General features: G+C 42.2%; 1 protein-coding gene across 1 annotated transcript; it reads right to left on the reverse strand.

Moving 5' to 3' along the window:
* Positions 1-21,170: 21,170 nt before the first annotated feature.
* Positions 21,171-182,843, reverse strand: LOC126249401 (uncharacterized; the record flags this gene model as incomplete). Its single annotated transcript, XM_049951054.1, has 4 exons — positions 21,171-21,677; positions 66,340-66,523; positions 132,928-133,174; positions 182,532-182,843. Coding segments are annotated over 4 exons (867 nt in total), but the record flags the coding sequence as incomplete, so codon positions are not given.
* Positions 182,844-288,358: the final 105,515 nt, after the last annotated feature.

Consider the following 288,358-nt stretch of genomic DNA (forward strand, 5'->3'; position numbering starts at 1 on the left):
ATAATGTCAAAAAGTAATGTTGCTTTACATGGTTGCTTACTGATATCAATGGATAAAATCAGCAGGACAGATGTTGCTAAATTCTCTAGAGAAATAACACTTAAAGAACTTTCAAATGATAGAGGCTGGTCAACACTCCAATGAAAATGTTTGTTTGAAATAAATATAAAATAGTGAAAAATTTAACTCATGTGTTATGTTTGACACTGAACTACATAAAAACTGACTAAAGCTATTCCAGAGGATGAGACTTCAGTTCTGTGTGTGCCACCAGGGAACCTCAACTACAACCAGGTAACTAAACAATACAACTGGAATTAGATTAGATGTTTACAATACATCAGGGAAAGTACCTGCTTGAAGAGAGCAGCCACATAAGTGTGTAAGTACTTCTCTTTAAGATTGTTGCAGGAACATCATCAATACCTGCAGAGTTAGAGATTTTTGTCTTTTTGTTTCTTTTGATACTTCATCTTGTGTGACACTGCTGATCTACATTGATTTAGTACATGTTGTGATGTTCCCCTTATCTGTTGATGCACTTGGTTCCATGTGTCTTGAAGTCTTGTGTTTTGATGCTCTGAGCTAATACGCTGAAAACTGATTCTGTAAAGGATAGGACCAAACAATACACACCTTACAATAATGGATTCACCCATTTTATTATGACTTTCTTAGAGCTTTTGGTGGGCTTTGGGAAACCTATGTACACAGAACCTACAATTTTGCCATTTTCTAAATACACAGCTCATAGTGAAAGAGGCTTAGTCCTTATCGAATGTATCTTTCCATCTTTTAATTTTCCTGACTTTTATGATAATAATGGAAATGTAATGGCTGTGTGTTTTCATTATCCAATCATCATGCAGTTGGTTAAAGTGAATATTTACTTTGAGGCACTCCACTGTCAAATATCAAAATGTAAAAGGTATGTCTTATTAGTGAATCAATTCCAGACTGTGGAAAATGTAAACCACCCAGCCTATAAAAGTTGTGAACATTAGTATGGTTTGCCACTAGTTATTGTGTAGTTTGTTAACTTGGTTTGAATATTTAAACTTTTGGTTATGGTAAAGCTTATAACCAGACAAGAAATGCAGATTACAAATAAAAATGAAGGGATGGAAATTAATTACTCCAGTGTGGTGTACATTATTTGATATACACTCCTGGAAATGGAAAAAAGAACACATTGACACCGGTGTGTCAGACCCACCATACTTGCTCCGGACACTGCGAGAGGGCTGTACAAGCAATGATCACACGCACGGCACAGCGGACACACCAGGAACCACGGTGTTGGCCGTCGAATGGCGCTAGCTGCGCAGCATTTGTGCACCGCCGCCATCAGTGTCAGCCAGTTTGCCGTGGCATACGGAGCTCCATCGCAGTCTTTAACACTGGTAGCATGCCGCGACAGCGTGGACGTGAACTGTATGTGCAGTTGACGGACTTTGAGCGAGGGCGTATAGTGGGCATGCGGGAGGCCGGGTGGACGTACCGCCGAATTGCTCAACACGTGGGGCGTGAGGTCTCCACAGTACATCGATGTTGTCGCCAGTGGTCGGCGGAAGGTGCACGTGCCCGTCGACCTGGGACCGGACCGCAGCGACGCACGGATGCACGCCAAGACCGTAGGATCCTACGCAATGCCGTAGGGGACCGCACCGCCACTTCCCAGCAAATTAGGGACACTGTTGCTCCTGGGGTATCGGCGAGGACCATTCGCAACCGTCTCCATGACGCTGGGCTACGGTCCCGCACACCGTTAGGCCGTCTTCCGCTCACGCCCCAACATCGTGCAGCCCGCCTCCAGTGGTGTCGCGACAGGCGTGAATGGAGGGACGAATGGAGACGTGTCGCCTTCAGCGATGAGAGTCGCTTCTGCCTTGGTGCCAATGATGGTCGTATGCGTGTTTGGCGCCGTGCAGGTGAGCGCCACAATCAGGACTGCATACGACCGAGGCACACAGGGCCAACACCCGGCATCAGGGTGTGGGGAGCGATCTCCTACACTGGCCATACACCACTGGTGATCGTCGAGGGGACACTGAATAGTGCACGGTACATCCAAACCGTCATCGAACCCATCGTTCTACCATTCCTAGACCGGCAAGGGAACTTGCTGTTCCAACAGGACAATGCACGTCCGCATGTATCCCGTGCCACCCAACGTGCTCTAGAAGGTGTAAGTCAACTACCCTGGCCAGCAAGATCTCCGGATCTGTCCCCCATTGAGCATGTTTGGGACTGGATGAAGCGTCGTCTCACGCGGTCTGCACGTCCAGCACGAACGCTGGTCCAACTGAGGCGCCAGGTGGAAATGGCGTGGCAAGCCGTTCCACAGGACTACATCCAGCATCTCTACGATCGTCTCCATGGGAGAATAGCAGCCTGCATTGCTGCGAAAGGTGGATATACACTGTACTAGTGCCGACATTGTGCATGCTGTGTTGCCTGTGTCTATGTGCCTGTGGTTCTGTCAGTGTGATCATGTGATGTATCTGACCCCAGGAATGTGTCAATAAAGTTTCCCCTTCCTGGGACAATGAATTCACGGTGTTCTTATTTCAATTTCCAGGAGTGTATGTTCACCAGATCCTCTAACAACCTTAAGACAACCATAATTAAGCAACTATGAGGCTACTGAAGGCTTAATACCAGGTGAGCAAACTTACAAACTTTTAATGAAAATGTAGGTTTACGTAAAGTAGAGTTTTCAATTCACTTTACTTCTTGGAAAGGAATACAGTTTTTTAAGTTCCAGTGAAGCAGCTTTCCCCACAAACAATGGAAATTGCCAGGGTAGGATGCTCTGTGTGCCAAATGATACAGATAGCTATGATGCAGATGGGAGCACATTGTAGAGTATTCTGTTCAAGGGACAGAGTAACAAATATGGTTTCTGAAGAAAGGTAGCTGTCTTTTCATTAGTTCCAGGAGCTACAATTTGGATGATTGACTAATCCAGTGCTGTAACATAGCCAACATAGCCTTGCTATGCTGGTACTGTGAATGGCTGAAAGATATGGGAAACTTCAGCTGCTGTTTTTATGAAGACATGGAGCTCTACTGTATGGTTTAATAATTAACTTAAGTAAAATATTCTGTTGGCAAGATAGTCCCCCATTTGGATGTCAAAGTGGAGGCCACCCAGGAGAATGTTGTCATCATGAAAGCAAATCTGACATTCTACAGGTCAGAGTGAGGAGTGTTAGATCATTTAATGAGGAAATAGATATGTTGAAATTAGATGTAGGGGAAGTTAGTGAAGTGTGGTGGCAGCGGAATAGAACTTTTGGTCAGGTGAATACATGTTAATCAAATTTGAAGTATGCATCAGTAGGACTAATAATGAATAAGAAAATAGGATGCATATCAGTTACTATGAACAACTTAGTGAGCACATAATCATTGTCAATACAGACACAACACTAACACCCACCACAGTAGTACATGTTTATAAGATTGTTAGCTGCACTGATGATGAAGAGGTAGAGGTAATGCATGGCAAAGTAAAAAATGTATGGCAAAGTAAAACAAATTAAGCAGACCATTAATTGAGATGAAAATTTAATTGGTATAAGCTATCAGAATTTGATAGTACAAAAAGGAAGAGAAGGAAAACTAGCAGGGGAGCAGGGACTGTGGTAAAGGTATTACATATGCACAGAGTACAATTTAATCATACTAACACTTTGTTTAGGAATCATGAAAGAATGTTATATATGTGGAAGAAACCAAAATTTTTCAGAAGGTTATGTAATGGTAAGACAGATACTTGGAAACTAGATTTTAAACCATAAATTATTTCTAAGGGTAGATGTGGACTCTGAGCATAATTTATTGGATATGAATGGTAGATTAAAACTGAAGAAATTGCAGCAAGGTAGTAAATTAAGGAGATGGGCCTCAATAAATTGAAACAACCAGAGGTTGTCAATAATTGTTAAGGGATCAGTAGGTGATGACTAACTGAAACAAGTGAAACAAATAAAACACTAAATGAATGGGTAGGTTTGAGAGATGAAATAATGATGGCAGCAGATGAACAACTGCCCACAGTAACTTTGAAATAACAAATAATATATTGAATTTAACTGCTGAAAGGAGAAATATAAAAATGGAGTATTTAAAGTAGGCAAAAGTGAATACAGATGTATAAACATGACATTGAAAGAAAGTGACAAATTTTCAAAATGTAGAAAGGGCTGGAAGAGAAATACAAACTATAGAAGTATGCATGACCAAGGGAAAAGTAGATGCTGTTTATAGAAGAACTCGAGACCTTTGGAGAAAACAGAAGTAGTTGTATTAATATTTAGAGCTCAGATGGCAAGCAATACCAGGCAAAGAAGGAAAGGTGAAAGCAATATAGAAAAGCACTGTACAAGGGAAATAAACCTGAAGGCAGTGTTACATAAAGGGAAGAGGAAGTATATGAAGATGAGATGTGAGACATGATACTGTGAGAAGAATTTGACAGAGCAGGAGTCGGTGACATTCCATCAGAATAATTGAGATCTTTGGGAAAGCCAGCCATGACAAAATTATTCTATCTAGTGCGCGAGGTATATAAGACAGGTAAAATATCCTCAGACTTCAAGAAAAATGTTATAATACCAACTTCAAAGAAGGCAGTTGCCGATAGTTGTGGATATTACTGAACCACCAGTTCAACAAGACATGGCTGTAAGATAATGACATCTATGTAATCACTCCAATTCAAAAGAAGGCAGATGCTGAGAGGAGTGAGCATCAATGAAGCTATGGTTGAAAAATATTAACACAAATAATCTACAGAAGGATGGTTTCACTAATAGAAGCTGACCTGGGTGAAGATCAGTATTTATTCCGGGGAAATGTAGGCATGCATAAGGTAGAACGGTATGGAACATAGGGAGAATGACTGTTTAAATAGCTCTTAGTGTGCTGTAATTAAATTTATATTGTCCTTAATACCTGTGGAAGTGAAATATAGGAGGTTATAGTATATTCCTAAAGTCATTTGTTAAAGCTGTTTCTTGGAACTTTGTAGGTAGGCTTTCTCAGGAGAGTTTGTGTCTATTTTCAAGTGTGTGCCAGCTCCATTTCTTCAGCACTCCTCTGACAATCTCCCATGGGTCAGTCAAACCTGTGACCATTCATACTGCCCTTCTCCGTGTACATTCAATATCCTCTGGGAGACCTATTTGGTATTCATCCAAGACTCTTCAGCAATATTCTAGTGTGTGTTGCATGAGCAATCTCCTTTGTAGACTGATTGCATTTCCGTAGTATTCTACCAATGAACCAAAGTGTGCTCTCTGCTTTACTCATTGCTGTGTCATCTGAAAAAGATACAGCTAGGGCAAAAGCTCCACAGGCGCAAATATGTGAGCTGGTGCCGATGCCATAGAGACTTGCCACTTGCACGGGCAGCTCTGAGGATGAAGATATCGACTTCGCCTCTGCCAATAGCCGGCTGAGTACATCTGCCAGTGACTGAACAACAACAGACAGAAGCCTAATCGGAAGAAAGAAGAGTAGCTCTCACCCACTTGGTTATAGATCATCGGCCAGGGCTGACGTAGACAGGGAATGTCATTTAGTGAACTCTTGGAAGTGAACAGACAGTTGTTGTAAATGGCATTTGCTATGTACTGTGAAGTTTACCTGCAATTATTTGCACTTAGCCATTGAGGGTCTTTTTATGTTATATTACATGCAGTTTTGCAGACTCCATTATTTGATAGGTCACAAAGATAAGTAAACATGTTTAACTCATTTGTGAGACTCTGTTACTAATTTGTTTGAGTGTTGTAGAACCTTTGTTCTCTTATCCTGTTACCTGACCTTGGGGCATGGCTGTATAACAGTGGCAGGGAGAAACTGTCTTAGTGGTGTATTGCCCAGAAGCCGTTTCACGAACTCACAAACTCAGCCTACCATAACAACAGTGGCAACTTGGCCTCCACAGCAGTAGCAATGAAGCCTTTAGAAAACTGGCAATGAGGGTTTACAAAACCCATGACTGAGCCAATGAGATCATTCCATTTCATATCACTACAGAATGTTACTTCCAGGTACTTTTAGGAGTTCATCAATTCCAATTGCAACTCATTGATATTGCAATAGGATTCTATGTTTTTTTCATTTTATGAAGTGCATAATTTTAGATTTCTGAACATTTACAGCAAGTCTCCAGTCTTTGCACCACCTGGAAATCTTGTCAAGATCTGACTGAAGTGCACCTTTTTTCATACAGTACTTTATTATATATAACTACATCATCTGTGTAAAGTCTGAGTTTACTGTTCATATTGTGTGCAAGTTCATTAATACACATGAACAGCAAGGGTCCTAACGTACATCCCTAGCGCACACCTGAAGGTAGTTCTACATCTGTCAATGACTCTCCACACAAGATAACATGCTGCATCCTTCCTATCAAGAAATTCTCAATCCATTCAGAAATTTTGGTTGACACCCCACTTGATTGTGCTTTTGATAACAGGTGTAGGTGTGGTAGTGAGTCAAATGCTTTTTGGAAATTGAGAAATATTGCTTCTACCTGTCTACCTTGATTCATGTCTTTCAGGATGACATGTGAGAAAAGTGTGAGTCGTGTTTCAAATGATTGGTGTTTTTGAAATATATGCTGATTGGTATGGAGGAGGTTGTTCTGTTTGAGATACCTCATTATGTTTGAGCTCAGAATATATTCTGAGACTCTACAACAATTGGATGTCAAGGACAATTGCCAGTAGTACTGTGGATCACTTGTAGGTGGGTGTGACCCATGCTTTCTTCAAACTACGGGGCACTGGTTTCTATTTGAGGGATTTATGGTATATTATGATTGAAAGCTGGCCTAACTCAACTGCAAATTTTGTACAGTGTCTGGTAGTGATTCCACTGAGTGCTGGAGCTTTGTTCAATTTTAGCAATTTCAGTACTTTCTCAACACCACTATGGTATATTATGATTGAAAGCTGGCCTAACTCAGCTGCAAATTTTATACAGTGTCTGATAGGGATTTCACTGAGTGCTGGAGCTTTGTTCAATTTTAGCAAATTCAGTACTTTCTCAACACCACTGACATTAATAACTATATTACTCATGTAACAACCTATCTTGAAGGATACACTGGAGAACAATAAACTTTCATTTATGGAATTTGTGGATTTAGTAAAAGCTCTTGGCAATTTGACAGGAATAGACTGTTTGAAGTGTTGTAAATAGTACACGGAGCAAAAGGTTACCTATTACTTGTACAGAAACCAGAATGTAATGACAAGAGTAGTTGAGAAGGGAGTGAGATAACTTTGTAGCCTATCTCCCATGTTATTCAGTCTGTGCCCTGAGCAAGTGGTAAAGGAAATCAAGGAGAAATTTAGTAAAGAAATTACAGTCCAGCGAGGAAACATACAAATATTGTAATTCTGTCACATCAGTTGAACAGAATGGATAGTGCCCTAAAGAGAGGTTAAGAGGTGAACATGAACAATTGTGAGTGAATTAAGTCAAGTGATACTGAGGAACTTAGATAAGGAGACGCTAATACTAGTAGATGAGTTACAATAACTGGACAACAAAGTAACTGATGATGGTTGAAGTTAAGAAGAGATAAATAGCAGACTGGCAATAGCAAGAAAAATCCAAATAAATGTAAAAGTGTTATGAAGTATATTTCTGAAAGCATTTGTCTCAATGTAACCTTATATGGAAGCAAAATGTGAGCAGTAGGCAGTATAGACAAGAGGAAAACAGGAGCTTTTGAAATGTCATATTACAGAAGAATGCTTAAGATTAGATACTCAGAATAATTAACCAGTGAAGAGGAAGTAAGCTGAATTGGAGGGGAAAGAGCTTTACTGCACAACTTGACTAAAATAAGTGATAGATTGATGGGACACATCCTGAAGCATCAAGGAATAGTTGATTTGGTATTGGAGGGAAGTGTGGGGAAAAACTGTAGAGAGAAACCGAGAATTGACTACAATAAGGAGGTTCAAGTGGATGCAAGTATGTATACATATGTGAAGAGGCATTCACTGTGTCTTAAGCATGGCATGCTGCATCAAACCAGTCTTTGGACTGCAGACTGTGACAGCAAACTGCACATAGTAACAACTACCGTATTAATTACAAACTATTCAGTAATATCTTCTTTTATTAACTGTGTTACACTGACTACTTATCATTACTTATGAACCTCAAGAATTCATCCTTAACACAAAATACTAATTACCTCAGTCATATTACACTAACAAGGTCCTTCTCTTACTTCCTCATAACTTAACATTCTAAATGAATGACTTTAAAAGCTTTTGGCTTGGCAGTAAAGCAATGCCTTGCAGTGTTAATAAATATTTAATGAATAAATTAAAATTTTTATTCTCATATTTCACTTGTCACATTCTCCTGGTTTCGCGTAGTAGCTGCTTTCTCTTTCCTTTTTTCCCTCTTAAGAGTTTGGTTTTAATCTTCTGCCAACAGCACAATGACTTACATGAGACCCAATATATCTGAATGTACAAAATTGAAGAAAGGCATAGCAAGGAAAAGTCTTCACTGTTTCCCCTGAATATGTAACATCTCTTGCCCATTTTTTTTCATTTCTGTTGGAAACTTATTGGAGATAGATGCCGTAGAATATTACACTCGTTTCTTGACAATATGAAGGAGCTTTTATCCACATGCAAATAATTTATTTGTCTAGTGTTTATTGTAGTTCTTTTCAAAAGTGTTCATATTAGTATTTATAAATCATATAAAGAAGTATGTGTGTTTGGATGGGTATTATGTTTGAACAAAAGCCTACCCAAAGTCATCTTTCAGCTCTTTCCTGTGCTGAGAATGTGGTGTCACCGCCAGACACCACACTAGCTAGGTGGTAGCTTAAATCGGCCGCGGTCCATTAGTACATGTCGGACCCGCGTGTCGCCACTGTCAGGATCGCAGACCGAGCGCCACCACAAGGCAGGTCTCGAGAGACTGACTAGCACTCGCCCCAGTTGTACAATGACGTTGCTAGCGACTACACTGACGAAGCCTTTCTCTCATTTGCCGAGAGACAGTTAGAATAGCCTTCAGCTAAGTGCATGGCTACAACCTAGCAAGGCGCCATTAGTTACTTCATGAATCTAAAGAGTCTCTCTTGTATCATCAAGAATGCTGTATACCAAAGGACGATATAAAAGTTAAGTGTTCTAGTAGCTACGTTCTTTTCTTTATCACATTCATTACGAATCCTGTTCCAGACTTAACGCCAGATGGCGTGAGTTGACGCGTGCCCTTTCGGCTACTTCACTGTGGACTGGCTGCCTTAACAGTCCACTACAGAGAATATCCTTTGTGAATAGAAGGGGATACCCCAGAATAATATAACATAGAACATAATAAAATGAAAATTAAAAATGTAAACTATGTTTTGCATTTCAGAGTCTGAGATAGCAGAGATGATATGATAACGGAAGGAGCAGTACTCAGATTGTGCATAAGAACCAAAATGTAAAACTTCAAACAAAGTTGTCCATCTATGTTCAGCCACAGAAATTTATAATGTCATATCTTTTTTTTTTCACAATTGCTTTTTGATAAAAAAATGTTTCTTAAGCAAGAGTCCCTTGTGAGAAACCGTATGTACTGTGTTTTGGTGCAGTTAACCAACAACCTGTTTTTCCCCATAAGCCACATATTGATCTTATTAGTTAGTTACTTCTTCAATAGATCAAATTCAAGATAAATGTTATGATAGGAATATGTCAACAGCACAAACACAGAACAGTTATACACAACTTTATAAAGAGGAAGAACCAATATTTATTGGCTACATGTGGGCTATTTATAGGTATATTAATATGACATAAACCATACTGGTATGATTTTTTCTTTGGGTAGACAAGATTTGTTTTGATTGGACTGTGACAAAGAATCAGTGGGAGTCCATTTGAAATTACAGTCTTACAAGGATGGAAGGAGAATCTAATGGAACACAGGGCACAATCTTGGACAGCTGCTAGATTTGTGTCTTTTAAAGTTATCAGTGTTGTTGTGAATGGCAAAAGCAATCAAGCTGGTCCAAAAACTAATTGTTTTAACCACATTTGAAGTTAGAGTTTGTACCAGTTTTATTTGTTGGAAGGACTGAAGCTTAGCAGCATTCATATCTAGCATCTCTGGTGAGAACTAAAATGGGAATTCAGTGAGTGTCATAGTAATCAGTATTCTTTGCCAGTTAACCTACTGGGCAAGGAACTTATTTAGAATACATTGTGTTAATGTAGGTCTCTTACAAAATCAGTGTTCCTTTCCCCATTTATCTAAAAACCTGCAGCAGAATAAACTGACTCTGATTAATATGATTAATGTTTTTTATGTGTACAGTAGACCTATTGAATTTCTTAGTGATCAGCAGATGCTATGAAAAAAGTAAACTACCATCTTGCATGCTACATTCCTCATTTATTAGTTTTGAGACAGAAGCAGTTGGATATTGGATGAAGAATACATTGTGGTTACAGCAAGCAGTATAACACAAATGACATAAAAATTATGAATACAATACCAACCTTTCCACTTGATACACATGCTTCTGGATTACATCTGTAATTGAATATCAAGGCTGGGAACCCAAAATCAAGAAAAAAGTGAATCAAAGAAGTTATCCAGGCAATAACATGGAATACACTATCTGATGTAAAGTTTCTGGAAATCTGTTAGTATACATTAATGTGGGAAGTGTCCATCCTTCAGCTTTATGACTGTTTGAACTCTGCTGGAGACACTTTAATTGAGACGTTGGGATATCTGTAGAGGAATGGCAACCCAATATTCTTAGAGAGCTGAAACCAGAGACAGTCAATGTTCCAACTCATCCCAAAGGTGTTCCCTTAACGGTCATTGGACCAATGGGTTTTTCCATACCCTTGAGTGTCTGGCACTTCCGCAGGGCTACTGACTCACAGTCACCATTTTTGCAAAAGAGCTCTACCAGCATGATCCTTCAAGGAGCCAGTCATGATGGGCGCTTTGGATGCAGACTGAGGAACAGCTGTGTGCCACATGTCTGTCTGGGGGTGCATATTCTAATGCCTACAGTGCCATCTATTGGTAAAATAATTTTTTTTCTGCGATGTTTTCCACTGAATCAACAATATGATGTTGGAATTTGACGTCATTCTAAACAGTGGTTCTCTTTCTACAGTGTTTTAAAACTGGAACTTTAATTATGGACACCCTATATTTTAAATTTCCTGCTATCCCGTTTAAGTATAATAGAAGCTATGAAGAGAAAAAAATGCCCATTTGTCAGTTTGCTGTAATTAGGTTTATTTAATGTGGTGATCATTATTCGAATTCAGACCCATTCCCAGAGGACTTAGAAGCCATGGAGTTTCTAGTGTATGCTTCTCTTCTCAGTAACTGTTTCTTCGGTGCAATTTGTGCAGGTGCGAAAAACAGCTCTGAGAGAGGAGTCTATCGTGATGGTAGTGCCATTCTGTAAATTGCATGTGTGCGTTTTCTGTAATACATTTATCAAGAATGACGATGTATGTCACCCACATCCACGTGTCAATACTCACTGCACTCACGAAAATTACAACAGTTTATGGGCACTGATGGTGTGAGCGTGTTTGAGTTCAACGAAAAAAGAACACGAGGTACAAGAACTGATGAAGATGACGTATCTGACATTCTACCTTAGCTGACGATGAAGAAAAGAATTCAGAAAGACAGACTCATCTGTGAAGATTGATCGCCTGTGTAGTAGTAACTACACTGAAGAGCCAAAGAAACTGGTACACCTGCCTTATATCAGTTAGGGGCCCCACGAGCACGCAGAAGTGCCGCACCATGACGTGGGATGGACTCTACTAATGTCTGAAGTAGTGCTGGAGGGAACTGACACCATGAATCCTGCAGGGCTGTCCATAAGACCGTAAGAGTACGAGGGGGTGGAGATGCCAGCACATTGCAAGGCACCTGAGATATGCTCAATAATGGTCATGTCTAGGGAGTTTGGTGGCAAGCAGAAGTGTTTAAACTCAGAACAGTGTCCTTGGACCCACTCTGTAGCAATTCTGGATGTGTGGGGTATCGCATTATCCCACTGGAACTGCCCGAGTATGTCTGAATGCACAATGGGCATGAATGGATGCAGGTGATCAGACAGTATGCTTACATATGTGTCACCTGCCTGAGCCATGTCTACACGCACCAGGGGTCCCATATCACTCCATCTGCACACACTCCACACCATTACAGAGCCCCCACCAGTTTGAACAGTCCCCAGCTGACAAGCAGGGTCCATGGATTCATGAGGCTGTCTCCATACCCATATACATCCATCCACTCGATAGAATTTGAAACGAGACTCTTCTGATCAGGCAACATGTTTCCAGTCATCAACTGTGAAATGTCGGGGTTGACGGGTCTAGACAAGTCGTAAAGCTTTGTGTTGTGCAGTCATCAAGTGTACACAAGTGGGCCTTCAGCTTTGAAAGCCCATATCAATGATGTTTTTTGAATGGTTCTCATGCTGACACTTGTTGATGGTCCAGCACTGAAATCTGCAGCTATTTCTGAAAGGGTTGCACTTCTGTCAGGTTGAACGATTCTCATCAGTTGTCATTGGTCCTGTTGTTGCAGGATCTTTTTCCAGCTACAGCGATGTCAGAAATTTGATGTTTTACGAGCTTCCTGGTATTCATGATACACTCGTGAAATGGTCTTACAGCAAAATCCCCACTTCATTGCTACTTCGGAGATACTGTGTCCTATCGCTTGTGCGCTGACTGTAACGTTCACTTTCAAACTCACTTAAATCTTGATAACCTGCCATTGTAGCAGCAGTAACCGATCTGACAAGTCTGCCAGACACTTGTTGTCTTATATAGGCATTACTGACTGCAGCGCCGTATTCTAGCTGTTTACATATCTCTGTATTTGAATATGTATGTCTATACCAGTTTCTTTGGCGCTTCAGTGTATTTCACCTGGTCAGTTCATGTTCGTTCACTGACACAACATTGTGAGGCATGGGATGCCATAGAGCCCAGATTTGGAACAAGTTATGATCGGTTGGCCACGGAGAAAAAGAAGAAAAATGAGAGGTCCTTGTCCGTCATTCTAATGCTGGTTGTAGGCTGCTGCTTAGAGAAGACTGGCACTCTACAACTAGCGAAGGAAGCATGGGAGAAGCTGTAAAAAATACACTGCAACAATGGCCTACTTAAAATTATATCCAAGATGAGGAACTTGGTAAATATGAAGAAAGAAGATGACATGACTATTGACGACCATATAACGAAGATCCTGACTGCCAGTAGGGTGCTTTACTTTGATGAGAAAACAGATGCATGCTTCATGCTTGTAGGACTGCCTCTGGAGAAGTATGAAGGCCTGATTAGAAGCTTAGAAAGAGACGAAGCCAGACTGATCACAGACCTTGTCATCAACCGACTAGAATTAGAGAAGAAGTGTCCGGAACCAGATTCGAAGTCCACTAAGAGCCAAGAAGCCAAAGCATATGCAGCACAAGGTGGCGGGCATAAACAACACAGATTTTGCTGGAGCCACTACCAACATCATAAACAAAATCAAGAAGGTGAGAAGAACACAGCCAGCAGAAATAGACCATGTTTCTCCCATGGCAAAGCAGATCACACTGCCAAAGAGTGCCTACATTTTTGTGGAAAAGAAGAAGTTGGTGCACCAAGCAAGCAGAATGTTTCAAAGAATTTAGCATACAGGGCAAGAGGGTGCAAGCTCAACACTGCTAAAAGTTATCCAAACAGTGAAAATACAAGTACAAAGGAGGATGATGAAATTATGGCCATGGCAGTGACCAGAGGTGGAGGAGGTGCCGATGGAAACATCTGGCTTCAGAAGCATCAAATCATATGACTAGTCACCAGGGGATACTACAGGAATTAGAGATGGGTAACTTTAGAGAAGTGAAACTAGCTGATGAGAAAGTTGCTAAATCGACTGGTAAGGTTAGTGCTGTCATGAAAGCAGAAAAGTCATGTGGGTGGCATAAATTGATCCAACTAACAGAAGTACTTCTGGTGAAAGAATTGGATGGGAACTTGCTGTCTGTTAAACAACCGGACAAGAAAGGACTGTGCATTTGGTTCAAAAACCGTGTTCTTAATGTGTCTGTTGGTTTGGAGGAAATATTGAGAGGAAGATCATCAGGCAGTGATGTCTATTTAGTGCACTGTGAATATTACAAAGTGAATAATAATACAGTGGTGCCCCACAGTGACAAAACACATCAGCTACTGGAAAGTGAAGCAACAACCAGATATGCAGAAATTTTGTGGCACCCAAGACTTGGAGACAGAGAAGCTTTACCCAGAGAATGTGGAGTCACTATGTACAAAGAAAAATGTGAAGTGTGTGTACAACCAAGCCAGACTACTGCTGAAAATGTTTTAGAACTGGTACATAGTGATGTGGGGTATATTAGACAGACCTCCTTTGGTGGAGCACATTACTATGCAATTTACCTGGATGATCACTCATGATATTCAGTAGTGAAAGTGCTCAAGCACAAAAGTGATGTGCAGAGTGTGGGACAGGGAGAAAACCACAAAGTTTCCAATCGGACAATGGGACTGAGTACATCAACAGAAAATTTGAACAGTTCAAGAAAGAGGGCATATTACACCAGGAAAGCACAGTTTACTCTCCGCTGTCCAGCAGAAAATCAGAGTGCCTGAATCAAACACTTTTATCCATTGTGGGGTGTCTATTGCAAGATGGTTTCCCCAAGCACTTTTTGGGAGAAGCTCTGAAGTTGACCTGCTACATCGGAAATAGATGCCCAACAAGATCCCTTGTCAGGAAAATCCCGTATGAAGTCTGGAAGCAGAAAGAACTTATTAAAAAGGCTTGAAAACACTCAAAGTGTTACCTTGGAGTAGAAGCAGGATCAAAAGTTTATTGTCTGTGCACCCTTGGACAAGGAAAATCCTTTTGACATGATTATTCCCTCTGAAGGCTACAGCAGACAAAGAACTGTGTCTTCCAGGGAAAGTAATCACATAGAAGATGGCAACAGCTGATCCAAACAGCAGTGAGGTGGCAGTAGAGAATGCCAATACAGTGCGGTTGAGCTTTCCTGACCTATCAACTGATGGTGACAACACACCACCAATGAGTGCAGAACCTGTTGGAGATGATGCAGTTGAGCCAACAGCTGTTTGAGGAGATGTGAGCCAATCCAGGGTTGGAGAAGAAGACGAATACGATACTGAAGGCAGTGTAGTTAACAGCAGTTAAGATAGTGAGATGTGTGAGGAGTGTGATACCAGGTTGGAAAGTGAAATTTCTAGTGCATATAGTGAAGTAGGGTTATAGCGGTCTTCATGTCTGGTGAAGCCAAAAAAGTATGATTCGTGTCTCTTTGTATGTTTTTTTGCTACCATATATCAAGTGAATTCATCATATCCAGCATCAGTAGAAGAGGCTGTAGTTTCAATTTACAGGGACAACTGGTGTACAGCCCTGGAGTCGGAGATGAGTAGTTCATGATAACTTGTCGACAGATCAAATGCTGATTGTGTTGTAGGAAGTAAGTGGATGTTTACTATAGAGAGAAACAGAGAAGGTGAGATTATTAAATTTAAAGCAACATTAGTAGCTCGGTGCTATAGCGAGATATTTGGAGTAGATTACTGGGAAAGCTACAGCCCTGTAATGAGACAAAGTAGCTTGAGGATTCTAATAGCAATTATAAAGTTAGGGTATGGAAAATCAAACATGTTGATGTAGGAACTGCTTATCTTAACAGCCGTAAAATTGGTACCATTTTCATGGAGCAACCTAAATTGTTTAGTGTGGGGAACAAAGTGTGTTTATTGAATAAGAGTTTGTATGGACTTAACCAAGCAGAGAAGGATTGGAATAATTTTTTCTGCTATGTGATGAAAATTTTAGGTTTGGAACAATGTCAAAAGTATCCTCGTGTATTCTTCTCTAATCATTCGATCACTGGGGTTCATGTTGGTGATTTTGTTGTAATAGGTGAGGACGAGAGGATTGAAGAATTCAAGGAAGTTTCACATTAGCATTAAAGAAATTGATGAGATGATGTTTATTTTGGGACTTAAGATTGAGCAGTCTCAAGGGCAAGTGAAACTAAACCAAACTAGTTACATTCTGCAGACACACACACACACACACACACACACACACACACACACACACGAGAGAGAGCACACACACACACGAGAGAGAGAGACAGAGAGAGAGTGTGTTTTAAATGCATGACTACAGGGGTGTAGCTACACCATGCAATGACAACCATTTTGGTGAAGACGAGGATGACAAGCCATTTGACTGTACTCGACCTGATGTTCCGTTTATTTAAGGAAGGTTGAGTCATTTCACCTCTAAACAAAGTGTTTCTCATTGGGCCAGAGTAAAAACAATGTTTCATTACCTGCAGCAAACTAAAGATTTGAGCTTATCTTTCAATGCCCAGCTGATAGTAAATCTGTAATAGGATACACAGTCTTGCTAGGTGGAACAGCAATCAGCTGGAAGACTAAAAGGCAATCCCTAGTAGCCACCTCCCCAGTAGGAGCTGAGTACGTTGCAATTGTTCGCACATGTAAGAAGGTGAAATGGTTTGTAGATTTTTTAAATGAGATCAAGTGTTCTGAATTTGGTAGAACCACTGCAGGTCAATGCTGCCAACACAGGTGCCATTGAGATTACCAAGAAAAAAAGGTATATCAGAAAGAACCAAACATTTCAGATATGCTATCATAAAGTCAGTCAGACGGTCTTGCATGGTTTTCTTAAGTTTAAGTATGTGCCAACTGATGACAATGCGGCAAACATTTTAGCTAAAGGTCTTAGCTGTATTAAAACTGAGAAATTCAGAGACATGTTAGGATTGAAATAAATATTATTTCATGTTGGATTACCTGCCTGTTAAATTTTGTCTCATTTGTGTTCTTATGCTTAATAATATATTTTTGCAATGTGAAACTGATATGGTAAGTTATTCTCTTATGATGTCCACCAATGGGAAGTGTTGTAATTGGGTTTACTGAATGCGGTGACCATCATTCGGATTCAGTGCCGTTTCCAGACCACTCGGAAGCCATGGGTTTCTTGTGTATGTGATTCTTTGGTGCAGTTCGAGTATGGCGTGAAAACTGAGAGAAGAGTGTAGTGTGACAGTAGTTCTATTCTGCATGTTGTATGTGCGAATTTTCTGTAATAAATTTACCAAGAATGACGATGTATGTGTATTAATTCAACCACTCACCCATATCCATGTGTCAATACTGGCTGCATATGTAAAAATAACAATACAGTCCAAACCGAGTGAAAATCTTTCTCCATTTCAGTCTCGGTGGTAATTCAGGCTCTTTGGCCCCTGTTATTTCTTTTACGGCTTGCAAATGTTTCATTATGCTGCATCCACTTGTAAAGCCAGATTCTTCTGTAGCCTTATTAAAATCAAATACTTTTCTTGCGCAGTTGGTGATAATTTTATTGTAGGGGAGATTGTTGAACCTTGGAACACTTTTCAGACTTTTTGCCCCTAGCAAGCCCTGTAATAGAATGTTAACATATTTTCTTATTTTACTTTGAAATGATAGCATTCACTTTAGGTGTGTTGCAGTCTTTTTCTGAAATTGCAAATATTACCCCCGAAAATTAATCATTTCCAAATGTGAAAAACTATTCCAGTGTACGACATAGTCATGTAGCTAGGAACAAATATTCTATTGAAATTTGAAATTATTGCAATCAGGAAAATTTTGTCAATACTGAATTTAACATTCTGCGTGTTACATTGTTACTCTACAGCATACCAATAATCAGTAAGTGAAACGAAATTAAGCAGAAGTATTAAAAATGCTGGTGACACGTTAAAACATTTTGAAGCAGAACCTATTGTCAACTAACACAAATTTCCATTTTTGAGGCAGGGAAAACTGTGAAGACATTGAAGAAACTCAGTTCTTTTACAGTTATCACAGGTTCTATGATAGAGACCTTTCATTTCAGGATACAAGGTGGTGCACGACTGACAAAGTTTGGCTTATTTGTACGTATATTTTTTAACTACCTTTAAAAATGTACAGAATTTTATTCACCTTAAAAAATCAGTAACTGAAGAATTAACAATATCCTCAAAACAACTTCAATATAGCTATTACCAAGCACTTAAATATGAAGTACTGGTAATAATTACCACGCTGCCCCCCTCCCAAAACAAAACCCTCATTCCTCAGAACAATGAAAACAGTGGAAAACGGCAGAAACTGCTTCAGGCGGTCTGTAGTGCGCATTTATTCTTGTGATTCTAAAATCAGTCACTAGGCTGAAACACAGACCAAGGAACATCATTTGCTCCTAAGTACAGTCCTCTAGATACAACACTCTCCCCTACTTTGTACTTTATAGAAAGGAGAGTAATGGATATATTTTTTAATGCATAGTCTGACTCCTGGCGTTCCTGCTTAGGAGAACTGTCAACCTCTGCAGACATTTTGTAAACAATCTACAAGGTGCATTCAAGTTCTAAGGCCTCCGATTTTTTTTCTCCGGACTGGTAAGAGATAGAAACATGCGCATTGTTTTAAAATGAGGCCGCGTTCATTGTCAATACGTCCCAGAGATGGCAGCACCGTATGGCAGATGGAATTTTACCGCCAGCAGCGAGAATGAGAACTGTTTTAAATACTTAAAATGGCGACGTTTTCCTTACTTGAACAGCGTGCAATCGTTCGTTTTCTGAATTTACGTGGTGTGAAACCAATTGAAATTCATCGACAGTTGAAGGAGACATGTGGTGATGGAGTTATGGATGTGTCGAAAGTGCGTTCGTGGGTGTGACAGTTTAATGAAGGCAGAACATCGTGTGACAACAAACCGAAACAACCTCGGGCTCGCACAAGCCAGTCTGACGACATGATCGAGAAAGTGGAAAGAATTGTTTTGGGGGATCGCCGAATGACTGTTTAACAGATCGCCTCCAGAGTTGGCATTTCTGTGGGATCTGTGCACACAATCCTGCATGACGACCTGAAAATGCGAAAAGTGTCATCCAGGTGGGTGCCACGAATGCTGACGGACGACCACATGGCTGCCCGTGTGGCATGTTGCCAAGCAATGTTGACGCACAATGAGAGCATGAATGGGACTTTCTTTTCGTCGGTTGTGACAATGGATGAGACATGGATGTCATTTTTCAATCCAGAAACAAAGCGCCAGTCAGCTCAATGGAAGCACACAGATTCACCGCCATCAAAAAAATTTCGGGTAACCGCCAGTGCTGAAAAAATGATGGTGTCCATGTTCTGGGACAGCGAGGGCGTAATCCTTACCCATTGCGTTCCAAAGGGCACTACGGTAACAGGTGCATCCTACGAAAATGTTTTGAAGAACAAATTCCTTCCTGCACTGCAACAAAAACGTCCGGGAAGGGCTGCGCGTGCGCTGTTTCACCAAGACAACGCACCCGCACATCGAGCTAACGTTACGCAACAGTTTCTTCGTGATAACAACTTTGAAGTGATTCCTCATGCTCCCTTCTCACCTGACCTGGCTCCTAGTGACTTTTGGCTTTTTCCAACAATGAAAGACACCCTCTGTGGCCGCACATTCACCAGCCGTGCTGCTATTGCCTCAGCGATTTTCCAGTGGTCAAAAGAGACTCCTAAAGAAGCGTACGCCGCTGCCATGGAATCATGGCGTCAGCGTTGTGAAAAATGTGTACTTCTGCAGGGCGATTACGTCGAGAAGTAACGCCAGTTTCATCGATTTCGGGTGAGTAGTTAATTAGAAAAAAAATCGGAGGCCTTAGAACTTGAATGCACCTCGTAAGTTCCTATTACATTTCTTTTCCTCCAGCTCTAACTGTTTCTATTGAGTTACCATCGTCTAGTGGCACTTTTAATTTATTCACACCTCGCATACACCACCTAGGATTACTGCCGCAAGTCTCTATTTATTAACTAGGTGGATTTCTGATTATTCTCTTGAACTATACAAGTGTGCAAAGAAATCTTGAAACAAGGCCTACTTGGATACTTTTCTAGCCGGCCAAAGTGGCCGTGCGGTTAAAGGCGCTGCAGTCTGGAACCGCAAGACCGCTACGGTCGCAGGTTCGAATCCTGCCTCGGGCATGGATGTTTGTGATGTCCTTAGGTTAGTTAGGTTTAACTAGTTCTAAGTTCTAGGGGACTAATGACCTCAGCAGTTGAGTCCCATAGTGCTCAGAGCCATTTGAACCATTTGATACTTTTCTCTACAACACAGACAAGTTATGTTGTTACCGTTCTGGGGGCACACAATGACAATCTTGTAAAAATAAAAGACTTTTTGAGCATCTCTCTGGGCTTTTTAAGTTTATCTGATGAATTACTATGTAATGTATTCCAGTCATCTAACATTTACTAGGTAATAAGTCGAAACTGGTAATGATACCACTTGTATGATTTGAGGCTGAAATGTGCAACAAAAAACTGTCTAATTGCTATAGGCCTACAGTGAGCCATTTTGAGTAATGAATTGTGATGTCTAAATGACAAAAGTTTCTGTATTTGTTTTCTCTTACTGTTTGCAGTCGTTTCTCTTAGCAATTTTCATTGTACATTCTCATATCCTCTGGAAAATATTTCTGAATAGTTTTGTTTAATTCAGTTTTTATGTCATTTTCCTATTATCGTTTTCATGAAATTCTCACATTCTCTTCACAATTGCCTAGTTCTAGTCGAGATTTTCTATTGTTTTGCTTTCTTCTTACCGGTAACATCTGTAGTTCATGTTATGATTTATTCTGTAACTTTAATTTGAACATACATATAGAAACAGTTAAGGAATATGCTGGGCGGTTACTGTACCACTGAACAGCTGGCGTTACATATCCTTGGCTTATGAAACGATGTCGAACGGCACAAAACTTTCGTCATTATCTCCCAGAATAAAGATATATCGACTTACTTAAATAAATTTTTCACAGTGGAGTCATACTAATATGTTTATTAAACTTCTGATTAACACTTACAGTGATCCTACATTAAACAAAGCTAATTTTCATTGTTAAAAATTCTTGTAAAATTTCGTTCCTAGGAACGTAAGAGGTAGTAAATTAAAAGAATCCGTATATATTTTAACGGACATATACATAAAAATAATACACCATAACGCCAACGTAATCAGTAACATATATCTACATTTGTTATACGCCTCATGAATGCTTTTATTAAGAATGCATATAGACAGACGCTCTCTCCATACATAAATTACTAATGCCACAATTAATGTTAAATTCGCAATTTTGACATCCCATGAATGTTTCTCAGTAAATGAATACACAAACCACCAGTTTAGTATAAAAGCACTGCCTCTTGTTATTTTGCATGTTAACATTGTAAATTCTCCTTCAAATAGATATATTTATCATTCATAGAATGTTGTTGTAAGGCACTGCAGGTACAAAGAAGCCATTTTGTCATTATACTGTATGTAACAGCTGACGAGTGAAACACAATATCTGTGAGTGTCGTTTATGAGTCATGAATGATGCCTTCTAGTTGGTACCCCGTGGCTTAATCGTCTTCGTAGCAGGAGGCGGAATCTTAGTGAAACCGGCAGCATCAAAAACAGGCAGCATATCCCTCACTCTCTGTCCTGATGCTGCCAGATCGAGCAACCTGAAAAAAGATTTTAGAAACAAATGGGTTATATACTGGAAATAATTATACGTTTACAGTTTATTTCTACAAGTGGTTAACAATAATTCGATACAGATGCTAACAGAATGAAGTCTACTGGTTATTTCTTGCGATGAGTCTCGATCCCGCTATTGAACTCAACAATGTAGCAATAGAGTAGTGTTTCCAAAGCAGCAACATAATTGTCTATAAAACCAAAATTAGAATCTTTGGTCCCTTACTAGTACAAGAGATTGGTATGCAGATATTTCGCAGTTCAGTCCTTTGCCTAAAGCATCACTAAGCGGCAATGTTGCTGGTACGTGTCAACACAAAGCTTTCCCTATTATTAATGTCAGCTTTCGCTACTTCACTTCCGCATAGCTCACCAGTTTTCTCGCGTTGCTGACTAGCTCCCATTTAAAAGCTCCCATCGCGAATAATACTGGTGATTTAAACATTTTTGTGCGTTGAACATTCTGAGGGTCATGAGAAGTTTGATTTTTGTTTCAATGTATTTCGAGTTCAATGGTGCTTTAGATGAGTATGTAGAGCTATTTAAAGTCATTAGTCACCTTGTCCAAGGGAAGCCACTAATCTATACCATGGACGCGGAACGTTAAGACACCAATATTGCTTTGTTCTTTGTAGGATGAAAGAGCCATTATGTCATATTAAGCCATAAAGGAATTAAATGTGATAGCAGCAAACAGGAGTGGAAATCTGCCAGCATGTGAAGAAAGGGTTGGTGCCCCATCCAATATAGAAGTCACAATAGTTGAGTACAATGAGGTCAGTAAGGTCAGAAACTATGAAGTTGAAAGGGGCCTCACCACATGTTATAATCTTTATCGTTGACTCCTGAAGAAATGAACTCAGAGATGACGTGCATTATATACGTTAAAACACTTTACAACATAAAGAAAGCCGATTTGAATAAAAAAAATGGTTCAAATGGCTCTGAGCACTATGGGACTCAACTGCTGAGGTCATTAGTCCCCTAGAACTTAGAACTAGTCAAACCTAACCAACCTAAGGACATCACAAACATCCATGCCCGAGGCAGGATTCGAACCTGCAACCGTAGCGGTCTTGCGGTTCCAGACTGCAGCGCCTTTAACCGCACGGCCACTTCGGCCGGCGATTTGAATCATCTGAGGAGTATTTTCCAATGTCCAGACCCAGTGGAAGCAAATGACAACGTGTACACAAAAGCTCAAGAACTCATCACCGACATACAAGAGGTCATGAAGGATGCAATACCAGTCATACGACAAACGGGCTGGATTCACAAGTACCATGGACAGAGAGTCTCCAAAGACTGTGATCAGAAAGCAGAAGGGCAAGAACATACTACCAGAAAGGCCGCACTGCGGAAGAAAGCGCTCGCATTCTGGTCACATAAAGGAACTGTAAAGGCGTCACCAGATGACTATACGATGGGGCTTAAGCAGCAATTGAAAGACCACCTGCGGGAGGCAAGAATAGAGAGCTGGAACCGATTGATGGCACAAACCTACACCTTGACCCATGGAGTACGACGTATATAACCGTTGGTCAAAAGATAAAATCACTGACAATTATCAACTCTAAAATGAGCAGACGGCAGCTTAACAAGATAGTAACGACAGTTTGCACAATTACTGATGGACGCTCTCTTCCCAGAGAACACTGCACGGGAAGAATGTGATAAACACAGAACTGAGGAACAAAAGCAGGGAAGCATAATGTGGAGACAGAATAGTCGGACCTTTTTCGGGAGAAGATGATGATGATGTTTGGTTTGTGGGTCGCTCAACTGCGCGGTTATCAGCGCACGTACAGTTTCCCAACATTTACTCAGCCCAATCTCGCCACTTTCAATAATGATGATGAAGGCATCACAAACACCCAGTCATCTCGAGGCAGGTACAAATCCCTGACCCCCGGGAATCGAACCTGGGACCCCGGGCTCGGGAAGCGAGGGCGCGTCCGCGAGGACACGACCTGCGGGCTGTTTAGGAAGAGGAGGTGACAAAGAAATCCTGAAACTTAAAAGGAATAAATCACTAGGTCTCGAGGGCATCTCTGCTGAAGTTCTACATGCCTGTAATGCGCATGTAACTTTATATTTGTGGTAACTCTGTAACTCGTGATTATCACAGGGAAGAATACCAGAGATATGGAATAAATCAAGCGTCATTATACTGAAAAAGGGTGAAGACAAGTTTCCCCTTGCTCCAGAGTCCTACAGATCAATTTATCTTCTCGATACCACAGGGGAAGTGCCGGAAAAGCTGCTTTGCGGTAGACTACAGGAGAAATGACTTCTCCATAGAACGAACTCCCAGAAATACGGATTCAGAAGTGAGAAGTCAACAGAAGACGCTGTAAATGAGGTGATAAGGCAGATAAAAAACTCTCTGCCTACATATGTTGTACCAATAATGGTGGGCATTGCTGGGGCTTTCGATCGCTTACGGCGACCAGCAATTTCAGACCACGTCATGGACTTTGACTGCCGACGAGCGTTATACCACTGTTGAAGAACTATTGTCAAAACAGAGAAGCTACTATTTCATAGCCATGAGAGACCAATATGAAATAAACTTCGGAAGGCTGCCTACAGGGGACCACAAATGGCCCTGTCTTCTGGGATCTGGTACATGACCCGATATTAGGAAATATGCAGGACAATGAAGCAGTTGTAGGAGTAGTCGCATATACCGACGACCTGATGATCCTTGTGAAGGGAAGCTCAAGAAGCAACCTGGAGGATATTGTAAATAGTCCTTCAACAATTAAATTAGTGGTGCCAAGTAGTTAAACTGTCAGTTGCGCCTAAAAAGACAACATACATGTTATTAAAAGGGAACCTTGAAATTAAACCACAGGTCCATAAAGAGGATGTCAATCACCAGATACCTAGGCGTCTTCTTGTACAAATGACGTAATTGTATTGCACATAGTGAATAAATGGGCAAGAGAGGCAGAAGCATGATGAATAAAACTATTAATCTAGCCAGTTACGATTATAAGCTACCAATATAAGCAATAAAAACGTATCATAACGCTATCTCAACTGCGATCATGGGAAGTGGCCGTGCGGTTAAAGGCGCTGCAGTCTGGAACCGCAAGACCGCTACGGTCGCAGGTTCGAATCCTGCCTTGGGCATGGATGTTTGTGATGTCCTTAGGTTAGTTAGGTTTAACTAGTTCTAAGTTCTAGGGGACTAATGACCTCAGCAGTTGAGTCCCATAGTGCTCAGAGCCATTTGAACCATTTGCGATCATGGGATACTGTGCGAGTGCTTGGGTGCACAGAATTCTGCTCTTAACACCAGCACAGGTAGTTGACAAAGTACGACATGGAATATGTTTTCAGTTGATGGGAGCTTTTGGTACAGTGTCAGTTGAGGCGTTGCAGGTAATACTTGGAATATGTCCACTCGGTCTGCAATACAAAAAAGACTGGCGACATACTGGCTGAAGAAATAACAACCCTATGAAGTGCAGACTTTAACAGGATAGGAGCCACAAGAAAACAGCAAGTTCACAGGCAGACCCTCCATCTGTGGCAGAAACGATTGTATGATGCTCAAACAGCGAATCACAGCTCTGGATTTCTCCCAGATGTAAAACAGAGACTGGGACTGAGGCATTTGAGTTCCTCAAGAGACCCAACACACTTCTTGATGGGTCACAGTCATTACACCACCTACTTTCATCAAACAGATCGCAGACAATCCTCTGAATGTGCGATGGCTAAAGAAGCCACGTCAAAACATATTACAACATGTAGATGTCTGCTGCATCCTGATGCTGCTAATGTCGATCGGCGGCAACTGAATCGTTATGGAAGACTCGGTATCAAGGAGTTGTTGTGTTTCGATACAAAATGGCAGATCATGATCAATATCTCTGATGCTGTTTCAAGAAAAACTTCGACAGTGCACTACCTTATAGCAGTAGGGGAAAAGTGGGCATGGCTCCAAGTTGCATTCTTGCCAAATTTATTCAAGATGGTGGATCCAAGATGGCGGCCACAGATGTGGCAATATCGCATTCACGTCATGGTGGGAAGTTCAAATTTTGATGGGAAAATAAGTCAACTGGACTACCTCATTAACCTAATCCACCGCTGCCCCCCCCCCCCCCCCCCCCCCCCACTCTCCCATCTGGAAATTGGTGGGAAAAGGACTCAGTCTGTGCTGGGCTGCTGGATAGGATGCACATAAGTTTTTATTTTGTATGCATTGTTTATTTAAACAATTTGAGTTGTCATATGCAGTAACTCCATCCAATGTGTTAACCATGAGGTCCAGAGTCCAACTGACCTAGTTCACAACACAGCCAGCAGAGCGCTCTGTCGTCCCTCCCCTCTCCCCTCCCATGATGTAATCCCGTATGACGGTCTGGGGAAAAATGGCGGGAAAAGGACACAGTCTGTGTCTAGGTGCTGAGTGGGGGGACAGACATAATTGTTTACTGTTCAATAGATGAGATGTCTGTGCTACAGAAGGTGGAGTATATTAGCTGTAACCATGAATCTGAGGACTGTGTAGATAGCAATGATATTTGCTGAAGACGAATATGTTTCATGAAATAATGAAAATGCAGCAGGATGGGGCCAAGTTACACTTCGCAGATTATGCTGATAAATGCATGTGCTATAACTCTAGATCATTCGATAAAAGTCCACTCAGACTTCTGACTGCCACTGCACAAAGAAAGAGAGAGTTTTGCAGATGATGTGAGAATATTTAAACAATTACACGTTTTATTCTGAGGAATACCACCACTGCCACACTTGAACACAGACTCTAAACTGATAGCAACGCACTTGTGAAACCATCCCTGAGACGCTTCGCACGCTTTTGTGGCAAATATCCTTGTCTTTGAGCACGGAGTTACTAAATCCAATTGAATGTGTCTCTAAATACACTTTCAAAGAGATCGCTGCACAGTAGTTTGCATCAATTTTGCGGTGTACACTGCCACACTCGAATATGGACTGAAAAAACATCGCTGCACACTTGTGAAACCTCCCACGACACTTCACACGCTTTTGTGGGAAACAGATCCCGAATCTGATATCAGCTGCAATATCTGATTTTACATGCCTAAACAATGATATTTGGAAGTAAAAAAAAATCTGTAACGCTAAATAGGACCCTCGCCACTTTTCAAGTCTTAGCTGTATTTGAAGCCACTGCTGGAGAGAGAAAAATTTCTGAATCCTACAGTTGCTGTGGTGTTCGTAACGTTTTCTGAAACAGTGAGTGGGCTTAGTTTTATATTTGCTGCTGCTGGAGTCAGGCACATTATTTTCCTCACTTCCTCCTCCACACATACTGGTGTCTAAACACAGACAGGAAAATCAGAACAATTCGAAAACTGTCCTGCAGATGAGAAAAAATGGCTGGATTTTTCGTTGAATTTTCGGTGTTCTACGGCTGCCAGTCTGGAGATTCTCTGAAGCCACAATGGCCAATGAGGGACAGAGATGGATGGTCTGCTTGGATGTGTCTCTGAGACACAAACAAAGAAGACATCACGTTACGCTGGGTTAGGGATTTTCTCTGCCTCGTGATGACTGGGTGTTGTGTGTTGTCCTTAGGTTAGTTAGGTTTAAGTAGTTCTAAGTTCTAGGGGACTGATGACCATAGCTGTTAAGTCCCATAGTGCTCAGAGCCATTTGAACCACGTTACGCTCAGACATCGCAGAACTTTCCATAGATACCTTTTCCCCTTCTTGTTCGAACCAGTCTGTCGAGGCTCCTATGCCCCACACAGAGGATGTCTTGGGAATGGAGCATTCTGATTGCATCTTACTGAATTTATCTGTCAAACTGCTGCTGCGGCCAGTGTGGTAGCATTGTGCGCCATTTTCTTGCAGATGAGACTTTCAGTGGCAAAACTATTTTGTACAGATCGCAAAAAGACATACATCAGTCACATTGCACTGACAGCAAAAGTGATCTACAGATAATGAAATACGGGTACTATCGTCGAAGATACTTCCTCACTACACTGCTCTGCTCCTGTCGAGGAGAGCTTGAATTTTTCAGCGTGAAACCAACTTCCATCCGGGCTATGTCACCACATACCACATCGATGTAGTAAACACAATTCCTATCCTGCACCATACAAAATCATCAGTTCTGCATCCTGCATATAGATGTCGATCACCAGACTCTTATACATACACTGCACAAATCGTAAGATCCCAAAAAACTTAAGTGAATGCACTGTAAATAGTCCTCACGGCGCTCCAGCGGTCATGAGTCAACTGCCCCCACACACGCTGCCTCGCCACGTGATCAGAGCACCCTCAGCGGCCCGCGTCAAACTCCGAACTGGTGTAGAAGGCTAGGCTGGTTCCCCCCCCCCCCTCCCCCCTGGCACAAAGGCATTACTGTTTCTGCCCTCAACCTGCATGCTTGCTGGCCTGCTGCCATGCTTTCTACACCCCTCTCCAGACCTGGGATTACAAGAACATAAGCATTTTCACATGGTTCGCCAGAATGTAGTACCATTTATGCAATAGTTCTCGATATCAACCACATGGCAGTATGCTACCGATTATTTACAAAGAGTAATTCCAAAGATAAAGAGTGGAAATTATTTCTCTGGAAACCCAAAACTTTAGCGAGCTGCAGTGAGGTGGAACATGCTGCAAATCACTGACTAACTACAAACTTATCTCGTCTACCAAGGTCTTTACATGAAAACTCGAAAATAGAGGAAACTGGTAGTTTCACTCATATTTTTTATAGTGAATACCGATGTCAATAATATAACAAATTCCAAATCGGCCACATACTTTACAAATTCATCACCATCTAGGAGCACATAGCACACACCACAATCGATGTTCTCTCATGCAAATAAAGACGAGAAAAAAATAGAAGCAGTCAACCAGACAATTTACAAGGGAGGGAATAACTGTCCAACGCAAACACATGTCCATATTGAATCTTCTCAAATTTCTACGGAGAACACACGTGATCATGAACGCTGCCCGACACATACTGACTGGTGAGTATTAGTTCACTTTTCAGCCACCTAGAGGGCAATGCGGTTAGGTTAGCTACGTTCCTATATCCCAGTCACTCTTTCTATTTCGGACGGCTCCTGCCGTAAGCAGGAAATTTCAGTTGTTCGGGCCACAGGCAACCGTCACAATGTGCTTTCTCACCCGAGACAGAATTGTCCTAGGAAACCAGCCACATATATTTTATCACTTTCCTTACAATTAAATATTACAATTGCAGCCTCAGTCTGATGACATTCGACATTGAGCGAAGTATCATAAATACTCCCTCCTGACGATGGTGGCTCTGGATATATCAAAATCTGCAGCATTCTTTTGATTGGACATAATTTTCCATGTAAAAAATCTTTCATTCTCTTTACAGCTATCACAATTTTCCACGTCAAATTCATACCTTCCTTTACTAGAGGACAAAGCCATTTTCTCTACACATGTCGGAACACAGACATACTGTATAAGACCACTGATCACGGTGAATCTACTTACATATCTCCTGCTAAGAATAATATTTGTCCAATAACTGAATAGTGGTGACACCAAACAATACTGAGCGAAAATCCGCGATGGATGGATATGTCTCATTTGTTTTCCTTGCGAGTGGTACCAGTGTGTCTTAGAAAGAGTGAAGTAATCGTGCTACAAGCGACCAGCTATTAAAAAACACTTTCGCAACGACTATATAGCTATCACAAGCGGTCTTGGTTCTACCCGTGCACACAGATATCCACATTAAAAACTATCGAGATATGGTATTGCTTCCGAGTGAAGTAGTTTTCCACACAAATACCGCAACACTGAATATAGATGGTGATCGCTGAGGTGTGTATTAATGGAGGTAGGACGTCAAACGGGCCGACTTGGAGCAGGCGAGGCACCACAGGACATTTTAATTTCCACTGTCTATACTTTTACAAAAAAAATGGTTCAAATGGCTCTGAGCACTATGGGACTTAACTTCTGAGGTCATCAGTCCCCTAGAGCTTAGAACTACTTAAACCTAACTAACCTAAGGACATCACACACATCCATACCCGAGGCAGGATTCGCGCGGTTCCAGACTGTAGCGCCTAGAACCGCTCGGCCACACCGGCCGGCATACTTTTACAAATAAATTCATAAAACTTCGTCAGCTTGCCCAAGAAGGATTCAGGATTCACACTCATAACAGCGAAAGTTCAAAAACATGACAAAATAATTTTTTTTCATGTGAAATTTCACCATTTTTTCACTTACAATTCTGCATTTGTTGCTACAGGTACACTTCTCTTTATAAGTAAGTGAGACTCTTCGATGAATTTTGCACAGCATACAAACCACATTTACAGGTGAATGAAACTCTAGAATTTATTTAATTTATGCAAAAATGAATGAGCTGTTACATTTTAAACTTCATGTTTAGAAAAAACCCAAATTTTAAAGTTAATTATCTCATTTTTTTCTACAGTTTTTAATAGATTTGGAATAGTTCAGACTTTCATGGACCTGTAAGTATGGTTTGTACGCTGTGCAAAATTCATCGAAGAATCTCTCTTACTTACGAACTGTATCTATAGCAACAAATTCAGCTAATAGTAAGTGAAAAAAAGATGAAATTTCACATGAAAAAAAATTATTTTGTTATGTTTTTGAACTTCCACTGCTATGGGTGTGAATGCTGAATCCTTCCTGGTCATGCTGACAGAGTTTAATGAATTTATTTGTAAAAGTATAGACAGTGGAAGTTAAAATGTCCTGTGGTGCCTCTCCTGCTCCAAGTCGGCCCGTTTGACGTCCTAACAGGGCTTAAGTGCGGGTGACATCGCCTACGGGGTAAGCTCATAATAAAATCACCGAATTTAGAAAGTTATTCGGCTAAGGAACATGGTATGAAGCCGGTATTTGCAATTCCCTCATGACGCCCCTAGATATTTCTCCAGTATTTGTAACACATTCATTCTAGATGCTGTGTCAGAGGTTCCGCAATTTATCTACTAGGTTGTAGGCCAGGGACTATGATGGTTGATTGAAAATTATCGCATACAGTAGATGGTGTGCTATGCGATGAATCACTTTAAGAAAATGCAAGGCCAGATTGAGATTGTGAGAAACGTATACTGGTCGTTCAGATCTACAGTGTTACGCTTTCCAGTAGAAATGTTGTCCACAATTTGGAATCAGTTCTTTCAATTCAACCACATACCTGCGTTTGATCCTACGGGGATGTCTTTTAATGATTACAGTCACAAATGAATCATATTTGTGGAACTCTCATATCTCGAAACGAGTCATCTTTTTCAAACCTGTCTGCTACAGTAAAACTCCTACATGATGTTTGAGACATAGTCCCTACACATCTTCTAACTGTTCCTCAGTCTCTCCTCACCATTCCTGTATGTGATCGATCTGTGTATGTGATCGATCCAATTTAAATCGGAACTGAGCAAGAGCTGGAGAGTGCTATATCTACCACCTTCTGCAATCCGTGCACAAACAGGGTGAGCCAAGTTAATGCGACAGGACCCTGTTTTTGACCACTTGGTGGAAATTGGAACACGTTGTCATAGCTCCACCAACTTTGTACAATGTATAAGGCCAATGTCAAACGAAGTTTTCTCCTGCAATAAGAGGTAGCAGTAGAAGAAGTCAGTAGGGGAACTGGGAGAAGTACGAGGATTATGCTGCTGGAGTGCAGTGTGTCTCCAAACTGCACTCCTGGAAATTGAAATAAGAACACCGTGAATTCATTGTCCCAGGAAGGGGAAACTTTATTGACACATTCCTGGGGTCAGATACATCACATGATCACACTGACAGAACCACAGGCACATAGACACAGGCAACACAGCATGCACAATGTCGGCACTAGTACAGTGTATATCCACCTTTCGCAGCAATGCAGGCTGCTATTCTCCCATGGAGACGATCGTAGAGATGCTGGATGTAGTCCTGTGGAACGGCTTGCCATGCCATTTCCACCTGGCGCCTCAGTTGGACCAGCGTTCGTGCTGGACGTGCAGACCGCGTGAGACGACGCTTCATCCAGTCCCAAACATGCTCAATGGGGGACAGATCCGGAGATCTTGCTGGCCAGGGTAGTTGACTTACACCTTCTAGAGCACGTTGGGTGGCACGGGATACATGCGGACGTGCATTGTCCTGTTGGAACAGCAAGTTCCCTTGCCGGTCTAGGAATGGTAGAACGATGGGTTCGATGACGGTTTGGATGTACCGTGCACTATTCAGTGTCCCCTCGACGATCACCAGTGGTGTACGGCCAGTGTAGGAGATCGCTCCCCACACCATGATGCCGGGTGTTGGCCCTGTGTGCCTCGGTCGTATGCAGTCCTGATTGTGGCGCTCACCTGCACGGCGCCAAACACGCATACGACCATCATTGGCACCAAGGCAGAAGCGACTCTCATCGCTGAAGACGACACGTCTCCATTCGTCCCTCCATTCACGCCTGTCGCGACACCACTGGAGGCGGGCTGCACGATGTTGGGGCGTGAGCGGAAGACGGCCTAACGGTGTGCGGGACCGTAGCCCAGCGTCATGGAGACGGTTGCGAATGGTCCTCGCCGATACCCCAGGAGCAACAGTGTCCCTAATTTGCTGGGAAGTGGCGGTGCGGTCCCCTACGGCACTGCGTAGGATCCTACGGTCTTGGCGTGCATCCGTGCGTCGCTGCGGTCCGGTCCCAGGTCGACGGGCACGTGCACCTTCCGCCGACCACTGGCGACAACATCGATGTACTGTGGAGACCTCACGCCCCACGTGTTGAGCAATTCGGCGGTACGTCCACCCGGCCTCCCGCATGCCCACTATACGCCCTCGCTCAAAGTCCGTCAACTGCACATACGGTTCACGTCTACGCTGTCGCGGCATGCTACCAGTGTTAAAGACTGCGATGGAGCTCCGTATGCCACGGCAAACTGGCTGACACTGACGGCGGCGGTGCACAAATGCTGCGCAGCTAGCGCCATTCGACGGCCAACACCGCGGTTCCTGGTGTGTCCGCTGTGCCGTGCGTGTGATCATTGCTTGTACAGCCCTCTCGCAGTGTCCGGAGCAAGTATGGTGGGTTTGACACACCGGTGTCAATGTGTTCTTTTTTCCATTTCCAGGAGTGTACATACAGGTACTGCAGTCCGAAGCATATCCGCATCCCTTAGGGTGCATTAACGTGTGTCACCAAAATATTCTCTCTAGCATCGTTATTTTGTACCATCCAACAGAGAATTAAAAAAATACAAATTTACGAACTATAAAAGAACCCTGCTGACATCATCCAGTAGAGAACTCGATAATATTTCTACCGTGTCCCTGCCTCCCGATATATCGAAAGCAAATACCGTCTGCATGCTGGCATTGAGCATATGCGGTGACACCCATTAAATATTCAGGTATTGATAAACTCAGTTGCCTGCACACACTAGTGTAAAGTATCATCGCCAGTACTGTATGAGGACCATATCCCACACACTATCAGTCACAAGAGAGGGTCCCTGTGTTGTTGTCTGATACATTTTGTTTTCGGCTGTAGCATGTCCAAGCAGCGTATGACACAGCTTTGTGCACCACAATACTGTTTTTTTCTTTAACACGACTTCGAGGTATGTGTCAGGTTCTAAACTGATATGAACACGCTTCGATCTGCTGGCTCTGACTGAAAGCTGGACATAGCACGGTGTAAATTGTGCTGTTGCTCACACAACACACACCCAAGATGATTTTAGGTAAAAGACAGTCACAAAATAAGGAAGTTGGAAGAGTTTTGCGGCATTGTGGAGCGTTTCAAAAACAGCTTTCCAACGGTGACTAACGACCTCTACATTTAAACTCATCTTTCACAGTGACGGGATAGGTGATGGTTCAGTGTTCCGTTTCAATTGATTCCTCATATTGCAGTCACATACGCAATCACTGTTTCGGTGATTGCCATCCCCGGAAGGTGTTGCCCCTCCGCCAACACTCTTTCTCCATCTCAAACAAGCGATGTCAGTCAATCATTACGTGGTAATCAACAGCATACCACTGGACAGATAGGATGGAAAAGACACCGTAGATATACTGTAATAAGTATCAAACTTGATAGTGCGAACAATTTTAGAAATTATACCAGTTTTACCATAATTTCAACACTGACGAATGACGCAGCAGCATGCCTCCCGATTTCTGTATCATTGCTAAACCACCCCTCCACTACTTTGCGAGTACCATATACTGGATTGCGAATGTAGATGGATGACTGTGGAGTATGTTCATTCACTGTTAATTCTAGAGCATATACACCAAAATAACCAGACTACGATCTACATATTTCTAGCACTTCGGTCATCATGCGTAATTTACGATTATGATTGCCCATTTTCCCTTTACGGTTGGGAGTCACAGACCATTCTCGCATTATTCGGATAAAGTTAGAGATTGAAAGATCTCTTCGCATTGTATTTGACCAACACTCCCTGCAACACCGCAACGGACTAAATTTGCAGCTGACCAGAAGTCGACGGTTACATTCCATGTCTCATGAAGGAACACAGCGAACCAAGCCCATAACTGTTGTTCTGCACAAATTTTACCCATGGCACCCATCCAAGTGCACGAAATCTCTCCAGATGCGCACATGTCGAGGAGGTTAGCACCCCTTATCGGTGCATAATAGATACGAAAGTGTTGTGATGATATAAAAGACGGTTAAGAAGAAGAAAACGTGTGGTTTCATGCATGATGGAGCTCCAGACAGACGGAGTGTGAAGCATTATGCATACATCAGCCGCGCTTTCAGTTCTAAAATATGGTTTTAGCGTCCGGGGTCAGTACCAAGAAGGTATTAGTAAGGGAGAGAAATGATCGTAGAACATAAACAAATGCACTCCTAAGGCTAAATGGTTCTGTACATACAACACGCTATAACGGTAAAGCCAGGTGGTTTCCGATCTATTACTCATGTGGAATGTAACGCTGTCAATATTCCAATGTAAGAAATATACAGGGCGATTATAATTAGAGCTAAATTTTCAAACCACTGTAGAAATAACACCGCTGATCTGAATGACGTCAAATTGCAACGTAATATAATCGGAGAAGGGGGGAAACGCACGAGAGAAGAAAAATAAATAGTTACAAAACGCAGAAAGAGATGGCGCTGTAAGCGTCATAATTTAATAGTGGTCGACTACAAAATGACAAATGAATCATACAAGAATGGCTAACGAGTACGTTTGACGTTAAACAAACTGTACTACTCAGTGTGCATTGGTGTATAGGTGTGATACTGTTAGTTACGTAAGCGCATCCACCACAGAAAGGTCATATAATATCGAATGGGAAAAATCGGTTTTTAATTGTCCTGAGGCCAAAAACCACATAAAAAGCATCAATCAAATGGTTCAAATGGCTCTAAGCACTATGCGACTTCACTTCTGAGGTCACCAGTCGCCTAGAACTTAGAACTAATTAAACCTAACTAACCTAAGGACATCACACACATCCATGCCCGAGGCAGGATTCGAACCTGCGACCGTAGCGGTCGCTCGGCTCCAGACTGTAGCGCCTAGAACCGCACGGCGCATCAATCAAATCGGTTTTTAATTGTACTGAGGCCAAAAACCACATAGAAAGCATCAATCAAAATCAAATAGGATTATTAATTTCCGTGTGACTGGTGAAAAACATGTTCAATATGCTGTCCACCGTTTTCTGCAAGTTGATGTCGAGAAACCGCACGTTCCACAACTAATCGAAGTGCTTCCGGGCTCACGTTCAGAATGTGTTGCGCAATGCGTGTCTTCAATGCAACTTAGTTTGCAATCGGAACGCTGAACATATCTCTCAGATAGCCCCACAGCCAGAAGTCACACGGATTAAGATCAGGTGATTGGAATGCGCAGGCTGTAGGGAAATGGCGGCTGATAATTCTAGCATTTCCGAAATGGTGCTTTAGCAGCTGCTTAACGGGATTTGCAATGTGCGGAGGTGCACCATGCTGCATGAAAATGATCCCAACCACACATCCACGCTGTTGGAGAGCTGGAATGACGTAGCTGCGCAAAAGGCACCCGTAGCACTTACCAGTGATGGTACAGGTAACAGGAACGGAAGCATATGGCCCTATGATAAATGATATTATAACCTGCATCACACAGTGACCTTTGCAGGATGAAGTGGTACTGGTTGATTTGCTTGTGGGTTTTCCGTTGCCCATATTCGACAATTCTGTGTTTTGACATATCCTGTCAGATGGAAGTGGGCTTCGTCTGTCCACAAAATCTTCCACGGCCAATCATTGTCCACTTTCATGTGAGCAAGAAATTCTAAAGCTAAGGCCTCTCTTGTTGGCAGGTCAACAGAAAGCAACTTGTGCACATGGGTAATTTTGAATGAATAACAAAGAAGGCTATTTCGTAGGATTTTAAGCACCGTCCTCACGGATATATACAATGTTCGGGCAATTCTCTGTGCACTACACGTTTGCACACCACCACTCGTCTCCTCCCGCATTCCTGTAGCCACAGCTTCCACTGACGTCGAATCAATTCGTTTCCTCTCTCTACCAGGTTGCACACCAAAGGAACCCGTCTTTTCGAATTTCCGAATCATTTTCTCCGACCCACGGCAGTCATCGGACCAACGCCTTGTTTCAAACCCATCATTGTCCGGAACGTCTGCAGAGCGACGTGTGCACAGCCATCATTCTTGTAATACAGCTTTACAAGCAGAGCGCGATCATGCATTGAGACAATCATGACGAAATTCGCAGACGCGAATGGAGGAAAAGCCGTGTACCCGGCTTGTTTATACCAAATTGAATGGGTCGTGTGCATGACAGGTGTTTTCCTTTACGTATTCTGACACTTACAGCGCCACCTATTGATCAATTTTCACACTATTTTTCTCTTTTATCGTATCTTTTTCCCCCTTCTCCGATAATATTCCGTTGCAATTTGACGTCATTCTGACGAGTGGTGCTATTTCTACAGCGTTTTGAAAGTTTAACTTTAATTATAATCACCCTGTATTTCCAGCGCATGACGTGCATTTCTCCCTGCAGGTTTCCCTACGGTAAACTACGGTGACAAACTATAAAGTGGTAAAACTACTTCCTTAAAATATAGAGTGTATGTGATACATGCACAATATCCGCCTCGCCTTCCGTATATGCCTCCCGTCCCCCACGCGGATCCTCTATGATCTCATTCCTTTCCCCCATCTGCTCCTATTCCTCGAACATATCTGCATCCTCTACACCTCCCGCCGTCTTGAACCCCCTCACCCCCTGGTTGCTCCTCTCCTCTCCCATCCCCGCCCCCTGCCACGTCTTCACCGTTGTGTCCCCCCTACCCTCCATCTCTCCACCCTACATCTCCTTTCCCAAGGTGGCTTCCATCAACTCCCCCTCCCGGACGATGCCCTCTCTCCCTCGATTTATCCCTCCTATCAACTCTGATCTTCACCCCCCTCCTTTCCTCTGTCCTTTCCCTGGGCTCCCTCTTCCTCCCCCCTTCCATGCTGTGTTTTCTCCCCGCCCAACCTCCCCCTATGTCCCTTCTCCCCGCCCCCCACCCCCGAGTCCTTTTGCATTCCCCTCCTCTGCCTTCCCCACTCCCTGGCACGTCTGCTCAGCACCCCCCACCCCTCTTATGGGTCCTCATTCTCCAATGGCTTCTTTCCCCCCTCCCACCCTTCACTTTTCCTCTCCTTCCCCCCTTTTTTATTTCTCCATCATCTGTCCAGTTTCCCCCCCCCCCCACCCCCACCTGCTCTCGGCTGTGGTATGTCATATTTGTGCCAACCTTTTAGTGCCATGTTTAAGTGAGTGTTCAGTGTTGTGCGTCTTTCCACAGTGTTGCGAACAGAAATCACGCTGTCGCTGGGTGTGCATTTTATATCTTGCGAACAGAAACCAGACTGTCGCCGTGTTTTTTTAACTGTCTGTTATTTTTCTGCTTCTTGTGTATTTTCTTAGCATCATCAACCCTGTGTTTTATGTTTTAAGTTCTAGAATTTTCTGCCATTTTACCTTTAAGTCACCGATTTTATCGCCAACGTTTATTTTTTATTATCTTCATCTTTTTAACACAAATTCTGTAGGCTGAAGAGCGGCGTAGTAAGCTGCTGCCAGCCCGCCCCCTTCGGGGGGAATTAAAAAAAAAAAAAAAAAAAAAAAAACATGCACAATATAGCTTTCTAGAGGTGTATAGCACCCACTGTTCACGTCCGATCACTGTTCAGAAATTATAATATGTTCGGATCTGTCCTGTAAAATGATCGTTATCAGCCGGCTGGAGTGGCCCAGCGGTTCTAGACGCTACAGTGCGGAACCGCGCGACCGCTACGGTCGCAGGTTCAAATCTTGCCTCGGGCATGGATGTGTGTGATGTTGTCCTTAGGTTAGTTAGGTTTAAGTAGTTCTAAGTTCTAGGGGACTGATGACCTTAGCAGTTAAGCCCCATAGTGCTCAGAGCCATTTGAACCATTTGATCGTTAGCAATGGAGAAATGGAGAAAGCCTCTTACTAGGAAACAGACAAACGCATAGCAGCAGTCATGTTGCCACTAATTCCATAAACAGGACATCTGTCAAGCAGATATATGTACACCATTTGGCAGGGTAATGGAGTACGTGGCATTAAATTTTCGTCTAGAGGAAAATGGTTCAAATGGCTCTGAGCACTATGGGACTTAACTTCTGAGGTCATCAGTCCCCTAGAACTTAGAACTACTTAAACCTAACTAACCTAAGGACTTCACACACATCCATGCCCGAGGCAGGATTCGAACCTGCGACCGTAGCGGTCGCGCGGTTCCAGACTGTAGCGCCTAGAACCGTTCGGCCACTCCGGCCGGTCATCTAGAGGAGGCTGCTGAAACAGGATTAACATGTTTCATCATCATCATCATCATCATCTTCATATCATCATCATCATCACCACACATGCATTGGAACTCGTCTGATGACTGAGAGGTTTTTCGTCCAGTATTATTTGGCGTTGCCACTACTCAGTTATTGGAGAAATATTATTCTGAGTAGGGGATATGTAGGTATATTCACTGTGATCAGTGGGCTTATACAGTATGTCTGTGTACCGACATGTGCAGCGAAAATTGCTTTGTCCTCTAGTAAGGGAAGGTATGAATTTGACGTGGAAAATTGTGATAGCTGAATGAAAGATTTTTTACATGGAAAATTATGTCCAGTCATAAGAATGCTGCAGATTTTGATATATCCAGAGCCACCATCGTCAGGAGGGAGTATTTATGATACTTCGCTCATTGTCGAATGTCGTCAGATTGAGGCTGCAATTGTAATATTTAATTGTAAGGAAAGTGATAAAATATATGTGGCTGGTTTCCTAGGACGATCCTGCCTGGGGTGAGCGAGTGCGCATTGCGGCGGTAGCCCTTGTCCGGAACGATTGACATTTCCGTTTTATGGCGGGAGCCGTCCGAACGAGAGAGATTGGCTGGTGTACAGGAATGTAGCTAACCTAACCGTGTCGCCCTCTACGAGAATGAATGTCAAACTAATACTCAGTCTATGTTGGGCAGTCTTCGTCATCATGCGTGTTTTCAGTAGAAATTTGAGAAGATTCATTATGGATGCATATCTGCATTGGATAATTATTCACTCTCATGTAATTTTTTTACTTAATATAACGGCCGGCCGAAGTGGCCGTGCGGTTAAAGGCGCTGCAGTCTGGAACCGCAAGACCGCTACGGTCGCAGGTTCGAATCCTGCCTCGGGCATGGATGTTTGTGATGTCCTTAGGTTAGTTAGGTTTAACTAGTTCTAAGTCCTAGGGGACTAATGACCTCAGAAGTTGAGTCCCATAGTGCTCAGAGCCATTTGAACCATTTTTTTTGAACTTAATATAACTTAAACTAACTTACGCTAACGACAGCATACAAACCCATGCCCGAGGGAGGACTCGAACTTCCGATGGGGGAGCCTCGCAGACCGTGACATGACGCACCACACCGCACGGCTACCCCGCGCGACCATGTAAATTGTCTGGTTGACTGTTTCTACGTATTTCCTGTCTTTATTTGGCTTAGAGAACATCGATTATGGTGTGTGTTATGTGCATCGAGATAGTGATGACGTTGTAAAGTAGAAGTATGGTTTGGAATCAGTTATATTATTGACATCAGTATTCGTGAAAAAATAGTTGAACTTCCAGTTTCCGCTATTTTCGAGGTTTTGCGTAAAAATCTTTGCAGACGAGATAAGTTTTTAGTTAGTGGTTTGCAGCATGTACCACCTCGTTAAAGTGTCGGATTAAAAAAAAAAATGGTTCAAATGGCTCTGAGCACTATGGAGGTCATCAGTCCCCTAGAACTTAGAACTACTTAAACCTAACTAACCTAAGGACAACACACACATCCATGTCCGAGGCAGGATTCGAACCTGCGACCGAAGCAGTCGCGTGATTCCGGACTGAAGCGCCTAGAGCCGCTCGGCCACCGCGGCCGGTTTTCGGATTTCCAAAGAAATAATTTCTACTCTTTATCTTCGGAATTTTAGTATGCAAGCGATCGGTAGTATACTGCTATGTGCTTGATATCGAGAACTATCGCATAAACGGTATGATATTCTGGCAAACCACGTGGAAATACTGATGTTCTTGTAAACTCAGAGTCTGGAGATGGGTGTAGAAAGCATGGCAGCAGGCAAGCAAGTCGGGGCCAGAAACAGTAACGCCTTTGTGCCGTGTGGGGAACCATCTCAGTCTTTGTACACCAGTTCCAAGAGAGAGTCTGCAGTCCGCTGAGTGTGCTGTGATCGCCCGTCGAGGCAGCGTATACGGGGGCGGTTTCTTGTGACGTTGGTCGCTGTGGATGACCCTCCGACCTCTTGGGAAATATCCAGTGATGCGAGAACTATATACGGTGCATGCATTTATGTTTTTTTGGGAGCTGACTGTGTGCGCTGTATATACACGAGTGTCTGGTAGTCGATAGCTATATTCAGGATGCAGAAGTGATGATTTTGTATGGTCCAGGATAGGGATTGTGTTTACTACATCGATATGGTAAGTGGTGCCATAGCCCGGTTGAAGATCGGTTCCACGCTGAAAAATTCAAACTTTCCTCTATAGTAGCAGAGCAGTGTGATAGTGTCTTTGGGGCAGTGTTCGATTTGTGCTTTTACCAGTGGGGGGGGGGGGGGGGGGGGATGTCTTAGGGGGTTAGTATAGTTATATATGTTACTAGCTTGGACCGTGGCGTTACCCGTGGTTAAACAGTTATTTATAAATATATGTTAATGCCGAAACTCACTATTCACGCGTAAGCACGATCAGAAAAGCCATCCCTTGTTATATCTTTAAAAGTACATCATAGGTAAAGCCTATTTACAAAATCATCTACATACAGGTATACGAGGGGAATCCAAAAAGTAAATGTACATTTGTGAAAAGCTGTACTTATTGTGATGATAGAAAACTGAAACATGCGTTATTTTTCTACGTAACCTCCCTGGACTACAATGCAGTTTTCCGACATTTTACGAGTTTTTTTCATTTCATCAGAAAATACGTTTATCGGTTGCATCTGTAACCAATTTTGCCCCGCAGCAATGACGTCTTCATCACTTTCAAATCTTCTTCCCTGTAGTGCTTCCGTTAAGGGTCCAGACATGTGAAAATCGCTTGGAACCTCGAATCTTAACTCCTTTATCGCGTCGGCTGTCCGTTTGGCAGAATGTGGGCGAGCGTTATCTTTCTGCAGGATGACACCTCTTCACAGTTTTCCGCGACGTTAGGATCTGTTTGCAGTTTTTAATTTCGTACGCAACACATCACATCCACCATACAATGCAGACCTGGCTCTAAAGCCTCGTTTACGCTGGGGCGACGTCTTGCAACATTGTGGCATGCTACGGAAATGTTGCGTGCGTCGGCTTGTCGTTTAGTTCTAAATGTTTTGAAATGCTTACCTACTACATAACACTTTTTCAAAATTAATAAGCAAACATATTAATAGTATTAATAGTGAACTTTCAGTGTTCGGCTCCACAAATTTAAATTATATGTAAAGTTTTACTCCAGTGCGTGGGAAATAAACATCCCAGGTTGGGATGCATAAACTAAAACCAGAGGAGGGGATGGTCTGATGCAGAGGGGGGGAAATCCCCCCCATCCCCCCCTGCAAATCGCACACTGCTTTGGGGATAGTTTCCATGTTTCATGATCTGTAGACCACTTTTGCAGGGTTTAACTGCCAGTGCAATATGACTGATGTATGTTTTATTGCGATTTGTACAAAATAGTTTTGCCACAAGGTCTCGTCTGCAGAAAATGGCGGACAATTCTCCCCAACTGGCAGCAGTAGCTGTTTGACAGATAAATTCAGTAACAGCCAATCAGAATGCTCCATTCACAATACATCCTTTGTGCGGGGCATAGGAGCCTCGACAGACAGGTTCGAACAAGAAGGGGGAAAGGCATCCACGGAAAGTTCTGTGATGTCTGAGAGTAACGTGATGTCTTCTTTGTTCGAGTCTCAGAGACACGTCCAAGCAGACCATCCATCTCTGGCAAGATGCTGTCTCTCATTGGCCATTTTAGCTTCAGAGTACCTCCAGACCAACAGCTGTAGGACTCCAAAAATTCCAGTCATTTTTCTCGTCTGTTGTTCTGATTTTACCGCCTGTGCTTAGACACCAGTGTGTGCTTTAAGAAGTGAGAAAAATAACGTGCTTGAGTGCAGCAGCAGCAAATATAAAAATAAGTCCACACACCATTTCAGAAAAAGTTATGAACACCACAGCAGCTGTAGGAGTCGGAAATTTTCTCTCTCTGGCAGTGGCTTCAAACAAGCAGCTAAGACTCGAAAATTGGCGAGGACCCTGTTAAGAGATAGAGAGATATTTATTTCGACTTCCAGATATTATCTTTTCGGCGTCTAAAATCAGATATTGCAGCTGATATCGGATTCGGGATCTTTTTCCCACAAAAGGGTGTGCAGTGATCTGTTTGGAGTCCATGTTCGAGTGTGGTAGTACACACTGCAAAACTGAAGCAAACGTCTGTGTAGCGATCTTTTCGAAAGTGCATTTAGAAAGACAGTTGGATTTAGTAACTCCCGAAGCAGCCCGTGCTCAAAGACAAGGATATTTCACACAAAAGCGCGCGAAGCGTCTCCCGGATGGTTTCATAAGTGTGTCATCAACTTTTTATAGAAGAAAGAAAAAAATTGTGGTTAGTAGCAAAAATTTGTGTAAGAATGAATACACGCAGCGTTTACATTACAGGTAACAGGCTAGATATAATACAAAATAAATAAAATACATGTCATAGACAGACGAGATGATGACAAGAAAAATAAGTTAGCGCCTCACTTTAGTAGTTAGTGACAGTAGCATGCACATCAACATTTGAATTACACACCTATTATATTGACACTGCGACAATAAAACGTTTACTTCCTAGGAACAGCAGCATACATGAAATGAAACCCTTAATGTGAGTTCTCTTTAACGAATATATTTCCAGTTACTGCAGGAAAGATCCCAAAAACAGATTTAGAAACTCTAAATAGTTATAAAGAAAGCGCAGTGCTATTATTACTCACCACACTATATTAAATCACGAAAATGGTACAAATATTTCACAAATGTCTTAAAGCTTAGAAGAATTGTCAGTTTCTGTATTTAAAAAATGTCCGGGTAGCATACAAGTTCCGTTAAGTAAGAGTTAATGTAGAATTGTTGCGTTAAAGACACCGTCAGTTGCTACTCAAATCGACAATATTTCTGAATTTTATCCGTCGATGCTCCATGCATTCGTCACCCGAAGACTGATCAGACACTCTGCAAAGCGTTTCTTGTCACAGCTGATAAAAATATTTTCCTAGCTTTCTTTGTATGATTTTTATATCTGTCGTCATTGATGATCTAACAGCTATTACCTCCTCTATGGTGACTGCATTGAATAGTTCGAGTCTGTTAATTACTGGGAGATAGAAGACACTGGCACTATGAGTCATCTCTATAACTAACTGTTCATGATATTTTTAAGAAACGATGTTCGTAACAATCTCAAACGAATTCCTGTTCCTGTCGTGAATTTTAATTTTGTGTTCTGCCGTTCTATAGGCAGGAAGTTGATGTCCACCCCTAATACTATAGCTTGAACAGAGAATTTGCTAGCGATACTCTCTGAGATTTCTCTAGCCTGTTCCTTTTACGTAACGTGTAGCGCCCTAGTTTACGAGACAGGAAGGTGGATCACACCCTGATAGAACTCGCGCGCTGGTGCACCTGTCAGCCCGAAATGTGGGTTTTTAGGCGGTTTCCCATGCTAGTTTAGGCAAATGCTATGCAGGTCCCAAGTTTATGCCTAAGAAAATACGATGCATAAGCAGTTAAAATACGACCACACGCGGAACAAAGTTTACACATTTCACTGAGAGGTAGTGCATACTATTACCCTCCCTTTGGCCGGTATTACACTATCAAATTTCTTTGACAAAGTTCGTTTGTCAAATACATTTGGCATAGTGTAATAGGGAACCTATGTCAAATGTTGCCTTTAATCAAATTTATTTGATCCAATCTAACTCCTCGCCTTATACACTCCTGGAAATGGAAAAAAGAACACATTGACACCGGTGTGTCAGACCCACCATGCTTGCTCCGGACACTGCGAGAGGGCTGTACAAGCAATGATCACACGCACGGCACAGCGGACACACCAGGAACCGCGGTGTTGGCCGTCGAATGGCGCTAGCTGCGCAGCATTTGTGCACCGCCGCCGTCAGTGTCAGCCAGTTTGCCGTGGCATACGGAGCTCCATCGCAGTCTTTAACACTGGTAGCATGCCGCGACAGCGTGGACGTGAACCGTATGTGCAGTTGACGGACTTTGAGCGAGGGCGTATAGTGGGCATGCGGGAGGCCGGGTGGACGTACCGCCGAATTGCTCAACACGTGGGGCGTGAGGTCTCCACAGTACATCGATGTTGTCGCCAGTGGTCGGCGGAAGGTGCACGTGCCCGTCGACCTGGGACCGGACCGCAGCGACGCACGGATGCACGCCAAGACCGTAGGATCCTACGCAGTGCCGTAGGGGACCGCACCGCCACTTCCCAGCAAATTAGGGACACTGTTGCTCCTGGGGTATCGGCGAGGACCATTCGCAACCGTCTCCATGAAGCTGGGCTACGGTCCCGCACACCGTTAGGCCGTCTTCCGCTCACGCCCCAACATCGTGCAGCCCGCCTCCAGTGGTGTCGCGACAGGCGTGAATGGAGGGACGAATGGAGACGTGTCGTCTTCAGCGATGAGAGTCGCTTCTGCCTTGGTGCCAATGATGGTCGTATGCGTGTTTGGCGCCGTGCAGGTGAGCGCCACAATCAGGACTGCATACGACCGAGGCACACAGGGCCAACACCCGGCATCATGGTGTGGGGAGCGATCTCCTACACTGGCCGTACACCACTGGTGATCGTCGAGGGGACACTGAATAGTGCACGGTACATCCAAACCGTCATCGAACCCATCGTTCTACCATTCCTAGACCGGCAAGGGAACTTGCTGTTCCAACAGGACAATGCACGTCCGCATGTATCCTGTGCCACCCAACGTGCTCTAGAAGGTGTAAGTCAACTACCCTGGCCAGCAAGATCTCCGGATCTGTCCCCCATTGAGCATGTTTGGGACTGGATGAAGCGTCGTCTCACGCGGTCTGCACGTCCAGCACGAACGCTGGTCCAACTGAGGCGCCAGGTGGAAATGGCATGGCAAGCCGTTCCACAGGACTACATCCAGCATCTCTACGATTGTCTCCATGGGAGAATAGCAACCTGCATTGCTGCGAAAGGTGGATATACACTGTACTAGTGCCGACATTGTGCATGCTGTGTTGCCTGTGTCTATGTGCCTGTGGTTCTGTCAGTGTGATCATGTGATGTATCTGACCCCAGGAATGTGTCAATAAAGTTTCCCCTTCCTGGGACAATGAATTCACGGTGTTCTTATTTCAATTTCCAGGAGTGTATTTGATCAAAGAAAGTGATCGTCTTTTGTTTACTGAAAGTGGCTGGTGTGTAGAAGCATCTTACGAAATCGGAGTTTATCGTGGAGATATAAATACGGAAAGGCATTTTCGAAGCTGGGATAAAATAAATTTTTTTTCTTTTTTAGGCATGGAGATGGAAACTCATTCTCTTTCTTCAAAGCGAACTGGAAGGGTCTGCACTCTCAGATTTCTAGGAAAAATGTAAGGCAACGTGATTTTCACTACTGATGTTTATTTGCTCATTTAAGATGAATTGCAGAACTGCTGTTGTTTGTCAAGGGCAGAAAATCAGCACAATAAGACTCTTTGACGATGCAACAGTGTCAGCTGAAAGTGAATAGAAATTGGGTTTTATGCCAAATGTAACGAAGCATGTGCCAGCTGTAGATTAAGATATGTGCATATAGAAGAAAGTGTAATAAGCATAAATGCTAGACTACTAAATGCTGCATCTGGGAAAGAGAAACATGATAGGTACAGGCAAGGCATAGAAGCAAGACAAGGCCAAAAGGTCTCAAAATGCTCAAGAACGTAAAAATCGTGCCTAGTTTTGAATGTACTGAAATGAGTCTGAAATCCGTAAAGAAACTCTCAAAACGATCTACAATCGGCATAAGTACTAGAAAGTACTTGGCAATTAGGCGGATATACTTGTAATCAGTTCCTTTTGAACTTAAAACTCATCAGATGACAATTCGTTGGTCGTGTTAAAAGATAGTCGATGCTCCTATTGCAACTCAGTTACTGTGAATTGTATACATTACATTGCACTTAGATTTTATTATATATATCTTAACGTTAGCGGGAGGTGGGGTATTAGTTTAATTACTTTTAGTAATTTAGTAATGAAACTAACAGCTGAGGGGCATCCTAAAAAAAAAGAAAAGAGCCAAATCTTGAGTAGAAGGAACCTCGTAATAGACAGAACTCTCCTTATTTAAGTAGCGTTCTGCCATTACAGCTCTCGAGACAGCTGATCTATAGAATAAACTGCATCTACTGTTGACTATAGGTTTTTCTGTAGATACTGTACTGCCTTTTGAATATCATTATACATAAGAATAATGTATTAGACGGTTCCTGTGAGGGATACCTGTGACGATTATTGTTTACTTCTTTACCTGACTCACAAAGGGTCTCAAAGTTTCTAGGGGCAGCTTTAACTTGTTCCTGTAAACATAATTCACTCCATCAAGTATTGGAATTACTGATTTTTTGATGCGCTACATTTCTTTAAAATTTCGTGCATACGACCACCAGATTGGCAACGTAAAGTTTCGATCTCAGTTTTATTACGATCTGGAACACCAGGATTCGTACCCACTGCATGTTGGCACATTTTTTCGCTTTTGTAGTAGGTTGATGAAGCACTATTCACTGAATATAAGCGTCCACTTGGAGATATTTTACTGAAAAAATCGCTTTGAAAATATTCTGTTGTCCCATGACGTACCATACGTGCAGATTTACTGTCTAAAATAAGACATTAATATTTATTGTGGAGCAGAGACAGTTTCCTTGTTATACGTGTGTTTACTCTTGTACTTCGTTTTTGCAGTACAGTTTAATTTAATGGAATCATAGAAATGCTTGTTATTAATAAAGTTACCCATGAAAGGCATTCAGCCAGAATATATGAATGATTCTGCACACACATAGTCTGATTACTTTTTGTTACACCTTCAAACACTTGTTGACGATTAGAACGGGTAACTGCTTAGGATTTTATCTTATCTGGCGTAACAATTTTAAATTTTTGCTCTTGAAATGAGGAACAAATCTTACAGCACATAATTTGTAGTCTATGTCCTGTTTGTGCAGTAATTTATTTCTAGATCAAGCTTCAAGGCAGAAAAATGTAAGTGCCTCAATAGCTTTTTACGGCCGCAGTATGAACTCCATGTGCAGTAAGCGTAAATAGGAGCAGGGAAATTTGTTATTGCTATAGTAAGCATCCAGTACTTTAAAAACGTTTACTAGAGTAATTTTGGCAATTTAATCTTGTGTTTTTATCTGAGTAACAGAGGTATTTCATGGGACTGTGCACTTCGATATCATCTGTTCTTAAGTTCCGCCGCAGTTTGGACGAAAAGCGGCCGCCGTAGCGCCGTTGGGCACTCTCTCCCTGTATATTGGCTCTTTATGGGAGAGCCATCTTTCTGCAAAACGTAAAAATGTTCAACGTGTTGTTATGTTTTAACTGTTTGTATATCATGTTTGCTAAGGTGAAGCGTGGAAAACTGCCTAAAAACTAGACTCAAGCTGCACCAGAACAACGGTAATTAAATCCGCAGCGCGAATTGGATCTAGTTCTGCCGCACCTCCCTGTCCCACAGGCTAGGGCGCTGCACGTTAAGCTACACGTGCAGTTCTTGACAAAACCACCAATTTCTGAATGAGGACTGATATCCTAATGAACATAATCTTCGACCGGCAATTGACATGGAAACCCAACACAAAGCGCACAATAGACTAGAACAACTAAAACCACTAATCAGCCGAACATAGTGACTACAGCCCTCCACTATCCTTCACACGTGCGGAACACTAATCCGCCCCATCCTGTGCTATGCAAATGTTGCATGGATATCTGCCCCTCCCAAGTTCTATAAGTCTCTCCAAATCCTCGACCGCCATGCACCTCGCCTAGCTTTTCGCATCCGTTTACCCTCCCCCACGAGGAAACTCATTACATTTGCGCCTCTCCTCTCTCACACTTAACACCTCTGAACAATCTTCACCATCTGTAAACTCGACTCCAATAATCCTATAGTTTCCCCCCTACTTTCCTATTCCCATGTGATGCCGCGCCTTTTTCAACGCATCCCACCAGCCCTCCACTAACACCCCTTCCACATTCTCTACCAACGAAACTTCGACCATTTCCTCCTCCCAGATCATGAACTTCACCCCAACATTTACCCATCCTACCAGCTATAGGTTCACCCCACCCATTCCACCTTATCAGGGCTTCCTCCCCGTTTTTCCCCCTTCTAATTTTCTTTCCCCAGCCCCTTTTCCCAACAACTATTAGTGTCACCAATTCCCCCCGCTCCTCCACTGCCTCTTCTGCCCCAACAGCCATTCCTACACCATCGCTGCAATGCACTAATCCTCCGACCTTACACCACCACATTCCTACCCTCTTCACTGGCCAGCCTTTTCTCCTTTCTATCCCATATGTTGGCTGAAGAGTGGGTTGCCTGTACCGCTGACAGGCTGACAGCCCCCCCCCCCCCCCTCCCCCAGTATGCAGTATGGGCGCGGGGGGGCCATGAAATAACAATAAAAAAACACACTATTAAGTGATAAAAAGTCTTTTATTAACAAAAGTAAGAGAGAAATAGATTGTGATGACCTTCTTCTCCTTCCCAATCTTTTCCCTTGGCTCCACGGTTAAAAAAAATGGCTCTGAGCACTATGGGACTTAACATCTGAGGTCATCAGTCCCATAGTACTTAGAACTACTTAAACCTATCTAACCTAAGGACATCACACACATCCATGTCCGAGGCAGGATTCGAACCTGCGACCGTAGCAGTCGCGCGGTTCCGGACTGCAGCGCCTAGAACCGTTCGGCTACCGCGGCCGGCCCTGTCTCCACGAGGTCGGCCTGTTATTTCTGATGTGGTAATGTTAGTGGTAGTGGATGATCGGCTGCCCTTCCTGACGCCAGACGTCTGTGATAACCACTGATGAAAAAAAAAAAATAGCACTGTCACTGATTTCGCTACTTCTCTGAAAGGAGATGTGAGGTTAGTGGGATACTGGATGTAATAATGTGACAGTTTTTTCGATATGAATTGCTATGGTGTATAGGACTTCAGTTCCATCCAAATCCTTTTAATCTAAGTATTTACAGTGAAGAGAAAAAAAGAGATACGAATATTTTAGTAGTGGTAATTTATTACGAACGGGTTCTTGGTTGATTAGGTCGTCATTACGAAGATACTAATTGTTTAAGGGAATTAAACCATGAAAGTCTGCATAGGTCATATCGAGAATTCTTAACTAGTGTTAAGTTTTTAGTTAACCACCACATTTCCTTACTTAAGACTGAAAGTGACAGATTCACAGGATCGTCCGCTGTTTCGAAACTTTCTGTCAGACTGAAACTGTTGTCCACACACAGTTTAAATCTGCAAGATAGTTTCAATACAGTACATATCCTACTTCACAAGAAAAAAGATCAAAATCTAGAGCTCTCTCAGTCTCCTGTACGTGATGTACAAGTTGATCACTAAAATTATCATCAACTTCCTAGAAAAGCCGGCCGAAGTGGCCGTGCGGTTCTAGGCGCTGCAGTCTGGAACCGCGAGACCGCTACGGTCGCAGGTTCGAATCCTGCCTCGGGCATGGATGTGTGTCATGTCCTTAGATTAGTTAGGTTTAACTAGTTCTAAGTTCTAGGGGACTAACGACCTCAGAAGTTGAGTCCCATAGTGCTCAGAGCCATCTGAACCATTTGAACTTCCTAGAAAACATACTAGAACTTAATCACGTAAACGAACAAGCTTGCTTTAGAAGTAATCTAGTACAGTGGACAATTTACAAACCATGGCCGAAATTACGTAATGGAGTAATGAATTATCGCTTCATCTGTACCAGCAACCTCAGGAAAGAAGGCAGTGATTCGGCCCATGTGAGGACAATGAAAAATGTGTACGTCAGTGCTACAGCTACCATTAGGTTTCCTCTGAACAAGTGAGAAATTCAGAATTGAAAGAGAAATCATCAAAACTATTCTCATAAGTCATGGAGGAAGTTTTTGTATCTCTTAACTGTGAAAATGAAGAAGGAATACATGTTTTAATGGAACATACCTGAAAAATGGTCGTTTTGGCCACGACGTTATGCTGTTTATTTCAACAATGAATGGAAGAACGCAGTAGAACAAGTTTGAAAGTAAGCCTGCAAATCAGTTACAATAATGCGAAAATAATGTATAATTAACTCATAGAAATGAAAATAGTATCAGCTAACGATGAAGTGACGGAGGCAGCGCAATTTTAGAGAGTGACTTGGATGGACAGTAACATAAGGAATAAAAAAATAGACTGGAGTCCTTCTAGTAAATTGTATAGAATGTTTAAAAGTAAGCTTTTAATGTGGTTGAAACGGAAAGTTTTGAAGCAGTTCATATTACCAATTTTAACTTACAGCAATGAGAAAGCTACTTTGAATGCGGAAACCGTACAAAAATTGAGGGTTACTCAGCAAACGATGGAGAAACGTATGTCGGGAATTGCTATGAGAGAGAAGAAAATTATCTAATGGATAAGGGAGAACAGACTGGAGTGCAAGAAGTGAATGTGACTAATGAAACAGAAGTGACGTGAGGGGAACATGTAAATATATTGGTGAATGGTAGGCGGACCAAGGAAGTTATCTGTTGGATTCCAGGAAGTCATAAAAGAGCGAGACTACGATTAACTGAAGGTGGTAGATGACATTAGAGGACATGAAGGAGCAGTATGGCTGCAAATGTTTGCAAACGAAGCTACAATTATGGCATTAACCCGGAGTGCCTCAGGGAGAGAAACTTAAATTATCTGAACCAGCCCCCAGACGAGAATGAATTACGAGGGTTGGAACCTAAATAGTGGCAACTATTTATTCGCAACTGATACAAAACAGTTACATGTTTGCACCTGTTACTGTCCTTCAAAGTAGTCACCAGCGTTGTGAAGAACCCGTTGCCAGCGATGTGGAAGGCGTAGTATACCGTTAGCAGAGCCTGTTCTGTTGATGGTGCGAATGGAACGGTCTAAAGTTATGGTGACTCTCGTGTACGACTGCGATGGTGTTATCCTAACGCATTACGTTCCTCAACGGCAGACCGTCAATGCGGTCGATGGGACTGGGAAGTACTGTACCATTCACCATACTCAGAGCGACGTGGCGCAGTGGTTAGCACACTGGACTCGCATTCGGGAGGACGACGGTTCAATCCCGTCTCCGGCCATCCAGATTTAGGTCTTCCGTGATTTCCCTAAATCGTTTCAGGCAAATGCCGGGATGGTTCCTTTGAAAGGGCACGGCCGATTTCCTTCCCAACCCTTCCCTAACCCGAGCTTGCGCTCCGTCTCTAATGACCTCGTTGTCGACGGGACGTTAAACACTAACCACCACCACCACCACCACCACCCCCATACTCACCAGACTAAGTCCTTGTGACTTTGATTTGATTCCGAAGATGGAGGAACCACTTCGTGGCATTCGCTTCAGAACTGTTCCAGAGATTCGACAGGCAGTAGTGAAAGGTCTCTGTTGGATTCCTTTCATGTTGTTGTTTCTAAGGAGACTTGCAAAAGATTCACGGCGTTGTTGAGTGTCGTTGTATTGTTTGTCTTGTTGTTTTGTTTTCTATATTTGTGTGTTTTACATGTGTGTGTTTTTTTTCTCGCTTGTAAATTGCACTGACTTCGATGAAAGATATAAATTTGTTTTGCGTGTGAAAAAGTGCGTACTAGGTTGGGTACCTTTCGTGCAACTGTCGTAATTTTTGGGGGATACATTTATTGTGATTAGTGTGTTGCGTACCGGATATAAATTGAACTAATGCAGACACATAACCAAGCTAAAAGTAGGCGGTCCAACAACTTAAGCAACATGGACCAAGGGGATTACTTGAGTTCGAATATTAACGCGTCGGACGGTTCCGAAAATGCAATGGGGAATACTTCAGAGGAAATGCAAAACAGGACGAACGGGCTCACAGCAGAGCCAGAAATTAATTTGCCTCCAACTAACCAAATTGATTTGGCAGAACTCATAAAAGCCTTACTGCATCAAAATAAAGAAAATGCAGAGAGATCAGAAAAATCGTTCCGAGAACAAAAAGAATCATCCAAAAAATCGATCCGAGAGCTAGTTGAACAACTGACGCAGAAATCTGAAAAATCGATCCACGAGCTAGGAGAACAAATGACGCAGAAATCTGAAAAATCGATCAGTGAGCTAGGCGAACAAATAGACGAAAAACTAATCCAGCAGACAAATAAAGTCGACAAGTCGATGCAGAGAGTGTCCGATGATATCTCACAAAGAATAAACAACCTGGCAAGTGAAATAAACAGTGATATTATGAAAGAATTAGGCCGTACATTTGAACAAATCGATGATCGTCTGCAAGCCTTAGAACAGGGCAAGCAGAGTCGCGATGCAGAATCGAAAGAGAGCGAGGAACAGCTACTTAGGAATTTCCAAGCGCTGAGAGAAGAATGCCAAAGGGAACACGAGCAGGTATTCTCCAGGGTCCAGGAGGCGGAAATGTATTGTCCCGCGTCCGTTAGCAACACAGTAGCGGACAATAGTCAAGCGATTCACGCACTCGAACAGCAAGTAGAACAATTGAAGCAGATTGGGGCGGAGGACAACAGACAAATACATGATAAGATTGCGGCATTAGCGGACATCGTAGGCACCATGAAGGTGATGGAGAGCGATAACAATACTACACCGGTAACGGTCGCAGAGACCGAAGAAGTGCGTTCGCTTCTTAGATTTCAGAAGGGACAGTTCAAAGTGAACAGGCGGCACAAAACTGTAACAGACGAATTACAATTACGCGTGGCGCATCTGGAAAGCCGCATGGTGTGTGATTCCGAACTCGCCAATAGCACTAAACAGAGCCATACGAACAGTGCAGAGGGGGACTCCGGCCACGAGGGAGATTTGGACGATAGGGAATAATCTATTTTGAGGGGCAGACATGAGAAAAATAGAAACATTCAAGGGCCTCGCCGGGAGGAAATGCGGGGATTTGATTTCAAACATTTCCTTATAGTGAGAAAGTTTGAGATATTTCGAAATTCGCAAAAAGGGATACATCCACGAGCATGGCTCAAGCAATTTGAATTCTGTCTTCCCCCCGACTGGGCAACTTCACATAAGATAGAATATATGTGTGGCTATTTGGAAGACGAACCGGCAACTCCACTCGGGAGTTTCGACAAGCCTTTCTGTCCACCTATTGGTCGGAAGCGGCACAAGATAGGGTCAAGCATGGCATAATTATGCTGCCAAATTTGAACCAGTCTGGTTTCGGCAGCCCAGCACGCCTATTCGACCCATAAGGGCCTGCAGAACTAATTAGGATATGCATCACCAAATTGCCTATACGACCCATAAGGGCCTGCGGAACTAATTAGGATATGCATCACCAAATTGCCAATGCACTTGCGCCACGTCATTCTAGCGGGACGATGCAAAGAGGACGTGGAAACGTTTAAGACACTTCTCCAAGAGTTGAAATATAATACAGGAGAATGCCCGCCTAATCAGGCACAAAGTTATTACGGGGCATAGCAGCGCGACTGCAGTCGTGGCCGTAGTACTAATCAACGGCGTGACTGGTCGTCGCGACGCGAACGGAACAATAATCGGGACCGGCCGTATAGAAACTGGGGTAACAGTCGCAGTCGCGAACACAGGTGGAACAACGGAAATGATCGAGGACGTGGACAAGATCGTGAACGCAACAGGTACAGCAACCAGAATCGATACTACGGTGAACACAGTGGGAATAGGATTGTAGGCGGAGCACCACATGATGTTGAAATTCGGCCGGCTAACCCAAGACATAATCCAGTAAATGGAAATGAACAAACCCGGCAATGACAATTGATCAGCGCAGAAGGCGCCCAATCAGAACAAATGAGTGACATGGCAAATGAGTACATAGGGTGTATAGAGAGGAGAATGAATTGATTAGTTTACATTTTGAATAATATGTTGGTAGAAATAATGATAAAGATGTTTCTATGTGATTGATTGAAGTGATGTTTGTGGTTTATTTTCTTTCCTTGTGAAATTAGGATTTAGGTTGGTTCAAATGTGAAGATAAAAGGTTTCTTTGTGAACGAGTGAAATGCTGTTTATGGTTTTTTGTGTAAATTAAAAAGAGTCGCTCCTGAGGGAAGCAAGGTCTGTGTCGAATTAATGCAAAACTCAGGGGAATATCCGATCTGTGGGTATTATGGGTCTGGCAAACCCAGGTCCCCAGCTGTTAGGAGCCTTGTTTCCGATTTTCTGCTTTCAGTGCTACCATCTATCTATTACTATTCTATATCTGTTAGTATAAATGAGGATCTCTTACTATAGTATGCGTGTTGTATGAATATTTTATGATAGGAAAACTCTGAGAAAGGAATGAGTAAGTTTAGAATCTTGAAAACAGGATGCGATAATACGATTGTTTAACCATTGGCTTCCCAATATGCGATGATATGTTAATATTGATGATATATGTCTTTTTTGTTCTTTATAGCTGAGTATGTAAAGTGCTGCCTGTGGATTTCGTCAGTATATTGATTCCCTTCAAGGTGAAAGAAGAATTGTGGTTTGTGTAATTTACGTGGCCCTGAAATATTATTGTGGTAGTCAAATACGAGCAGTTTTTCAGCAGATGGAGAATGGAACAGAAATATGGATCCTTTCTGTAGTCTTGATTGATGTTGAGCCAGAGCCTGAAAAATTATTCTGCGTTAATACTTGTCCTAGAAAAGCGACGTTTATGTGTTTTGCTGATGCTGTGAGCATTACAGCTTACTGTTTTCGCTGGTGCGGGATGCAATGCAGCCTATGTGAGTTGAACTGAAGAGATTACCCTTTTAATATAATAAGGATGAAGCAAAACATTTGTCATTTAAACTACAGGAAGATTCGGATCTTTTGTGTCAGTTGTAAGTTCAATAGGATGTTAAGATGAAACTGTTTTACAGAACAGAGGGGACCACAATTTTGCCATTCATGAGAAATGAATCCAGAATAACCTCCACAGGCGAAATAACTGATTTGGAAGCGAAAGGTAACTTAAAGAAGGAACGAAATTGGAGCAAAATGGGTAAGAAAATGTAGTACAACCTGTATGATGAAAATATTTTTACCCTTCTCAGAGTCATCTGTGTGATTAATTCTTGTGATAACGTAATTTTAGATGAAATTGTCTTACTGTTTTATGTATAGACATATGAGTATGATAAATGTATAATTGCGAGTCTTTGATCAGGTGTGTCAAATGGGTATAAATGTTTTTGTGTGTAAATAACCATTGTTCTTTTTACTACGTATGTTTAAGGAAATTTTCTCCATATTTATCATGTGACAAGACATATGCCGTGAGCGTCAAGAAGAGGACGAATTAGGATAATGTTGTATTGGTATAAACACTGTGTTGAAGTAGCAATGAAGTAGCTTGCTGGATTAACTAGTAGTGGATTGAAGTAAAATTTTGAATAATTCATGTTTATGGGTAGATAGTTTGTAGAATAGACACCAGGTATGCATGTGTGTGTGTAAATATCATGTGAACCCTATGCTGTCCTGACCTATACTTGCACAAGGCATAATCCTATTCATTTTAGTGAAGTAATAGGTAGCATTTGAATTGTTTAAATTTGAAGCATACCACATTAGTGATGTGGATGTAGTATTCTATTGTCAGTTCATTTAATTTTTATTTTTATACTGTCAAATCATTTCACTTTTTTTATATTGTCAAGTCATTTAACTTTTATTTTTATATTGTCGATTCAGGTAACTTTTTTATTTAAAAAAATTAAGTCTCACTTTTGTTCTTAAAAATTGTGAAAGACAATACTAAGTGGTATTATGTATGACATTTGGTAATCACATAACTATGATGAACAATTTCTGTGAATGCAGTTGAGAACGTGAAAGTGAACCGGCTAAACTCTTACGAGACAGCGGGAGCAGCGAGGAGGAGGACTAATTGTAAACAGGCGGGTTTCCCAGCAGGACACACTGTTAGCCGGGCCACTTCTGGAGCGAGCTCGACAACAAAAGAAGGGTGTGGGGCAAACACTTTCCCTTGCACCCAGAGCTAATGGCCGGCCGCACCAGTGCGATCCTTCATGGAGGTGATGACCTGAGATGGCCGAGCTGTCCACCGCACGGAAATCCATCTGCTGGCAATGCACCACACGCACGCGACCGTGACGAGACGGCCACGGTGAAACGACAGAAGACAAGGGATAAAGGGGCGTGGAGCCTTTTGACAGGTACTGTCCAGAGAAACTTGCAGACTTCAACGACGCCTGTCAACATTTCCTGGCTGAAGCCCATTGTCAAGCGACAGTAAATCATGGTTCGGTGTTCTCTGGTTGCTAAGGGTGGCACAAAGAAGAGCCACTAAGTGTCATCCTTGCCCAGGAAAATCAAACTGGCGAGCCAGTTGAGGATAACTCAAGAATTTAACAACACAAAGGGCATGGAGCCTTTTGACACGTACTGTCCAGTGAAACTGGCAGACTTCAACGACGCCTATCAACATTTCCTGGCGGATGCCCACTGTCAAGCAACAGTAAATCATGATCCGATGTTCTCTGGTAGCTAAGGGTGGCAAAAAAGAAGAGCCATTAAGTGTCATCCTTGCCCAGAAATATCAAACCGGCGAGCCAATTGAGGATAACTCAAGAATGTAACAAAGGGTGTGGAGCCTTTTGACACGTACTGTCCAGAGAAACTTGCAGACTTCAACGACGCCTATCAACATTTCCTGGCGGATGCCCACTGTCAAGCGACAGTAAATCATGGGTCGATGTTCTCTGGTCGCTAAGGTTGGCACAAAGAAGAGCCACTAAGTGTCATCCTTGCCCAGGAATATCAACCTGGCGAGTCAAACGAGGACACCGGACAAATTTGAAAACACGAACATGGAACCAAATCGAGATGTACGTGACACGGGCCACTAAGAGAAACTTCATGAGAGGGCAGAGATGGCGAGATTGCACGCAACAGATGAACAAAAATCCCTACTGACAGATGCGGCGACGAACGCCTCCCCCCCCCCCCCCCCCCTCCTCATATTGTGCCTCGGAACAGTGGAACTACTGAGTGTGTCAGTGAACGGTGTTTATATGGTTCTTAGTCCAATGCATATATGTGTGTTTCTTTCAGAGAAACTTTGACTCGTATATTTTGCAAGGGTTCGATTTATTGGTGTTTTATTTATTAGACTGTCTCTTGTATTTTGCAGGTGTTCTATTTATTGTTTTTTTTTAGACATTGACTTGTATTTTGCAGGTGTTTTATTTATTGGTGTTTTTGTTTTTTTGTTTTTGGATGTTGACTACTGTACTTTCAGAGCTGTTTTATTTCTCAATGTTTGTTTTGGTGTGATGTATTAGATTTGTGATATTTTGTTTCGTAAAATCATTCCTGTGGCATTGCTTCGTTTATCAGTCAGATAGCTTTTCATTCTCATTGGACTGTGATCGATTAGCCTTTGCATGGGGCATATTTATAGCGAGGAACTCCATAAGGGTAACAATCACGTAATTGATTGTAGTTTCAGTATAACGACACAGTGATCATTGTTTGCTAACTAACTGAAATATAGTAGAGTGATTAAATTAGTGCCACAAAGTTATTTCAATTCCACAAATTATTAGTTTTATGAGATATAGAATTTTTTTGCGATAACCATTTTTTAAAACATGTTTCTTCTCTTATTATCATTTTTTTTGCTTTTGAGGATTGTGCATTGTAATGTTCTGCTTTATAATACTGTTGTTATTTTCATGTTTTATTTAATTGCTGTGGCACCTTTGCTATTTTCATAAAGTTTACTTGTTAATAAACAGTCATAAATTTTCCTGTGATCAGTTAACTCTTGCAATGAGCAAATACTGGTGAACGCCATAAGGGTAACAACCAGAAATTTTCTTCATATTAATGACACAGGGACCATTGTTTTTACTTGCTGACCGAATTAGGTCTACACTATCTTTTAAATAGGTGTCACAGATTGTTTTCTTTTTCTCTTTGTAATTGGTAGATTCTAAAGCTGTGTTGAAATTATTGTGTTTTAGCAAATAGCTGGTGACCTTTTGCCTTTTCTTCACATTTCGGTTTAAGTTGGGTGTGAGAAGCCTGCTTGGGAATGTCCTAGCATGGCCAGAAAAATCCCTGCACAGTCTTTTCCCGGAGCATTGGGATTATGAAAGGTCTCTGTTGGATTCCTTTCATGTTAATTTTTTAAAACTGTTGTCATTTACGGCATACATTCCACTTCTAAATTTACTGTGGTGTTTCTGACTATATGGGAGGAGAGTGAGCAGTGGAACGTGTTACTTTTACACATAATCAAGAACGATCTGTCACACTACTACACTTTAAAACACAGTTTATATGTAATTCATGCCACACAGTCTCATACGGAACCTACATCCGCTTTCGTTTATATACTCTATATGATAAGATACTGTCATCCCCCTTCCCTTGTATTTCTAGTTGCATGCTTGATGGTAGCAGACAAGCCTGTCTGCTAGAGAACAGTAGGACCAACGTCAGAACAGGTAGCTACGCTTTATAAAAGCAAAGAGGTTTCTATTCTTAGCATGGTCCTGTCTGTCCCTTGTCATGTTGGTATAGGAAGCTGCCTCTCTGGTCACTTCCGTTTTGTATCTGGAAGCACCCTTGGTAGGGGCCCATGGGCAGTCTGTCTGCGGCGAGTGTCTGAAGTGGTAAGATCTCCGGCTAAGCGCGTCTCTGCTAAGTCCATAGGACAATGGATTTCTTAAGTTCAGCCTAACTGAAAATTTAATCCCATTTATTTCAGGTTTAGATCTAAAATATCTAATGTTATCTTAAATTGCAATGCAGTGTAATTCGAGTGTGAAGTTCAGAATATCTTCCAGTAGTTGCTTTGTCACTACTTTGTGAGTAAAGTGGAACCACGTGTGGATGATCCGTAACTCTAAGATCATCAATCTTAAATGCGAATGTGCGTGAGATTATAACGTCTCGTCTGGACAATATTTTTCAATATAGCAACTTTTCTTTATGTTCAACCCACGTGGGGTGTACTTTGTGAGACCAGTACCACGTGCTTATACAATTGTTTGACCCATCAGGTTAATAGTAAGACGATAGCAACCAGTTCGAGGTTTTTCTTTTGTAATTTGTGTTTCGATGTAATTTATTTTTATTATCAAAATTATTGTGGAGTTACACTCTTTGTGTAAACCAAGTTGACCACGTGAAGCATGTGGTGTAATCATCAAAGTAGGCCTTAGCTATTCTTTTCGGGAAGATTTCACAGAGAGTTAGTATGAATTTAGTATACCAGTGTGTGGTAATTTCATGACAGACAGGATAGCACTACAAACGTAACTTCTTTGTGCGAAAATTGAATCGGTTGGTTGTGGTTAATTTCCTCTTGCATATGTTTCAACGTTCATCGTGTGTTATTTTATGAATGCAGTGTTGTATGCAGTCTCCCAATCTTGGCTCCATATTTGATGTGTTCCGTAGGATTACAAACTCACATTTTCACAATCCTAAATAAGGCACCAGTTTAGTTATGAATCAAGTTTAATATGCTGAAATTTTAACGGAACAATGATCAATGTTAAAATAAATGTCCAAATATAAACTGATTTATTTCTTTTTATTTAAATTCTCTCTCTCTCTCTCTCTCTCTCTCTCTCTCTCTCTCTCTCTCTATATATATATATATATATATATATATATATATATATATATATATATATATATATATATATATATACTCCTGGAAATTGAAATAAGAACACCGTGAATTCATTGTCCCAGGAAGGGGAAACTTTATTGACACATTCCTGGGGTCACATACATCACATGATCACACTGACAGAACCACAGGCACATAGACACAGGCAACAGAGCATGCACAATGTCGGCACTAGTACAGTGTATATCCACCTTTCGCAGCAATGCAGGCTGCTATTCTCCCATGGAGACGATCGTAGAGATGCTGGATGTAGTCCTGTGGAACGGCTTGCCATGCCATTTCCACCTGGCGCCTCAGTTGGACCAGCGTTCGTGCTGGACGTGCAGACCGCGTGAGACGACGCTTCATCCAGTCCCAAACATGCTCAATGGGGGACAGATCCGGAGATCTTGCTGGCCAGGGTAGTTGACTTACACCTTCTAGAGCACGTTGGGTGGCACGGGATACATGCGGACGTGCATTGTCCTGTTGGAACAGCAAGTTCCCTTGCCGGTCTAGGAATGGTAGAACGATGGGTTCGATGACGGTTTGGATGTACCGTGCACTATTCAGTGTCCCCTCGACGATCACCAGTGGTGTACGGCCAGTGTAGGAGATCGCTCCCCACACCATGATGCCGGGTGTTGGCCCTGTGTGCCTCGGTCGTATGCAGTCCTGATTGTGGCGCTCACCTGCACGGCGCCAAACACGCATACGACCATCATTGGCACCAAGGCAGAAGCGACTCTCATCGCTGAAGACGACACGTCTCCATTCGTCCCTCCATCCACGCCTGTCGCGACACCACTGGAGGCGGGCTGCACGATGTTGGGGCGTGAGCGGAAGACGGCCTAACGGTGTGCGGGACCGTAGCCCAGCTTCATGGAGACGGTTGCGAATGGTCCTCGCCGATACCCCAGGAGTAACAGTGTCCCTAATTTGCTGGGAAGTGGCGGTGCGGTCCCCTACGGCACTGCGTAGGATCCTACGGTCTTGGCGTGCATCCGTGCGTCGCTGCGGTCCGGTCCCAGGTCGACGGGCACGTGCACCTTCCGCCGACCACTGGCGACAACATCGATGTACTGTGGAGACCTCACGCCCCACGTGTTGAGCAATTCGGCGGTACGTCCACCCGGCCTCCCGCATGCCCACTATACGCCCTCGCTCAAAGTCCGTCAACTGCACATACGGTTCACGTCAACGCTGTCGCGGCATGCTACCAGTGTTAAAGACTGCGATGAAGCTCCGTATGCCACGGCAAACTGGCTGACACTGACGGCGGCGGTGCACAAATGCTGCGCAGCTAGCGCCATTCGACGGCCAACACCGCGGTTCCTGGTGTGTCCGCTGTGCCGTGCGTGTGATCATTGCTTGTACAGCCCTCTCGCAGTGTCCGGAGCAAGTATGGTGGGTCTGACACACCGGTGTCAATGTGTTCTTTTTTCCATTTCCAGGAGTATATATATATATATATATATATCACCGGTTATCGTAAGATGCCTACTAAAAGATTATAATTAATGTTAGTCTGGTTGGGAATTTGGTAAGCTAGACTGGATACCTGGTGAAACAGTTGCTCAGTAATGCAAGGTTAACTTCCGCAGGTAGCTCACAGCTTTTACCCCGCTTTTATTGTCTTGAATATCAGCACCGCTTTCAGAACAAGTTAATGCATCAACATTACAGTAGACCGCTCCATTCGCACCATCAACAGAACAGGGTCTGCTAAGGGTATTCTACACGTTCCATATCGCTGGCAACGGGTTCTACGCAACGCTGGTGACTACTTTGAAGGACAGTAACAGGTGCAAACATGTGACTCTTTTGTTTCGGTTGTGAATAAATAGTTGCCACTATTTAAGTTCCAACCCTCGTATGGGTGTTAGTATATCCACTGCCATAGCTCTATGGTATTATTTCTCATCGTTATTTGTTAAAATGATTATCTCTCTTTGTTTCCGTCTTTGTCGCTAATAGCTTACTGCTTCTAATTCTTAACGGATATATTTATACTGCACAAAAACAAACGTTCAAAATAAATGAAAAGGAATCGTTTTTGATAAAAGGTTCGTATCCAGCACCATTCATCAATAGTACATGTTTCCCGGTCACGGCAACATCCCAAAAGCAGCCGTTTATGTTGTGGCGTAAACGGCAGCCTACACATGAGACGGTAATTCCGTAGTTCAGCTCTGGTAGTCTCCGACCAATGGAGCAGGAAGATAGATTGTTGCAGGGAGTCCATTACTTGTTCTCGAAAGGCAGGCACGGATGTGAAGGGGTTACGATGTGCTTGATGCACAGCACGGTGATCCTCCCTTGTGGAGGTCAGACCTGGTCGATCGGAACCTTAGCGACGAGTGTGCCTGCCTTCACGTTCTCATGCAGTCCAACATCAGGCCACTGTTACATCTCAAAGTCCCACAAATATGGACAATGCACGCGGCAAATGGAAACCCAAACTCAGTCCCCTTTCTAGCCCGTCAGGTGCAGGTAACGCTGCTCTGAAAAGAATGAACATTTCGCATAAGGAAACAAGAAAGTTGTGCATTTCAGTACATGCTAGTAACTGAATTACAGATATCTGCCCTGCCTTGGAGCACTCTGTGACGCCTTCAGAAGTTACACGTGGTGTTTAAGGGAGAGCTGTGCACACGATGGACAAAACACGAGGTATTTAAGGGAGAGTTGTGCACAGGATGGACAAAAGACGAAATTTCATTATGTGGTACGTAAGAGACAGAAATTTGATGGTAGGGGGCAAATACAAACAAGCTGGTTGATTTCTGGTTTGAAGAGCGGCATTGAAACCTGAAATAGCATTCCTGTATTGTTTTTGTTCCACATGAATGGAACTCGACACATGTAGTATTGTTATCCCGTTATGTTTTCTTGATTGCAAATACAAGTTCAGAGGTAGCATTTCTTTGTTACGTCCTTATTACTCTTTCGCCATTTGACAGCACATAATTCACGTACTCCTACTGAATGAGTCGCATCGCTGGTCAGTTTATAGATTTGTATTTTTTCATTTTTCTCTTTAATTTTCCGGTTCTACTGAAAAAAAACGTGTGTGTGAAATCTTATGGGACTTCACTGCTGAAATTACAACTACTTAAACCTAACTAACCTAAGGACATCACACACATCCATGCCCGAGGCAGTATTCGAACCTGCGACCGTAGCGGTCGCGCGGTTCCAGACTGTAGCGCCTAGAACCGCTCGGCCACTAGTACAACATAGCAGTGCCTGTCTATTAAGAAGTACGATACAATGTTCCTTCGAACATGCAAGCATGTCCGAAGGAATGTAGCATCGTACTTCTTAATAACACACTGCTATTTCGTATTCAGTCGCCTATACCTGGCACAAGTCTCTCAATAAAATACATCCTTCCTGGACAGGAATATACGTAACGTACGAGGACAAGTTATGACACACAGACGACGACACATGGAAGTTTGGGTCTGGCCGTGATTCGTGCACGGATGGACGAAGCAATTAAGGCGACCGCTAGCGTGAAGCGGGAAATCAGGGTGCGAGTCCCAGTCCGGCACAAATTTCCACTGTCGACATTCTAGTGTTCAGAAGAAGGTATTTCATATTCGAAACTGCGAATACATTTTCTGTGTTAATGTTAAGTTATATGCTTTATAGTTTTAATGCGATAGAGGTAGACATGTTTGAAGTCATGTAACACTCTTACTGTTGTCAAGCTCATTCCGTGGTGTTCCGTTTGTTCCGTCGGCGTTTAAACTTACGTTTAATCATTAAATCTTTGCTTGTTCCAAGTTCCAGCAACAAAGAGAATAATTCCTCTCAGCTTTGTGAAGGCTTGGAATACCAATCCCGACAAGCATTACTGGCCTTTACTGAAGAATGACAAGGCAATTCACAGATATCTGATAAAAAAATATTTTAGCTGACAGTATTAAAGCCTAACCACAGATCTATAAAGAAGGTATAGGCCTAATCACAAGTTTTAGTGGTTCATTAAAAAAATCATCCATCAGTTTCTTCTGGATAGGTACCACACCCTCGATGAATTTGAAGAACGATATCTTTTATTCAGAATTACAACAAAGTGAATCTCAAGGTATATTGACTGTGTAAATCGTTTTCAAACTTTTTTGTAAAGAAAAATTTTGATTATTATTTCTCTGTTTACAAATTAAGAACGTATTCTTGCTAATAGTTTAGAAACATTGTTTTGTTTTTTCGGAGTAATATGTTCATTTATGTTTTCAAAAAATCAGTTTCTTTTAATTAAGAAAGGTAGAGTTCCGCATTATGGCCCTAGAGAGGCCAATCGAGCCCGACCAACCTCTGTGCCGTTCTTTGCCAATGACGTCATCGGATGCGGTGTGGAGGGTACTGCGATCAGCACACACCATGTCCCAGTCGTTGTGTTTCTTGACGTTGGAACCGCCACTAATCGGCGGAGTAACTCCTCAGCTGACCTCACGAAGCTGAGTGCACTCCGTAACAGACCTGCCACCAAGGAAAACTTCCTGGCAGTACTGCACGGCAGTCCCCCGCATGGCAGTCAGCCGCACTGACCAATCAGCTACGTAGGCGGAGTATTTGTAATCGTTGAGAGCTAAATAGTGTAATGGTTCGTGAAAAAATTGAGTATTCACACTGAAGGAGGAAAAATTATACCTTCGCTGTCCAACGGATAGCCTAGCGACAGGTGTTGGTCCCTCTAATTTCGGCGTTCTGGAGCGTTGTTGGATGGCGTGTTTGTACATGGCTTCCTATCCTCAAATTATTCCTCGAAGCACCCTATAAACTACTCGAAGTAGGTCCGTGTGTGTTGTTACAATCTGCATATTTGAGGATTTCATGGCCGAACCCTGTTGCCATGAATGGGTGTTGATGAGAGGAATAGGAGGGTGGTGAGCTGGGGGGGTAGGGGGGGGGGGTAGGGAAAGAGAGACCTGTCGGCTAGGGAGATAACCAAAGTATCTTTTTCATGATGGCATAGTTCCTTTGATATACCTTCTAGGCATCCAGCGATATGCCTGTCCTACTTCGCTCTGTGTCTCATGAGATTCCTAACTCGAACCACGGAAAGTTGTTCGATATGACTCAGCCAGTTGCCACATGTAGTGAGAAACCAAACCCCGCTATACCGGCACGTTGAGCTGTGAGAGTTCGTTTCTTCTAAGCGACAATAGGGACTAGAATGAGATTTTTCACTCTGCAGCGGAGTGTGCGCTGATATGAAACTTCTTGGCAGATTATAACCGTGTGCCGGACCGAGACTCGAACTCGGGACCTTTGCCTTTCGCGGGCAAGTGCTCTACCATCTGAGCTACCCAAGCACAACTCACGCCCCGTCCTCACAGCTTTACTTCTGCCAGTATCTCGTTTCCTACCTTCCAAACCTCACAGAATCTCTCCTGCGAAACTTGAAGAACTAGCACTCCTGGAAGAAAGGATATTGTGGAGACATGGCTTATCCACAGCCTGGGGGACGTTTCCAGAAAGAATTTCACTCTGCAGCGGAGTGTGCGCTGATATGAAACTTCCTGGCAGATTAAAACTGTGTGCCCGCGAAAGGCAAAGGTCCCGAGTTCGAGTCTCGGTCCGGCGCTCAGTTTTAATCTGCCAGGAAGTTTCATATCAGCGCACACTCCGCTGCAGAGTGAAAATCTCATTCTGGAAACATCCTCCAGGCTGTGGCTAAGCCATGTCTCCCCAATATCCTTTCTTTCAGGAGTGCTAGTTCTGCTAGGTTCGCAGGAGAGATTCTGTGAGGTTTGGAAGGTAGGAGACGAGATACTGGCAGAAGTAAAGCTGTGAGGACGGGGCGTGAGTCGTGATTGGGTAGCTCAGATGGTAGAGGACTTGCTCGCGAAAGGAAAAGGTCCCGAGTTCGAGTCTCGGTCTGGCACACAGTTTGACAATAGGAACTGATGACCAGATATGCCAGCGTTGATAAGCACTCTAGTTTACTATCAGTTGACCGCACAGTTGAAAGTTACTGAAGCATATGCAACTTCGGTGACGTACATGGTTCTACTTCGTGCACATCTGTTATAGGGAACAGAAGCGGCTTACAAAAAAGCAAATTAGTGTTAGCATAGGCCATACAAGCGAAGAAGCCGGCGTGCGAGACTTGCCTGGAGGCGGCGCCGGGCCTGCGCGACGTGGGCCGCATGGCGGCGCCGGGCACGGCGGCCTCGGTGGGGAAGAACGTGGCGCCGTAGAAGTCCAACCCGTTCTGCAGCAGCACCGTCGACTCGTCCAGCGACGCCAGCGTCACGCGGATCAGCGGCGGCGGCCCGCCGGACGCCGCCTTCTCGCCTGAAATAGCGCACTGCAATCAGGGCCTGCGTACCGCCACGGCTCCTAGCCACTTGCACAGAGTGTGCAGATAGCAGCGCAACCTTATACACTATCTGATCAGAAGTAATACGGAATTGACCACTAGATGTCACGAGAGGTGGACCCGAAGTAGAGAGCCTGTATAGGGAGAGAGTGGCCAACCGGACGATACGGCGGCCATTTTTCTGCCAAACTGTGGGCGGGACTTTTGAGTGGCCAGTAGTGGAGTAGTGGAGTACACACTCACCGAATCAAAAGCACAAGACAATATGGCGAAATCATTCGTTAAATGCCTTTCTTTACAGCTATAATAGTAGTAGCCTACTACGTACAGCACAGGAAAATTTGATACAGTGGCTGTAAAAATTATTCGTTACTTGCATTTATCTCCTTTAAAGTTCGTTTACTAGACATATTCCAATGAAAGTAATGTAAACAAAAAAAATAGTGTATAGCATTTGTTTTGTATCGGAAGTGCATAACGCTAAAGATTTAACGTACCTGTATTACGTCAGATAAATGAAAGTCGTAAGCAGTTGTTTACTTGTGACATGCAAAAAGTCTGAGACGTATTAGTACTTCTTGTCACGTCTTCAAACTTTTTGCATGTCACAAGTAAACAACTGCTTACAACTTTCTTTGGATTACAAAAATCAGGTAATGTTAAATGTAGCCTACTATAATAACGACCAAATATAACAAGAAAACTACCGTATCCCTTCTACCCCACAGTAAGTAGGCCTATTAAAAACTGTCTTCAAGAGTAGCTACAATTATTTACTACGAATAACGTTTCAGCAACTACGACAACTGCGTAAAACGTGCTTACAGCTTGCCTGCGTCAACAGTCAGGCAATAATACTGAAACCAAAATAATGCCTAGTGTTCTGATTCGGAACGAAATAAAGTTTGACGCTATAAAGTCGAATGAGCATGGCACAACAATTACAGGAACTTTCCGTTTCCAGCAAGGACTGTCAGATATTGGCTTCAGAAAAGCTTGTGATGCTACCAGTATGCACGCAAACGCTAATTACGTACTAAAAACGACATACAACTAAATCGAACATGCATGCACAACGCATAACAAGTCTCTCAATAATTCAAATACCTTTTAGTCGTTTCCAAAAGTCCTCTGAACTTCAATTCAGTCCCAAAGCACGGCGAACATAGGAAGCGCGAGAGACGTTTGTCAGAAAAATGGCGCCAAAGCTAATCAACCAATCACGGGCAACTTCACCTATGGCCACTCTCTCTGTATACAGGCTCTCTAACCCGAAGGTGGTGGGAAGTAGTGTGTCCTCAGTAAAGCGTCCGCCCCTGGTAAGTGGTAAGCGCGACGGAATGTCATACATAACGGCCCGGGTTCGATTCCCGGCTGGGTCGGAGATTTTCTCCGCTCATGGAATGGGTGTTGTGTTGTCATTATCATCATCATTTCATTCCCATCGACACGCAAGTCGCCGAAGTGGCGTCAGCTTGAAAGACTTGCACCAGGCGAACGGTCTACCCGACGGGAGGCACTAGTCACACGGCATTTCCAGTAGAGAAGCAATAACAGCAGAATGAGTCGCTTAAGATAGTCAAGTGAGTTCGAATGTGGAGTAGTCATTGGAAGCCACATGAGTAACAAATCCATAAGGGGCATTTCAACCACGTTGTTGCTGTTGATGTGACTGTGAAAATGGTTCAAATGGCTCTGAGCACTATGGGACTTAACTTCTGAGGTCATCAGTCCCCTATAACTTAGAACTACTTAAACCTAACTAACGTAAGGACATCACACACATCCATGCCCGAGGCAGGATTCGAACCTGCGACAGTAGCGGTCGCGCCGTTCCAGACTAGCGCCTAGAACCGCTCGGCCACCTTGGCCGGCTGTGACTGTGAAGTGGAAACGCGAAGGAACAACCACAGCTAAATCATGACCAGCCAGGCATCTTGTTCTGACAGACAGGCACCGTCGTGATTTCCCTAAATCGCTGCAGGCAAATGCCGGGATGGTTCTTTTGAAAGGGCACGGCCGACTTCCTTCCATAATCCAATGGGACCGCTGAGCTCGCTGTTTGGTCCCCTCCCCTAAATCAACCAACCATCCAACCATGGACCGTCGAGCATTGCGGAGGGGTTTGTAGGAAATCTCATGAAAGCAGCGGAAAGAATCACTCGTGTGTTCAAAAGTGATACCAGCAGTCCAACTAGAATATGGTGACAGTGCGTAGTGAGTTAGAACAATTGGGTACAACGGTCGAGCAGCTCCTCGTTAACCACACATTTCTGTAGTCATTGCTAAGCGACACTTGAGGCGATGTTAAGAGCGACACCAGTGGACAGAGAAATGCTGTAAACCAGTGATTTTGAGTGATGAACCACGCTACACCATGTGACAATCCGACGGAAAGCTTTGGGTCTGGCCAATGCCTGGAAAGTTATAAGCTATCATGTAAAGTGCTAAAAGTGAAGTGAAGAAGAAGTGGTATTACAGTATGCGGGTGTGTTTCGTGGCTAGGATGTGGTCAGCTCATTGCGATCAGGAAACGCTAAATGCAGAAGGATATGAATAAATTTTACAGATTTGTGTACTGAGTACTGCAGGGGAATAGTTTGGAGACTATGATTGTATCAGCATGACAACGCATACTGTCATAAAGTAGCATATGTGAGGTAATGGTTTGCGGATAATAGCGTTCCTGAAATAGGTTATCCTGCCCAGAGTCCCGATTTGAATCCTATGGCACACCTCTGGAGGAGGGGGGAGTTAGAACGTCGACGTACCTCCAAACCACAGTTTCCGTCATCACTTCACTACCTTCTCTGGTTTCGGCCATTGAGGAAGAATGAACAGCCATTTCTCCACAGACATTCAGACACCTCATTGAAAGTGTCCTCAGTATGGTACAAGCCATCATTAAGACGAAGGGTGGATACACCCCATATTAGTGTCCGATAATACGTCTCCGGATATTTTTGATCATGTTGATTTATGACAATCTTTTTTTTTTGCAAGTATGATCACTGTTTGATTCGAAAAATATTGGTTACGTATCCTAACAGGGAATAGCCATTATCATCCATTAGATGTGTCAATTACTTCGCCACTTGGAATGCGTTCTCATAAAATTATGATAAGTATGCAATAAACAAGGCCACAATCAAGCTGCTATACGACACATAGGAAATGTGGCCAGCTGTCGACCGAAAGTGCCAATATCGAAGAAGTTGATTGACGTACACGAGGTTTGTTAGTTTACTGTGCACACTGGTAGTGCTCACACGGCGTTGAGCAAGTTTTAAAGATAAATCTGTGCAGAATTTGCGCGGTTCGTGAGATTTTTCTTGAATGTAATGGGAAACGTTTAGCTTTCCGCGTGTTCGACAGCCGGGGTGGCCGAGCGGTTCTAGGCGCTACAGTCTAGAACCGCACGACCGCTACGGTCGCAGGTTCGAATCCTGCCTCGGGCATGGTTATGTGTGATGTCCTTAGGTTAGTTAGGTTTAACTAGTTCCAAGTTCTAGGGGACTGATGATCTCAGAAGTTAAGTCCCATAGTGCTCAGAGCTACACTCCTGGAAATTGAAATAAGAACACCGTGAATTCATTGTCCCAGGAAGGGGAAACTTTATTGACACATTCCTGGGGTCACATACATCACATGATCACACTGACAGAACCACAGGCACATAGACACAGGCAACAGAGCATGCACAATGTCGGCACTAGTACAGTGTATATCCACCTTTCGCAGCAATGCAGGCTGCTATTCTCCCATGGAGACGATCGTAGAGATGCTGGATGTAGTCCTGTGGAATGGCTTGCCATGCCATTTCCACCTGGCGCCTCAGTTGGACCAGCGTTCGTGCTGGACGTGCAGACCGCGTGAGACGACGCTTCATCCAGTCCAAAACATGCTCAATGGGGGACAGATCCGGAGATCTTGCTGGCCAGGGTAGTTGACTTACACCTTCTAGAGCACGTTGGGTGGCACGGGATACATGCGGACGTGCGTTGTCCTGTTGGAACAGCAAGTTCCCTTGCCGGTCTAGGAATGGTAGAACGATGGGTTCGATGACGGTTTGGATGTACCATGCACTATTCAGTGTCCCCTCGACGATCACCAGTGGTGTACGGCCAGTGTAGGAGGTCGCTCCCCACACCATGATGCCGGGTGTTGGCCCTGTGTGCCTCGGTCGTATGCAGTCCTGATTGTGGCGCTCACCTGCACGGCGCCAAACACGCATACGACCATCATTGGCACCAAGGCAGAAGCGACTCTCATCGCTGAAGACGACACATCTCCATTCGTCCCTCCATTCACGCCTGTCGCGACACCACTGGAGGCGGGCTGCACGATGTTGGGGCGTGAGCGGAAGACGGCCTAACGGTGTGCGGGACCGTAGCCCAGCTTCATGGAGACGGTTGCGAATGGTCCTCGCCGATACCCCAGGAGCAACAGTGTCCCTAATTTGCTGGGAAGTGGCGGTGCGGTCCCCTACGGCACTGCGTAGGATCCTACGGTCTTGGCGTGCATCCGTGCGTCGCTGCGGTCCGGTCCCAGGTCGACGGGCACGTGCACCTTCCGCCGACCACTGGCGACAACATCGATGTACTGTGGAGACCTCACGCCCCACGTGTTGAGCAATTCGGCGGTACGTCCACCCGGCCTCCCGCATGCCCACTATATGCCCTCGCTCAAAGTCCGTCAACTGCACATACGGTTCACGTCCACGCTGTCGCGGCATGCTACCAGTGTTAAAGACTGCGATGGAGCTCCGTATGCCACGGCAAACTGGCTGACACTGACGGCGGCGGTGCACAAATGCTGCGCAGCTAGCGCCATTCGACGGCCAACACCGCGGTTCCTGGTGTGTCCGCTGTGCCGTGCGTGTGATCATTGCTTGTACAGCCCTCTCGCAGTGTCCGGAGCAAGTATGGTGGGTCTGACACACCGGTGTCAATGTGTTCTTTTTTCCATTTCCAGGAGTGTATTTGAACCATTTTTCCGCGTGTTCGTTAGTTTTACCGGAGAATATGCCGCTTCAAAAGTCTCTCGGAAATGCAGCCGGACCAATCTGTCGTTAAAAAACGACACCCTTCAGCATGAAACACCTCGTGATGCTGGCACGTTACGCGTTGGAAAATTTGTTCTGCAACGATCTATCAATACAGCTCTAAGCCCGAGAAGACTTGGAAACCTGTATATATCTGTCAGTGATACTTGTAACCTGTAATGTCAGATAGAGAAGTACTCGATCATTGGTTTTGGTTTGACGAAGCATGGTTCCAACTTGACGGATATGTGAATGCACAGAATTGATGCAATTTGAATACGGAAGATCAGCATCAGGTGGATGAGCCCCCCGCAGGATGCAGAGGGGATGCTGCTTACAAAACTCATCTTCATACTATTTCCGAATTGCAGAGAGAACTCGAACGATGCGTTACTGCTATTTCTCAACAAACGCCAAAAATTGTGTTTATGAACACGCAAAGTCGTATTCATTTATGTGAATTGCATAGTGGAGGCCACTTGGGACAGCTTTTGCTACTTAGTCATTCTCCAATAAGTTTATGTTACTTTTTATACACTGTGTATTTTACGACTTCATAAGTATGCCACCTCACTTCCGGCTCTTGGGGCGTACAGACGTGTTATTCAGTGAGCTCCACATGTGAGGAGTATTTCCTTACAGCGAGCGTGTGTAGCATTTAGTTTAGTCAGGTATACTGAACGATTTGTTACACATGTTGTCGGCATGGCAGATCCGCCACACACGGGTCAGGTTATACGGGCAGCGATAGAAGTTTGTTTCCAGGTTCCTGTGTAACATGTTACACAACAGTAAGCGGTAGTAATGCAACAGCAACTACAGGTTCCACAGCAGATTGTACACTGAAGCGCCAAAGAAACTGGTATAGGTGTGCGTATTCAGATACGGAGATATGTAAACAGAAAATACGGCGCTGCGGTCGGCAACGCCTATATAAGGCAACTAGTGTCTGGCGGAGTTGTTAGATCGGTTACTGTTGCAATATGGCAGATTATCAAGATTTAAGGTAGTTTAATCGTGGTGTTACAGTCAGCGCACGAGCGATGGGTCACAGCATCTCCGAGGACTTGCTCAGTTCTAGCAGGACAATGCGACACTCCACACGTCCATAATTGCTATAGAGTGGCTCCAGGAACACTCTTCTCAGTTTAAGCACTTCCTCTGGCCACCAAACTCCTAAGACATGAACGTTATTGAGCACATGTGGGATGCCTTGCAACGTGTTGTTCAGAATTGATCTCCACCACCTCTTACTCTTACGGATTTATGGAGAGCTCTGCAGGATTCATGGTGTCAGTTCCCTCCAGCACTACTTCAGTCATTAGTCGAGTCCATGGCACGTCGTGTTGCGGCACTTATACGTGCTCGCGGTGGGCTTACACGATATTAGGCAGGTGTACCAGTTTCTTTGGCTCTTCAGTGTAGAACAACAATAAGAAGAAGATCTGTACCATCAAGGATAACAAAACAAAATACTGTTAGCAGCATATTACACAGCAACAACAACAGGAGCAACAGCAGCACAAACTACAATACCAGCAACACGAGCAACAGTGGTTACTACTACAAAAGCAACAACAGCACCTGCGACAACAACATCATGTACAGTTAACACAGCAGCAATTAGAACAACAGGTCAATCCAAAAAACTAACAATACTGAAAGTAGCACAACGTTACTGTCAATGCTACGTGCTACTACTACAGTGCAACAAAATACTGGAGCATGACATGATCATACTTGTGCTGTATTGAACACAGCATCTCGTGTAGATGTTAACATGGTATAGAGAAGAGATACACATCCTACTGAAAGTATTTCTGTTGTAGAATCAGTTCAAAGTGTCACTAGTCGGGTGGGGTATCCAAACCTTATCCACTGCAAGATATGCATGTAAAAAGAAGTAAGAACAAGCAGAGTAGAAAGAATCTGAGATCCTGTACCGCGTTTGTTGAAAGGCTGGACAAAAATACTGGGAATATACACCCCATGACTATTAGTATGATGATGTATTGGTACAGCGCCCATGTTAAAAAGGATATTATAAATATTAGTGCTCCAGGCAGGAACACAGTGAAAACTGAACTGAAACCAGGCATATCAGTGATTAATGCATTGTAGTTATCTGTATTTAAGGAGAAAAACCCGAATGTGTATACCCCCAAGTTATGCTTCATAAATACATGAACGTACACAATGTTGACATAGCTCTAACAGCTAAAGAAATACATTCGACACTACAGAGTGAATACCCAGTCATTATCGTAAAAAAAGCCGCACTGAAAGTCGATGCAAATACAGAAGGAATATGCCTCTACCGGTCTGTAAGATTTCATTTAGGTCACAAGTACTGCCGAATTACGTTACAGCCTTGGGTAGAAGGTCTGCAGTGGGACCAATTATTGTTCCTGTTACACAGGGTGTTATATAAATATTCCATTTTTGAGAGGTGATAGTATGGACAAAAATATACAGTAAACAGGCGCCTTAAAATGCATACCTTAAGACTTATGAACACTTGTTCATCTTCGCTACTGTGAAACACACCTCTTCTGCAATCTGTCTGCCATTACGATCGATCTACAGGGTGCAGTACACAGAAGAGGAGACATGTCTCTGTTATTGTCCGTGGATACAAGATGCTGTAAAAATCCGTTGGTTTTGCTACAGTAAACCGTACCCACAGTTTTGGATAAATGCAGCGCATACATCCATGCTAATATTATAAATACGAAAGTAACTCTGTTACGCTTTCACGAATATACCGCTGAACCGATTTTTATGACATTTGGTATGGGGATAGCTTGAACGCTAAGGAAGGGCACAGGCTACTTTAGAAAGTGTGTAGTACAATATGTCTATTAATCTGAAGAAAATAACACGAAATATGGAACAATAATGACTATTTGAAAGAAGTATTTACTCTTTGGCCTTAGAACCTTATCACATTTGTGAAAATGCGTTTGGTGTTTGATAAGTTTTACGTAATACGATCCAACGTAATGAATACAATGCTTATACAATCCTCTATATATTTAATCCATACTTCCGTAGTAATATCAGTGTCAAACTCTTCGGATTTTAGCCGCTCATCGTCTCGCATCTGGTATAGCTTCTGTGAGGCACATTGTATTGGTAGGTCGTGGTCGTTTGTTTACCGTTGTTGACTCTCAGTCACCGAGTCCCGGCGACGTCGGATTTTTTCCACTCCGCTTGTGTTGTCATCATCAACGCGCAAGTCGTCCCAGTGGCTTCAGATAAGACTTGCACCAAGGGCCAGGAGGGAACTGGTAAGACTTTTCTTTTAAGTTTGCTCTTAGCCGAAATTAGGAAAAATAAATGAGTTGCTGCTGCAGTAGCCTCCTCTGGAACTCTTGTTAGGCTACTCAGTGTTGGTCGAAAGTCGCATTCAGTACTTACGCTGCAATTGAACTTAGCTCACAAAGACATATCTATCTGTAACATCAGTAAAAATAGCGACCGTGGACGGATGTTGCAGCAAAGTAAGCTGGTGGTCTGGAACGAGTGTACTATGTCTTGACAGACTCTGCCCGTAATAACTCAACCCACACTGGCAGATGAAGTAAACGCTTGTTAATTATAATGGAATCAGCCTGTCCTTCGAAAGTTTGTGAAATGCTTTTACACTGCAGTTTTATATTTGCACTTATCAGCATAATGTCATTTTATAGGAGGTACCACTTCAAAAAAGGTCGGAGACGTGGTTGGTGCTTGATGGAGCACCAGCCCATTTCCTCCGAAATGTCCAGAACACCTCACACAGACATTTAATGGGCAATGGATTGGTCGGTCAGGTCCAATACGATGGCCAGCTCCTTCTTTGGTTGTCGTATGCAGACTCCATTAATGATGTACATACACTATAGGAACTCGTCATATAGGAACTCGTCATAAATGACTGCCAGCGCATCCGTGATCAACCTGGAGTTTTTCAGAGAGAGTATAATTCCCTAAGACGTCGAACAGGAGCACGCCTTGCTGTGAATGGACACCATAGTGCACATCTCCTCCACCAATGGCCCAATAGCGCAGGTCGTATATAATAACAAGAAGATTACTTTAGAAGTTCTGTCACAGAGACAGAACAATGCTCTTTTGTTTACTGCGTTCTGTAGGTCGTTCGTAACAGCAGAGAGCTTCTAGTAGAAAAGATGTGCTTCCCCGGATTCCCGGGTTCGATTCCCGGCGGGGTCAGGGAGTTTCTCTGCCTCGTGATGACTGGGTGTTGTGTGATGTCCTTAGGTTAGTTAGGTTTAAGTAGTTCTAAGCTCTAGGGGACTGATGACCATAGATGTTAAGTCCCATAGTGCTCAGAGCCATTTGAACCATTTGAACCAAAGATGTGCTTCACAGTAGTAAAGATGAACAAGTGCTCATAGCTCTTAAAGTATGAATTTTAGAGCCCATGTTTACTGGACTTTTTTCTTATTTTGCTCCATACTACCACCTTTAGAACATGGAATGGCTTTTTTAACATTTCAGGAATCGTTTTAGATGGAATTTTCGATCTTGCAACCACGGGCCCGGCAACCAGTAAGAGCACCTGTACTTCAAGATCGATCGACTGATGTAACGCAGCAATACTTTAACAGCAACGGCGATCGAACCTACCAGCATTTGGTGCGCTGACCAGTGCTTGGCGAATGTATTATGTACAGATGAATGAAGAACTATCCAAGATGTCTCAGATAAAGTGTTTTTACTGAAAGGAATATTTATTTACACAGATGATCGTAAGAAACTTTACTCTTTCTGTGGAGTTAGGAACAAAGTTTATTTAAGACCAATAAAATTCTCCAGAGTACGTGACCTCACTGTCAATATCTAAAATTCGCTAACTGTTGCAAATGGCGTTGTGGCTAAACAACCTGTAGAATTATACTGAAAGTTCAAAAAAATGGTTCAAATGGCTCTGAGCACTATGGGACTCAACTGCTGTGGTCATCAGTCCCCTAGAACTTAGAACTACTTAAACCTAACTAACCTAAGGACATCACACACATCCATGCCCGAGGCCGGATTCGAACCTGCGACCGTAGCAGTCGCACGGTTCCGGACTGCGCGCATAGAACCGCGAGACCACCGCGGCCGGCTATACTGACAGTGACAACGACTGTGGAAGCACACGCTTACACAGATTATTTAATTATTTTCTGTAGAGTTACAGCAACGATTTATAATTTTTTTAACAGAACATAATTTTTTCTATCATGTGGCAAATGTATTTAAAGCAAATGTCCGCCCCTGGTAGCTGAGTGGTCAGCGCGACGGAATGTCAAACCTAACGGCCCGGGTTCGATTCCCGTCTGAGTCGGAGATTTTCTCCGCTCAGGGACTTGGTGTTGTGTTGTCCTTATCATCATCATTTCATCCCCATCGACACGCAAGTGCCGGCAGTCGTGGCCGAGCGGTTCTAGGGGCTACAGTCTGGAACCGCGAGACCGCTACGGTCGCAGGTTCGAATCCTGCCTCGGGCATGGATGTATGTGATGTCCTTAGGTTAGTTAGGTTTAAGTAGTTCTAGGTTCTAGGGGACTGATGACCTCAGAAGTTAAGTCCCATAGTGCTCAGAGCCATTTGACACGCAAGTAGCCGAAGTGTTGTCAACTCGAAAGACTTGCACCAGGCGAACGGTCTACCCGAGGGGAGGCCATAGCCACACGGCATTTCCATTTAAAGCAAATGTGTGTTACGCAGTTAGATACGTTCAAAGTTTTAGAGGAAGATTCAATATCCTATACATAACCGGCTCTGTTCAGATCGATGTTCTGGTAGCAGAATGCTCATTTAAGTGAGTTGTTCAAACGAGTGCCCATTGAGCTGAATGTATAGCTCAATACGCCTTCTAAACGACATGCTGAAGAGATGCAAAGTTACTAGTGTCATGGAGCGACAAGCTTCCTCGATACACAGTTTTAAGTCATCTGTGGTTTTGGGTTCATAAACCCGATTATTTACATATCCTCACAAAAATACCGGTGTTAAATCGGGCGACCATCTGGCTCAATCCTGAAGACCAGGGCGTCCTAACCATCTTTCGCGAAAACTGTTGTTCACTTCTTGCACAAGCCGGCCGAAGTGGCCGTGCGGTTAAAGGCGCTGCAGTCTGGAACCGCAGGACCGCTACGGTCGCAGGTTCGAATCCTGCCTCGGGCATGGATGTTTGTGATGTCCTTAGGTTAGTTAGGTTTAACTAGTTCTAAGTTCTAGGGGACTAATGACCTCAGCAGTTGAGTCCCATAGTGCTCAGAGCCATTTGAACCATTTCTTGCACAACGTCGCGCAGAATGACCTGGATGACCATTGTGTTGCATTCACATACGGCTTCTAAATATAGACTAATATTTCCAAAGAGAACACGTAAACTGTACACTATAAAAGCTCGATACATGGACCAACACCTATGACGACCGACGTGACATGTCCAGCGAGGATTTTCTATGGACCAGTAATGCATATTATGACTGTTTACTGCGCCACAATTTGTGAACATAGATTCATCAAAGAACGTAACAGTTTATAAGGCGTCCAGAGTGAAATTATTCAAGGTCCTTTCGCAGAAAGGAACTCTCCTATTGCAATCGTTTCCACCCAGCTCCTGTGTCAGTGGAAGGTGGCACAGATGAAACCTGTGATCGTGTACTATTTGCTAGAAAGCTGTACTACAGATACCGGTGGGTGCAGCATCTTCTCGTAAGCTGACATGAGGATCGTGGTGTACTGCAGCTAAAACAAACACCTCCACATCCTCAGATCCTTCTGGTCCTTGTCTGTTAGCGCCATACCTTCTCACACTACTTTTTTCTCGAAGTCGATAATGGAGCTCTTCGAACAGTAACTTGTATCTCATGGCATAAGTCATGGGTGCTTCATTAACATCGCGTCAGCGCTTGCAGGGCATCAGCAACATGTCAACGTACTTATTTGTATGTTCATTCCAAGCCAATACGCGAGACACACCAAACCTCTTTTGTTTACGCATTGCGACCTGCTTTATATACGGCATTTTAAGGATACATTCTATAACCTAATCGAACATTACTTCAAACAGGGAATCGAAGAAGGCTGTGGCTCCGTAACACCAGCAACCTCGCATCTGTATGCAGTTCGTTTAGAAGGTGTATTGCGTTAAACTTTCAGGAAAATGGCACTCTTTTGAACATTTCACATAAATGAACAGTCCGCCGCCAGAATATCCATTTGAACGCAATCATTTACGTACAACATGTAGCATCTAACCGTAAAACTTTCAACGTTCTAGTTCCGCAACAAAAATTGATAGAAAACTGCTTTAAACTGACTTGTACATAGCTGGTTTAAACACATCAGCTACATGATAGAAAAAAATAATTTTCTATTTAAGAATTAATTCGTTGCTGTGACTCCTTGAAAAATAATTAAATAAACTATGTTCATAGCTCCACAGAAAGAGTAACGTTTCTTTCTTTTACCCATGAAAATAAACACTCTTTTCACTTATTATTTTGTAAGTTACGGAAAAACATCTTACCTGAAACACCCTGCACGTGCCACAATATTTTCTCCTTCACGCTATCTCACATAACCCATACCCACCCCAGCCTCATAATCTCCCGATCTCAACAAGTGGGAACGAATTATTAATACAAAAATTATTGATAAACATTTTCTTAGCATGCATGTATTAAATGTGGTTAAAATTAGGATCTTCGGTTTATTTTATCGGCTCTCAAGTATTTACACATGACCAGGAAGATGCAAGAGGAGTATCTACATTACTTCGTTCACATTTACCTCATGATGAAAGAAAAATCGATTACTCGAAAATTAGTAGTCTACAAACTGTAGCTGTTAGGACCAGGATAATCGACAAAGAAATAGGAATAGTGTCACTGTATTGTCCACCGAGAACAATTATCGCAAGAAGAGAATGGTATAATTTAACTAAATAGCATAAATTATTTGTGGATATTTTAATGCTCACAGGTACGCTTGGCATGTGACTATCAAGACAGTTACGTAGCAGCTTTACTTAAAATTATGACTTAGGTTTTTATGCCCTGAATGATCGATCGCCAACACTGATACCGAAATCGGAAAAACTCTTGAAGGGTACCAAAATTCCTAGGGATGTCCGGTGGAATATACTCAACTAAACCAATGGAACAGATCACTGATGATTTGATTTTTGAATGTATATATCGGTGCATGTAATCATGTATACACTTACAAGCCAAAACATTATGACCACTGTCCAGTGCGACTTTGGATGCCGCGTGGTAGCGTTGCAGGCACGTAACGCGGTAACAATAGTATGTATGCGGAGCAGACACGGGCGGGGGATCACCATAGCGAATATATGAGATTCAAATAGGGAAATCCGGGAGATAAGCGACTTTGACAAAGGGCAGATTATTATTGTGCAGAGGCTGCGAATGAGTACCTCGAAAACGGCGAAGCATGTCGAATGTTCACGTGCTACAGCCCTGAGCATCTGCGGAAAGAGGTACGAGGACAGTGAAACTAGCACTAGGCGCTAAATAATTGGAATGGTTGGACGTTCACGACTCTTCACAGAACGTGGAGTTGGGAGGCTTGTCTGCTCTGTAAAGTAGGATAGATGGTGATCTGTGGCATCTCTGCTGAAAGAGCACAACGCTGGTGTGCGCACAAGTGTTTTGGAGCACATCGTCAATTACGATGCACGGACCATCGAGATTCGACCGTCGACCAATGGAGACGTGTCGCCTCTTCGGGTGAATCACATCTTTGCTACACTAGGTCTATGATCGACTCCACAAACGCCGTCATCGAGGTTAACCCCTTATTTACGCGAATTATGTGACGTGTGCGTAGACATCTAATGTCACATCCCTCCAAAAACTTACCAAAAAACTGTCGGATCCCTGATGCGCAGAATCAGTGATGTATTTCGTTCCAAAGGCGGACAAACAAGTTATAAAGCAGGTGGTCATAAGGCTCATCAGTGTGTATATGTATATGAAATACGTAAATTTAAAAAGTTCGTCATATGTCTACGTAAATCAAAACGTAACTGATGAACTGGTGAATACCTCATAAAAGGAAATAAAAACAAAGAAATAAAGAAAAAAAACTACCTATGCCTATCAAAGGAAGCACCCGTGGTTTCCGAAAATTTTTCGTCGTAATAGCTCTCTTAATCTCAATGAAATGAAATGTCGCGTGGCTAGGGCCTCCCGTCGGGCAGACCGTTCGCCTGGTGCAGGTCTTTCGATTTGACGCCACTTCGGTGACCTGCGCGTCGTTGGGGATGAAATGATGATGATTTGGACAACACAACACCCAGTCCCTGAGCGGAGAAAATCTCCGACCCAGGTGGGAATCGAACATGGGCCCTTAGGATTGACATCCCGTCACGCTGACCACTTTTTTTTTTTTTTTTTTTTTTAGAGTTTGTCACATAAACTGAAAATAAAAAATTAAACCCTTCACTCGAGGGAAGACTTGAACCAAGGACCTCTTTTTTTTCTGGTAGTGGGCTGGCGGAGGCAAGGTGGGCAGGGGTCGCGACCCGAGGCCTGTCCACGATGTCTCCCCCCTCCCATCCTGGGGATGTGAAGTGGTACAAAGGATGCAGTTTGTGTATTATTGTGATTTTTTTTAATTTTATTTATTCATTTATGTATTTTTAATTTTTTTTATTTTTTTTATTTTTTTAAATTTTTTTTAACAGTAAGGAACTGAAAACTAGTAAGTGCACTCTTTGCGCCGAGTTGGGGACGTACAGAACTAAAACCACGCTAACAGTTGTAGAAAAAGGCATAAAGAAAGAGAGCAAAGTGCGGGGCGAAGGAAACTATGAAACAAAACTGAAGGGTGGAATCCATACCACCATTAACCAGTGCTACATCTTGCACCGGATGGGAAAACTGAAACTGCGAAGACCTTTTCGCACCGGGGACAAAAAGAGGAAATGGGGCAAATACTGCTACAGAGTGTGAGGGTTCACAACGAAACTCTCCATCTGCTGTATCATCCAGGTATGACTTCTCGTAATGATGAAAGTAGATCCCACGTTGTACCGTGTAGTGTTCTATCATCGTATTGTAATTTTAGCTTCTCTTACCCGTGATGTTCCAGCTACGTGGAGGGTCGTGGAACGCACTCCACAAAAAATTGGAAAAAATATTGTCGATACTTAGGGTTACGGAGGATCTTGCAATGTCGTTCCTACAAATAGTTCCAAAAGTCTAGAGTGTCCTTAGTGCCGTCTTGAAACAAATAATGCACTGCATGTCCACGAAGCCACGTCATTGCATTAGTTTTAGTGCGTGGGTAATACGTTTCATCCGGGAGTAAGATAGTCTTGGGGTCGATATGATTCGGCGTTACCCGAAGGAAGTATGCTGACATTTGCCTCACTAAGTGCCACACTGCCGTAGACTCGCCACAGCTAAGACGGTGTTCATCGTCGTCTTGAACGCCACAGCTCGTGCACGTGGGTGAGACTACCATGTGGATCGCATGTAGCCTTGATCTGGTCACCTGCTTACCATTGACAGTGATATACCACATCGCCGTGACGTCAGTGTCCAGTGTTACGTGGTGAATTGTCCTCCACACTACTCGCCAGTTGACGTTCGGGTGCTTCCTCTCCACGACGTTATCGGGTCGTCCACGTTGCAGCACCCTATAAACTGCCTTTGCCGTCGCCAGTTGAGTCGCTGGTAAGGCAAGTCGAACGTAACTGAGTTCGAGGTAAAAGACACCGATGTAGAAGAGCGAGGAGGGGACTTGGTGTATCGGCACAGGCGGCAACAGGGAGGGCGGTGCTAGTTCTTCTATTAACAAACTGGTCAGACTGTCCGGACGGCGGTGCCATAGTTTGACTAATGTGCTCACAAATAGGGCGACCGCTCTGTCATAAACGTGATAAAGGCCAAGCCCTCCCCGATCCGGGGGAAGGGTGAGAGTCTCATATTTTATCTTGAAAAGCATTCCTGAACTCACGAAGGACCCAAAAGCCGCAAGTATACGGCGAGCTAACATCACCGGTATAGGTAATATCTGGGCGATGTGCGGAATGCGTGACGCTAAATGTGTGTTAACATACTGGGTCCGTTGGACGATGTCCAGGGCTCGTAGGCGGTTGTTGGCAATGCCAGTCCGAACATTCCGTAAAAGCCGTCGAAAGTTGTGAGCAGCGGTCCGTCGTATATCGTCTGTAAAGTCAATGCCGAGACATTTCAAACTATCTCTGAGCTGTAAGGGGGTGACACTGTTCTCAGACAATCCGACCCCGATGTTCATCGCCACCGATTTTGCGACGTTGATACGACTACCAGTGGCCATGCCATACTTCGTTATCCAATTTAGTGCGCTAGCGGTGTCGTCACCGTTGCGGATGACAATCACCAGGTCGTCAGCGTACGCTTTACATCGGAAAGTGTGGCCTCGTAACGTCATACCCGTTAGTCGTTGGCGCAGGCCGCAGAGGAGAGGTTCCATGGCCACAGCGTAAAGTAAAGTGGACAGAGGGCAGCCTTGGCGTATCGATCGAGAAATGGTGAGGGGCCGCGAAGGTCGGCCGTTGACGATCACCTTGGACGTCGCGCCACGGAGTAGTCGCATGACGACAGTGACGAATGGCTGTGGGTACCGCATATGTTGGAGGACCGCTTCCAAATAGTTGTGGTCCACTCGGTCGAAAGCTTGACTAAAATCGATTGTCGCCAGTGCACCCTTCAGACGACATGCCCTCGCCAGTGAGATCAAGTCACGATATTCACTGAGTGCTGTTTGAATATTATTGTCGCCTCCTAATGACGTTTGATCGGGTGAGATAACATTTCGTAGGGTCTGGCGTATCCGCGCCGCCAACAGTCGAGAAAAGATCTTAAAGTCGCAGTTCAATAGTGTCAACGGGCGGTAGTCCAGCAGTCGTGAGCCACCGGACGGTTTGTGAATAGGAATAATCATCCCTTCCACAAGGGCCGCAGGGAGCGGCACGTCCGGGGATAGGAGTTCGCAACAGATGTCCGTCCATCGGGAGGCTAATAAATATTGAAAAGTCCGGTAAAATTCCAAGGGGAGGCCATCAGGACCCGGAGACTTGTTGACAGCTCCTTTTCTAATGGCGTCGATCACTTCTTATTCTGTAATTTCTTCCATCAAGGCCGCTTCCATTGCCGGGGTGACGGTGCCGTAAATCGTCTGAGAGACGTCCTCCAGTGCTGTCTGATCAGGGGTCTGAGCGGAAGAGAGTTGGGAATAATGATTGTAGAACGCTGTGTTTATGTCTTGTTGCGTGGTGAGGCGATGACCGTCCTCCGTGTCGATGAAGCGTATCAGCGCTCGTTGGCGTCGTTTACGTTCACGAAGGACGTGGAACATTGACGGGCGTTCGCCCGGTATCCGATCCTGCGTCCTCGAGCGGATGACTACCCCCTCTAGGTGGCGTCGTACATGAGCGAGGATCTGAGCCTTAGCACGGTGGACCGCCGTTTGTCGTTCCGGAGACGGCGCCATAGCATCGCAGTCGCGCAGGACCCGGAAGTAAAAGTCGAGTGTATATCTTCGCCAAGTAGCGTGGTCACGACCGTAGGTTATCAACGTTCGCCTCAGTGCCGGTTTGGCGCAGTCCAACCACCAGCGGGTCGTTGTGGGATATGCACGGAGGCGATTTTCACACGAATGCCACGTATCCTCAACGGCTTGGCGGCAATCCGGGTACGACAGGTGAGCGATGTTTAATTTCCACGGGCTGCGGCTTCTCCACACTTGTTGCCGCCGCAGGGTGACGGCACAAATGTAAGCTGAGTGGTCCGAGAATGCTGCAGGCCACAGTTCCGCATCCTGTGTTCCAGCGGCGAGAGAGCGTGAGACATAAATCCGATCGATACGACTGGAAGAGTGACTTGTGAAGTGCGTGAATCCCGGTCGGTGGCCGTGAAGATGTTCCCAAGTGTCCACCATCTGCAGGTCTCGAATTAGCGTCCCGAGTTCCGGGCACGGATTATGTCGTGGGAGTTGATCTCTGGGCGCCAGTACGCAATTGTAGTCACCTCCAAACACCAGATGGTCGTGGCGGCCTTGGAAGAGCGGGGCGACGTCTTCCGCAAAGAATCGGGAACGTTCGCGACGTTTGTCCGTCCCGGAAGGTGCGTAGATATTGATAAGGCGGACACCCAGTACTGTGAGTGCCATTCCTCTTGCCCCAGGCAGAAACAGGATATCGGCCGCCACTATCCCTTCCCGAAGAAGTACAGCGACACCGCTGCCTGTTGGGGAAGCTGGAGAGACGCAAGCATCGTAACCGTACATGCCTGGGAAGTCGTCGACGTACACTTCCTGGAGAAGGGCTATGTCGATGGAAGCAGAGTTCAACATATCCTGAAGCAAGGATAACTTAGCGCGCGTCCGTATAGTGTTGATGTTTATAGTTGCAACGCGATAAGTTTGAGGTCTATCCACAGCATCCGTGTTGGCCATCAATACCCTGGTAAGGCTGTCTCGTCACTGTAACTGACGGCGGGAAAGGATCAACACTGGTGGGGTAAATTTCCCCCCGTGTCGTCCGACACGATGGGCAAGGAGTGTTCCTCACAGTCGTCCGCCCAGTCGCCATGAAACACCATCGGCTGTTGGTGGCTGTTAGTGGCTGCTGCGGCACTCGGCGCTGACTCCATCGGCTGTTGGTGGCTGTTAGTGGCTGCTGCGGCATTCGGCGCTGACTCCATCGGCTCTGCTGGCTGGGAATCGGCAGCGGTTGTCTGCTTGTGATCCTGCTGTGCTGTGGGGTCTGAGGGGCTGAAGCTGTCACCACGGCGATCTGTTGAGTTTGAAGTTACAGCGGCCTCTGTACCACCGGTACCGTCGTCGGAATTTCCACAGTCCATGTCAGACGATCGCTGCAAACACTCATCCGATGGAGCACGCCGCCGTCTCTTGTGTTTTCGCGGGGAACGCTGTTTACGGACGTGTGTTTCAGTATCTGAATGTGGGTGGATTTCGTCAGCTGCTCCGGTGTCTGGAAGAAAAGCCGCTGTCGGCACAACCCGTGGGTCAATGTCCATCCTGGCATCCACGCCTTCTTGCAAGGTCGGTCGGTGATTATCTTCAGGTGGAGTCGCCGATGTAGAGGGCGGATCCTGTACTGCAGAAGCCATTTTGGTCTCTCCATCGGGGGCGGCTATCGGACTAATGTCGTCAGCATCGGAAAAGGGTGCTGCCCGTGTAACTTCGGCATAATTGAGAGGAAGGGTCGTCACCGTAGAAGGAGTCATAGATTCACCTGTCGGGATTTGCGTAAGCCGTCGTCGGAGACAATCCGACCGGACGTGCCCTACTTGGCCACAACCAGAGCAAGTGCGTGGCTGACCGTCATACATAATGATCGCCCTACATCCGCCGATGACAAGATATGACGGAACATGTTTGGTCAGTTCAATTTTAATCTGTCGTACCCCGTTAAGAACGGGGTACGTTGTAAAGGTGGTCCATTTTTCGGCCATATGGCTGATCACTTTACCGTAGGGCTGGAAAGCCGCGGTGACGACGTCCGGTGGTACTTCGAAAGGGAGTTCGAAGACGCGTATCGTACGGAGGCCAAGCCCCGCGTGATCGATAGAGACCGCCCCAATATGGCCATCAGAATGTTTGAATTTAAGATCGTTCGCATGTGCGCTCACGATTCTGTTGCACACCTCGTCACTTACTAGCTTGACGTAGACAACACTGCTCGTGATAGAGAGATGGATACCAATTATGTCTCGCGGGTCAATTTTAACGTCGTCACGTAGAAAACATTCCACTTCGAAAGCTCGCGGTCGTGCATGATCGGTTTGAAAACTGATCTTGATGGTGGTTTGTCTGTATGAATGTGCCATGTTGCGTCGGTAGTGATGGACTCCAAACTAGCGACAACGCAGTAGTAAACAACTACGGGCACTCGCGACCGCGCGGACGGGACGTAAACAAGACGTCCTCGCCGCAGCGCTGCGGAAAGCAGACTGACTCAGCTACCGGGGGCGGACTCTTAATGTCAATGATACTACATATGTAAGGCTGAAATAAGATTTTATCAATTCCTCTCCATGTGTTGTTGGAGTTTCGGGTGTTAATCAATTACTTCACCTTTCACGGCCAAGTCTCTATCAATTTAGTCATTCCAGCATGTATAAGGGCCCATCAGAAGAACAAGAACGTACAATAAATATTTATAGTGACAAACAAATATGCTAATGTACCTTCCCCAGATCCAAAGTGGAATGGTCGTCATGGATATGGAATGAGTCAAGAAAGTTTTAAACATATTTTCAATTATGAGGTAATAAACATTAAATAGAAAAACCATTTTACAACAATTATTTATGAAGATCCTACTCCTACACTGAATTTGTACAGAAATCAGACTACACTAATACTCGCATTATTTGATATTGCTAGTAACACACGCACATCAGCTGGTTCTATTAAGAAATTCATCAGTAGAGTAGAAGGAGTTAGACATCAATAGAACCTTTAGGCTCCTATTAAACAGAAATTTATTAGCAGTGAAATTTTTATGGCTATTGGCAAGTTACTGAAGATGTGTGTTCCTGGATAATGTGCATCTTTTCGGACCAAAGTAAGTGACTTTCAATCTTACTGAAGATTACTCTTATTTCTAGTACTGATTCCAAGAACTGAGCTATTGTTTTGGAAAAGAGATACATTTTTAATGACCAGTTTCATTAAGAAATAAATATGTTAGAAAGCAGTAGATAATATCCCTAGTTTTCTAAATAGGTCTCGGCATGATGTTCTTGAGTTCACACCACAAATAATTCTTATTACATGTTTTTAGACCCGAATAACTTTAGCTTCGTTTGATGAATTACCCTGAAAAATAATCCTGGATGACATTTTTATAGATACTATGTCTGAGAACATTCGCATTACAAATATATGGACCGGGGAATGAGTGAGATACAGTCTAGACGTTATTTCCAAATTGAGCATTCCAATTTTCAGCGGAGTGTGCCCTGTAAAGAAATATCTTTTCAGTTGAGAACATTTGGAGCATTATACGCAGGGCCCTCCAGCCAGATTGGGATTTTGACGATCTAACGCTCTAATTGGACAGAATTGCGCACGATATCCCTTAGGAGGACATCCAACAACATTATCGATGAGAATGAGAAACGATACCTTTTTACTGGCATATCTGCTGCAAAGTGAAAAATACATTCCGGATGTGAATCTTAGGCTGTGACTAGGTAGTGAACCACGGTTTTTCTTGTGGCACACATGTAGTATACCAGTAAGGTATACAAGAGACTTTTGCAGGGTTTGGAAGAGTGGGAGAGCTACACTGGAAGACTGATACATTTAAAGGTGGCCCGCGAGGCCCGCTTGTAAGGCTGAGCTGGTGGAGCGTTAGCCACGGGAGACAAAGGCCTGTATTGGAATCCTATTTTAGCCCGTGAGAATGATCTATTGCAATGCGCAGTCGCCGGCTGAATAACGGAATTTTTCTAGAAATAGTTTCCTCCACACCTTAACTGAAAGAAAACAGTGATTGCAGCATGAAATACTAGCTACTTTAAAGGTAAGATTGGAGGTCAATATATCTTTGACGATGAGGCTATGGGAGGTAGAGTACAAGCTCGGCCTGAACAAGAAAATCGACATTGTAATGTTCAAAGAAAGCATCGCAGCATTCATTTTAAGTTTTTTTGTCTCCTCTCATCCCCCTCGAATTGCGAGTCCTGTGATTTAACAATTGTGCCACGTCACCCAGTTTGATGTGGAACTTCATTGCAAATCGTATAACAATGCATTACTTCCAGTGTTACTTCTAGATAAAGTTTCTCAGCTGGTCATCGGGGCTCAACTCGAAGTGGAACTCATCACCGAAGACAATAATACTCCAGTCAATGAGATTCCAGGGTGAAGACGTGTCTGGAGAGGCCCAGAAAAAGGTGAGATACCAACCTGACTGTCGCGCATCATACGTCCCAACAACCAGGAGTGATGATCTGGAGTGCCATTTGATTTCATGGCAGGGCCCCTTTGGTCGTCATCCGCCGCACCCTTACAACACGGTGCCACGTCGTCGATATTCTACGTGTCGTTTTGTAGTCCTTCATCGCAAGCCATCCTGGGCTTACTTTTCGACAAGATAATGCCCGCCCACACACGGCGAGAGTTTATACTGCTTATCTTCAAGCTTGTCATACCTTCCCCAACAATATCGCCGGATTTTTCCTCAACTGATTGTGAGAACTTTGGGAGCGTTATGGGCAGAGTCCTCCAACCAGAGATCCGCATTTTGACTATCTGAGGTTCTAATTGGACCGAACTGGGTACGATATCACTCAGAAGGAGATCCAACAACACTATCGATCGATGCTAAGCCGAATAACTGCTTGCATGAGGGCCGGAGGTGGACCAACGCGTTATTGACTTGCTCAATTTGTGAAGCTCTTTCTCTTGAATGAATCATTAAAATTTTCTGAAATTGCGCTCATTTTGTTGTCTGTACATGTACATCACATTTACTGATTTCAGTCATATTCAGATAATTTCTTCGTGCTGCGTCGTTTTCTTGTCTTGGCGTATATTCTTCCACAATTACAGAAAGTTACCAGTCATCACACCAAATATACTGCGCAACAGAATTAATGGTTCACCTTTCTGAAACGCAGTCATTTTCTCCAGCTGCGATGCAGAAGTTTGGAATTTGGCTCAAAGGTGCCTACAGTCTTTCTCTGTAAAGGCGCGAAAGCATTGCGCCCTGTAACGTTACCGTCGGGCTAGGAGACGCCTCAAACGGTATGATGTCGACATGGAGCCAAATTGCACCACAATTTTGCCCAACGCCATCGTGGACGTGTCACATGACGGGAAGGTCATCGCACAGTTCTTACCCACATCCTATCCCTTTTCTTGATGCTTCCGTGATGGAGGTCAGGACCACGACGCACAGATTTGAAATAAAGCAGTTTCTTATGGGTGGATGTGGAAAACATTCCAGGCATATGGCTGTATAGAATCGACACAAGCAGGTGACATAAATGGCATCAGTGAACCACGGTTTTTCTTGTGGATTGATTTAGATATATTTTACGGTTGTAAATGACAGTTTGCACTGTGAAAACGACAGTTTGCAGTATGATGTACAACAGGACGACGTTCTTGGCAACGTTCGACACTGTTGACCCCCACCCCCTCCTCCCCGGCGATTCAACCCTTCTCTTAAGGACACGTGGGGCATCAATACTTTGAAAGTAATCAGAGTCCTTTGGAGTGTAGCATGACCGCGAATTTTGCTCTGGTATACAGTGTGTAACCACCAGGGACGAAATTTTGACGAGATCCGAAGCAGCGAAGGCCGTTTATTCTCTCAGCTCTCCCGTTTCGTACCCTCCTGTGGCGTCTGAATCGAGCGGGGGGAGGGGGGGGGGAGGAGGACGCGGAGTGGGAGGGTTAACAGAAAATCATGTAGAAAACTGGGCGTTGCAACTTACAGATGTGAAAACAGTTTTACTAGGACAATGTTTATGAAATAGGAGGCATACATAATAATACTGTCAGTAATACCATATCCTTCCACTTTCATCGACGTTTCCGACTTTGATAAAGGTCGGATTGTAGTCTATCGCAATTGAGGTTTATCGTATCGCGACATTGCTGCTAGCGTTGGTCGAGATGGAATCGGTGGGTTCAGGAGGGTAATACGGAACGCCGTGCTGGATCCCAACGGCCTCGTATCACTAGCAGTCGAGATGACAGGCATCTTATCCGCAGCCACGTCTCGATCCCTGAGTCAACAGATGGGGACGTTTGCAAGACAACAACCATCTGCACGAACAGTTCGACGACGTTTGCAGCAGCATGGACTATCAGCTCGGAGACCATGGCTGCGGTTACCATTGACGCTGCATCACAGACAGGAACGCCTGCGATGGTGTACTCAACGACGAACCTGGCTGCACGAATGGCAAAACGTCATTTTTTCGGATGAATCCAGATTCTGTTTACAGCATCATGACGGTCGCATCCGTGTTTGGCGACATCGCGGTGAATGTGAATGCACATTGGAAGCGTGTATTCGTCATCGCCATACTGGCGTATCACCCGGCGTGATGGTATGGGATGCCATTGGTTACACGTCTGGATCAACCCTTGTTCGCACTGACGGCACTTTGAACAGTGAACGCTACATTTCAGATGTGTTACTACCCGTGGCTCTACCCTTCATTCGATCCCTGCAAAACCCTACATTTCAGGAGGATAATGCACGACCGCACGTTGCAGGTCCTGTACGGGCCTTTCTGGATACAGAAAATGTTAGACTGCTGCCCTGGCCAGTACATTCTCCAGATCTCTCAACAATTGAAAACATCTGGTCAACGGTGGCCGAGCAACTGGCTCGTCACAATACGCCAGTCACCACTCTTGATGAACTGTGGTATCGTGTTGAAGTTGCATGGGCAGCTGTATCTGTACACGCCATCCAAGCTCTGACTCAATGGCCAGGCGTATAAAGGCCGTTATTACGGCCAGAGGTGGTTGTTCTGGGTACTGATTTCTCAGGATCTATGCACCCAAATTGCGTGAAAATGTAATCACATGTCAGTTCTAGTATAATATATTTGTCCAATGAATACCCGTTTATCATCTGCATTTGTTCTTGGTGTAGCAATTTTAATGGCCAGTAGTGTAGATAAGAATTTTATGGCACAACTAAAAGATAGATTGGTAGGACAGATCCTGAGGCATGAAGGAACAGTAGCTTTGTTACTGAAGGTAAGTTTGGAGAGTAAGAATTGTATAGGAGGACCAAGAACTGTCTACAGTCAGCAGATTCCGCTATATGTAGGCTGCAGTAGGTATGCATAGATGCAGAGGCGTGCAGAGAATAGACTAACATCGGGAGATTTATCAAAACTCTTCGTACTACAAATCGCTAAAACAATGTGCCAAAGGATGCGAGAGAGAGTGTCCAGTAGTTAAACCCCATTTTCCTCAAACGGGATTTCCGGCTTCCTCGATACGACCTCCGTACGGATGTGGGTTTTAAATCTGTTGATATTGTGCATGCTGTATACAGGGCGAAGAAACAATGCCGCAACTGGCGGTCGGCATGCGATTCCTTATTCCAATTGAAGACAAAAGTGTATCTAGCAAAGCCTATTCCCGCCAATAGGTCCAATATAAATGCGAGTTAAAAATCGAGGCCCTGGCAAGGCTATAGCCGCGTGCAGCGTGGGCAGGAACAGGTAGCATGAACTCTGCGCTGCTCCGGAGCTGTTCCATTAGTTCAGCGGGACGAGGCAGTAGTCGCGACCGAGTGCTGAGTCTGTATGGATGTGCTGTGCGGCGCTCGGAGTTGTTGCTGGCTGGTTACGTAAAGAAGTGTTACGGTACGTGTGTATCGAGTTCTCTGCGTAGCCAACGAACATGTGTGTAGTAATACTTATTATTCATCGTCTTTGGGTATTGTTCGTGAAACAGGTTCCGCTTCGTACCTGTAAATAATGTCCACGGATTCGACAGGCAAGCCGACCGCGGTGGCCGAGCGGTTCTAGGCGCTTCAGTCCGGAACCGTGCGACTGTTACGGTCGCAGGTTCGAATCCTGCTTCGGGCATGGATGTGTGTGATGTCCTTAGGTTAGTTAGGTTTAAGTAGTTCTAAGTTCTATGGGACTGATGATCTCAGATGTTAAGTCCCATAATGCTCAGAGCCATTTGAACCATTTTTTTTTTCGACCGACAAAAATATTTTGAGGTTCGCCTCCGACAGACGTTCTTCAGTGCCGACAACCATGCGTGGCAAGCCACTTGGGCTGTCCACAGCAGGAAAGTAAACACTAACCAACGCACGATACAACATACCAGGCAACGACAAAGGAATAGCTGAGTGAAACCACAATATCTGTGACTGGAGGATGTGAATAGGGAAATAAAGTAGAAGATTGCACGGAAACAGCTTTCGCTATCACCACACGATCTGCAAAGCACATAATTAAGGCAGCAGAGGGAAGTATTAGCAACTAGAAAGCTACAAAATCTCAAGGTGTTGAGAAGGCACAGAGAGTGGAAGCCAAACCAAATCTGAATTCTGCAAGCCGGAAAAATAAGAAAGATACCGGAAGGGAATACCAAGACGACGAGAAAGGAGAGACATTGAAAGTCAACCATCTGGAAACGAATCCGGACAAGACAATTAAATAGGGGAATATGAAAGGACATAAAAACTGACAAATAGCTTGCAACTGACAATAGAAGGGTGAGTATTCTACTCACGCTAAATATCTGCTGAGTAACAAGTGAAAAAAAATGAGAATTCTGGGAAATTTTGTAGAAACAAATGAAGTAGACATTGCCTTGATTCAGGAAGTAGTCTGCGAAGAGATGAACCTGCAACAGCAATACAGTGTATACAACAATGTCGGCTCTAGCGGTAGGGGTTGCTTCTTTTTAACCAGAATGGGAATGGAATTATACAGCTCAGGAAAGCAACCAGCGTTATTAAAGCTAAACTAAACGAAATAACAATATTAAACCTTCAGGAACAAATCGTTGATCTAGTAGAGGAAAGTTTTGTAGGGAAACTATCCCGTGCATTATGAGACACGCAAAGGGTGTCGTATCAAAGGGGGGAGAGGTTTTAATTGTGTTTTAAGATCAGAAATCACAACAGGATCAGCCACTAATTGTGGCCCCTTAGCCGGCCGCTGTGGCCGAGGGGTTCTAGGCGCTTCAATCCGGAACCGCGCTGCTGCTACGGTCGCGTTTCGAATCCTGCCTCGGGCATGGATGTGTGTGATGTCCTTAGATTAGTTAGGTTTAATTAGTTCTAAGTCTAGGGGACTGATGACCTCAGATGTTAAGTCCCATAGTGCCCCGAGCCGTCTGAACCATTTTTGTGGCCCCTTACATAACATGATTGGAGGACGAAAACTGATAGATGTCACAGATTGGCTAGCCATTACACGATCCCACTATACTTACGGACCTCCACTGTCAGCCTCGAGACTGGACAGATTTTTTACCACTTCTTCTTCTGTAGTGGTCAATCCAAGGATTGGTTTGCAACAGCTACAATGGCAGCTTGTCTCCATTCTGTGCGTCTTTCAGCTTTTCTCTTCATTTCTTTATAGGTGTTACATCCCACATCTTTCACGATTTCATCCATGGACCTCAGTCGTGGTCTTCCTGTTGGTCTTTTTCCCTCGACATATCCCTCTATGATTGTGTTCAGGAGTCCTTTATGTCTTAATAGATGGCCTGTAAATTGCACTCTTCTTTTAACAATGAAACTCCAGAAGCTTCTCTTCTCACCTGCTCTTTCCAGAACCACTTCGTTTGTGACATTGTCGATACATTTTATTTTGAGCATGCGTCTATAGCACCACATTTCAAAAGATTTTAGCTTCTGGTCTTCCTCTGTCCCGAGAGTCCATGTTTCACACCCATAGCATGCCACACTCCACACATATGATTTCAAAAATCTTTTCCTGATTTCAAGGCTGATGCTCTTAGATGTTAATATGCTTTTCTTCTTGTTAAAAGCAGCCTTTGCTTGAGCTATTCTACTTCTCGCTTCTTCCTTGCTCCTTCCATCCCTGGTAATATTACTGCCCAGATAAGTAAATTTATCAACTTGTTCAAGCAGTTCATTGCCTACATGAACTTGGACTTTCACTTGATCGTCTTTGTCGCATGCCATTACTTTTGTTTTTGCTTTATTAATTCTCATATTATATTCTTCACCCATAACTTTATCCATTCTATTCAGTAGGACTACAAGATCTTCTTCACTTTCAGCCAGGACAGCTATATCATCGGCATATCTTATCATATCTATTCGTTGGCCATGAATTACTACACCTGTCTGTGAATTTTCCCTTACTTTTTTCAGCGCCTCTTCAATGTATACGTTAAAGATAACAGGGGATAGTGCGCAACCTTGTCGGACACCTTTCCGTATCTGCACCTCTTCTTGTTTTGTCCGTCCACGGATAACTGCTGTCTCGTTTTTGTACAGGTTCCATATCATTTTTCTATCTTTATGGTCTATTCCTACTTTTTTGAGTACCTCAAACATCTTATCCCATTTAACATTATCAAAGGCTTTCTCTACATCTACGAAAGCTATGTATGTTTTCAGGTTCGTATCTAGTCGTTTCTCTATTATTAGTTTTAGAGCAAATATTGCTTCTCTGGTTCCTCTATCTTTCCGGAATCCAAACTGGTCTTCGGAGAGTGTAGCTTCGACTTTTTGTTCTATGCGTTTTAGGATAATTGAGGTTAATATTTTAGAGGCGTGCGTAACTAGGCTGAGCGTCCTATAATTTTCACATCTTGTAGCATTTGCCTTCTTTGGAATGGGGATCATAATGTTTTTCTCAAAGTCTGTAGGAATTTTACCCTGCTCGTACATGTTGAAAACAAGATTATACAACTCCTGATTCAGTTTTGCTCCTCCAGATTTCAGAAGTTCGGCTGGGATATTGTCTATACCAGGCGATTTGTTGTTTTTCAATTTTTTCAGAGATAGTTCAAACTCTTCCTTTAATATAGGTTCACCTATGTTGTGTGCATCTACTTCTGTTTCTTCTTCCATGATGTTTTCAGACAGGTCTGGTCCGCTGTACTGTTTTCCTATATATTGTTTCCATCTTCTTGCAACTTAATCATCGTCATCCAATATATTGCCATTTTCATCCATCACAGCCCTACACTTGTTTCTTCTGTCTCCAAAGCAATGTCTCACACATTTATAGGCCTTGTCGATATTTCCCTTGCTCATGTTGTCCTTAACTGAAATACAGAGATCATCAAGGTATTTTTCTCTTGCTTGTTTTGCCTCTCTGTTGATTCTGTTTTTCAGACTCTTGTATTTCTCTTGGTCTTCCTTCTTCACAGAATTTTTTAATTTCCTTCTTTCTTCCATCATATTTAGTAGGTCATTAGTGATCCATTCCTTCCTTTTCTCTGTCCTTTCTTTTCCTATTACTTCTTCTGCTGCTTCTAAAATACCAGTTTTTATTTTTTCCCAGCCGCTTTGGATGTCATTGCAGCCCTGTGTGTTTGTTTTCTTGTCTGTTTCTAGTTGATAGTGCTTCAGTGTATTTTCGTTTTTCAGGTTTGTCAAATCCCATTTACATGTACTTCTTTTTTTAATGTTCTTGAATTTTAGTTCAGTCGTCATCATAACGAGTATGTGGTCACTTTCCACATCACAGCCTGGATATGATCTACTGTCCTTAACTTGGTTTTTAAATCTTTGCTTCACTAATATGAAGTCAATTTGATATCTGTTAATGCCACTAGGCATTTTCCAAGTATATCTTCTTCTTGGATGATGATTAAAGAAGGTATTTGTAATGCAAAGTTTATTTCTTTGGCAGAAAAAAATGGTTCAAATGGCTCTGAGCACTACGGGACTTAACATCGATGGTCATCAGTCGCCTAGAACCCAGAACGACTTAAACCTAACTAACCTAAGGACATCACACATCACACAGTCATCACGAGACAGAGAAAATCCCTGACCCCGCCGGGAATCGAACCCGGGAATCCGGGCGCGGGAAGCGAGAACGCTACCGCACGACCACGAGTTGCGGACTTTCTTTGGCAGAATTCTACAAGTTTATCCCCTCTTTCATTTCTTAATCCTAATCCAAAATTCCCTGCCACATCCTCTTCTTTACCTTCCCCAACAACGACATTCATATCTCCCATGATGACAAGGTTTTCAGCTCCTTTAATTCTGCCAATTACTTCTTCAAGGTGGTCATACATCATGTCGATTTCATCATCCTCGTGCCTCGTAGTTGGCATGTATACTTGGATTCTGATTGTGTCTCTTGGTTTAGTTTCCAATCGGACATAAATTATCCTCTCACTGTGTTGAACAAATCCTTTTACTCTTAACCCCATCTCTTTACTGAGGATAATTCCCACTCCTGCAATCCTGGGATTGTCTTGTGCTGTTCCAGTGTGTATGATTCTGTAATCCCCAGACCAAAAGTCGCCAGCGTTTGGCCATCTCATTTCTGAGACTCCCAGTACATCAATATCCATTCGTTTCATTTCCATTTTCAAGTTTTCCAGTTTACCACATTTAAGAAGTTAGTTGACGTTCCATGTTGCTATCCTTCTTACATTAATGCTTTTGGATTTTGGTATCTCTTTAGTTGTCCCCGCCAGGAGATCCGAATGGGGGACTATTTTACCTCCGGAGAATTTAACCAAAGAGCTTTCCATCATAAGCTGTTGAAACTTGGGATACCAGCCCGGGTCTTTAATGGAGTGGTTTCCCGTTGCCTTCTCCATTCTATGCCGTTGGCCACCTTGTGGCTCCTCCGCCTTTAGGAGCAGTTTTCCACCCCAAGGGCAAGAGAGTGCCCTTGCTTCTAGCCGCTCATCCGCCCTCCTAGGAGGCCGTTGGCAATTGATAGAAGGTAATCTCCTTATCCCGGGAGATATTCGGCTCAGTAGAAGTATAGGTTGGAAATGGAAGACCCCTAGCCCTCGAAACCTAATAGCGTCAGGGTCGGAAAAGAACAAGAGTTGGCCGAGGGTGGCCAAATAGGAAAGATAAAAGTGAGGAGTCTCGCATAAGTAAGTGGAAGCAATGCCAGGACTCAGCTCGGGACCCCGTGGTCGCCAGCCACGTACTCACTTTTTTACCACAAAAGAAATAAATATACAGGACTATAAAGTAATCCCGTCAGCTTCACGGACCACCATGCAATTGTCATTAAAATAAAAGGTTTACACAGGGCCATCATAATGGGAAAGGGATACTTGAAATTAAACTGCGACCTGCTCAACGTTGAGTGGGCGAGAACAGAAGTCTGTGAATGTTATCGAATATCGGTTCATCGAAAACGCCTGTTTAGTAGCCTGAATGGTGGGATAAACTGGTGAAACCTGGAATTCGTAAACTGTTCAGAAATGTAGCGTATAGGATCTGTGACATTTGAAGGAAAGATATCAAATTCTATTCTATTGTTTGTGCTACGACTGGGACTCTTATTGTATGATAGTTTGAGAACTCCAAGGAAAAGTGGAGAACGTAGATGACCGATATCGCGAATTGAAGAAATTCAAAAAAAGAGGTCCTAGAACCACAGGAAATGACCTCGAAGGCACAATAATCACATGCAAAGATAAGAGATGCATCCCAGATGAAAAATGGAGGATTTACCTCCCCAGTAGAGAACGGAAACGCTAAAGACAGAGTCCGACTGGAAAGATACGGCTAATACGGAAGATATTAAGAACTATTCCCGGAGACTGTTCAGTGAACAACCATCAGATGTCCGCGGCTCGTGGTCTTACGGTAGCGTTCTCGCTTTCCGCGTATGGGGTCTTGGGTTCGATTCCCGGCGGGGTCAGGGATTTTCTCTGCCTCGAGATGACTGGGTGCTGTGTGTCTTTCATAATCATTTCATCCTCATTCACTCGCAAGTCGCCGTAGTGGCGTTAAAGAACTTGTGGAGCGGCTGCCGAACCGCCCCGCGCGAGGGGTCTCCCGGCCACCAAGCCAGACGCTCATTATTATTAACCATCAGATCTTATCAAGACAGTAAGTTTGTTACAAAACTACACAACTACCCTCAGCAACGAAAATGTCACTATGTTGATAGAGCTCATATCCACAGAAGAAACTGAAGACATCATAAAGCACTTACCGCGAACTAAGAGTCCGGGCACTGACCGCGTTCCGTATGAATTTTACAAAGTGTTCTGATCAGTCATCAAAACGGAATTCACGGAGCTAATGAAAGAAAAACAAAGAGAAGGTCAAATACATTCAGCAAATGACCCAGGAATTATAGTTCTTGTACCGAAAACTTCGAAAACAAGAAGAGTAACTAATGATTTTGTTATGCGCCGACTCAAAAAATAATGGGACTCATAATAGTCGCAAGACTAAAAGAGACTCTTTCAGTGATAATCGGACCTGGCTAAACGTAAATGTTCCGAACTGGAAGATCATTGATTGCGTTTGCTCCCTGAGAGACACCACCTTCTTCTCGTGGATGTACCAAAACGGAACGACAGGATTGTTAAACGTCGACCTAGAACATGACTTTGACAAAATCAGTCACCAATATCTAAGGAATGTGTTGCAAGACTTTAACTTCCCACAAGAGGCAATAGATCTACTACTACCAGACTGAAATCCAATGGTCGGCAAAATGCAAACAAACGGCCACTTGACGAGAAAATTCTCAGTTCAGCTCTCAGTTCGGCAGGGAGGCCTGTTATCCATGAAATCACCGCTCAATCACCAACCAAATCTCTTGAATACATATTGGTGCACAAAGGTTCGCCATTAACGCTTATGCCAACCATGTAACAATTGTAATCACGCAGCATTAAGTCATTGGTAAGATATTAAAAACAATGGATTCTTAAAAGGAAGCTGCAGGTGCAACAGAAAACAAGAAACAAAACCCGACTCGTATGACTGAACAACACTTACAACTCACGCCGCATCCCTTCACAGAATGCGACGAAATGGAAGTACTCGGCGTTAAACTGAAGAAGATATTGAACGAACTGGTTGAGGGTAATTCCAAATCAATGGTGGAGAAAGTAAGAGACTCCTTAATGGTCAACAGCACTAGGAACATAAATCTTATTCAAAGGATACAATACGTCAGTTCTTTCAAAAATGTTGTATACAGCTCAAATAATACCCGTAGAGAGAAATTATATCACTCGAATAAAGGTATGTATAGAATGGTTCATCTGGAAAGGGACGCTACTCCGCGTAGCCAGAGAACAGTTAACGAAACAGCCAACTGAAGGTATATCAGGTTTAATAAACTGTGAGAAAAAATACATAGCTTTTATAGTTAAAAATCTTATAATATGGTTGAAACAACTAGCAAGTTAGTCGGTTCGACGGACAACCACGTATACTCGTATTATTCGTATTCTTAAAATCACGGCGGAAATTCTAGAAAAACTCCCAACTGAAAAGAACACTACAAAAAGGCTTATCGGAGAACTACAGAAGGAAACACTTCACACACCAGTCAGCCAAATAAAGCACAAAGATTTTAAATGGAAGCTAGTGTGATCTAACTTTGCGAATGCGATTATAAGTTGAACGCCGCGCTCGGCCGCTTCCATGTTTTTAAACGGTTTCCGACAGCATCACGGCGACAACATCTGAGACTCAGGAGAAACTCTTACTATGAATATTGTGCTCGACTGATACAGCAATGCACCGAACAGTAGGCTGTTCACGAATTGCAGATTTCTGGAAGTGGATTAAATTTAAATAAGCAACGCTATTAACGACAATAACGGCTAGTATTAACACCAAGAAGATAATGTGCACGGAATTCAAACCGTTTCCGGCTTCAAAGGCGAGAACAATCACGTGGCTTACACATTTCTGTATAAACTATGGTTCGAATGGCTCTAAACACTATGGGACTTAACATCTGAGGTCATCAGTCCCCTAGAACTTAGAACTACTTAAACCTAACTAACCTAAGGACATCACACACATCCATGCCCGAGGCAGGATTCGAACCTGCGACCGTAGCAGCAGCGCGGTTCCGGACTGAAGCGCCTAGAGCCGCTCGGCCACAGGGGCCGGCTGCTATATAAACTATGTCATCAACGACGGAGGTGAATCTGTAATTGAATTTAAATTGTACTTGCACCAAGAAATGGACAAAATTGTCAGAAACAACTGGAAAAAGGAGAAATTTGGCCTACTTATACATTTCTTTAAAAAAATGCTGATTAAAGGGAATACACCAAACAATTTCTTTTCAGAGGAAATTTTGCGTTTATGTAGAAGTATAGCTTAGTTTCCTTATTTAAACTACAGTCAGAACATAATTTTAATTCTTGTAAAATGCCACGATTTAAATAATTACATAAAATTATGAAGAAGTAGGTCTTGGTTTCAAGGGGATATTGAATGTTTTAGATAAATTTAAAAGAGAATAATTTAGTTACTTAAGAAACAGTTGAATGCAGATGAAGAAAGCTAGCCGATGAAGGTATAATTTTGCGACATCCACATTGGTTTTTTTTTCAATTAAAGTATCCTCCATAATATGATATCTTGTGTATTTTTTTGCTTACAGTCAGTTTCATTTAAACATTAAGACATAAAGTGAACTTATCACATACGTAAACGACCACATTGTTTCGTCCATGACACAACTGAAACCAATAGAAAATAATAACGGTTACAGTAACATAGTCTGTATCCAATGAGGTGCAAGGCCCGCATCTCGTGGTCGTGCGGTAGCGTTCTCGCTTCCCACGCCCGGGTTCCCGGGTTCGATTCCCGGCGGGGTCAGGGATTTTCTCTGCCTCGTGATGGCTGGGTGTTGTGTGCTGTCCTTAGGTTAGTTAGGTTTAAGTAGTTCTAAGTTCTAGGGGACTTATGACCACAGCAGTTGAGTCCCATAGTACTCAGATCCATGAGGTGCAAAAAACACAATAGGTATGCTACGCACAATAATTCCATTCTGTAAGTTTTACTCCCGGACTTATCTTCAGAGTCGGTACGAACACGTAAGAGCAACGTTCACTTGAGAGAATATGTTCAAGGCGACCACCTTGCATTTCGAAACACTTCGCTACTCGCTGGATCATACTTTATATTTCGCTGGACCCTACGCAACACACCGGCATCCACATTGCCGAAGCGGCATGCACACGAGCTATTAGGTCGTGTACATACATGCGTGAAGTGTGTGTATTGAACCAGGGACCTAGAAAAGACGGAGAGGCTTCGTCCCTCCGTAGCCCTCAGTGGTTCACAACCCCACAACAGGCCACAGCAGTCCACCCACCCCACCGTCGCCCCACACCGAACCCAGGGTTATTGTGCGGTTCGGCCCCCAGTGGACCTCGCCCCCCCCCCTCCCCTCCCCCCGGACTGTCTCATACTAGACGAGTGTAACCACAAATGTTTGTGTGGTAGAGTAATAATGGTGTACGCGTACGCGGAGACAGTGTTTGCGCAGCAATTGCCGATATAGTGTAACTGAGGCGGAATAAGGGGAACCAGCCCGCATTCGCCGAGGCAGATAGAAAACAGCCTTAAAAACCATCCACAGGCTGGCCGGCACACCGGACCTCGACATTAATCGTCCGGGTGGATTCGTTCTGGGGACCGGCATGCCTTCCCGCTCAGGGAGCAGGTCGTTAGACCGCGAGCTAGCCGGGCGGTCATGCGTGAAGTACTATAAACTTGTTCCTTTAAGTGTCCCCACACATATAAAACTCAAGTGGATTACGCTCCGGAGAACGTGGAGGCCAGAACACTGGACTTCCACGACTAATCCATTTCCCTTGAAAATACGAGGGTTGGAACTTTAATAGCGGCAACTATTTATTTACAGCTCTTACAAAATAGATACGTGTTTCAAAGTTTTACTGGCCTCCAACGTAGTCACCAGCGTTGTGTATAACCCGTTGCCAGTGATATGGAAGTCGTAGGATTCTCCTAGCAGTGCCAGTTGTGTTGACAGTTCGAGCGGCACGGTCTATTGCCCGACGAATTTGTAACAGCTCTGAAGCGAATGCAGTGAAGTGTTTCCTTCAGTTTATAAATCGAGTTGAACATGCACTGTACGTGCTTGAGCATTGTCCTGCTAAATGATGGTCAGGTCCTGCAGAAAGTGCCATCACTTCTGTCTCTAAGCTGGTCGTAGGTTGTGTTCCAAAAATGAACAGCATAGCGACAGAAGTGATGACACTTTCTGCAGGACCTAACCATGATTTTGCAGGACAATGCTGAAGCACGTACAGTGCAAGCTGTTAATTATTTCTTTGACTGATAGGGCTGCTGAGTGCTATACCACCTACTGCACTCCCCTGAGTTAAGCCCTCGTAAGTTCAACTCTATGCCGGCCGGGGTGGCCGAGCGGTTCTAGGCGCTACATTCTGGAACCGCGCGACCGCTACGGTCGCAGGTTCGAATCCTGTCTCGGGCATGGATGTGTGTGATGTTCTTAGGTTAGTTAGGTTTAGGTAGTTCTAAGTTCTAGGGGACTGATGACCTCAGTAGTTAAGTCCCATAGTGCTCAGAGCCATTTGAACCATTCAACTCTATTTCTAAACTGAAGGAAACAAGTCACGGCATTCGCTTCAGAACTGCTACAAATTCGTCGGACAATAGACCGTGCCGCTCGAAGTGTCAACACAACTGGCACTGCTAAGAGTACCCTACGACTTCCACATCGCTGGCAACGGGTCATACACAATGCTGTGACTACTTTGAAGTTCAGTAAAACTTTGAAACACGTATCTATTTTGTACGAGCCGTAAATAAATAGTTGCCACTATTAAAGTTCCAACACTCGTAGTTACGCACATTCATTCCAAAGCGTGGCAGTGTGCGTTTTATGCTGCCACTCGGATGACTTGCGCGTCGTTTGGATGAAGATGAGATGACATGATCAGGACAATAAAAATACCCAATCCAAGAGCGGCCGAGAATCTAACGTGTGTCCATGCAGTCAAGGAATCGACGCCAACTACCTTTTTTTTTTTTTTTTTTCCACACCAAAGAACGAGCGGCGGACTGTCTGATAATGTTCGGCGGCAATATTTTATTAGAAACAAGGTAACCTTAGTGAGATACAAGAAGGGCATACTCAGTCGTATATCGTTTTCGGATTGTTTATATGGTGAGATATATCTGTTTAGAATTTTCGATGATTACAGATAGACCACAGAAACAAAAAAAATAAGAAGACACGCTTATTGCACTGTCATCCGTGACCGTGTCATACACCGTCCAGTCACATTTGTGTGACTATCAGAAGCCTGAATAACCACTTTCTGCAGCACAGACCGCTGCGGGACGTGAAGGAAAAGAGTCCTTGAGGTTCTAGAAGGTACCGACAGGGACGTGGAGCCATGCCGACCAGTGCCGTGGCCAGCTGCGCTAGGTTTCTGATTTAAGGATCCATGGCGCTAACAGCCCAATCGAGGTGGTTCTACAGGTTCTCCATTGGGTTTATATCCGGAGAGTTTGGTGGCCACGGGACTATTGTAAACTCATCCTGGTGCTCTTCGGACCACGCACGTACTCAGCGAGCAGTGTGACACGTTTCATTGTCCTACTGGTAGATGCCATCATGCCGAGCAAAAACAATCTGTATGTAAGGGTGAACATCGTCTCCGAGGGTAGATTCATACTTATGTTGATCCATTGTGCCTTCCAGAATGACGAGCTCACCCAGGCAATGCCCTCCGCTCTCGTCTCTTCTGACGATTGTTGCTGGGTGTTTGCATTCAAACGTTTTACGCCACACATGCCAGCGGCCATCTGTCCGATGGAGCATAAAATGTGAATCATCTGAAAGGCCTACCTGTCGCCAATGAATGGATGTCCTGTTGCGGTAGCCGGCCGGAGTGATCGAGCGGTTGTAGGCGCTACAGTCTGCGACCGCGCGACCGCTAAGGTCCCATAGTGCTCAGAACCATTTGAACCATTTTGAACGTGTTGCGGTGTTTAAATTTGCGAAAGTATTGATGAAGACCCCATAAACCGTGGACCTTACCGACGTAGGGTAGCCTGCGTGCCTCAACGAGACGGATAGCCGTACCGTAGATGCAACAACGTCGGAGGGGTATTTGTGGAGAGGTCAGACTAGCCCATGGTTCCATGCTGTGCTGATACTGCGAACGGCTGAAAGGAAGAAGAAACTACAGACTTTATTTTTCTCCCGATGGTTTGCAACTCTACTATGTGGTTCAATGATGGTATCATTCTCTTGGCTCAAATATTCCGGAGGTAAAATAGTCCCCTATGCAGATCTACAAGGGGGATTACTCAGGAGGATGTCGTCATCAGGATAAACAAGACTAGTATTCTATGAGTCGGTGTGTGGAATGTTAGATCCCTTAATCGGTTAGGGAGGCTAGAGAATTTATAAAGGGAAATGGTTAGGTTCAAGCTGGATATAGTTGGATTTAGTGAAGTTCGGTGGGAGGAACGACAGGACCTTTGGTCAGATTAGTACAGGGTTATCAACACAAAATCAGATATGGGTTATGCAGAAGTATGCCTAATAATGAAGAGGAAAATAGGAATGCGGTTAAGGTGTTATGTACAGGACAGTGAACACATTATCATTGCCAAGATGCATACGAAGCCAACACCCAACACAGAAGTACTTTTTTTTATTTTTTTAAGGACATCATGTTCGTCGTTGACTGTAGAAAATTATTTATTTCACTTCTCTGTTGTTGTTTCACCCTTTTGTCCATTATCGAGTGGTACTGCAAAAGTTAGAAATATATTAAAAAGGAGCCCAGAGAGTATATACAGAGTAGCACAAACATTAGACACTAGTAAGTTACAAAAAAATGGGGAAAACAATATATTGCTTCCATTTTGGATCAGCGTCAAACTTTTTAAATGCTGCGGCATGTATACATGTCATCGTTAGAACAAAGCCTTATCACTGTAGGAATGCAGTAAGATCAAACGACTGCGAAGCTCTGCACATCGTAAAATGATGTAAATTAGGTCAACTGTTACCAGTGTTAACGTTCTTAACACAAAACGCTATAAATCATTGTTCTAACACACTGAGGCCGTTGACGGGAAAATAAATTCACAACTCGTATTGTCTGACGGTAACATGTATACATGTCGGATGATTTTAAAAGTCTGACATGTGCTGAAGCAAAATATAAGTGATGTGATATTTTCACCATTTTTGTAACATACTACTGTCTGATGGCATGTGGGATTCTGTATATACACTCTGTGCTTGGTTTTTCGTATATTTTTTTAGCTTTGGCAATACCATTGTCAATTGCTGAAATATCACAATTACTTTACATTCAATGGGAAAGTTTACCAACAGAATGAGGGTCTTGCCATGGGCAGTAGCATATCAAGTTTTCTGGCAGACATATTTCTCAATCATCTGGAAAGTAAGTTCTTTCATGAAAACAATATGTTCAAAAGTAAAATAATATATTATTGGAGATATGTTGATGATACCTTGCTTCTACTTGATGGAACAATAGATGAGATCGAAGAACTACTAACAGTATTCAATTCTATCCACAAAAACATAAAATCCACAATACAACATGAGGACAACAAAAGCATAAATTCCCTGGATGTTAAAATCACCAACCATCAACAAAAACATAAGTTCAGCATACACAGAAAACACACATATTCAGACATAACACTGGACAACTCATCATGCCATCCCACCACACAGAAACATGCTGCATTTAGGTCCATGCTACACAGAGTACACTCTCTTGATCTAGAAGGAAACACCCTCAAGAATGAGATAGATACAATAAAGAGCATTGCCATAAGCAATGACTACACAGCCAAAACAATTGACAATTTAAGCAGACAAATACACCAAAGCATGACAACGAATGACAACACTACGAAAGAAGAGAAAATATTCGCCAGTATCCCATACCTGGGCCCCATATCACAAAAAATAGCTAACCTTTTCAAAAAACAAATGTAACAGTTTCATTCTCAACTAATAATAAATTAGGAAACCTACTCATCCATAACCTAAAATCAAATACGCCAACAACAGTGGAGTGTACAAAGTATCATGCCCCAGTTGTCCTGCCTACTGTGTAGGAAAAACAGGCAAAAACTTCAAAACCCGATTTCAAGAAAAAACTGTTTGGTAGTATTACATAATGAAGCCAATGGTAAGACCCTAAATCTGTTAGAACAACTGGAGATATACCTCCACAAAATCAAAAAACCAGAATCGATGTAAAATGAACAAACAAATTTCGCAAGCCACAGCTATTTCAGTAATTTTAAAGATCTGTTCTGAAGTTATTTCCTGCATATGTCAATTGTTTCCGTCATACGTCAATTGTTTAATAATTATATCTTTAGCACTATGAAAAATTCATCTTTGATCACACCATGTACAAAAACATCTGGGAAATGTTTACAAATATGTGTTTGCGAATGTGCCTCTTGAATGAAGTGATATGCTTAAAACCGATGGAGGAAAAAACTTATGCTGTTACTAAAACGTTAAAAACGCTTTTCTTGGATTATTTGGTAAGTTTACACCATTCATCTTTTCCATTATTTCGCACATATTTTCCGCGTCTGTCTTACGAAATTCGTAACCTAACATCAAATCTTTTCGTGAAAGGAATATGCATTTCCTCTCATTCAAAAGAACAAATAAAGCATGTATTAAGAAGAATTACACCTGAAGATGGACCAACAGGGTCCGAAATGCATCGTGTACTGAATAAAACACGTAAAATTGTGACTGAAGGCGTTTTTTAATTCGTACTTCGAGAAATTTAATTTTGGTGGAGACTGGAATTCGATAGTAGGAAAAGGAAGAGAATAAAAGTAATAGGAGAATATGGTCTTGGGGAAAGGAATGAAACAGGATGACGCCTGTTAGCATTTTGCACAGGCCATAATTTAATCGTTGCCAACACTTAAGAAAACTGTAAAAAGTTTGTATGCATGAAAGGGACTTGGATACACTGAAAGGCTTCAGATTAGTTATAGTATGGTAAGGCAATGATTCAGAAATGAGACTTTGGCCTGTGAGACATTTCCAGGCCAGATGTGAACTTTTGCCGTAATTCATTGAACTGCAGACCAAAACTGTGAAATTGCAAAAGGTAGGAAAATAAGGAGATACGACCTCGTTAAACTGAAGGAAATAGAGGTTAACGAGAGTTTCAAAGGTAACATTAGACAACGCTGGTCTGAAACAAGAAAGAAGGGAATACAGTAGAAAACAAATGGGTAGCTTTAAGAGGAGGAGGAGATTTAGTGTTTATCGTCCCGTCGACAACGAGGTCATTAGAGACGGAGCGCAAGCTCGGGTTAGAGAAGGATGGGGAAGGAAATCGGCCGTGCCCTTTCAAAGGATCCATCCCGGCATTTGCCTGAAGCGATTTAGTGAAATCACGGAAAACCTAAATCAGGATGGCCGGAGACGGGATTGAACCGTCGTCCTCCCGAATGCGAGTCCAGTGTGCTAACCACTGCGCCACCTCGCTCGGTAGCTTTAAGAGATGGAATAGGAAAGGCAGCAGAGGATCGGATGGATAAAAAAACAATGCCCAGTGGACATTCTTGGCTAACTCAAGAGATAATGAATCTGACCGAAGAAAGGAGAAAATATAAAAATGCAGCAGATGTAGAAGGCGAAAGGGAATACGGACGTCTAAAAAATGAGATTGAGAGAAAGTGTACAATGGCTAAGTAGGAATGGATAGAGGAAAATGCAAGGCTGTAGAAGCGTGCATAACTGGGGGAAATGTAGATGATGTCCGCAGGAAAAGTAAAGAGACCTTTGGGGAAAGCAGAAGCAATTGTACAAACATCAAAAGCTCAGATGGCGAGCCAGTTGTGAGTAAAGAAGGGAAAACTGAAAGTTGGAAGGAATATACAGGGCGAATCACCTAAAACTTACACCGAAGATATTACGGAAATGGAAAGAGCTATTGTTGTGTGGTTTTCACAGAATGGACTGGAAGTCAGGGGCTCGTATGTTTAGCCAGTCAACAGATTGTAATAATACTTAGAAAGTTCATTTTTTGTACAAACATACACTTTTTCACGTAACAATGCCTATTGAGATTAACAAACTAAAATTGGGTAAATTATAATGTCAATGGTGTTTGTTGCAGAATTCTAGTGCGATTCGTTTACGAAATATCGAACTTTGAAATATTTCCATACCGACATTTGTTTGTGTCATTCAACCTGCGTAGTTGCTGGATACAATATTGTTATGTTTGCTTATAGTGTGCTTGTGTGTCATTTGAATGCACTGAGACTTGTTAGTCAGTCAGTGCATGACAGTCCAAGCAGTAAGTCGTGAGTGGATGACAGTATTTACCAATGCAGAAAAAGCCGACATGCTGATGGTGTGTGGAGAATGTAGCGCGAGTGTTCGTTCTTGTACGGTGTATGCGGCAAGGTATCCCAAGAGATGTGAATCATTTCGGCAGTTATTTATCAACCTCTTCAACCAGTTACGTGAAACTGGTACTGTAACACCTAGAGAACGTGACAGAAGGAAACAAGTGACGATATGAGAGTGCGAGGAAGTGGCATGAGTCAGGCTAGTGTCCTACGTATTCTCCATCAATATAGGTTCCATCCAATCACGTCTCCCTCCATCAAGAGCTGCAGGGAAACGATTACGAGAATCATGTTAATTTCTGTACATGGACATTAAGATAGGATATTCCAGATGTCTCATGTACTGTGTTTAGTGATGAGGCCAAATTTACTGACCATGGTCAGCCGGCCGAAGTGGCCGTGCGGTTAAAGGCGCTGCAGTCTGGAACCGCAAGGCCGCTACGGTCGCAGGTTCGAATCCTGCCTCGGGCATGGATGTTTGTGATGTCTTAGGTTAGTTAGGTTTAACTAGTTCTAAGTTCTAGGGGACTAATGACCTCAGCAGTTGAGTCCCATAGTGCTCAGAGCCATTTGAACCATTTTTTTTGACCATGGTCAGGTAAACCACCGAAACATGTATTATTGGTGTGTTGACAATCCCCGTAGGCTTCCTCAGGTGGAACGTCAGCGTCCATGGATTGTAAACGTGTGGTGTTGTATAGTGATCCATCAGCTCATACGGCCGTGTTTCACAGACGGAACGCTGAACAGGCACAAGTAACAGTCTCGCAACAGATCATCTTCCACGGATGCTAGAAGAGGTTCCTCCGCAGACAAGAAGGAACCTGAGATATTAACATGATGACTGCCCAGCCTACAATGCACGAAGTAGTACAGCATGTCTTCACGAATTGTTTCTAAATCGTTGCACTGGAAGTATACGACCTATGCCTTGGCCGACCCGTTCTCCGGATTTGACGCCTTACATTACTTTCTGTGGGGAAAGCTGGAAGACGCTGTCTACATGGACATACCAACTACACCCGATGATATTCAACGACGTATTACTGCTGCCTGCTCGGACATCTCCACTGAAATGCTAGCACGGGTGCAGCAGCCGTTTCATACCAGACTGAAAGTGTGTAACAGAATTCATGTAACTACTGTGTGCACTTGAATTGTTCTTTAGTGTGTGCAACCACAGGTATCGTATAAGTGTCGGTGTGGGAGCTTTTCAAAATACGATATATGGTAAACGACTAGCACTAGAATCCCGCAACAAACACCACTGTCATTCTAATTTACCCGAATATTAGTTTTTTAATGTCAATAGGCATTGTTCCATTTAAAATGTATATGTTTACACAAAAATACACTTTCTAAGTATTATTACAATCTTTTGATTGGCGAACAATGCTAGCCTCGGACCGCCAACCCATTCTGTGAATACCGCACGTCAATAGCACTTTCCATTTCCACATTTTCAGAGCAAGTTTTAGCTGATTCACCCTGTGTAGAGAATGTTATAGAAGGAGAAGAAGTAGTAGGTGAAGATTAGGTAGGAGCTGTGATACTGGGAGAAGAATTTGACAGACCACTAAAGGCCTAATCGGAAACAAGGTTCCAGGAGTGGGCGACATTCCCTCAGAATTATTGAGAGTTTTGGGAGAGCCAGCCATGTCAAAATTATTGCACCTAGTGTGCAGGGGTTGGACAAAAATCCGGAAACACTGCGAGAAATACATGCCTGAATATAAATGCAGATTCTAGCCAAACCTGCAGATTGCGCTGTTGCGTTTGACCACGAACAGCACCTGTGCGATGTCCTCAATACGTTGCAAGTGTTAGCCGTGATCAGAACAGTGTTCTATGTAGTTGTGAGGGCATTATGTCTGAGATAATTGAATTCGAACGCGGGAAAATTATTGGTGCTCATATGGTGGATGCTTCCATAACCAAGGTAGCCGAAGTGTTCAGAGATGAACTTGCCCGGAAAGGGAAAACGTAGTGCTGAAGCCATAAAACTTGGAATATGGAGCAATAGGAAAATTTCACGTGATCGGACGAGTCTTGTTTCACACTGTTTACAACTGCTGGTCGAGTTTATGTCCCAGGAGTGAAACATGGCATGGGTTCGGTGTTGAATTGGGCAGCTCTAAGATGGTATTACATGTGCCCCATGTTTGATCTGCAAGGGAATATTACTGCCAATGAGTAGGTGACCGTTCTGGATGATCAGGTCCATTACATGGTACAATGTTTTTTCCCCAATTGTGACGTGTTCCAAGACGACAGGACCCCTGGTATCACAGCTCGGATCCTCCAAGACTGGTTTTGTGAGCACACGGGTGAATTGTCACATCTCCCCTGGCCACCAGTCACCGTATCTCAATGTTATTGACTCTTTGCAGTCTCTTTGGTGAGAAGGATGCGTGATCGCTGTCCATCCCCATCATTGTTTCCTGAATTTGCCACTATTTTACAGGACGAATGCTATAGGATTCCCTTGATAACCAAAAGGACTTGTCCTTATCCATTCTCAGACGACTGGAAACTGTATGGAACGCCACCGGTTTTCCTAAATCGTATTAGGCCTAGTAAGGTGTTATGCTTTTGGTGCTTTCTTATTTTTGACCCCCTCCTGTATGTGAGATATGCGAAGTACCCGCTGACTTAAGAAATAATGTAATAATTCTAATTCTAAAGAAGACAGATGATGACAGGCGTGAATAATACCAAACCATCAGTTTAATAAGTCACGGCTACAAAATATTGACACGAATTATTTGCAGAAGAATGGGAAATCTGGCTGAGGTTGACCGTGAGGAAGCTCAGTTTGAATTCTTGGGAAATGTAGCAGCACGCGAGGAAATATTGATCCTGCGACTTATCTTAGAAGATACATTGAAAAAAGGCAAATACGTTTATCGTATTTAAAAAAAATGCTTTTGACAATGTGGACAGGACTACATTCTTTGAAAATCTGAAAATATCAGGGATAAAATATAGGGTCCTATAGGTTATTTACAACTTGTACTAGGATGCAGTTATAAGAGTCGAAGCACACGAAAGGGAGTGAGTTAGAGTTGCAGCCTATCCCCAGTGTCATTCGTAAACTTTGCAGTTTGCCGACGACACTGGAATTCTGAAACAGACAGCTAAGGACTTGGAAGAGCAGTTGAACGAACCGAATATTGTCCTGGAAAGAGGTTTTAAGATGAACATCAACATAAGTAAAGTAAGGGTAGTGGAGTGTAGTCGAATTAAATCAGGTGATGCTGAGGGGATTAGATTAGCGACTGTAACACTAAAAGTGGTAGATTAGTTTTGTTATTTTAGCAGTGAAATAACTGACGATGGCTGAAGAAGGGAAGGCATGAAATGTAGACTGGCAATAGTAAGAAAAGCATATGTGAAAAAGAAGAATCTAATACAAATCTAATTGTTAGGAAGTATTTTCTAAAAGTATTTGTCCTGAGTGTAGCCTTGTATGACAGTGAAATGCGGAGGACAGGCAGTTCAGACAAGAATAAGAATGTGGTACTATAGAAGAATGTTGAAGAGTAGATGGGTAGAATGAATAATTGATGAGGAGATACTGAAACGAACCGGGTAAAAAAAGGAATCTATGGCACAACCTAACTAAAAGAAGAGGTACATTGATAGGACAAATTCTGAGGGATCAATGAACTTTCAATTTTGTTATGGAAAGCAGTATATATATACAGACACTACTGGCCATTAAAATTGCTACACCAAGAAGAAATGCAGATGATAAACGGGTATTCATTGGACAAATATATTATACTAGAACTAACATGTGATTACATTTTCACGCAATTTGGGTGCATAGATCCTGAGAAATCAGTACCCAGAACAACCACCTCTGGCCGTAATAACGGCCTTTATACGCCTGGCCATTGAGTCAAACAGAGCTCGGATGGCGTGTACAGATACAGCTGCCCATGCAGCTTCAACACGATACCACAGTTCATCAAGAGTGGTGACTGGCGTATTGTGACGAGCCAGTTGCTCGGCCACCGTTGACCAGATGTTTTCAATTGTTGAGAGATCTGGAGAATGTACTGGCCAGGGCTGCAGTCTAACATTTTCTGTATCCATAAAGGCCCGTACAGGACCTGCAACGTGCGGTCGTGCATTATCCTCCTGGAATGTAGAGTTTCGCAGGGATCGAATGAAGGGTAGAGCCACGGATAGTAACACATCTGAAATGTAGCGTTCACTGTTCAAAGTGCCGTCAGTGCGAACAAGGGTTGATCGAGACGTGTAACCAATGACATCCCATACCATCAAATGGTTCAAATGGCTCTGAGCACTATGGGACTCAACTGCTGAGGTCATTAGTCCCCTAGAACTTAGAACTAGTTAAACCTAACTAACCTAAGGACATCACAAACATCCATGCCCGAGGCAGGATTCGAACCTGCGACGGTAGCGGTCATGCGGGTCCAGACTGCAGCGCCTTTAACCGCACGGCCACTTCGGCCGGCCCATACCATCACGCCGGGTGATACGCCAGTATGGCGATGACGAATACACGCTTACAATGTGCATTCACATTCACCGCGATGTCGCCAAATACGGATGCGACCGTCATGATGCTGTAAACAGAACCTGGATTCATCCGAAAAAATGACGTTTTGCCATTCGTGCAGCCAGGTTCGTCGTTCAGTACACCATCGCGGGCGTTCCTGTCCGTGATGCAGCGTCAATGGCAACCGCAGCCATTGTCTCCCAGCTGGTAGTGCATGCTGCTGCAAACGTCGTCGAACTGTTCGTGCAGATGGTTGTTGTCTTGCAAACGTCCCCGTCTGTTGACTCAGGCATCGTGACGTGGCTGCACGATCCGTTACAGCCATGCGGATAAGATGCCTGTCATCTCGACTGCTAGTGATACGAGGCCGTTGGGATCCAGCACGGCGTTTGGTATTACCCTCCTGAACCCACCGATTCCATATTTTGCTAACAGTCATTGGATCTCGACCAACGCTAGCAGCAATGTCGCGATACGATAAACCGCAATCCTGATAGGCTACAATCCGACCTCTATCAAAGTCGGAGACGTGGTGGTACGCATTTCTCCTCCTTACACGAGGCATCACAACAACGTTCAGTGGTTAGTACACTGGACTCGCATTCGTGAGGACGACGGTTCAATCCCGCGTCCGGCCGTCCTGATTTAGGTTTTCCGTGATTTCCCTAAATCGCTTCAGGCAAATGCCGGGATGGTTCCTTAGAAAGGGCACGGCCGATTTCCTTCCCCATCCTTCCCTAATCCGAGCTTGTGCTCCGTCTCTAATGACCTCGTTGTCGAAGGGACGTTAAACAGTAATTTCCTCCTCCTCCTCACAACAACGTTTCACCAGGCAACGCCGGTCAACTGGTGTTTGTGTATGAGAAATCGGTTGGAAACTTTCCTCATGTCAACACGTTTTAGGTGTTGCCACCGGCGCCAACCTTGTGTGAATGCTCTGAAAAGCTAATCATTTGCATATCACAGCATCTTCTTCCTGTCGGTCAAATTTCACGTCTGTAGCACGTCATCTTCGTGGTGTAGCAATTTTAGTGGCCAGTAATATATATATATATATATATATATATATATATATATATATATATATATATAGGGGGGCTGGATGTAAAAATTGTAGAAGGAGACGAGACTTAAATACAGTAAGCAGATTCAAATGGACATACCCTGTGACAGTTATGCAGAGATGAAGAGGCTTGTACATGATAGACTGGCATGGAGAACTACATCAAACAAGTCTTCAGACTGAAGACACCAACAACAGTTGCTGAAGAAAGACAGAAGACGTTACGTTCGTCAAACTGAAGAATGGGGGGAAGGATTATCCGAAGAGGGGAAACTTTGTGACGTGGAAAATGTGTATGGATACTAGGATCGCGTTTATAGTAATTTCACGAATTTCGTTCGTATACATGCATGTAAGCACGCATATAGACACACACACACACACACACACACACATACATACATACAAAGTGTCAGCTACATACAGACACTCTTGGAGTGTGTTTTCTTACCTAGGCAATGCGTATTGTGTCCCACCAACATACAGAAAAACAATTTCGGTTTTCCAGCTACAGTCTAACTAAAATCTATGGATTTGCAGTCAAAGAACTAAGGAATATGGGAGAAGACACAAAAATGAAGATGTTATACTAAGTTCTTAGAATTCGAACAAGACAACGTAGTGGGAAAAGCAGGCTCTTAGCTGTGACGAGGGACTCGTGTATAGGATTATTAATGAGAAGGACTATGAGTCCATACTGTTGAAATCCTCTTGCTTCTAGCTTATAACTCGTTCTCATTAACTACACTATCTCATTAGACGCACTTCCGAAGTTTCCACAGTTAATAACAAGTCATTGTGTATAAATCGAAAAGCCTGATTGTTTCCCATGCAGACAGTACAAATATCTCCTTCCATCGCATACTATTAGATTAATATCGTTCATCTAATAAGTCGACTGTCAGCGGAATGTTAAATCGTAAACAAAAGAAAGAAACAAACGCAACTTGTGCAGCCGGATGATGCGAACAATCGAACTGGAAAAAGGACAATGGGAACTAAAGAGGTCGCCGGTGTGCATAACAGCTCCGTTCACGCCTGGCTGCCTGGACTGATGTGGCGCACGCGGCGCAGCACGGGAGGTTCTTATTCCCATTGTGTGCCCACCGAGGCGACCTGCTTTACATTTTTCCTTCACTCATTGGTCAGATGTGCAATATGTGACATCACTGTTCGACTTCTGTGAATGTACTGATTGTCCAGAATGTCGACCAGTTGATCCGTTGAACGACTACAACGTATGAACGCCTTATTTAGGCCACTTTGTTTAGTGTTTTTTTTCAGACAAAAGTGTCGGAAGTCTCCTGTCGGACATAGCGAGAAATCAGCGTTGAGACCATAGCAACACGTTAAGTAGCGAATACGTCTATTAAACATTTAATTACATAAAAATTATAATAACAAAATGGATTTCGGAGCTAGTAACATATCAGCTGCAATCATAAAAGAAACGTTAAAAAATACAAAGTGTAAAATTAAATTCTTGGATGACACCTCCAAAGCTTTTGAGATAAGAAATGGTGTAAGACATAGAGATGGATTGTCCCCACTGCTGTCCGTACTAGAATTGGTAATAAGGGAATGGAAGAAAAGAACAGAAGGAAAAAGGCTTTAAAAGTCATAATTGGGAGAAAAGGGGATTATTTGAGAAGTGATCGTTTGACTTTTGCAGACGATCTTGACATATTAACGGAATCTATAGAGGATGCAAAATCTCCTACAAGAGATAGCTTCAACGACAATCCTACACTCCTGGAAATGGAAAAAAGAACACATTGACACCGGTGTGTCAGACCCACCATACTTGCTCCGGACACTGCGAGAGGGCTGTACAAGCAATGATCACACGCACGGCACAGCGGACACACCAGGAACCGCGGTGTTGGCCGTCGAATGGCGCTAGCTGCGCAGCATTTGTGCACCGCCGCCGTCAGTGTCAGCCAGTTTGCCGTGGCATACGGAGCTCCATCGCAGTCTTTAACACTGGTAGCATGCCGCGACAGCGTGGACGTGAACCGTATGTGCAGTTGACGGACTTTGAGCGAGGGCGTATAGTGGGCATGCGGGAGGCCGGGTGGACGTACCGCCGAATTGCTCAACACGTGGGGCGTGAGGTCTCCACAGTACATCGATGTTGTCGCCAGTGGTCGGCGGAAGGTGTACGTGCCCGTCGACCTGGGACCGGACCGCAGCGACGCACGGATGCACGCCAAGACCGTAGGATCCTACGCAGTGCCGTAGGGGACTGCACCGCCACTTCCCAGCAAATTAGGGACACTGTTGCTCCTGGGGTATCGGCGAGGACCATTCGCAACCGTCTCCATGAAGCTGGGCTACGGTCCCGCACACCGTTAGGCCGTCTTCCGCTCCCGCCCCAACATCGTGCAGCCCACCTCCAGTGGTGTCGCGACAGGCGTGAATGGAGGGACGAATGGAGACGTGTCGTCTTCAGCGATGAGAGTCGCTTCTGCCTTGGTGCCAATGATGGTCGTATGCGTGTTTGGCGCCGTGCAGGTGAGCGCCACAATCAGGACTGCATACGACCGAGGCACACAGGGCCAACACCCGGCATCATGGTGGGGGGAGCGATCTCCTACACTGGCCGTACACCACTGGTGATCGTCGAGGGGACAGTGAATAGTGCACGGTACATCCAAACCGTCATCGAACCCATCGTTCTACCATTCCTAGACCGGCAAGGGAACTTGCTGTTCCAACAGGACAATGCACGTCCGCATGAATCCCGTGCCACCCAACGTGCTCTAGAAGGTGTAAGTCAACTACCCTGGCCAGCAAGATCTCCGGATCTGTCCCCCATTGAGCATGTTTGGGACTGGATGAAGCGTCGTCTCACGCGGTCTGCACGTCCAGCACGAACGCTGGTCCAACTGAGGCGCCAGGTGGAAATGGCATGGCAAGCCGTTCCACAGGACTACATCCAGCATCTCTACGATCGTCTCCATGGGAGAATAGCAGCCTGCATTGCTGCGAAAGGTGGATATACACTGTACTAGTGCCGACATTGTGCATGCTCTGTTGCCTGTGTCTATGTGCCTGTGGTTCTGTCAGTGTGATCATGTGATGTATCTGACCCCAGGAATGTGTCAATAAAGTTTCCCCTTCCTGGGGCAATGAATTCACGGTGTTCTTATTTCAATTTCCAGGAGTGTATGTATATCTTTTGAAGAAAAAGTATATGACAGACGCGTAGAGGCCCAGAAACGGAAACAGACTATAGAAGAATAAAGAGGACTATAAAATTTAAATATCTAGGTGAAATAATACAACTGGAAGCTTTGGACAAAGAAACTAACTTAGCAAAAGCTCGGAAAATGGAAGTGTCTTTTCAGTTAACAAAAAAACTTGTATAACGAGAAATCTTTATCCGTAAATACAGAACTCCGGCGCTCAAATATTGTTATTAGACACGAATGCCTTTATACTTCGGAATGATTTCCGTCAAATACAGCTAAACAACTAGGTGAAATAGAAAAGAAGAAAAGGAAAATAGTCAAGAAAATCTTGGGACCAAAATATGACAATGGGAGATGGAAATGAAGAAGTAATAAGGATGTATTGAAGGATAGAACTAATATTAGACACAGTGAGGAAGAGAAGAGTTGTATTCTAACAACACCTGAATTAACTCAATGACACAAGAATAACAAAAAGAATTTTCAATCTTTTTGACAGAAGCCCCAAAAGATCACTGACGTGGATGAAAGACGTTAGATCAGATCTGAGGAAAATGTAAATATCGGAAAAGAAATAGAAAAAAGAGAAATTTCAGAGCAAAAGGAAAACTTTTCAAGGGCTTCCAGGAGAAAACAAAGAAAAAGATTGGTGCAATATGGACAGAAGAAAGGAGAGAAAAATATAGGGGAAGAATGAAACACTAAAGGAAAACAAGGAGAAAAGACGTAAGTTAATTGATGTGGTTGTCAGCAGGCCAGACCAATAATATAATTAGATTTAATTTTACATTATACTGGTGAGTAGGGACAGAAATAGCAGTTTTAAAACAGCGTTGTAATTTGTATGTGCTAGAATGCAGGGTGCCTCAGACAGAACAGAGTATTTCTCTTATTAGTAGTTTCTCATTTCCAAAAATGATTAGTTTTTATTTACTGGTAGTCCTCTAGCTGTCCTTGGCAGAAGCAGTTTGCAGCCGATCACGCGCAAAACTCTGTGCCAGACGGAAGCAGAGGATTGGGGCCTGAAACGTGAGAGTCAGCGGGAGTGAGCATTTTACGCTTCCTATCACAAAAAGTGTAGATCTATAATAAGGGAGAATAAATCAGTGTTTGCACAGTCATTACCTTTAAATGTGATAGAACAAAAATTTAAAAAATTCGAAAAAAATTGATGCAGAACTGTGATTATTCAAAAGTTTTCACGTCATTTAGCTGTCACAGTGCTTGTAATACAACCCATAATGGATGAAATAGTTAAATTTTCCATATTCATGATGATTGGCAGTATGGAAACTAGACCCAAAATGTACCACCAAACTATGTACACCAAAGTATGTACACCAAAGTATGTACACCAAACTATGTTCACCAAACAGAATAATGAAGGCAGAGGTGAAAGAATTGTTTCCTTTGACCATGACAGTTAATAATCATGTTCTGCTCGAAGTAAATAACGCGAACGAGATGGTATGGCCTTGAAGGACGCTGGTTCGTTTTTTCCCATACAGTGAGGAAATGAGACGGAGCGCATTTTAGGACAGGACACTAATGAAGGAAATAATCGAGCAAGTCCTTTTCAAGGGAACTAGCTCATCATTCGCCTTAATCTATTTAGGCAGTTCACAAAATACTTGAATCTGGGTGGTTGGACTGGGATTCGAACTCTGCTCCTCAAGAATGCGATTCCAGTGTCTTAAGCACTGGGTGACTTCACCTGTTCCCTTTCTTACAGACTAAACGTACAAATCTCCGTCACCGCCGGCCGGTGTGGCCGAGCGGCTCTAGGCGCTTCAGTCTGGAACCGCGCGACCGCTACGGTCGCAACTCCGAATCCTGCCTCGGGCATGGATGTGTGCGCTGTTCTTAGGTTAGTTAGGTTTAAGTAGTTCTAAGTTCTAGGGGACTGATGACCTCAGGTGTTAAGTCCCATAGTGCTCAGAACCATTTGAACCATTTTTTCTCCGTCATCCACGCCATAGTCTATTGCGTCTCTCGTCGCTTCCACTCGTTTTACCTGAAATGACCTAATTATGAGCGGGACGTCAGCCAAAAGTATTAAAAGCTACTGACGACTGGCGATCTTATTTTCCTGTATGTTTCAAAGCATACCTACCAATGAGAATATACAGTTTAAAAAAAGAAACACGCACCACGAAGGAATTATCCGAAAGCGACGGAAATTGGTAGATGTGATGTATATGTACAGACAAACAAATGTTTACAATTTCAGAAACACTGGATGATTTATTCAAGAGAAAGAGCTTCACAAAACGAGCAAGTCAATACCGTGTTGGTCCACCTCTGGACCTTATGCAAGCAGTTATTCGTCTTGGTATTGATTTAAAGAGTTGTTTGATGTCCTACTGAGGGGTATCGTTCCGAATTCTGTCCAACTGGCGAATCAGACCGTCAAAATACCGAACTGGTCTGAGGGTCCTGCCCATAACGCTCCCACCGTTCTCAATTGGGGAGAAATGCGGTGACCTTGCTGGGTAAGGTAGGATTTGGCAAGCAGTAGAGAAACAGTAGAAACTCTCACAGTGTGCTGGCGGGCATTATCTTGCTGCACTGCAAACCCAGGATGGCTTGTCATGAAGGGCAACAAAACGGGGCGTGGAATATCGTGGACGTACCGTTTTGCTGTAAGGAGGCCGCGAATTACAACCGAAGGTGTCTTGAAACGGAAAGAAATCTCACGCCAGATCATCACTCCTGGTTTAGGGCCATATGGCAGGTGACAGTCAGGCTGGTATACAACCACTGTCCAGGGCGTCTCCAGACAGGTCTTCGCTGGTCATTGGGCCTCAGTTCGAAGCAGAACTTATCACTGAAGACAATTCTACTCCAGTCAATGAGATTCCAGGCCGACACTGTGTCTGGAATCATTCCATACAGCAGTGGGATACCAACTTGACTGTCGCCAGCCTTGCGGCCCGAAAACCAGGAGTGATGGTATGGGGTGCCACTTCTGTTCATAGCAGGACCCACTTGGTTGTCATCTGCATCACCCGTACGGCACAAATGTACGGCGCCGATATTCTACGCCCCAGTCTGTTGCCCTTTATGGCAAGCCATTCTGGGCTCACAATTCAGCAAGATGATGCTCGTCCGCACACTGCGAGAGTTCCTGCTGCTTGCTTTCGTGCTTGCCAAACATACCTTGGCCACAAAGGTCGCCGGACCTCTTCCAAACTGACAAGTTCTGGAACATTATGGGCAGAACCTCCAACCATCTCGGGATTATGCCGATCAAATGCGCCAGTTGGACAGAAATTGGCACGATATCCCTCGGGAAGACATCCAATAGCTCACTCAGTCAGTTCCAAGCCGAATAACTGCTTGCATGAGAATCAGAGGTGGATAAACGAATTATTAATTTGCTCAGTTTGTGAAGATTTTCCTCTCGAGTAAAACATACAGTTTTTCTGAAACTGCAATCATTTGTTTGTACATGTAAATCATATCTACCTATTTCCGTCTCATTCGGACAGTTCCTTCGTAGTGCGTCGTTTATTTATTTATTTATTTTTGTCTTAGAGTGCATTTATCTCGGGTAACGAGACACTTGTTTGATTTAAATAATTAGCAACCGAAAACAAATTTCTGACTCGAGTCCTAGGTTACTATCTAAAGAAATTATAAAATTCCCGCGATAATTATATTTGTATTGTCAACTGAAACAGTTTAGACTGAAGAAAGATTAATGAGGAAATAGATTTGGTTATACACTCTAAAAAGGCAGTAATAATGGATTTGATTTCCTCCCGAGTAAATTTTAACATTGCATCCATCATTAATTATGATTTTGTATACTGGTGTCTGAGATAGATTTCTGGTCATCATGTATCTGCCGACCGATGTGTGGAAGTATTTAGCTCAGTGGTATGTTAATTCTGATCTTAGATTGTTGTCCATTACTAATCACACTGTTATAAAAATTAAACAGTCAACTTATTATCAGCTGAAACGAATGACAGCAATAAAGATTGTTGCAGGTTGTAAATGGAGTTTCTCAAGGCTTACTAGCGCCCGTATCTTATCCTATTCTCCGCTTACAGAACCTCAACGAAACCATAAGTTACACAGAAGGTGGAAAAGAGGAATACTGGTCATAAAAATTCAAGACTGCTTAATGGTACTTGGGAGATCTCCACATGAAATAGTTTCAACGCTGAGCTTAATCAAATAGGGTAAGAATCCTTCCTGGCAGATTAAAACTGTGTGCCCGACCGAGACTCGAACTCGGGACCTTTGCCTTTCGCGGGCAAGTGCTCTACCATCTGAGCTACCGAAGCACGACTCACGCCCGGTACTCACAGCTTCACTTCTGCCAGTACCTCGTCTCCTACCTTCCAAACTTTACAGAAGCTCTCCTGCGAACCTTGCAGAACTAGCACTCCTGAAAGAAAGGATATTGCGGAGACATGGCTTAGCCACAGCCTGGGGGATGTTTCCAGAATGAGATTTTCACTCTGCAGCGGAGTGTGCGCTGATATGAAACTTCCTGGCAGATTAAAACTGTGTGCCCGACCGAGACTCGAACTCGGGACCTTTGCCTTTCGCGGGCAAGTGCTCTTGCCCGCGAAAGGCAAAGGTCCCGAGTTCGAGTCTCGGTCGGGCACACAGTTTTAATCTGCCAGGAAGTTTCATATCAGCGCACACTCCGCTGCAGAGTGAAAATCTCATTCTGGAGGGTAAGAATCCGTTTTGATATTTTACAGTATACTGCTTTTACGTCGTACAGCCATATATAGTGCACAATAATACATGTTTTCACGGGCGGCAATCTACCGAAGAAGTGATTATTGAAGAATGTAACTCTCAACTAGGCCAGGGAGATAAGGTCAGGTCGGCGAGACATATCTCGTCAATTTCATTTGCACAGTTATACGAATGGCAATGAAATGAAGAGAAGTTTCAGAAATTATCAGTTCAGTCCCGGAGATCAAAGAGCCCTTTTATCAATTCTGGAGAAATAATGACATTTGATTCATGTACAGACAATTACAAAATACGAGGAAAACTGAATGCATGAGGAGAACTCCGAATATGTAGAGACAGTGTAGGATATATTTCATAGAGAATGTCGTCTACAATCAAAACATCTGAGGCGAAATGAAATTGGAAAATGTAAGGAAGGAAGATTAGTTTTTAACGTCGCGTCGACATCGAAGTCATTAGAGACAGCAAAATGAAACTGAAGCACTGTTTAAAGAAAAAAATGAAATATCTCCGCACTGGACCATCGACTAAGTTTTCGACAAATACATATTTTTACGACGCAATCTATTTGTTGTTCCTCACAAATACTATAAAGAATATTAGCTCCCTGTTAACATCAACGGCGACGTTACTTTCCAAATATCTGGAATTACGGGAGCAGTGTTCTAGATTCAGAATATTTTATTTTGAATATATAGGCTTTCGATAAAAATAAAGTACATTTTATAACGTGGAATTGCTATTGTATCTCTAGGAAAGACCAAAGAAACCAAAAGCAGAAATACATACCTCCGAATATCGTGAAGATGCGCTAGGTATCACTTATTGAGAGGCTTGAATTTTATTATATTGTCGCATAGCATATGAGATTATACCGATATAAGTTTTGTAGTCTATTTCCGTGAATGATACCGTTTATGTGGCGCGAAGTTGGAAGTACTTTATTCTGCGAAGACGTAACATCTTTGGGATGAATAAATGTTACTGCCACAAACATACTGGCTCTTATGCAATTACCAGTTTAATTACTATTTTACTACCGAATAACATGATGTTTAAGATTTATTTAGAGCTTAAGAGACTATCTGCTATTTTTCGCCTCCTTTGATTCACCATATAAAAGATGAAATCGTGCAAGAGTGTTCAGATATTCCCTTTAAGAAGCTGGAATATTTTAAGCTGGGCAGAATAATTATGTATTAGCTTAAAAGTTGCTTATGAATCTACGATTTGCTAAAGTTTGCAGGAGGATGGAAAATTAATCTTATTATACTATTTAAGAATTACTCTTGATGGTTTCTCTGTACAAGGCTTGGTACAAAAATCTTAAATACTGAATTCGTCGGTATTCACTAAATCTATTTTCACATGGTGACTTGTGACATTTTCATAAAAGAAGGAAGGAGAATGGACGTTTAGCCTCCTGTCGACGTAGAGGTCGTTAGAGACGTAGAAGGGGCCCCTGGAGACACTTTGTTGCATTTTAGCTTAAAGAAGAGGGATTTTTTCAGTAGCAGCCATAAACTTCCGAAACTAGGTGTAGGGGAGGGGGAGGGAGGAGGAGGCAGACAAGAGGAGTCACTTGCGCCTTCCTGGAATTTGAGAACTTGCACTTGTTTGATAGTAGCTTGATTTAACAGTTATTCTGTTTGCTATATAAATAATTATGAAATTTTTTAATATTAAAAAGGAGAACACTTTGTAATGTTCTGCAAAATTATATTTATTTAGTCACGAACCAGCATTCGGCTTCTCAAGCGATCTTCAGGTGACGACTAAATGTCGCAATCAGAGATAAACATGATATGCGGCTTACACAGATATTATTTGTACAGAACATACAAAAATGATAGGGAGTTTACACATGAAAACATTACAATAATTACATTAATTAAAAAAGGTGATAAACAACGTTTTTATGTGGAGATACATTTAACAGATGAGAAATTGGATGGATTTATAGTTTAAGACTAGTATTTGTAACGAAAGCTTAATTTAACAAAGGGGAAAATGGAAATGGAATCTGATCACTTAATACTAGACTGGTATTCTATGTCGTGTGTTTGCTGATTTTCAATACTTCCAGGAGGGTCATCTTTTTTATTTTCTTGACTGAATGTAAAACGCCACATTCTGCCTCATATGAATCGTTTTCTGCTAAAAGATGATCAGAAAAGGTCGAATCTTTCTTCGTTAATCGCCAGCATCTCTCATTTTGACGTAGCCTAATAGCCACAGCTGTGACTGACTGACCAATATACACTTTTTCATACTGCTTGCAAGTGATTTTATATACACATCACTGTGTCAGCGGTTGCAGTTTGTCTTTACTATTGAATGAAAAGGTTGACATGTTATTGCTGTTATAAAATGCAGGTCTGTACTTGAGAGACTAAGTTTTTTGGGAGATTGTCTGAAATGTTGCCAGAATGTGGAATTTAGCACCAGGCTTTGTAACTGTTTGGTGATTACCTTTGGCCAGCGCACAGAAGTGGTATAATTTTATACATTTTTTTCGTACAGTATTATCAACCAGGGCAGAGCTTTAGCCATTGCTGGAAGCGAAATGCTTGATTGTTTGAAGTTCTGTTTGAAAGGCTGAGTTGGATAATGGAACAGATATGAGACGGTGCACCACAGAATGGAAAGCTGCATGTTTGTGGCTGTATGGATAGTGGGAGATTCCAGAGACTATAGTATCAGCAGCTATGTTTTTCTCTGTAAATGCTAAATACTTGCTGTCTTGCAGTAATATCTATTTTAAGATCCAAGAAATTTATAGAAGAGCTTCCCAGCTCCATTGTAAACTGAATTTTATTATGTTGTGAGTTTAAATGTTGTAGTAATGTATCTAATTGTCAAGTGGTAATAGTCCACAATCACAGCACATCATCGACATATGTGAACCAATACTTAATTTTACAATTCAGTGGCTCTTTCTGTAAGAAAATTTGTTCGAAATTTCCATGAAAATTTCAGATAATTTAGGACTATGAACTTTACCCATAGCTAGGTCATCAGACTGACCATAATACTTGTTTTGAAACTGTAAGTAATGCTGTTTCACACATATTTAAGAAGCATCTATTATGTCATGTAATTCTACAGGATTTACTTTGGATTTGTTCAAAAGATCTGTTAATATGTTTATAGAATCATCAGTAGGAACATTTGTGAATGAGCTAGTGACATCGAACGATACTTATGATATGGCAGTGCCTGTGTTATTCCAAGTTACGATACAATATTCCTTTGAACATGCATACATGTCCAAAGGAACAGGCTCTTCGGCGACTATAACCGTTATTAAATACATGAAATGTATTCGCAATTGCGGATATGGACAGCCATCAACTGTATAACGGAATGACGACACTGAAAATTTGAATCATACTGGGACCTAAACCCGGATTTCCCCATTATCGTGAAAGGTCACCTTACCATTAGCCTATCCGGGCACGACTCATGGCAATACCCGAACTTCCATATGTAGTCAGTCTTGTGTCAACAACCTGTACTTGTACATTCATTATGTATATTCCAGTACAGTCGAGACATTTTATTTGAAAGTCGGTTGCACGGTGTCGGTGAATAAATACGGTACTGCACTGCTTGTGTTACGCCGAATTACGATACCTCTTCGTTTAGAGATGCATGCATATCCAAAGGAACATTGCGTCTTAATTCGGCATAACACAGATACTGCAGTATCGTATTTATACGCCGACAACGGGCAAACGACTTTCGAGTTAAATGTCTCGCCTTTACTGGAATATACATAAGTGATGTACATGTGCAGGTTGTAAACACATGGTTGACGACATACGGAAGTTTGGGTGTGGATGTGAGTCGTGTTTGGACAGCCTAATGATAAGGCGACCGCCCGTAATAGACGGGAAATCCGAGTTCGGCACAACTTTTCAGTGTCGTCATTCCATTGTACAGCTGATGATCGTCCATATTCGCAATTGTGAATACATTTCATGTATAGAACGATACTAGTTTAGAGCTGTGTAGGATTTGCATATCTTTAATCCTGTCAACAAGAGCCATAGAATTTCTGATACCGAACTTAGATTTAAAACTAGTTTTCTTTTTAATGATATAATAAATTTCTTTCCCTAGTAGGTAACATGGAGCAGAAAAGAATGACGCTACTGGGCGTATTGGAAAACCATCTTTATGTAATTTGCGTAAGCCATATAATCTAGGAGCCATAGGGTTGATATTAACTAGTATACGGCTGTTGCTTTCAGATGTAATACTTTTACGTGATTGGATGGTGGTTTTTATTTATTCATTGAAATCTGCAGCCGGGTCTTTTTGTAGTTATTGGAACTCGAACTATCAAGGAACTGTTTCACTTTTGTAGCGTAGTCAACTTTGTTCAAAAGTTTGGCCTTTGCTGATCATCTTTTACCAGAAAACTACTCACATGATGTAGAATGTGGAGCTTTACATTCTTTCAAGAAAAGCAGAAAGATGACCCTCCTGGAAATACTGGGAGTCAACAAATACATGAGACAGAATGCCAGCCTAGTGTTAAATGATCAGACTCAATTTCCGTTTTCCGTTTCGTTAAATTAAGTTTTCGTTACAAATACCAGATTCAAACTGTAAATTTATCCTGTTTCTCATTTGTTAAATGTGTCTCCACATAAAAACTTTGTTTACCCCCGTTTTTAGTTAATGGGATTATTGTAATGTTTTCGTATGTAAACACTTTGTCATTTTCATGTCTTCTGTACAAATAATATCTGTGTAAGCCGTACATCATGTTTATCTGTGTTTGCAACATTCAATTCTTACCTGAAGATGGCCTAAGAAGCCGAAAGGCGGTTCGTAACCAAAAAAATATAATTTTGCAGAACATTAGGCAGTTTTCCTTTTTAATATTATTATCATGTTCTGTCAAGCACCGACGGAAAATTCAGTTTACGTTATCAAATATTTTACTAGTTTTCACTCTCAGGAGGGTATCTCTCTCAATCAGTTTTATATTTTGAACAATTTTAAACTCATGTTTGCGATTTGAGAGTTGCCAACTTTATGCTATTAGGTAGTCACATGAAGGCATCAGTTCCAACAATGAAAGCGCAGATATGTTTTCAATGTGATCGCCTCTTCTGGCCCATTGTGTTGTGCTTTGACGAGTTACTGCGGAGCATATTCAAGAGCGTGGAGTTACATACAGAAGTTAGTTCGACTTTGAACTTTAGTTTCATAGTATTTTGATAACCTCTTCCTTTTAAGACAAATAATCTGATAATGACCTACTAACAAGAGAATTGCTGACGTGGAACACTCAAAACCGCACGAAAATGTGATTAGAATATAAAACGCTCATCCTAAAAACAGCTGTATGTGGAGCCCGTTTTAGGTTTTATGACTAACAGATAGTTGGAAAAGGCTTTGGTCGGAGGAATGGACTCAGAGGTTTAATTAAAACTGAATAAATCGTGAACTTATTTTTCAAATTAATATGTTTAAATCTGAATGATTATGGACCTCTGGTGTATTTCACTGTTCTTTCGAGACTTTTATTCCGAACTATTCAAGCCCTATGTTTGAAAACAGTGTACTATGAACAGCGTACGGTACACGCCGTGTAATTAGCGGTCCAGTTGCTTGGATCGCGTGCTTTTCTAGCAACAGGGTTCTAATCAACAATACATGAAAGAAGCGAAGATTAATAAAGGACGAGGCCATTACAGAAAGAACACAAGCCCTAACTGGTGAAGGATCGGGAAGAAAAATTGGCCGCGACCTTTTCAAAAGAACCATCCCGACATTTGGCTTATGCGATTAAGAGAAAACATGGAAAAACTAAATCTGGTTAGTAGAAATAGGAACTTGATACACAGTTCTCTCAAATGCGAGTCCAGTACTTTGTTTAACTAAACCAAACCAATGCTCTCCGATAGAGGATAAGGGTGGTTTATATGGTTAAACTATCTTTGCCAGAAGAATAGATCTGGGTGTGATGCTTCGAACGTTATAGGTTGTAGGATTTCACTCTAGGCATTGTGTACAAGGATACGTCAATAATTTTAAAGTTTTCTAGAACGATTTGCCTGGGCTGCAGACAGTGAGACTAAAGCTGATCGTAAGAAAACAAAGGCCGACCGTAAGATGTACCTCTGTAGCTCCTTGCACTATTCCAAGCTATTTGTCAATAGAGTTTGTTTTTAAACAGCCACGTTAACTATAATATCACAAACCACAAATCGAGAGGAGTTTCGAACACTGACATAGTCATGAAAGAAAGGTGGTGTACCGATGGTTTGTGAGGTTTTCAACGCAGTTAATTCTTGCCAAAATGGCATGTCGTAGTGGCAGAAGCTGAGTGTTCGCTACTCTGCCCATGCTGCAGACAACTTCGTTGTAGTCTTCCATGTTTTCGTGGTTGGACGTCACAAAACAAGCACATGAGAAACTGATGCTCACGATCTGGAAAGGGCAACAGACATTTTCCCCAAATCTTTGCCAGTTAAAAGAATAACCTTAAATGTTAGCTATTTTTCGAAATATCATTTTTATTACCTTGCAAATATAAGACATTTACCTGAAACAAAGAGATTTCTACATTCAGATTAAGTTGCGTGCAGCTGCCAGTGGCAAACGATCCATTCCAATGGTAGAAGACAGAGGACTACTAGATCACACTTATCAGAAAGATGCACTGTAGTCCTTCTGTGTGTCTCTAATCCGGAGATTGTCCAACACGGAAGTAATCATAATTTCTCTTCGTAAGGTTAGTGAAGCTCTTACACAATTGTTTACGGTCTGAACAACCGCAAAAATCTGATCATTTAGGCGAATTAGCTGTCATTTACACCGTTGGGACTGCGCTAAGCAATGTGAAACTAAGAAACTGAACATCGGACTGATTTATTTGACAGAGGACTGTTTGACAGAAAAATAGATCTGCGGTTCTGATTCTTCGAAAGTTAAAGAGTTTTCGGTTAATATGTATCGATACCAGAGTAGCGTTCTACATCACCCGCACGCATATCACAACCTCCTGGACGGACAAGTAGTCATCTTGTCCTGTTTCTGAATGCAGTGTGTCTTCCAGACGTTTCTTTTACCTCTTTCAATCAATGAATTGCCTGAGATGTGTTAGTGTTCGCTTCTGTTGTGATGACTAGCATTGCCGTCTGGGAATAGCATCGATTAATGTTCAGCAAGGAATCTAACGGTCATTTGTAAAGTGAAGTTTCTCCCGTTGCAGGTGATATTCTGGAGCGCTAACAAACCGTTCATCAACACACCTGATCGTGGAACAGTGGTCGTCAACTAATGTGGGTTCATTTATTTAACTAAATCTGAGACTTCATATATCTTGAGCTCGGCCAAAGCTTCATTGTGGAGCACCGCGTCATTCTACATTATTTACAGTCCAAACACACAGACACGCACTTGTGATTTAGAGAACATCAACGAATGGAACGACATGCCTAATAAATACCTTAATCTAGTGACAAATTTCGCTTGGTAATCCATATATACATCGGTCATCTGTTCACCCTCACCCACACCTGCTCCATAACAGCATATTTCAGCAAAATAACAGTGACTTACACGCAGTGCACGTGTGTCTCGACTCTTTTGATTTGTCAGAATGCTATTTTGACCCACAAAATCTCCAGTCTACCACTTATCGTTCATGTTTGGAATCAGATGGGAAGAAAACATCAGCCGACTAGAATGCCAGTTGCAACAACAATGACATTATCTGGCTCATCCCCACATCAAAAGCTTCCATGACTTTATTCATTCGTAACACTACATGGTGTCGTGTTAGAGAAAGAGTAACAACGTTACATTAATCGTGTAATTCACATGAAATTATAAAGGCTAATTACTGCAATTATATATTTCAAGGTATTATTTAGTACACACATCAAAAAAATGTTGTGCATCACCCCGGTTCCCAGAACTCCTGAAGATAGACGTTGACTGTGGATATTCTATCACAGAAACAGTCCCTTTGACTGTTCAGAGATGTCTCTAACACAGCCCAAAGATGTAAAAACCACGCGTGAGCAGCGCCTATTAGACGGAGGGGGTCCGACAGCCGATCAGTTCCAGTCATTCCACGAGGAAGGAGATACATGGCTCGTGTTGTCTTTAGTTCAACGATGCCTAGACGGTCAATTCCGCGGTTCGATCACGTCCTCATTATTAGTTTTTGCCACGAAGGGCTCTCAGCAAAGGAAGTCTCGGAGTGAACCAAAGCGATGTTGTTCGGACATGGAGGAGATACAGAGAGAGACAGGAACTGTCGATGACATGCCTCGCTAAGGTCGCCCACTGCAGTGGATGATCGCTACCCACTACCGTTGAGGAGTGGGACAATCTGGGCCAACAGTGCCTTGATGAAATTGTGGATAGTATGCCACGACGAATACAGGCATGCATCAATACAAGAGGACGTGCTACGGAGTATTAGAGGTACCGGTGTGTACAGCAATCTGGACTACCACCTCTGAAGGTCTCGCTGTATGGTGGTACAACAAGTAATGTGTGGTTCTCATGAGCAACCCGCTTATGGCTCGGAGGAACCCTGACAGCAACGCCACCATGTTGAATAATGCTTTTCGTGCAGCCACAGGACGTCGTGTTACAATTCAAGCGTGCGCAATAGGCTGCATGATGCGCAACTTCACTCCCGACGTCCACGGCGAGGTCCTTCTTTGCAACCACGATATCATGCAGCGCGGTACAGATGGGCCCAACAACATGCCGAATGGACCGCTCAGGATTGGCATCACGTTCTCTTCACCGATGAGTGTCGCATATGCCTTCAACCAGACAATCGTCGGAGACGTTTTTCAAGGCAACCCAGTCAGGATGAACGCCTTAGACACACTGTCCAGAGAGTGCAGCCAAGTGGAGGTTCCCTACTGTGTTGGGGTGGCATTATGTGGGGCCGACGTATGCCGCTGGCGGTCATGGAAGGTGCCGTAACGGCTCTGCGATACGTGAATGCCATCCCCCGACCAATAGTGCAACCATATAGGCAGCATATTGGCGAGGCATTCCTCTTCATGAACGACGATTCGGGCCCCCATCGTGCACATTTTGTGAATGACTTCCTTTAGGATAACGACATCGCTCGAAGATAGTGGCCAGCATGTTATCGAGACATGAACCCTATCTAACATGCCTGGGATAGATGAAAAGGGCTGTTTATGGACGACGTGACCCACCAACAGCTCTGTGGGATCTACGCCGAATCGCCGTTGAGGAGTGGGACAATCTGGGCCAACAGTGCCTTGATGAACTTGTGGATAGTATGCCACGACGAATACAGGCATGCATCAATGCAAGAGGACGTGCTACTGAGTATTAGAGGTACCGGTGTGTACAGCAATCTGGACTACCACCTCTGAAGGTCTCGCTGTATGGTGGTACAACAAGCAACGTGTGGTTTTCATGAGCAATAAAAAGGGGGGAAATGATGTTTATGTTGATCTCTATTCCAATTTTCTGTACAGGTTCCGGAACTCTCGGAACCGAAGTGATGCAAAACTTTTTTTGATGTGTGTATTACGAGCTGTTTGCGCGGCCAGCTACGCCATGTTGCTTTATAATTGAGATTTCTCTTCTTCTTAACTGAGCGAGGTGGCACAGTGGAGAGACAGTGGACCCTTATCCGAGAGGGAGAAGGTTTTAATGCCCGTTCGGCCACACAGATTTACGATTTCCGTGATTTCTCTAAATCTCTTAGTCCAAGCGTCTGAACTGTTCTTCCTAAAGGGCACAACTGATTTCCTACCATCATTCCGCAATCTGAGTTTGTGCGTCTTCTATAATGGCTTCATCGTCAACGAGACATTGATTCAAAAACCTACTTCTTCGGTATTTCTTTGCGTGTGTGGATATTAGAAAGTCTGGCATCCGCTAGTTGAAGGTTTACGCTGTGATTGAGGAACTGAACTCGTGTTCGGTAGTAGTAAGCTTCACCTTACGTGTGTCTATCCAGATATTGGTGTTCCTTTGCTTGCCTAAATCAGGGAGAGTGAATATTTGTACTCAGAGCTGAAAGAATTTCTATTTGTTGTGATGAACAGCAGTATCATCTAAATGTGGAAAAATGTAAGTTACTGCAGATGAGTAGGAAAATATTTCTGTAATTTTCTCAGGTGGTATTAATGGTGTGCTGCTTGATCCAATCACGCCTATTAAATACCTAGTCATAACGTTGCAGAACGACATGAGATAGGACGGTCGGTTGTTGGTAGGCGAACAGTTGACTTCGGTTTATTGGGAGAATTCTAGGAAAGTATAGTTTATACATAAAAGAGACCACCCACAGAACTATTGCACGACCGTTCTTGAGTTGCGCTTGAGTGTTGACGATTTCCACCAGGTTGGATTTAAGGAATACATCGAAGCAGTTCAGAGGTGTTCTGCTAGATTTGTTACCGGTAGGTTCCATCAACACACGAGGATTCTGGAAATGCTCTGTGAACTTAAATGGGAATCCCAGCAGGGAAGAAGACGTTCTTTTCGCGAAACGCTAGTGAGAATGTTTCGAGAACAGACATTTGCGAAAGGCTGCAGAATGATTCTACTGCACGCAAAGTACATCTCGCGTAAGGACCGCGAAGACAACACGCGAGAAATCAGGGCTCATACAGTAGCAAGCATGTGGACAGCCGTTTTCCCTACTTCCATTCTATAGTGAAACAGTATGCACCGTATTGTGGCTTGGGGAGGGGAGGGGGTACGTATGCACATGTAGAATACTGGAATGGTTCCTGAATCAAAGTTACGGCTGATTCTCTCTTCTTTCATTGCTCAATTAGATTTTGAGCTCAATTTGTGATGACATTGTCAGGATGTTAAACTTTAAATTTCGTCCCTGGTTCAGGTTCACTGTTGAAGTGTGATGTGATTAATGAGAATGACGCACCTTGAGCGGCGCTGGGTCCACCGTGCGGCGGTGTGGCGCTGCCCGCGGGGCTAGCTGCTCCGGCTGCCGAGCCGGAAGCGGCGCCCGCCGCCGAAGCCCCCAGGGGAGTGTCCCTGGGCAGGCGTGTTACCTCCACCACGGACGTGAACTTGTACAGCGAGTGGCGCACGTCCTCCTCGGGGATGTCTTCGGGCACCTCCAGCACGAACACCGTGAACGTCTTCTGCGGCCGACAGGGGATCGGTACCTGCCACAGTATGCCAGTAACTCAGCTGCTCTACATAGTAAAATGGTTCAAATGGCTCTGAGCACTATAGGACTTAACATCTGAGGTCATCAGTCCCCTAGAACTTAGAACTACTTAAACCTAACTAACCTAAGGACATTACACACATCCATGCCCGAGGCAGGATTCGAACCTGCAACCGTAGCTGTCGCGCGGTTCCAGACTGTAGCGCCTAGAACTGCTCGGCCACTCCGGCCGGTGCTCTACATAGTACAAGCATCTCTACAACTTTGAAACTTCCTGGCCAATTAAAACTGTGTGCCGGACCAAGACTCGAACTCGGGACCTTTGCCTTTCGCGGGCAAGTGCTCTACCAACTGAGCAACCCAAGCACGACTCACGCCCCGTCCTCACAGCTTTACTTCTGCCAGTACCTCGTCTCCTGCCTACCATACTTTACAGAAGCTCTCCTGCTAACCTTGCAGAACTTGCACTCCTGAAAGAAAGGATATTGCGGACACATGGCTTAGCCACAGCCTGGAGGATGTTTCTACAATGAAATTTTCACTCTACAGCGGAGTGTGCGCTGATATGAAACTTCCTGGCAGATTAAAACTGTGTGCCGGACCGAGCCTCGAACTCGGGACCTTTGCCTTTCGCGGGCAAGTGCTCTATTTCATTCTAGAAACATCCCCCAGGCTGTGGCTAAGGCATGTCTCTGCAATATCCTTTCTTTCAGGAGTGCTAGTTCCACAAGGTTAGCAGGAGAGCTTCTGTAAAGTTTGGAAGGTAGGAGACGAGGTACTGGCAGAAATTAAGCTGTGAGGACGGGGCGTGAGTCGTGCTTGGGTAGCTCAGTTGGTAGAGCACTTGCCCGCGAAAGGCAAAGGTTCCGAGTTCGAGTCTCGGTCCGGCACACAGTTTTAATCTGCCAGGAAGTTTCTTATCAGCGCACACTCCGCTGTAGAGTGAAAATTTCATCTCTACAACTTTGTTACCAAGCGATATTTATGTGCCGCTCAGAACGAGTCGTGAGCGACTTTTAATTCGGGGAGGTAAACACAACGACAAAATTATAAGCATCCGCGCTGGCGACCCAAAACAATGTGACTACTGGCCTCCGTGAGATTCATGTCGCCTTAACGGTGTTGCCAGAATGTGACACGGTAAAGAAAGTGTATTAGTGGAACACATAACAAACCAAAATTATGAGATTCCTATGTTAAATATAGTATGCAATACCATCGTCAGTTTACCGATAACTGATATCCCATTTCTTTTTTCTTAGACAATTTTAATTCTAATTGCATTTATAAAGTGTAGTGTTCACATCTTTTGGACTAACACGTTATACTAAAGCATTCACGAAAATTCTATACTTTTCCAAATTATTCCCCAACATTTTCAAACATTATTTATTTCTTTCAATATAAAAGTTTTTGGTCATAAAAATTAGCTACCTTATAGATTTCACTTAAAATTCTACCCTTTTTCAAATTATTTCGCAACATTTTTAAACGTTATTTGCATATTACAGTGTAAAATATTTTGTCATAAAAATTAGTTATCGTATAGATTTCACTTTAAAGGAGTTATAACAAATGAAACATCGTTCTAATACTTTTTCTGATGTAATTTATATAATATTTCATGGAAATTTATTGATCACTGAACAGAAAACAATTATCATGTTCTAAAAATACGCTTAACTTTTTGTAAATGGTTAGGTATTTTGTAAAAGCTAAATTTATACTGTCCTTGACACGTGGCATATTATGATCCCGAAGTTTCTATTCTGCAACTTTTACAATATTTTATTCCTTTGAATTTTGCAATAGTGCAAAATGTAAGTTTGCATGCAATTGCTAATGACACAAAAACCGGATGACATTATAATCGTTAATTTGATCAATACAGCTTCTAGAACATATCTACAAATTCATGTTTTAATATGTAGAACTGAATACTCGCCAAACTACGTCAGTAGTTGGCAGTCAGTATATGGGTTAACCCTTATTTCAGTGCTTCTACAGAATGTCCTTTGACTCATAAAGGCTTTAGTATAAAAATCTCTTTAGTGCTCAAAATCTGAATAGCTTTTTTACTGTTGTAACAGGTTAAAATATGAAATAAAGCATGTACTTGATATTGTGAAAAAGTGTCTTTTCTTTGTCAGTAAAAACCCTGAGTTCACAGATCATCTCCTAGCAAAAGGACGAGCACTGTATTGCGCGAGTAAAAAGCTCTCTTTAGTGCTAAAACGCTGAATGGCTTATTTTTCCTGTTGTGATAAGATCAAGAGCGAAATATAATATGTGTTTTGATACAATGGAAAATTGTCTTCACTTTGTGAGTAAATAACCCGAGGCCTGAGATCATCTCCTAGCAAAACGACGTGTACTGTATTAAGGACACATAAAAATATTGGTATTTCCTTTAAAAATGTACTACATTAGCAATTTTTCATGCTAGAATAGAACGTAATTTTGGATACAAAACTGCAAGAGTTGTTTTGGAAAGAGGATCATTTCAAACAGGGAGTCATTGTAACGGCGATACGGACCACAAATGGGGAAATACAATGACAAAATGGTTCAAATGGCTCTGAGCACTGTGGGACTTAACAGCTGAGGTCATCAGTCCCCTAGAACCTAGAACTACTTAAACCAAAGGACATCACACACATCCATGCCCGAGGCAGGATTCGAACCTGCGACCGTAGCGGTCGCGCGGTTCCAGACTGAAGCGCCTAGAACCGCTCGGCCACTCTGGCCGGCAATACAATGACATAAGCGACTTTGACAAATGACAGATTGACCGAGCGAGGGGGCGCAGTGGTTAGCACACTGGACTCGCTTCGGGAGGACGACGGTTCAATCCCGCGTCCGGGCATCCTGATTTAGGTTTTCCGTGATTTCCCTAAATCGCTCCAGGCAAATGCCGGGATGGTTCCTCTGAAAGGGCACGGCCGACTTCCTTCCCTAATCCGATGAGACCGATGACCTCGCTGTTTGGTCTCTTTCCCCAAAAACCAACCAACCAACCAAAGGACAGATTGTTATGGTCCGGCGCCTGGAAACGAGCTGTTCGACTCATCGCCTGATACTGTCGTGAGAATCTGTGGAAAGAGATTGAAGGACAGTGAAATCAAGAGAAGGTGACAGGGTGTTGTACAGGAGTCCATGCCTAATCACATAACGTGGAGGTTGAAGGCTTGGCCGCCACGTAAAGCGAGATAGACTGCGATCTGTGGCAGATATGACGACAGAGTACAATGTTGGTGCAAATTCATATGTTTCGGAGCTCACTGTTCAGCGCACAATCTGCGACATCGGGCTCCAACAACATCCTTAATTATGACTGCATTGGACTCGGAGTCATAGCGACTGAACCGTGGATCAATGGAAACGATTCCAACTGTGATTCACTGATAATGTTGTCACAGGATACCATGTTTTCTTTGTTTTGTTTTGTGAAGTGTACAGTTTTATATTTCTAAACATTTAAAGTGAGTTGCCAATATTTACATCCTCTTGAAATCTTATTAACATCTGACGGTATATCTGTGTAGCTTTTCTCAGACAGTACTTCAATGTAGATAACCAAATCGTCGGCGAAAAGTCTGTGGTTACTATAACTATTGTCCGCAAGGTCAATAATATACTAAATAAACAGCAAGGGTCCCAACAAGCTTTTCTGAGACGCACGTGACGTTACTTTTACATCTTTCAATGACTCTACACACAAGATAACACCCTGTGTTTTCCCCACCTACAAATCCTCAATCCAGTCACAAATTTCACTTGATATACACTACTGACCATTAATATTGCTACACCAAGAAGAAATTCAGATGATAAACGGGTATTCATTGGACAAATATATTATACTAGAACTGACATGTGATTACATTTTCACGCAATTTGGGTGCATAGATCCTGAGAAATCAGTACACAGAACAACCACCTCTGGCCGTAATAACGGCCTTGATACGCCTGGCCATTGAGTCAAACAGAGCTTGGATGGCGTGTACAGGTACAGCTGCCCATGCAGCTTCAACACGATACCACAGTTCATCAAGAGTAGTGACTTGCGTATTGTGAAGAGGCAGTTGCTCGGCCACCATTGACCAGACGTTTTCAATTGGTGAGGGATCTGCGGAATGTGCTGGCCAGGGCAGCAGCCGAACATTTTCTGTATCCAGAAAGGCCCGCATAGGACCTGCAACATGGGGTCGTGCATTATCCTGCTGAAATGTAGGGTTTCGCAGGGATCGAATGAAGGGTAGAGCCACGGGTCGTAACACATCTGAAATGTAACGTCCACTGTTCAAAATGCCGTCAATGCAAATAAGAGGTGACCGAGACGTGTAACCAATGGCACCCCATACCATCACGCCGGGTGATACGCCAGTATGGCGATGACGAATACACGCTTTCAATGTGCGTTCACCGCGATGTCGCCAAACACGGATGCGTCCATCATGATGCTGTAAGCAGAACCTGGATTCATCCGAAAAAAATGACGTTTTGCCATTCGTGCACCCAGGTTCTTCGTTGAGTACACCATCACAGGTGCTCCTGTCTGATGCAGCGTCAAGGATAACCGCAGCCATGGTCTCCGAGCTGATAGTCCCTGCTGCTGCGAACGTCGTCGAACTGTCCGTGCAGATGGTTGTTGTCTTGCAAACGTCCCCATCTGTTGACTCAGGGATCGAGACGTGGCTGCACGATCCGTTACAGCCATGCGGATAAGATGCCTGTCATCTCGACTACTAGTGATACGAGGCCGTTGGGATCCAGCACGGCGTTCCGTATTACCCTCCAGAACCCACCGATTCCATATTCTGCTAACAGTCATTGGATCTCGACCAACGCGAGCAGCAAGGTCGCGATACGGTAAATCGCAATCGCGATAGGCTACAATCCGACCTTTATCAAAGTCGGAAACGTGATGGTACACATTTCTCCCCCTCTTATACGAGGCATCATAACAACGTTTCACATGGCAACGCCGGTCAACTGCTGTTTGTGTACGAGAAATCGGTTGGTAACTTTCCTCGTGTCAGCACACTGTTGGCGTCGCCACCGGCGCCAGACCTTATGTGAATGCTCTGAAAAGCTAATCATTTGCATATCACAACATCTTCTTCCTGTCGGTTAAATTTCGCGTCTGTAGCACGTCATCTTCGTGGTGTAGCAATTTTTACGGCTAGTGGTGTATTAAGTGTATGCGTGGTACTGAGTCGAATATCCTTTAAAAGTCAAGCACTGCATCTATCTGACTGCTTTGATACATGGCTTTAAGGATGTCATGTGAGTAAACAGCAAGCTTTGTTTGACATGATCGATGTTTTCGGAATCCGTGCTGGTTGGTTTAGAGGATATCATTCTGTTCGAGATACCACATTACATTTGAGCTCAGAATATGTCCTAAGAAATATGCAACAAATGAATGACAAGTATACTGGACTGTAGTTCCGTGGATCACTTCTGGTGCCCTTGTTGTAGGCAGGTATGATCTTCTTTCCAACCACTGGACATAGTTGATTGTTTGAGGAATTTTCTCTTTATTATGTTTAAAAGGGGTGTTCACTCAGCCGCATAATCGGTACACAATGTGACTGGGGTTCCATCAGGGTATCACTCCTTGGTTTTCTTTTTTGAAAGAACACCTCAAAACGGAGTTCGACGTTTCTGCTTTTTGTTTGCTACCCTCAGTTCCAGTTACTGTCTCGTCCATGAGTGTCTGGACACTAACTTCGGTGCCACTGACACCCTTAACATATGACCAGAAATTCTTCGGGATATTTGAAAGATATTTCGATAATATTGTGCTACAGTAGTTGTTGAATGCTTCACAGATGCCCTCTTGACAGCTAAACTCTTGTCATTTAACACTTCTCTATCTATAGCCCTATGCTTTGTTTCACGTATTTTACGCAGTAGTATCTGTTTCTTTAGAAGTTTATTTACGATGATTGTATACCATGGAAGGTCCCTCCCATCACGAAATGTTCTGCTAGGTACATATCTCTCAAGAGTATGGGCAATTATTCTTTTAAGCTTGAGCCATAGTTCCTCTACGTGCTCTTGTGTGAACTAACAATTTCATGTTTCTCGTTGAGATATGACACTACCCCTCTTTATCTAATTTACTGAACTTATAAATCTTTCTACTTGTCTTAATGTTAGTTAGCCTTTGTAGTTTGCCAACCATTGTTACTACAAGTAGCTCATGGACACTGAAACCACTTTCAGTGTGGACGATGTTTTGAAGAGGATGGTAGTGAATTTATACTGAACACCATATTAGGTAGATAATCACAATGTTTTGTCTCATCGGTGTATGTGTCCGGAACGGATAAACTGTACGTGTATCTTACAGCCCTTATCACATAAAGGAAGACGTAGAGAGCAAAGCACATTACTGTTTCATCATATTACAAATTCCTGAAGGACAACACCGACTCGTTTGTTGGTCATAATGTAGAAGTGTTGTTTGCTGCTCAGAAGATACAGATTTTCCCTCTCGATTGGCTGTTGGACTAAAAAACTGTCGACAAAATACGTGTTCCATACGCTCACTTGGCGACGGCCTAGACGTGTCCTGCATAAATCGGTGCTAATGAATTGAGGACTCTAATCGAAATTCTAAATTATGTGGCAGGTAAACCTCAGAAGCATTTCAAACTTTATCTCTGGTTTCAGAGAGAGCACAAATATATTAAAAACTGTATTAAAAATTAATACGCACTGAGGTAACAAAAATCATGGGATAGCGAATTCCACATATACAGATGGTGGTAGTATCGCGTACACAAGGTATAAAAGGGCGGTGCAATGGCGGAGCTGTCATTTGTACTCAAATGATTCATGTGAAATGGTGTATGCCGTGATTATGGCCACACGACAGAAATTAACAGACTCAGAAACGGTTGTAGCTAGACACATGGGATATTACATTTCGGGAATGGTTAGGGAATTCAATATTCGGAGATCTACAGTGTCAAGAAGGTGCCGAGAATACGAGATTGTAGGCAACCCAGTGGCCGACGGCCTTCACTTAAAGAGAGTACAGGCGTTTGCTCAAGTTGCCAGTGCTACTAGACAAGCAACACTGCGCGAAATATTGTCAGAAGTCAATGTGGAATTTTCTGCACAGCCTCTCCTGGAGTTGTGACCGTATCGGTGCCGGCCGCTGTGGCCGAGCGGTTCTAGGCGCTTCAGTCTGGGACCGCGCTGCTGCTGCGGTGGCAGGTTCGAATTCTGCCTCGGGCATGGATGTGTCAGGTGACTCCCGATTTCAGTTGGTAAGAGCTGATGGTAGGATTCCAGTATGACGCAGACCCTACACAGTCCTGCACCCAAGTTGTCAACAAGGCACTGTGCAAGCTGATGGTGGCCCCATAACGGTGTGGGCTGTGTTTACATGGAATGGACTGGATCCTCTTGTCCAACTGCACCGGTCATTGACTGCAAATGTTGACCGGCTATTTGGAGACTGTTGGCAGCCATTCATGGACTAGTGTTCCCAAACACGTCACCGAGCCACAATTCTTTGCGATTGGTTTGAAGAACATTCTGCACAGTTCGAGCGAATGATTTGGCCACCCAGACCGTGCGATACGAGTCCCAGCGAATATTTATAGAACATAAAGGTCAGTTCGTGCACAAAATCCTGCAGCGGCAACACTTTCGCAACTAACAAGGGAACCTCCCCATCGCACCCCCCTCAGATTTAGTTATAAATTGACACAGTGGATAGGCCTTGAAAAACTGTACACAGATCAATCGAGAAAACAGGAAGAAGTTCTGTGGAACTATGAAAAAATAAGCAAAATATACAAACTGAGTAGTCCATGTGGAAGATAGGCAACATAAAGGACAATGTGCGCTGATGAGCGCCGTGGTCTCGTAGTTAGAGTGAACAACTGCGGATCGAAAAGTCCTTGGTTTGAGTCCTCCGTCGAGTGGAAATTTACTTTCTTTATTTTCGCAAAGTTACGATCTGTCCGTTCATTCATTGACGTCTCTGTTCACTGTAATAAGTTTAGTGTCTGTGTTTTGCGACCGCACCGCAAAACCGTGCGATTAGTAGACGAAAGGAGGTGCCTCTCCAATAGGAACCGAAAACATTTGATCGCAAGGTCATAGGTCAACCGATTCCTCCACAGGAAAACACGTCTGATATATTCTTTACCACACTGGTGACGGCATGTGCGTCACATGACAGGAATATGTTGTCGACCCACCTAACTTGCACACTTGGCGAATGGGTAAAAAGATTCTTCTACCTTGCCCGATTTAGGTTTTCTTGTGGATGTGATAATCACTCCCAAAAAAGTGATGAAAACATAAGAGTTTGTCATATAAACTGCATCAAATGAATGTAACAGTTTCACAGTCGCATAGTTTTTCCTGTGCTCTGTAAAAACATATGTTTTTTACGTTTTCAAATGTTTCCGTGCGTAGACCGTCAAATCCTGTATATGTCCAAGCAAATCTGAACATGTCCTGGAATTTTGGAGAGCGAAGTTGATTATGTGTGAGTGCCTGAACTTTGATAATTATCTGAAAATAAAAAAAATTAAACTTTTCACTCGAGAGAAGATTTGAACCCAGGACCTGTCGTTCCGCAGCTGCTCACGCTAACCACGGGACAACGGCGCTCGTAAGCTAACACGCTCCTTGATGTTGCCTACCTTGCGCATGGACTACTCAGTTTGTATATTTTGCTTATTTTTTTCATAGTTCCACACAACTTCTTCCTGTTTTCTCGATTGATTTGTGTACAGTTTTTCAAGGCCTATCCCTGTGCCAACTTGTAACTAAATCTGAGGGGGGTGCGATGGGGAGGTTCCCTTGTAAGGACAGCTATAGATGGAGCATGGCTCAGTATTTCTGCAGGGGACTGAGAGGTATTTCATGGCTTTTGTCACCTCGGTGAGCTATCCGGTGGAGAAAACCCGCAGGAGGTTTTTTATTGACTTCGTCCAGTAATGATAGACGGCTGGAAGGCATGAAAGACATATGTGAATGTGGAAAAAGAGGTGAAGCAAACGTTAACTAGAAATCAGGTAGCTGACACAGAGGTGGCGTGAACTGGAAGAGTAAATTAAGGAACACACCATCTTGGTTGGGGGTTAGAGCATGATTAACACTTTTCAAAAACCTAAAGGTGCCGGAGGAACATACGTACGTTTCTCATTACGTATATAACATCACTGAGATGTCTGAGTTACACAGCATATAATATGAACGAAGTACTAGGTATGTAGCAGTGGTTACACAATTTATATGCTTGCAGGCATAGTAAGTGTCATTCTTAAGATATTTAAAAATGTAAAATATTAATTACCAATTTTAAAGTATAATGCAAGGCAATGAATAATGGTTTAAGAAATGCTACAGAAATATGTATGCATTCGAAATAAGAGTAAACAAGAATATATATTCTGTAGAAGAGTGGATTCGAGCAACATGTCGACATGTCTACAGAAAACAGTAAGACCTCGACAAATGTAAGGGACTGGCTGTGGTGTCTTCCGCTCGTTTAATTGTCAGCCGTGTGTATCTCAGCACGTGCTGTGCTTGACACCAGTTTTCTGTCTGATTGCTCTTGCCTAGCTCATGGAGCTCTTTGTCGAAATAACTGCCTTAACAATTTTGTGTTACGCCTCTACGGGGAGCAGATTGGCAGACTACACCGGCGCCTTGACCAACGACGGAAGAAGAAAGCACGATTGATGTCCTCTCTCGCCTTTCCGTCACGATGCCGGGATGAAGGTGCTACATCGAAGTTCTTGAAATATGAGCGCCTATTTACCACCGCCCAACCACATCGTATCTATGACAGAGTGAAACGAGCTTTTCTTCGTGAGCGAATTCGTTCCACACGGAGATACTTGGCAAGAACGGATGTGGAACTTTTGGACTTTTCTATCAGTTAAGTTGCAGAATGCATCAAGACGACTGGGATAAGATCGACAGCATCACTCAACAGGAGCATGCAGAACGAACTCGAACGCTGCACTGAGCGACAGTAGCAAAAGTTTGCAAGATTCCGGAAGCAGGTTGACAAGGCGATTCCTAACATGTTAAGCACAGTGGTCAACCACACCGAACGAAAATTGACCAAAGAGGATGAGTCTGTCCTTCAAAAACGAGGGAATTTCGTTATCATCTCGAAACCTATACCAATGGAGGACATCATTGCTAATACCGATGCGGCTATTCGGGTCCTTCCTTGTGAAAGAACAGAGGAAATACGCACTGAAACAGCCAGGATACTGCGCTGAACAAAACCACCGGAGACTGCACTGAACAAAACCACCAGCTTGCAACCTGAAGAAAGAATAGGTACAAGCTATCAAGAGTCTTAACGCCGACAAGAGTATATTGGTACTGCCTGCCGATAAGGGAAATGCGACCGTCACAATGAAGACCGAATATTATGAGCAGAAGATCCGGACCTATCAGATCCGACGACGTACCGAAATCTAAGCACAGGTCACAGCTTGTCATACGGAATACGAATTGGTGAATCAAGGCGACTTCTCTACTGGCGGGCATACAGAGGAACATGCGCAACACAGAAGCCCTACCAAAGATCCATAAGAGTAATGTTCCACTAAGACCGATTGTTAGCGCTCCTGGCTCACCGCCGTATAAACTGGGAAAACACTTGGCCTCTGTGCTCCAGTCGCACGTGGGAATACTGACACGTACATAAAGGACTCACGGCATTTAACTGAGAAGTTGAAGAAACTAAAGTTTGCACCAAACAACATCCCGTTCAGCTTCGCTGTTGTTTCTTTGTTTACAAAAATGCCATTCAATGACTCACTGGACCGCATCGGTTTCATTTTCCCCGCAAGACATCACTAAGAACTTTCATGCATGTCTCACCACGGGCTGTTTCACGTGAAATGGCAACTCCTACGAACAGCTGGAAGGCGTCATCATGGGTAGTCCTCTTAGTCCAGTGGTGGCCAACTTTTTCATGGAACATTTCTATGCACAAGCATTGGACCTGGAACCTTGTAAACCTAAGGGGTGGTACGGATACGTCAATGATACCATCGTTGTGTGGAACCATGGTGAGGAACAGCTCGGTGACTTCCTAAGACACATAAACAGCCTCCATGTCAACATAAAATTTACCAAGGAAGTAGAAAAGGACACACTACTACCATTTCCAGATATCAGAAGGGATAGTGAAAACCTGGGACACTGCTTGTATCCAAAACCGACACACACGGACCGATAACTGCTTAAACTGTCAAATCACCACTAGTGCCAGAAAAGAGGCATGATTAACACGCTCGCAATGCGAGCAAGACGAATATGTGAGCCGCAGCATCTCAGACGCGAAATGAGACGCCTGGGAAGTGTTATGAGGAGCACTGGGTAGTCCACAAGTTATATTAGAGGTATAACAAAGTCAAACACTCGGCGAAGTGACACATCGGAAAAAGAAATGTTGGGTACGACCATTCTGCCATACATTCCCAGAGTGACGGACGAATCGGCCGTATATTGCGCAAACACGGCGTGAAGACTATTTACAAACAGATAAATAAAAACAAAGAGTGTCTCAAATCGGCAAAGCAGAAAAGGGAGCCACTTACAATGTCGGGAATATACCGCACACCAAGCACAAGCGGAAAAGTTTATATTGGAATGACTGGATGATCAATCAACACCAGGATCAAAGAACATAAGCGACATTGCAGGTTGGGGCAGGTGGAGAAATCGGCCGTGGTAGAGTACGCGCTGTGTGAGGCCGATCGGATAGTAAAATTCGCCGACACGAAAGTTCTGGCTGTAGAGAAGAGCTATCACACCCGCTTGTTCGGAGAAGCTCTAGAAATACATAAACAGGAGCATATCTTGAACAAGAAAGAAGAAGGCCTCGAGGTAAACGGATCATGGATTCCCGTGTTGCAGCGAACGACTGTTGCAGGTAACAATAGGAGAATCGCACCGGAACTGACCGCGGAGAAGCCCTTGGACGTTGGCGCGCCAGGTACATATAGAATGCGGCCGCGAGCTCGGCTACAGTCCATCACCAGCAATGGAGGCTGAAGTTCTGACAATGCCAGCCACTTGTGCTGGCGAAGCGTCAGAAAAATCATCACACAAACGTTGACCGAAGAACGCGAGACAGAAGTCAACAGGCAGTTTCTCAAAAAATGGTTCAAATGGCTCTGAGCACTATGGGACTTAACATCTGAGATCATCAGTCCCCTAGAACTTAGAACTACTTAAACCTAACTAACCTAAGGACATCACCCACATCCATGCCCGAGGCAGGATTCGAACCTGCGACCGTAGCGGTCGCGCGGTTCCAGACTGTAGCGTCTAGAACCGCTCGGCCACCACGGCCGGCGGCAGTTTCTCAGCTGCCACTTTGTTTAGCAGCTCTGGCCAGTTGTACGGCATCCTTACAGGTATCAGCGTTCGAGACTATTTGTACTTTTTTGTTTACTTCTTTTAGTGATTATTTAGGTTTTGTCTTCAACAACATTGGTCACCAAATTCATCAACTGTGTCTGTGACTTACTTGTTCATTTGCATAAACACCTTTCTGATGAGCAATTATACATTACTCTAGTCTGATTATAATCGAATATTAGACATCTTTTCAGCGTGGATCTATCAAGTTCTTCTGTTCATCTTACCAGTTTGTTCTCCTATACACACCAGGAAAAAAGTACAGTACTACCAGAAAAGTCCACAAATACCTTCTTCGTTTTTCTGGGTTAAGAACCTGAAAACTTCCTCTAAGACGACTGAGAATAATTCTTCTTTCAATTCTGAATTTATACTATGGTCTAGACGTGTGATGGAATGTTCCGGAATGTCAATAATTTAATCTGCGACTGTATTTCTGCTTAAACACTTGATGTATACAAACATCTGATAAATTTTGGAATGCTGATGCTAATTTCTCTCTGCTGTTTGTTACTGGTCCATTTGCGATTTGAGCTCATGGAATGTCAAGTCTACCAACATAAGTTTCTGTTTTGTCTTCTTCATATTACAGTAGTTTGCAATAGTTTTCCTTATAATATTTTCATTTTCTCTTCTCACAGCCTCACGAAGTTATTTCCAAGTTGATTTATTTAATTCAAGGTAGTCTGCCATGTTCCTGTTATAGTTTGCCTGAATCTTTGCCTTCTGTTAAATAGTTGTATAGCTACAGCTGAGATTTCTCTTTATTTTTCTGTTTTCGTAGATACGTCTTTTGCTCATACCAAAAATGCTTTTGCTAAGTAATTTTCCCCGTCGCGCATATCGATATGATCTTCATTTTCTAAAATGCTGAACTTTTAGTTTCATGTATCTGGAATACATCTATATTCCCAAATAAATTCACATAATCAGTATTTCTGGTTTCCTGCGTGATGAATCTTTCTTCGTAACTTCGTATGAATTTTTACTTTGTATGAATTCTTACTCAGCGTTCCAAGGGTCTATATCACCTGAAATTTTGCAGGCATTTCTTGTACAATTTATCATCGTGTGAGACAATACAGTCAGTTTCATTTTTAGTATCATTTGGTCTTCGCCAGGTCCATCTATTTTATCTTTTTTCCTGGAAGAATGTGTGGAGGGTAAACATATTGCTCTTCTGGAAAAATTCTCCTAACATATACCTCGCTCATTTTTGATGTCATATGCAAAGTTTATTACTGAATAACAGTTCTTTAATTTTTTCCTACTTTTACGTTAAGATCCCTTATTATCCGCTATTAATGAGAATATCTGTGACATAAAAGTTTCTGTCGCTCTTCTTCGATGTCTTCTACCACATCATCCGAATTTAGGAACGTTGCTGAGTAGCTTTGGAAGATTTCCATGTAGTATCTTTTGAGTTTTTTTTAAATAATTTTTACTTTTCTGTCTAAAATTTATTCAGTATGTGTACTATTATTTTTATTTTTTTTATTTACAGCACTCGATATGCTAAAATTTTCATTCTTCCCTGTTCCCCTATACAAAATTTATGTCCGGATTTCAACTGTATTTGATCTTTGTTTCCGCCACACACTGGTAGTAACCCTGCAGTAACTACTTTGTTCTTATTTAATTCTTTTTCCAACTCAATTAACCTATCTTCGGATCTTGGAGTTGTGCAGTTTATGCTTCCAAACGAAAAGCGGTAGGAGCTGTTGCAGTTTAAGGGCTCCTGTTATTACCTGTTTACCCAAGCTTCAAACGGCAAGGAGAGCGATCAGAAACAAATGGGTGTGCCCCATCGCCTCAAGTCATTGCCTGAGTCCACTACTGCAAATATGTATATTTCATACCAATAAACGTAGTTTCGTACTGCATATAAGATTTTACAACTGTCTACAAAAAATGTACCACCATAGTATGTTGTGATAGAGTACGTCATGTCACATTTTGTGCTATGTCTGTGCCTAACTGCCAACACATAGTAGGGCGTAGTTACACAGGGACAGTTTCTCTTCTTTTGAATCTAGATATCACTCCCAGACATATGTTACCTATGTTTGTGAACTAACTGAAAGCTCTTGCCAGCAAATAAGATAATGAAGTTACCGAAATAATTGTTTAAATAGAAACCAAACTTAATATAACACATTTTTAAATCGGACTGAAAAGTACAAAATAACTCCTCCCTAGCTCGATACAGATTCCGAATTCAATGGAAATATTTCTGAAAATTTGTCACTGTGAGTTTTTAATAGCTATGGAAATACTTGTAAGATTTATAAGGAAGAACGTGAGGAGTATGCGACACATGATAGTCAGGAGGTGAACTGTTGACCCGTTAATTATGTACTGCATGTGTCCTACGTTATTAGTTATAAATCTTACAAATATTTTCATAGCTATTAAAAATTTACAACCTCAGCTTTCAGAACTATCTGTATGGGATTAAAAATGTGTACGGGGCCAGGAGTAATTATTTTATACTTTTTAGTCCAATTTAAAACGTATTATGTTCAAAATTTATTTTTGTTTAAATAATTACCTTCAGATTTTTAGTCTTGAATGTGTGAATTTTTTCAACCACTTTCGAATATCTTAATGATATGGTAAATTTCAGGTTTATTTTAGTTTCTCTTCACCTGAGACAACCAATATATTGCTTCGCCCTACGTATACCTTGCGAAAAGACCATGAGGGATAAATTAGAGAGATTTGTGTTCACACGGAGGCTTACCAGCAACCATTCGCAATTGGAACAGGAAAAGGGGGGAAATGGCAGTGATACACGAAGTTCCCTCCGCCACTCTCTAGACAAGAAGACGAGTTAATTATACATAGCCACCCAGTCCTCAGTTATATAGAAAGTTTCACGTCTGTAGCTCATCAGGAACAGACAGTAAATAAAGTACCCTTTGCGACAAACCACACAAGAAGGCGAGTTAATATTGAATTGTCATCCAGATCTGAGCTCTGTTGAAAGTTTCAAGTCTCTAGCTCATCGAGAAGTTACTTTAACATCAACTGCAAAATTTGTACCAAACAGACCGACACACACACAAGAGAGGGAGATAATAGAAACATTGTCAAATGAGTCATGTATATACCAAATTTGGTTGAAATTGCTCCACACATCGCTGAGCTACTCTTTTATATCACCCCGTTTCACTCCTACCCTCAGCAGTAAGGGTGCTAGAGTGGTCGTATTTCTTTCCAGGCTGCAAATGATACGTGTGTCCAGTTTGATATAAAATATTTCAGGTGTTAAAGAAATGCACCTGTAAATCGAGTAAGTTGTCGCAGACACTTCCAGCAGCTGCAGGGGCTACGACGCAATCTGCTATGCACAGCCATCGTGCAGGAAATGGACAGGCGATGTTCCGTGTTATACCTCTTTGTCACCCCGTTTTCACTACCACCCCTCCTCTCCTGTTGGTAGATGGTAATTACCCCCACAGTAGTGCACTGTTATTCAATTCTGAGCTTTGTTTAAAATATCAAGTCTCATCTCATCGGGACGTTAGTTTAAAATCAACTGCAAAATTTGTACTGAACAGACAGGCAAGAAATCGTTCTAATGTAAACGTGTTAAAAATTGACCCTTTCGAAATGGAATAATTGATAAGTGTAATGACAAAAATCCACAGTGCTTTCTTTGAATCCATAACAGGCTTCACTGTCACATGTGTCTTTACATACGAAGCTGTGTCTTATATAAAACAGGACTGTTCTTAGATGAGGACAGAGCAGTCTGTTCTTGAGATTGTCTGGAAGATGCCTTAATACACCTGCAGAATCTCTGTGTGTGAATACTTGGATTATACCCGGCTGATTTACCATCAGATTCACGTTTGCGGCATATGCGCTACAGATGGGAATCAGTAATAGGTGTAGAGCACCACTGAGTCAGACGTAGAGTAGAACTGCCGGTTTAAAAACTTGCTAGTGACGAAAAGAAAACGGCTTGCTGGAAATTCTTTAACGTACAAAAAATGCATTTATTATTGTCTGTCATGGATCGATGAAGAATGGTTCATGTCAATCTCATTTCGAGCAGTTAGTCCACGAACCCACGCGAATTGTAAATGGTTGCGAAAACGCATTTGACCTCTTAGCCACAAACAATCCAGAGCTAATAGGGAGCATCATGACTGATACAGGGATTAGTGATCACAAGGTCGTTGTAGCTAGGCTCAATACCGTTTCTTCCAAATCCACCAGAAACAAACGCAAAATAATTTTATTTAAAAAAGCGGATAAAGTGTCACTAGAAGCCTTCTTAAGAGAGAATCTCCATTCCTTCCAAACTGACTATGCAAATGTAGACGAGATGTGGCTCAAATTCAAAGATATAGTATCAGCAGCAATTGAGAGATTCATACCTCATAAATTGGTAAGAGCTGGAACTGATCCCCCATGGTACACAAAACAGGTCCGAACGCTGTTGCAGAGGCAACGGAAAAAGCATTCGAAGTTCAGAAGAACGCGAAATCCCGAAGATTGGCTAAAATTTACAGACGCGCGAAATTTGGCACGGACTTCAATGCGAGATGCCTTTAATAGGTTCCACAACGAAACATTGTCTCGAAATTTGGTAGAAAATCCGAAGAAATTCTGGTCGTATGTAAAGTACACAAGCGGCAAGACGCAGTCAATACCTTCGCTGCGCAGTGCCGATGGTACTGTTACCGACGACTGTGCCGCTAAAGCGGAGTAATTGAACGCAGTTTCCCGAAATTCCTTCACCAGGGAAGACGAATGGAATATTCCAGAATTTGAAACACGAACAGCTGCTAGCATGAGTTTCTTAGAAGTAGATACCTTAGGGGTTGAGAAGCAACTCAAATCGCTTGATACGGGAAAGTCTTCAGGTCCAGATTGTATACCGATTAGGTTCCTTTCAGATTACGCTGATACAATAGCTCCCTACTTAGCAATCATATACAACCGCTCACTCACCGATAGATTTGTACTTACAAATTGGAAAATTGCGCAGGTCGCACCAGTGTTTAAGAAGGGTAGTAGAAGTAATCCATCGAACTACAGACCTTTATCATTGACGTCGGTTTGCAGTAGGGTTTTGGAGCATATGCTGTATTCAAACATTATGAATCACCTCGAAGAGAACGATCTATTGATACGTAATCAGCATGGTTTCAGAAAACATCGTTCTTCTGCAACGCAGCTAGCTCTTTATTCGCATGAAGTAATGGCCGCTATCGACAGGGGATCTCAAGTTGATTCCGTATTTCTAGATTTCCGGAAAGCTTTTGACACCGTTCCCCACAAGCGACTTCTAATCAAGCTGCGGGCCTATGGGGTATCGTCTCAGTTGTGCGACTGGATTCGTGATTTCCTGTCAGGAAGGTCGCAGTTCGTAGTAATAGACGGCAAATCATCGAGTAAAACTGAAGTGATATCAGGTGTTCCCCAGGGAAGCGTCCTGGGACGTCTACTGTTTATGATCTATATAAATGACCTGGGTGACAATCTGAGCATTTCTCTTAGGTTGTTCACAGATGATGCTGTAATTTACCGTCTAGTAAGGTCATCCGAAGATCAGTATCAGTTGCAAAGCGATTTAGAAAAGATTGCTGTATGGTGTGGCAGGTGGCAGTTGACGCTAAATAACGAAAAATGTGCGGTGATCCACATGAGTTCCAAAATAAATCTGTTGGAATTCGATTACTCGATAAATAGTACAATACTCAAGGCTGTCAATTCAACTAAGTACCTGGGTGTAAAAATTACGAACAACTTCAGTTGGAAAGACCACATAGGTAATATTGTGGGGAAGGCGAGCCAAAGGTTGCGTTTCATTGGCAGGACACTTAGAAGATGCAACAAGTCCACTAAAGAGACAGCTTACACTACACTCGTTCCTCCTTTGTTAGAATATTGCTGCGTGGTGTGGGATCCCTACCAGGTGGGATCGACGGAGGACATCGAAAGGGTGCAAAAAAGGGCAGCTCGTTTTGTATTATCACGTAATAGGGTAGAGAGTGTGGCAGATATGATGCGCAAGTTGGGATGGAAGTCATTAAAGCAAAGACGTTTTTCGTCGCGGCGAGATCTAATTACGAAATTTCAGTCACCAACTTTCTCTTCCGAATGCGAAAATATTTTGTTGAGCCCAACCTACATAGGTAGGAATGATCATCAAAATTAAATAAGAGAAATCAGAGCTCGAACAGAAAGGTTTAGGTGTTCGTTTTTCCCGCGCGCTGTTCGAAGTGGAATGGTAGGGAGATAGTATGATTGTGGTTCGATGAACCCTCTGCCAAGCACTTAAATGTGAATTGCAGAGTAATCATGTAGATGTAGATGTAGAGGTATGCACACTACTTAGCGGGACATAGTCTGAAATGGTTCAAATGGCTCTGAGCACTATGGGACTCAACATCTGAGGTCGTCAGTCCCCTAGACTTAGAACTACTTAAACCTAACTAACTTAAGGACATCACACACATCATTCCCGAAGCAGGGTTCGAACCTGTGACCGTAGCAGCAGCGCGGTTCACATAGTCTGAAACCCAGACATTTGGAAAGACTGAAGTTCCACAAAAGACCAGTTTTCTCCTCTGCAGAAGCTTAATCTGCTTAGTATATATTTCTGAGCTGTATACTGTAAAGTAGTGGACGACAAACGCAAATTACACGCCACCACAACATCTGAGGAATTCAATAACTCTGTAGATACTGCTCGTAAATAAAACTGCAGTACTAGAAGCTATAGAAAATAACGAAATTTTATCTATTGTGCGTTTGCAGTATAGTAGGGAGAACACATGATCAAATTTCTAGCTAATTTGAGAATATATAGGGTGCGAAATTTATTACGCAGAGCTGTCATCTCTGTCAGTAGTAGGGGCACTAACACGACTGGGTATCGAGTCCAATAGAGCTTGGGTGCCATATACGGGAGAGTCATTCCATGGTGCTTCAGTTCTACGCGAGATTTCACCAATCGTACGGGATGGCGAGTGGTGGCGTGCCAATATCTCAGTAACCAACGAACAAATGTGTTCACTGGGTGAGAGATTTGGAGAACGCTCGCGCCAAGGCAACAGTCGAACACTTCTGCATAGAGGTTGGTCATAAAAGAACAGGCCACATATGGTCTTGCGTTATCTTGTTGAAAGGTGATGCCACGGAGACCTCGAAACTGAGTACAACCATCGGCCTTAAAGGCCAGAAATGTAAAGTCCGTTGACCAGAGTAATGGCTACGCAAATCAGATATTATCGTTTTGTGTAATCGATAGCATTCCAAACCATCATGCCAGATGCTGATCATATATGTCGATGATGAATACAATCTTAAAATTTTCGTTCTGCTTGGAACCACTACACACGGATACAACAAAGGTGATGGTGTGCGCAGAATCGAGACTCAGTCGAGAAAACGACATGGTGCCACTGCTGTGTCCAATGTTGTTGTTGAGCGAACCATTGCCAGTGCGCTTCCCCTTGCTCCTACTACAAGGGAAGACGGAACAATGGTTGCCGTGATTGCTCCAGACGTCGTCACACTGCCCATGTGGATACCTATCTTCTTGCAGACAAGTTCGATTTTCGACTCAAGGCACTTGAAGTCCGGTCCTGCACGACAGAGCAAACAATATCGCTGTCTTCTCGGGCGCTAGTCGCTTGGTGCCGATGAGTTCATGCATGGCGTTTGGTAAGGCTGTCCTCTATCAATCGATTGAAAATTCACATGACAGTCGTGGTATGCCAAGCGACGCGAGCAGCAATCCCGGAAAACGATGCACTGTGGTCTCGATAGGCCACGATTCTGCTGCCGTCAATTTCACATTGATGCTGTTAGACGTTTCTCCTGTTAAAACATGGCATAAAACAATAGTCTCACAAACGAACAACATTCAAATGCGATTTGTCAACGAGAAATCCTCTGCATAATCTTTCCTTAAATACAGATTGTAGAAGGTGTTACTCCTACCCACTTTGTGCGGTGGTACCTAAATGCTGATAATTTGCATATCCAAGGGTGTAGTACACTTCGTGCCAATTTAACGTATGTTGCATGCCGCCTTCATGGTGGTAAAGTTTTAATGGCCAGCAGTGTAGTAATTACGAAAATTATTGAGAGGATACAGAAATAACCAAATATGATGACCTTTATGGGTGTTGTGAATTATATGAGTGACAGTGGTACTAGTAAATGAATAATGAGTGCAGTAAGAACAGTCAAACGCCATTAAGCCACGAATGAAACTGAAACAGCTATCGCTCGTCGGCAGAAGACCAGTGAAACACAACGTGGTTAAAAAGACACAGAATAAACTGACCCTGTATGAACTTGTTGTACATAGTCTAATATAATTTGTATATTTTTCAAATCCGAACGTATTCTATGATAAGTGAATCTCTTGCATTGCTTGTCAATTTATGTCTAGATAAATACGTACATAAAAGCTAAGTGTTGGTTAGTTAGTCGGTATCTAACGACATCGATCTTGAAGGACTTCGAGTTTTAACTTTCTTTCCTCCATAACCTTTGAGTACCAGTGGTTTCTGTCTGAAATCACGATTTTATTGACTTTTTTATGTAGCAGTGTCTTTCGCATGATACCACAGGTGCTATAGTAAGACAGAGACTTCTAGTGGTACACTGAGGTACTTCAACGAATGTACTACATTGTAACAATCACTTGTAGCGTTCAAGACAACAGTCGGCGCGGAGATCGTGCTACGTGATTGTAGGAGATTGTGACATGCTGCTTTTTTATGGTGGCTGTATTGAGGAGACAACTGACAGCCAAAGGAAGTATATGTTATTGTAATGTAAATTTAAGTTTGTACTACCACTTTCATGAGTATTACCGAAATGAAACAACTGGGGCAGTATGTAGTTTTGACACATGATTTACGAAATATTACGTCCATTTTTGTTTGTTATTTTGCATTATAATTTGTTTTAGGCGTTTTGAGTTCATGGAATTTTCAAGATGTGGGATTTTGCCCAGGAAAAATGTGAATTTGCTTTAAATACATAACATGAAATGATGGACGGTTGTGAACTGTATGTCCCAGTGGTTCCAGAGTGAAACCACTTTCTTAAAAGAACTGATTGTTTACTTTTTGCCAATTTCTTCTTCTTCGCTTACAGAGTTTAATTATGTGAAACATTTTAAGATTGTATATTTTTCATATTGCTGGGACTCAAAGGGTTGGCATGGTATAGCACTGAACTTTTAATGTAAACAGAGTCGCGACCGGACTTGTAGAGGCTAACAAACTGTAGAATTTTAAGGAAAACCTACGAGACGTGACAGGACGTTACCGTATGTATACTCCTAGGCTGACATCGGTGAGTGGATGGAGGCCGTATTACATTAATTTCTTTTTCAAGTTTCTTATCTCCTTTCACGATTCTTTCTCAGGTCAACAGATACCGAAAAACAATCAGCTCCGGTCCCAGAATATTTCCGTCTAGTGAAACTTATGGGAGAACAGAGTGGAACATGTATTGGTGCTGGTACCGTAACAGGTTCCTTTTCGTGAGGAGACAGCTGAACTAACACCAGATTATTTTAATAAATTATAAACAGAAGAAATGATAGCATTATGGTAATGGTAACGTAACAGTTGTCTTGTATAATTTTCTCCCTGACAGTTATATAACTTCTCGGTGTTCGGCTGTTTCTGAAACTCTTCTTGATATTTAAAATGTATACTCATCTGGTAATATTTGCTATTGTCATCTCTGTTGTTGGTAACGAATGCAGGTTAAGAGCTGGTCGACTGAATCTAACGACACCGAAAGTCGGTGTGTGACGTCGCATGTTCGCAAATAGAGGTAAAACAACAATATTTATTTTGCTTCTGTAGTATTTTTTGGGATGTTGGTTGTGGTGACACTCAGATCTATAGCGTAGCTAGACGTCTTAGTTGAGTTAGTAGGTAACAACTTGGTTGTGAGTTGAAGGACCAAGCGAGTGTGATGTCACGAGAATGACACTAGTACTCTAGTTATTATGGCGCTTACGTAACGAATATTGGACGTCTATAAATGTTTTATGTCCGCTGTTTTGGTGACGTCATGAATCAAAGCAGACGTGTGATATTAGCATGGTAAATATTTTCTTAAAAACTTAAAATTGTAGGCTGAAGTCAGCAGTTTATGAACTGTAGGTAGAAAGTCGCTGATGAGTCAGTGAGTGAGAAAGGAAAGCAACACGATTAATATTTATTACAGCGGAATTCTTAACTGATGTATTTTGTATCTGTTTCATGTGGAAGAAACAAAGATACGTTTTACGTCTTCTTTTCCGGTACTAGTATTTATCAAATAAGTATTACGATGACGACCGTATTAATAACATCAATTTTCATCCTCTACTAAAATTGTTCGTACTAAATAAGATAAATCTCTCATCAACTGGATGAGTGATTTGAAGATTAGGGCGTTTAACTATACACGATTCTGTTGCAGTTTGTGCGCCTCTGTTTTCCACATATTTGAGGATCGACTCGACTCACCATCTCATTTACCGAGTGAGGGAAAGGAGGATTCGAATTACGACTTACTTTTCACACAAACAAAGCACTGCAGAAGTGGAAGACACAGTGAGTACCTGAAAAGGAGCTCTATGATGGAGATGGAATCGGCTCTACGCCCTTTAGTTTTATAAGCTAACAGTTCAACACAAACTCTTTCATGCGTAAACGGGACATTTACTTCTATGATCCCAGTCCAACTTTTTCAAGTTTTCATTACTCAGAAAACTTCACTATTGGCATGTTGGACACAAATGGTTCAAATGGCTCTAAGCACTATGGGACTTAACATCTGAGGCCATCAGTCTCCTAGACTTGGAACTACTTAAACCTAACTAACCGAAGGACATCACACACATTCATGCCCGAGGCAGGATTCGTATCTGCGACCATAGCAGCAGCGCGTTTCCAGACTGAAGCGCCTAGAACCGCTCGGCCACAACGGCCGGCAGTTGGACACAGATATCTTGCATTTCCTAAGATACGTGCCAGAGATCGTTTGTTTTCAATTACGCCTTCAATGGTAAACTCATTTTACAGATACAGCTACGTCTATCATTTTTCTATTTTTGTGGAAGATATTTGCTCTGTAGGCAGGTAATCACATTTGCCATTTACTTAGCAAATGATCGAAGATAACAGATAAGAATGAAGGCGAATTTTATATTGCTCCTCGGGTGTTCTCAATCCTTCTTACGTCTCTAGAGTGCACGATACACTAATCGTTCGTCTATAATTTTGAAATCCGAGAAAAGACATAAATTTTACAGAAATGATTTCATCGTACTGGATGTTGGACAAGCAATACCGTTAGACGAGGACAAATTAATTGCTACTGACTTTCGGTATTACGTTTCTCGTCGGTACGCCGCTTTCTTGTCGGTTCACTCGGCCTGAGTCTTGAATCGCTAAAGGCTAGTGTTCTCTGTGAAACAACCTGGCGGCAGGAAACGCTACCACCGAAAGAGGCGAGCCGCTGGCGTAACTGCCTCAATTATCTGTGCCGCTCCCTGACTGTCCGGCTGTCACGAGATAATTTGATAATTGGGCACACTGGCGGAACAGATATTTCACTTTGTTTTTGTTGTTTGACTCACAGCTCCTGCACTGTATACAGGTCTTCGAACTGCTGTTTCAGTTTGTCACGTCCTCTGCCGAACGTGGGTGATTATGTCAGTCGGTTTAATTTCTTAATGTGGCCATTTCAGACTATGGTGCAGAGGACAGGTGTAGATACTAAATTTTGTGCACTTTCTATTCCTGGAGACATAATGCAGCAATCTGATTTTCATCCCATAGTGTATTTTCGAACAGTAATTTACGGAGAACACACCATCCTCAATGTTGATGAGTCCTCTCGAATAAAGAATTTATAAAACTTCAGTCACATTATTTCGTACCAATCTATTTAGTACCTTACATTTTGCGCTCCTGGAACCTTGTGGAGAATTTCTCATTTCTAGTTCCACTAGGCTCCACTGAAATTTCACTAAACTAATCTTGGTAATTCCTGGAACATCATTCCAGGAAATATTACAGGAGATCTATTGGATAGTTGTAGCACAGCAGAAACTGTAAAATTATGCAGCAATATTGGAACTGTGCAATATGCGCACAGTTCCACTACTGCATATTATACCACTGAATGAAATATGAAGAAAATGCTTTGTCAAGTTGTCACAGAAGTGTTGTAGCAGAACATTTGCCAGATCTAACTCAAGACAAATAACGCACCAGTGAAACGCTAAATTTGAATACAAGTGAGCTTTAGTGATTCATTCATTTCCTTTGAAGGTTTCATCGAGCGAAGAGCAGCAATGGTAAGACACTGAATAAACATTCTGGAGGATGGCAGTTTCAATTCTTATCTAGTAATTCAGATTTAGTTTATCCGTATTTTTCCTTAATTAATTAAGGTAAATACCAGACTGGTTCATTTGAGAAGGGTACGCAGACTCCCCTTCCTATCTTTCCCAGTTCGCTTCCAATGACTTCATAGTCTATGAGACGTTAAACCTCAATCTTCTTTCCCTTGGCTTAGTTTAGAGATTTTTACAAGTATACTAATTCACTCCATATAAATTTTGGGACTAAGTCTACAACTATATCGTTTCTGAATTCTGAAGGGCTTCAAACATGACTATGATACTTAGACGGAATAAGAATGTGATAGACCAGCTTCGTCAATTGCTCCTTTACCTTTGTCTTCTGCTGTGCCACTTGGCTGCTAAGATAGGGAATGCCAGCTTCGTTCATAATAAATTGTGTGGTATTCAACTATTTGCCAGTATATAGATCACATTTGGAGGTCACGTACATTATAAATATGTGTCTATGTTAGTACCTAGCCTGTCCTATTGCTATGAACAGGACTATAGTGAAGACGAGAGAAAACACACGTTCCTTATGTATTTTGTCTACGTCTGTTTCATGTTAAGGTACTCTCAAAACCCAAAAGATTATCATCTCCTTTCCTTCTTTTTAAAGTGAAAGAAAAGAAAGAGGGGGGAGGGTTAATCAAATGTGCAGCGGGGAAGGGCTAAATTAAGATTTTCCTTCATCGCTGCAACGTTATTTTCTCTGCTTGTCAAAGCCCTAGGGCAGGACTTAATGCTCGCTTTCACCAATGGTAGAGTCACTTCGCAGTACAGACCTTCTCATGAACGTATTACATACTCGATATCTGATAGATCAAATTTAATGGATGCTAGTATCTAGAGCTAGCAAACCTAATGAAACTTCCTGCTGCGACAAGAACGAGTACAGTAAACTGTTCCAGCACGCGCGTAGGGAAGAGGCGACATGACTTAGAATTTTACTCCAGCGTGAAAATAACACCTATTCTACAGCGTCTTTCAGCCCTCCACAACTTTTCCACAAGCTCCAAACTGGAACAATAAGTTAAAATTACACTTGTATGATTCAGAAATGCATTGTTATCTAAACTGTAGTTAACGAGTATGTTGTGTACCAAAATAGAGGTCAGTTACGAGGACGCTTACCACACTACAATACCTAAGAAAACCCTACCGTATCCAAGTTAAAGAAAGCAGACACAGATTGCAAGCAAACGCAACGCAGGATGGGTTGTAACTTTAGTTCTTTTATGTACTTATCTAGAGAAATATGAAAACTTGCAGCTAGATACATTGTGTAATATGCCTAGAGTTAACAGTTTTTGTAGCAGGGAAGCCATAACTCTGATTTCCGATTAGTAAATTGAGTGTCTTGAACAAATAGCTAAGGAGTCAGTTTTGGATAACTCAGATGTAAATGAGTGCTACTCTAGAAAATATAACCCCGACCTGAATGGCAATATTCTAGATTTTAACTCCGCAAAATTCGCACAATCAGTCATTTGTCTACAGAACCATGCCAACGCGCAGTAGTTATAGCTGATTTGGAGAAAGCTAAAGGAAGGAAGATTATGTTTTAACGTCCCAATGTCTAAGGGGTCACAAAAGACAGAACACAAGCTCGGATAAGGGCAGGGTAGGAAGGAAATCAGCAGCGTTCTTCTCAAAAGAACCATCCTGACATTTTCTTTAATTGTTTAAGAAAACTACTGAAAGACAAAATGTGGATGGCCGGACTGGTTTTTGAACTCAACTCATCACCAACTTAGATTCAGTGTCTTAACCGCTGCCTCACATTGCTCCCTCATTCACGTTTAAAACATCATTAACATGCTGCATTTTAGTTTCAAGTGTCAAAGGAGCCCTATACAGTAACGCATCATGGACGTTGTTTGGTGCTAAGAACTAAGTGCCCGCGACCGCTACGGTCGTAGGTTCGAATCCTGCCTCGGGCATGGATGTGTGTGATGTCCTTAGGTTAGTTAGGTTTAAGTAGTTCTAAGTTCTAGGGGACTGATGACTTCAGAAGATAAGTCTCATAGTGCTCAGAGCCATTTGAACTAAGTGCCTATTCTCTAAATTTCTCCTCTTTTTATGTATCAAGCTACATGTAGACATATTGTGCCCGTAGAGTTCTGGGAGATTTCTACAATTCGACTCTTAGAAATTTGATCTACTACTACGTATATCATTACGGTATTAGTGGCTACATCATCAGAGTGTGTTTACTTGAAGTAAGTCGTGGATGTAAAAACGGCAAGTAATCTTCACCGTTAAAGTATTTGAATGCTGCTGATATTTCCGATACCTCAGATGTCTAGGAAGGAAGCCAGTAAACAGAAACATAAACTTGAAATGGAATACGTAAGCTCACAAACAGTGTCGGACCTACCTAACTGTAGATGAACACATCGCTCACAGTCGCAAATTTTAATCGCATGGCTTGATATTGGAACAATGGGATATAAAGGATGACATACCACTTTGCATCCATTGTGAGTTAAACGAAGTCAGCGGCAGGAGATGCCAGATGTGTAGCGTAGCGCAGCATCACAAACCGCGACGTTTAGCGTCGCTTGACATCTGGGTCATTGGAAGTGAGATATTTGTATTGGAATCTAGCAAGCTTTATAACAGAAACCAACCCTTCATTCGAGAAGAAAAACAGCGCAACATTAACCAATAATACGTGAAACTCCGAAGATAAGTCAGCACCAATCATGAAGTAACTGGCATTTTTATATTATTCAATTTTATACTTACGAATGTAAATTCTCCTACTTATAAGTGCTAAATAATTGCATAATAATTATGACAAGTTCAGCAAAAGGAATTCCCCTCAAGTTGAGTGAAACTCAATAATACACCCGCTAACTAGTCTCGTACATCAACTTGTGTATGCCTCTGTAGTAGCACTGTGGTATGGAAAGGCGCCGAGTGACTTGAATCTGATGTAGCATTGGAGATAACAAAAGTAATCCGGCATTGCTGCCGGGGTAAAATCGAGGGGTACATTCGGTCTCTTACTTGGAAAGGTTTTTTCTTCGCTTACTTGAACAGCTTTCCTTCATGAAGTTTGACCTGTGTGTTAATGAATTCCTGTTGTATAGGATTCAGTTCGATATGCTGATGATAGTGAGGGAAGAAGGAAGGAAGATTAGGGTTTGACATACTATTTACGTCGAGTTCATTAGATACGCAGTGCAGAATCGGACTGGAGTATGAAATCGGCCTCAATTGGCCCTAAACGACCCGAAGAAACCATGGGAAACCTAAATCTGAATGACCGGACAGGTTTTTTAACCGCGTTCTTCCTGGATGTTGACTGTGACGGAGGATGGTGAAACCCAGTAATAACACATAAAGTAGGCAGTCACAGAACTTAACTTGCAATCACAGTTAACAGTGTACACACCATCACTCTATGTCTATAAAACACTGCAGAGTGATATACTGAAATTGCCGAGACCACGATACATGAAACAATATTGTAACAATTAACAACTGCAAGTTTTAGGGAAAGCTTTCAAGAATTAGACTGGGATGAGGTGTACAGGGAAACTGATTCTAATTTAAAATTTAACCTATTTCATGATACCTTTGTGAGTATATTTAAAAATAGTTTCCCTAAGAAACCAGTGAAATATAATAGTAAGAAACCATCTGTGTAAACAGCAAAGGAAAATGTATCTTATAGCTAGAAGAACTAATGATCCAGAAACAGTCAAACAACATAAAAAGTACTGCACTGTATTAAGAAAAGTTATTAAAAAGTCCAGAAGTATGTGCATTATGTCTGAGATTAGCACTTCTGATAATAAAATTAAAACAGTTTTGAATATTGTTAAAAGGGAATCAGGGAAATCGAGAGCATAGGAAGACTGTATTTCTATCAAATTCAGTGAAAAGTTTGTTAACAAAAAGTCAGAGGTAGAAAACATTTTTATAACAATTTTTAAGTGCTGTAGAGAAAATAGAATCCAGTTATTCATTAGAAAATGCAAGGCGGTATATGGAGAGGCCAGACCAACGGAATTTGATAAAATTGAAGTTCAACCCACCTCTCCTACTGAAATTAGGAAAATAATAAATTCACCAAAAAGTAAAAGCTCGCATGCAACTGATGGCATTTCCAACAGAGTTCTAAAAGCTTGTTCCCAACAGATAATAGGATTCTCAACCACATATGTACTAGCTCACTGAAACAGGGCATTTTTCCAGACAGACTGAAATGTGCTATTGTCAAACCATTGCATAAAAAAGGGGATAGGTCTGATGCTAGCAACTACCACCCAATCTCACTCCTGACAGTTTTGTCCAAAATTCTTGAAAAAGTAATGCATTCAAGAGCAGCATCACATATTTGTAAAAATGAAGTACTAACAAACTGTTAGTTTAATTTTCAGAAAGGCTTTTCAACAGAAAATGCTATATATTCTTTGACTGATCAAGTATTAAATTCTTTGACTAACCGTTGGAATATTTTGTGATCTCTCAAAAGCTTTTGACTTTGTGAATCATGAAATTCTTCTAAATGAGCTTAATTATTGTGGAAATTAACAGTATACATAGTCTGCAAAAATCTTCAGAGTCCTCTAACTAGGGAGATGTCAAGAATGGTGTCCCACAGGCTTCAGTCTTGGGTCTCTTATTAATCCTAATATAAATGCCTTGCCGCTCAGCCGGCCGAAGTGGCCGTGCGGTTAAAGGCGCTGCAGTCTGGAACCGCAAGACCGCTACGGTCGCAGGTTGGAATCCTGCCTCGGGCATGGATGTTTGTGATGTCCTTAGGTTAGTTAGGTTTAACTAGTTCTAAGTTCTAGGGGACTAATGACCTCAGCAGTTGAGTCCCATAGTGCTCAGAGCCATTTGAACCATTTTGAACCTTGCCGCTCTGTATTCATGAAGATGCAACGCTAGTTACTTTTGCTGATGATACAAGTATAGCAATCACACCCAACAAACAAGAATCAGCTGAGGTAATTGTAAATAATGTCTTTTGGAAAGTTATTAAGTGGTTTTCTACAAATGGAGTCTTGCTAAATTCTGAGAAAATACATACATACAATTCTGTACAGTAAATGGTATAACACCAGTGATACATAAACACTTTGAACATAAGTCTGTTGCTAAGGCGGAATATTCAAAATTTCTGAGTGTGTGCATTGATGAGAAATGGAATTGGACGAAACACATCGATGATCTGCTGAATCGGTTAGGTTCAGCTACTTATGCTGTTAGGATTATTGCAAATTTTGGTGATAAAAATAACAGTAAATTATTTTACTATGCCTAATTTCATTCACTGTTTTCATATGGCATCATATTTTGGGGTAATTCATCATTAAGAGGAAAAGTATTAATTGCAGAAAAGCGTGTAATCAGAATCTCAAGATCACCTTGCAGGCATTTATTTAAGGAACTTAGGATATTCACAGTACCTATGCAATACATATATCCACTTATGAAATTTTTTATTACTATCCCAATTCCAACTCAAAAATTAATAATGAAGTGCATAGCTAGAATATTAGAAGGAAGGATGAGCTTCACTATTCTGGGTTAAGTCTGACTTTGGTGCAGAAAGGGGTGAATTATGCTGCCACAAAAATCTTAGGCAATTTACCAAATATTATTAAAAGTCTGACAGATATCTAGCGAACATTTAAAAATAAATTAAAAGAATTTCTGAATGATAACTCATTCTACTCAATAGATGAATTTTTATATATGAAGCAGTAAATATAAAAAAAATTAATTATATTGTGTAAAGAAAATGTTAAAAACGTTCCACATCATTAAGAAATGTCGAATTCATGATCTATACGGTTGGATTGGGGTTGGGTTGTTTGGGGGAGGATGGGGAAGGAAGTCGGCCGTGCCCTTTCACAGAAACCGTCGTCCTCCCGAATGCAAGTCCAGTGTGCTAACCACTGCGCCACCTCGCTCGGTCATGATCTATGAAACACGTATTAATCTGATGTAAACGTGTTGATAAGGAAGTGAATGCTGTGTAATGAGACGTCTTTAGAGGAAGGAACGAGGTTATCAAACGTGATCAGAGCAAATATTGGAATGAATGCAGTTATACTCGATTTACTGTAGTGTATAAAAAATAAATCGATCCTAATCGTCTATAGATTGAATTTGCAGATTATCAAGATTTTGACAGAAGTATTTCTGATGGAAGATGAAGAGGAAAAATAAGAAACAATTAAACAATCGATAACCCAGGTGTAAAGTTTAAGATGAATGAGAATGCCATATTAGATACCAGCGATGAAATGGGAAGGTTGACAGAAGCCTTTTATACATAATTTCTAGAATAGAAAGACATGGTGGAAATACCGGCACCGGCACTAGGTACAAACGACAAACTGAGCAAGCTTATTAAGAGGTAAATCTGTGGAATGTATATTGGCTGTGATAACAAGCATATCTGAAGAGTTAAGTAAAAAAGGTTTTTTTTAGCGTACGGCAGAACACATCGCCTTATTAAACAGATATAAAAGAATGGTAATAATGAAAAATATAAAACACAGAGTGGATATATTTAACATATACGGTACAATAGTTTATAATGATAAACTTACTATCTCAATCCTGTCAGCAATATTCGGGATTGGTATCAGAAAGTCTCTAGCGTTATTTGGATACAATGTTAAAGTACAGTACTCCGCTATGAGTTGGATGATTTGGAGTGTGTCGCCGCATCTGTAAAATGGTCGAGCACCTATTTCTTCACTTGAAAAGAAAATCCCTGCATACTTCATGTTTCGTGCCGATACTGTTTGCTATTTTCCACGTAGGTCAGGACAATCTTTTTCTATTCCTGGTGTACAGTCCGAACCATATTTGCTCCATTTACAACGTAAATCAAACTATTCGTCAAGAAATTCTGCAACCCGTTTTATTGGTGTTTGGATTTTAATCTGTCAGACACATTATCTGGGATATAATCACGAATGGCAAGGTCGGGGTTGTTCAGTATCTTCTTACACTCATGCAACATAACTTCCAACCTTCTGAGATCTGGTGGAGAGATACGGCTTAATGTTGGGTGCCAGTAAGTTCGTAGAGTTTTTAGACAGCCTGTGATTGTACAAATTGTTGTACTGAGTTTCTTGGCCATGTTGTTGATATGGCTGCTGTTTAGCCACACAAGTGCACGGTATCCTGACGGTTTGATGAGTAACTACGATGTTTTCTGTGATAAGCTGGAAGAGTTAAGGAATTTGAACGTCAGCTGAATACTGAGTCTCAACTACCTTTTTTATTTAAGTATCATCTTGAACATATAGCAAAGAGAGAGGCTGTGAAAGCAAAAAATGGGAGAAGTGATAAATAGGCGAGACATAAAACACTGTAAGAGTGCATAAAACAAACCTTGCCTTGTACTAGATAAGGAAGATCAGGAAAGTAGTCAAGTTATCGGCACCAGGACCCTGAATACCGCCGTTACTTTTCCTACTACATGTGTTCCTTAACGTCGACTATTGCAAATCGATCTTTACTTTGACATACGATGCTAGTTTTCAGATCACCACGGGAGCATGAACTCCGAAAACACTACGTAACCGCTGTTACTTTGAGCTTCCCACATAAAGACATACTGTAATTTTCCATCATTTTTGTGTGAATATGAAATTGTTTTATGTCCATTGGTTTCAAATAAATAACTCTCCTTTATTGACTTCCTCATTTCAGATAGTATCACAATTACACGTCCTAAAATTTTTGTTACGATATCTAGTAGCCGGAACATGACGCTAGTCGTAATATTGGTATATAATATCTACATCTACATTTCTACATTTATACTCCGCAAGCCACCCAACGGTGTGTGGCGGAGGGCACTTTAAGTGCCACTGTCATTACCTCCCTTTTCTGTTCCAGTCGCGTATGGTTCGCGGGAAGAACGACTGTCTGAAAGCCTCCGTGCGCACTCTAATCTCTCTAATTTTACATTCGTGATCTCCTCGGGAGGTATAAGTAGGGGGAAGCAATGTATTCGATACCTCATCCAGAAACGCACCCTCTCGAAACCTGGCGAGCAAGCTACACTGCGATGCAGAGCGCCTCTCTTGCAGAGTCTGCCACTTGAGTTTGCTAAACATCTCCGTAACGCTATCACGGTTACCAAATAACCCTGTGACGAAACGCGCCGCTCTTCTTTGGATCTTCTCTATCTCCTCCGTCAACCCGATCTGGTACGGATCCCACACTGTTGAGCAATAATCAAGTATAGGTCGAACGAGTGTTTTGTAAGCCACCTCCTTTGTTGATGGACTACATTTTCTAAGGACTCTCCCAATGAATCTCAACCTGGCACCCGCCTTACCAACAATTAATTTTATATGATCATTCCACTTCAAATCGTTCCGCACGCATACTCCCAGATATTTTACAGAAGTAACTGCTACCAGTGTTTGTTCCGCTATCATATAATCATACAATAAAGGATCCTTCTTTCTATGTATTCGCAATACATTACATTTGTCTATGTTAAGGGTCAGTTGCCACTCCCTGCACCAAGTGCCTATCCGCTGCAGATCTTCCTGCATTTCGCTACAATTTTCTAATGCTGCAACTTCTCTGTATACTACAGCATCATCCGCGAAAAGCCGCATGGAACTTCCGACACTATCTACTAGGTCATTTATATATATTGTGAAAAGTAATGGTCCCATAACACTCCCCTGTGGCACGCCAGAGGTTACTTTAACGTCTGTAGACGTCTCTCTATTGAGAACAACATGCTGTGTTCTGTTTGCTAAAAACTCTTCAATCCAGCCACACAGCTGGTCTGATATTCCGTAGGCTCTTACTTTGTTTATCAGGCGACAGTGCGGAACTGTATCGAACGCCTTCCGGAAGTCAAGGAAAATAGCATCTACCTGGGAGCCTGTATCTAATATTTTCTGGGTCTCATGAACAAATAAAGCGAGTTGGGTCTCACACGATCAGTGTTTCCGGAATCCATGTTGATTCCTACAGAGTAGATTCTGGGTTTCCAAAAACGACATGATATGCGAGCAAAAAACATGTTCTAAAATTCTACAACAGATCGACGTCAGAGATATAGGTCTACAGTTTTGCGCATCTGCTCTACGACCCTTCTTGAAGACTCGGACTACCTGTGCTCTTTTCCAATCATTTGGAACCTACCGTTCCTCTAGAGACTTACGGTACACGGCTGTGAGAAGGGGGGCAAGTTCTTTCGCGTACTCTGTGTAGAAACGAACTGGTATCCCGTCAGGTCCAGTGGCCTTTCCTCTGTTGAGTGATTCCAGTTGCTTTTCTATTCCTTGGACACTTATTTCCATGTCAGCCATTTTTTCGTTTGTGCGAGGATTTAGAGAAGGAACTGCAGTGCGGTCTTCCTCTGTGAAACAGCTTTGGAAAAAGAAGTTTAGTATTTCAGCTTTACGCGTGTCATCCTCTGTTTCAATCCCATCATCATCCCGGAGCGTCTGGATATGCTGTTTCGAGCCACTTACTGATTTAACGTAAGACCAGAACTTCCTAGGATTTTCTGTTAAGTCGGTACATATAATTTTACTTTCTAATTCACTGAACGCTTCACGCATAGCCATCCTTACGCTAACTAATAACAGTGGACGCCCTAGTCCTCTTTGGCAATCCCGTTATTGTGTCCTTCAAGGGTCCTCTCCGGGTGATGTGTGGTACTGCGAGGCTCTTTCTCAAAGAGGAAATAATCGGTAAATTATTTGATACTAATGTCTGTGAAGTTTGATGAAATGATTTTTTTCTCTTTTGTTGTACTTCCATCGTCTCATCTGCTTTTAGCCTTCTCGGAACGCTGGCTACGTTTTGACAGGTTCAGGGCAGGAATCAGTCAGGTTCTTCGGTGAATCGTCTCCATATTCTCCTTTACTGACAACAAAAAGAATGCAATCCTTTTTCAGTTCTATAGATAGCGCAGTGGTTAAGGCACTAAGCCCATATCTGAAAGGATCGAATCCTCACCCAATCAGTTATATTCTGGATTTGCATGGTTGCTGTTAATTAGTCTGAAGTGATAACTAAGAAAGTTCATTCCAGACCGAAACGTTGTAAAACCTAAGTGTTCTGCAAATAATGACGTTCACGTCGACGGCAGTACGTCGAACTACAACATTAATTTTTGGTTCATTTCAAATGCTTCGATTCTCTTCTGTTCCGCTTTTCCCAAAGCCCATCTTTCACTACTATACAGTGCTGTGCTTCAAACGTACATTCTTAGAAACTGCTTCCTGCAATTAAAGCTTATGTTTGATACTAGAAGATTTCTCTTGGCGTGGAATGTCCTTTTTGCCAATGCTAGTCTGCTTTTTATGTCTTCCTTGCTCCGCCCGTCATGGATTATTTTGGTGCTTACTTAGCAGAATTTCTTAATTTCATCGACTTCGTGAGCACCAATTTGGATTTTAAGTTTCTTCCTATTCTCATTTCTGCTATTTCTCATTAGTTTCGTCTTCTGTACTCATTGGACTGTTCATTCCATTCCAGAGATTGTGTAATTCTTCTTCACTCTCACTGAGGATAGCCATGCCATCAGCGAATCGCATCGTTGCTCCCTTTCACCTTGAATTTTAATTCCACTCTTGAACCTTTCTTCTATTTCCGTGCCGGCCGCGGTGGTCTTGCGGTTCTAGGCGCTACAGTCCGGAACCGCGGGACTGCTACGGTCGCAGGTTCGAATCCTGCCTCGGGCATGGATGTGTGTGATGTCCTTAGGCTAGTTAGGTTTAATTAGTTCCAAGTTCTAGGGGACTGATGACCTAAGATGTTAAGTCCCATAGTGCTCAGAGCCATTTGAACCATTCTATTTCCGTCATTGCTTCTTCGATGTATAGATAGAATAGGAGGGGCGAAAGACTACGTCCCTGTCTTACACCCTTTTTAATCAGAGCACTTTGTTCTTGGTCTTCAAATGGTTCAAATGGCTCTGAGCACTATGGGACTTAGCTTCTAAGGTCATCAGTCCCCTAGAACTTAGAACTACTTAAACCTAACTAACCTAAGGGCATCACAAACATCCATGCCCGAGGCAGGATTCGAACCTGCGACCGTAGCAGTCGAGCGGTTCCAGACTGTAGCGCCTAGAACCGCTCGGCCACCACGGCCGGCTCTTGGTCTTCCACTCTTATTGATGCCTCTTGGTTGTTGCAGACATTGTATGTCACCTGTCTTTCGCTATAGCTTACCCGTATTTTCCATATAAATTCGAATATCTTGCACGATTTTACATTGTCGAACGCTTTTTCCATGTCGGCAAATCGCATGAACGTGTGTGTATTTTCCTTCAGTCTCGCTTCCATTGTCAACGGCAACGTCAGAACTGCCTCTCCGATGCCTTTAACTTTCCTAAAGCCAAACTGATCGTCATATAGCAGGTCCTCAGTTTTCCTTTCCATTCTTCTGTATATTATTCTCGTCAGTGACTTGGATGCATGGGTTGTTAAGATGATGATTCTTGCACTTGTCGGTTCTTGCAATCTTCGGAACTGTGTGGACGACGTTTTCCGAAGGTATGATGGTATATCGCCAGTCTCATACATTCCACACACCAACGTGAATAGTTGCTTGGTTACCACTTCCCTCAATGATTTTAGAAATTCCAAACGTATGTAATCTACCCCTTCTGCCTAATTTGATCTTAAGTCTTCCAAAGCTCTCACAGAGACCTTGAATGTACTCTTTCTGCCTATCTGCTCTCTCCCCTGCGTTTATAGTGGAATTCCCATTGCACTCTTAATGATATCTCCTTGCTTTTAATTTCACCGAAGGTTGTTTTAACTTTCTGTATACTGAGTCAGCCATTCCGACAATCATTTCTTTTTCGATTTCTTCACATTTTTCATGCAGCCACTTAGCCTTAGCTTTCCTGCATTTCCACTTTATCATTCCTAAGTGCCTTATATTTCTGTATACCTGTATTTCCCGAAATGTTTTTGTGCTTCCTTCTTTCATTATCGCAGTATCTATAGCCCCAAAGAACTTCAAGCGCATCTCATCATTCCTTCGTATTTCCATATCCTACTTCTTTGCTCACTGAGTCTTTCTGAATAGTCTCTTGAACTTCATCCTACTCTTCATAATTACTAAATTTTGATCTTAGTCTATATCTGCTCCTGGGTACGCCTTACAACCCAATATCTGATTTCGGAATCACCGCGTAACCACGATGTAAGCTAACTGAAATATTCTCGTACCTCCCGGCCTTTTCAAAGTATACCTACTTTTGGAATTGTTGAACAGAGTATTCGCTATTACTAAGTGAACTTGATTATAAAACTCAATTAGCCTTTCACCTCTCTCATTCCTACTTCCAAGCCCATATTATTCCGTAATCCTTTCTTCTACTCCTTCACCTACAACCACATTCCAGTCCCCCTTGACTACTAGATTTTCATCTTTCTTTACGTACTGAATTACACGTTTAACATCCTCATATACTTTCTCTGTATGCTCATCTTCTGCTTGCGACAAACTATTGTTGTCGGTATTGGTTTGCTGTCGATTCTGATGATAACCATATCACTGAGCTGTTCACGGCAACTCATTCTCTGCCGTACTTTTCTATGCATAACGAATCCTACTCCCGTTATATTATTCTCTGCTGCTGTTGATATTGCCCTATACTCATCCGACCTGAAATCTTTGCCTTCTTTCCATTTCACTTCACTGGCACTCACAATATCTAGATTGAACATTAGCACTTCCCTTTTCAGATTTTCTAGCTTCTCTACCACGTACAGACTTCTGAAATTTCACGCCCCGGCTCCTAGAACGTTTATTCAATCTTCTTCTCATGGTCACTCCCTCTTGGTAGTCCTGAATCTTGTGGCAGTGGAGATATCGTCACGACACTTTATCAGTTACAGGCCACATGTCCTGTGGATAAGCATTATGTGTTTTTAATGCAGTGGTTCTATTTCCTTCTGCATTCTCACGCTGTTGATCGCTGGTGATTCTTCCGCCTTTTAGGGGAAGTTTCCCACTCCTATGGTAAGAGGGTACCTTGAACGTCTGTCTGCTCATACGCTCTCTTTGATAAGGCCGTTGGCAGTAAAAAATTGACTTCTTATGCTGTAAGTCTCCGGCAGCGGAATAGCCTTAGAAATCAACAAACAGTAAAATTCGAAAACGTGGACATCTCATTAAATGTTTCAGATGGCTCTGAGGACTATGGGACTTAACTTCTGAGGTTATCAGTCCCGTAGAACTTAGAACTACTTAAACCTAACTAACCTAAGGACATCACACACATCCATGCCCGAGGCAGAATTCGAACCTGCGACCGTAGCGGTCACGCGGTTCCAGACTGTAGCGCCCAGAACCGCTCGGCCACCTCGGCCGGCTGACATCTCATCAACAAAGGTTATTCAAGTATAGACATTTCAGTTCTATATCTCTAAATAAATACACCCACTTCTATTATTAAATGTTATTTCTACCAGCTGCTAGTTCTTTTCCTGAATGGTGCAGAAACGTATCAAAACGTCCTACAGAAAATATTCGGATTCCATTGCTTCAGACACGCAGCCTTGACGCCTGGCATCTATGCAACCATGACAACTTCCTAGCAGGTGAGACTGGGTTCTGTTCATTTCGCAGTACTGCGCGACAATGATGTTTCACAACACAATGGAACACTCTGTGCCCGGCGATAAGCTTTCTCTGAGTGGCACAGTATGTCAAGCGATTTTCTAATTTTTACAAATGTGGCAGATTTTATTCCTAGTATAAGGTGTCGCTCTATTCACTAATCGTACGAGCTCATTTTTCGCAACGTGGCGGTCCTCAGGGCACGCGGCATCATATCTCCAGGGAAAATGACTTGTATTCGTTGTAAACGACAGATACCGCACAGAAACCGCATCCGTTACCGTTTAGTTATTTTGTATCATGGTTTTAGCACAAGTAAATAAATAGAGTGGCCCAAAACTTTATACATACGATAGAAGATCGCACACTGTGTGCATTGAGACATGGAACTGATGGTTGGAAATTAATTCTAAGCAACTGCTGAAACTTTCCACTGTTAGTCCCAATGCATGCAGTACAACGGTGCATAAAATGTTGGTCCACTCTTTCAAATATTCATGCTGCCAGCAGCCAGGGAGGTAGGATCCAACCTTCTAGGTCCTCTTCAATCTCTGCTGTGGTTTCATTCACCAACCGTGTCTTGCAACCCCTTAGGAAATAGAATCCAAAGGAGGTACAACCTCAGATCCACTGATAGCGCTAGCTATGGAAATGGACCTCCCCTTCCAGTCGAACGATGAGGACTATTGTTATTCAGCGACTTACGGACATTGATATCAATGTCGAATGATGCGCTGACGAATTGAAACCATATCTTCGTGTGCACAAGAGGGACAATCTCCTACACCTGTGGTAGCATGTTCCGAACGAACACCAGAGAACGTGAACTATTCAACAGGGATGACAACGAATAAGATTCTGTCAGCTAATTTTGAACAATTCAGCACACAAAATGACTGGGCATTGTTGACGTTCGTCTGATATGGGCTTATGAGCGAGTGGAGTAGTCACTGATCACACTGTAAATGATAAAATTATAAACAGCCGACCAGTTGCAATGGGCAGAGCTCACAACCGACTGACTGTAATCGGCGAGCGTAGTTACTCTGAAAGCAGGGCAGGTGGCGCTCGTGGCGAGAAACATGTGCCAATTGGCGTACAAAGGCAACGTGTAAATCAAAGAAGGAATTAAAATATTGACATTATAAATGGTTATTGTGGCGGTGGAAAACATCATCATGGCAGAATGAGCTCCCATCTGTCGACCATAAAAATTATGCGAAGTTCCGTATTGACTGAAATAACTTAAGGCTGGGTTTGCATTTCTTTTTTTATGATAAGGGTGTTGCTCCTACACCACGGCACTTCGCACTCGGCATATTGTGTACTTCATAGTGCATAGTTTATAGTGTACATTTCATAGTGTATATTTCAATCAAATTGTTGGGAGCTCATTGACGAATCTTCTCACATACGGTGCAGCACAATATCATCAAATCCTACAGTGCGTAAATTTTTTTGTCGAGAGCCTTACGGCTTGGATGTCGCGGTTTCTCGTAAGCTTGTGTTAAAAACAATTAAGTTCTTTCACCTATAATGTCTCCCGTTGCAAAACCTTCCTCTGTATATTCATTCTACTTTCCTTGCTCTAAAGCCTGCTTCATCATAAATTAAATGCATATTACCACGTTCTTGTGTCGAACGATGATCCATCCTCGACAACCAATCATGAACTGCCAACAGTAGTAAGCTCCAAGCAGGAGTCATCATGTACGTCTACGTAGCGTTTTTCTAAATAGCGTCACCAACGCCAATGCGGCGGGTAGTTGTTTATTATGAAACATAAACAATATACAAACGCATGCGTTACACGTATTACTCATTCGAGACCTCGCAAAGTCTGATATTTTCACTTCCGACAGTTGCTCATCCCAAAACACTCAGTTTACGATCTTATACCGCCTGTTTAGTTTCAATCTTGAAGCTTTAGAATTATCCTGTTACTGAAAGACGTGCACAGTTCAGAGTTCTCAAAGAATCTCTTCCTGTAGTGACAAACTACTGCCATGTGCAGCTATCAATTACTGCACCAAGAAGTAGGAATTGGAAGTTATTTTGTTACAGAACTTCTCTTTAACTCGGTTTCATTTTTTAAAGAAAGTGTGTTAGCGTCATTTATTCACAACAGCCTTGAATGCCTAGAAGAATTTTATTATTGTGCTCTCGAATGACATCGTATTAGTGTTGTCATGATGCAACATATTTCTCTTACCTCTCTGCCTAAAAGATGAAACTAAACCAGCTTTTATAAAATTTTAAAGTGGGGTCGGCTATACAGTATTACCCACTGTACTCAGACTCAGTCTTTTGAGAGGGAAGTAAAGAAACGCTGCACGCAACAAACTACACTGATTCGTTGTGCGGCTGGGCGACCAAATGAAAACTGGAAGATGCAGTGCAGAGAATCAATGTCTGATTTGTTTCAGTGATCCGATTAGAGAAAATTTTAAACAAGAAATTACTGCTGCTGAGTTAAAGAGTGAGTCATTGTGGATTTCAGGGTACAACTTACTTATGGCTTCGAACGAGTATAACTGAGACGAAGCTGGGAAAACTCGCACAGAGGGTGACCTTGGCATCAAGGAATTGCTATGATTATGGCGAGAAATCCTTATACCAAGCATTTAATCTTAATTGACCGCGTCTGGCTACGATCCGTATTTGTACTGCTACCCATTAGTGGTAGTGAAGAAGATCATTCTTTCAATTAAACAGTGACAGAATCATATTCGGTCCAATTAACATTTACGTTCCGTAACATACATACAGGGATGAGTGCGCTCGCCATTCACTCGTTACCAGTGTGCTGCAGGATATGTACCTTTTTGCATGTGTGCTATTGATCGACGACGAACTTGATAAGTGATGAACGTTAGCCATTGAACATCAAACAGATTTTGAATATTACATGAAACGTAGGAGTTAAACCTCAGTGGTCTCCCGTCAATACTCTGGCAGTTTGACTAGCTGAGACTTACAGTTCAAACTATACGGCTTAAATACCTGTTTATACACTAGCAGCTAACAAAATAATCCTGAAGGAAGGAAAACTGTGATCTATGGCTCCGTCGATGTGGGTGTCATTACTGGCTGAAGAAAAGTTCCGCCTGGTCAAGGATGAGGCAAGGCGGAATTGATCAGCATTGTAGATTTTCTGTTAAATGTGTCTAAGGAATTTTCTAACGAGCCAGGAATCTCAGTTTCATAACCTTGAGTGTGAAGTAACAGTAACCTCACTTTCCTGTAGCTTCGCAGTTTCCCTCAGGAGGCTGGATGAACTTGGTTTCAGAACTTCCGCTAAGGAATAATAACTGATGGTAGCGCAGATGCAACATGAGTTCTGCAGTTTTCACGTACACAGTGCATTTTACAGGACGTCGTCTGCTGAGTTATAACCCATCATAACGTTTCCTAATCTTATCTTCTGGAGGTCGATACTTAGCCGAGAACGATCTGTTTCTCTTTGAAGGCAGAAGGTTTCGTTTAGTAGTTTCAGACTTCCTTTTGTAAAGCCTTGTTGCGTTTGTATTTGTGTGAACCAGTTAGACACTTTCTATTGTTTGTTCGGCAGACAAGATTGATCAAGAGGTGGCTTCTGTACGGATACTTTCAATGAGTAGTACGGTATGAGTAGATATAAACCATGCTTTGTAAACCAAATCCACGCGAACATGCCATAGTGCAAAATTTACAAGTGTAATGCATCATTACACTTGGACTCATTTCTCCAAACTTCGTAGAAGCTTCCGTGGATACGTTCCAAGTCTAGTACACTTTATATAAGCGATATATGGAAGAATAATAAACTCAAATTCTTTCGCCGACTAACTTAATTCAAGAGTGCAGTGTTTCTTCTATCTTTGGTTTCAGGATACAACTGTGTGTTCATCAGAGGTAGAACAGTTAAAACTATATCGCTGCTTTCATCAGATTTCAAGGCTGTCGTTATTGGGCTAGTTGGTCAGTACCCCTGTGACAGCCGCTTGGCTATTTCCCGCCGGGATTCAAACCAGATATCTACTGACCGAGCATCCAACGCACAAAACAAGGAAATAATCTCTTCACCGATGAATTGTATTTGCAAAGGTTTTCCAGTCCACGTCATATTAGCATTAGTAGAAACAGCGCCAGCAAAGTAAGGTAAGCATTACGATGATGATTTGGTCACAGGCCGACAAAGCAAATGCCGACTTGAAAGTCATTATCGGAATCTGGAACACCGGAAATCGCCAGGTACTTGGTCCTAATGCATACAGCAAAATAAATTGGTGACAGTGAATTCAGTAGACTCTATAGGAGGACTTGATATACATGTGTTAGCTTCCAAAGCATCGGCAAGACCCTAAGCTAAGATATAGTTAGAAAGGTAGTGGAAACGAGCTGATTTGTTGCGAAAGCAGTGAATTACACCTATTTCAGTCACGTGGAAATAACATTAAAGTAAATTAAAGTATCAACTGGAAACAAATTTCAAACGTGCAAGAGGCCTATGCCACACATATGAGCAGACCATAGCTAGTAGCCACTAGAAGGTCGAAAAGCAACGTCCTTGGCTGGTGGATAGTATATACAATTATCTTCGTAAGTGTTTTCGAGATCGACAAAAAAACTTTGCGTTATTGAGACACTGTATGGACTAAACAGTGACCGGAAAACACAGAAACATGTGCCATATATGGCACGTCAGCATAAGATCGCAGCTAAATTCCTTTCCATGCTTCTCCATTCCGACCTCGTGTTGCGGACGCCTTATTGTCAATGGGACTTTTAACCATAATCTTCTATCCATCCTTCTTTCTCTCGCTGGAAGCTTCAGTGCATGGAAATAAAGCAATTTCAGACAAAACTTTATTTAACATTTTATTCTTATTTTGATGTACGGATTACACCCACGAAATGTGTACAGTTACTTTTGAATCATCCTGTAAATTATGTTGCCTAAGCGCACCTCGAACGAGCGCAGCACCTGCTCTGGTTAGAGACGACATATCAGTCTCTGTTTTGCCCACACCCTTAGCTGAGTGGCCAGCGCATCTGACTGTCATGCAACGTGTCCTCGTTCGTTTCCCTGCCTTGTCGGAGATTTTAACCGCTCGGAAGCTGGCTGTTGTGTTGTCCTCTTCATCATTCCATCATCATCGACACGCGAGTCGTCCAGTGTGGCGTCAGCTCCCGGCCATCAATTCCATACAATCATTTCATTATTCATTATTCACTGGACCGTGCGTCGTCGGGTTTGACAGGTTGCACTGCTTGCTCCTAATGATGCATTCCCACATGGCTAGACGAATGTGGTGTCGTGCCCAATGTAAGTACTCATAGAAGCACTGAAGTAGTGTTAAATTCGCGAACAAGTCGCAATTAAACCCATATATTCATGCGAGGAACCCCTGGCGCACACTAAAACTCTGCCAATATTGTGGAAAGAGAACACCACTGCGGCGTTAATATTCTAATCAAAGGTGGGTCGTGTCAAATCACTACATTTGCTTTTTCTAGGATGCTGTAAACGCTGATGTATGTAGGTAAGACAGTCTGCAAAAGAATGCGTCCCTTTCCCGTTGCGCTTACAGAGATGTGTTACAGTCTATGGCTGATAATGTCCGACCACCCTGAGCTGGTCTAGTGAACGAGCGTTTCAGACATGTGAACATCACGTGTCTAGAGTGACCAGTTCGTTTCCTGGATTTGCATCTGAACTTAGAGGGCGTAAGAATGTAGCCCTGTCACCATCACCATGGATGATTGACGACCTCCAATGGATGCTTATCAAGCAACAGAAGGTTTTCCCAAAAACTTGATGGATGGCCTGGACCGCTGCATGTGAACCCGTTGTGCATCCCGTGTACCCATGCGACGACATACACAGAAGCGCCAAAGAAAGTGGGCAGAATACGGCGCCGCGGTCGGCAAAGCCTATATAAGACAACAAGTGTCTGGCGCAGTTGTTTGATTGGTTACTGCTGCTACAATGGCAGGTTATCAAAATTTAAGTGAGTTTGAACGCAGCGCCATAGTTGGGGCACAAGCGATGTGCCACAGCATCTCCGACGTACTGATGAAGTGGGGATTTTCCCGTACGACCATTTCACGAATGTACCGTGAATATCAGGAATACGGCAAAACATCAAATCTCAGACATCGCTACGGCTGGAAAAAGATCCTGCTAGAACTGGATCAACGACGACTAAAGAGAATCTTTCAACATGACAGAAGTGCAACCCTTCCGCAAATTGCTGAAGATTTCATTGCTGGGCGTCAACAAATGTCCCCTCGCGGGGACCCTACACGATATTAGGCAGGTGTACCAATTACTTTGGCTCTTCAATGAAATATTACATAGTGATGTTGATCATTACATCAGTGTATTAATGAGAATCAGCTGCATAACCTACATAACGTTTATATGATCGTCTAGTGATTGCATATAGTGATGTGTCACAACACGGTAAAGTTGTAGGTTTGTCTTCACACAAAAGATACAGCAAATAAACGATACAATGTGTTTAAGACATCAAACTTTAGAATGTAAATGAAAGATTAAGAATAAGGTTCACATGCACCAGTGGATCCACACTAGCACTGTAACTAAGTTTGATACATACCACATAATATAAATAAAATAATACTCACTGACAGAACAAAATCAGTGTAAGGGATACATGAGATTTTGAGAGCCCCATGCAGTTTGTGACAAAGTACAGCAGCTCAACGTGGAAACCCTTCAGCAAGTGAACAAAGACGCATGGCTACTTAATGAGCTTTACCGTATCCAAGACTGCCCACAGTTACAAGGTGATTTTCGTATGGAGAGCTGATTATAGCTAGACGCAGCTTTCTCTACATCCCATAAGTGTTTAGATTTGTTCGTATGATGCGAAAACTGGGGTCAAAACATTCTTCCAAATTTTCTAGAATGCCCATACGTCAAGTGTGACCTGTTGTCTTCTAAGCAGGTGCATCGAGTGTGCTTACTCAGTAGTTTCAACACACGATACCAGTTTTAACGAATGATAGTGGGATACACTGAAATACTGAGGAAGGGTGCCTCTTCTCTACTCAGCGTAGTGCATCAAGTATTTATCGAAGCCGTTTGCATGACTGGCTAGTGTAATGTACAGTTTTTGTGAAGTTTTCAAGTGGATGGTTGTGGAAATAAAATTCTGCATCCGTAGGTGAGTGGTCAGCGCAGCTGACTGCAATGCGGGCGGGCCCGAGTTCTGTTCCAGGTACTACCAGTGAGTTTACCTTCATGGGAGGACTGGTACATGGTGCACTAAGTCGACTGAAGAACTACTCGACCGATTAGTAGCGGTTTCTGGGTCTAGAAACCTGGCAACAGCCGAGAGAGCAGTGTGCTGACCACATGCTCCTCTACACCGCAACTGATGACGCCACTGGCAGAGGATAACACGGCGCTCGCTCAACCCCGATTGACTTATCTATGGCCAGAACGTAGACTGTACCTTTATCGTCACTGCGTCTACAGAGCCAGTACGCAGTCTACTCTTTTCGAATCAAGAACTTATGTACCATTGACCGATCACCTTTAACAGCACCGAGCGAGGTGGCGCAGTGGTAAGACTCGCATTCGGGAGGACGACGGTTCAATCCCGCGTCCGGCCATCCTGATTTAGGTTTTCCGTGATTTCCCTAAATCACTCCAGGCAAATGCCGGGATGGTTCCTCTGAAAGGGCACGGCCGACTTCCTTCCCCATCCTTCCCTAATCCGATGAGACCGATGACCACGCTGTCTGGTCTCCTTCCCCAAAACCAACCAACCAACCTTTAACAGCGACACAAGTCCTTTCTCCATGATACAGTATTGTGGGGTTTGGAATTTTACGCAGAACAATGGTGAAAGAACTGTTGAGTGGGATCTTTACGTTATCGCATAGCCTTTGCTTGTAGTGCAAATACTGATTATGAACTTCTGTTGCACCAGTATGGGGAAAAGTGAGCCAGTGTAGGAAAGAAGGGCTCCCAAAGGAAATGTAAATAAGATTTATGGTTAACACCTCGTCGTCCGTTAGATAATTACAGATGGAACGCATGTTTGGACTCAGATAGAAGAGAAAATTTGCCGTTTCCTTAATTAAGAAAATGTCCTGGAGTTCCGTTTAAGTGATTTAGGGAACAAGTGAATAACCAAATCTGCATGGCTGGCTAGGATCTGAAACTCGATTCTCTCGAATTCGAATGTAGCGCCTTTACTACTATCACGTTAGAAGAGCTCCTGTGGAGATACGTTAACATCAGATGTCCTGCAGACAGTCAAACGCAGGTCCCCCACTTTAAATGACTATTGCCTTAGGAATGAGATATCATGAACATCTAAGGCCAACTTAACGTTCAATCTCTGTTCGTGAGACAGCAAAAATAAAATACAACATATAAGGGTAGACTGAATCGTGTACATCAGTGTTTTCCAACGTTATTGAATACGCGAGCCCTCTCCAAGTAAAAATATTCCGGCGACCCCTAGAACCACAATAAAAGTATGTCGGCGATTTCAATGGCAACGTATTTAATTTTCTTTATATTGATACTATACTGATCGAGAAATCAAGTGCAATGTGAAAAGAGGTCTCAGTGCTCTGTGGGCAGAGATATAATTATATTCTTTGCAGCGGTAGAGGCGTGGGGTGAGAAGGGGTCAGCGGGGCATAGTGGCGCGTTTTCGGTCACTACAATCAGTTGTCCGAGTACGCCAGCAAGTACGGACGTGATTACTGTCTTCGCGCTTCGCTCTGAGCGAGCATAAAATCGACAAGTTTCTTAAAAAGATCTGTCCAGCCCTCCATGTCTGGTACATGTGGCAATGGCGGAAGCGAATCAAAATCGAAAAAAAAAATTGACTTTATGACGAGAGTTATCTTGCAACTGCTTTCTCCTGCGACTGCGACCCCTGAGCAAGGCTTTGCGACCTCCCTGGGGGTCGCGACCCACGGGTTGAAAAACACTGGTGTACATCCATGATGCATTAATAACATATTGTCGGGTTCAAGCCGCGTCAAGTGGTGAACTACCCACGAGCTTTCAACAGAGAGCTCCTCTGGCATTGTGAAGTGGTTGACTTTCGTCTGAATGCTGCTGCCGTGCTTATTATAGCCGCGCCGCCGTCAGTGACGTCACTGGTGCCTAGTCCCGCGCCATATATGGCAAGGTTTTGGTGGCGCGACCGCCGCACCCGCTTCTACGAGAATATTTTATTAATGGATATCGCCACGAAAGCCTGATTTGTACATCCATGATGTATTTGTATGGTTCAAATGGAAGGCAGTTTCTTCAAAAGACAGGCGGTCGCATTAAAACGCTGATCAGACACACGCCATGAACACGAATATTACTGCTAGAGTGCTCACTGTATTTACAAAAATCTAATAGTCCTAATTGAGTATAATAATACATGGGATTAGAATTTTTACTTTCTGCCTACGACTAGCCCCAAATTGAGAATTACGAGTGTTTACACCCACACGACATATACTCAGCCGCTTCATGACTTACGCCCAGGCACTGTTTTGTTAGATGTCAAGGAACAAGTTAGTTCCTGGCTGTAGGTGTGGATAAAATGCAAGCAACGTCACAGGAGACTGGTGCTTCTAATACGATTAATAATAATAGGTGTTATCGAATGCTATTCGGTTACCCTTCCATAGTCTGGATAACAGTGCTCATTTCAGTAACTGAACACTGGGTTGGGTCAATTGATTACACAGTGGCAAACAAGCAGAAAGACCTAACGATTGAGCAGATCGTCAACGGCGTAAATTTACTGAGATGGAAGAAATAATTACGGGCATCACGATAATGATTTTATTTACGGAAAATGCTGCAACAATTGTGTGCATCCACTATGATTAAACATCATATTGTAAGCAAACATAAAATAAGTTACACACTGATTAGGGCTCATATCTGAGCTTTTATTTTACTCATTTCAGTTGAGATAATTAGGCATTGTTGGCGAGAAATAAACTACAATTTGAAATGTTCCCAGCTTTGTGAAACAAAGCTGAATGTGAATTGGCCTCCAACGCTCTTTTGTCGTCTATTAATAATTGCTGAGACTAAAAATAACGAAGAAGTAAAGAAATACGGTTTCTCGGAGTTAAGCGTTAACAATAAGAATGATTATGAAAAGTTATGATACAGCGATCGTTGTACTGTAGTTTGCCTTAAAGCCATAAATGATCATCATACGGCGTGATGTTTCATTTATGAAAAATTCATGCATGTCTTGGATAAAAAAAAAAGAAAAATGTTTTGTTCGTGGTAACCTGATTTGGAAACAGAAGGTACATAACGAAATTCGTTTTGAAAAGCAATAACTTAAGATTGCAAATTTTCATGATAATTTCTAATTGTGCTCGACATTGTCCTGAGATAAAACGAAAGAAATTCAACGACTTTTTCCTCTCTCGCTAATGCCGTTAATTATGTTGAGGGAACTCATGTCAAAAGTTGTACTTTTGAACACGTGTTACACCAACGAAAAGGGGCCAAAGAAAGAAAACAAATAAAACGTTCGAGGGAAGAAATTCTCAGTCGCTAAGACACTCGATTCGAATTCGGGGCTAGCAGTGGGGAATAATTATCTGCATACTGATTTAGAATCCCAGTGGTTTCGCTGGATCACCAAAGACAAATGCAACAAAAATTTCTTCAAAATTACCATAGCACGTTCCAGCACCTGCGTTATTGCGCTACAGGCCCGTCCCTAACGACCGCAATACTTTCAAGGATAAAGTTATCATATACGACCCTTTTTTTTTTTTACGCTTGTAACTCATCGTAAAGGAACAGTCAAAATTTCAAACTGCAAGTTCTGGTAGATTTGCATTTAAACATGGAAACTTCCAAAAACTACCGAAATGAAAGGAATAATTGCAGATGGATAAAAGCGGGGGAATTGCTTACCTTCTTGTAGAAGCGCGCGCCCGTCACCTTGTGGAAGCCCTTCTTGTAGACAGCCTGGTAATCCTCCGGCTCGGAGAATTTGAAGAGGATGCCGGTGGCGGTCTTGGTGAGAGAGAAGAGGCCCTTGAAGTTCATCTTCTCGCAGATGCTGCTGGCCTTTTCGATGCTGAGCTCGTGGCTGGGGGTGAGCAGGAAGGCGCCCTTGGCCAGGAAGTGCTCCGAGTCGGACAGCTCGGAGTCGGAGGCGTCGCGGTCGGAGGCGGCCAGGTCGGCGGCCCAGTGGTGGTGCCGACCGCGGCCGCCGCCCCCGCGCCCGCCGCCCACGCCGCCCCCGCCGGCGCCGGCGCCACCGTCGTCGTGCCGGCCGTCCGCGCCGTCCGCTCCCGCTGCTGACATGGTCGCTCCTGCGGCCGCGCCGCTCGCGCCCCCCTTTATGCGGCGCGCGCCCATTGTGTGCAGATGCGCAGATGGCGCTGCTCGCTGCCCGCGACGGGCCGACGCCCACGCCCGACGCCCGACGCCCACGCTCGCTAATCGCTTCAGCCGCCTCCCCCTTTCCCTGTCTCTGGAGGACGGCCCTAATCCGTTTCTCTTGAAACTCCGTGAGTCGAAAAAAATTGGCAGCCAATACCTGCCCTTCGTCAGCTTTTCAAAAATACCTTTTTTATCGTCAGTCTCCTGGCTGGCTTGATGGGACCTGCCCCGACTGCCTCTCTTGTGCCAATCTCTTCACTTCAGGGTAGTACTTCCACCAGCGGTCCTCAATTATTCGTTGGCTATACATCGTGTCCAAGAAGGAACGGTCAATAGTCAGGAGTACTTCAGGAAGGATTATTCAAAGCAAGAAGTTCTAATAAACATGGACGTTAAAATGCATACCTTAACAGCTATGAGCACTTCTTCATCTCTGGTTCTGTGAAACAAATCCCTTCTATTGCAAGCTCATTGTTTTGCATATTTAGGGAGGCGGTATTATTGTCCAAAACAAGAAAAATTGTCGAGTAAACATGGGCTCTAAAATACATACCTGAACAGCTATGACCACTTGTCCACTAGAAGAGGTGAGTTTTACAGTAGCAAAGATGAACAAGTGCTCGTAGCTCTTAAGGTATGCACTTTAGGGGCCATGTTTACTTGGCCTTTTTTCTTGTTTTGGTCCATTTTACCACATCTCATAAATGGAACGAAAGTAGAAGAGATTTGTTTCACAGTATCTAAGATACGACAGTGCTCATAGCTCTTAAAAAATGCCTCAAATGGCTCTGAGTACTATGAGACTTAACCTATGAGGTCATCAGTCCCCTAGAACTTAGAACTACTGAAACCTAACTAGCGTAAGGACATCACACACATCTATGCCCGAGACAGGATTCGAACCTGCGACCGTAGCGGTCGTGCGATTCCAGAGTGTAGCGCCTAGAACCGCTCGGCCACCCAAGACTGCCATAGCTCTTAAGATATGTATTTTAGATCCTCAGTTTAAGAGACTTTCTAGCTTCAAATAATCGTTCCTGTCATATCCCTTAGTATTGACCATTGCTCCTCGGATGTCCTTAATTCCACTCTCCTCTTTCTCTACAATGTCTGCCTTGTGATAGTACCTACTGCGACCATCTTCTCCTTTCTTGTTGGAACCGAATTTTGAAATAGTACCCAGCGAGGTCAGACAGCCTCACTTATTCGGTGCTCCGTAGCAGTAAACACGTAGCGTCCGTATCCATCACAGAGGGCCTCGTGGTGCGTGGCATGTTAGCGAATGTCTGACTCTTAAGACCTCACACACATATAGAACTAGTGAGAGGCTTCGAAAATCGAGTGTGACGTATACTGTTCGTGAACCGTAAATGATCTACGTCATTCGCGCATTCAAAAGACAACTGCCGGCCGCCATCTGCGTAACAAAACAAGATGCTACGGCCTGCTGGATGGGTAACTCGCCATCATTCTGCGAACCATGGATGAAGGGCAACAGGCAGACTCCATTTTCCTAGACACAGTGCACCACTTCAGTCTATTAACGAAGGTCCGGGCATATGGAATTGATTCCCAGATATGTGAGTGGTTGTCAGGTCTATTAACACACAGTCAACACGGATTTAGAAAACATCGTTCTTGTGAAACACAACTAACAGTTTACACACACGGAGTGCTGAGCGCTATTGACAAGGGATTTCAAATTGATTCCGTATTTCTAGATTTCCGGAAGGCTCTTGACACTGTACCACACAAGTGGCTTGTAGTGAAACTTCGTGCTTATGGAATATCGACTCAGTTATGTACCTGGATTTGTGATTTCCTGTCAGAGAGGTCGCAGTTCGTAGCAATTGACGGAAAGTCATCAAGTAAAACAGAAGTGATTTCTGGCTTCCCCAAGATAGTGTTATGGGCCCTCTGCTGTTCCTTATATATATAAAGGATTTAGGAGACAACCTGAGCAGACGTCTTTGGTTGTTTGAAGGTGATGCTGTCGTTTATCGTCTAGTAAAGTCATCAGAAGATCAAAACAAATTGCAAAACGCTTTAGAACAGATATCTGTATGATGTGAAAATTGGCAGTGGACCCTAAATAATGAAAAATGTGAGGTCATTCACATGAGTGCTAGAAGGAAACCTTTAAACTTCGGTTACACGATAAATCAGTCAAATCTGAAGCCCGTAAATTAAAATGAATACCTAAGAATTACAATTACGAACAACTTAAATTGGAAAGAAAACATAGAAAATGTTGTGGGGAAGGCAACCAAAGACTGCATTTTGTTGATAATACACTTACAAACTGTAATTTATCAACTAAAGAGACTGCCCACACTGCGCTTGTCGGTCCGCTTTTGAAGTACTCCTGCTAGGTCTCGGATCCTTTACCAGTTAGGATTAACGGAGTAGATCGCGGAAGTTCAAAGACAAGCATACGTTTTGTATTATCACGAAACAGGGAGAGAGTGTCACTGCCATGATAAAGAATTTGGGCTGGACATCTTTAAAACAAAGGCTTTTTTCGTTGCGGGAGAATCTTCTCACGAAAATTCAATCACCATCTTTTTCCTCCGAATATGAAAATATTTTGCTGACACCGACCTACATATGGAGAAACAATCATCATAATAAAATAAGGGAAATCAGAGCTCGCAAAGAAAGATGTAGGTTCAGGTAGAGCACTTGCCTGTGAAAGGCAAAGGTCCCGAGTTCGAGTCTCGGTTCCGCACACAGTTTTAATCTGTCGAGAAGTTTCAAAGATGTGGGTGTTCGATTTTTCCGCACGCTGTTCGAGATTGAAATAATAAATAATTATTGTGAAGGTGGTTCGATGAAACCTCTCCCAGGCACTGAAGTATGATTTTCAGAGTATCCATGTAGATGTACATGAGTGTGTTTTAATGCAAATAATTAGGAGAAACAACCCTGTAACGTTTGAATACAATACTGGTGGTATGTTTTTTGACACAGCTACGTCGATTAAAGGTCTAAGCGTAACGTTGCATAGCGATATGATATGTACTGCCGGACCAAGATTCGAATTCCGGTCCTGCACAGATCTTCAATTTTCAGCACTGATGTCAGTCAACGGCCGCTCGCTGTCAATGTCTGTAATTCCTTGTGTGTTTTAATTTATAATAGCTGTTGGATCAAAATGGTGTCTGATATTTGGGAAATGTCCGAAATAACAGACACCATATATACGAGGGCTGTCCAGAAAGTAAGTTACGATTAATCGCGAAATGAAAATCACAGTGAAAATCAGAAATGTTTCATTTGTAACAGTTAGCTACACCTTTCAGCTACTTCTTTACGTAGTCGCCGTTCTGACTCAGACATTCGTCGTAGCGTTGTACCAACTTTCCAATACCCTCATCATAGAAGGCAGCCGCCAGTGCTTTCCGCCAATTTTCTACGCTGTCCTAAAGCTCGTTGTTTGTGCCAAAATGTTGTCTTCATAGCCAGCGGTTCGTTTGAGCAGAGATGAAACTCAGTGGGAGACAATTACGGGCTGTATTGTGGGTAACCAAACATTTCCAATTGAAACGATGCAGGAACATCTTCATTGCCCCTGCAGAATGCGGCTGAGAATTGTCTTGAAGAAGAAACCGCACGACAGTTATGTAATGTTGGTTGCATAGCTTCAGGGGAAAATTCGCACCAGGCCCTCGTATTTGGCGGGAGACACTATTTTCTATAACATCTTTACGCACTCACTAAGAGCTCAGGAATGAAGAGAGCGACATAATTCTACCTAGAGTCATACTACAGACACTGCCCAACACATCTTTGCAAAGCTTTATCGGATTTTCATAGTCGTTTCCATTAAGCGACCGATCGTAACTTACTTTCTGGACAGCCCTCGTATGTACATAATTAAGGCGAGACGGCCAAAGATCTCTTCAATGCATATGGACACCTGACTCGAACACTTACGAGAGTCGGCAAAATGCCGCGAGTAATCAGGATAAGGAGCAAGGGGCACTACATTAGTAGTGAGTGGATAAGTTGAGAATCTGGGTCTGACGGCAGGCGTGCCAGAGTCGTCCGTGCAGTTGCAACGACCACTGTGTCCGGATGACTCCGTGGTCAGAGCATCTGCCTAGTAAGCACGAGACCCGGGTTCGAATCCCTGTCTGGCACAAGTTTTCAACTTTCTCCACTGATTTCAATCAATTCCTGCTCGAGTCACTGTCTGTAACTCATTTGTGTCTCAAATGGGAATTCTCGGAGGGATGACCACATTCATTTCACGAAACACTATTGAGAAAATTTAGACAATCAGTATTTGCTACTAATCTACTGCCTCCAACGAGCATTTCACATAAGTACCGCGAAGAAAGGCTAAGGGAAATTAGAGCTTATGCGGAAGCATATAGACAGTCCCTTTTCCCACGCTCCATTTGCGAACTGCAATGAATTTTCACACTATTAGTTTATAAAATTACATGTGACTGTTGCAGTTCATTTTATATTGGACATACGGGACGTACCTTTGAAACAAGATTTATAGGAACACACACATACTATGCGTAGACAGGACATTGTAACTTCGCGGTTCTTACGTAAGACAGCTTTTGCTGATCATTGAAAGAATACGAAACACAGCATAACGGACATAGCAAATAATTTGAAGACTCTGCACACCACACCCAAAAGTAGATACCTCAACATTTTGGAGGAACTAGAAATTTTTGGTAGTAAGAGATAGTATCCTGATCGTGTTCGTAAAGAGCAAAATGTCTTCAACCAAAACTTTTATTTCTAAATCTTTGAAGAATGTATTTCCTGACATTTGAATTCCTAATGAGAAGTTTTATCGTGCACGGTCGAATACTTGCAGAGATCAACAGTGCCTCCATCATATACAGAGCTTTGTGGAAACACGGCACATGGGGTTGGGTGCCGCTTCCTACAGGAATGTGCGCAATCTTCAATTGCGTAACAAGAACTGTAGCCAACAGAAAGTACTTTCTAAGGGGAAAAAAACCGACGCACCACGAAGGAATTACCCGAACGGGACGGAAGTCCCTGGATGAGATATAAATGTACAGACAAACAAACGATTTCAAGTTCAGAAAAATTGGATGATTTATTCAGGAGAAAGAGCTTTAGAAATTCAGCGAGTCAGTAACGTGTTAGTAGATTCCTGGTCTTTATGCAAGCAGTTATTCGACTTGGCATTTATTGACAGAGTTGTTGGATGTCGTCTTGAGGGATATCGTGCCAAATTCTGTCCAATTGGCGTGTTGGAGCCTCGAAATCCCGAACTGTTTGGACGGCCCTGCCCATAATAATAGAAACATTCTCAATTGGGGAGAGATCCGGCGACCTTGCTGACCAAGGTAAGGTTTGGCAAGCACGAAGACAAGCAATAGAAACTCTTGCCATGTGCGAATGGGCATTATGTTTCTGAAATGTAAGCCCAGGACGGTTTGCCGTAAAGGGCAACAGAACGGGGATTAGAATATCATCGACGTACCGCTGTGCTGAAAGGGTCCTGCTATGAAAACAAATGGCCACCCCAGATCGTCACTCCCGATCATCGGGCCATATGGCGGGCGACAGTCAGGTTGGTATCCCATTGTTGTCTGGGGCGTCTCCAGACACGTCTTCGGCGTGGAATCTCATTGACTGGAGTACAATTGTCTTCAGTGGTGAGTCCCACTTCGAACTGAGGCCCGATGATCACGCATAGCAATTTTGATTCGTGTTATGTTTGCATATTACGACTTTTTGCACTGCAGCAGAATGAGAGGTATATTGTGCTTTTGTTTTACCTTCTGTCATTTGTTTTAATCTCTTACTGTAGTAGCTAATAATGTAGTTTCCTTTACTTTTATTGTAGAGTCGGATGTTGGCTGTTGCATAGCCGAAATAACATTGTGACCCTTGACATGCACTATAAAACAATTTACATGTGGAAAACATTTGATTTGGGGGGTCCCTTTTGCCTTACGACAAGTACATAGATTGAATTATGGGAGTTCACACGTGCTGCTTAACCTGTATGTTCATCGCATAAACATCGTTTGTGTACTCGTAAGTCTCTCTCTCTCTCTCTGTCTCTGTGTGTGTGTGTATGTGTGTGTGTGTGTGTGTGTGTGTGTGTGTGTGTGTGTGTGTGTGTTGCTGATACATTTTTAGACGTGGAAATACCGCAAATTACACCATTTAAGTATTTTTTTTTTATAAATGCTTTTGAACACGGTGCAAAAAATTCTTCTTATTCGGGTACTTTTGATCATAGCCAAGATGGTGGCTGTGGGGCAACATTGTGATTGGATGTTTTGTTTGAATGGTCTGTAAATTACTAGAATACGGATGCCAGTTTCGATTGAATGACCACCAACGTTCCAGGAAATAAAGTGTGGCTTCTCGGATTGTGAATGATGTCGTACATAAGGGGCTCGTCGGTTGTCATCTGATGATAATGCCATCATAGATAAGAGGGCTTGGCTTGTGATGTCGGTCGGAGTGACCGAGCGGTTCTAGGCGCTACGGTCGCAGGTTCGAATCCTGCCACGGGCATGGAAGTGTGTGGCGTCCTTATGTTAGTTAGGTTTAAGTAGTTCTAAGTTCTAGGGGACTGATGACCTCAGAAGTTAAGCTCCGTAGTGCTCAGAGCCATTTGAACCATTTGGCTTGTGATGTAATGGGTAGGGCTCTGATTTGATCTTGTGACGTCACAAATGTAAACAAAGTTGATCAGTGTGTCTGAAGCAATATTACTTATGTCTTTTGCTGCTTAGTGTAGGATGGTGGTGTTTCTTATGCTTATCTGTGTAAGTAGCACTGGTTAATATTGCTTCCATTGCATGTCATGCGTCAAATTATCCCTATCCCTTATCAAATGAGAATGACCTTGATAATTACTATTTATTTTGATTTTGCAGACAAGCTATTGCACGATTTCTCGAAGGCATTCTTGATTTTACGTCCATTGTAGTGCACCTGGTCTGTTCTCCTGTGACATTTACTGCTAGGAATTAATAAACTTCCAAAAGCAAAGTGTATGAATACCCTTCAGACACACCAGTACCATCGTCTTCTTGTTTTGCACTCGAGTTACATAGCAGACATATTAAACACGTTTTATGAAACTACAGGAAATTGTAGAAAATGTTCCGTTTTAAATAGAGAGTTATTGGCATACACGGATATTTTCTGCATAGCTATGTTTTCATTGTCTTTGAAAACCTATTCCTTCGCTCCAATGTTTTCTGGTGTCACTCTTCAGTGCATCTACTCTTGTCAGAGGTCGTCTGCCACGGAAGTAATGACAGTTTCAGACTTCGTATACCAGTCGTACACATATTACAGAAAAAAACATTATTAAACGTACTGCAGTTTCGTTCTCCGAATGACTTCGATGTGCTTTGTGGTTTCATTATTCATGGAATGCATAAGAAATCTCTGTTTCATTGAGATGTATATTCGTCAATGAAGCGCCTCCATTCCCCCTTCTCACTCTCTTCCCCATATTTCGAATATTCATTGTCCTGTTAAGGACTCTGTTTCAAAGTGTCTTGTAGAACAATCGCAGCTAAATTACAGTGTGTCAAGATACTTTGGTACTGGTGTTTATTATTTACATAAATATGAGATGGAGGAAGTATACAAACACGCCTCCATAACTGAGCGGTCAGTCTGTCTGACTGCAAAATGAAATAACCGCATTCAATCCCCAGACTTGTTCCTCGCTGGGAAGACTGCATTAATGTCAGTCAACCCCCGTGGGACAGCTAAGGAACTTCTTGAATCATTAGTGGTTTTTATTTGGAAAGTCGGTATTAATGGTCAGCAGAGCGGTATACTGTGCACCCCAAGTCCCTGCACTGACGCAACCCAACAACTGAATGTTGTATGAGGTTTGATTCAACTAGTAATAAGTAAAGATAACGCATGTTATCGGTCCCATTTGACTAAATGACGTTGGCGATCATGTTGTTGTTGTAGTCTTCAGTCCAGAGACTGGTTTGATGCAGCTCTCCATGCTACTCTATCCTGTGCAAGCTTCTTCATCTCCCAGTACCTACTGCAGCCTACATCCTTCTGAATCTGCTTAGTGTATTCATCTCTTGGTCTCCCTCTACGATTTTTACCCTCCACGCTGCCCTCCAGTACTAAATTGGTGATCCCTTGATGCCTCAGAACATGTCCTATCAACCGATCCCTTCTTCTAGTCAAGTTGTGCCACAGACTCCTCTTCTCCCCATTTATATTCAATTCCTCCTCATTAGTTATGTGATCTACCCATCTAATCTTCAGCATTCTTCTGTAGCATCACATTTCGAAAGCTTCTATTCTCTTCTTGTCTAAACTGTTTATCGTCCATGTTTCGCTTCCATACACGCCTACACTCCATACAAATACTTTCAGAAACGACTTCCTGACACTTAAATCAATACTCGATGTTAACAAATTTCTCTTCTTCAGAAACGCTTTCCTTGCCATTGCCATTCTACATTTTATATCATCTCTACTTCGGACCATCATCAGTTATTTTGCTCCCCAAACAGCAAAACTCCTTTACTGCTTTAAGTGTCGCATGTCCTAATTCAATTCCCTCAGCATCACCCGACTTAATTCACTACATTCCATTATCCTCGTTTTGCTTTTGTTGATGTTCATCTTATACCCTCCTTTCAAGACACTGTCCATTCTGTCCAGCTGGTCTTCCAGGTCCTTTGGTGTCTCTGACAGAATTACAATGTCATCGGTGAACCTCAAAGTTTTTATTTCTTCTCCATGGATTTTAATACCTACTCCGAACTTTTCTTTTGTTTTCTTTACTGCTTGCTCAATATACAGGTTGAATAACATCGGGAAGGGGCTACAACCCTTTCTCACTCCCTTCCCAACCAGTGCTTCCCTTTCATGTCCCTCGACTCTTATAACTGCTATCTGGTTTCTGTACAAATTGTAAATAGCCTTTCGCTCCCTGTATTTTACCCCTGCCACCTTTAGAATTTGAAAGAGAGTATTCCAGTCACCATTGTCAAAAACTTTCTCTAAGTCTACAAATGCTAGAAACGTAGGTTTGCCATTCCCTGATCTTTCTTCTAAGATAAGTCGTAGGGTCAGTATTGCCTCACGTGTTCCAACATTTCTACGGAATCCAAACTTATCTTCCCAAAGGTCGGCTTCTACCAGTTTTTCCATTCGTCTGTAAAGAATTCGCGTTAGTATTTTGCAGCTGTGACTTATTAAACTGATAGTTCGGTAATTTTCACATCTGTCAACACCTGCTTTCTTTGGGATTGGAATTATTATATTCTTCTTGATGTCTGAGGGTATTTCGCCTGTCTCATCCATCTTGCTCACCAGAAGGTTGAGTTTTGTCAGGACTGGCTCTCCCAAGGCTGTCACTAGTTCTAATGGAATGTTGTCTACTCCGGGGGCCTTTTTTCGACTCAGGTCTTTCAGTGCCCTGTCAAACTCTTCACTCAGTAGCATATCTCCCATTTCATCTTCATCTATCTCATCTTCCATTTCCATAATATTGTCCTCAAGAACATGGCCCCTGTATAGACCCTCTATATACTCCTTCCACCTTTCTGCTTTCCCTTCTTTGCTTAGAACTGGGTTTCCATCTGAGCTCTTGATATTCATGCAAGTTGTTCTCTTTTCTCCAAAGGTCTCTTTGTTTTTCCTGTAGGCAGTATCTATCTTCCCCCTCGTGAGATAAGCCTCTACATCCTTACATTTGTCATCTAGCCATCCCTGCTTAGTCATTTTGCACTTCCTGTCGATCTCATTTTTGAGGCGTTTGTATTCCTTTTTGCCTGCTTCACTTTCTGCATTTTTGTATTTTCTCCTTTCATCAATTAAATTCAGTATCCCTTCTGTTACCCAAGGATTTCTACTAGCCCTCGTCTTTTTACCTACTTGATCGTCTGCTGCCTTCACTATTTCATCCCTCAAAGCTACCCATTGTTTTTCTACTGTATTTCTTCCCCCATTCCTGTCATTTGTTCCCTTATGCTCTCCCTGAAACTCTGTACAACCTCTGGTTCTTTCAGTTTATACAGGTCCCATCTCCATAAATTCCCACCTTTTTGCAGTTTCTTCAGTTTTAATTTACAGTTCATAACTAATAGATTGTGGTCAGAGTCCACATCTGCCCCTGGAAATGTCTTACAATTTAAAACCTGGTTCCTAAATCTCTGTCTTACCATTATATAATCTATCTGAAACCTTCTAGTATCTCCAGGGTTCTTCCATGTATACAACCTTCTTTCATGATTCTTGAACCAAGTGTTAGCTATGATTAAGTTATGCTCTGTGCAAAATTCTACCATGCGGCTTCCTCTTTCATTTCTTAGCCCTAATCCATATTCTCCTACTACGTTTCCTTCTCTTCATTTTCCTACTGTTGAATTCCAGTCACCCATGATTATTAAATTTTCGGCTCCCTTCACTACCTGAATAATTTCTTTTATCTCATCATACATTTCATCAATTTCTTCATCATCTGCAGAGCTAGTTGGCATATAAACTTGTACTACTGTAGTAGGCGTGGGCTTCGTGTCTATCTTGGCCACAATAATGCGTTCACTATGCTGTTTGTAGTAGCTTACCCGCACTCCTATTTTGTTATTCGTTATTAAACCTACTCCTTCATTACCCCTATTTGATTTTGTATTTATAACCCTGTATTCACCTGCCCAAAAGTCTTGTTCCTCCTGCCATCGAACTTCACTAATTCCCACTACATCTAACTTTAACCTATCCATTTCCATTTTTAAATTTTCTAACCTACCTGCCCGATTAAGGGATCTGACATTCCACGCTCCGATCTGTACAACGCCAGTTTTCTTTCTCCTGATAACGACGTCCTCTTGAGTAGTCCCCGCCCGGAGATCCGAATGGGGGACTATTTTACCACCGGAATATTTTACCCAAGAGGATGCCATCATCATTTAATCATACAGTAAAGCTGAATGCCCTCGGGAAATTGACGATCATATTCCAATGATTACTGATGCTGTAATACGAGAAATGTTATAGCGTACCAAAATTAGGAACCTGAAAGTGACAATGTTTTCCTGCTAGACCGAGGCCACCTGCGGAATGTCAGAAGAAATCAAATTAGAGCTCGGAGTGTATACAACAGAAATAAGTGATTGAATGATGACTCAGCTGCCACAGAAGCGTACGTATGAATCAAGGAAGTGATTGAGGATACCAGCTTGTTCATTTTTCTGGCGATTATTCCGGTATTGCAGGGTTAGTATGGGTAAGTGGGATTCGACACTTGTTACACAAATCATAAGACCATCCTGACACAACGACTTACTGTCTAAGGGAATGAACGTCCCCAAGTAACGAGTAGTACCCACGCCGAAATATTTTCGGGGTTGCGTAATCTCGCTTCCTGAAATCCCTGTTTAGGCATCTTGAACCATGGATGAAAAGTTAGGAATATTGGGTATGCTGTTTATATTTGTCGGAGCTTTTTCTTGAGCAAATCTAGTTTTTACATTCTCAAACAATAACTGTAAAGATTTTTTCGAGGTATGGAAATGGGAAACAGTGAGAATAGTTTCTTTAAGGGAATACGACGACACAATTAATAAGTTTAAATGACTTAAAATGTTATTAATAATAAAATATGTAAGATAATTCTATATGGCAATTAGAACGTTCAGGAAAGTAGTAAACAAACTAAGTTAGTATCATGATTATTAAAGAAAGTGCCTGGCAGATTAAGTCGGATGGAATCACAGATCGCTCTCTCATCAAAAATTTCGTATTTACGTTGATAAATACGTGGCTCCTCCATAAATCAATGTGTCTTGTTTTTGGTCCCTGTGGCCATGTCAAATTCTGGTAGCAGCGACTATTGTTTGAGTAACTCTCTCCTTATGAATGCGCGATCAACATTCAAATCGCCGGATGCTTATTAGCTGCCGGAGAACAGACGTTAATATTCCAGTAATTTCCACTGCTGCTCTCAGTTATTTATGTGCCTGCAGATTCAGGATCCTATTCTTAACTAGTTATTTTTAAGTGTTGTCATTGTGGCACACCACCCTCTCTATTGTTGGCTGCAGCCACTCATTGATCTTCTGAACTGAATTGGAATAATACGGAGGCATAATTACTCTGTTTATTTCGTACATGAATACATAAATGCTGTCTTCCTTCTTTCATTCACACCGCCAAAGCCTTCATTACATTTTGTACCGATTTTTTAATGTGTTTTGCGCCCATCGTTACATACATGGCCTCTTATGAAACTGCTGTGGAGCTGAAATGAAGAGATGAAGCTGCGCTGACATCACGTGAAAACTGTTACACACAGATCCACAAGTCGTTACGGTGTATTGGTAAGCGTTTCGGTCGATAGGTTTAACGTTTCGTATATTACCATGCCGAATTCATCACCGTAGATTCTTTTTTGAAGGCCATCCTTTAAACTTCGTAATCCTCATCGAGAAAAATCGCACGTCTTTCCTCAGCGTTCTCGATAATCTAATTAATGATCGTCAAGTCCTCATCGGATACCAGTTCTTAGCCGTTACTGTCCTCTTCTGAGAATCAGAACTGGCAAGATGCCCCGACCAGCAACGTTTTTACGGAGTTTTGAACACAATATATGGCAGTTACTTTACATTAGTTCCATGTTTTTCAGGCGATATCTTTGGGACGCATAACAGTATCTTTGTGTCTATTTTTCTTTGACATATTTGGGGTTAACTGATTTGTTTCTACAGTAGCGCCGATGTTTCTGGGCTAGGCAAGAAAACAACCGGAGCATAAGTGTTAAATTTTACATTTTAATGTGGATTATTCAGAAGAATAAAGCTAATGATCCCGTATTTTTAGGCATTTTGAATCTTCTACCGACTCCTTTAACTTAACTGTTAAGGTGCCAAACTGAACAATATTGCCTTGTAGGAAATACAAAATATATAATGTAGATAATGTCTATTTTTACGGTATGTTGATAATTTTTACTTTTGGACCGTCTAATTACAACTGAAAGAAACACTATTTTCGTGCCATAAGCGTTTCGCCTTTATTCTTTGCAAGGCATCTTCAGTGACTTGGAATATGTACTTATTTTTACTATTTAGTTCACATTCTGGGACAATACATATACAGTTTATAAACAGTTACGGTGGTTGGCTTTTCTATGGCGTAGTAATATTTTAGATTCTACTTACTGTACAGGTTCCCTGGATGATGTTCTACGGGTTGTGTTGTTGTTCCATTTGTGGTACTGTTCTTCATCTTGTCAGTGCCATTTAAGTTTTTGTTTTCCAGCCTTCACAGCTCTAGGAACTGAACACTTGTTCTGATGCTATATTTTGGTTTGTGTTTCCGACTGTTGAACGCTGTTGCCAAAGATCGAATTTTATTGCCAACTTTAGAGGGTAATTTTTAGATATGTGTGATCTGTTTATATATAAGAACCGAAGAAACTTTTACACCTGCCTAATATCGTGTAGGGCCCCCGAGAGCACGCAGAAGTGCCGCAGCACGACGTGGCATGGACTCGACTAATGTCTGAAGTCGCGCTGGGGGGAATTCACTTCATGAATCCTGCAGGGCTCCGTAAGAGTACGACGGGATGGAGATCTCCTCTGCACAGCGCGTTGCAAGGCATCCCAGATATGCTCAATAATGGTCATGAGTGGGGAGTTTGGTTGAAAATGGTTCAAATGGCTCTGAGCACTATGGGACTTCACATCTGAGGTCATCAGTCCCCTAGAACTTAGAAATACTTAAACCTAACTAACCTAAGGGCATCACACACATCCATGCCCGAGGCAGGGTTTGTACCTGCGACCGTATCGGTCGCGCGGTTACAGACTGAAGCGCCTAGAACCGCTCGGCCACACAGGCTGGCGGGAGTTTGGTTTCCAGCGGAAGTGTTAACCTCAGAAGAATGTTCGTGGAGCCACTCTGTAGCAATACTGGACGTATGGGGTATCGCACTGTCCTGCTGAAATAGTCCAAGTCCGTCGGAATGCACAATGGACATGAATGGATGCAGGTGATCGGACAGGGTGCTTACGTACGTGTCACCTGTCAGAGTCGTATCTAGACGTATCAGTGGTCCCATATCACTCCAACTGCACATGTGCCACACCATTACCGAGCCTCCACCAGCTTGAAGAGTCTCCTGCTGACGTGCAGGTTCCTTGTATTCATGAGCCTCTCTCCATACACGTACACGTCCATTCCCTCGATACAATTTGAAACGAAACTCGTCCGACCAGGCAAAACGTTTCCAGTCATTAACAGTCCAACGTCGGTGCTGAGGGGCCAAGGCGAGGCGCAAAGCTCTGTGTCGTGCAGTCATCAAGGGTACACGAGTGGGCTCCGAAAGCCCATCTCGATGATATTTCTTCGAATGGTTCGTATGCTGACACTTGTTGGTGGCCCACCATTGATATCTGCAGCAATTTGCGGAAGGGTTGCACTTCTGTCACGTTGAACGATTCTCTTCAGTTGTCGTTGGTCCCGTTCTTGCATGATCTTTTTCCGGCTGCAGCTCTTTTACCGGATTCCTGATATTCACGGTACACTCTTGAAATGGTCGTACGGGAAAATCCCCACTTCATTGCTACTTCAGAGATGCTGTGTCCCATCGCTCGTGCACCGACTACAGCACCTCGTTCAGACGCACTTAAATCTTGATAATCTGTCATTGTAACAGCAGCAAACGATCGAACAACGGCGCCCGACACTTTTTGTCTTATATCGACGTTGCCGACCGTCGCGCCGTATTCTGCCTGTTTACATATCTCTGTATTTGAATACGCATGCCTATGCCAATTTCTTTGGCGCTTGTGTGTGTGTGTGTGTGTGTGTGTGTGTGTGTGTGTGTGTGTGTGCAGAAGGCGGGAAGAGAGATAAGGTATTTGTCATCGTTGTTGATTCTCATTATTTTCATAACTTGCTCCTTGTTTGTAGGATGGTGGTTGTGGTATTTTAAGTGTTTTGCAAATGTGCAATGGTTTGTTGCATACCTCCAACATCCGATGTGTTCTCTGTCCTGTGTTTTAAAACTCCTATATGTCATGACTATGTATTCTGAATCACAAGTGGCCGTGCGGTTAAAGGAGCTGCAGTCTGGAACCGCAAGACCGCTACGGTCGCAGGTTCGAATCCTGCCTCGGGCATGGATGTTTGTGGTGTCCTTAGGTTAGTTAGGTTTAACTAGTTCTAAGTTCTAGGGGACTAATGACCTCAGCAGTTGAGTCCCATAGTGCTCAGAGCCATTTGCACCATTTGAACTGAATCACAACTTTGACAGTTGAATTAGCGCATTCCTGATCCCTGGAATTTATCCCTCTTAATTCTTGGTTGGCTTAAGTTTGATTGGGAACTAATGATCCAGACGGAGAAGTAGTACTCAAGAATGGTATACACTGGTCAAGAATTCCGTCACTGGTCGAGAGTTCCATCGCTGTAGAATGTTTGACTTTATTGACAGAGACACAACTTCACATCAGCTCGCAGCGCTTCATCACTATCAAAGTGAAGTCTTCGAAGCTGTTCTTTAAGTTTTGGGATCAGATAAAAATCGGATGGGGCCAAGTCGGATGTATGAAAGATCGATGACTGTGAACCTAAAACGATGGATTGTTGCAGATGTCGCAGCGCTCATTTGTGGTCTGGAATTGTTATGCTGAAGCAGAGGATGCGCCAAGTGTCGACGAAATCTTCGAATACGAAAATGGATTACAGCACGCTGTTTCTCACGCACTGACATAGTTTTGTTACACACCGCCATGTTATACGCTACAAGTTGGAGCCCTCTAGCGGTAGCAATCTGAAAATATATATAAATGAAGAATAAAGATATAGAATGTTAATAATGTTTGTTTTATTTAAAAAACTGAAAAAGTTTTCTCGTAAAAAATTCGGAGGAATTACTTTTCAGTATGCCCTCGTACTTCAAGGAAATACAAAAATGAATCCCTCTAAAATTGTGACGTAGAAACATCGTATTAATCTGAAGCACTCATAGAGGGCGGTAGAAGCAATAACACGAACTGCCATGCCATAAATGATACAAGAACGAGATACTGAGTGTGAAAATGCTGAACTCTGTTCGATTTCATTAAAGACTGCTCTGTCCTTTTGAACATCGTACTGGGGTAGTAAACTTTGTAGATATGGAATGTAATGGCGAAGAACGCAATTAACTGAATGTCAGAAATGTCTTATTTTGGGCTTGGAAGTTGTGCTACGGTTCTTCAGACGAACTGCTCAGTGCGTTGGATGTGAGGTTTCAGACATGGAGGAAGATGTGCAGGTTATAGATCTGGTTCGGACGACAACAGCGTCATACGAGTGCACATTACTGGTCATACGGCAACAGCTATAAAATTCGACCAGACACTGAACTAGGACGAACCGAAAGCTGGTTTACAAGTATAGTGCCACTCATCTGTTTTCCTCTAAGATGCGATCACTGTGCAGTCCGCCTACGACGCTGTAGCCATAAACCCAAGTGGACGAGTGAATGTAGCAAATTTCTGTTTCGTTATGAGAGCAGAACAAGACTTTGCACCGCGCGGGACAGCCGCGCGGTCTTAGGCGCCTCGTCACGGCCCGCTCTGCTCCCCCGTCGGAGGTTCAAGTCCTCCCTCGGGCATGGGTGTGTGTTGTCCTTAGCGTAAGTTAGTTTAAGTTAGATTAAGTAGTGCGTAAGCTTAGGGACCGATGACCTCAGCAGTTTGGTCCCATAAGATCTTACCACAGATTTCCAATTTTTCCAAGTCTTTGCTAAGTGATAACTGTTTATAAGGGACGGTGTCGGCCAGGAGGTGCCTTCTGGAGTCTATTAGGCAGAGACATCCCTGATCAAATCCGAGAAACGTGGTGCGTGGAACTATAGCTTAGAACGGGCGTGCATCTCTTGTGTTTGCTGTAGGAAAGCCTATCAGTGCATGATACATTCACAACGCCATCCATTACTTTCTGTTGTGCTCTCCCAGAACGACATTATACATGTGCACACTTCTCGCGCTGTGCAAGATGTTCGTCAAATCCCCTGATCACTATGCTCATCAAGTCGTCCCCCACTGGGTATGCATGGGAACGGAGAGCACTGAGCATTGACAACAATAACCATTGACTAATTGCGACAACTAGTGGAAGTAGTGTGAAATACCATGTCCCAAGGTGATATCTATCAGCTCTACGATCGTCTCAGTGTGAGAGTGCATGATTTCATTTTAGGTAGAGGATGTAACGTAAGATCCTAAAGGAAAAGGAAACCATCCTCTTAAGCATCCAATCGTCTTTCCTGTACAGAGGAATGCTTTTAGGAAAAATGTAGTGTTACATACACTGATAAGCCAAAACATTATGACCACTGCCCACTGCGACTTTAGATGCCGCCTGGTGGCGTCGTTTGTACGTAACATGATAACAATAACATGCAAGCGAAAAAGATACGGACAGGGAATTACCCTAGAGAAGATACGGTCTGCAAATGGGTAAATCCATTGAGGTAAGCGACTTTGACAAAGGGCAGATTATTATTACGTAGAGCCTGTGACCGAGAATCTTGACAATGACGTAGCTGGTCGAATGTTCAAGTGGTGCTGTCGTAAGCATCTAGAGCATCTATGGAAAGAGGTAGAAGGGCAGTGAAACTACCACTAGCCGCTAAATGGTTGGAATGGTTGGACGTCCACGACTCTTCACAGAACGTGGAGTTGGGACGTTTGTATGCTCTGTAAGCTAAGATAGATGGTGGTCTGCGGCATCTCTGCCGAAAGAGCACAACGCTGGTTCACGCGCACGTGTTTCGGAGCACACTGTTAATCGTAAATTGTTGAATATGGAGCTCCGCAGCAGACCACCACCCCTATGAGTTCACATGTTGACCCTACGACATCGTCAGTTACAACTGCAGTAAGCACGGGACCATCAGGTTTCGACCGTTGATCAATGGAAACATGTCGGCTCTTCGGGTAAATTACATTTTTGCTACACTAGGTCGATGGTCGCCTTCACAAACGCCGTCATCGAGATGAACGGCGGCTCGAAACGTGCAGCGCGCCGCGGACGCACGTTGGTGGGAGTAGCAGTATGCTATGGGAGACATTCTCCTCCGCTTCCATGGGACCTGTCGTAGTAATCGAAGACACGCTGACAGCTACGAACCACACGCATCCCTTCATGTCTGATATCTTACCCGACGACGTTGTCATCTTTCAGCCGTATAATCGTCCATGTCTTGGAGCCAGAACCGTGATACAGTGGTTTAAGGAGCATTATAGTGAACTCACGTTGATCTCTTGGCGACAAAATTTGCCTAATCTAAATCCTATGGAACCCTTCTGGGTCGTTATCGGGCACCATCACCGCGTACGCAAATCAGCAGCCCGTTATTTACGCGAATTACGTGACGTATGCGTCCACATTTAATGTCACATATCTCCACAAACACGCCAAAATATTGTCGGATCCATGATACGCAGAATCAGTGATGTATTTCGTTCCAAAGACGGACAAACAAGCTATTAAGCAAGTGGTCATAATGTCGTGGCCCATCAGTATATATATATATATATATATATATATATATATATATATATATATATATATATATATATATATATATACTCACAAATATATATATTGTGCAAACCACTGTGAAGTGTGTGGTAGAGTATACTTCCAATTGTACCACACATTAGGGTTTCTTTCCATTTCATTTGCGTATGGAAGACAAAAACGTGATAGCTAACATGCCATTGTGCACACTATATTTAGTCTAATATTGCTTCGCGGGGTTTATGGGAGCAATAAATAATGGGCTATAGTATATGCCTAGATTCCTAACTTAATGCTGGTTGTTGAAACTTTCTAAATAGGGTTTGCAGGGTAATTGACGTCTGTCTTCAAGAATCTGCCTGTTCAGTAAATTCAGCATTTCCATGATGCTTTCCCGTGGTTCCAACAAATTTGTGAGTCGTTATACTGCCCTCCTTTTGTATACTGTACGCCGGGTATCTCTTGTTAGTTCTACATGGTACGGGTCTCACACTCTTGAGCAATATTTTGGCATTTGTCGCACGAGTATTTTGTAAGCAATCTTCTTTGTAGGCTGACTGCATCTTCCCATTATCTTACTAATTAACCGAACTCTGCCTTCTGCTTCACCAACGATGGTATCATTCGATTTCATATCCTCATAAATCGTTACTCCCAGGTTTTTTATGAGCTCGTTGATTCCAAAGGTGAGTCATTGCTATTACAGTTACAAGACGCCACAGTTTTTGCGTTTTGTGAAGCGGACAATTTTACACTTCTGAAGATTTCAAGCAAGTGGACAATCTTTGAATCACTTTGAAATATTATCGAGACCAGATTTGATATTACGAAGTTTTTTTCGGATAGTATTTCATTATAGATAACTCCATCATCTGCAAAAAGTCTCACGCCGGCCGGACTCGCGGCGTGTAGCTCGCGCCGGACTCGTGCAGGTGTGCTCAGATCACTAATATACGACACAACGGTAAGGGCTCAATATACTTCCCTGGAGCACGTGTGTAGTTACCACTGCACCTGTTGACGACTTTCCATCGACGATAATATGCTGTGTTCTCCCTACGAAGAAATCCTTAAGACAACCACCAGTTTCGTTTCATACCCCATTTGATAATATTCTGTTCAATAAACATTGTCGTAGTACTCAGCAAAAAGCTTTTCAGAAGTCAAGAAATACTACATCCACTCGTTTTCCTTGATTTATGGTTTTCAGGATGTCATGTAACAAGAGCACGAGTTGGGTTTCGTATGAGATTACGTAATCTGATGATGATTGGCATGCAGAAGGTCATTCTGTTCGCGACATCCATTTCTGTTTGAGCACATAACGTGACCTAAGTTTCTACAATGGATGGATGTCAATGATACTGGACGATAGTTGTGTGGGTCACATTTGATATCCTTCTTAGGTCCTACATGCGCTTTCTTTCAACCACTGGGCGTTTGCTTGTTCGAGGCACCTACAGTACCGGAGAGTGTTGCACCTAGAGGGTAGTGTACCTACAAGGCATGATGTTTTTTAATTGGCACTTCAGTCTAGTGGCACAGTTTCGAATTACATGAAATAATCCGTACTAGAAACCCCTCCCCCCATAAGCAATTTCTGTCATTTTCTGTAGCTTTTTTTGTTGTTAGAGCGGTTCCAGGCGCTTCAGTCTGGAACCGCGCGACCGCTACGGTCGCAGGTTCGAATCCTGCCTCGGGCATGGCTGTGTGTGATGTCCTTAGGTTGTTTACGTTTAAGTAGTTCTAAGTTCTAGGGGATTGATGACCTCAGTTGTTAAGTCCTATAGGGCTCAGAGCCATTTGAACCATTTCTGAACCGCCCAGGTGTTTCTTCACTACGAGAAACATTAGGAAAGTCATCCCGCAAGGAGGAAATCGTAAAGCATCTGTTTTCTCTCGCCTTATTGTCCATTTCCTGCGCCAAACTTTAATTAACGACCGAAGGACGCCCTTTCTGTTGCTCATCATGCACATTTTTGCGGCCATCTTTAAATGCTCTCACCCACTTTCTTACCATTCCATCAGTCATAATGTTTTCTCCGTAAACTGCGCAGATCTCACGATGAATATCGATCGCTTTTAGGCCTTTAGCACTAAGAAATCCTATAACAGCCCATATTTCACAGTCGGCGGGACTCACGATTATCGGAGGCAGCTTAAACACTCAGTACACAACGTAAACAACGAAGAATCAGACTGTAATGGTGTCAGTGCGTAGATTAAGCTACAGGCTTTCATGTAAAAATAAAATTATTGAGATATCTTAGCACGTCTTTTATTAATTTCAAAACGGTACTTACTTAAAAAAAAACACGCATATTTTGCGTTCTACACATGTAAGTGCCGGATAATATGGCACAGAATTTTATGGTGGGTAAAATTCTATATGTTTTCAGACCTTTTATATACCGAATGAAAATTAAGCCATACGTACACCGTCTTGTACCTTGAAACAGAAGAAGGTTTTTTATCATGGATCATGTGATGCTTGCAAATGAACTGCTTTAGTGCGTTAATAATTTTACCTGTCTCAGAAATGGAAATTGATTTTAGTTTCAAATAGCTTTTATTTCAGAACGTATTTAATTTGTAACTGGTTTTTGATAATACTTCTGCTTAATTTGATTTCACCTACTGATTATTGGTGTGTAGAAGAGCTATAACGTAATACTGGTCGAAAAAATTGCAATACCCTCAAGGACTGTGTTTGGGGCTACGAGGGCATAATACATGCATACTGAGGGGCTGTAGTGTTAGTCATTTACATGTCACGGTCATCGACGATCAGGCAGCGTTCTGGAGGACTCTCTGTGCGTCCTTCGTTTTGACTCTGCAGACAGTAACTGTGCTGAGTTGAGAGATGGACAGTGTGTGTAGCATTCACTCTAGGATACAAATATGCCCTGCTGTCGAGTACTTAATCCTGTAGATTAACTTCAGCTGTTTGAAAAAAGTCGCGTTGTTGGCCAGTGGGAAGCTGCACGGACATGTCAGCGGATGACTGCAAGTGTTGGGCATGATGTATTGGTAGTGTGTCGCTGTTTTCAGCAGTGCTCTGTGGAACAGTCGCACACCAGTAGACCTGGTTCAAATTCAAATGGTTCAAATGGCTCTGAGCACTACGGTACTTAAAATCTTAGTTCATCAGTCCCCTAGAACTTAGAACTACTTAAACCTAACTAACCTAAGAACATCACACACATCCATGCCCGAGGCAGGATTCAAACCTGCGACCGTAGCAGTCACGCGGTTCCGGACTGAAGCGCCTAGAACCGCACGGCCACCGCGGCCGGCAGACCTGGTTCAAGACGTCTACATAGTACAGACGCACATTAAGATTCACGCATTGTGAGAACAGCAGTTGCCGATCGAACATCGTCCAAGGGAGCTATGTGATGTGTCACCAAGGACCATTAGGAAATGTGTACTTGCAGCAGGACTAAGATCCCATGTGCCTCTGGCCAGTCTACCACTGACAACACGAGACCTCCAAACACGGCTACACTGGTGTAGTAAAAGAGTTGATTAGAGAATGGAATGGCGCTCTGTTGTCTTAGATGATGAGAGCACGTTCCGTCTGTATGCGAATGATGTGCGGACATGTGTATGGAGTAGTCTTGGCGAGCGACCTATACCAGAGAGCATTCGCCCACGAAACACACGCCTCATGGGATGGGGGACCATCAGTTACAACTCGTGGTCACATTTTGTGTTTCTGCAGTGTAAAGTAAACAGTGTCCGCTACGCTGCACAGGTTGGTATCTCCTGGCTACTGCCATTTCTTCGACAGTGTGACACGACAGTCATTTGTCGTCATTTGGACGGAGAAGTTTGATCGCAAGTTGCGCAAAGCGCGTGTGCAGCGGCCGGTGTGGCCGGCGGAGTCCGCAGCTCGTGGTCGTGCGGTAGCGTTCTCGCTTCCCACGCCCGGGTTCCCGGGTTCGATTCCCGGCGGGGTCAGGGATTTTCTCTGCCTCGTGATGACTGGGTGTTGTGTGATGTCTTCCGGTTAGTTAGGTTTAAGTAGTTCTAAGTTCTAGGGGACTGATGACCATAGATGTTAAGTCCCATAGTGCTCAGAGCCATTTGAACCATTTTGGCCGGCGGAGGACGACGGCGGCGAGTGAGCGGTCAGCAGCAGATCGCTCCACGTGGACCTGTCAGTTCCAAGCGGCTAGCGGTTACGTGACGTCACGTGGATTTACCCCGTTCCAGCTCACGGCTTTATCCACGTTTGCATTGATTACACGTAAACGCAAATTAGTGCGACAAAGTACGACAGGGCAAATGCAAGAGGAGTTTGAAACGAGTCAGTCGAAATGGTGCTACGACTTATACGAATTTTACATCGAAAGACATTAAATAAAAATCTGCAGCACATACATTTTACTGAATAATTTTTAACTTTGGAACCAGTGCAGGTACAGAGTAGAGCGAGTGCTCATTTTAAACGTCTCGTCGAAACGCAACGACTGACATACTTGTATAATTCGGTGTGGAACACAGTCGGGACTTAAGTTTTTCACGCGCTGTGTCCTGTGGTGATTGTTTTTCCAGGCAAACAGGTCTTTGCTGCAAAATCATAGCTGTGGGACTCTGTTTCCATTCGAGTGCCGCCACACTTAGCCTCTGAAGCGCTACAGTGGGACTCTGTTTATTTTTGAGCATATACAACTGTGTTTTGGAATACCAGTGGGACTTAGTTTCTTATACGGTGAGGTTGGACTCTAATTATTTTATCACGTTTTGGTGATCGATTCTGAACCAATGCCACTGGACTTTAACTGTGCTTAAACTAGTTAGGACTCTGAATATCTTGTGGGGTTCCGATACTTAGGAATTCGCGCTAATGTCAAGTGAACTTTAGACAATCAGTGTTAGGCCACGTTTTGGCGAACTGGTCGGTTTGCTAAATATCTACCAATGTTCTTCAGCATTCAACCACTTCTATTAAAATTTATAGCTCGTTCAGTATCGCTGTTGAGGGGTTTGAGAAACAAATTAAAGCGGTGCGCAACTGTTTGAAAGATACCACCAGCGAACTGTATTTAGTTATGAATAAAAGCTTGTGAATTTTAAGGAACTTCACACAAGCATTCGATTTGTCATCTGACTTCAGCTTCCTAGACTGTACCCTGGTTAACATCGACAGTATTTTATTTATGCAATTTAACAGGTGTTAAGTCTACGTGTCTGGCGGTAGAAAGGGTAGGATATCTTTCCCGACTTAGATGACGAGAGCCAGTGAGCAGAAGCATTTGCAGACCCATTCCCATTCCGCCGACCGTCGCAACAGGAAAGAGATGCGCTTTTTCGGCAGGACAGTGCACGTCCACATATGGCTGCTGCAATGCGACATGCTTGTCGTCGTTTATAACATCTACTCTGGCCAGTAAGATCACCAGACCTCTCGCCAATTGGACACGTATAGGACATGGTGGAGCGGGAACATACTCCTTCTCCACAGCCTGTAAGAACCATTGCAGAACTGCAACAAAAGGTACAAGATGCTTAGGACACTGTCACAGAAGGCTGTCCGACACCTTTACGATCGTCTGCACGCAGGAATATAGGTCTGTGTTGTCTCCAGAGGAGTGAATACCGTGTATTAATGCGACTATTTAGCCACTCTTTAATGTGACATGCGTGTTTCACATGGTATGAATTTGTTGCCATAACCTCCTACAATGATGAACTACCTACCCCATCACATTTCAATAAAATAGCCTTGTTCTTGAGGAAGTTGCGTTTTTTCCCACTGTGTGAAGTATTGTCAAAATTTTTCTCGATTGCGACGCCTTTAATTTTGGAAACAATATTTATTCCTAGGAACATGATCGTATTATACCGTGGAACATGTTTTCAAATTTGTGTAGATGTCACTGCCAAATGCAGATGTTGGCGTGCAGTGGACACCAAATGTAGAGGAATGTTGGACAAGGATGGAAACCCTTAGGATGTGCAGTATTAAAATTCGTCCAAGTTTCCCAAGTGATTTATTATTTCCAGCTACAGAGCCACCATTCCTCTAGGTCTGTGTCACCACGTCCCGCAATACTGTGGACACCACCTTGCTGTCTGCGAAACGGCTTGGCGCGGAATGGCTGCCTCGGCGACCCGTGCAACGCCCTGCTGCGTGTAGCCGGTGGTGTGACACACCCCGCCGTCCAGGAGAGCTGTTACACTTGAATGCCTTGTTAGTGAACCGGCGCCTATTTATATGCGGCTGTGCGCCTCTGTTTTGCTAACACGCCGCTCCGACTCATGTACTCATAGCACCTGGGTTGGGCCAGTGGGCTCCTCCTGCCTGTAACTTGCGCCATGCACACCGCCACCCTGTGGCCTCCATTCTACTTCGCAACCGCTGGTACCGTAACTTACTGTCAACAGGCCCGCACCTGATTGTAACTTGTGCACTCAGAAATATTGCACGGAAGCTAACCTTTTCCCATCTTAACCAGCGGTGCCCTAAATTTGGAAAGACCTTATTTTTCTGGAGTAATTTTTGTAATTTCAGAGAAAGACTGCAGCACATAAAAAGTGAATGCCATCATTTAAAAGGACAGTAAGAAAACATATTAGACTTTATTAAATTTCGATTAGAGAGTTGGCTAGAAGAGAAAGTCTGAAAAGTATCCCAGGGTACAACACTCTCCCCTATATTACAGATCAAAGACTGGCCAACCCAACCGCAAATGCAATATAAAATCTGAAAGGGGCTACATAGGGCCTTGCGGCCATGTTAATTTTGAGCGATTTCAGCTGGTTCTCAGTGCCACTGACAGTAATATCTACATGATTCAGTCACATAAATGTAACGATCACTTGTGTTCGACGTCAACGTGCAATAAACACTCACAGACGGCAGGTGGCAGCACTAGCAGTGGAGGGTATATGAAAAGTGTCGCGGAATGCCGAAAACAGTGCAGTGGTTCTCGTAATGTAGACACAGAGCAATTTCTTTGATGTTCAAAAGGGCATGATCACTGGTTTTCGGATCAAGGGGTGAAGCATTTCTGAAACGGCTAAGTTTGTAAACTGTTTGCGAGCTGCCGTGATTAAAGTACAGTGTGCATGGCAAAATGGCGCTATCCATAAGCGCCGCTGAAGTAGCTGTGGTGCACCACGGGCCATACATGACAGGGATGGGCGACAGTTGCAGAGATGTGTACTGGCGAATAGACGTGCAGCAATTAAGCAACTGACCACCCAGATGAATCAAGAGACAGTGTCTCCTTAACGACCATTCAGCGAATGTTGTTACGTATGGGCCTCCACAGCAGGCGCCTGGTTCATGCACCCATGCTGACTGCTGTTCATCGGTGACAAAGGCTGGAATTTGTGCCCCAATACCGCAAATAGATGTTCACTGAGTGGCGACAGATGATCTTTTCAGATGCATGACGTTTTATGTCCGTTGGAGTGTACGGCGTGAAATTCTGAAAACGAACACCCTGCAATAATCGTCGGAAGGGTCCAGGCCGGAGGAGGGAGTGTTACGGTCTGGGGAATATTTTCGTGGCATTTTCTGTGTGATCTTGTCATTCCCGAAGGCACAATGATTCAACACATTTATGCATCTGCCCATAGTGACAATGCTCACCGCTACAGGCCGTTTGTTTTTCCTCAGCACTATGGTATCTACCAGCAGGACAATGCAACGTGTCACACAGTGTACGTGAGTGGTTCGGAGGACTTCAGGATGAGTTTATTAGTCGGCCGGTGTGGCCGTGCAGTTCTAAGGGCTTCAGTCTGGAACCGCGTGACCGCTACGGTCGCAGGTTCGAATCCTGCCTCGGGCATGGTTGTGTGTGATGTCTTTACGTTAGTTAGGTTTAAGTAGTTCTAAGTTCTAGGGGACTGATGACCACAGATGATAAGTCCCATAGTACTCAGAGCCATTTGAACCATTTTGATGAGTTTATCGTATCCTCCTTGCAGCCAAACTCCTCAATCGAGAACCTACAGAACCACCTCGATCGCGCTGTACGCTCTGTGGATCCTTAACCGAGAAACCTCGAACAGCTGGCCACGACACCGGAGTCGGCATAGCTCCACATCCCTGTCGGTACTTTCCATAACCTCACTGACTCTTTTTCTGCACGTCTCGTAGCGGTCCGCACTGCAAAAGGTGGGTACTCAGGCTTTTGACTGGTGGGTCACATCAGTGTGACTGGACAGGGTATGCCACTAAACTTCACTGGGACGTTAGGTTCGAATAAAAGTACAGTTTTTTTTTAGGAACAAAATGTGCTCTAGGGGCGTTGTCAGTGCGGCAGGACTGCGCGTCGTGTAACAGAGCCCCCTTGGAGACGAGTCCGTATCCGGTGGCGGTCGTATTGAATGGGTGCGGCGGCGACGGCAGCGGCAGCGGCAGCGGCAGCGGCGCGCTCTAGAAACGGCAGGAAGCCGCGCCCGCGGCCGCAGCCGCAACCACGCCGCACCCAGCCGTGCCTCAACAAGAAACGTCGCTCCGGCTTCATCTCGCCACCTGCCTTCAGCTCGTCAGGCACCTCGGTGTGCATGCAAACAGTTATTTGTTCCATAGATCATATTCACGACAAACGTTGTGATGGAACGTGTCAACATAACAAACATAGTACACATATATACAGTCGAAACCGGTTGTGAAGACGTTGAAGGGACTGGCAGTTTACTGTAGTTATAGCTGACAGTCGCACAAACCGGGTCTTTGCTTTGTTTTTTTGATAAAAATTTTTAGCTGTGGATTTTAGGCTGCCATAGGGATAACACTTCAGAAAAATAACAGAAATACAGTACACCTACAGTATTTACAATACAGTATTTGTGGAGAGGGACTGAAAAGGAATTTCTCTTATGTTCATGTAGTTCGTACAGCAATCAAATGCCATCAAATTGTAAAAACCTTTAACAACTGAAGAAAGAAGTAGCAACAACGTAAATTGTTCAATAACGTCGAACACGGTCTTGGACAATGAATCAGATAAAACGTTGAGAATGCTTAAAACTTACTGTAAGTGCTGTATAGTATAATAGACATTAATGACACAACGTCGTTACAGTTGCTGTATTACAAAAGTTAAGCCTCGCGGGATTAGCCGAGCGGTCTCGGGCGCTGCAGTCATGGACTGTGCGGCTGGTCCCGGTGGAGGTTCGAGTCCTCCCTCGGGCATGGGTGTGTGAGTTCGTCGTTAGGATAGTTTAGGCGAAGTAGTGTGTAAGCTTAGGGACTGATGACCTTAGCAGTTAAGTCCCATAAGATTTCACACACATTTGAACATTTTTACAAAAGTTAATGAACAGTAGCAAAATGAAACGACAACAATCGTTACATAAATTACACGAATGCCTACACTTTCTCGAACATTTCTCTTTAAAATTTTGTACAAGTGTGATGTACTTTACCTGACGCACTGGAAATATCTAGCTTATATAACCTCAAAACGTCGTAACGAATACGCTAGTATCCCACTTCTATACTTTGAAAAAAATAACACATATTGCAGTTTAATTTCCTGGTTTTCTTCAATCACAGCAAAGACGGTTTTGTTTAGTTTCTGAAGCAGTTGATTTAACTTTAAAATGCAATACAGAAACGCATACTACAGTATACTGTCCTACTTAAGGTAATCAGTTACCTTTGTTTACTTTTTGTATTTAAGATGTGCGTACGCGTTTTATATTTGGCGATGCATTGGTTTTAATGCCTGAGCTGAAACCAGCCATCTGCAGAAAACAAGAGTTTGAAAATAAGTGTTTATTGTTGTTAGTAATATCCAAATACGTAACAAACAGAGATGAACATTGGCCGTTGTAGCCGGTATCTTTATCAAAAATGTAATAAAAAGTACGTCGTGTTGTACGATTTGTTGCAATAAGCGATATCGTACTAAGCGACTTTTTAAATATAGCGTTACGTAGGATTTAAACAGTTAGATTTCGCTGTTATAGCCAATACATCGTAAAAAGCGATGTCACTATCGACTATATATCTAAAAAAAATCAAAACTCATTTATATGGGTGCGTACTGGCGATTTACAGGTTTTTCTTCTATAAGAATGACTAATTATTTCCTCTTGAAAGTTGTCTGTCACATTTAGAAGTTTCGGTATTTAAATTATTTCGCATGTTCTTAAATCGCAGACACTCTGAAAAGTTGTATCCTGTACCCAGATGTTGACATCTGGGAGCATATCTTTGACTCGATCAACAGGAGCGTTGAGTAAGTACTTCGGCAAGGCGGCTGCAGCTACCAATGGAAAATGCGCATGGTTCTTAGAGAACGTTGTGTTTGAATGGACAAAGCAGACTAGTTGGGTGGTAAGACTTTGCATGGGCAGGCGTGATAAAATGTTTCGTAGTTATGCATGGGCAGGCGTGATAAAATGTTTCGTAGTTAAGTAAGATTTAAGTAGATTGAAATTGAAGTCTGTTGTTCACTCGCATATAGCGTGCTATAAATGTGTGGCATTTTTCTAGTTAGTATTACAAGGGTTGGAGTGGTGATATATTCTTTAGAGAGTGATTTCCATGTTGACATGTTACATTCGTGGCTTTGTAAGATGGATGACTTTCGAAGCACTGTACAGAATCGAGTTTCCGTTAGTCCAGCCAAAAATTGGAGCATTTGAACATATCATATCCCGTTTAATGAGCTTCCTTCACCATTTTCAGATGCATATAGATTGTCTTTTGTTCAATTATTTAATTTGTAGTGATTCTTTGTTCCGTTCGTTACATGCACATATGGTGTATGCTTTTTTTAATGAAATTCCATTTTTTCTGCTTAAAGGTTCTAAACGTTATTCGTTATCTCTTGCCGTTAGTTTCAAAATTTGAACGCAAAGCTACTATGCTACTATACAGAGCAAACATGCCTGCTGCACGTAACTTGACTAAGAGTTACACGTTGTAAATGTTACGTTGTGTGCTATCAGAACTTAGCTTGTTGAAGACAGTTAAATGTCTATTAGCGTCCATTATTATTACCTTGCACAAAAGTAGATTATCCCTAGTCTTCATTAATGATTTTCCTCTATAACCTTTGCTGTCATATAGCTTTATCATATTATTCATTGATCTAAACTTTATATACAGAGGGCATTTCAGTACTTGGAATACTTCAGGATACCTATTTGCTTGCAGTCCGATAAAAGCAAATGATAAGGGCCAACTTACACTCTGTGGTATAAAAGGAGTTATTAAGGAGAAACATCTTTAATTTACATTAATAAGGATGTCCCACGTATTACTGTTGATGGCAATTTGAGGGCCGTGCGGTATCGGGACAGGATTCTTCAACGTTTTGTCTAGCGCTACAGTTATAATTTCGACGTGGAGTTGGTCTTTCAAGACAATAATTCTCGAGAACCTTGCATCCACTTCTTGGATAGCTTCCTCCAGGAGGCAGAAACCAACTGAACGGAATGGCGTATGTATTTTCTGACATCGCTTAGACTAAGCATACTTTGGACAGAAGAACTTACAGTGCGTTGTCACAGGAACGCTCCTCATACGCTGTATCACCTCAGGAGGGTCCCCGTCTGACAACTGGACTGGCTTGGACAGCAGTATCCCATCCACTTTGAGGGCAGGAGAATCCAAGCACGTTACCCTGCACGGGGTGGAGCGTCATGGAATGGAATGTTATCCAGCAGCAGAATTTGACTTCATAGATATTCAGTTCCGAATAGACTGTCTTTTGTCAGTGACTGTTTTGTTTTTATTTCACAGGACTTATTCTTTTATTTCCTGGTGGTGGCGTCAGGAAGAGAATCCAAACAACCATCTGTCCCTAACATTGCCAAAACCCTTATAACAATGCCAACCCTATAGAGAAACGGGAAAATGGCAAAGAACAAGACGAAGAAAAAGATTCCTCCGTACCCTGTTCCCCTCGAATCTAAACCCAACCAACTTCTCAGATATGTAGATAGTGAAAACCGTCTTTAGAGAAATTTATATTTATAGGGAGCTCTCAATGCAAATGATTTGTCATTGACTGTTTCCGGCTTTTGTGGTGACATACTGCGTCTCCCATGATAAGAATAAGTGAAACTTTATTCTACATATGGTTATTAACGCCTGTGTAGTTATGGATGAGTAAATGTGGAGATTGTTCCCAAAAGGTACAAATCCAACTGGACAGATTTTTGAGCAGAACAGAAAAATTCCCTACAGCTACAATTGTTCTCGTAAGAAAACCATAATTGATATACACTTTGTCTGGAACTCACTCAAATATTTTTTAGAAACATTTAAGGTATTCTTCATTATTAGTGTACAGTTAATACGAATTTAATTTTGGGTTTGGTACTTTCTGTCATAAAAATTATTTTAAAAGTGTACAAATTATACTTCATGACTAAATAACCCTCTTCTTGCAAAATAAATTCCATATCTTACGTGTGGTTATTTCTGCAGGCAAGTATTTTCTTAGTGGTGATTCCCCCAGTGATGCTCTCTGCATTTAAAAATTGTTATGTGAGCTATAATTTCAGCCTGTAGTTTCTTCATATCTTCATAAAGCTTTGCACCACCTCTTTTCCCAGAAACTGCTACTCCACTATTCATCAGCTGCATGCTCAACCTTCCTTCTCCCAGCATTAAAAATACTGAGGAATGTAAATCTACCAACAGGGATCTTCCCCTGAAGAGCAGCTTGTATCTTGTAGCTTATAGTTTTCTTTTTACTTGGAAATTTTTCGTTACTTCGTACGCATAGTACTTTTCAAAAGTTATCATTATATTTAGATGTGATTTGAGGTCTTGCACTTGCAGGAGCATTATGTTTTTCGTGTTTCAAAACACTCAACTTTCACATATTTACAGATATTTTACATTTCCTTGGCTTTTCTGTAGATTCAGGGACACTGACATTTTCATCGAATGTATCAGAGTTCATTTTAAGAATTCACCATAAACAAAACTGGAAATACAAGAATATTACATGAAATAACGCAATAACAAACTGAAATTGACTGACTGCGTTGGTGACGTCACATGACTCAGATCATTGCAAGAGGATTTGTTACTTCTTGCTATGAAAGTTCAAAGGGATTTGGTATGTCTTGGTGTAAAATGCTGGATTTGACTGCCTCTGTATAAGATATTTGGTACTTTTTGCAAGAAAATATTTACTTGTTAGATGCAGCAACCTATTAGCAGGAGTTGCCAGCTCTAAGTCATTTTTTGAAGTTTTTGGATTTGGTACCTTCTGGAAACAAGCTCCATATATGGAATTAAAAGAAGGATGAAACCTGCCGGAGATGTTACTCGCTTCTTAGGGCGCTGGAGGGAGGATTTAATTTAGCAAGATGTATAAGATGCAACTGTGAGCTGCCACGTCCCATATCCTTGCTGGCCTAACTTCGTACAATATGAACAAATTCCTTATCACTAAGACTCCAACCGATTAGTGGTCTTCGCCGCAGAGGTGACTGTCGAATTTTCCCTTACTAAGAAGTGTCCTGAGCAGGAGATAAGGCAAAATCTAGCTACATTCGAAGAAAGGATAGTAATCTATTTTGTGATTATTGGCACTGAAACACAGTCTTCTAAGAAGCTCTGTCTGAGGACAAAACTTCACTTGTCAAGCAGTATTGTTGTTTCCATGGTTGTCTTTAGAATCTCGTACAAGTGATACAGAGTGACACGTTATTTTCTTCGACAATCAAAGATTTCCTCAAATTCATAGGACAATAAGTCTGAGAAGTAGAATGTCATTGCGACTAGTGGAAAAGTCTATGAAGTCATTGTCGGCAATCAGATACCGAAATATATGAACGGCGTACAGTGTGATCCTAAATTATTTATATACTGCAACAATAAGTGCTTATCTACTAACCGTGACGAGATGTCAAGAATGAAACAATGTGTACATCTGAAAAGCGTTTGATTAGTTTTTCATAGTCGGCCCTCCCTAAAAACTGTGCTACTTTCACTAAATTCTTCCTTAACTTTCAGCTCATAGCCTAATAAATCAGGATAAAGGCATCACTTATGATTTGCTTGGGTTAAGAACTTCTTTACGTTCTCTATGTGAATCTTAATACTATTACAGTGTCAGTGAGGTATCGAAGTTACTATTGGTATAACCAAGATGAATGTGGAAAGCAAGAGGGACCAAGGAATTTCTGTAAAATAAACTTTCATTTATGTTATGTAAACACCAACACTAAAGACTACACCATTTTTACGACAGATAAGATTCAGCTACGGATATTTCTTGCCAAAATTTCCAATACACGATGGCTAGTGTGTGTTTAAGCATAGAAACTGTAAGTGTGCGTCCTAATAATATGTCTTTCCGAATCGTTTATTCCAGCTGAATCGTGGAGGGTACCTGCGAGAAGAGATGAAAACATGTAACGATGTTCTCTTTTATGTGACGTACTTCATATTTCATAGTGGGGACGATGAAATTCCAAAAACACGATGAGCTGATACGGTAAGTAGATTCTCTAAGTACAGTTCATTCTAAGCAGTTACTGCTCCTATTACCACCGAATCTTGAAAGTCAAAAATTAAGTGAACAGAAGTAGTGAAAGTCTGAGGCAAGGGAGTTAAAAATTAAGACTGATGATGCTGAATACTACTCACATTTAGAATTTTTACAAAATTTTGTACAGATCAGTCTAGAATCGAGGTCACTAGCTGTTTGCGGAGGCTGCTCTATACATAATGTATGGGATGTTTACCGTTGCCCAACCTCAAACACATCTCGCCGTGCAATCGGCATTCACGGACAATTAACGATGTAGGTGCAGCCGCGTGGGTAGCCTGACTTCGAATAACTAGTATTCCCAAGCGACCGTAAAGGCACACCCAAGGAAGTGTGCGTCTTATTAGTGAAACATCCACTCCTGACTCAGAAGTAGTATTCTTGTCAATTTTGAGTATTAGAACGAAGTGGCTTTCCGTGAACATGAAATAAAAACAGTTTACACGAGTGAAACATTTGTAATGGTTACTGGTTGTTTTATTTTTTTTACTTCTCTTATGACTGTACCCCGTAATCGCCCACAAACTCCTTCTTATGACTATCCTCTGGTAGACAGGAAAGTCATTAGTCACCAACGAAACTTGCAAAACGTATTGACGGGAGACAATGTCATCGTCTGTTCAGCTAATGATGGATGTTTGTAGAGTTACTGTGACTGCTAGATAGTTCGAAACGGAGAGTGGAATGAACCTCGTTTAATATGATGATTATGTAATACTGAATAAAAGAAATTACGACCACATTGTCTCGGGGATTTTACCTTCAGATATGTTCCGAACACAGCATTTTGGTGAAAGTAATTTCTTACTTTTTCCTCTCCGTCTCCTCTTCTTCTTTGCAGTAAACACATATTTTTAACATTCCAGCGTGCTCTGTGAGTACCGAGAAAGCTCCAATGAAGTGCATTACTTTCCTGAACCTCTTCGGATTGTGTGGTAGTTTTCTTGGCTAGTTTCTAGAGCAGATTGGCAATAGCCACAGAATAAACAATATCAGAGGCCTCACTCTGTATTCTGTAAACACAAAGATATTTGTTACAGAAAATTCCTGAAAGATCAACATTGTATGTCAAACGATGACTCTTATATTCTACGGGCGCTACTACGAGTTCAGTCTCATGGTCCACTAGGTGTCCTTACTGCTGGTACCTCTCACCTCCACCTCCACTGTCCACTACGGTTCTCGTACGTATCTTGTTGATTCAGTTTCTCCAACACGTACAAGACCAGTTAAAGAGTATATGAATTGATTGAGTATGGCAAAAATTGTCACGAAACACCTTTATAGTAACCACAGTCATGAAATGGTCTCTATAGAAGATCCGGAGATAAAAGATGTCGATAGAAACACCTGAAACATATTGGGAACCTCTGGTTGTTTAAACAGTCCTTTACTGATAACCGTGTTCCATGATGTCATGTACGAGGGCGTGTAGAAAAGTAAAGCCTCCGAACTTAAATAAAACAAACGTTACTAACATTCTACATCCTTATTCTTCATGTCTACATAGTTATTTCTCAACATAGTCACCCTGACAACGATCACATTTCTCCTAACGAGAGACGAGTTTGTTGGTACCGTTACTGTAGAATGTTTGAATTTGCTGGAGCCACAACCTCACCTCTGTTTGGACGGGTTCATCACTATGAAAGTGAAGTCGTCGACGATGACAGTGAACCCAACGAATCGGTTTGTTGCAGATGTTGCAGCGCTCGTGTGTGACCAGGCATTGTCATGCTAAAGGAGAGGGTGCTCCATGTGTGGACGAACTCTTCGAATTCGAAACTCGATTACAGTACAGTGCTTCTCACGCACCGACATAGTTACGTTACAAACCGCTATGTCATACACTACGGTTCTGAGCCCTCTAGCAACAGAGGGCTGCAAATACGAGTAAGTAGACATGAAGAATAAGGATATAGAATGTTAATAACGCTTGTGTTATTTAAAAAAGATTTAAGAGTTTTCACATAAAAAATTCGGAGGCATTACTTTTCAGCACGCGTCGTGGTTTGCGTTACGCTCGAATTAGACTGACAGCTCGAAACGACTACGTATCGTACGTGACAGCTACACGTTTCCAGTGTTATACACCCAATGAGCGATATTGTGCCCAGAAGAGGCATTAAAATCAACCCATCGACAGTGGACGAGCAGTTTACTACAAATGTGTTATTGCGTTCCGCTGGGGTATGTTGTGGACAGGATTCGACTTAAAAAAAAAGGCTACTAATGGACAAAATTGTGTACTTAACGATTTTTTTCAGTTTGTGGGGTGTCTCCTACGACTTAGGACAGACTCTTTGCCGGCCGGAGTGTCCGAGCGGTTCTAGGTGCTACAGTCTGGAACCGCGCCGGTTCGAATCCTGCCTCGGGCATGGATGTGTGTGTTGTCCTTAAGTTCGTTAGGTTTAAGTAGTTCTAAGTTCTAGGGGACTGATGACCTCAGCAGTTAAGTCCCATAGTGCTCAGAACCATTTGAACCATCTATACTCTTTCCTTTCATTTTTCAAATCATTTCTGCATGTCGTTTTCCGTTAAGGTGTAACGGAACTTTTCCTTTAGGGAGATGAAAAGCACGTTTTAGTTGTTTGCTGGTCCAACGCCACTGATTTTGATTAGTCTTGGCACAGCACAAGGACACAATCAGTATTAATAAGGTCGTGTACTAAACCTATACAACAAATAATTCCTTAGTAATGAGGGCTGTCTCATTTATTTTGTACGATCATATTACTTGTGGTAGCTACGAGCGCAACTTCAAATTTTTGATATGTCGGTAGTCAATGTGATTCGGAGAGCGCTTTAGACAACGCTTGCTAGATATCCCCAGTCAGGACCACGAAGCAACCATGGTATACTGTTGAAATATTCATGGAGGGTCGCAATTCTTTTTGTGCACTACACTCGATTAACTCGTACACAGACTGCTGAAGAAAGCTGAATTTTCGAAGAATATCAGAGACCGAAGTTTCTAACTATTTCTTCGCCAATATCTGGGTAGAATATCACATCCAAGAAGCTTAATCTGTCTTCATTAAATATGAGTATTGAGACATAGCTGTGTATTTGCAGACTTCTGATCGCTGGACATGATTATGATGTTATTTCAGAGGGACTACACATATCTGTGTACAGCCTGTGTGGTTAACGTGGGGAAAAGACGTACCTGGTGACGAACTTCAGTTTTGGAAACTTTTATGATCTAAATTTTTGTTTTTGGGGGGTTTATTTTTGGCTGTATCGTCTTAGAATTGTCTCATTTACGGTATTTTTTAAAATCATTATCCAAGTTTGAGGCTAAAAAGTTCATTTGTTACATTATAGTCATTTCCATCATCTCACCCCAAAGTGGATGTACGATGACGAACAAGGTTGGGTAAGATAAAGAACTAAGCCAACGATCTACTGCAAATTAAATTATGCTAATTTTTCAGCTATTCTAAATTTTTGTGACTAAGGAAACAGGGCACAAGTAAGTGGTCAGTTGGAAGGATTAAAAACTTGAATAATGTACCACTAATATTCACAGCTAGAAAACAGCTATGAACCGAATGCAACACTCGTGTTATAAAATCCTATACTCAAAAAACTCTTGATACACAATCAAAAATCGAGTCGAAATCTATTTTCATGGACGGCGGTGGGTTTGAATTTCATCCCAGACGATACATGTGGAAGGGGCACTTGACTGCATGTAAAACATTTGATCCGAAGTACAGTTTTCTTTTGTTCACTCTAAACAGTGCATGGTATCTATCATTAATGTTTTTCGGTCTATACTGTATCAGGGTATCTAGGTCAATGAAAGATGAATCTTCTGGCTAGACAAAGTTGAGTTGCAGCTTCGACGTCTTCTTTTAACGTGAACCAACAGTTTCTGAAACTTTATTTTGGTGCCTTGAGCAATTCTCAACTTTCACTGTTTGCATTTCTCCGCTTTTTCGTTTTGCTTATTTGAGTTAACTGAGATACTGAGAACTTATTTGACTGGAAAGCCATCGAGGGGTATCAAACATAATTTCTTCTTGTGTCACCTACTTGTTTTCGTCTTGCGCAGTCGAAAGTTTCCGAGGACTAGAAGTCATTCATGTTTCAGGTGAAGGATCATCAGAAACTGCTCGTAAAAGCAGACTAGGAGGTGGCTCGTTTGTATTAGAATCAACAGCATAATGATATGTACAGAATTGTGCATGTGCCTGATACTTCAAGTACAATGTAATAAAAATGCCAAAAACTAACGTTTAAAAATCTGAGAAGATTATTAATTGGCCCAGCAAGATTAGGAATTTGTGAAAAATGTTAACTGTCGACGTCTTACTCTCCGCCTAACCAACATTCTTATCAGACATCTTTATTTTTAGTTCAAACAGTGACTCAGAGGGTCAGCCTATCAGAATACGAAATTTATACATCTCTTGACGAGTTTCCGCCAGTAGTCCAAATGGAAAAAATTAAAGAAACTTGCTTCACAAATGCTGTCGCCTACCGAGTGCTACCAAAAACATACATGTAGTTAGCTCCTAAACACATTTTCGCTTGTCGCGAAGTGTACGAGTGGTAAGATTAAATGTTTGGGCTTGACACACGTGACCTTTCGCTAGATTATGGAAGCACAAGACTTTCGGCGAGCATTTTCTTCGTGGATTATCGAATATGTCATCTAATCCTCTTCGTCATCCCACCCTACCTCCCCCTACCGTTACGAGACAATATTTATTTATAATATATAGGGCAAATGTACTAAATAATGCGCAGTCCCAAAGAGAGCGCAGCTTGTGTTCCTGATAGTTGACTCAACTGGCCAGCTCGCCAGTGATCTAATTTTGTTCAGACTGGTATCAGAAACACCTCGTAGAAGTTGTCTGAAGAAATCCTGTGTTTCCGAAGTGAAACAGGTAATAATCACTTTTCAGCTTTCTTGATGTAGTTCTGGTACTGTGTTGCATACGCTATACACAGAATACACGAGCAATAGCCTTTAATTCTTGATTGTATTTTGAAAGGCTGGCCTGCAAACTGATACTGCATGTTTTGTAAATGTGACGTATGCTGCCATCTGTTGACTTCGCTTGGAATCATTATTTCTGTACGAAGGAGCGCGCATGCAACGTCCCCAACGAGTGTGTACGTTCTCTTTAAGTTTGGTTCACTGTCTAATATATACAGTCGCGACACTCACTGCTGTGAAAGCTGTTACCATTTGACAGTTCAAGTGACACTAGCGCCCCTAGCGGCCAGAAAGCTCGCCTTCCTCTGATGGCAGATGCGACATAAAAGTAATGTTTATTTTTAATTCGTTTTGTACGTAATTTACAAAATAGTTAGTGGATTTTTGCGTCACAAGTGTAAGGGGAACAGCGAGAGACATAAATGATCGTGGAATATAAGCAAACAGAGCACGAACTGTTGAATGAAGTGAGGTAAGCTGCAACATATTCTTGAAGAAATAATTAAGAAGTAGCATACAATCGCACTTATTCCACTGAAAGTAAGAGAATACACACTGTATATCCCACATATGAAGTATATAGATGCCCTTCCTTGTGTAAAAATGAAGCGACACATCACTTTACATTACGTTCTGCTTTGCAGGAAGCCTGCTTCCATCTTATTCTTTGTGGTATCAGGTTATCTCAATAAAAAGCATGACTGTTTTAAGACTTTATTATATCCCATTGATAAATTTAACGAAAATAAAATTAAATGAATGAGTCAGTCCTAACACTTTAGCAACCCAAATGAGCCAGCTTCATCACTTTTTTATTTCTTCTCTTGCTCCTATAGACTAAGTCTTGATTCCGGAATTTAATAATGTAAAAGAGCCTCACTTCCACAAACAGTCTTATTAACAGCAGCTTGGTTTCAGCATAGCACCCAGGTGGGAAATTGGGGATGCCCATCAACATGTTCACAAAGAAAGCACCACAATTACTTATGTGAGCACATTCATTAAAAGTAGAAGTCATATTATACTCGCAATGAGTTAAAAATTCTTTGACATCTTTTGTACAAATAAATAGGCTTCCAAAGTTGCCTTCATAACTTTTAAAATGACAATAACCTTTGCGATTTGCATCTAAGTCTTTTCTGTCATCTACAAGTACTGTCCTACATTTATAACAGTCATGAATTGTAAGCAGTTTCTTTAATACATAACCAAACACGTATCTCATGCTGTTTGCCTCTCCGAGCTCTGTTTGGACATCCACATTTGGTAGTCTGATCACTGAACTCGTGTCACTGATGTCAAAAAACAGTGGTGAAACAAGTAATTTGGGCGCTATTGTCTGACCCCAGTTGATCCCCTCACAATTGGAGGTAGCTACACTGTGTGTGTTCACTAATTTGTTTAAAGCACAATTATTGAATGCAGCACAAAACTGTCGTGGTGATGGGTTGCTACAAAAACCACTTTTATGCCTTATCACTGAGAAAACGTTTTCCAGTGGATCTTGATTAATTTTGCGTGTTAATAAATATAACTTGGTTCCATCCAAAACATCATCAACAAACATGTTCAAAGCGCTTATGTTACCCAGAAGTCCTTTAACACACTTAATCCCAGATGAAAAATCTTTCCCACCAACATCTACAAATTTCCATGACTGTATCCATGGCTTTAGTGTCTTTAATATTTCCAAATGACTTGAGGCACTTGTAATGCAGTTACTTAAGGATACAGGCCCTTTAACACTATATGCATGAAATATGTCAAAAATATCGTTTACTTTTTGGCAAAAATCTGCAGTAGCAGTAGCAGATGATGATATGGTGCCACAAGTAACAAGTGTCTCAATGCCTGCTGCTACTGCATGACTCAACACATGAACTGCAGTGCTCACCTTCATTTATGAAAATGCTGGCAGTTGGACAGCTCTTTTAGTGAGCTTGGGGGCCAACTTGTACTTCCTTTCACAATCACTTGAGTACAACTGACAAATGTCCTTCCATGAAGCAGTGCCAATCCATCCTTCATCTGTTGTGTGGATAATGTTATACCTGAATAAATTATTACATATGCTTTTTATCAGGGGTGGGGTGTCATAAAAAAGTAGATCTTACTCCCTTCGTGTACTAAGCATGGATTAACTGGTGTGATACCCAGTCTGTGCCTCTACTACACAAAATTCGAGCCTTGGTCAGTCACACATGTTTTTACAACCAAACCAATCTCTGTGAGTTTTTTGACAACTTCAAAAAATATGCGCGTCAGAAGGGTGGCTCCTACTGGTCCTTTGGAGAAATAATATACTAATGGCTGTTTAAAATTTGAGAAGATGCCGTTAATCATTATAACTAATGCAGTATTGGCAACCAAATGGTTCAAATGGCTCTGAGCACTATGGGACTCAACTGCTGAGGTCATTAGTCCCCTAGAACTTAGAACTAGTTAAACCTAACTAATCTAAGGACATCACAAACATCCATGCCCGAGGCAGGATTCGAACCTGCGACCGTAGCGGTCTTGCGGTTCCAGACTGCAGCGCCTTTAACCGCATGGCCACTTCGGCCGGCTATTGGCAACCACAGATGTACATATGAAACCCATGTCCTCAAATCCAACACCACGATCCCTAGAGCTGTCGTATATCAAATTTTCCATTAGTGACATCTCATCCATAGACAAATTAACAATTATATCAGTTTCTGGTAACTGCTGCACTCTCTGCTTTAAAAGATGAAATATGTTATTATTTATCCCACAATTTAATTGTATATCTTCCACATACCTATGTAAGGTACGTACTGATGGAAGGCTAAAACAGTGTGATAATAATCTGTATACCTGAGTACTATAATACAACAAATTAAGTGCAAATAATTTAGTTTCATCTTTCCATCTCGCACCACGTTTTCCATTCAATGGTATACTGATTTGGCTTATCAATAAATCGAGAGCACCTTTTTTCAAGTACTTGGAGCCAATACTTTTTAAAACGAGCTTGTCCTTTTGTTCGTGTGTCCTGTGACGTCGTGGTTGCAGTTTATATTTACGATGGGAACTTTCCTTGTCACGTAGTAATTTTGTACGAAGTCTAATGCTTTGCACGTTTTTACATTTCACGCGATTTTCCAACACGCTAATAATTTCGCGTAATCTAAGCATTTCATCTTCAAAAGATGTCTGTGTTGCAGATTCCGTTGTTAGTGATTTTATATATGTCTCTCGTGTAGGAACACTTGTGGTAGCTGTTTCTTCTGTGTCAGGAGGCAGTTTTATTGTTTTTGCAGTAACACTTTCACTTTTGTATGGCAATTTTCTCATCATCGTCACTATTTGTGGCTTATTCGGCACGTCAAATAACGTAGGAACTGCATTCCATACCAATGTCTTCTTTTCCACGCTCATGAACTGGTTTGACTCGAAATGTAACGCACAAAACTTCACGTTATTGTGCAAATAAAGGACATATTTTTGCAGCAGGTCCTGTCTTGTACTATTTATTAACCATTTATTGTTCCTAAAAAAGGAAACAAATTCAGTAATTCAATACAGTTTAGAAAAAAGTCGTAAATAAAGAGCGCTCTAAAGTGACGTTTCATACCTCTCAGGGTCCTTAGGAAACCTGAAGAATGACAAATGTGGTATCTTCTTCCTATTATTACTGCAATTGATTGCGCTTCATACGCTACCTTTCGTAAAAACAATGTTAAACAGGAATATAAACGATTCTGTTTACATTTACTGAATACGGTATTCAGCAGCGTAGCTTCTCCACCGCTTGGGGCGCTGTTGTCGCGGTATATAACAAAAATCAGCGAGTGTCGCGACTGTATATATTAGACTGTGGTTGGTTGGTTGATTTGGGGAGGGTACCAAACAGAGAGGTCATCGGATAAGGGAAGGACGGGGGAGGAAGTCGGCCGTACAGTTTCAAAGAAACCATCCCGTCATTTGCATGAAGCAGTTTAGGGAAATCACGGAAAACCTAAATCAGGGTAGCCGGACGCGGTTTTGAACCGTCGTCCTTGCAAATGCGAGTCCAGTGTGCTAACCTCTGCGTCACCTCGCTCGTTCTCTCTTTAGGGCACAACTGCAAATTTGCGTTGTGGAGTCCAAAGGATAGGTTTTGTTTCTGAATGACTTCAAATTAAGTAAGACAATTGGACAGGAAGCTCATCTAAACTGATGAGCTTCTCAACGAAGCCAAACAATGAACTGAAAATGGAGACAGCAAACAAAAGTTGCCGCTGCACTTGGTACGTAGTAGTCTGCTTTAAGGAAAACACTGAAAGCTGTGAGTAGAGAACATAAATTTTAGCATTTCCAGATGACTGAATCCAGTGCATTGAGTGCGGGAGATGGTGGTACGAACAGTGCCCTTCGTTTGAGGGTGATATTGCGGTCATTTGTGACATTTGATAAATGCGTACTCTCTGGGCATGTTTTACGTACTCTTAGACGTAGGTGAACGAAAGAGTGCGCGTTTCGCGGTTTTTTTTTTTTTGTGAAGAGTTCAATGAAAGTATTACCTCTCTGCTGTTGTAGTTTTCAGAGCACGTAGATTTTGTATTAATAAATATAAACCTAAGATGATTTTGTTTTCCTATTGATAATAACCCAGATATTTACGGTTATTCCTTAACTGGGCACTCTTAGGTATGGTTCCCCTACTCTTTATCGTAAGAATACAAATGAGAATTGCCTAGAGCAACCAAACCCCTATTAAAGAACCATTACCGTCTGGGAAATGCTGTTACATCGTGAGAGAAATAGTAGTTCGACGGAACCAGGTAATGACATTCATGCAAGTCTGGAAATGAGAACAGAAAAGGCCAGAAGTGGAATCTGGTATGATATTGCACAGATCATATATGACAAATGGTACAGACTGTGCACTTAAATCTGACTTAGAAAAGATGCGCAGAGATTCAAGGCTGGTTTTCAACTGCAGTCGGCCTGTTATTAGTTCTATCAGGCAAGCGGGCTGTGACGCGGGACGTCTGAACTAGAAAGTCGGCCCTAGTCACCGTCGCGCTAATTTTACGCTGTATGGTAAAGACGCCATTTGGATGAGGGGTGGATCGTTGCAACTTTCATCTTCATGTCTTGGCTGTAATCTCGGGCAACTCAAGAGCGAACTGGAGGGAATGGTAGATTCTCTCGGGTGCAGAAATGGTGCATAACGATCCCCTTTGGTGTTATTTCACATTAATAGGCTTAGTAGGCTACCTACTAGCATAGTGTTTTACCTTCCTCTTCTCTCTCTCTCTCTCTCTCTCTCTCTCTCTACATGAACAACAGCAAGCACCCACGCCAGCAGTTACACTTAAATCACTATACTTCGCGATGGAAATTAGTAACTGCACATAAAAAAAAGAAGTTCCAACTACACGGCTGGATAGAACGTTTGGGAAATACCAGTCAACTACTCTATTTGGGTTTACTAACTTCACAGTAAGTATTCCATAAAGTTTTTTTTGTTCATGCCGTCTTTTACAGCAACGTGCACGTAAACAGTGTCCTGTGTAGAATCAGGTACACTAGGTTCACGTTAAAGTAACAACAGGAGGAGCGCAAAACAGTATTAAGGTCACATGTACGTGAATATCATGTTAGATCAGCAACCATACAGTACATGAATACAACATACATTCTTCCACAGTTACTTGAATTATAATTTAATTAATACTTGGCTGGTTTCAACACCGCATGACTATTTTCGAATGGAACCTGTACAAAAGTCAGTAGATCTAAGTTTCCAGGACAATGAAAACTTAAAACACAAAAATTTAGCGGCCGTCCTCGAGAGGAGACTAATTTTGTAGTAGGTGGATATTTCAATGTATTGTGTATCTGCAAGTGTCATAGGACCATCGACGAAAATATTCTCATTTTTATTTACCGTAAAATGTCACTGGGCGATCGTAGAACAGATGGAGGATATATGTGTGGGACTATTAGTTATTTTAAAGCTTTCGAGTGATTGGTAGCCCATTGCTAATCGAGTTGGTGTGAGCTTCACGGGAACATGTCTCATCTTGTTGCGTTACAAACACCTTCAAAACATTATGACGCTGTTCTCTAAAAACCAGTCCTTTCTCTTTATCACCATTTCGTGTCCTATGCACCTTCAAGGATCGCAACTCGGGCGAGTCAACTTCCCTTCATCATCCACTTTTACCGAAAATTCCTGCTTCCTTATCTCCCATAAAATTTCATCAGAACACACTCAGAAGATGCATAACCAATTTCTACTGTTCCTGCAGTTAGGATTACCTCAGGCTACTGGTTCTACCCATTGATTTTCTTCAATTTCCTTGGATCTTACAGCAATCCCTTCTGTGAGTGTATTGCTGGCTTTAAGGAAAGTTACATTTAAGTCATTCAAAAATGGTTCAAATGGCTCTCAGCACTATGGGACTTAACATCTATGGTCATCAGTCACCTAGAACTTAGAACTACTTAAACCTAACTAACCTAAGGACAGCACACAACACCCAGTCATCACGAGGCAGAGAATTTAAGTCATTAATCACAAGTCGTAGTGAAATGTATTTTTACTCTTTAGCGGAATATACCCTGCGATAAACGTTTGTGAAAAGTTAAAACTTTCTACCCGACAGGGCTTCTAACCCAATCCGCGTCATTAACGGGCAATGTACTATCAGTTGTGACATCTGAGCACCAAATCAATGCCTTACTTTTCTACTGTGTGAGGAAAAATCAGTAGCAAACTAAACCTTCGAGTTAATCTATGAGAAGCACCCGAACAGAGCAAATGACAGCAGACTGGTCGTAAAGACAAGTATCTGGGCTGGAGAACTTAGCTTTTCATAAAAGTTCAGCATATGCGATATTTTTTAAAAACTGCTTCGTCGTTACTCAGTCTGACGAACACCTATTCTGCAACTATTTTTTTTTTGTTTTGCACAAAATACAGGCGCATTATTATTTTCTAGACAGAAATTACTTTAAGCTTACCGTGCCTTTCTGCCAGTTTGTCATAAATTCCTCCGCCATTGCTCTCACTTTCAAACGATTGTCCAAATGTTCTGTCGTCTCAATACCACGGACTCAGACTCTGAAGCAGGGACGCCCTGTAATAGCTTTTGTATCTTGGATGGACCATTGTGCCTTTGAGCACCGTTTATTCTCTGGCGGCCTTCTGCCGTGAACTGTTGCGACCTACCGCCTCGATTACTATGCGCGTCTGCATCACTCATCTTTGTTCCTCTACCACCTCAAGGTATCAGACAGTCGGCATGAACTCTTCCTTCATTTCAGTCCCAATCTGAGCGCTATATAGACCGAGGTGAAGATGACTTCTTTACGCATACATAGGAAAAGAAATCCACTACTGTATAGCTACATTATTGATGACAAACCGCTGGAAACAGTATCTGCCGTAAAATATCTAGGGAGTAACTATCCAGAGCGATTTTAAGTGGAATTACCACATTAAACAAATAGTGGGGAAAGCAGATGCCAGACTCAGATTTATAGGAGGAAACTTAAGGAAATGTAACTCATCCTCGAAGAAAATGGCTCATAAGGCGCTTGTTCGACCGATTCTTCAGCATTGTTCATCTATGTGTGATACCTACCAGATAAGACTGATAGAAGAGATAGAAAAGATCCAACGAAAAGTGGCACATTTCGTCACGGGATCATTTAGTTGGCACGAGAGCGTTTCTGAGATGCTCAACAAACTTCATTGTCAGACGCTACAAGAGTTACAAGAGATTTGCTATTAAAATTTCAAGAGAGCACTTTCCAGGAAGAGTTGGACAACATGTTACTTCCCCCACACACGTCTCGCGTAATGGCCATGAAAAGAAAATTCAAGAAATTAGAGCCAATACAGAGGCTTATCGACAGTCATTCTTCCCACGCGCTCTTCGCGAGTGGAATAGGGTTGGAGGGCTCAATTAGTGGTACAAAAAATACCCTCCGCCACACCCCATTGTGTGCCTTGCGGAGCATGATGTAGATGTATTCAAATTCCCTTATCTTCTCGTCCAAGTATCTCGTGACGATCACTGAGTTTGAGGCACATGCAATCTTCAACTCTCTCAAAGTTTGGATTCTACCCCAGGATTATCTGCAACCTCATCGCGGTCTGTGCCTCGACGCCTAGTTTGCAATCACGAACACTCACGAATTTTATATTAGATTCAGCGGTTCGAGAACCTCGTCACTTTTTCATAAGCAAGGCCTTGCTATACGACCAGGACCTTACAAAGTTCTTACTACAGCATATTGACAATAGGTTACTATTTACTGCCCAATATAGTCAAGGTTGTTTCAGTAGTTTTCACAGTATGTAAGGATGACGTCTTTCTTACAAGTTATATAACTTAACAGAACAGGGTAGGTGGAAAATGGGGAGAGATTAATAACGCTTTCCTTTATCTGTTCTGGCAGATCGCAGAAAGGGCGAGGAAGCAAAATTCGTTTCGTCTTTCAGTAGCAGTTTTGCGTAGCACTTTTGATGATGTGTGTGATGTCCTTAGGTTAGTTAGGTTTAAGTAGTTCTACGTTCTAGAGGACTGATGACCTCAGATGTTAAGTCCCATAGTGCTCAGAGCCATCTGAACCATTCTGAGCTTAACAGGCACGTATATACTGATGTTATGCCTCGAAAATCGCCCTTTACTTTAGAACTACCACTTTTCCTCCAAATCGGCTAACCCTACCACACACTTGCATAAATATTGTGCAGAAGATACTGGTATGTTGAAAGTCTTTTTTGTGACACAAACTTTTTATTCTGTATAGTAGGTAGTCGCAGTCTTTCGCTGTAATGTGCTGTCGATCTGTGTTGCTCAAAAAGTTCCGAGACTGGATTACCAAAAAAATAGAGAAACGTTAATATTCAAATGGCTCTGAGCACTATGGGACTTAACTACTGAGGTCATCAGTCCCCTATTATTTAGAACTACTTAAACCTAACTAACCTAAGGACTTCACACACATCCATGCCCGAGGCAGGATTCGAACCTGCGACTGTAGCGGTCGCGCGGTTCCAGACTGTAGCGCCTAGAACCGCTCGGCCACCCCGGCCGGCAAACGTTAATATGATGGTATTAATGCTACAGGCGTTGCACATAGTCTTCTCCCACTTGAGTGCAACGCACAGAAAGGTTACAAAAACATTCGAAACCATCAGCAACGTCCGTCCGTCTGGTATGTTGGTCAACACTTGCGTCACTTCAGCTTGAAAGTCGGCTATGTCATCAAAGCGTTGGTCCATCAAGTTGCGGTAGCCGTCAGCGTGTCTTTTTTTTCCCCTGGAGTCAAGGTGTGCGGAACAAACGTTTCACTCACTTTTTTCTTCTTGACGACATTGTGGAGAACGTCTTGAACACTTTATTTAGAGATGTTGCTCCAGTGCAATTTGCGATACAACAACGTTGACACACTACGGTCGCACGTTCACTACTTAACACACAACCGACTGGTCGGGTGAGTGGAAATCTATCGTTCACAGTTGTTAGTTCAAGCTGCAACCGTAATTACTACGCTAACGGTGCTTGTATCGGAGGAATAAAATCAGTCTCGGAACTTTTTGGACGGACGGCGAGTACTATCGCAAAACTTTGATTTTCTTCATTTTTATTCTTGATTCTATTGATATTCTGCGAATTATATGGTGATTTGTGCCATCACGGAATAACTTTGGCTTACGGGCTCCTACGGAAACAGACGAAAATACATAAATTTGTGTTGTAGACTTCTTTTGAAAACTAATTTTTTTGCCAACATCGCTGTGTTAACACAGTTACTGGATTACCAGTTCCAACAGCATGTAATTCCATCCTCAGAGCCATAAAACCGGGCAGTGGTAGTTACATCATACAACTCTCACCACACATGAGGCTCATAAAATATGCATAAAAGGTCGAGGCTTTACCATGACATGCCAGGTGTTCTATCATAAAGTATGTACACCATGTGATCAAAAGTATCCGGACACCCACAAAAACATACGTTTTCCATATAAGGTGTATTGTGCTGCCACCTAATGCCAGGTACTCAATATCAGCGACCTCAGTAGTCATGAAACATCGTGGAGAATGGGGCGCTACGCGGACCTCACGGACTTCTAACGTGGTCTGGTGATTGGGTGTCACTTGTATCATACATCTGTACGCGACATTTCCACACTCCTAAACATCCATAGGTCCACTGTTTCTGATGTGATAGTGAAGTGGAAACGTGAATGGACACGTACAGCACAAAAGCGTACAGGCCGACCTCGTCTGTTGACTGACAGAGGCCGCCGACAGTTGAAGAGGTTCAAAATGGTTCAAATGGCTCTGAGCACTATGGGACTTAACATCTGTGGTCATCAGTCCCCTAGAACTTAGAACTACTTAAACCTAACTAACCTAAGGACATCACACACATCCATGCCCGAGACAGGATTCGAACCTGCGACCGTAGCGGTCACGCGGTTCCAGACTGAAACGCCTAGAACCGCACGGCCACACCGGCCGGCAGTTGAAGAGGGTCGTAATGTGTAATAGGGAGACATCTATTCAGACCATCACACAGGAATTACAAACTGCATCAGTATCCCCTGCAAGTACTATGATAGTTAGGCAGGAGGTAAGAAAACTTGGATTTCATGGTCGAATGGCTGCTCATAAGCCACACATCACGCCGGTAAATGCCAAATGACGCCTCGCTTGGTGTAAGGAGCGTAAACATTGGACGATTGAACAGTGGAAAAACGTTGTATGGAGTGACGAAGCACAGTACACAATGTGGCGATCCGATAGCAGGGCGAATGCCCAGTGAACGTCATCTGCCAGCGTGTGTGGTGCCAACAATAAAATTCGGAGGCGGTGGTGTTATGGTGTGGTCGTGTTTTTCATGGAGGAGACTTGCACCCCTTGTTGTTTTGCGTGGCACTATCACAGCACCTTCTTGCTTCCCACTGTTGAAGAGCAATTCGGGGATGGCGATTGCACCTTTCAACGCGATCGAGCACCTGTTCGTAATGCAAGGCCTGTGACCAAGTGATTACACGACAATAACATCCCTGTAATGGATTGTCCTGCACAGAGCCCTGACCTGAATCCTATAGAACACCTTTGGGATGTTCTGGAACGCCGACTTCGTGCCAGACCTCACCGACCGACATCGATACCTCTCCTCAGTGCCGCACTTCGTGAAGAATGGGCTGCCATTCCCCAAGAAACCTTCTAGCACCTGACTGAACGTATGCCTGCGTGAGTGGAAGCCGTCATCAAGGGTAAGGGTGGGCCAACTCCATATTGAATTCCAGCATTACCGATGGAGGGTGCCACGAACTTTAAGTCATTTTCAGTCAGGTGTCCGGATACTTTTGATCACATAGTGCTATCTTATGAAAAGTATCTGGACGCTTGTAAGTGGACATTAATGTAGAGACTGTCCACCCTTCACCTTTATGTCAACTTCAGCTCTACTGGAGACACTTTAAATGAGGTATCTGAGTGTCAACCCATCCTTCCTCAAAGCCGTAACCAGAGAAAGTAGTAATGTTGTACGCTGTGGTCTGGATCGAAGTCGACGTTCTAACTCATCCCAAGGGTGTTTCGTAGGGTTCACGTCAGGACTTTGGGCAGGCAAGTCAGTTTCAGGACTGTTACTGTTCACAAACTGTTGCCCCACAGATGTTGCTTTATGGCAGGGTGCATTTCATGCCTAAGCTATCGTCACCTCCGAACTGTTTCTCCACTGCACAGCACACAACGTTGTGAAATGTGTGCATATTTCCCGAATTTAGCGTTTCGTTAAGCGCAATAAGGGGACCTCACCCTAACGAAAAGCAACCACATACGGTAACACCATCTACTCGTACTTCACTGTTGGCACTACACATGATGGCAGGTAACGTTCGCCAGGCATTCACCAAACCCAAACAGTTATATGGGATATAGCATGAGTGATCACTCCAAATCGCTTGTTTCTAGTCATCCACTGTCTACCCCAAGCGATCCTAAGCATTGATTAAAGAAATGTGTGACTTGTGAGAAGCTGCTCGACTACTGTGCCCCTCGACTACTGTGCCCCTCGACTACTGTGCCCCATCTTTTTTAACTCCCTACGCAGTCACTATGCCAGGTCGACTGCTGGTAGCACTTTTAAACTCACGAGTAATTTCTTACACTGATTTCATGTAATTTTTTTACAACCAACCTCCGCTATGCTCCATGGTCCATGTCCGTAAGTACATGAGGCCTACCTTGTCTTGGTTTAGCTGTAATCGTTCCTTCGCGTTTCCACTCCACAATCACGTCACCTACAGTCGGCTTGAACAGCTACAGAATGCTCCCGATGGATTTGTTACTCAGTTGACATCGATTGACTAGTTCACGTTCGAAGTCACTGAGCTCTCTTGACCAACCCATTCTACTGTTGCTGCTTCTCTGAAAAAACAACACTCCTCCTCCTTTTATACCTGCGCGTCCCATCTAGTAGTAAGTTCCGTAATGCATAGGGGTGTCCGGACGCTTTTGATCAGATAATGTATCTCACTCCACGATATCGTTCTGCGAATGTTGCTGGTCGAGAGCGTTCAGGGTTCGAGGATATGCGTGACATGGATTTTTAGTAATGTACTTACATCTTCAAGAATTAAACCTGTAGAAATTTCTTATTGAAAATATGACTGATACTGTCTTTCACACACACACACACACACTTGTAATTTACAAAAGAGGCACACTGTTATTTTAGCAATCAGGATTGTCACAGTTGAATCTATCAGAACCCACATGTGAATACTTTTGGATCCCAGCAACAAAGTTTTTCCGTCAACATTTGGGCTAAAATTGTTAGTAATCATATTCTGGATTCTGTTCAATTGCCACTGTACTTATCTAGAGCAGCTTGCCATCAGCTTCTGAACACCACATCTGCATAAATGCCGGAAACAGTACTGCTTGCTTCACTCAGAAATTTCTGGTCCCAAAATGATGAAGCCACAGCAGATTTCTTTGCTCATACGTCACAATAGTTAATTGATAAAGCTTGGAACTTAACATCGATTGAGCGGGATCTTTTGCTTAGTCATGGGCCCTCGAACTGATTTCATACTTCTCGATTTCCATAAGTATTTTGACACAATTCCTCACCAGGGGCTTCAAGTAAAATTGCGTGCCTATGGGGTGCCGTTTCAGTGATGCGACTAGGGTCGTGATTTCCTATAAGAAAGGTCACAGTTCGTAGTAATTGATCGGAAGTCATCGAGTGAAATAGAAGTGATATTTGGGGTTCCCCAAGGAAATATTATAGGTCTTCTGCTGTTCCTAATCTATAAAACGATTTTGAAGACAATCTGAATCATTTTTGGAACACAATCTACGACCAGCTTAGAGACAGAAGTGATGACACTTTCTGCAGGACCTGGGACCTGACCATCATTTTGCAGGAAAATGTTGAAGTACGTACTGTGCTAGCTGTTACTGATTTGTTTGACTGATGGGGCTGCTAAGTGCTATACCACCTACTGCACTCCCCTCACTGAAGCCTTCGCGAGTTCAGCTCGATTTCTAAACTGAAGGAGACACTTCACGGCATTCGCTTTAGAACTGCTACAAATTCGTCGGGCAATAGACCGCGGTGCTCGAACTATCAACACAACTGGCACTGCTAAGAGTATCCTACGACTTCGACATCGCTGGCAACGGGTTATACACAATGCTAGTGACTACTTTAAAGGTCAGTAAAACTTTGAAACACGTATCTATTTTGTACGAGCTGTAAATAAATAGTTGCCACTATTAAAGTTCCAACCCTCGTACATAAACCACTCCATAAACCACACCCAGGCATGGAGTGAAGATAATTCATTAACTATTGTGCATTACTGCACAATGATTTCCCCAATAATGCGCATTATTGGAGAATACTGTATATTATTGAACAATAATTGCCTACCATGTGGTACTGCTACACGATAGAAAAATGACTGTCCACTAAAAACGTATAAATACGCGCACGCAAATACATTCAAACTCGTTAACTATACTATTAACGTAGTGGAAGAGCCATTTACAGAAGTGGAGCCACACAGAAGAAATTTCGTAGCCCACGATATCGGGTAATATCGGTAGCAGTTTAGTTTTAAGTCAGTATATGTCATTACACCGATCAAAACATACCTTATGTTATCCTGACAACTGAGCAGGATTACTGTCATGTATTAAACGGGCCACAGAAGCAATATCTGAAGAAAAAGCCAATACCTGAAAAATGTGTCGTGGAGCAATTCACTGTTTATCCGCAGCTGTAAGGCACGTATCGTATCGACTTGTGACTGGAATACCACCTCAGCATTGGTCCAATACGCACAATGTCATCTACACAAGATTTCGTGGGACTGATGTCGGAAAGCGCACCTTTTCCTGTTTCTGTTCTGTTCAGGTTTTGAAGAGAGTTGACCCTCTGTGCGCCGGTCGGATTCGATCTGAGGCCGATGCAACTCCCATACCAGCACCTTAACATGCACAGCAATCCTGGTGGGTCCAAATCAGAATGTCTTGGACAAAATATTCTAGGGGTGCAATGAGAGAGCCTGAAGTGTAGGTCAATTAAAGCTAATGTGAATTGGTAGGATAAAAAAAAAAAGTCGTCAGGAAAGTGACAGACTATGGATCCAAAGGTGTTGGTTCGAGCTCCAGTCATTTCAAGGATTTTTACCTGTCGCTTATTCCTTATTTCACCTCTAGGAATGTTTGGTGACGTGGAAAATTCCGAGTTGTACCTTGGGTAGGAGTCATTGTCCCAATGAAACTGGCTGGTTAAGTCAGTTCAAAGATAGGATGTAGTTAATGGCATACCACCCCGCACAAGACCGTGTCTAGTAAAGCACTGTGGTGTTCAAACCAGTCTTCGGACGGATGACAGCTGTATCTTAGAATACATAGTTAACGGTACACTACTGAACACGTTAATGACTTTGGAATAACTAGACCTTGGTGCAAAACTTTATCAAATGAGACGAGCACATAAAATCAGTAGTAGGAAGAAATAAATGGTGACTCATATTTATTGTACCAATTCTGGTAAAGTATAACTCACGTGCAAAAGAAAGAGCTAATAATTTGAACGTTACTTTATCCACGATCGATCTCGTGAAGTCCGTGGTTGTTAATGATTGTTGGTGAATAACGCAACCAGCCACAAATACTTTTAAAATGCTTTCTTTCAATATCATAATCCAGGGGTACTCAACCTTTTTTAACTACCGCTCACTTTTGCATCTCTGATGGCAGTGAAATGTTGTAAGTGCCCAGCGCATCCACGGTAATGGTGATTTATAAAGTAGAGAAGTAAGTTAATTTTACAAAATTTATAAAGCAGAATTGCAGCATGTTAAAGCATATAACAATTTTTTACCAAATTCTTTATGTAAAAATTTTATGAAAACCTAATGAATTTTGTTTTGAACCCCTACCGCCTACTGACCACAACGAAAGCAGGAACGCCCACTAGTTGGCAGGACGGACAAGGTTGACTACCAGTGCCATCACCGGTTTTGGGCTCATGCCCATTTTCAGATGGCTAACGATTTTGATTACATTGATATTTTGCTCAGCAGCATGTCTTCCACGCCTGCGCTGCACGAAGGAACGGAGAGTAGAGTTTTTCGTTCCGTCGACAAGGAAGTCATTAGAGGAGGAGCACAAACACGGGGTAGGGAAGGATGAGGAACTCGACAGTGCCCTTCTAAAGGAACCATCCGGTTCAAATGGCTCTGAGCACTATGGGACTCAACATCTGAGGTCATCAGTCCCATAGAACTTAGAACTACTTAAACCTAACTAACCTAAGGACATCACACACATCCATGCCCGAGGCAGGATTCGAACCTGCGACCGTAGCGGGCGCGCGGTTCCAGACTGAAGCGCCTAGAACCGCTCGGCCACACCGGCCGGCGAACCATCCGGACATTTGCCTTTAGCAATATAGGGAAATCATGAAAAACTTAAATCTGGATGGCCGAACGGGGATTTCAACCGTTATCCTCCTGAATGAGAGTCCAATGTATTAACCGCTCATTCGATACACTGCACAAGAACATTTGAGTATTTAGCGCCACTTAACAAGTTGTTAACAGTAAAAACATGGTAACGTGCCAGAATTTTTTTAGGTATAAAATGAAACAGTTGTATACATCTACACATGTTCCCGTGGATGGCTCTTTGTCTTGCTATGGTCCTTAAGGTTTTCCAGGACCATTTATAAGCTGCTGTAGTGCAAACAGCACACACATTCTAAATCTTGTTCTTTTTCTTGTGCTTTTGCCTCGCATCGGTGCTGGGTCGGCATGATTATGAACGGATTTACCATGGTTAATTTAAGGGGTAGCCGGATGCCCTTCATCTCGCTACCCCGTTACAACCGAGACTGAATATGTGTATTAGTCGACCACAATAACATCGCACGTGAGAGTGAGGACGCTTCGGTCGGCGCTAGTTTTTTATCGTGGTTTTCAGGAGGACACGCTCAAACGCTTGATAGTACACTGAAGCGCCAAGAGATATGTAAACAGGCAGAATACGCGGCTGCGGTCGGTAACGCCTATACAGTGTGAGTCACCTAACGTTACCGCTGGATATACAATACGTTGTTTCATATCCTATGGGGTTGTAGGCACATCACGGCACACATTCTCCTTTAACGTACCCCACAGAAATAAGTCCAGAGGTGTAAGATCAGGAGAACGGGCTGGCCCCAGAGGATATGAAACAACGTATTGTGGCAGCCTGCGGCGACATTACACCAGATGTACTGCGGCGTGTACGACATTCATTACGCCAGAGATTGCAATTGTGTGCAGCAAATGATGGCCACCACATTGAACATCTATTGGCCTGACATGTCGGGACACACTCTATTCCACTCCGTAATTGAAAACGGAAACCACGTGTGTACGTGTACCTCACCCCTCATGGTAATGTACATGTGCGTCAGTGAAAAAGACCAATAAAAAGGTGTTAGCATGTGGACGTAATGTGCTGTTCCAGTCTCTTCTGTACCTATGGTCCATCACCGTTCCCTTTGGATCCCTACGTAATTCGGTGCTCTCCGATACACACGATCGAACAGCGGAGGAGTGGTACTCAAGCGTCAACTTCAGTTTACAATATCTCCGGATGTAATTAACACTTTACAATGCAACAAACGGCACTGGTTACATATTTGTTTGTATGTTCAGATGTGCTAACAAAACTAGGGGGTTCTATTTAAAAAAACGTAGGTTTGTGTTAAAAAACGAACCTCCGTGCATTTTTTTATGGTTTGTATTAACCAATTACACTAGCCCCTCTCCTCACGTTCGGTCTGTGGAATCGATTCGTCAGTATTTGATGTGGTTTACGAAATACATCCAGCGGTAATGTTAGGTGACTCATCCTGTATAAGACAAAAAGTGTCTGGGGCAGTTGTTTGATTGGTTCCTGCTGTTACAGTGAGGGGTTACCAAGATTCAAGTGAGTTTGAACGTGGTGTTATAGCCGGCGCACGAGCGATGGGACACAGCATGTAACTAGGTAGCGATGAAGTGGTGATTTTCCCGAATGACCATTTCACGAGTCTGCCGTGAATATCAAGAATCCTGTAAAGCATCAAATCTACGACATCGCTGAGGCCAGAAAGAGATCCTGCAAGAACGGGACCAATGACGACTGAAGATAATCGTTCAGCGTGACAGAAGTGCAAATCTTCCACAAACTGCTGCAGACTTCAGTGTTGGACCATCAACAAGTGTCAGCGTGCAAACTATTCAACGACACATCATCGATATTGTAACACCCCACCCGTCACTTAGCTGGTTTTGGCGTGTGTTCACCCCAACTAATTGACTAACAGATCAACAGAGAGTGCAAAACTGCCGCAATATCGGATAACGCAAAAAAGTAATATGGTCCTGTGACTCCTGATTGAACTGCGGTGGCAGTGTTGACATTAATTTATTCAGAATTAATCACTTTTAATTAAAAAGGGGTGCACATTGATGTTATATTCAGCTATTGAACACCAGATGCAAATGTTGAACATAAAATTAATTAAGAAAGTGACTTGGGATTTCAACTACTTGATTGAAAACAGATGCAGTCGATTAGCACAAATTTATTTTAACTCCCGACCTTCAATCATCACATAACAAGACTCTCCTGTCAGGCGGTGGTAATAAATTTCGTTTGCGTGGAGTAAAGCGCGATAACTCAAAAGTAATTCCTATCGACTGACCCAGGCGTAACGCGAAGAGCGATAAGAATTCTACAATACACTGCCCATGAAACCCTCGTGGAAACTTTACCGACGTGATCCAACAAATTAATCAGTTGCCGGAGCGGGCGCAGTATCACCGGATACAGCGTGACGGAGCGTCGTCGTTGTGTGCACGTCGGCCGACCTCATGGTGCTGCAAGGCTGCGCTCGTCTATTCACTCCTAGCTATCTTGCTCATTACACAGCTGAACCAAAACTTTCTATCTCCAGGCTCAATCGTTCCATTTGCTAAGTCCTAAACTGCAGAGATGCTCACTCTTTCTCAGGCAAGCTGAGTAAAGAATGCCACATCCGCACTCTAGGCAAGCTGTGCACGGAAGACCTCTACGGAGACTTCTCACAGTCCGCTCTTCGCCTCGGTTTCCTCTAGAGCAAAATCACTTACGCCATTTGCAGTGCAAGTCGCGTTAATTATGCATCGTTTCCCAGTGCCGACCAATGCCTGCTCTGGGAAGTGAACAAATTCCCACAAAATTTCCCTTCCTCTCAATTTCTTTTATTTAGCTCCTCCCAGGCCACCCATCAAGGTTAGCGTCTGCACAACACCAAGTTTTCCGGAATTCTGACTCCCAGGAGAGTACTTCAAATTCCTTGGTCCTACGTTCCCATCGGAGGCCGGCATATTTCATTCTGTCGCTCTTCACCTGATTTGCTTCAGACTCTGCGGACTGTGAATTCAGCGTGAAGTTGCCATAGTCATGAACACGCATATTTTGACCCCTGTTGACCGCTCCACCATAGCTTTGCGTGGCTTTCTCGCATGTTTCACAGAAAACGGGATGACGGACATTTATCAAGTTCTCCGTCTGTTTCCCAGTACACCAGCATGGAGTCGGGGTCAACCACCCACTCACTGTCACTCATCTTAAGGCGGCTGGAGGCCGCGCCTCGTTACCACTTTCTCAGAGCTTGAGCCGCCCTAAGCTGCCTATTGTCGCTTCCCTTAGCCGCTCCCCCGGTGGCCATGGTCAATTCTGAGTACTTCCCTGGGGTAAACTAGCCTCCAGTAAATCGACGCGTTTCCACAAAGTTTTCATGTCGTGTGAATTACTTTAAAACCATCACCTGACATTAATTATTCCAATACATCCATACTATACCCTCTACAAGATGCATTGTGCCTTGTCAGTCATTTTTGTTCAGCCCTACTGTTCGCTCAACATGAGTTAGGTGATCTTAAATGACTTCATGTAAGGGGCATAGTTCTTTCCATCTTACAATATGGGCTTTGAGGGCAGAAGGCCTCCTCGTGTACCCTTAATGACTGCACGACACAAAGTTTTAAGCCTCACCTGGGCCTGTCAACACCAGCATTGGACTGTTGATGACTGGAAACATGTTGCTTGGTCGGACGATTCTCGCTTCAAATTGTATCGAGCAGATGATAGTTCAAAATGGTTCAAATGGCTCTGAGCACTATGGGACTTAACATCTGAGGTCATCAGTCCCGTAGAACTTAGAACTACTTAAACCTAACTAACGTAAGGACATAACACACTTCCATGCCCAAGGCAGGATTTGAACCTGCGACATAGCGGTCATGCGGTTCCAGATTGTAGTGCCAAGAACTGCTTGGTGACACCAGCCAGTGTGGATGACCATGTACGGGTATGGAGACAATCTCATGAATCCATGGAACCTCCATGTCAGCAGGGGACTAGGTGACTGTTCAAGTTGGTGGAGGCTCTGTAATGGTGTGTGGCGTGTGTCGTTGGAGTGATATAGGACCCCTGATACGTCTAGATACGATTCTGACAGGTGACACGTACGTAAGCATCCTGTCTAATCAGCCGCATCCATTCATGTCCATTGTGCATTCTGTCAGACCTGGGCAATTCCAGCAGGACATGTGACACCCCACACATCCAGAGTTGCTACAGAGTGTCTCCAGTAACACTGTTCTGAGTTTAAACATTTCTGCTGCCCACGAAACTCCCCAGACATGAACATTATTGAGAATATCTGGGATGCCTTGCAATGTGCTGTTCAGAAGAGATCTCCACCCCCTCGTACTCTTACGGACTTATGGACAGCCCTGCAGGATTCATGGTGTCAGATCCCTTCAGCACTACCTCAGATATTAGTCGAGTCCATGCCACATCGTGTTGCAGCACTTCTGCATGCTCGCGGGGGCCTGCATGATATTAGGCATGTGTTCTAGTTTCTTTGGCTCTTCAGTATATATACACAACTGTCTTAATATCGTAAGGGGCCCAGGTTCCATTCCCAGGCGGGTTGGAGACTTTTTCCGCTCAGGGATTCGGTATTGTGTTGTCCTCACTTTCGTATCATCATAATTGAAATTCTAGAATTGAGATGGCTGTATGCGCAAATCCCGAAAGCCAATAAATTAAAAAAAGTTTTTTCCTTAGTCACAACTGTTCTTGTTTCTGTAATGTCACCGCATGTTTCCAGTGACAGCCATGTGAGGCCATGTGCAACAATATCGTTGTCAAGCAGTACCCCAACTGTCGGCGTGTAGTGTTATTTGTGTTGAACTAAGTGAAAGTTTTCTAAATGTGTGTGACTCATCTAACTGATGTGTGAGTTGGGTACCAGCCCAACATTCACCTAGTGGGCTGTGGGAAACCGCTAAAAACCACATCATCGTCCAGGGCTGATGCACTTCCCCATCCCGGAACTGGTGCTTCAATACGCACAACGAAACGGGTGGGTTACTATACAGATTTTAAAGCAGCCTAATAAAGCACATGTGTGAACTTCAAACTAACATGAAGAATATTATGAAGTATTAGTGTGCCACAAAGCAATATTTAGAATCCACTGGAATATATGATAGTATGTATAACTGTTTCACCTCATACATAAATAAATGCAGGCACATTAGTGTGTTTTCACTGTTAACAACTTATAAAGTGGCTCTAAATATTAACATGCTGACAACCAAAACAATAATAATAATAACAATAATAATAGTAATTTTATTGTCATTCGGCCATTACAGCAATAGACAATGTCAGGCATATAATACAATATAACAGTTAATTCAAAAACACAAGAGGCATGTCATTAATACTACAAAATTACATTACAAGTGAAATAATCATTTATGTCATAGAATGGGTGAGCAACTAACCATTTGTACAGTTTTTGTTTCAGTGCTTGTTCAGGTAGTTCTTGAACATATTGTGGAAGCTTATTAAATAATTTGTGCCCTATCAGTTCATAGCTGTTAAGTGACTTTGACGGCCTGTGGTAAGAAGTATAAATGCAGTTCTCATGTTGCAGAAATGTATATTTTCTCTGCGTTTTGCTTCCAGTAACTTCTTTTTTATGTGGAGTAAAACATAGTAAATATGTAGGTTTATTAGAGTCATGATTTTTTTCACAGAACAATCGTTGGCAGTGTGCTTTATATGGAGAACCAGTAATTATCCTAATGGTTTTCTTTTGCAGTATTAGGATGTCATGCACTGAACTCAAGATCCCCCATAAAATAATACCATATGTTAGGATGCTTTGGAAAAATGCAAAGTATGACGTTCGAACATAATTTTATGGTACACAGTCCAAAAGTCGCCATAGCAAAAAACTTCAGTCTAGACAATTTACCACTAATATATTGTACATATTGACCCCAGGATAATTTTTCATCTGTATATACCCCTAAAAACTTAACTCAACTAGGATCATCTGATGGAGGCATGTCTTTTAGACTAAAAACCATCTGCTGCATTTTGTTATCATTCAGTAGGAAGCCATTTGCTTTAAACCAATAGTATGCTTCGCCATTGTCTCTGCAACAAAGCTTTGAGGCTACTGTAATCATTACTACAATGAAGGAAAGTTGTGCCATCTGCATATAGTGTCTTATGGACTCGATGGATGATGGAAGATCATTAATTATTATTAGGAACATAAACGTCCCCAGTACAGATCCCTGTGGTATAATTATTTTAACTAATTCAATATTGGACTTTTCTTTACCTACACAAACACCTTGCTTGCGATCCTGTAGGTATGATTTTAATAGTTTAAGGCTGTTACCTTCAATACCATAGTACTCAATTTTTTCTAGGAGTATTTTATGCTCTACACAGTCAAAAGCCCTACTTAGATCACAAAAGGTGACCTGAGCAAATACATTATCCTCAAACACTTGATGTATGTGTTTAACTACTGAGTCTATAGCATCAACATTTGACAAGTTTTTCCTAAAAACCATACTGTGATTTGCTAATTATTCCTGCATTTTCAAAGTACACGGATAACTGCTGGTATATTACACTTAAAACACCTTGGAGAGAGCTGGGACTATGGAAATTGGTCTGTAGCTTGATGGTGAGTCAATATCTCCTTTTTTATATATTGGGACTACCCTAGACACTTTCTGCTCATCAGGAAATTATCCCTCAGATATACACTTATTTATGCAATATGTTAAAGGATACACAACACAATCTATTACTTTTTTAGAATGTTACAAGAAATGTCATGTATGTCTGCACTCTCAGATGATTTCAGATGTTTAACTATTTTTAGGACGAGACGAGGTGGGACCTCAGAGAGGGTAAACATACTTGTATTTAGTAGTGGTTTACAGACATTTTTTGAAAGAATCTCAGATGAGCTAATGACAGGTTTGGTGATAGCATTTCCTACTTCTACTGATTTAATAAAGAAATCATTCAATTTCTGAGGCCATACGCTGATTTTTCTATTTCTGACAGCTTTAGTTACACTATTAGCTTCCATGCAGCTTTGCATTTATCCATGGAATTCTCAATATTGCTGAAGTTGTGTGTTCTTTTGGCTTCCACAATGGCTTTTTTGTACTTATTCCTACATTGAACATAGGCTGATCTGGCATGGACAGTCTTCAGATTTTTATGTAAACTGTGCAACAATATAACTTGGTTTTTCAGATTTGTTAGTTGTGCAGTATACCGTGGGTTTTGTTTGTTTATACCCTGGCCTTTGGAACCTTTGTCGATTATTTTGTATTTCTTTATCAGAATGCAGTCATTAAATTGTGTCAAACATTCTTTGAAAAACCTTTCAAATATTTGTTTTGCTGACAGATCTTTACATAGACTATAATTTGTGTCACCAGAACATTGGCCAAACCAGTCTCTGTTAGTAAGGGACTTACAAAATCTGTCAATTTTATCATTTTTGACTGATCTAGTAATTACCATTTTTGGGACTGACTTATCAATCTTACTGTTATCAGCACAGAACCTACTTATGTAATTTAATGGTACAGAACCATGATCTGAGAATGGGAATACTGTCACATCACATGATTCTTCTGTAGTATTGAAACTGAGAAAGAAATTGTCAAGACATGCTTCATCTCTTGTGGGTCTATTATTGATAAAGTGCAGATTGTACTGTCTTAGAAGATTTTTGAGCACAGTGACACTATGTTTGTCTGTTGTTACATCAAAATCTGCATTCAAATCTCCATCTACTACAGTGTCATAATGTAACCATTTTGTCTTTCTAAATACAGCTAACAGCATGTCCAGTTTTTCTAAAAATACACTAATGTTACCCTTAGGTGATCTGTATAAGGCTATTATCACTAACTGAAAATTGTCACTAACTATACCAGTGGCTTCAAAATTCTGTTCATCTCACAAATAGTCTAGATCAAACCCATTAATGGAGTGGCTGAGTGACTGGCTAGAATACAATGCCACACCACCCCTTTTAAGCAGTTTTCTACAGTAACCATTTGCTATTTTATAGTTATCAAATTTGATAGCTGTAAGTTCACTCTCTGTCACCCAGTGTTAACTCAGACAAAAAATATCAAATTTGTTCTCTAGTACAAAATTATTTACAATAAATTCTTTGCCTTTTACTCCTTGAATATTCAGGTAGCAAATTTTAAGATGAGAATTGTTATTGTCTTTAGAATTAACAGTTTGGTCAATGTATTCCGAAACATTAGCCACACGAAGGTGGGCATGACAGGATGAAACTGGTTATGGCATTGAAATGAAGCACTTAACAAGTATTTATGGTAAATTGCATATTTCACCAACAAGTGAATAGTTTTCCAGTAAGAGTAATTCATTATAATTTCCCTACTGTTCACAAGTTTCACCATGTCAAATTAAAGGAAGAGGCCAAAATAAATGGACTACTGAAGTCATCATAAGGGTATTAGGTATATTCCCAGAAACAAATGAAAGAGAGAAGGAAGATTAGTGTTCAATTTACCATCGACAGTGATGTCAATAACTATAAAGCACAAAGCTGGGGTAGGGAAGGATGGCGAAAGATATCAGTTGTGTCCTTCTCGAAAGAACAACCATTGCATCTGCCTTATGCAATTTAGAGAAAACATAGAAACCCTAAATTTAGATTTCCAGGTGGAGGTTTGAATCTTGACCCTCCTAATGCGAGTACAGTGCATTATCAACATGTGAATGACTGCAAGAATGTTGTATGCTATTTACATAAATGTGCACAGATGTGACTTAACAGAAAAAATGATCATTTCCAATTTGCAGTGAGAATAATATCTAAAAATGCATTGGCACCAACCAAAGGAGAACTTACTGACATGGTTGAAACCACAATTACAAATAAATAAAATCATGTGCTATTCTAAAGCTTTTCTGTATAGTAGACTAAAAATTGAAAACATGTATCTGTGTGAATAAGAGAAAGATGGCAACTCACTGATAATCACAGTCCAAGAGAAAACTAGCAGCACATTAAGAAAAGTGAGTGTAAATAAACATAACTGCCTCTCTTTCCTCGTCTTGTGGCCCTCTCTTGTCAGCAGTTTTTGGCGAACTCATTTGAATTATTGTGTTGAAATTGCCTAATTAAACTGCATAGTTATATAATAAGACAGTTGAATAAAGACTGTCAGTGGAGAGAGATCAGGCTCACACTTAAGTTTTATCATTATGTTATTTATTTTTGCATGTTCCATGGATCCATACAGCAATGAAAAATGTAATGTAACAATATAGCAATATAAAAATGTAACAATTTATAAATGTAGTGTATACACCAATGTAACAGTATATTAATGTAATATCATTTTGTCCAACATCTAAGGTATGGTATATGTACCACAAAGATTCAGGATGTAAATAAATAAATAAATAAATGAATTTGCCCTGCAAATGGAACATACAAAGATTATGATTACATATGTTTACATGTACACTATCTGATAAAACATGTCTGGATATATATTAGTGAACATCAGTGTGGGTGTGTCCACTGTTTGCCTTTATGGTGGCTACTGGGGACACTCTCAGTGAAGTGTCTGAATGTCTGTGAAACGTCAAGCACCGAAACTAGAGAAGGTATTGATGCAGGATGTTGGGGTCTTGAGTGAAGTCAGTGTTCAAACTCATCTCAAATTTGTTCCACTGGGTTCAGATCCAGACTCTGGACAGACCAGTCCATGTCAGGAATGTTAGTATTCACTAACTATTGCCTCATAGATGCCGCTTTGTGAGCGGGTGCACTGTTATGCTCCTACAAACAGTCATCACCTCCAAACTGTTCCTCTACTGTACATTCTACTGGCAAATGTGTTCGTATCCATCTGCATTTAGTGTTTTTGGAAATTCAATACAGAGCTCACACAGTAACCATGAAAAACATCTCCGTATCTTAACACCACCTCCTGTGCACTTCACTGTTAACAATTCACATGATGGAAGGTAATATTCTCCAGGAACTTGTCAAACCCAAAGCCTTCCACAGGATTGTCTCATGATATAGTGGAATTCATCATTCCAGATAACTAGTTCCCAGTCATCCACTGTCCAGCAGCATTGCTCTTTACATCACTTCAAGAGTCACTTAGCACCTGGGTACAGAAACATGAGGCTTATAGGAAGCTGCTCAACCATTGTACTCCATTCTTTTTAACTCCCTCACACAGTAATTGTGCCAGCTGGACTGCTGGTAGCACTCTGGAACTCATTAGTAATTCCTTTCACTGATTTCATGTGATTTCTTACCTCCATCCCCCATCCCCCACAACACACAGTGGCCACCATCTATCATTACATGAGGTCTCTCTGGTCTTGCTTTTGCTGTGGTTATTCCTTTGCATTTCTGATTCACAGTCACATCACCATCAGTCTACTTCAGCACCTTTAGAAGTGATGAAATTTTACAGATGAATCTGTTACTTAGGTGACATCCAATGACCAGTCCACTTTTGAAGTCACTAACCTCTTTTGACAACCCATTCTGCTGTTACTGCTTCTCAACTGGAAACACATACTCCCTGTATCCTTTTATATGTGCAAGACATCTGGAGATCAATGACACATTACACAGGGATGTACAGATACTTTTGAATCAAGTAGTGTATATTCAGTTACAATTCACAACACAACAGATACAACAGTATTAAAAAATATTTGCACTCATCAATAGTGGCATGCTCAGAGCAGTTTAACAGACATACTTGTTTATAAGTCTAATATTTGTTTTTGTGGTGATGATACTCATGACTCCAGAGAGTACTGCACTATAATCAATAAACCATGCTTGAAACACTCATAGCGCAGCAGCAGCTATGGGTTGGCAGTACAAACTATACTTAGGTCCACCAGGGCCACAGCTGCCAACCCATTGGCATCACGTGTGTGTATAGTGAATGGTCAATTCTTCATTAAATAGCAGAGCAGTAAGCTACAGCAGATAGTCTTCTTCAGTGCACTGAGTCGTGTACAGTCTCCAGTTACCGCTGAGTCTACAAGCTGCAGTGTTCATCCATCGTCTCCGAGACTTAGGCTCTGTAGGCATTTTAGGCCAGATCTGGACTCTACATAGGCATCATTCAGAGGCACAGTAATATTTTAGGGGATTTCAAACGTCTAATTGTGCTTGAAATTTCACAAGAAGAAGCATCATTTAAGTGTAGTATTTCTTCATATTTAATAAATATCATTTTATTTCTAATTGTTGGTAATCTTTCTGATTGAAAGTAACCTATGCTGTCATCCTGCATTCCTGACAATTATTGATCTCAAAGCTGTATATTTACATGGTGAAATTGAAATTCTGACATTAGCCACAGTTGGACACTGAAATAAATCCAATGGTGCAAGTGAACATTTGTGTCACAGCAGGACTTGAACACAGATTTACGACTTTATGTGAGTGGTCTCCTTACCCACTTCAGTTATCCATGCATGCTTCATGTCCAACAAATTCCCAACCTGTCACACATTACACACGTAGCATCCCTGTCCATTACCCCATTGCTAGTAACCTCACAATGATTCCTGTAAGAAGTCAGATCAAGAGTGCATATGCACTGAATGATCTTTAAGTGCCCTGAAGGTGCATATATTTATGTGTGTGGTGTCTGCTTTTTTGGACACATCCATGAAAAAACATACTCCAAAATTGGGCATGGAACTGAATTCAATGGCAGCAAGTGAAAATTTGTGCCAGACGAGGACTCGAGCCCAGAATTCCTGCTTTATGCTGACAGTCAACTTAACCACTTTGGCTATCTAAGCACACTTCATCTCCAACCCAGATTCCTAACTTGTCATATACTACACATATAATGGCCCCTGACCATTACCCTCATTGCTTGCAGGCTCACACTGAGTCCTGCAAGAGATTGGACAATGAGTGCATCTCAACTAAATGATCTTTAACTGGCATCAGAGTGGACATGTCTGAAAGAGCAGACACCACACATATAAATGTATGAGCCCTGATAGCAATAACAGATCATTCAGTGCAGGTGCAATCTTCACCTGACTTTTGGCAAGAATCTGTATGAGGCTACAAGCAACAAGGGTAATGAACAAGGGGAGCTACATATGTAGTGTGTGATAAGTTGGGAATTTGGATTGGACACGAAGCATGCTCAGATAGCTGTAGTGGTTAAGGTCACTGTTGATCAAGTATGGCTTTCATAGCAACACTATAATCTTAAGTTGTAGGCATCTGGGAAACAGATGGCAGCTGGCAGTGTTTGTAAGCATGCACAAGAGCACTTCACACACTTCTGAACAACTGACCTGACTGTTCTACTTGCTTGGAATAAGTCTGAGATCATCTGATTTAATTTTGTGATCTTCTTTGTGTGTGTGTGTGTGTGTGTGTGTGTGTGTGTGTGTGTGTGTGTGTGTGAGAGAGAGAGAGAGAGAGAGAGAGAGAGAGAGAGAGAGAGTTTGCCAATGCTGCTTCACTGATATAAAACTATAGTTAATAAAAGAGAGCAACATTAATTGTAACATTTATTGTGACAAGACAGCAACATTTACAGAACAACTGATAAACTACATCCTGCTTAAATACTCAGTTCATCCTTAATGACATCAGCTGTGTAGTAGCTTTTCTGCCCAGTAAATCTAGGTTCATACTTAGAATGTTGTTGCCTTTTAGTCAGTTGTAAATTTTTGTTTCCATACAATGGCAAGTATAAGATGTATCAGAGGTAGATAGGGAGGGAACTGTTTATAATAGCAGATTTAAAAAGGGGTGAGTTATATGACTGGCTTCTAATGATACTCTTATGTAGCTCTTTACTTTTATGTAATTTGCTCTGAGAAATTGAATTAATTGAATCACAGATAGTATCCTTGAATTCCTGAAACATGTGCTGATTTTTGTGTACACTTTATCCTTTAGTGCTCCCCACAAACAGAAACTGAGCAGGGTAAAATGAGGACTTTGAGTGGTGCAGTTATTGTTACTAATGACACTGCCATGGAACAAGTCATGAATTATGTTCTAAGAAGCACTGACCATATGGGCTCTTGCAAAGTCCTATTGATAAAATGTTAAGCTTCATTCTCTTCATTAAGAAAGGGTTGCAAAATATTTTTCACATACCTTTCACTATGAACTGTGAAATTAAAAAATATGAGCCTATTATTCTGTATTCATCACACTCCTATTTTCTGATCTTGAAGTGGTTCCTTAGGAGGCAGAGTAGATCCACCAGCAGTCCAACATTGACAGTTTTGGGAATTAACATACCCATGTAAATGGAATGAAGCCTTGTGTGAAAACACAGTGAGGTAAGGATCCATTTCACCATTATGTACTTTTTTCAAAACCCATTCACAAAACCTAACCCTGTCCTCAGGATCACTAGGTTTAAGTTCTTGCACATTAAAGGACCTTAGACCAAGTAACTTAGCAGCTTTTTGTACAGAGGTGCAAGAAATTTGCCTTTGTTGTGAAAGATGGTTAAGAGACTTTTCAGGAGTATTTTCCTGGCACTATTCACTGTCATCGGGACGAGTGCCTGTAAGCACTGTGCATTGTCATTTATGCTTCTTGTGATGAACAGTTCCTTCGACATGAAATTTTTTCTCTAACTTGTAAATTGCACCACAACTTCACATTCTAACACTTCAAAACTTTTGTTCATACAATCTCTGGACAATATGAGCGGACTGTGCATGCATATGCAAATCAGAAATAAACACTCATTGTTGAATGGAATGATTCAGTTTTGCCATTGCTGCGGTTACAGACTGTTCTGTTATATTGTTTCACTGTTCAAATGACACTGGTCAAAAAGGTGTATAGTGTTAGACATGGGACCCATTCAAATGGTCTACATGGCTCCGGTGGCTGAAAAATGCAACCCTGCATTTGCGGTTATCAGATAAATGGAACACTCAGTAATTAAAAGAGGGGCTAACACAGCCAAAAATTCAGTATGGAATCTGATAGGGAATCCACAGGACGCTGTAACTTTGTTCAATTTTAAAGATTTCACCTGTTTCTCAACACCACTGACACTAACACTTATTTCACTCATTTTCCCAGTGGTGTGAGTATTAAATTAGGGTAATTCTCTTAGCTTTTTGATTGTAAAGGAACATTTGAAAATGGAGTTGAGCATTTATTCTTTTGCTCTGCTAACCTCAGTTTCAGTTCCTGTCGCACCCATGAATGACTGGACACTAACTTTGATGCCATTAACAGCCTCTACATTCAACCACAATTTCTTTGGGTTTTGTGAAAGATAATTTGACAACATCCTGCTGCAATAGTCACTGAAGGCTTCATGCATTTCTCTTTTGGCAACCAAATGCATATCATTCAGGATCTATCTATCTATAGCCATATGCTTTGTTTTACACCTGTTATACAGTAGTCTCTGTTTATTTAGAGGTTTCTTTACAGTGACTGTGTACCATGGAGGTCCCTTCCATTATTGTCTGTTCTGTAGGGTACATATCTATGCAGTGAGTGGACAAATATTCTTTTAAACTTCTGCCATAATCCCTCTACATGCTCTTGTCCTGTGCTAAAACTTGTATATATATATATATATATATATATATATATATATATATATATATATATATATATATATATATATATATATATATATACACTTGTTTTAGTTGTCCTTTGTTGTCTGGTGATCATTGTTTCATTGTTGCCACAACTGCCTCATGCTCACTGATTGTTAATGTGAATATTCTCAAAGAGGTCAGGTCTGTTTGTTGCCATTAGATCTAATATATTACCGTAACGAGTAGGTTTTTGAACTGTCTGTTCTATGTAGTATTTACAGAAGCTATTAAGTAATCTTTCACAGGATGTTTGTCACCCACCACTAACAAATGTAGTTTTCCCATTTGGTTGTTAGGTGATTAAAGTGTACACTAATGATTACAGTATGATTAAGGATTTTATGTACAAGAGAATTGAGGCATTCTGGATAATGTTTTTGGTTACATTGGGAGGTGAGTTTGGTGGTCAATAGAAGGAACCACTTTCAATATTATACCCATAGCTGACACCGAGTCTTGCCCAAACACTCTCACAAGCAGCTTTAGTTTCTATTTTGGTTGATATTAGTGTCTTATCTACTGTGGCAAATACTTACCTCCATTTCCCATTAGCCTATCCTTTTGGTATATGTGTAACTTTTCGTCCAAAAATGTCACTGCTGTCAACATCTGGTTCTTACCTAGTATTATATCTGCTTCAGTGCGTTTCAGGAGCACTTCAAACTCTGACACTTCATTGTGAATCCTTCTGGAGTTAATTACTAGGATTTTAATACTCTTGCCGGAAAGGGGGGGGGGGGGAGAGGCACTCCTTTAGATCTTACACTAATACTTCTGATTCTCCTACATCTGTCATTATCTGGACTGGATTGAGGGTCACATAATGTAAAAACTAAAACAACCTCGTATGCACCACCCACGCATCACGCAGTCAGATACTTGGGCAGAAGCCTCTGATGTGCAGAACGAACTGATCTACACTGATGGATTAGAAATTGGAGCACCAAAAAGTAATTGATGTAGAGTAATAAAATTTTGGGAATAAATTTGTCTAGGTAACATATTTAAGTGATTAACATTGAAAGATCACAGATTAATTTAGCCTGAGATAAGCCATTGCAATTGTACAATGCTGGTACTTTAATAACCAGTATAACCATTAGAATGTTGAAATCAAGCATGCTAATCTGCATACATTATATTGTACAGATACCAGATGTCAGTTTGTGGGATAGAGTTTCATGCCTGTTGCAACTGTCAGTCAATACAGGGAAGGTTAATGTTGTTGGGTGATGATGCTGGAGTTGTCGTCTGATGATGTCTCATATGTGCTCGACTGGAGGTAGATCTGGTGATCAAGCAGGCCAAGCTGACATATCAATGCTCTGAAGAACGTGCTAGGTTACAACAGTGGTGTGTGGCTGTAGGAAAACACCCCCTGGAATGTTGTTCATGAATTACAGCACAATAGGTTGAGTCACCAGACTGACATAAATTTGCAGTCAGGGTGCATGAGATAACCACAAGGGTGCTCCTGCTGTCATATGAAAGTGCACCTGTAGGTCAAATGTGTATAGCATGCAGACAGGCTAGTTGCAAGACCTCAACTGGCGACTTTATAACCAACACATGGCCATCGCTGTCACTGAGGCAGACCAGATTTTATCAAAAAACACAACCAACCTCCATGCTGCCCTCCATTGAGCTCTCTCTTGACTCCACAGAAGTCACAAATGGTGGTGGTCTCGGCTCACTGGAATGCACACTGCAGGGTGTTTGAATCAGATCTGTCCTTGAAGGAACCAATTTTTCACAGTTTATTATGTCACTGTTGTGCCAATTACTGCTCAAATTACTGCTGCAGATCCAGCAAAATGTGCCTGAGCCCCATCCCAAACAGAATGGTCATCCCTCTTTGTAGTGCCATGTGGCCGTTCTGAGCCTGGTATTTTCTGCAACTGTACATTCTTGTGAATACCACTGCCAGCAATCAAGTACAGTGGCTTCATTTCTGCCAGATCTTGCTGCAGTATCAAAGAAGGAAAAATGTGCTTATCATAACCCTATTACACAACCTTGTTCAAACTCAGCTACATGTTAATTATTGGGTCTTTGTCACCTTAAAGACTTTCTTGACTAACATCAACTCACAATGTCCAATCTCAAAATTAACTAATTCTCATGACTGTTAATGCATGTATTTAAAATAAATCTGATGTGCATACTCATGGTGGTGAGACAAGCACCATTCATGTGACAGGTGCGAAATTTGAATAGACATCATCTTTCAAATGTAGGAAAACTCCTACTAACTTCCATTTATGTCACGTAATTCCTTGGTGTTGTGAGTTTTTTCCATCAGTGTATTTATGGGACCCTACAGTTTTCAACCCAATGGCAAAGGTGCAGGAAGTCACAGCCTAGCTTGTTATAGAACCTTTGAAATGTCTGATTCAGCTCTTCCCACTCCATTTAGGACCAGGGGCCAGAATCATTTCTGGGGACAGTGCTGCATATTTTAAGCTTCAGAACTTGTTTTCTCAACCTTCCCTGCCAGTTGATGGAATGATCCAAGTATGACCTCGGATTCCAGATAACAGGCATCATTTGTTCCAGTGTATACCACAATCTGTAGTTAGTTGCACCCTGCTCCCTTCAGTGGCTGAAGGCACCATCTTCAACATATTGAATGAGGCCACCAGGCATACACACTAACAAGGAGACATTCCTATGTATCAACAAATGAGCTTGATGTAATTTGGCAAGTGTGTAGAGGTGACAAAATAATGCAAAACATATTTCTTTTGAGAATGAGATTTTCACTCTGCAGCGGAGTGTGCGCTGATATGAAACTTCCTGGCAGATTAAAACTGTGTGCCCGACCGAGACTCGAACTCGGGACCTTTGCCTTTCGCGGGCAAGTGCTCTACCAACTGAGCTACCAAAGCACGACTCACGCCCGGTACTCACAGCTTTACTTCTGCGAAAGGCAAAGGTCCCGAGTTCGAGTCTCGGTCGGGCACACAGTTTTAATCTGCCAGGAAGTTTCATATCAGCGCACACTCCGCTGCAGAGTGAAAATCTCATTCTGGAAACATCCCCCAGGCTGTGGCTAAGCCATGTCTCCGCAATATCCTTTCTTTCAGGAGTGCTAGTTCTGCAAGGTTCGCAGGAGAGCTTCTGTAAAGTTTGGAAGGTAGGAGACGAGGTACTGGCAGAAGTAAAGCTGTGAGTACCGGGCGTGAGTCGTGCTTCGGTAGCTCAGTTGGTAGAGCACTTGCCCGCGAAAGGCAAAGGTCCCGAGTTCGAGTCTCGGTCGGGCACACAGTTTTAATCTGCCAGGAAGTTTCATATTTCTTTTGGTTTTGTTCAATTTCACTTTTAAGGAGTAAAATGCATTCCAGAAGGTAATTTGACATTTTAGGCTTAGAGAGAACATATTTAAAATGATAATATATAAAAAAATGTTTTTCATATAAAAGTTGATATTTAATTAATGCTCTGAAAACTGTATGTACAACTTGGGTAATAATTTAAAATTTTTTAAGGTACCCCACCACCATTAATTAATTTTGAAAAATGAGAATTTATGTTACAACATAAATTGAAGAAGCTTTCAAGCCATGTTCATCCCTGTGTAATAAAGTCAGGTTCTGAAATACTAGTTTTTGAAAATAAGCTGTACACAATATGCTGTCAGAAAATTTTCAACATGCCTAATTAAAATGTTTAAACATTCATTACTATTCTAATTATTTATTTTAATTATATTTGTATAATGATTCAACTTGTTAGTTCATGTTTTACTGTCATGCATTTTTTGTTCTTAGTTTACTGTTTCACATAAAAACTTGCATACTTTGCTTCCTCTCATCTTATTATGTCATATGGTATATTCTGTGATAACTCATCAAACCAAGCAAACGTTTTTGGGGTTCAAAAGTGTGTGATAAGAATCATTTGTGGTGTAAATTCAAGAACATCATGTAGAAACCTGTTCAAAGAACTTTGTGTTCTAACCACTGCTTCTCAGTATATTTATTCCTTAAGGAAATTTGTTGCAAGTAACATATCTCTATTTCCAACCAACAGCTCAATGCATAGTATCAATACTAGGAATAAGAACAATCTACATAAAGATCTAAACTCACTTACCTTGGTCCAATATTCTGGAATATGCATTTTCAATAAATTTCCAGCAACCATTAAAAACTTGGTTTCAGATAAACCATGGTTTAAACAGAGTTTGAAAGACTTTTTGATAGGCAACTCCTTCTACTCTATAGTTGAATATCTTAACAGAAACTGGAAATCCATGAATGTGAAACATAAAATAACAATTTAAAACATAAAACAAATATAATTAAAATAAATAATTAGACTAGTAATGAATGTTTAGTTATTTGAGTTAGGTATGTTGAAAATACTCCAACAGCACACTGTGTACAGCTTATTTTTCAAAAATGGTATTTCAGAAACTAGCTTTATTACACAGGGATGTATGTGGCTTGAAAGCTTCTTTAATATATGTTGTAACAAAAGCTTCAATTTTTCAAAATTGATTAATGGTGGTGGGGTATTCTGCAAACTTTCAAATTATTACAAACATTGATTATACAGTTTTCAAGAACAATAATTATCTATCAATATTTACATGAAATCATTTTTATATATCATTTTGAAGATATTTTCTCTAACCCTAAAATGCCTAATACTTTATGAGGTGCATTTTACCCCTTGAAAGTGAAATTGGGCGCAAACAAAAAAATATGTAGCACACTATTTTGTCCTGTCTGTACAGCCATAATGTTTCATCAAGATCGTTTATTGACACTTGTAATGTTACCTCATGAGTGAACCTTTTAATGGGACAACATTGTCTAACACTACCAGTTTTTTCTACAAATAACCGATACCATGTATACTGTCAATTCTTGTGTAGATGAACATTCTCTGATGTTTCACTGAAAGAATTTCCTATGATTCTATATACAATGTATTATATTTCAGGTTACAATGTATAAAAAGAAATTAACTTGTTACACTCTGTCTGTAGGCTAAAATTACTCTTCTTTAGAAATATCTGAAATTACAATATTTCTGGTATACTTAAAATTCATATTATTTATTGCACAATCCAATGCTAATTATTAAATTTATTTCTAGATTCATTTCTAAAATAATGTGAAGATTCTTCTTCTGTCAAGATAGTTGATAAACTATTTTGCTTGGTAAACTATTTGGAATAGTGTGTGTTCCGCAGGATGTTGGTAGTAGTGGGCATATCTGTGATGGAGACAGATGCATTTATATGATCAACACAAACAATGTAGTTTGGAATATTAAGTGGATATCGTGAAAATGATGTGATATTCAATAATGTGACAAAGAATAAAATTCAAGAAATATACAGGCATATCTGCATCAGTTATTTAGTCATCAGGAATCCACAATGTTAAATCAAAATTTCAGCCACAAGAATGTACCCCTAGACACAAGACTTGGAAGCAAAAACAAGAGAAGATGAAGATAATGAAAAAGTTTTTCTTTTGTATATCTTACACTTCTTGAAGCTTTTGAAACTAATGAAAAGACTAAGAGAAATTTAATGGCGGTGTGTGGGAGGGTAAAATTACAAGTGTGGGCATCAGCCAGGATTTGTTGACTGATAAAGATTTGTCTGTTGCGGAAGATGGATTTTGGATTTGTGTCATTTGCAGTTTACATATAAATGAAATTACAATCACTTGATGAAAGAAAACCTGAGAACTGCCCAACAAAGTCGTATCAAAATTGATGAGATAATATCAACAATGACAGACCCAATGAATTCAAAAAGGACTTTACAACTACGATGAGAGACATCAATAAGAAAAAAAGTAAGTACTAACTATTGGTGAAATTAACATTTTTGGTGGACTCATGTGATTGCTAGGAAAATGAATAGAGATGAAGGTAGTGGTGATATAGTGAAACCTGTAGGACATTGCCTAGACATGCTTGAGCCAAGTGAAAGTGTAGTTAGCAAAGAAACAGTTAAACTGATGTTATGCAATTGAATTTGGCAAAATTTAGTGCAGTTACTGATCAGTTAATGGAAATATGAATGGAAAACAATGATAAAATAGATAGGGTACAATACCAAATAGACCAACTTAGTAATTAGCTTTCGGAACTGAAAAATGGGTTTTAGATGGATTAAAAAGTGTGAATGAAAAAGCTTATGTTTTAGAAAGTAAATTTATTGTTTTGAAAAATGAGTTAGTGGCACAATCTGCAAATCAAGAGAAGAATGTTAATGAGATCAGAGTTCAACAGAAAGCCATAGCAGAAAAAAATGGAACAGAACTTTAGTAGTTTAGATCTAAAAAATTTAAATGTTGAAAACAGTATGCTAACTAATGTAAATTTTTTGGATCAAAAAGCTCAGTAGTTCAGGAAAATTGCATTCACTCAATCAATATACAATTAATGGTATTGCGTGGTCCACCTTTCCTATCAAAAGTTTTCCCTCAGACAACTTACATCCAGTGGATTTTTTACACCACTGTGGAGATAGTTTTGTGTCAGGCATGAGTGACAATCAAAAAATTAAATTTGTTAAAAGATGTCTTGAAGGTGAAGCTCTGTCTTGGGTAAGTCTAAATTTAAGTCAGTGGGAAATATGCCAAAGTTTAAAAAAAATTAAATAAATTTTGGTGAGAAGCTGAACAAGGGAGAATTAAAAGTAAATTTCTGAATGGTGCAAATCATAGGAATAGGGGCTGTACCCTGAAGGAGATTTTTAAGAATCAACTGCAGAAATTAGCACACCTTGACAGGCCATTTGATGAAATGACAATGATTGATGTACTGATAAGGAGCTTACCAGAGTGGTTGCCGTAGAATTTAGTACATGAACATGATGATTGCCTTGAACAATTTTTATGATATGTTGACAGGCTCGATAGGGCAGTAGAAAGAAGCATGTACCACACTAATATAAATGATAGACATCAGAATGGTAATAACTACAGAAACAGAGATAATGGTAATTTCTATAGGGTCAAACTGGTAATAGAGACAGAAATTTTGAATATCGGTAGAATAGAAATAATGAGGATAACCAGGGACAATTTTATAGAAGAAATAATCATAGAGTTGGCCATATGGGAAATGGTGGACTGCCTCATTGAAGTCAACAGTTTTGGGGTGAGGAAACACAACAATTACAGGACCCTCAATTTACACTTACATTTAGACAATAATGACAGTATTAATAATGTTGCACAGGTATCTGAAGTTGAACAGCAGGAATAACAGATTTCTCATTTATGTTTTGATCAAAAGTTTCAGAATACTACGTTTAATTATACTGATGTAGATACTAATCACAAACCAGAATGGAAGAGTAAAGAGAATTTTGATGTAGTGGGTACTAATGATTTCTTCTCTTGGTCAGAAAACAGTGATCTTGATGTGTGTAAAACAGGTGATGACTGTAGTGGATCTGAATTAGGTGGTATTTCTGATGTAGATGTGAATGAGAGCTGTGAAATATCTGAGGTTGGTAAGTCTGACACAGGTAGCTTATTGCAAATGAATGTAGATGAGGTGTGTGACTTTTATGGTGATGAGATTCGTGTTGTTAATGATGTTGTTGATGAAGTAATTTTGGAAAATGATGATGATGATGATGAGTATCAGATTTTTGTGGAGTTTAAGAATAATGAATTTTCAGAGTTATTTGTGAATACAGGTAAGGTAAGTGACACATGTGGTGATGTAAGTGAGAGTCATGGAATACCAGTCCAGTCAAAGCAGTTTTTCATTAATGTTATGCAGAGTACTGATCCAAACAGTAAAGGTGAGTTAATTGATGATAACATAGATAAATATTCATTGTGGAGTAAATTAGCAATGGTTAGTCAAAATTTGTATACAGATTGGTGGGATGAAGTGAAAGAAGATCTAAGTAGGAAATTTAATTTTGACAGTAATATATTTTGTGTTCCTTCTGTAATAATTGATGTTAGTTATGCTATGGAACCCATCCAGTATATTCAGTCTTTACCTGACAAAGATGAGTAGCCAAAGTAATGCTGTGATACCAGTAAAGTTGATAAGGTCGAGCAAAAACAGTGTGGATGTAGTAGCATTTGATAAAATTGAAAGTAATCTTTTACATGAAGTGTCTAATAACAGAGATGAAGATTCAGGTTTGGATGTCCTTACATTAAGATTAAGATTGATCACTGGGATGGGAACTGTTTGACTGATACAGGTAGCCTGATTTGTGGGTATATCTGAACAATTAGAGAGAAGATTAACATAGTAAGAACTTTGTGGAAATGCCAACTGTAGGTGTAAAGATAAGAGGAGCTACAGGTAAACAAAACAAATTGGTAAATACTTTTAACGTTTAGTATAAAAGGCAAAACCTTTGAACATGGGGATGCTTAATATCCCTAGTCCTGGAAGAAAATATAATGCTTGGTATGGATTGGATAATAAATGTTGAGGCTTGTTTTGGAGGGAATGCTAAAGAATTGTTTATTCTGGAACCCAAAAGTAATACTCATGTGAAAACTAATTTCTGGCTTTTAGACTGTGGGAAAAGTTGTAACTATTTGCAAAACATTGTGAACAAAGGTGAGTACCAGGTGTTTGATGATGATATAGTTTTGATGAGACTGAGGATCAGGATTTTGAAAGTGTAGTAGACTCTGAAGTAAGGGAAGCCATGACTCTTAATGCAATACAAAACGAAAAACTTAGAAATTTGTTATTATAGTTTAGAATGTGTTTTAGTGAGAAACCAGAAAAAGTGAAAGGCTATCAGTGCATACTTTTCCTTACAGATCATCATCCTTTTTTTCTCAAGCCATATAATCAGTGCTGTTTTTCTGGGGGAATGCTGGGAGATGCGTACCCCTAAACTTTTCCATTGACAAAGTAATTTTTTTACGATGTTGAGAACTTGGAATAGTGCCAAAGATTTATTTCATGGACATAAAATTTTTATTTCATGTTTTCGTGTTGTTAATTGCAATACGAATGATACCAGTGCAGTTTTTGCGGGAAAAGCAATGTCATTGACTGTTTCAAGCATTTTGAAGCTGCAGCAAACGTTCTCGACAACTGACAAGCATGTAGTGCCCTTGCCCGCTAATAGTGGACGATGGTAGTGCTAAACAGATATGCATATGCTCAAACGTCGAGCTACCGATACATGTCTCTACGGTCCCGCTACCATGATCCTTTGCGATTCATTGCCATCTTTCTTCTGTTGTTTGATGGAGAAGAAAATTCCAGCCCCCCTCCTTCCTCTTCAGAATGCTTTGAAATGTGTTCCTATATCAACGAGGGAATGTGAACGAGGGTTTTCCCGAATGAATCTGATTGTCTCGCCAACAAGAGCTTCAAATGGTTCAAATAGCTCTGAGCACTATGGGACTTAACTTCTGAGATCATCAGTCCCCTAGAACTTAGAACTACTTAAACCTAACTAACCTAGGGACAGCACACACAGCCATGCCTGAGGCACGCGGTTCCAGATTGTAGTGCCTAGAACCGCTTGGCCACCCCGGCCGGCCAACAAGAGCTTTATTTCATCTTTCCACAGTCAGCAATCTGATGTTCATAAAGTTGGTTGGTCCTCCACTGATGTTGTTCCAGCCCATGGACTACGTACGGTCTTGGTTCATGAAAGGCAGACATCTTGCTACTGATAGCATGAGTAAAGTAAGAAGATGTGAAGACTACAGCAGCCACGAACTAAAGTTATTTTGTAAACTGTTGTAATGCTATTAATGTAAGCTATACTGTAGCTTTATAGTTAAAGAAATTTTCAGCTGTATTAAAAATTGGGTCAGTTGAAGAACAGGATACCATTCATCATCTATGCCATTTTGGGAGCCAAACGAGGCTACAAAAGATTTTTGTAGTGTAGTTTCTATTGTTATTGATGATAGGTGTGGATGGTTTTTGTTGTATTGTGTCTTTAGTGATGTTTTATAGGTTAAAATATGTGTTCAGTAATATTTCCTTGAATTGTTTTAAGTCAATTGAAGAGTCCAATACCATTTCTTTTGTAGTTAGACATGATGACGTCATGGTTAAAAGCAGAGGGGTTGTATCCCATGCTTCAGTTATAAGTAAGTTTTGCTGCATTATATCCAATGTCGGAGTACCCTCAAACTTTTTTTTAGAAAAAAGCAGTGCGTATAATATCCCATTTTCAAAAAGGAAAGATCTAGAGAAAGAAATTCAGAAAATCAAAACATGTGGTGTAATTGAGAGAAGTAGGAGTACTTACAATAATCCTTTAGTTGTGGTAGGTAAGAGAAGTGGTGGAGTGAGAATTGTTTTGGACTCTTAGATGTCTTAATAAACTTCTTATCAGAGAGAATGACCATCTTGAGAACATGGATGGGCTGTTACACAAATTTGATTATGTAAAGTACATGAGTAGTTTGGATGTGACCTCTGGATTTCACCAGATCCCACTTGAAATTAATTCTAGAAAGTATACAAACATTTTTGTATGGAGGTAAGTGTTTTCAATATTGTGTGACGCAATTTGGACTAAATATATCTGTAGCTGAATTCATAAGTGCTCTGGATTCTGTCTTAGGAAGTGAAGTGAGTTCAAAATTAATTGTGTATGTTGATGACATTCTGGTCACAGAAAAGACTTGGGAAAAACATTTGAATCCGTTAAGAGATGTGATTTCAAAATTAGAATCAGGAGGCATGACTTTGAAAATAGGTAAGCATAAATTTGGTGTGGAAAAAGTTAAATTTTTAGGACATATATCTGAAAAAGGAATTGCACCTGATAAAGAGAAACTTGAAGCTATTGCTAATTTTCCTCCTCCTCACAATAACCAGCTTAAATCATTTTTTGGGTTAACTGGATTTTATAGAACATTTTGTGGCAGCTAAGCTTTGAAAGCTCCATGCTTGTGTGAAATTTTGAAGAGGAATATTGTTTTTAATTGAAATCAGCTGTTTCCGGATGCTTTTGATGATATCAAAGAACAGTTGTGTCAAAGTCAGATATTGTTGAGGTCAGATTTGTCTCTTCCTTTTTGTATTATGACAGACAGTAGTGATGCTGGTTTGGGTGCTCATTGATTTCAGGAGGTTGAAGTTGATGGTATTATTGAACATAGATCTCTTGCATTTGCTAGTAGAGTATTGCAGAAACATGAAAAGACATATACTGTAACTGAGAAACAACTTTTGGCTGTACATTGGATGTTCAACAAATTTAAAAATTATTCACTAGCTCACAAAGTCATCATCTATACTGATCACAAAGAATTATTTTATCTTCAGGTGTGTGGGGTGTACCATAACAGAATTACTCGTTGAGCCTTGTTTTTACAGCAGTTCAATTATGAATTCAGATACATTAAGGGCACAGACAATATAGTAGCTGATGCTTTGTCTAGGCTACCTTTAGGAAGTGAATCAAAATTATGTACTTGAGAGGTGTGAAAGAGGAAAAAGAGATCTAGAAAATTTGCAAAGACATCCATAGGTATCAAAATCATGATCAGAATTGGAAACTGGTTAAGAGCATGTTGGGTAAGAAAGGAGGAGAAAAGACAGATCAGTATTATAAGGCATGCAAGAGTATTTTATTCAGAAGACATAAGACTGATTCAGAGGATTGGAAATTATGTTGGCCCGAACAATGTATTGATACTTTAATTACTTATACACAAGAGAGTTTTGGTCATTGTAGGTCAGCCAAATGCACACAAAAGATTCAGGAAAACATCTATTTCTATAACGTAGGTAGGAGAGTCAAGAAAATGGTTGCCAGTTGTGACAGACGTCAAAGAGTAAAGGTAAACAACCAAACAAGTAGAGGCCAAATGCAAAACATACTGCCTAATAGTAATCTTGATCTCATGTCTGTGGAAGTTTATGGACCTTTCCCTAAGTCTAAGAATGGATTTTGTTATGTTTTTGTGGTGGTTGATATATTTTCAAAGTTCATAACATTGTTTCCTCTAAAGAAAGCTACCAGTAAGCAAATCATCTCTAAGTTTGAAAACAAATATTTTTATCAGGTGAGTATTCCTAAAACAATTTAATCTTATAATGGTTCTCAGTTTACATCACAAGCTTGGAAAAATTTTGTTGATCACGTCAAAATAAGGCATATTCTAACCTTGGTTTACAATGCTTCAAGTAACCCTGCAGAAGGATATGTAAGAGAGAGATTTGAAGAATGTTTAAACATATTGTAGAAAGAATCACATCAGTTGGGTAGATTATGTCAGTGATTTTGAGGATATTATGAACTGCTTGCAACATTCTTCAGCGGTTTTTTCACCTTTGAAATCATGTTGAATTGCAGACCAGCTAACTTTTTCTGAAAATGTTGAGTTTCGGCGATGTAATATTCTGTCTCCACAAGAGAGGGAAGAATGTGTTAGGGAGGTGATGAAAAAACAGAGGGATATGAGAAAGCAGAGACATGATGGTGAAGGTAGAGTTTCTAAGTTTGAGGTAGAAGATTGTGTTGGTGAAAGCCAAAGAGAAATCTAAAGTGTTGACATCTGAGATAAAGAAATGTTTCGATATTTGTATTGGACCATTCACATTTCGTGAAAAATCCGCATCCTAATGCATACAGACTCACGTATCCAGAATCTAAGAAGTTGTTCTGATCATGCAATATCATTGAACTAAAAGCATATAGACATGATCCATAAGTATCTAATTTTGGTCTGTTTGTTCTTTTTTCCATTGTCATGAATTTAGTATGTAAGATGATGTGATTCCTAGAGTTCTATTATATCAATTGATTGGATTTAAATCTATTTGTATATTCATAAAACTATATAATTGTGTTTTGTTTGTCTGGAATGTAGTATGTAAGATGTTGTGATTTTTAAATTTCTGCCTTACCTTTTGACTGAGTTCAAACCTGTGATACACTATATAAATATGTTCTGTAACGGATTTGTGCTTTAGAATTTGATACATATCTGCGATGAGACTATATGAGTAGATCCTTTTGCAATTTTGAAGTAGGACAATGTTCATAATTTGTACTGCAAAAATTAGGAATCTGTGTGGAATACCTTATTAGTCAAGTTTTTTATTGCATTTGTCTCTGTTTATTAATATTTCATCTGTGAACACTTTTTAATTTCACCTGACGTAAATCCCATATAACTGACTTTGAGAAGTTACTAAGGAGAACATATTTTGTGTGATGTGAAGGAGGTATTCAACAGCATATTTAGTACACAAAACAATGTTTCAGGATTTGATGTGATTGCTAGACAGGAAGTCTAGGGAGGAAGCTGAAAGATATTGGCAAATCCACTCCCCACACTGCTGTATGGCTATATCCTGCTGGACCAGTCAATTTGCAAGAGGTCATGGGTGTTGGGTAACGTACTCAAATATCTGTCAACGGGATCTGTGTTGTGACTGATATTTGTGAATTGTTAGCCAAGACTGCCAAAGACGGTGTTATTCAGCATAAATGAATGTTTCCTCCCCTCCCCCACCCCCTCAAGTAGGGGGATTGACTTTCCAATACGCTATGTAACTTTAAATCAGTGTTTTTTTTTTATTTTTTTTTATCATTTGTAAATGAATCTTCTAGGTCTTTGTGTATGTAGGTTATGGACAATTAGCAAATAGTGTGGAAGACATTTACTAGTATGGACAATTTAACAAGATGTATACGCGTCTGCTTTCATAGACTGATTTTGGTTCTCAAGCCACTGGATTGTGTCTTCATTGTAAGCTAACTATAGCGCTGTTTACTTGTATTTATCCTGAGTATTGCAGTATTGTATCTGATTGGATCTTGAGTTGTGGACAGAAGACTCATGTGTAGCTTTGTTCTCTGTTTTTGGTATCACTGGTCATCGTGACTCTCTCTCTCTCTCTCTCTCTCTCTCTCTCTCTCTCTCTCTCTCTCTCTCTCTCTGTGTGTTTATTGATATGATTATGAACTTTATTCATTCTGTTGTGTCAAAACATTTTTTGCTGGTTTGTACCTGGTGTGGTCTGGATTCATGGGTCAGACCCCACATCGTAAACTCAGACCCTAATATTTTTCCATTATTTTGTCCTTTCATGAGTCAACATATCCTTGAATACTCTGGCTTATATGGCTGATTGATTCTTACACATAATTGAGTATATTCTTCTGGTCTGTACCCATCGTTGTGAGTTTCTTTGAGTTGGCTCATTCCTTGTACACTTATGCTCCAAAACTTTTTCTCTTCTCTTTTGAAGATTTTGAAGGTTTTATTGTATGGATGTTGATGTACAATTTATAATTCTAGTAACTTACATTGTCTCTGTATTTATTTCAATAGTTTAGTGGAGTAATGTTTTAGTTTTGACCTTCTATTATTTGTCTTTTGACAGTATGTTCCACAGATCTGAAAATCTGAATACCATATCCTGATATGTTTATAGATTATGACTACGCAATCCTGGGCATCATTTTGTTCACTGTTTGGCAAATCTTGTAGTCTATCACAAAATTTTGTAAACCCCTGTTTCCAAATTTTGTGTGGGGGTTATTGTAATGGGACACCCCCCTCTAACACTACCTTTTTTTTTTATATATAGAAATAACGGATACCATGTATAATGTTGATTCTTGTGTAGGTGAACATTCTCTGATGTTTCACTGAAAGAATTTCCTATGATTCTGTATACAATGTATTATATTTGATGCTAAAATGTATAAAAAGAAATTAATTTGTTACACTCGGTATGTATGGTTAAAATTATTCTTGTTTTAGAAATATTTTAAATTACAAGATTTCTGCTATACTTAAAATTCACATTACAAGCTTTGTAGAGAAAGTAAGTTCTGATCAGTCACAAAATGGACACCACAGTGAAAACCCAATGAAGCGTTGCAAGAAATGTGTTGGGTAGTGTCTCTAGTATGACCGTCGATCGCATCAAGATGCTCTTTTCAGTTGTGAGCACACTGTGAGCGAGTAAAGGTGCCTAGGACAACGATGTCTCATGCCAAGTAGGAGGGCCCACTAAAAGGGTTTGCCTTAATGAATGCAGCCCACCTAACACAACTGCCATGCACTTCCTTCTTCATGGCAGTTCTCAGCCGCCCTCTGCAGGGGTAGTGAAGACGCTCCTGCAGCCTTTTCAATGGGAAGTGTTCGATCACCCACAACACAGCCCCAATTGGCTCGTCCTGAGTATCATCTCTGTTCACATGAAATGCTGGATACGAAGGGCACAGGCTACGCGCTATAGACCAATGTAGAGAATTATCGGAAAGCACAGGTGGCTGCCTTCTACGATGATGGTGTTTGAAATTTGGTATAATGCTCTGACAAATGTCTAAGTAGGAGTGGCGACTATGTAGAGATGTATCTGGAAAGTGTAGCTAACTCTTGCAAATAAAATGTTTCTGATTTTCACTGTGGTTTCCATTTAGCAACCGATCGGAACTTACTTCCTGGACAAACCTCATATTAATTGCACAATCTAACACTAATTATTAAATTTATTTCTGGATTCATTTATAAAATAATGTTATATCTTAGTGACGATTCTTCTTTTGTCAAGAAAGTTTGTAAACTCTTGCTTGGTAAACTCTTTGGAATAGTGTGGGTGGCGAAGAATGTAGGTAGTAGTGGGCATGCCTGTGATGGAGGCAGACGTATTTATATGATTGACACTAACAATGTGATTTGGAATATTGACATTGTAAAATGGTGTGATATTTAATAATGTGACAAAGAATAAAATTCAACAAATATACAAGCAATCCTCATCAGTTATTTAGTCGTCAGGAACCCACAACATTAAATCAAATTTTCAGCCTCAAGAATGTACCCCTAGACACAAGACTTGGAGCAAACAACAAGAGAAAATGAAGATAATTAAAAAGTTTTTCTTTTGCATATCTTACACCTCTCAAAGCTTTTGAAACTAATGAAGAGACTAAGAGAAATTTAATGGTGATGTGTAGGAGGGTAAGATTACAACCTGATGTTCCTTCCTGCCCCTTGCTGCCATTTTCCTAAGGGGGTACCACTATTTGCTGTATGTTTGAGCTGCTGATGATTAATAGACCCCTCCCCATTTGCATTTGGCCCCCACTTGACATAGGGCAAAGCAGATTTTCCAACAGGTGAAGCAAGTCCCACTGGCTCAGTTCCAGTTTCAGTGAAAAACAGCACCTTGAAGTTGCTGGTTAGGGGGAATAGTATAGCATCCTCAGTCCTCCCTGGTGCCTGTATTCCCTGTACGGGATGCCTAGATCTGTTATTGACATGCCACTCACAGTCAGTTGGATGAGTAATGAAGATTCTGTACTTATCACAGACGAGACATGATCTGTGGGAGAGGACAGTAGTTCAGTGCCTCTCCCAACATACCAATTCACAGCAGCTGCCAACTGTCTGACAGTAGTCAGGCAATTTCCAGTTGCTTATGAAAATAACTAAGTCATCCAATATTCTAGAACAGCATTTGCAATAGGGGTGCATTGTGGCTGGTGCAATATTTTACAGGATAGTGAACAAATAACTTTAAACTAATCCTGTGCCCTTCGTATCTGTTGAGCCAAAAATATTTCTAATTCCATTTAAAAACTGAAGCAATTAGCACACAAAGAGAGACTTCTACTTAGGCAACAAAAACTTGTGGTAAAAATTATAGTTTCCTAAGGATTTGTGAGGTTGTGGGAACACTGTATCAATAAGCATCATTAGTGGTGGTCAGCTGGGATCTCACACAAAACTGTTAGTCCATTTTATGACTTTTTTCAGTACAAATTCTTCTGACATGCATGCAGTTTTTGTTAGTGACAGTGACAGTGTGATATACTGATTTACATTGTGTGATTATCTATTGCCATCACCACCTATTCTTGACAGCACTACATTGGTGTCTCCAAGGACTTTGTTTGCCCATAATTTGAATATTTCCAACTATTTCACAAGTGCGGTGCAGCTGTTGTGTACTCACTGTTCCAAACAGTTTGCACCATTGGGTAACAATACTTGTGCCATGACTTGAGGTGTTATAGATAACGCGCTGGATGCATTTCATGTGTTAAAATGTGACAGTGACACTCTTCTGGACAGAGTTATGACAGTGCACAACACAGCCAAACAGTGGAGCATAACAGACAATATACTATGTGATCTCTCAGAGGCTCCTTTTCACTCATAAACTGCATTACTCCATAGGTCCATAGGTACAGCAATCCAGTGGGTTGGATTCGTGATTATTCGCTTTTGAAGAGCTATCAACCATGTCCATGCATGAATCCAATTGCTCTGGACCTCATGTGATCAGCTGCATTGTCTCATGTTGTCTACCATAGATTGTGTCATGCCGTGTATGGACAATACTAACTCAACTGTTGTTCCTTTACAAACCCCACCTAACTACAGGACAGATTTCAAGCTTCCTCATTTTTGGCCAGATGAATCAACTCTGTGGTTCACCATAGTAGATGGTATTTTTTGCTTCAATTGACATCATCAGTGATGGTATGAAATTCGTCACACTGCTTAGGAACTTGGGAAACATGCAGATACAGTAAGTAATACGATTTAACCCCCCTCCCCCCCCAGCAGAAAACAAATGCATGTCTGTGAAAGCTGCTCTACTCCACTGTCTCACCCGCTCCCTGGAAGAACAAATGCAGCATGTCATTTATAATGAAGTTTTAAGTGACAAGACTCCATCATAATTATGGTGCTGCCTCCATTCACTGACTGATCTCGCCTCATGCCCAGCCACACATTATGGACCTTGTGGGTTGTGAAGCCCCATAATTCCAACTGGCCACAGTTGCCCATGATCATGAACCTTTGGACACATGTCTTAAACTTGCTAATCATATATATTCTGTCATACAGCACAGACAATACATAAATAATGTCAACAACAATGACAGTGAGTGTGACTTGCAGCTACAAACACTGCACAACTGACCTTTCGCCTACCATGAGCTGAGCTGACCTCATCTGACTTCCACCAAATATGACATCATTGCACACAACGGGAGCATTTTCTGTGGTAGATTCAGAAAAATTTAATCTGCAACCACATTTTTTAATGAAGTCAATGAATTTTGATGCCACATTGATGTTGAAATCAGTGGTAATGATATCCGTTTCAATTTTTCTTTGCTAAGATGTTCTAGCAGTCTCTGAAAATTACATAGGAAATGCTCAGTTTTCACTTTCCATTGAATTCTATAAATTAACATTGTAACACTGCTTAGGTCCAAGGAACCTAACTTAAAGTAGTGATATTAAAATGAGATCTTTCTCAGGGTGAATCAAAACACAGCCTCTGTAGAATCTGAAACACTGGCATGGAGACAATACCATGCAGATGCTTTCTGTTGATCAAAGAAGCATGTGTCGATGAAGCGAACTGGGCATGAAATTCAGACATCAAAAGCAAAATCTCTCTACAGTAAAGAGGCTAACTGAACATGCTGAGTGCAATAAATAACATATTTGTCAAACATATTTAACATATTTGTCATCTTCATTTAAATTTCTGTCACAGTTCGATTGTTACAGAAATATCTACAGTTTCACAGACTTAATTGTTTGCACTTTAATTTCACAGCTATTCTGATCATTATTGCTGGTTTTCTGTTGAAATATCACTGTCATAAACAATATTTTGTATGCTGTACTCTGATAGTGTTGTGGTAGTGTTCTCCACAACATTCATGCTTCCCACCCATCTGCTCAAGGAAACAACACAAACACTACAGTGCAAGATGTGTGAGCATGTGCTAAAACATTTGTATGTAGTGATGAAGTGAGCACTCTAATGCAGCATGGATACTCTCCAGCCATCTTGTTGCCACATCTGGGTTTTTCTGGTCAGAAAGTGTGGTAAGAAGCCTTTAACCCATGACCAACACTTCCTGAGTGACACCAAGAAAGCAACATCTCAAATGTGGTTTTCACCTGTCCTTTTGTGCAAGAAGAGGTCATGCTAGAAGTCTCAGAGTCCAAAACAAAAAAAATCACCTGGATAAGATGTTATCCAATTGGAAACACTGAAAAAACTAGCAGTGTGGGTAACCCCATTCCTAATAACATTACTGAACAATACCTTATGGCTGGGCAGTGTACTTATAGGTTGTAAAACATCCAAAGATGTCATTATTAAGAAATCAGTAGACAGGGATCGTTCAGATGTACAGACCTAGCAAAGATTCAGGCAAAGCTACTATGTAAGCATCTGAAAACCCATGGAGGTCACAGGGGCATGCGCCAACACCAGTTCAGCTTCAGAACTGGTAAATCCATAGATGATGCCATCAGCCACGGCCTACACATAGTTAATAACACAATACATAAATAGTGACTGACATTGGCAGGGCACTTAGTAACTTCTGGTGGCCTGCATGTTTCAAAGGTTAAGACATCTGGATATACCACAAGAGTTTCCTAAACTTTTTTAAAGACTGAGTAATCAAATAGTAGATGGACAGCTGGAAAGGAATTACAAGAATTACCAAAGGCTGTCCTCAGAGGTCACTCTGCGGCTCAATCTTCTTGTACATAACAATCAATACCCTCCTACAACTTCTGGATGGAATGATAGGCCAGACAAAATTGTTGCCTATGCATGTGACCTATTTGTAGTAGTCACTGCAGGCAATAGGAGCCAGTTAGAAGAGAAAGCCAGTGGAATACTACAAACATTTACACAATGGTGCTACAGCAACAAACTCAGGAGTGCCAAAAACCAAACAACATACACATTACTGAAAGGATCCCACCAGTGGAATCCTTCAGTTAAAATAGGGGACATAAACATCAAACAAGCAATATAACACACTATATTTGAGTACACATAGATGAGAAATTGAATTCCCATGAACACATAAGGCAAACAACAGACAAATCAGAAGAGAAGCTACATAAAATAATGATTCTAAATTTGAAACAGTACAGACTACCTCTATCAGTCATACAAACATACCACTGTGCACTCTTTCAATCAGCACTCAGCTCCACTGCTAGCATATGGGCACACAGACTGAACCTGGTCGCCAATAAAGCATTAGTCAGGCGAGAGCAGAGAAACATCCTACTTAGGCTATTAGGAGCCTTCAACACCACCTTAGTGGATGCACCATGTGTGGCACTCAGAATATGCCCAATACATATCATGATCAGATATAGACCTGCTAGGTACTAGTTAAAGGTGGGGAGACTAGATAAGTATACACAATGACTGGTGTACTGATACAGACAACACATCACTTTAATAGTTGGCATTTAGATACATGGCAAGGTATGTGGGATGTAAGAGATAAGGGATGTAGACAGTATGACTTCATCTCTGGCATAAGGGAGTGATTGAGAATGAAACAAATTGATCCCAGCCACAGTATGGTACATTTATTAACTGGACATGGATCTTATCACATGTACTTAATCTGTGTGTCTTAGATAGACACCTACACGGACATGAGGAGAAGGTGGTTCCCCAGAACACATTGTCTTCTTCTGTGTGCAATATGTGAACAATAGACATATACTACCCTTAGACTACACAGAAACAGGAGTACATATACACACAGCAATGAGGCTAAGAATAATGGGCACAACTAACTGAATTAATAGATAATATTTAAAAAAACCACATGAAGTGTACCTGTGGAATTGACATAATGGACATGTCCTTGTGTAATGTAACAACAACCTTCAGAGGGCAGACAGTGACACCTGCTTTGACAGCAGCAGCAGTCACACTCAAGAGGATGAGAAGGAGGAAGATGATATGTAACAGTAAATAAGATACCTAGAATTATGAATCAGACATAGCATGCCAAAATGCACTGACAAATTGTACATATCAGTCAAATAATAGTTAAGGATTGTGAATACTAGAGTAAATGTAGTATAAGATGCTGGAAATCTAGCCAAGAAAGCACCTAGTGTTGTACATGGATGAATACATAATGTTAATGCATAGTATTAGCAATACCATTTCTCTACTACTGTTGTTGTTGTCGTCTTCAGTCCTGAGACTGGTTTGATGCAGCTCTCCATGCTACTCTATCCTGTGCAATCTTCTTCATCTCCCAGTACCTACTGCAACCTACATCCTTCTGAATCTGCTTAGTGTATTCATCTCTCGGTCTCCCTCTCTGATTTTTACCCTCCATGCTGCCCTCCAATGCTAAATTTGTGATCCCTTGATGCCTCAGAACATGTCCTACCAACCGGTCCCTTCTTGTCAAGTTGTGCCACAAACTCCTCTTCTCCCCAATTCTATTCAATACCTCCTCATTAGTTATTTGATCTACCCATCTAATCTTCAGCATTCTTCTGTAGCACCACATTTCAAAAGCTTCTATTCTCTTCTTGTCCAAACTATTTATCGTCCATGTTTCACTTCCATACATGGCTACACTCCATACAAATATTTTCAGAAACGACTTCCTGACACTTAAATCTATACTCAATGTTAACAAATTTCTTTTCTTCAGAAACGCTTTCCTTGCCATTGCCATTCCACATTTTATATCCTCTCTACTTCGACCATCATCAGTTATTTTGCTCCCCAAACAGCAAAACTCCTTTATTACTTTAAGTGTCTCATTTCCTAATCTACTTCCCTCAGCATCACCTGACTTAATTCGACTACATTCCATTACCCTCGTTTTGCTTTTGTTGATGTTCATTTTATATCCTCCATTCAAGACACTGTCCATTCTGTTCAACTGCTCTTCCAAGTCCTTTGCTGTCTCTGATAGAATTACAATGTCGTTGGTGAACGTCAAAGTTTTTATTTCTTCTCCATGGATTTTAATTCCTACTCTGAATTTTGCTTTTGTTTCCTTTACTGCTTGCTCAATATACAGACTGAATAACATTGGGGAGAGGCTACAATCCTCTCTCACTCCCTTGCCAACCACTGCTTCCTTTGATGCCCCTCAACTCTTATAACTGCCATCTGGTTTCTGTACAAATTGTAAATAGTCCTTCGCTCCCTGTATTTTACCCCTGCCTCCTTTAGAATTTGAAAGAGAGTATTCCAGTCAACATTGTCAAAAGCTTTCTCTAAATCTACAAATGCTAGACATATAGGTTTGCCTTTCCTTAATCTTTCTCCTATGGTAAGTCGTAAAGTCAGTATTGCCTCACATGTTCCAACATTTCTACAGATTCCAAATTGATCTTCCCCGAGGTCAGCTTCTACCAGTTTTTCCATTTGTCTGTAAAGAATTCGCGTTAGTATTTTGTAGATGTGACTTATTAAACTGATAGTTTATTTTTCACATCTGTCAACACCTGATTTCTTTGGGATTGGAATTATTATATTCTTCTTGAAGTCTGAGGGTATTTTACCTGTCTCATTCATCTTGCTCACCAGATGGTAGAGTTTTGTCAGGACTGGCTCTCCCAAGGCCGTCAGTAATTCTAATGGAATGTTGTCTACTCCCGGGGCCTTGTTTTGACTCAGGTCTTTCATTGCTCTGTCAAACTCTTCATGCAGTATCATACCTCCCATTTCATCTTCCTCTACATCCTCTTCCATTTCCATAATATTGTCCTCAAGTACATCGCCCTTGTATAGACCCTCTATATACTCCTTCCGCCTTTCTGCTTTCCCTTCTTTGCTTGGAACTGGGTTTCCATCTGAGCTCTTGATATTCATACAAGTGGCTCTCTTTTCTCCAAAGGTCTCTTTAATTTTCCTGTAGGCAGTATCTATCTTACCTCTAGTGAGATAAGCCTCTACATCCTTACATTTGTCCTCTAGCCATCCCTGCTTAGCCATTTTTCACTTCCTGTCAATCTCATTTTTGAGACGTTTGTATTCCTTTTTGCCTGCTTCATTTGCTGCATTTTTATATTTTCTCCTTTCATCAATTGAATTCAATATTTCTTCTGTTACCCAAGGATTTCTACTAGCTCTCATCTTTTTACCTACTTGACCCTCTGCTGCCTTCACTACTTCATCCCTCAGAGCTACCCATTCTTCTTCTACTGTATTTCTTTCCCCCATTCCTGTCAGTTGTTCCCTTATGCTCTCCCTGAAACTCTGTACAACCTCTACTACTAGTAACTATAAACAATTTTGTTGTGATTGGCAGTCAGCAGTTTGAAGAAACCATTCTGAAGTATCCTCTTCCAGTACCAATCAGAGAAAGCACTAACAAATCTCTCCTCTATCCTATCATCTTTCTACATTCTTCTTAAAACAACAAAATTTTATTTATATTTCAAGCTCAATTTATTATTTTGTAAAATATTTATTCAGTATCAAATATTCCACATAAAAAAACCAAAAACAACTACAAAAACTGACAAAAAAAACTGTGGTATGTATGACCTGTTTTAAAATATCAGTAAACCGGTCTCTAAATTGGAAATAAATAAATAAATGATACCTAGTTGATACCATATCTGACCCATACATTTTTCTATACAAGCTGCTACCCCATTGTGGCCCACCTTCTCCCATACTCAGTGCAGCTAGTGGCTCACCCATCGCCATCTACTACTCCCACACTGTCTGTGTCAACCGAAGCCTTGGTAAAGATTTCCCATGGACTTTCATCATTGCTGACCTCATGGACACTATCCTTGGCTCTGATTTCATTTCCCACTATGGCCTACTCCTTAGCCTGGTGAATCACCTCATCATCGATAGCATGTCCTGTTATCACATCTTCTTTCAACTCTGTATAGCCACCCACTTTTCCATCAAACAGGTATCCTACTCTGGCCCTTTTTGCTGATCACCTCATGACATTTCCTCTCCTCACACAGTCTTCCCATGCCCCCACGAGCACCAGTGCATTACATAGCTATGACACCAGGCCCTTTGGTTTCCTGCCACACACTTCGCCTTTTGTCAGCCAAGGGAAAAGATACTCAGGCTGACATCCAGGCAGCAATTGCCACTGGTTTCCTCCATCATTCAAAAACTCCATGGGCTTGTGTCCTGCACATGATCCCCCAAAAAACCAGGACTTGGCATCCTTGCTGCAACTATCAGGCATTCAATATAAATACAATCCCCAACCACTACCCTGTTGCCCAGGGCGAATATACAGTGATGACCTCTCTTGTGCAATGGTCTTCACCAAGAGTGATTGCATGAAAGCATTCACACAAACCCTGGTCACCCCAAAAGACATTGAGAAAACAGAGATTATCACATCATTTGGCCTTTTTGGGAGTGCCTTTAGGCCTTTCAGGCTCCACAATGCTGCACAAACCTGGCAGTGCCATAGACAATGTTCTCTGCAGTGCCCTGGGGTGCTTTGCACACCCGGATGATATCCTGATCTACTCTCATGATCACAGTCACCAAGGACTGGCTCAAGCCAGTGTACTCTCAGCCTGTCCAGCCACTGCACACCTCCAGCAGCCAAGGTCGAGCTGTCGCCAAACAATGATGAAGGCGACCCCTGTGATCAGTGCCTGCGACCTGGGTGCCAACGCTGCCCCACCATTCACCCTGCTGCCACCTGCCCCAGAGGAGCCACCTACAATGCCCGATGCCTCTCACCCATTGTCAGACCCATCCCCAGATTCCCCCCTACACCTTCAATGCTAGTGGACCTGTCACCTTTTCCACAGTGCCAGGTGCACCTGTTGGCACCCCAAAACCAATGCAGGCATGCAGCCCTGGAGTGATATGGCACTAGATCCTCCAGGAAGGTGCAATGACAGCAGCTACCAATGACACTGGTGCCTGCCCATGTGCGCTACACCACACATTCTGCTTGGGCTGTGTGCCACCCCCCACCCCCTGACTTAAAATTAATAAACTGCCAGAGGGGACTCTGTGATAAGAGAACCAACAATAGCCTTATTTCATATTACTAAAACATCTACTAACAAATGCTTATAGCTGCATACATAAGGCACAAATCTTTTATTTCTTCTCAAAAAGCGTAAAGTCCATGTTGCACATATGCAATCTTAGGTCTAATTTTTTGGGTATGCAAGTTTTGAATTTTAATGTAAAGTTAAGTGCATTACTGTACTCTATTAATAGTATACACATGTATTAGTTTTACAAATAATTTTAGTGACTCTTATGGTCCTTTGTTAATAGCATAGGACTTTATTGCTAGGTAAATTTTGTAAAAATATTGTAAACAACCATGAGAGAGAAGTATTTGAGCTGCTGTAGGACAGTTAGTTCTGGGGTTCTGTGCAGCTGTTGTGACTGATGGTTGCATTAGAGAAATGTAGTGGCATAGGAATTAGGGAACAAAATGAGCCTCTTCCATGTTATTGCAGTGTATGTTCAAGAGATAGGAAAATAGCTGAGCCAGAAGGGAAGATTAGAGCCCTTAAGGTTGAGCTTGTTAGTGCTAGGGAGGAACTGATGAGATTGATGGGAGAGAAGGGTGAAGACAGGTGGGAAGTGGTAGCAAGGGACAGAGCCCATGGAAAGAAAACAGCATCTTAAAATTTCATCATTGGCACAAACAACAGATTTGTCTTGCTACCTCAGTTAACTAAAGAATAGGCTCAGGTAGATGTAAGTATAGTTAATACTCAACAGATTTTCACCAGGAAACCAAATGTTAAAAAAAAAGTACAAAGTAGGAGGAAAGTTCTGTTGTTAGATAGTAGCCACGGAAGAGGTGTGAGCCAGATCTTGCGGAAAAAATTATGTGATAGGTACCAGTCACAAGTTTTTTCAAGCCCAGTGCATGTCTTAGCCAAGTGATAGAGGATGAAGGATCATTGTGCAAGGGTTTTACAAAGCATGATCACATTGTGATATTGGGTGGAGTGGCAAGAAGTATTGATAGGGATCAGGGCTACAATATTGAGTGTGATCCAGTAAAAATAACATCTGCAACTAACCATACAATCATTGGCTTGGTTTCTGTTCTCATGAGGTATGATCAGCCCTATATGAACAGCTCTGTCAGGAGTGTCAGTATGGAGCTAGATCAGCTGCTTCAGGCAACTACTTTGTCAGTTGTAAGTTTGGTTTCTGTTGATGCTGTTGGTAGATGGGACTTTACAAGACATGACCTGCATCTCAATAGAAAAGGGAAGGGTAAATTGGCTGCAATGATAGCAAATACTTTAAGGGGGACCACTGAAATTGATGGGAGTACTTCTTTTTTAGGCTAAGATCAGTGTCCAATGATACAACATTGAATGAAATTAAGTTTAATAACAACCTCAGACAGGCAGGTACTAGAGATGTTAAAATATCACAAGATTCTCACAAGAGTACAGTGAAAAATAATGTTTGTATGTCACAAGATTCTCATAAAAGCCCAGTAAAAAATAATGTTAGTATATTGCATCAGAATATCAGGGGATTAAAAAACAAAGTAGATGAGCTTCTTGTTTGTTTAGAAGATTCAGGAACTGAGGGTGAAACAGATGTACTATGCCTGTCTGAAATTTATATAGTCACAGATATGGAAAAGGTAAATGTAGGTGGATATAAGCTTTCAGCACATGTAAGTAGATACACTATGGAGGGGGAAGGAGTTGCCATATGTGTTCAGGTTTATCATAGTGTGAAAAATTTAGAAACTAAATAATTTTGTGTAGAGCAACATAAAGAAGCATATACATGTGAACTTAAACTAAATAATCATACTTTTATAATTGTAGCTATTTATATGTTACCATTGGGAAATTTTCAGCTATTTTTGAAAACCTTTGGTTCTCTGTTGTGCTATCTGTGAGACAGAGGGAAACAAAGTATTGTTTTGGGAATTTCAATGTAGTTTTTCTGAAAGAATCTGACAAAAAGCTTGACCTTGAAGTATTGCTTGATTCTTTCAATTTGACATCACTTATTAATTTCCTACTCAGGTAGTACAAGACAGGAGCACATTGATAGATAATATTTTTATAGGCCAAGACAAATTTAATCAACTAAAACTTTTCCTGTTAAGAATGGTATGTCTGATTGTGATGAACAGCTAGTTATAGAATATGACATAGCTCGATACAGTAATGCAAAACAATCCTCCAAAATCATGCATTCAATTAACAATTTAACAGTTGCAAATTTCAAGGAAGACTGGTTAGACTGGGATGAGGTGTTCAAGGAACCTGATGCTAGTTTAAAATTTATCATATTTTGTGATACATTTATGAGTATATTTGAAAACAGTTTCCCTACTAAAACAGTGAAACATAATTGTAAGAAACCAACTAAAAGGCCATGGATTACTAAAGGGATAAAAATAGCTTGTAAAAAGAAAATGGAAACATTTCTTATAGCTAAAAGGAGTAATGATCCAGAAATAGTCAAACAGTATAAAAAAACTACTGCACTGTATTAAGGAAGGTTATTAAAAGGTCCAGAAGTACATGCATTATGTCTGAGATCAGCACTTCTCATAATAAAAATTAAAGCAATCTCGAATATTGTTAAAAGGTAAACAGGGCAACTGAGTGCACAGAAAGACTGTATTCTTACCAAACTAAATGAAAAGTTTGTTAACAAAATGTCATAAGTGGAAAATATTCTTAATAAACATTTTTTAAATGTTGTAGAGAAAATAGGATCCAGCTATTCATTAGAAAATGCAAGGCTATATATGGAAGAGGCAATACTTATCTAATTTGATAAAATTGAAATTCAACCCACCTCTCCTACTGAAATTAGGAAAATAATAAATTCACTCAAAAGTAAAAGTGTGCATGGAATTCATGGAATTTCCAACAGAGTACTAAAGGCTTGTTCCCAACAGATAAGTAGGATTCTCAATCACACATGTACTAGCTCACTGAAACAGGGCATTTTTGCAGATAGACTGAAATATGCTATTGTTAAACCATTGCACAAAAAAGAGGATAGGTCTGATATCCAATTTTACTTCTGACAGCTTTATCCTAAATTCTTGAAAATGTGATGCATTCAAGAGCAGCTTCACATATTTGTAAAAATGAAGTACTAACAAAATGTCAGTTTGATTTTCAGAAAGGCTTTTCAAAGGAAAATGCTGTATATGCTGTCACTGATGAAATATTAAATGCTCTGAATAACTGAAAATCACCTATTGGGATATTCTGTGATCTCTCAAAGGCTTTTGACTGCTTGAATGATGAAATTCACACAGTATGGGCGGGACAGTGGCTAAGTGGTTTAATTCATATTTAACTGGAGGAATGCAGAAGTTTGAAATTAACAATATAGATAGTGTGCAAAATTCAGCAGAGTCCTCTAACTGGAGAGGTATCAAGAATAGGGTCCCACAGGGTTCAGACTTGGGTCTCTATTGTTGTTAATTTGTATTAATGACTTGCCACTCTATATTCATGAAGATGCAAAGCTAGTTCTTTTTGTTGATGATACAAGAAAGTGATCACATCCAAATAACAAGAATTAGCTGATGAAATTGTAAATAATGTTTTTCAGAAAATTATTAAGTGGTCCTCTGGAAATGGATTCTCACTAAATTTGGAGAAAACAGAGTATATACGATTCTGTACAGTAAATAGCATAATACCATTGATAAATGTAGACTTTAAACAGAAGTCTGTTGCTAAAGCAGAATAATAATTTCTGGGTGTGTGCTTTGATGAGAAACTGAATTGGAAGTCACACAGTGATGATCTGCTGAAATTGTTAGGTTCAGCTGCTTATGCTATTGGGGTTATTGCAAATTTTGGTGAAAAACACATCAGTAAATTAGCCTAGTATGACTGTTTTCATTCACTGCATTTATATGTCATCATATTTTGGGGTAATTCATCATTAAGAGAAAAAGGTATTCATTGCACAAAAGTGTGTAGTCAGAATAATAGCTAGACCCCACCCAACAACACCCTGCAGACATTTATTTAAGGAAGTTGAGATATTCACAGTACCTTTGGAATAGTACTTATAACTCATCTCAATTAAAAAATTATAGCAAAGTGCATTGCTACAACAGTAAAAGAAAGGATGATCTCCAGTATTCTGGTTAAATCTGACTTCAGCACAGAAAGGGGTGAATTATGCTGCCTCTAAAATCTTCATCATTTGTCAAACAGATTGAAAAGTCTCACAGATTTACTCAGTGCATCTTTACTTGATGAGATGGCACATCCAGTAGATTTCCATAACTGTGTCTCTCAGTGAGAACATTTCCAAACATTCCATGCATCATCTTATTCAAGAACTAGTAATCCTCCATTCACGATACTGAGAACTTTGTCCTCCCATTTCCCTGTTCCTACAAGTCAGATTGGAGATTCATACTCATGAAACCATATGATGTATGCCCAGTACAGCACTCATCTGTAGGGCCTCACTTGCAATGTTGTTAGCAGAGCTTCAGAAACCATCATGTGCCTGGCACTATCACAGCAGACTACTGCAGGTTCTAGAAACCAAGCAACAACAGGATGCCCATTAACACAACTCATACTTATCACTGACTACAAGCAAAAGTATCCATGCTAGTGTGAATTCACCTTTTTATTACCTTTATAAAATCCACAAATCATATGATTTCATACAATTTTAGTTCTGTAACATCAGACATATGGTGATGCTCAGTTGCTTATGGCAGCACATCACGATATCACTTAGTGAACTGAACACCTTCCCCCTGTCTGCCATTACTCACCACAGTGCAGAAAACACACTTTCTGCTCTTATCACTCAGTTGATCCTTTTCCAGTTGTACCACCAGCTCACAGCTATGTCCCTGAGGAAAAAGATGCTAGACACTAAGTGATAGCTGTACCCCAAATGATTTGCAGAATTGTACAAACCAGCACATACTCCCCTCATTAATTTCACAACCTCCCTCTCCTCCAAACAACAATGTTAGGGCCCATAGTACCAGAACTTAATATGCACCTGTGTTTCTCTTCTTCAGCTGGGAAAGAGGAGCCCAAATGGTATAATGCTCATCAGCATCAAACTGATCCTAACAATTCCACCACTTTAAATCAGGGCAACAGCTTCTTAGACATTTCATCACCTGCCTTGCTTATGACAGCACACTCTTTTTAGCATCAACCAATTCCCCACTTTATATGGATTTGACTGCCTACTCTGATTACATCTCTTGGTTTCAGAGCATTTGCTTGTTGAATGATACATTTGGTGTTGTTCCACTAAGCAATCAACTGCTTGCTTGACATCTTTTCAGACAACAAATCATCCAAAGACCAAATGTCACATAACAGAGTCACCACCTTAAACTCAAACATCATTTCTGAAGGAGTGCTACTGTGGTGTCACCGCCAGACACCACACTTGCTAGGTGGTAGCTTAAATCGGCCGCGATCCATTAGTACATGTCGGACCCGCGTGTCGCCACTGTCAGGATCGCAGACCGAGCGCCACCACAAGGCAGGTCTCGAGAGACGTACTAGCACTCGCCCCAGTTGTACGACGACGTTGCTAGCGACTACACTGACGAAGCCTTTCTCTCATTTGCTGAGAGACAGTTAGAATAGCCTTCAGTTAAGTTAATGGCTACGACCTAGCAAGGCGCCATTTGTACCATTGCATGTACCTCAAGATAGAGTCTCACTTGTATCCAGAATGCTGTATACCAAAGGACAATATAAAAGTTAAGTGTTCTAGTAGCTACGTTCTTTTCTTTATCACATTCATTACGAATCTTGTTCCAGACTTAACGCCAGACGGCGTGAGTTGACACGTGCCCTTTCGGCTACTTCACTGTGGACTGGCTGCCTAATCAGTCCACTACATTGGCGACGAGGATGGGATTTTAGCGTTCGTATTGCACTAATTTGCTTGTGTCATGGCTTCGCCACATTCTCCAGATGTACTGTCCGAATTTTATCGCTTGTAGAATCAGCAGACGCAGGCGTTATTGGATGCCCTTGGACAGCTCGTCCAGGGTCAGCGTGCACTGCCACCCGATGCGGCCGCCGCCGCTTCACCGCTACCGCAGCCACAACATGCGGTTGCACCCCCGTTTCGTAGCTTTGATGCAGCCGTTGAGTCTTGGACAGAATGGTCCCGACAATTTGGATTTCATCTCGCCGCCTACAGAATTCAAGGTAATGAGTGGCAGCCGTTTTTGCTTTCGTGTGTAGGTGTGTCCACCTACCGTGTGATAGTGAAATTGTTTCCCCGACGCGACGTAGCAACTCTGTCATACGAAGAAATTTTGTCTGCTTTAGATGCCTATTTCAAAGAAACAGTAAATGTCGTTGCAAAAAGGTATACGTTCTTTCGTACAAAACGTACGGCCGGTCAGACTAATAGGGAGTGGGTTGCAACTTTGCAAGGACTTACTAGGGAGTGTGCATTTGAATGTCACTGTGGACTCCCTTATTCAGATACTATGGTGTGTGATGCAATAGCACAGAATGTTTCTGATGTTCGTATAAGGGAACAGATTTTGAAACTAGTCAATCCCTCCCTTCAGCAAGTGATAGACATATTAGATAGGCAAGACACACTTGACTTTGCTCAGGACTCACTTGCAACTTCGCCAGCAGTGTGTCACATTAACCGGCCTGCCGGGCGCGCCGCGCGGAACTGTAAACAGCCTTCGCGCACGTCCGCACCGCCATGTGTCCCGCGAAAGCAAGCAAAGGCAGTGAAATCATGCCCGCGGTGTGCAACTAGACATTCGCGTGACAATTGCCCGTCACGCCAAGCTATTTGCTTTTTCTGTAATAAGAAAGGGCATGTTCAAAGTGTTTGCCAGAAAAAGCTCAGATCAGACAATCACAACCATTCCAGGCCCTTTGCTTCGCGCCGGAATCGAATCAAGGACACACAGGCTCGGGAACCTTCACCCATGGACATTCATGTAGTTAGTGCCACTCCGCCCAGTGTTCCTCTCGCTAACAGTGACTGTGTTCGTCCCACAAAAAGTGTGCGTCGCCGTCGACGCAACTCCCGTCACGTCGCACGTGATTCTGTACCAGTGTCTGTTCACGTTGCACATAACAGTCGCTCTTGTCGTCAGCAGGACAATAAACTTTTTGTAGATTTGGACTTTGCCGGACAAGTGATACCATTCCAGCTCGATACCGGAGCTGCAGTTTCATTGCTCAATCACGCCACGTACAAACAACTGGGCGCACCTCCGTTGCGTGCCGCAAATGTTCAGCTCACAAGTTATTCCGGACAAGCTATCCCTGTATTAGGACAATGCACTCTCCTTGCCACATACAAGGGACAAACAAAACTTGTGTCTTTTTATGTCCTTCGTTCTTCTTCTGCAGTGAACTTGTTTGGTTTAGATTTATTTCAGTTGTTTAACTTGTCTATCGTAAATCAGGTCCTATCAGTGAACCAGACTGTGCCTTCAGCCAGTGTTTCTAGTCTATGTGAAGAATTTGCCGACATTTTTGCACCGGGCCTTGGTTGCGCTACGAACTATGAAGCACATTTGGAACTGAAAGTAAACGCGCAACCGAAATTTTTCAGAGCGCGCAATGTTCCCCACGCATTGCGTGATGAGGTCGCCAGAACATTAAACGATTTAGAATCACAAGGTGTCATTGAACGTGTGCAGGCTTCTCTCTGGGCCTCACCCTTAGTTATTTTGCAAAAACCTTCCGGAACATTGAGACTTTGCGTGGAGTTCAAGGCAACTGTGAATCCACAACTTGTGACTGCTACTTTTCCTTTGCCTCGCCCGGAAGATCTTTTTGACAAACTGTGCCCGGGAACGTATTTTTCAAAGTTGGACCTAGCAGATGCGTACTTGCAAATACCGGTGGACGACGAATCCCAGCGCGTATTGGTGGTTAACACGCATCTTGGATTGTACCGATTCAAAAGACTGCCATTCGGGTGTGCATCCGCCCCTGCATTGTTTCAGCAATATTTATAAACTGTTTGTGCGTCGGTCCCTACTGCAGCAAACTATCTGGACGATATTGTGATCTCCGGACAGACAGCAGCCGAACATTTAGCCAACCTCCGCACATTATTTCAGGTATTGCGGCAAAATGGTCTTCGCTTGAGGAAGGACAAATGTGTGTTTTTTGCTCGTGACTTACCATATTTGGGACATGTAATCAATGCCCAAGGCATACATCCGAGTCCAGAGCACCTCCGTGCCATACAGGACTTGCCTTCGCCACACTGTGAAGCAGCTACAGAGTGTGTTGGGAAAAATTACCTATTATCATCGCTTTCTGCGCAATGCCTCTTCCATTTCAGCTCCGCTTCATCGCTTACGCCGTAAAGGTGTTCCGTTCGTCTGGACGACGGAATGCGAACGCGCCTTTCGCCAGTTGAAATCGGCGTTGCTTTCCCATACTTGCCTTACGCCATTCGATCCCCAGAAACCCCTTTTGTTGATGGTAGATGCATCGTATTTCGGGATCGGTGCTGTGCTTGCGCACAAAGATGGATCGCATGATCGCCCTATCGTCTTTGCGTCCAAATTGCTCTCACCTGCGCAAAGAAATTATTCACAGATAGAGAAAGAAGCTTTGGCTCTCGTTTTTGGTGTTACTAAGTTCCATGATTTCTTGTATGGTCGTCACTTTACCATCGTCACAGACCACAAACCTTTGACTTCGCTTTTTCATCCGAACAAGCCTGTACCTCCACGTACAGCGCAGAAATTCATTCGCTGGTCGATTTTCCTCTCGCAGTACCGCTACGATATCTTGTATCAGTTCACTGCTAAGCACGGAAACGCCGATGCGTTGTCCCGTTTGCCTGTTGCTGAGGATAAAGTATTCGATTCTTCCGAACTTGCTTGCATGTTCGTTGATTCGGAACCCGATAACGTGGTCGAATCGTTTCCGATTGATTTTCGTCGTGTAGCTGCAGCCACAGCTGCTGACCCTGTCCTTGCTACTGTTTTGCGTTTTGTTGCTACGCAATGGCCCTTGTCCAAGTCGCGGATCGAGGATCCGTTGGTTCGCCGATTTTTTGCTCAGAGTCGTGGTCCCACGTTCGTTACAGTCCTCTGTCTTACGGCTTCTTCACCAAGGACATTGGGGTATAGTGCGCACGAAACAACTTGCTCGTCAGCACTGTCCTTGGTTCGGAATCGATGCTGCGATAACGAATATGTGCTCTTCTTGCATGGCGTGTGCCGAACAACAATCCGCGCCGCCGCGGAAATTCTTTGCATGGCCGAAAGCCACTTCCCCTTGGCAACGCTTGCACATAGATTTTGCCGGTCCATTCTGGAATGCTCGATGGTTGGTTGTGGTCGATTCTTTCAGTAATTTTCCTTTTGTTGTCCGGATGTCTTCCACAGCATCTTCTGCCACCATCCAGGCGTTATCTGCTATTTTTTGCATTGAAGGTCTTCCACAGACTATTGTTTCCGACAATGGCCCACAATTCATGTCCGCAGAATTTCAGTCATTCTGCAAGGCCAGTGGTATTCAACATCTGACATCCGCGCCGTTTCCGCCTCAGTCAAACGGTGCCGCTGAACGATTGGTCCGGACTTTCAAGTCACAGATGTTGAAATTGAAAGAGTCGCATTCTCGGGAGGACACGTTATTGCTCTTTTTGTCTTCGTATCGCTCTCAGCCCCGCGATGGTCGCTCGCTGGCTGAGTTGCTCCACGGTCGTCCTCGTCGAACCTTGATGTCTTTGCTGCATCCGCCGCATCAGGTTCCTGTGCAGCGGCAGACTCCTGCTTTTGCTCCTGGCGACGTTGTCTTCTATCGCAACTATCGAGGTTCACGGCGTTGGCTCGCAGGGCGCATTCTTCGCTGCCTCGGCCGCGCGATGTATTTGGTTTTGGGGGCCTCTGGTGAGGTGCGTCGGCATCTCAATCAGCTGCGCCTCTGTCGTCGCCTGGGTTCTGCCGCTCCCCGTCTGCTTTCAGCGACGGTGCCGTCCGGTCAGCGCCCTGGGGACCCATCTACTGGCTCGCCTCATCCCCAGGTGTTACTGACGCTGCCTTCCCTATTGCCTCATGGCGACATGCCGCCGCCGCTGCCGCCGGTTCTCCCGCCGGTGCCGCCCGCAGTGGATGCTTCGCTGCGCCCGCCCAGCGCCTTCCTGGGTCACACGCCGCCGATCTGCTTCCCGTGACCAGCTGTCCTGTCACCATGGAACTCTTGCCCGTTCCGGACCAGATGTCGTCATCGCGCGTCGGATCCCCCGACGCAATGGAGGTCGACCCTTCGGCCCCTCCTGTCTCATTACGGGCGCATACACCGCATGTTGACGTGCACCCTGGACTAGGTTTCCAGGCGTTTCCTAGCTCCCCTCGGACCGAATGGCCGGGTGCGGGTGGCACAGCCTCGCCTGTTGTTAGGCTCCCCACCTCATCGCATACGTCAACATGGGGTCCTCCCCACAGCGGGCGGAAGCCTTATCACACAACCGTTCGCCGATTTGCGGGGGAGGAATGTGGTGTCACCGCCAGACACCACACTTGCTAGGTGGTAGCTTAAATCGGCCGCGATCCATTAGTACATGTCAGACCCGCGTGTCACCACTGTCAGGATCGCAGACCGAGCGCCACCACAAGGCAGGTCTCGAGAGACGTACTAGCACTCGCCCCAGTTGTACGACGACGTTGCTAGCGACTACACTGACGAAGCCTTTCTCTCATTTGCCGAGAGACAGTTAGAATAGCCTTCAGTTAAGTTAATGGCTACGGCCTAGCAAGGCGCCATTTGTACCATTGCATGTACCTCAAGATAGAGTCTCACTTGTATCATCCAGAATGCTGTATACCAAAGGACAATATAAAAGTTAAGTGTTCTAGTAGCTACGTTCTTTTCTTTATCACATTCATTACGAATCTTGTTCCAAACTTAACGCCAGATGGCGTGAGTTGACGCGTGCCCTTTCGGCTACTTCACTGTGGACTGGCTGCCTAATCAGTCCACTACAGCTACCATGCACCTTATGTTTGGCCATATTAAACACTAGCATCAGGGAAGACAACAAACAATCCCATCTCTCCTGGTCTTTACTGTGACTTGAATTAACACAACTCTGAGGTTCCACCTGACACGCTTGGCATATGAGGGATCTGGATAGTATAAGGTGGTGGTAACATGAGTAGTTCCCATATCCATGCAGAAATATTTGAATGTGTGGGATGTAAATGTTGTAGCATTATCCATCACTAGAATGTTAACCACACAGCAAAAATTTTCTTCAAACCATGAATCGCCGGCTGTGAGTTTGCCTCTCTTCTCAGAATAAACCATGTAAATTTAGAAAATGCTTCAACACATACCATTATATACTTATTACTCTTTCTTGGTCTGGGCAGGGGGCAAAAAATATCCATAAACATCTTCTGAAAAATTCTGTCAACTGCCCAAGGTACTAGATACCCCATCTTAGTATACAGGACAGATTTACTCTGAACAGATCCAGCATGCCATCACCAAGTTTCTCATTTCTGTATCCATCTCTCTCCAAATGAACCTTTCTCTAATCCTGTTCTGAGTTTTCTGCATTCTCATGTGACCCCCTCTGGCGATTCATAAAAATATTTAAAGATATAGGGAATAACTGCCTCTGGAACTACTATCTTCAGCTGTCTTTCATTACAACCATGACATCATAACACCCCCTTTTTAATAAAGGTCTTTTCACTTTGCCACTCTGGATTTGGCTTATTAGTTCCAACAGTTTCACACCATGCTGGTATTCCTTAATATCTGTAAACAAATATGGGGTATCATGCAAAACCAAACTGATTGGTTGCAGTTCCTCTTGTGTGCCTTGGGTTTCAAACATTCTACTGAATGAGTCTACAGCTACATTGTCACTGCCTCTCACATTAACCATATCAAAGGATAGGGCAAGTATTCTTACCGCCCACCTTGCTATATGGCCTATCATGCGAGGTTTGGTTTGTACCCAGCTAAGACCCTGATTTTCCATTTCCAACCTGAAACATGCATGTCACAGATAATATTTAAACTTTTCTAACCCATACATCATTACAAGGGCCTCTAACTC

The sequence above is a fragment of the Schistocerca nitens genome, chromosome 3 (genome assembly GCF_023898315.1).
Source record: "Schistocerca nitens isolate TAMUIC-IGC-003100 chromosome 3, iqSchNite1.1, whole genome shotgun sequence".
NCBI classification, from domain to species: domain Eukaryota; kingdom Metazoa; phylum Arthropoda; class Insecta; order Orthoptera; family Acrididae; genus Schistocerca; species Schistocerca nitens.